Source organism: Tetrao urogallus (assembly GCF_951394365.1).
Source record: "Tetrao urogallus genome assembly, chromosome: 5".
NCBI lineage: Eukaryota > Metazoa > Chordata > Aves > Galliformes > Phasianidae > Tetrao > Tetrao urogallus.
In genome coordinates this window covers 5,855,417-6,143,774 of record NC_136818.1, presented here as the reverse complement: position 1 = coordinate 6,143,774, position 288,358 = coordinate 5,855,417, and the positions used below count along the sequence as shown (strand labels likewise).

Below are 288,358 nucleotides of genomic sequence, written 5' to 3'. Positions count from 1 at the left end.
CTAATAAAAATACAAGTGATTTTTGAATTTCAGCTTTGTTCTTGTTCTGATGGTGCTAACAGAATACTTGCAAGCTATCTGTATAAAATGCCACAGAATATGCAATGCGCCAAAATACATTAGGATTTGTTAGTATAGCAAGGAAAGAAAACCTGTAATAAACCACCAAATGAGATCTGTATCATAAAACACCAAATATTCATTTCTAGAGTAGAGTACACAGCAAGATTTTCCAGAGTGAGATTAAAATAGGAGCTTGGATATGGAAAGGCTGTTACCATCCACAGTCTGGCTGAAGTAGGAGATCATTATGGGTGTTCATTGACAGTAAGACCTAAAATCACTTCCACACTTACATTTTTAAATCAATTACCACTCTGATGAGACTTTCAGAGCACTTACCAGCTGCCATTACACCTCTGAGTGCCAGATATGAGGAAGCATTTTTGAGGATACAGCTTTTGTTGCATTTAGAATCCCTTTGCTGCCAAGTTCTGACATAAATAAATGCTTCAGATGACCACACAATCACCAAGGCTGAGAGCACCTCTGAAGACCGTCTGGCCCAACCTCTCTTCTCAAAGCAGAGTTACCCAGAGCACGCTGGAATATCCCCGACTCCACCATTTCTTTGGCCAAACACATGGCAGATGCTCCAGGCCCCGAATTGCCTTCGCAGTCCTTCCCTGTACCCAGCCCAACACGTCCATGTCCTTCTTGTGGAGAGCCCAGAGCTGCATGCTGTACTCCTGCTGAGGACTCATTAGTGCTGGGTAAATGGGAATAATCTCCTCCCTTACCCCACTGGCAATGCTTTTCCTAATGCAGTCCAGAATGCTGTTGGCCCTTTTCCAATGTATATTTTTATATCTATAAAAGGAATTCAGGGACACCGTTTTATAATTCCAGGACCTGTTATAAACCAGGGAAGTAAAAACTGCATTATTCTGCTAATGCACCTTTTATGTCCACATCAGGGACTGCATTTATGCTCAGAGTTCTTTTTTTGATGGGCAACTTATTTAAAGACATGTTTGGGACAACTATACATTGCCTTGTGAAAACAGCTGCACAGTGTATTTCTAAAGGTATGAATGCAATACTGAGCATCTTTGCAGGAATGCAGGCACCTTGGAAAACTTCAGTTCTAAACGATACAAATTCCTAATCTCGTTGTGTTGCTAATACTGAGAACTGAAGATAGCAGATTAATTACTGTTATGTTTAACTCACAGATAACCCTCTGTAGCAATAACATTCAGCTCACAACCTTTCACTGTTTCCAAAAGCACTCCATACCATTTCAGGAGCCAAATATCCAGTTCTCCCTCAACGTATTCCCTAGAACCTTGCACTTCCTCTGCAGCTGCCACAGTGCAACTGTGGACAATACACTTAGGTACTGACAACACACAGTTTTTCTGTAGAGAAAGCCCATAGACTTCCCAGCAGGTCCTCAGGCAGCCTGGAGCAATGAGATGTTCTATCAGATTTGTTTGTCTTGGCAAGAAAGAGCACAACCTCCTTGAAAAATCTACATGTAGTTCCTCAACTATAAACAATTTTCATCAGCTTTTCCATCTGCAGTATACATCTTTGTTTGGCCAACAACTTTCAGTGTTTCTTGTTATACATGTCAAATTGTTTCTGTTCTGCATGAGCCTCGATGACTTAAGGGACTAAATTTCCATGTGCTGGAAGGAGTTCGTTCTTTCTGAATTTCACTGGTGCTTGGTCCGTGATTTCTCTACATTTCTCACAGTCTGTTACTAAAGAACACCGATCATTTGGTACAGCAAAACTCTTTGCTCAAGTGAGACACTAATTCATCAGCTAATTAATGTCCTTTTGCCTCCTGGAATCAAACTTAAAACAGGACACAAAATATTCCTCTGAAAATATAGAAAATCAGAATCCTCGACATCCCTTTTTCCTGGTAAAAACACCTACAAAGTTATGCTGAAAGCCTTGGGAAAGCCTTTTGACTCTTCAGCTCATGTGCCCAAATGGAAATTGAGAGAAATGGAAAAATCACAATATAACGAGACAGTGCAGGGAATCAGATTGACATTATGAAAAACAACTACCTCTCATATTACTCCCAGCTCTTCCATACACATGCTGAAGTGAGATTAAAATTCAGATGCTAGGAAGCAGAGTAGCTCTTCCCAAAACAACATGAGATTGGCCCAGGTGGCCACAACCTGCACAATATTTCACAGACTGACTTTAAAGAGCCTCATAACTGCCTCGTAGTCTCAAAGATGTTGAATATCTTTCTCAGCTTTTTCCAATGCAGACCAGATGTTATACTGTGATAATTCTCTCATGGGCTTTCCATTTTGACTCTCCATCAGCCAGGGATCCAAAGAGATATTACTTGAAAAACAGGAACTATAAAAGAGCCAGGAACTTATAAATTCAAACATAAACATTAATTTGTTTTCCAAGATACAGATGTCTTTTGTCAGTTCAAGCCTTGATCTCTCCACCAGCTAAAGGCAACAGTCGTTCTGTGCAGACACGTGCTGGAGATCAGCCAGCGGGCATTAACTTTTGGTTCAGATTGAACGGGGGAAGATTTGAAACAGAAAACCAGAATTAGAAGCTGTGATAGTGATTAATAGCTAATACCATTTAGAAACATTCCTGACACTAATAGCAGAAAACACGTCTTATCACCAGGAACTGTAGAATTACAAAACCTTCTGGATGGCAGTCAGAAGAGTTTCAAGATGCCTTTGGAGATGGCAGGGGCCTTTCCCTCTGCTCACCTCCCCGACCTGTACATACACAGGCTCAAAATCTGGGGGACATGGACCCCATGGTGGTGACATCTGCAAGGGGCAGCGCAGTTACAGCAGTACGCGGCAGCTGCATGGCTCCAGAGAAGGGGCCAGTGCTGGCAGGGGAAGGCACACGAGGCAGACAGCACAGGTGTGGCTCTGTAGCAGGCTGACATCAGACACACAAACATAAGCAACGGACTCCTTATCGTTTTTCTGGTAAGACATTAAAATACCATCAACGTTGCTCTTTAATCGTTCCTACAGCACCGTATCCTTGCAGAAGTTAATTGTAAAACCAAAACAATGCCTTGTCAACAATGTTTCATAATGAAGGATTTGCTCTGGTGAGTTTGTAAACAGGTGCTTGTCTTTTAAAGAAGATCAATCAACTATCTTCCACACATGGGGTCAGATCTGGGGCTGCAAGCCTCCCAGCTTCATTCTTTCCTTTCTGAGGGAAAGAGAGAAAACCAAAGCGCAGTGGAGTTAGGCACCCGCTTCTTCATGATTCTGCTGACATAGCTTTTTTTCTTTGCTTGTACATAAAATTCAGCTCCTCTGAAACATTTTGCATTAGAAGCTCAGTGAAAAATCCCTTCTTACATGCTAGTTAATCAGTGCCAAGAGAAGGCAATGCTTTCAACATCCAACGCTGCAGCACTGAGCCATGCAGCAGTTCCTTCCCTCTGTCCCCTTGAACTCTTCATAGAACACTAGCTCTGAATGACATCTTCCTTACTTAAGCAAAGTCCAAGGTGAGTGTGTAATATAAACATTATGCTTGTGTTTTTCTTTTTTTTTTTTTCTCTTTTCCCCAGAATAAAGGACATATTATAATGTAGACTCGCAAGTAAAAGCATCTGTTGTTTCAGACCATTAAAAAAAATTAGTAAGGCATCTTATACCATCGATCCATAGCATTGCGAAGGCTATGTGGTGGACTTTTCACCTTCTCTAGGTGAAAATTTCCCTTCCTTCTTCTCTTCCCTCTCCATTTCTGCCTCTTAACACGCTGAAAAAGACATAGAAGGCGTGTAATGCCTATCTGCCCTATAACTGAAGTCAGGCAAATGAGATGGTATTGTAACTTATCGCCTATTAAGAGATACAATTTGAGCACATTGCTTCATGCAAACACATGACCTGCGCTCTTGTTAAACCAGAAGCTCTTTCTGGAGTTGTGACTGACACACTGAACTTTCTTCTTAGAGTTTTAAGGCAAGATCAGTCTTTTCTATTAATCTGCAGCCAAATACATGGAATGTAACTATTGTTAAAAAGTTAATAACTTGGTATAAAGGGAAATGTGTGATAGATAGCAAACAAAATCAAACAGAAGTGGCAGTTGAATGCCTAAACAAATCGCATGCTACCCGGCTGCAAAAACCCACACTGTTGAAAATGCTAAAATCGCATACCAAGCTCTCAGTTCAACTGCATGTATTTGTGTAGCAACGTAACACACCAAGCTTTGCTTTCAAATGATGTAAATTTCCCTAACACCATTGCAAATCTTTATGTTTAATCACTAGGAATATCAACATCATCAACAGTTTGAGAACAATAAAAACTTAATATGCAAAAAGATTTAATATCTACAAAGGCTAGAGGCACCCGAATTCAATATTTACAGAAGTGTGTGCAGTAAAATGAATTTCCATCCTTATTTCTTTAACGTGACCTACATGTGCATTCGTTTATGAGCCATGATACCCATCTCCACAAAGTAATAATTTCCAATCACACCTCTTAATTTCCTTTCAAGTAATCTCTATGAACACTGGCAGAAGATGTGCATGTATTTCTCCAAATTTACACTTGAGATTATCATCTTATATTTTCTTGATAAAACCTAATAGTGCAAGAAGGAATGCACAGAACTCCACAAATTTCTGCAATTAATCTTCCGTTTTTAATACACTGCATCTGTCAAGTGCCAACCTTACGAGTAGAAATGGAGCTAGGTTACAGCAAGGAGGCACTTCTGCTAAACTTTCCCTAGATGTCGCTATACTTTCTGGCTATTGTATTACAATCTTTACTGTTATTGAATGGAAAATTAGATATTATATATTAGCATAATTTCTTCAAAATATACCCGAATTATATATTTAAATATATAAGAATTCTGTGTAATTGAACGTATGATGCACAATTAATTATAGTATATTCTACTAGTCACACCTGCACCTGAAAACAGTTTATATTAGGGATTACTTTCACATTTTTCCTCCCCTTCCCAATACTCTTTGTACCATGTATTTTGGCTCATTGACTCTGGGTTGCTTGCCCTTTTTGATTATTTTGTGCTGAAAAAAAGCATTCCTTGAAGGATATTCCCAAAGTTTCCAGGTTCAGTTTCCATGCAGTCTTTGCTATTCTTTTTGTCTGAACAAGTTTTTCAAACAATGTTCTTCTGCCCTCATATGATTTTGTCAGCCAGAGACTAATGTATATTCTACAAGTTGCTACAGGAAACCATTCTGGGAATTCAGTGCAGGATTCAGGCTCAGCAGCACTTCAGCAAAATTAGTCTTAAAATAGAATTCTGGCAACAAATTCTTGTCTCCATCTCTGTTTGCCTTCTCTCTGTAATTCACCATTATTTACCTGTGGAAACATCTGCAAATGCCAGTTTCTGCACATGAATCTTTGCATACTGTCCAGCAGACTGAAGACACTGCAGTTTATTGCAAAAGTCTTTGAAATTAGCCTCAACTTTTCTGAGTATTTTGAATCTTCGTAGTGCTGAAGCAGTCATTGATTGGTTGTCCACAAGATGGGGCTTCTACAACAGGGATCTCTGCATCCATATTTAAGATTCTAATGCAAAAGCTATGGGTGGCACCCCAGCCAACAGAACACTACTACACCATGCTTATAAATTGTGGCACAGTAACAGTATTCACAAAAGGAATCCCACTTCACATCTCATGGGTAAAAGCATTTGGTCAATAAATCAAAACAGCAGCAAGTGGCTTCACCTTGACCTGAACCTCTGCGTTGTGCACCAGGACAATCATCCTGCATCCTTCAGAGCTTCTTCACGAGATTTTCCACAAAAATATGTAGTCTGAAACACCAAATAAAGTGCCTGTTGTTCCGGGACAACAGAACAAAGTCAGTATACAGCCTAATATATGACCTTCCAAAGAGGTTTGCAACGTCACTTTTAGAGGATGGTACTGTGAAGATGGCAATTCCAGCAGAAGTTAAAATAACTCACTCCACAGAGTCCATAATTTCTGTAAACTTAACTGGGGGAGGGAAAAATGCTGCTGTTACGAACTAGGACTAGTCTTACAGTACCTTTTGCTCCCTTGTTTTGCTTTGTGTGAAGTGTTTACTTAATCAACACATGATTAGTTCTGCTAAAAAGGAGGCCTCAGATAAGCCAGCTTAAACAATTGAGACTTTCTATGTCTTAGAGGAATCTCCACCCAACCAAAATTAAACGGGACCATATGGCTATCCTCTCTTACCCCGTTTCATAGAACAAGAGAAATCAGGAAGACTTCCTTGATGATCATTCCTATTTTCTGTATGGTGCGGTTGTTTTCCAGAGATTCTTGCAGGAATTGCAGCATTCAGACACGTCCAGGCAGAGCGTCCTGCAACCCGTGGCACTTGACGATAAGCACGACGGCCCCTGGTGAGCTCTGCACAGAGCTTTGCTGCTTGAGAATTCAGGGAGTACTCACAGCAAAAAGCGAAGACAGACCACCCCTGTGATTGAATTGAAGCTTAAAAGATAATTTGAAACAGGCTTTCTGACACTGCACGCCCACTATGGCAGCCCACTACTCAAGCCACCCAAGGCCCATCATGCAGAAATACAGCAAGTCACTCCCAGTCAAGCAAAACAGTCACCCTGCAGTGACTGTGACTCCTTAATACTTCGCTACTGGGAACGTCATGACCTGTTCCACTCCCCACATCTATCTGCCTCCATGCTTTCTTACTGGAATTTTCTGAAGACAAAAGGCAGAGTGAGAATTAAAACATTATAGCAGTAGTACATCTGTGGTACATTATTCAAAAGAAATTAAACAACACAAAACAGTCTGAAGCCTCTTGAGGTTATCTGCATATCATCTGCCTCATCTGAAGACAATACTGGGACATTTGGCCTAACCTGCTTTTCCAAAACCTTCAGTAAGTGAGATTCCCGGGTAATAACTTCCAGTGCTAAACTGCCTTTGCAGTTTGAAATAATTTCCTAATGTCTACCTTAAAGCTCTGAGTCCATTACCTCTTGCCCTAGATCTGCTGAACAGGAAGAACAAATTATTCCTTCTCTCCGCAGAAACCTTTTATATTTTTGAAGATCATTATCACTTTTCCCAACACATTCCTCTCCTTTAGACTAAACAACCCCAATTCTTTCAGTCTCTCCTCTCAGATCATGCTTTCTAGGTCTCTGATCACTCCTGCAGTTGAGCCTGTGTGTTACACTGAGGAAGAAGGAAGATTGACTCCTACACAAAATTTATATGAGCTGGGTGATGGGATTTTTTAGAAGAGGTTGCCTTTGTATGGTGGTTACTTCAGTGGCTTTTGTGTGGTATATTCTTTTTAGTCTTTTTTCCTCCTTTGTGACATACAGCGTGGGTACAGCAAACAGCACGTGGCGCTCTTTGGAGATAAAACATCTTGGATTTGGAGAAATGAGTTATTGTAAAAGGCAACTTATTTCAGTGATGGGAAACACATCCCTATCAAGCTTTATCTTTAGGATAGATTAATCTAAGTGATATTTGTGATACCAGGATTCTTTAAGTTGAAGGTTGTTTTTAGAAACGAGCAAAATGCTGCATCACAAAATGAAAGGGAAATATATCACTATTTTACTTACTTTATTATGCTGCATTTGGTCTCCCTTGAAAAACAATGAACAATTACAATATACACTGAGAGATGGCCGTGGTTCAGCTAAAATAGCAACAGAACTGAAAGCAATCAAGCATTTTAGAAGACACTGTGTTCTTTAAACCCAAGCAAATTAATTCATTAATTAGGTCATTCCCACAATCAGATTCACATGAATAATAGAAGAACATCATTTACTTCTTCAAATGTATACTTTTTTTTCTCCCCCCAGGAAAAAGTCCTAAAATAACATATCTATTCACCACCATTACCAGAGCAAACAGTGCTATCTTTGAAACTTTCCATGCCACTCCATTCATCCAGAAGTTAACTGGGCTTCTATATATGAATTGATAAAATAATCTTATCCAGCAGAAAGATAAGACATAATAAGAGATGAAAAATGCTAGGAAGATTAGGCTGATGGAAGAAAAGGAAGGAAAGAACATATTCCTTGCTGATACAAAAGGTCTTTCAGAAACTTCTGGGGAGCACAGAATGTTTCCCATCAATAACACAACAATGGGTCACATAAAATTAACCAGGTCTCTTACCTCTAAACGAGGCAACTTACAATGTCAGCTTTGCGGATAAACTGTTAAGAAGAAAGTTTCTTCAGGTCTTCAGTGTTTTCAGATTTTTAACTCCAAAAACATGTCTGGAATTTTTTGATAAGGTAGCTCAATCTCCAGTGAGCTCCTATGAGCCTTAAGAACACACTTACATAATATATCTCCTTTACTATCAAAACTCTCCAAAATAAAACATTCAATTGCACCTGTGTGATCATTTTAAGACTCAACAAGCTCAAACTTAAGAATTGTTCCTCAAACAAAGGGGGAAATTAAAAAAAAAAAAAAAAAAAAAAAGGGCCACGTAAAAAATTTACTTGGGAGCTTCCAAGTCTGTGCAGAACAAACAGCACAGAAATGTGTTGTTTTGGCCCATATTCACCTCTGCCATTCTGCACGTACAAAGGTCACTTGTGTGTCTATTGCCACAAAAGCAGATCCTTTCAAGCAGCCCATGAACTTAAAAATAGTATCTATAGAAAGCCAGTACTGCGAAGCTGGCCAGATCTGTTCCAGTTTTTGCAGCTTAATACTGAAAAACAGTGGGAACAAGTCATAGGGTCTCTAAAGAAAGGCTCCCACCAAACAGCTACTGAACACTAAGGACAACCAACTTCTGCTTAGAAAAGCTTTTTGACTGCTTTCTTATCCCCAAGCTGCAAAAGGAAAATAAAAGTAGTAGAAAACTAGTGGCCTCACAGTAACCTCACAGCAGGTAGAGGGATACAGAAAACCCACGCTCTTTCTGCATTTGTGAACAGAAGAATTATTTCCACTCTCCATCTCCCAGATCACTTTTCAATTTGTGACCTGATGGTGCCCAGCTGCTATTAGCCACCTACCTGACATGACAGCAGTAAATGGCCTGGAAAAACAAGTGGCTTAACTCTTCCAAGAGCTCAGTAATGACTGCTAATTGCTCTTCCTCATTTAAAGCTACTCGGCCTATGTGGAGCAACAGCAACTACATGCACTGAAGCTCTGCAGAGAGAGAAAGAGAGAGAGAGAGAGAGAGAGAGAGAGAGAGAGAGAGAGAGAGAGAGAAATAACCTTAAACAGCACCAGGGTTAGATATTAGGAACAATTTCTTCTCAGAAAGAGTGGTGATGCACTGACACAGGCTGCCCAAGAAGGTGGTACAGTCACCATTCCTGGGGATGTTTGAGAACCATGGAGCTGTAGGATTGAGGGGCATATTGGGCATAGGAGGTCAGGTTGGGGTTGGACTTGGGGATTAGGCCTTTTCCAACCTTAATGATTTTATGATAAAAGCAGAAACAGCAGTAGAACAAAGATATCCTTCTCATTGCCTGTTACCTTGTCAGCAGTGCCACCACTGCACAGCTGAAGGACCTCCAACTGTCCCCATAACCTACCACAGGATCCTCCAGCAGCAGCTCTGACATTGCTCTCACCTTGAAGCTGCTCCTGGGCAGGCAGTGACTCCTCTCCAGCCACTGCTTACCTTCTTAATTCTCCTATTAAGCGAGTCAACGCGCTCCTGTGATAAACATCCACACCCTGTACAGTGGTCATTGTCAGTTACAGCACAATGTTGCAAAGTGTTTCCATCACAAGCAACACTCACAACTCCAGCGCTACTTCTAGCTTCTTGGAAATACCTTTTCCAAGCCCCATAAGCAGCAGTAATATCTTCTCTGTTACTATAGATTTCACACTGACAGCACTTAAGCCATCTAATGACAAACAGCAAAACAAAACTCTCGCACAGTAATAAAAGGAAATCCTCAAGGAGGAGCTCACGTGGGTAACAAGCAGCAGCACAGCTCCCCATCCTCCAAGCACTACAGGGCATCTCAGAGGTCTGAGCAAAGATGGTACAGCCAAAAACCTGCTGCTGGGCAGCTGGCTTAGAGACAGTGAGCTCAGATGGGAGCTCTGTGCTCATCAGGCCTGACACAGATCAGCTGAGGCACTCTTGATTAAAGCTGGCCATGCTGCATTGCTGCAGAACCTGATTTCTAGTTGCTGCCACCTGTGTTGAATTTGCCTAGGACTAGTAATGAGAAATTGATTTTTGGATATATTCAGTGGCCTGAATCTGACGGGGCAGCAGGGTGCTGTGAGGATTTATACTGGAAGAAACCCTTGAATCTGCCCTGAAAAATGTGTTTGCCCCATGCTGTGTTGGCGTGGTTATGCTGGGAGAAGGGTGCTGACCTTTTGCACTGTACATACAGCTATACTTCATTTTGAAAGCTTAATTTCTTAATGGAGAACGTGAATACCCCGTTAAATAAACGATGTATTTGCTGTAACTTTCATCACCTCGAAGGCCTTCGGGAGCGCACAGCGGCACGAGCAGCGCCCGCCGCCGTCTCCGCGCAGTCTCCGCGCACAGCTCCTCCCGGCCTCCGAGCACAAAGCAGGCTCTGCCGGGCCTCTACCCCGAGCGGCAGCCGGGGCCCAGCGCGGGGCAAGAACTTCGGCCTCCGGCACAGCTCCGCCCCCGGGGTCAGACGCCGGGCCCATCCTGCACACCAACAGCCGCGGGGCGGGGCCGCGGGGCACACGGCCGCTCACTTCGGGGCCGGAGGCCGCCGGCCTCGCCTCAGCGCGCCGGGGCGGGCAAGGCTCCCGTCCGCCGAGCGCGGTGCCGCCGGGCCCTGCGTGCGCGATCCCGGCGGGGCGGAGTGAGAGGAGGAGCCGGGGCGGCCTGCGCGACAAAGCCCAGTGCGCAGAAAGCCGGTGACCGGGAAGCGGAACGGTGCCGGGCTGCCGCGGGGCGGGCGGACCCCACCTGAGCCCCGCAGCTCCACCGCTCCTGGGCGGGAGCCGAGCCCAGCCCGGTCCCGCCGCCCTACGGCTCGGGGCGGAGAGCGGGCGGCGCGAGGAGGCGGCCGCGCTGCCGCTAAGCCGCTTAGGGCCGGGCTGGCTGGCATGAGCCTCCCCGGCGGGGCGGCTGCGGGCTGCGCGCTGCGCGGCGGCTGAGGGTGCGGAGCCCTCCGTCGTGAGGAGGGGAGGAGGCGGAGGGGACGTTCCGCTCTTCGGGGGGGAGGAAAATGGGGAACTGCCTCAAGTCCCCCACCTCGGATGACATCTCGCTGCTCCACGAGTCCCAGTCGGACCGGGCCAGCTACGGGGACGGGGCCGAGCCGGATCAGGAGCCGCCGCCGCCATATCAGGTACGGGAGGGGGCGGGGAGCGACGCGGCGGAGCCCGAGGGGACGGGGACGGAGAGCGGCCCGGCCGGGGGGCGGGAAGGAGCCCGGAGGAGCCCCCCGGAGCGCTGCGCTGCGTCCGGCCCCGCGGGGCACCGAGCGGAGGGTCCCGGCCGCGGCGCGAGGAGCGCCGCTTTGTTTCCCCAGTCTCGGCGCGGGGCCGCGCGGACCGTGGGGGATACGAAGCCGGAGACGGCGGAGGGGGGTCAGGGTCCGCTCCGGGGTCGGAGCCGCCGCGGTCGTCTCCGGATTTGGGTTGAAAACAGAAGGGGAAGGCGCCGAGTTTCCAGCCGTGCCTCTTCCTTTGTTGTCGTCGCGCGGTGACATCACTGTCTGTGCCGCTCTCGGTGCTCCGGAGGCCGCGCGCTCGGCGATGCCCGGCTTTGTCTGCGGCGCTCCGGCAGCGGCTGAACCGGAGTAACTTTTGTGCTGCCGGAGATGCTGTTTCTTTCAGCTGCGTGGGGTTCCAGGAAGGGCTGTTTGGTCTTCTGTCTGCAGGGGATATGTAAATTTACGTCTGATGACGGGCTGGGGAAAAACGCCGGGTGCTCTGTCACGTCCTCGCAGCCGTGGGGTCCCGGCACGGCCCAGTCCTGAGCTCTGCGCTGTGGTGGCCCCGGAAAGGAGGGCACGGAACTCAGGCCTGCGTTTGTCCCCTGCTTCGTCTCCATCCCCGAAGAGGAAACGTACGTGGCTCTGAGCAGGACATGAGCCCTGTCTGAAGGGATCTGTGACAATGACAGGCTCAGATAAATCCTGCGGGGTGGCCTGAGCGCTCCTTAGGGAGGGTGTCATGCAGGAGTTGCAGACCTTAATGTACAATTAACAAAACTGCAGAAAGTATTTAGCAGGGTAGACGCGTAACCTGTGATACTCAACAATCAGAGAAACACCAGCTGTGACAGGAGGTCCCTGGATTGTTCACGAGGAGACACAGGCACAGCAGTCTTTGGTGGTGCAGTGGAACCATGCTGGGACTGCTGGGCTGTGCAGAGCTGCTCGCTTTGTGTCAGTACTTAATGACAGAACACATTTCCTAAGATGGGTTATTATTTTTTTTTTTCTGACTTCTTAGCAGAGTCTGCACAAGTCCATTAAATGAAAATGCTTGGTGTCAAGGTTTTCGAAAGGTGATGTTCTAAGCCAATCCTAATTGTCCTTTCTTTGGGACAACTGTGTGTCCCAATTGTTTGGGAATGCACTGTGTTCTTGCTGTAACATACTTATTACTGTCTGTGCTGGTGGCTGTATTCACAGCTGTGCTTTCTGGGAAGACTTTGGTTGCTTGTTGTTTTTTTTGCCGTGGAAAACAACCTGTTGGCTCTTGCAGGAGTTGAGAAATCGCACTGTGCAGGCCTTCTCCTGTCGACTTCAGTGGTGGATAAGTACTCTTCCTCAGTTGCTCGTGCTTTTTTTAAAAATTCTAAACGAAGAACTTCTTGTATGTAAGTGTGAATGGTTGACTGAGAACACAGTAGACAGTAAAATAAGCAAACTTGCAGACACTTGTTACCATGTGAGTTCATAGCAAAACTCCCCAGTGTGTGGTGGTGTGCATGCAGGCATTCAGCTGTCCCAAACCCCATGCGCTGATCTCAGCAGTTCCCACACACTCACTGTAAGGGGTGTTCTGTGTCACATAGTCAAAAAGTGCAGTGGTTTGTGATGACAAAAGACCTTCACCTTCATACTGTGCAGTATTTCACAGTTCACATGCTTTGAGGTTGAAGGGGTTTGTAACTTTGAATTGTTTTAGGGCCAAAAGATGTGCAAGTCAAGCACTGAATTGGGGAGCTCCTGGAGCTCCATTATTGCTGTAGTGGCAGCAGGATGTCATGGTCTCATTTTAAGTTCCAGATCACAGCTCAGATTCACTGTTAGAAAGGGAAACATAGGATTTTTGTCCTTATGCGTGATAAATACTTTCCAAAATGTTTGAATGAGAATTAGCGTGTGTGAGAACACGCAGACCTGCAGAGGATGGAAAGCAAGGAAGAGGATGAAATAAGTTTGATATGATAACTTGTTTGTGGCACCTAGCGCTGTGCACGAGGAGCTGTGGGTGATTAACAACTTCAAATCGAGCTGCTGGAACCTCAGCCATAAAATGGCCACATTTGGGTTTGCTTCCTTTGGGTTTGCAGCAACGATGTGCAAACTTCCTGAGCCGCTCTCGCAAGGTATGCAAACAAGCAGAGCAAAGGAAGCTTGCTGGGCTAGGTGCAGCCTTGTAGATAAGGTCTTGCGTGTCTCTTTGAGCTAACATCTGTGCTATCTTGATGTTCAAAATACTTTCTGTGTTTTGGCATGCTTGTGCTGTGGGTGTCCATATGGGAATCTAGTTAAGTAATCATTTTTAAGGTGTTCACTTGTAACTGCAAAATATGCACCCAATAATCTCTTTATTGTTGCATGCCAATTTCCTTTTTATCAGTGAGTGGTACTGAACCTGCTGTATAAAATTCCCTGCTTCTAAAAGTTGAACTGAAAATTGGATTGTCAGTACAGACACATGGAATAATGAGGAATATACCTTCCCTTCAGAGGCTCTGCATATACCTGCCCCTTGTCAATGTGCTGTAAGCTACATGGGATAGCTTAAACAGCTATCCAAACTCATGAAAAAGTGGTCCGTTAAAACAGCAGCTGTTTTCCAGTGCATCAAGCTTAAGGGCTAACATGGGACATAATTAAAACACAGAGAAAAGCGTGTGTTTGTGTGTGGGGAAGGAAGTTGTACTGACAGTTGACCAGCATTTTCGTAGGCATGCTGGTTTTGGCTGCCTCCATTTTAGACTCCTGAAATTACAACTGTTTTTCCAAGTGCCGAGCACATGCAACTCCATTAGTAACTAGTGAATCTGCTTAGGAAAGAGTTAGTGTTTTTTTTCTCCTGAAGTCCTCAAAATTGAGTGTACTTTCAGGCTCGTTTTTCTGTTCCACCTTTGACTACTTTGCCATCTGTTGGCGATATGCCTTCTGCTGCTTTGTCTGCAGAACTCTGTTTTTACCCAGTTTCTCTTGCCTCTAGTAATTCTTTGCAACGATGTTATTTTGCAGAACAGATGTGCCACTCCTCTCAGCCCTTGTCTCGTATTTCTCTTCTTCAGTAATTCCTTAACAGCTGCAGAAAATAATTTCTGAATTTACCAAACTTTGAATTTTATTCAGTGAAGTCTGGAATCCATCTTTTCTTCTTGGGTTTCTTAAAGGTAGTGCTGTGAACAATACATGCTGAGATCTTTTTAAAAAGACATACAACGCTTGCTGAACAAGTAAGCTACAAGTGTGACAAGCGCCTGTTCTCAGCATCGACCCTGTGCTCAGAGAAGCACGTTTGAAATGTTGATGTGGAGGACAGGCTGGTGAAATATGTTCTTCCTTTATCTGGGAAGACCTGAAGCCAGCTCTGGTGCTCTGTACCACCCTGTTTGTCTTCAGGGCCCTGATACAGTATTTCAGTGGAGATATATATATATATATATATTTTTTTTTTTAATTTTGTTTTTTATTTGAAGGCAGCATTTAAAACCTTCCGACCTGGGTAGTTGCTTGATTAGGTAGCAGGCACAAAATGAGGTGAGAGATCACAGACATGAGCTGAAGACAGCGCAGTGTGCCCATAAACTTGCAAAAGCTGTTGGCAGCAGCAGGTTTTGAAAATGCGATTTGGGATATCTTGTGGCTTCTTTTAAATTGAAGTTGCAGCAATGGCCTCCTCCAGCCTGCTCTGTGGGCATCGTTGGTGTTCACGGTGCTCTCGTCCTGATCTGTCTGTGCTGCTGGGCTTCCTTCTGCCTGTGCCTGGATCTCTGTGCAGTGCCCTGCCGGTCCTGCAGCCTTGGTGGAGTGTTCCTTACGTGAGAAAGTCCTCTGTTTGAACAGTCAGTGGCTGTCCTTGATATAGTCTGCTGCATTTGTGTGAGACTTGCCACTGTGTATGTGTGTGTTGGGTGTATTTTGCTCAACAGACCACAAAGTTTTTATGATTGCCTTGTCATGACTTATGTTATGACTTAACTAATACACAGGTGTTCTGATGCTGTCCTCTCAAAGGTATGGTAATTGATATGGCTAAATGTTGCAATCCCAATTCATTCTGCTATAGCAATTGCACCTATTCACAGAAACGTGTGCAAAATTCTCTTGGGCCACAAATGAGCTATTTGTCATCAGTGATGGCATATATTTTGTGAGAGCAATCCCAGCGGCGTAACGTTCTGCTCTCCGTGTGGCTGTGTGAAGCCAGAACTGTTGGGGTATGTTGGGACAGTGTAAGAGGAGGAAAGTTGCAGTGAGAAAGATGCTGCACGCTGAGTGCTGTGAGCCATGGGAAGAGCAAAACCAAGGCCCAAACCAACTATAGCCATTCTATGTAAGAGAAATGAGTGTATTAACAATTGCACATGCAGGTCTTGTCCTTCATGTTGTGCTGGAGGCATGCATGAATTGCAGTTGCATTTGTGGATCTGAACTGAAATAGTGCTTCACCTCACTGCTCCTCTTTGTGATGGAACTGGGAAAGGGCTGCAGGCAAGAGTGTCTGTTTGTGTGGGGCCTTCTGGCACCATGCGCACGGGTGGTGATCAGCTTCAGCAAGAAGAGGAAGTGAAGTTTTCTGGGGTGCCATATGTAAATTGCTTTATAGGTAATAGTTACTTTAAAAAAAAAAAGTGCACCTGTATTTGCTGTCTTAATGCATGTTGGTTGTGGCATCAGGCTGGCTGGTTGGTGCTGGCTTCACCTTGTTGGTGAAAAAAGCTGCTGGAAGGAGGGGAAGGAAGAGGAGCCTGTAGATAAAGGATATCAGATAGTGTCTTAAAGGTAGGTAACTTCTATGGCATAATATTGAAGTTACCCTGTTATAAGTTGTTCTTTATGAATTTTGGCTGAATATTGGAATTCCTTGCTGTTGAGTCAGCAATGGGTGAAGACCTGTCCCATTTTGACCAAAAGGTTTTGCAATAGGCGTTTTGAAAAGTAGAGAGGGAGTTCATAAGCTCATTTGACAGAATCCTGGTTGATCCACTGCATGCATTTCTCCAAGAAATGGCAAAGTTATACTGAGGTTTTACGCCAGGTCTGTCGCTGTCTGCTGTGACACTCTTCATCCCTTCAATAAAGGAAGGAAGCTTGGTTTAATGTACACTGGCATTGACCCTTTCAACATCTCTAGTTAAACAGGTTGTGGAATATAAGGTCAAGAAGATAAAAATAACGCTGCTTGCTTGTGACAGACTTGTATCTTCCAGCCTTTGTGCTCAGCCTTACTGTTGCCACCCCACAGATGTGCACAGAAACCTATTTATGTTTTGAGGAGTTAATGGTCTGTGGAACTGACTAAAGCAAATCAGCCGTGACTTTTCTCTGAGCTAATGAAAGTGTTCCTAAGAGACCAAAAAATTTCAAAATGAGCAGGTTTTTAGGGATGTTGTGAAAGAAAGCTAGCCATTTTTTGACTATAAAAGGCAAAACAAGCTCCAGTTGAGGTTGAGATTGCATGAAAAAATTGCCGAGATGCCATGGAAGTCTCATCAGTGAGATATGCAGGTAGATACGTGTTCTTGGATGATGCTATCTGCTGTATCGTTCTGCCAGCCTTCTGGCTGCCTGCAGCAGCAACACGGCCCGGCAGAGCTAGTTCCCACACAGCCCCATGGTGGGCACTGCTGGAGCTGGCGTGCAGCTTCCTGCTGGCTGAAACAGAGACTTGGGATAATAAAAACATAAGTCACTTGAGCAGCCTGGCATAAGCTGTGGTTGTTCTTAGTTTGTTCAGTCTGACGTTTAGCTTGTAACTTTTGGCAAATCGCATAACTGCTCTGTGCTTTGGTTTCCTCGTCTGTAAAATGAGGAGTAATAAAGCTTATCTTTAGTGCAGACATGCTTAGTAAATTAATTCATGTTTGTAAAGTGTTCTGCAATAATTTGATTTTAATAAAATGGTATTCTGCCGTTACAAAATGAACCTCTGCAGGAATTTGCAACAAATTATCTGCTGTGGAGAGGGAGCTTTATCAGAAGATCAGTTTAAGACGAGATATCTCTTAAAATCTGTTGTGGAATCTGATAATTTAGGATTTGTTTGGCAGAGCAGATGCTTCCAGATGCTCAATTAGGAGAAATGAAGAGGCAGTGGAGACGGTAATAAGAAATCTTGCCTAATCAGGATAATGAATCTTCATTATCTGGGGAGCTAGTGTTCTTTGAGGCAAGCCAATCCTAACAGACCATCCGGCCCTCCCCAAACCCGGGGCCACCTTGTATCATGGAAGGTTCCTGGATGTGCATCTGATTCATTGGTGCATGTTACTGGTACTGATGGTACTAACTGTACATCTGGAGTTGAGTTTTAGAACCACGGAAAATAAGCTAGTTTTGTGTTCTGAAGAGATAATGGTTTGTGGAATGGACTAAAGCAAACCAACTGTGACTTTCCTATGAGCTAATGAAACAATTTCCAAGAGACCACGGAGTTGTAGAGAGTGGTTGTTTTATTTACCAGCCCTCTGTAGGAATCCCTGTTGGCTGCGCCGTTTCTCAACAACGAAAAAGAAAGTTAGAATGCTGGTGGCCACGGTCCCTGAGCAGCAGCATGGGCAAACAGCAGATGCATGCAGCAACTGGAGGAGAAGATGAAAGAGCTTTCCTTTCAACCACACTTGCGTCAGCCAAATCACAACCAGCTGGTTTATTGCACTGGATGTTTCTGCTGAGCCGTCAGAAATCTCGCACACGCTCCCTGCCTCACACACATGCACATATGGAACCATACTGAAGGCTGGTTTGATTGGTGAGCATTCACATCCTGCCTGTGTTCAGCCACTGGCTTGGTCTCGAGGTGATGTAGACCTGTGCTGCCTGGGGGAGGACTGAAACTGGGGGAGGAATGGGAGAAACTGTGACTCAGGAAAATCAGTTCTTGTAGTCCCAGCGTGCAGCAATGAATGCGTGGGCTGCTATCCTTGTGGCACTGAGTCTTGTTTCCTGGGATTGTGTTTCTTTGGTCACCAGAGCGGCCTTTGTGACCTTCTTACTTTTTCCCCACCTGGAGCAGTGGGTATGTGTGGAGGCACAGCTCAGCAGCAGTTGCTGTACTTTGTTCCTTGAACTCAAAGGCCAAATAACCATGCAGAGATTGCCTTGTCCTCAAAGATGAATCTCAGCTGGCTGAGTTTTTCAGACTAAGCCCATGTGCCATTAGAATTTGGACTGCAAAGACAAGTCTTAGGAGCATCAAGGAAATGCCTGTTTTATGACTAATAAAATGTAATGAAGCTGCACAAACATCCAGTGTATGCAAAAAAACCCAAAAAACAACAAACAACCCCAACCAAACATTTGGTGCTGTTTTGGACAAAGGCAGGGAATCAGTTGTCCTGCAGCCTCAATTAAACTGCTGATTTTTGTCAGATATTTCCAGTTTCACAGAATCCCATGTTCTAACTTTTGATATGGCAAAACTAATTTAAAAAGAAATGGCCAACTAGATTATAACTCAGACATATCTGCATAGGGAATCCATCCAGCACCTACTGAGCTACTGTCCGACTATACAATTTCCCCACGGCACTCACCACTATTGCTTTATGTGACTCCCAATGATTTGTATACAGACTCTAGCCCTAAGGAAACAGAGCAGTATTTATCTGGCTTTATTTATTCCCATAAGTAGTTTGGGAGACAAATCTCTTCTGAGTCAGCGCGCGCATGTTGCAGAATTGGATGAGGCTGGCTGCTCTTGCCCTCTTTTACAGCTGCAGGAGATGTATCTAAGAGATCAAAGTGCATCAGATTCCATTATTTCGGTATCTACAGGACAGTATAATGCATGACTGCTCTGGGACGATGCCTCTGTCTGGCTTATTCATCACTGTAATTAAACCCAGATACGGAGTTTGTTCTGTGCTGAACATTAATCGCAGTGCTTTATGAACACGGTTGTTGAAATTGTAATTCAGACACGGTATAACATTGCAGTATAGGCGAAGACCAATATTTATTTTGCCTGAATAAATTCCTTCCATTTGAATTTCAGAGAGAGAGCAGTGATTGCTCCCAGGTTTTGAAGAAACAACTGTAAGAATTGCTGGACTACAGACCTTCCGAACTGCTAAACTGGTTCGTTCTGTAATGTTGCCTAACAGAAAGCAGTTAACTGCTGTATTCGGTGGAAACTTCATAAAAGACTGACTGGCAAACAAATGCTGTAAATTCAAATTTAGTAGAGACAAAAATTAACATCTTAACACTTGCAGACTTTATTTTTTGCTTGTTAATAGTGCTCGCTGTTGCTCATTTCTGTTGCTTTGGAATTTCTCTTGGTTGTGTTCTGTTCAGGTATTATGATTTGTATTGCAGTTGCATCCATCTGTCTTCAGTTTAGCTGATGAGATATGACTAAGCCATTGCTTTTAGTGTCTGCTTCATGAAGCTATGTGACACTGTCTTTATTTTAGGACCTTACAGTGGCTGTGGATTGTGGTGTGGAGGGTGACATTCTTGGAAGTATGTTGTCTGTGGAAGGAAACAACGCAACTTTTAAATCTGAAGCGAAAATGCTTAACAATATGAATTCATTTTTAGGTTAATGGCCTTTACCTCTTGCACCCAGGGCCTGCAGCTCCGCCCTGACTGCAGGTAGTGCTGTGAGAATGAATCCCTTGGAACGGATTCATATGGTAACTGATGTGGAGCTCTGCTATTTATAGAATTCTCCCAGCCAGTCATCTGCAAGGACCGAAACCGAGGTGCAGAAAAAGATGTTTTCATTATGTCTGCGTTTAGACAAACTGTCTGGAATTTGTAAGCATTCAGGTTGTGTTTGCTTGCGTTACTGTGCAGCTAACCTACGGAAAATGTTTGCTGAAGAGCGCCATTCCTTTTGTATATAGTGGCTTTATTGATTTCCAGGAGGTGGGGTTGGCACTGTAGTAAATGTATAATTAGTTTTATTCTGCAAAATTCTTCTGTAGGATCTTTTAGGAAAGAAAAAAATAGTATCCACTTGCACGCAAATACAATTTCATGCTCCAAGTGATCTTGGCTTTCCTCTATAAACAGTAATCTTTCCTTTGTTTGTAGAGTAGCTTGCTATTCCTCCCTCCCAGAAGAAGCAAGGCGACCCTGGTTTGGTGCTTCCTGGGGAAGAGCTCACCTCACCCTATGTGTAGCTTCTCCTGAAGTCTCTTGATGTGGCTGAAGTTGTCACCTAGTTGGATCTGGTGAACTGGGGAGAACAGAGCTGTAGTTCTATGCCGAGGCAGGAAGTTGGGGCATGTTATCTTTCCTTTCATTTTGGTCTGTGAAATACAGCTTATGGGTGCATTGCTGTCCAGAATATGCTGTAGTGAAGGTAGGGAGGGCTTTCAGACTGCCAGCTGTAGTAGTTTGCTGTCTCTTTCAGCTCTGTGTCATCTTAGTGTGCTGCGAATGAATAATGACTAATTAACTCTTCATTAAAACGAGGGTTGGATCAAGTGTGTATGCTGGCAAGAGTTCTGCAGTGGACTCAGAGTGTGTGGGGCTCGGTGCCTGCTTCTCCACTGCCCTTCTTCTTGGAGATTCCCCTAAGTACTTGGGCTGCAGCTGCGGTAGTTTTATATAAGAAGTGAAAACTGGGAAAGTGGTAGTAACAGCCGTGTAACACGTGCTACCAAACAGATTGTTGGTGTTGAGGGATCAGACAAATGCTTCCATTTCAGAATAACTAGTCAAGCAGCCAGAGAACTGCAGGCAGAAGGGAATTCACCCATCCTTTTGTCAGGATAAGACATTATCTTAGTATAGAGGAGTTAGCCTGATTCAGTGTGTCAGTATCTGGAGCTGTTTGGACTTCTGCAGTGTTTCTAAGGACAGAGGGGTATTTCTGTGGCTCTTGGGAAAGTGCTGCTGATGAAACCGAATGCTCCTGTCCTGGGGCCTTAGCTACACCAGGAACAGATGCCAATTGAAACCATCCGTGCCCCTGTGTTAGTGCGCTACACGTTGTGCATGTGGGGGAAATGAGAATCTGTGTTCATTTAACTGGATTTAATACAGGATTCTGTTCCACAACTTAAAAATAATGTCTTTGACAGGCTGCACTGGGGAGCAGATGCAGCTGAGGCCAAGGAAAAGACTTGGAGGCTATCTCCTATACTCAGGATACCACAGGTTGAAACCAAGCTAAAATACACATTGCCTTGTGAACCTCTTCGTGTGCTGCCACGATTCTGACACCAAGAAGCCTGACCTCGCTATTTGCTGATGCCAGAATGGCTAGTTTTGCTTTTCCCCCGTTTTCCATTTGCAGCCGTGCACTCCACGCTCTTTGTGGTGGCTTTGGTGCTTATCTGATCCCTCCGTGCGTCAGCTCACACCATTAATGCATCCAAAACAGGTTCGCTCTCTTACTTTCTTCCTGTCAGCTTAGTGAACCGAACTGACTTCCTGTAGGAGATTGGATTTATCTGTACTCTGTGCAATCCATATATTCAATTTTTCTTTCTGACATCTCTGGAAAGGTCTGAAGGTGCCAGCTATTAGATGTGTGCTGTTTCCACAAAGTGTTACAGCATTTTTGGCTTCTCCATAGTGCAATTAAGAATGTGCTTGGACTTAACTGCATCCTGGAGTATGCATAGGGTGAAGGCTTGCTGCTGGTTTGGAAAGTGAGTGCACTGGGGAATGGTCTGAATGTGAAGTGCAGCCTCAGTTTGCCATTTGTAATGATAGAGGGGCAGTGATTACCGTGAAGGAGTCAAGCTACTTCAGGACAAATGTCCGATGTAAGCAAAGCCTTGATTCTGTTTTTCTTAATTGTGATCTTCCTGTTTAAAAACAAAACAAAAAACCCATCCCACTTAATAAAAAACATTCATCTACCATGACTGCTAAAGTTTAGGTGCTTTCCTGTCCTTTTTTTTTTTTAAAGCAACTTTGCTGATGTTACCCAGCAGTTATGGGCATGTTTTAAGTACAGGAATCAGTGAGGACTTTCACAGCCGGCCCATGCTGTGCAGCAAGCTGCTCTCCCATGGGACACGAATGATTACAGTAACATCATTCATGTGCATTGCGGGGTGCTGCAGTGCCTCCTTCCACACACAAGCCTTCCAGTTATTACTGTGTGGATTGTTTCCAAAGTCTGAATATAACTTGGCAAGCTTTGTCTGTACTGTTAAGAGTTTGATTACCTTTGTGTGTGTGTGTGTGAGGACTGCCGGGGTATGTGGCTTCTAATGCAACAAGCTCCCTGATGTCTAAAATGTTTAGAATTAAGAAATTATATAATTATACCAAGGTAGAAGCTAATGTAGCCACATCAGTTTGTTGAATCCTAGAGCTAAGTCAGGCCAAGAGCAATTTTTGGCTTGACCTGCAGGAAAGGCCCCCAAGCCACAGCCAGCCTTCCCCAGCTGCAAGCACCACCTTGCAGAGCTATGAGTTGTCTTTCAATGGAGCCCACTGCTGCTTTCCTTGCTTTCTTTTATAAAATATGCTGGCCAGCTTTCAGTTTGAATACAGTAATACATTCTGTCCAGCTGAAATGCAACTATTTACATTAGACCAATAGTTATCACCCTGTCTCTTAGAAAGACTTAAGTAATGCACCAAACCAAAGTAAGATAGCTATATATATTATATATATATATTTTAAATCCTAGAAGTAGAATGCTTACTGTGTTGCAGCAGCAAGGTGCCTGCGTGTCAGTGTGGAGCATAATAATAAATAATAATGTGTATTTGTTCACTTGTGTCATGGGCCAAGTTCTCCCCAGGCAGCTGCTGGTGCAGTGCAAGCAGCAAAGCAGGTCTGTAAAGCTGGAGGTTGCCACGTGTGGTAGGACTTCAGTGACTGTACTGCCAGAAGGACGGGCTTCCTACAGGTCTGTTCTCAGCCCCACCTTTCTCCTGCCTCTACCTGCAAACTGTCCTGCAGGGTCTGAGCAAAAAACTTGGTGCTTCTGCTTCAGGTGGTTTCCACTGTTGGGCTATCAGGAAACCAGCAGGGATGAGACCAGGTCTGTTGCTGTTTTATGTCCTGTCCTGTCCTTGGGAGAAGGGGAGGAAGAAGAGCTCTTGAGCTCCAGCTGTGTGCTGAACATGAGCCTACCCAACCTGTGTAAGCTTTATAGCTGGGTTGGGTGCAGTAAGAAATTGTCAGAGCACAGTGGTGAACCAAAGGTAGCAGTGGCTGTGGAACAGGCTAATTCAGTGGGCACTGGAACACACTCTATAACCAGATTAGAAAACCAAAGGCTTTTCTCAGCAGTTGTCTTGATTGCCAGAACTAGTAGCACAGAATGATTTTATTAAAAAACTGCTCATTCTTGAAGCTTTTCTTTTGTTAGCATCTTAAACGTCCAGGTAGAATTGCACCTGACAGTGTCTGCAGGCATTTATTATCACTTCAACAAAATGAGGCTCAGATTTAATGAGCACCACCTTCTCTATTTTGTTTAGATTGCATCGGGTTAGATACAAGCATTGCTGTTAGTCATTACACTACATCATAGCTTATATTAACTTGGATAGCAGACCTTTTTGGTACAATATTAGAATTTGCATATTAGTAAGTATGAATAGCTCTGTGTGTGATCAGTGAAGTTATTTTCTGCAATATGCATGTTATATGTGCTGTAGGATGTTATTTTATGGATTTTATGTTGTACATGTTATTCTATGCAATGCTTACAAGAAGCTGGTCAAGTTCTGCCCTTACCTCTCCTAAAGAGAGTCTTATCAGCAGGGAGCTAAATCTCAAGAAGCTATTTCACATCTAGATATTTATGGCCAACTTGCACTTGTTATTCTTGTACCCAGTAGATCTTGTTTTTCCTTTCCCAATGTTTACCCTCCTGATTTATTTAGAGATCAATCTTAAATACCTTTCAGCCTTTGTTTTTCTAGGCTAAAGCTTCTATTTTTATTTTGCTTGTCAGTGGGCATAATATTCAAGAAACTCAGTTTTCCTAAAAAACTGAATCTTGTCTGATCCATGGTCACTGAAACTTAAAAAAGAATAGAAACCAGGCATGTTTTAAGTGATGGAGGAATCATTGCCTGATTGCTCAGCATCTTGCAGTGAATTTTGACTGATAGTGGAAGTAATAGAAACGTTCAGGTAAAACTTGCAGAACGTGCAGCTCAGGGATCCACAAAGCAATCCACCTCTGCTCATTCTCATAGCTGTGACCTTCTCTCACTTGAGTAAACTGGGTTATACTGTTCTGGACCTGACCAGGAGCACAGCACTGTGTGAACCCCTACTGACAAAGCCAGGACCAAACTTGTGTGGTATTTCAAGGCTAATTTCTGTGCAAAGCCTCACCTGAGCAGTGATAGTTTCTTTAAGCAAATATACCAGTCTGAAAGTGCCACATAGGCAATTCCTGTGTGGCTTTCAGCAGATCTCATTTGAAGCCATCGGGCTCCTTCCTACCAGAGCACACAGGTCCAGCTGAGCCAAGCTCTTTTCTGCCCCCAGGTAAGTTCTGGAGCTGCCCACTTCCCAGGTGACCATTTTGTTTCTTCTGCTGCTGCCTGATGCAAAGCAAGTGGAAGAACAGAAGCTGCAGTGACTTTGTGTCTTTACTGCAGTGGAAATTTGCCTGTAGGAAAAGAGGTATCCCAGGTGAAGACAAGAATTCAGACTGACTTTATTACCTTGCCTATTAGCTGAGGGATGACTTGGGAAATCTGTGATGTCCCCAGGGAAGCAGTCCACCTAGGTTACTTTATGATGCAACTGTCCTCTCTCCAAGAGATGCTTTTAGGATAGGTGTCCTTTTGGAAGCTATCCAGTAAGCTGAGAACAAAATTGCTACTGAAATTGGTACCTATCTTTTTGTTACTGTATTTAAATCCACAAGAACAAATACAGCAACAGCTTTCTTCCTCCTTGGTGTCAGTGCACCCAGCCCGGTGGGATGGAGGAGTGCTCAGACACACTCCTCTAGTAAGGTTCCAGCTTTGCTGGGGTTTGTTGGAACAGCTCATAATTAAATCAGCCATGGTCTCCCAAGTTCTGTGGTAATGCTGAAAAGGGATTTGTGGTTGCAAATACTTCATGAAAGCTCTGCTGACAGAGTACAGCCTAGCAAATAAGCTTAAATAACGTAGAAAGATAACTAAAATATTTCTGCAGTAACTGAGCAGCAGTGTTTCTGCTCCTACAGTTGGAATCCCAGCAAAAAGTTTCCCATCTGTTTTGTTTTTTTTTTTCTTTTCTCCTTCTCTTTAAGGCTCTCTAGCTATTACCACTTACCTGTAGCCACGCTGTAATGACTCCTGAGTAACAAGGTGTATGCTAGGCCAAATGCCATGAATTAGACCTAGAGAACTCCCAAGGCTTTCTGGATTGCTGTTTGGCTGTGGCTGTGTTGTTTGTTTGTTTTTGACATAACAAATGGAGTACCTCTGGTCTTATTGTCTGAAAGCTTTCCATCTGTAGCTCAGTGTTACTCCCTGTTGGTATTTCGACATGACTGGAGCTTGTTTGTGCCTGGCAACATTTCCCTTAGTGATCCAGTGGCTTGTAGCAGACATCCCAAACATTAGGGCAGGAGAATAAGATGAGTGGAAGCATTTCCTTACATCTTCATAATACTTTGAAGGAGTGTTGGTGGCATAATGTCCCATGCTGTGTGTGTCCACACCAAAAGCACTGAGTGCATCACCTGCACGAGAGCTGTGCCTCAGCACGTGGCCGGGTGGGATTGCAGTGGGATTTCATTCTTAGCCCCAGCCCTGGGGTGGCTTTGTGTTTAGCACCAGCTTAGATGTTCTGGTGCACTTTCTGTCTCATGAAGAGACCGTCGTAGCACAGGGATGAGCTCAGGCCGTGTTGGGTATTTCCAGTTTTGCAGCTGTTCACATGCGGGTGTTTCAGGGTAAGATAGGCCTTTGTCTTCCTGCCCGGCAGCCTGTATTCAGCCAAATGACCTCTCTGTATTCAAAGCCTTCCTCTTACACAGCTTTCTGGCTCAGAAGGGCCTTTCAGCACACACCTCGCTTGCACTGAAGTCCATGGCCTGCTGCCTGCACGTCTCCCAGGGTCCTGTGGTGCCTTCCAGTCGTGTTCATGTGAGCAAGCATGTCAGTGGGTCAAATGCAAGTGTTTGGGTGCAGGAGCTGCCTGCATCGAGCAGCACATCTCTGATTGCAGTGGTGGTGCAATGGCGTGTGGTGTGCCTAGTTCCATCAGTGTGCTGTTGCTGTAAGGCCTCAAGATTTCCTCCAGGTAGCTGGTCTTACTGTAAGTAAGGCTGTGGCTGCTTTCCGTGAAAGCATGTGTAAGCAGGGCAGCGGGCTGACTAAGGGCAGCCTGGATTGACAGCAAGACACCATGGCCTCCAGTCTTCAGCGGTGCTTTTACTGTGTGAAACAAACATGGGTGAGATCTAAAGAAGAGCATGTAAAGAAATAACAGACTCAAAATGTTGCTTAGAGAAGAGGTTGCCTGTATGGTTGCTGAAGGACATCATAGCTTATTCATTTGTGCAATAGAACGTACGCAGAGCAGCCTGGCTGCTCCAGTGACTGAAGGCATTTTGTATGCAACTGTAAGAAGGTGTGTTTTCTGGTGACAGGCTGGGGATGGCCCCGTGTTCATTGACTGCCTCTGTGCATTGCAGACTTGAAAATAAGTAGGAAAAATATGTTCTGGAAGTACTTTGCTTGTATAACTGAGTCCTGAGAGAGCTATTTATGATTTTTCTACCTGTTCTTGGCACAGGCGTTTTTTCTGTTAGAAGTGGTTTGACAGTTGGATGAGATCACGCTTGGATTCGTGCCCTGCGAGCTAAAAATGCAGAGTCACTGCTTGTGAGGACAAGACTGAGCTGGAAGAAAATAGAAACGTTGCCCTTGTGTTGGCTGCTAATACTGCATTGGGAAGGGGAGCAGCTTCATAAAGCTTTAAGACAGCTTAGTTTTTGTCCAGTCATTCCTTGCCTTTAGATGGTGTACTACTTTAAAATAACCCAAGCGAAGAAACAACAGATGTAGCAATAATCATTGATGCCTGAGACATTCCCCTCAGATTGATAAATGACAGCAGAGATGAGCTGATAGCCGGAAGCAGTGCCTCTGGCCATTCACTCCTGCTGCTTATTAACTCATAGCTGAAATAATTAATGTTATTATCAAATGGCAATAAACGAATAGCCAGATCGCCTTTTTTGTGCGTGTTCTTTCTCGCAGAAGTGTGACGTGGGAGTGCACTTGGGAGAGGTGACAGCCTCCTCACAGTGCGATGCTCCGGACTGCGCATGGGCATCGCTGACGAAAATCCTTGGTATGCAGCAGTGGTGCTGGCAGTGCTGCCTGATCCAAACCCTTTGCGCTGCAGCTCAGAGTGCTGGAGAAGCAGCAGATGTGCCTTGCTGGCTGCCCGAGGCTGGGTAGGAGGGAGGTGGGTGATGGCAGGGTGATGATGGGGACACATCTCCAGGCTGGCATGCTATGGTGACACAAGGGACAGCTGTTCAGGGAGGCTCCTACTGCACTGACCCCAGTGCATGGCAGGTGTGGTGTGTCCTTCACATATCTGTGGCTTTGCAACAAGCTGATGGAGAAACATGCTGGGGAAAGCCCTATGGTTAAGCTGTTGCCAAACCTAGCATGACTGTGTGCTATTATTGGCCTCGGAAGGCTGCTGGGTCCCTCTGTAAGTCCCTATTTGTGGCCTTGGCTCAGGTTTTGAGTCGTATGCGTTGATCTCAGGGGCACACGCTTTGTATTAGACTGAAACACTTTGTATTTCTAATGCTCTGTTGAAATTCAGATGCAATTAAGGAAATAAAAATGGCTGCAGATCTGAGTGTGCCATCAAACAGCCAAGGTGTGGCAGCTTCCTGCTTGAGCGAGCACTCGTAATTGAAGATGATTTTGTTAAAAATGTAATTAAAATATTTCAGATTGAGTACAAGGCTATGGTCAGGTGAAGTGTATTGCAGGTTCCTGAGTTTTGGAACAAACTCTGCTGTCATGGGTTGCTGTGCTGGCTGGCATGACTCAAAGCAGGTGCCACACACCAGTTGTGTCTCTGTGCTGTAGCAGAACCATTGGTTTGTTCTCCTCTTGCTGTAGGCTGTGGATGGTATCCCACCATCTTGGACTCAATGCTGCAGGGCCTGATGGAAATGTCTCCACCACTTCTGTTCTGCTTGCCTTGTCTGGAGAAGCCCTTGCTCCCAACCATTGCAGGTCAGCGCAGCTTGGCTGAAGTGCTCTTGGCCTGCTCCTCTGGTCAGGGAATGTCTCTGGCAGGCTCTGCCAAAAGCATTCTCATGTGTTGCCCTTTTTTCTTACGTGGGGAGGTAGGAAACATACTATTTATAAAAAGGCAGATCATCTGAGATAGCTGACGTTGATCTGTTTTCATTACCTGTGTTACCTCTTGCCATAGGCTAAAGTAACACCTCCCAGAAGACCATACTTGGGTGATATTGTTCCAGTTCTACCTGCTGTATCTGTGTCTGCCCTGCTTTAGGAGCTTGCTGTATGAGGACTTGGATCTGATGCTGTTTGTGGATATCCGTTAAAACTTGTTTTGGATGAGGCCATTAAGCTGCGTTCTGGGTGGCCCTGTGTGCCTTGGGAATAGGGTTGCCATACCACTGCCCAGATAACACATGCCCTGATCATCTTACAGATGAGATCACTCTTCACTTGACATCACCAATCCTTTGATGTCATGCCCACTATACACTTCTGAAGTCCATTCCTACTTCTGCATTGGAATGAGCGATAGTTTCCTGCTCTGTGTTATTGTGTTGCTAATAGGCCAGACCAGCTCTTGTAATGCACACTGAAATATACATAGACATGTCTCAGATTTACACGTGGAAGCACAGCCTGTACATATTTATACTTCAGCTGTCCTCCCCTGATGGATTGCTCATGTCTTTGGTGCACGTGTATTTTCATGTTTGCTATTTTGGCCCTTTCCCGTTGCTATTCCTCTTAGCTAATTAGAACTGACTGCTGTTACTTTGCTGCCTTGTTCCTGAAGTATACTGAGAATGGCTGAGTTCTTAGAATCTCCTTCAAGCAGAGGTAACCAATTGCCAAAAGATACATTTTAGCATTCTTGCTATTTCTTAAGTGTTCAGGGTCAATATTTTGGGATTGTCTGAAAGCCCTGAGAGGGGAGTGCTGGTTCCCAGCTTTTCCAGGCACTGCAGTGTCTGCAGTCAGTGATAAGTGTTTGCTTTTGAGGAGGTGGGTCAGAACAGTGCCTGCACTGCCGACGATGGGAGCCACTGTAAAGGAGATGGCAGGACTGGTATTTCAGAGGCAGCGCTGTGTTAGATCACCTTGGGTCACCCTCATCCCCCCGTGCTTCTGGGAGGTGAGCAGGGGCTACTGGTGCTCGGCCTGGCCCACAGAAGCAGGTGTGCGAGCTTGGGGCTTTTGTCGGAGCCTCCCAGTGCTGCGGGCAGTGCATGGGACACGGCGTCTGGAGGCTGACAGGTGTGCTGGGACAGAGCCTCTGTGCTGTGCTGCACCCCGGCCTGGCATCAGGAGAGCATGCAGTGATCAGCCCTGCTGCTTTTAGCCTTGATCGCTTTGGTTTACACTAGAAACAATTGCAATGATTGATGCCTTACCCTTTCCAGAACGTAAATAGGCGTCTGCAGGAAGTGCGAAGGATTCCTGTGGGTTAGTGTTCTGTCAGCCCCTCCCTTGCAGCTCTGCTATGTTTCCCCCATCTCGTGCTTGAATGCAGCCTTCAAAGAAACCTTTAACTGGATTAGTTGTTTTCCAGCTTTTTGGCTAACCTTTATTTTTGCCTCTTGCTCACTGGCAGTGGGTGAGTAGGATGCAGCAGGTTTGCTTTGGACCCTTCAGGCAGAGGCAGCCTCACCGCGACCTTTGTCTTCAGCCTCTTCCCCTGCTCTCTAGGACTCAGTTTCTCAGTTCTAGTTTTTTTTCTGCCCAAAATGTCATTTGTTGTGAGATCTGCTCCTCGTTCTCCCAGCAGCCATCTTGCTCGAAGTGCTGTGTATATACAATCATGCTGCTGTAACAGCCGCCTCTGCTTGCCAGGCCTGAGAGGGGCTTTCTGCAGAGATAACCACTTGGTGCGAGGAGGAGAGGATCTGTGCCAGCAGTGCAGATGTTGCTGTTTGCATATGGGTGAGGATGATCTGTGTACATGTGGTTCTGCTGGCACCAGCTGCAGCAGGGGCTGCTCCATCCCCAGCTGCCTGCTCTGCTTCGTCATCCTTGGGGTGCAGCACTCTGCGTGCCCCTAAGTAATGTCTGGGGCAGCTCTCCTTCCTGGTTCTGCTCTCTGCCTCAGCTTGACAGAAATGTGTGGATCTCTGTAAACTATTTGTGGATATTTTCCCTCCACATATAAAAATAACCTTTTAAAATAAACAAGCCGGGAGCTGTGGGGTGAGGACTCTGTTGTCTCTTGGTGCCCCAAGTGGAGCTGTTGGAGGGCTCTGGCTGAAGGTGGGGGTTGTGTGCTCTGGGACTGACAGGAATGTGCAAGTACTGCTTTTCTGCAGGAATTCACCCCCTGAAATTTGATGGGATTGGTGGAGGGAGGAACAGGGGTGGCTAAATCCAGCAGGGAGCTGGTGACCAAAGACGTGCTTAGTGGGAATGCGCCCAGGGATGTGGCCCTGGAGCCAGAGGAGCCTGCTCTGCAGTCTGGCAATGTAAAAATTACCTGATTGTGTCAGGAGATTATGCTTCCAGGGATTAATTACTGCTTTTTAATTACTACTTTTCTCCTACCACTTCTTCTTGATAACCTTCAGTGTTTCAGATGCTTTGGTGGGCAATGAGATCTCCAGCCAGCTGTCTCTGTGGCGCAGCAGGTGCCATCAGCAGGGCTGGACAGTGGCAGCCTATGGTCTTCTGCGTTGACAGCACATGTAAAAAGTGTGAAACCACGTCCCTGGAGCAGCTCTTCTCTGTCTGGGAAGGCAGCGTGCATCCAGTTCACCCTGAGTCTGTTGGGCAAACCCGATCTTGATGGCTCTCATTGTGTGCGTGTGCCCAGCCCAGCTGTCAGTCCCTGCTGCCTCTTTCAAACGGGAGAGGTGAGATGGGAATTTTTCTTTAAAAAGAACTGTTTAGCCTAAGCGCTCAGCTATTGCAGTTATTTATACTGCCTGGCTACCTGGAAGCAGGAATATAAAAGGTTGGGTAACGATTTCATTATGCGATGTTTTATGGCAACTGGTATTCAGCTTTATAAATGAACTGTTCTCTCCTGTACAGCAGAAAAAGGTTTTTATATTTGGCAGTCTGCTCCTAATATTCTAAGAATTATTAAAGTAAGCTGTAGTTGCAGTATAATGCACATTATAATGGCAAGTGGTTTTACAGTAATATGTCTTGGGGGAGGATATTATTTCAGAACAGGTATTAACATACGGATGGAGCTCGAGTCTTTTCATCCCGGTCAGAATGGCATTTCCAGAAAAGACCTCTGGACCATTATCCCAGTTAGTTCCTTATGAGCAATAAAGTAGCGAGAGGAGAACATTTCATACAATTCAGTGGGGATTTTGCAAGAAGCAGAAAAAGCGAGATCTTTTTTCTCACCTCCTGACTTCACAGCTGTGAGCTGAAGTTGTCTCTGTCAGGGTTCCTTGGGGGTGGGAAGCTGGAAGGCTGAAGCTGTGTGTGATGGCGGTGCTGTAAAGGCAGCGGGGAGGCAGGTGTGGCCTCAGTGCAGCTGGATGTGAACCACCCTGTAGCCCCAGACAGTGCAGTGCAGGACAGACAGGGCTGCGTTGGAGGGGCTGCAGAAGGGAGCTGTGGGAACGACTGGGCTGTTCAGTTTGAACAGTTTATTTGTATTAACTGAGTAGGCAGCGACCACAAGGAGTGTAAGTGCTGTGCTGCTGGTATTTGAAGACTGTTAGAAAAAAAAAAAAAAGAGAGAAAAAGAGAAAAAAGCAGAAGACAAGTTGGGATAAACATAGGTAGGGGGAATTTTGTCTCTTCTGTTGGACTGAATGCACACAGATGTGCTGGTGATGTTTAGGTGCAAATCAGCAGCGAGAGCGTTGGTCAGGGGAGAAAAAGAACCAGATAGAATCAAAAAAGAATCGGGTAGAATCAGAACCCCAGCATGGAGGTCAGGGGTGGAAGGTGGGGGCTGAAGGCAGCAGTGAGGGTTGAGTTGTGGAGCTGCTGGATGTCAGAATTGTTCGTCTCACCTCTGACCTTCTCGAAAGGATAATCTGTGCATGCTGGTGCAATTATTAAAAGCAACAAACAAACAAAAGCCCTGATAACATACTGCTGATATGCAGCGTGCAGGGATCTTAAAATAATCTTTATCCAGGGATTAAGAGTTTCTGATCTACCACTGACCTGCTTTCAGAGAATTACAAATTCATTACACTTGCAGGAACAAGATGGAAATGCGGTAAAACAAAATAGCAGCAGTTTTACAGCAGCATAAGTAACCAGGGTAAGTTGCATTGATGAGAAAACCTCCAACAAAAAGCTGTGCTTAATGAGACCTTTTTCTAGACAGAACCTCAAGCGTGCCTGGGAATCCATGTGCAGAAACTGTGTCTGGGCTTCCAGCAATGTGTGAAAATGTTTATTTTACACTAGAAGTAAAAAATGCTGACCTCTGGGTGCCCTGTGTATTTTCCCCCTGTCTTCCCTCAGTAGAGGAGAATTGAGGATGACATGAAGACACAAACCCCACTGTACAGCTGGAGTCTGAATTGGTGCTGTTCCTGCAGGGCTGGCGATAGGAATGCAGGATGTGTGTGTGCAGAGCCAGGGAGAGCTGTGCTGCTCCTGTGCTGTGCTGGGCCATGCGGGGACTGCAGCACTGCTCCTGTGTTCCAGGGGAAGGAAGGATAACTGATGAAAGCAAACTGAGTGCCAGTGAGCAGTTTTCGTTTTGCTGGCTGACACTAATATGGGAGTTTGACTGTTTGGTTTGGCTGTATGCATATATATATATATATATATATATATATATATGTGTGTGTGTGTAAAAATTTGTATGGAAGAATAGTTAGCATGAAATTTCGTCTTAGTTTGAAACGCCTGGCATCTTTATCCAATGATAAAGAACACAGACTTTGGCTACAAATTCAGTATTTTGTAATTCCAGTTGCAGAAATATTTTCCATGGTAGATAAAAGCTTCCACTGTGGAGTGGGTGGCTCTGGGATGGTCACTGTGGATGCTCCCCAAGGTCTGACCCTTGCACTGTGCGTGGCCGTGTTCTTCCATTTCACTGGCGTGGTTCCACACAGCGGGCTCTGGCTCGGGCTGGGCAGGCTTTTAATAGCAGTTGGAGGAGAGATTAAAGTGCCATCAGACAGCGTGTCAGGGATCGGGGAATGGAACAGCCACTCGTTTTTATTTACAGTAACACGATTTATGTGTTGTCACAGCAGCCTGGCAGCCATTGCCCCCTGGTTTTTCGTGTTCCTGTGCAGAGAGGCAGCACCGTTCTCAGCCACTGCAACATCTAATGTGGCCAACACAGCATCCTGTGTCCCCTGCCCTAATGGGGGCCATGGCACAGGGCCATGGATCTGTTCTGAGAGGGAGCTGAGACGGGCTGGGAGCTGCCATGTTGGGATGGCACTGTGCTGTGGAGTGTGGAGGGGATGAAGACACCGCTGGCCCTAAAATAAGAGGGAGTTCTCAGGGGAATGGCCTCGGAGGGTTGGTAGGAGCAGGTGCTGTTTTGCAGCTGGAAAAGGGGAGAGACTTTTTGGCCTTGTTTGGCCTTCAGTGCTCAAGGTTGTGCTTACTGTCCCAAACCCACCTGAAGCTGTCAGCTTGGGGCTTGTGACTGAAGGATTGTCTCAAGAGCTGTCCAAAATGCAAAGGGCTCAGTTTGCAGCAGGATCTCATTTAGCTGTAGTTTCTTACACAGTGATGTTGTGCTCAGATGGGTTGTTGTGCTGGTGGAGCTGTTCACTGGCAGTTCCTCGTCATGCTACTTTCAGACATTTTGAGTTCCTCAATCTTTTTTCTTCCTCCAGTATCTGCGTTTCTTTATGTTTCTGTAACCCCTTGCTGTCAGGACTTTACCAAGGGAGCTGTATTGCTGTATTAAACACCTGCACCCTCCCCTGGCCCTGCCTCTGAGAGCCAAGTAGCATTCCTTTCTCTGTGAGAAATGGAGGAGCACTCACTCTTGTCCCCCCCCCAGCTAGTGTAATCCACAGAAGTACAGCAAAGCCATGAAAACATAAAGTCAGGGGCAGCTTGTGGTGCTTGCAACATCAGAACAGGACAGGGCCCTGCCCTGGCTGATGCATGCAGCTCAGAGGTGCGGTGTTAGGGAGGGGAGTGAAGCTTTATCTCCCTGGCATGCAGGTCAGAGCCACGCCATGGGTGCTGCTGTATGACAGGTCACCCTCAGCTGCTGGCTGTCCCTATCCCAGCAGTGCACAGGTCACAGGAACCATTAAAAGGCAGCTACATTGGAAGGGAACTGTGACTTTGTGAAACAGAGCCTGAGCCCTGAGGAAATTAACCAAACTTATTGAACACCAGCAGTGTGTCCTGAAGCAGGGCTGTGGTGTCACTCACAAACCCATCCTGTATATAATTTCAGCCACGAATTTGCAAAGGAGGAGTGGGAAATCACTGAAACATTTGTAGGACTGAGAAAGGAAAAGTTAAATATGCTGCCTGTGTTGTGCTAGGAAATACTAGGAAAGCCTTTAAAAAAAAAAAAAAAATGAACTATTTTAATTTTAGGAGCAAGTCCCTGTTCCTGTGTATCACCCAACCCCCAGCCAGACCCGGCTGGCAACACAGCTGACAGAGGAAGAGCAAATCCGAATAGCGCAGAGGATAGGCCTTATCCAGCACCTACCGAAGGGAGTCTATGATCCTGGAAGAGATGGCTCCGAGAAGAAGATCAGAGAGTAAGTTCCACAGACCTTACAGAGCTGCTGTGGGTGTCCACTGGTCTGTGCTACATCCCATGGCAAACCTCATCTGGTCCTTCTGTTTGCCTTTCTTTCAGGAAGTGTAATTTGACGCAGCTTTCTTCCATGCAGAAGCCTCTTTGTTCTATCCTTTGTTTTTCTGCTACAAAATGTATTTTCCCTCATATGTGTAACTTATGCCCTTTTATTTTCTTCTTCCCTTTATGGGAAAATAACTCCATGCTGCTGCTTTCTCAACTTCATGACTCCCATCTCCTGTTTCTAGTTCTGTGCAGGATGCTGAGCTGCCCCAGCCCTGGCTGCAGGCTTCCTGCTAATGCTGCAGTCAGGGGCTTGTAGTATGAAGAAAACACCAAGAAATCCAGTGCTGGGTGGAGCCAGCACTGATGTAACAGAGAAATCTTGCCATATCTGTCAATAATAACAGAAGTTTGTTTGAGACGGTCGTATCTGATAGATATTGCATTGCTTTTCATTTCCAGTGCTACCATCACCGTAACTATTTCTTGTTTCCCCAGATGTGTCATTTGTATGATGGACTTTGTGTATGGGGACCCTATTCGATTTCTGCCATGCATGCACATCTACCACCTGGACTGTATAGATGACTGGTTGATGAGATCCTTTACCTGTCCATCCTGCATGGAGCCAGTGGATGCAGCACTGCTTTCATCATACGAGACTAACTGAGCCAGGGTTTCTCCGTGAACCTCCAAGGAGACCATCCACTTCAATGGGTTTGATCCTTTTGTCATTCAGCCCAAAGAGCCAGAAATTAGGAATTAAGGTCATGCACAAAATATACATTTCCTAATGAATAAAAAATACTCCTGAATGGCTGCAAATATTGGGAAAAAAAAGCATAGTATTTTAGAGAATATAGAAAAAGTAGGTTGTTATTTTTAATGTAAAGCCTTGACCCACCATTGTCTTTAATGTTTGTTCTTACACCCATATATAGGAATTGTAAAGTGTTACAGCAACTGTAAATGTTTAAACTGCGTGTATCCAATTTTATTAGCAGTAAGATAAGAGTATTTTTTTTTTTCCTAAATAAAGTAACTTTTTTTTTTTTCTGATTCTTTTCACGAGTCCTGGCATTTGGGTCAAGGCTTTATTAAAATCTACATTTTATAACACTGGCACAAAGAAATAGTTTTAAGCTTGTTTGCACAGTTCTTTTTTTTTTCTTTTTTTTTTTTTTTTCCCTCCATTGGAGATGGAATTCATTGCCTTAGGTCTTTTTAATAGTGTATTGTTATTGTTGGGCTGGCTCTATGCTTGAAAACCAGTTTATTTATAACCTGTTACAAGTGCTATATTTTGTTTGCAGTTAGGAATATGCAGACTTCGAAGTGATCTCCTAGCTTGTAAGCAAACTGAGATGCATTACCCCTTTTCTGCAAGTGATGTTGAATATGAAGATGCAGAACAGGTCCTGCAACTGAAATTATGGTGTCATGGATTTTAGAACTCATTTCGGTTTGGACAAAACAAATCCTTACACTTGGATGTCTACTTGAACTTGATCAAGATAAAAGTGGACCAGGAGGACGATAAACAGTGAAGCTACCACAATTGGAAAAAAAAAATTAGAACTAATATAGTGTTAGAAGCAATCACTTATTCTACCTTTTTTCTCCCTAAAAAATGGTTGTCTTGAATTGCAGCAAATGGATACTGCATCTCTTGTTCTTGTAGTTCTTAGGTTTCAGAAGTTAAGAATAAACATACTGTATCTCAGTCTCCTGTATTACATGTATCTGTTAAGCCCTGCTGCTGACACGGCAGTCCACCAAAAAGAAATCTTATCAAGCAGAGAAAAAATATTTTGTTCTGCGCATAAACGCAGCATTTATATGGATGCAGATTGTCATAGCAGCAGTAAAGAGGGAGAATAGTACTGCTGTAGTCAGAGTGACACCATTAGCTCATTTCTGCAGCAAAATGATGTGCTTATTACAAGGTGGTCTTGCAAGGTTGTAGCTGTAAAGAACTTTTATCCACTTAGCATGTTTGTTTTTTTCTTTTTTCTTTCTTAATGTACCCTGCAGTGACTTGTATGCATTGAATGCAGCGCTGATACATTGAGAAGTCTCAGTCTTGCAAAATGAGATGCAATCTCACGTTAACCACAACAAATCAGGGAATGTTCTTGATTGTTTTTCACGTGCAGTTTGAGTAACTGTTCTATCAATTTGTGCTTAAAGTCCCAAGTACTTTGACCTTGTCTACCGATCAGCTACAACTGTGCATGGCATGGATACTTTTTGGAGGGTTAGTCAGCAAAACATAGAACCAACACGTTGACTTATTTATTATTCCTGTAGCTGGTAGCAACCTGCTCTCTTATTGAAGAATTCCAAGTTGCAGTTGGAAGCAAAGCAGTCTACAGTCCTACATTCACTCAAATTCCACAGATTTGCCTGGACACAGTTTTGTGCTTAACTCATACGTACCTACTTACTCGGAGCAAAATGGAGCAGACAGACCTGAAGTTGTGCAATATTTTTCAGTGCAAAATAGTTGTTCCTTTTCATCATTCCATGTGTGTTCCTTTGTGTCCTCTTTTGGCTGGTTGGGGGTGTTTGTTCTTCATTTGGGGGGGGTTAGTTCTTTTTTTTTCTCTCTTTTTTTTTTTAAACATAAAACAATGTCCACATTAAGTATTAGTTATTTTATCTTGTTAAAACTGGCAAATGAACAATTTTAAAAAGCAGCATTGTCACGTTGGTATTAGTCTTTATTTATTACAAGCCTCGTTAAGGAAGACTTGAAAGAAATACGGAGTGAGTGGTACTGAGATGAATGCGTTTCTCAGCACTTTGTATAGGTAAAGCTTCCCACTGCTGTACTTACTGGCCTACAGGAAAAAAGTATTACAGTACTTGGTGAATAACAAAAAGAGCTGGAAGGGCTAAAACTAGAGTTGATTACACAACAACATTCCAAAAAAAAAAAAAAAAAAAAAAAAGGAAAAAGTCAAATTTTAGTTTCACAACAAATGTGTAAATAAAACAAATAAATCAAATGACTTTTTCAAGTTTTTAGGTGCAGTGCTGTTCTGGCTGATTTCTAATTCAAAGCCGCAATTCATCCAAATTCAATCTGACACAAGGTGTACACTGAACCTCAGCTACAGCTCTGAGACCAGAACGGTGTCTGAGTTCCAGCACCTGGGAGGTGAGGGCAGCATCTGCCTTCTCTCTCAGGGTGCCCCTGAGCTCCTTCCTCACAGTTCCATTCAGCACAGAGAGGCACGGAGGTGGAAGATCTGTGCACCCCATCACCACCAGACACCGCAGCAGTGTGTCGTCCCATTTATACTGAGAGCAGCCACAGCACCAGAGCAGGTGGGGATGAGGGCACTGCTGTTCCAGCAGGGAAGGCACGAGGTGTATCTGCAGCTTACAGAAGGAAAGGGATTTTGTCTCAATACAACAAAAGAAAGCAAAATTCCTGCTGAGGCAAAAGAAATGCAATGGCAAGTAACAAGGTACTTAGTTTTATAAAGACCTTTACGCTTGTAATACTTGCATGCTACTGGAATTATTATTTTAATCATTTTATGTCTAAAGATGATCATCCTTACTACGTTCTGCCAGTTCAGTTTGTAAATCTGAGAGGTAAACATGTACATAAACCCAGAGGATTTCTTCAAGAAGAGCTGGAGGTGGAGGAAGGCTTTAACCACTGAGGGTTTTCAGAGCTCTGTCTCTCAGCTTCCCAGGGCTGACGGCAATTGTATGCTTGGGAAGCTGAAAGCCCTCTCTGCAGCACTACGAGGGCATGCGCCCAGGCAGAGGGATTGTGAAATACCTGGATTTGAGTTGCCACAGCTTCAAGACTTCGCCATTTCCTGTTCTTGTGCAGTCGTGGTAAAAAGAAAACACAGCGGAGTCAGTTAAACAAAACTGAGATGGCTGAAACCAAACATAGCTGAGGTGCAATCCTGGGTTAGAAGGGACGTGCAAAGTGGCTGCTGGGCAGCTGGAAGTACAGCATGTCACAAACACCCTATTTTTGCTGAAAAAATACAAATATTGGATAACCTATAAATGCATAAAGTTCATCCCACAGAGCACTTAATAGCCAGAATAAAAATTAGCTACAAGGATTAACTTCTGTTACATACAGTGCAACTTAGACCATTATTTATGCCTAACTGTCCTCTGCAGATTTAAATCTACTCTTTGAAATTCTCAGTATGAAATGTAAAGTTTATACCTCTTTGTAAAAGGAATTTCCAAATACAATCTGCAAAAGCATTTTCTAGATTTAAGCAGAAGAAATGACCATGTTTGCATGCTGTCAGTCTGACTATTGCAGTACCTGCTCTGCGTATCCACTTACAGCCATGTAAAGCTGCAGGAAGAAATCTGTATAAATGAAAACAGTATCACTGAAAACACCTGCTGTGTTTCCAGAAGCACAAAGGTACGTGTTTTTAACCAGCAAAAGGGGATCGACCATGCAAGAACCAACCAAAACCCTCCAGTCCTTCTCCATCCTTAACTGGAAAAACAAAAACAAAAACAAACACCTTAATAAAAACGTTCTTTGCAGCGCTGAAACACCAAAGAATGTTTTTATTACAAACGAAAGCATTCCAACTGAGCACTTACTCTGGACAGAAGCAGGCCTTGCTCCAGCTCATGGGACACACAGGTGCTGCCAGCCTGCCACCTTCTGCTGAAGGGCTCCACTTTTCCTTCATTCTGCAGCACAGAGCTGCTTTCTAGTGAGGTACAACCACTGCCTCCACACTGCCTCTGTGTTCTGGGGTGCCTCCCTGCAGAAGGCTGTATGTCACACACTCCCAGATCCAGCAGGAAAGCTCCTCACCTCCCTGCATTTTCCAAAGCATCACCTCCAAAGGTGTCCAAGCTTTTGCTTTGTGTCTCTCACATGGTTATTTAATTTTCTTCACTGTTGATGTTAATAGCTCAAATAGCTCTGATAACTTTTTAAAAAGCTTTGGCTACACAAAGTCTTCTGCAACTTACACCTATAATACACTAATATATACTGTGACATATATTTCTGTCATTTCGCCATTTGGCACCTCACACCATCACCAAATGGTCAGGAAAACCACTGCAAACACCAGCTCACCCCACAGCTGCAGCCATGGCTCCATCACCACCAAGCACAGCTCCAGCAGCACAGCCCACCATCAAAGGCTCCTTCCATCTGCGTGCCCTGCGCAGTGCTGGATGATGTGAGCACTGGATGAGAGGTGAGCACTGGATGAGAGGTGAGCACCGCACAACGCTGCAGCTCAAAGGCTCACACCTGAGCCACCTGCCCCAGCAGAACCCCAAGTTCAGCTGCTGTATAGAATATCCAAACCAAAGTTCTTCCTATGCTTCACAATTATCCTGCATTTCCACTTTCCTCATGGTAACCACCTTCTGAACATTCAGCTGGAGGTAACACTAGGATCAGAGATCTTTCATCACAAAGAGTTTGCAATAGCAAAGGCAGATTTTGGCCCACAGGCAGATGACATTATTTCCCTGTTTACATCCAGGATGAACGCAACATCAATACCACAGCCAGCATTGTTGTGCCTCAAGTCCAGGTATTTCACACACAAGGAGGCCTGAGCTCTGCAACCATCAAGCTCAGATCCAGCAGCAAACTCAGATTCCTGGTCACCAGGCACCACAACACAAAGTGCTGCTCTCAGACACACACAGGTGCTGGAGCTCTGCACACCTTCCACACTCTCCATCACCAACACAGACTGACAGCATTGTTGCAAACACAGAAGCATCTGATAACTTCTGTGCCAGCCCTCTGCAAAAGCAGAGTCCATAGAATGCATACAGAAGCATACACACAGCAGCACAGCTGGACCCCAAACAGCCACAGCTGTGCTGCCTTTCACAGGTCTCAGCCCTGAGCTCTGCCCTCTGCTCCAACAGCAAACCTACATAAAGTCGAGGCAGCATCACAGACAGGCATTAAAACCAGTCTGTAGCAATGATACTCAAGCCAGCATTTCTGTAATAACCTCAATTATTTCAACAGCAGTCAGAAAGACAAGGCCTAGCTACCTTATTTAAATCAGTAACTGTAACCATCACTGGCTCTCTCACAAGCACAGAATGTGGATGCAACATTCAATCATCTGTTTCTTCTAAAATTCAGTAAATATTATGGCCTGTTTGATTCCAATGACTATTTGGATGAATTACTAAGAAACAGACTTATGTAAAAGTGAGATGTGAAAAACAGACATTTCTTTTCAGCCTCAGACCTGAAAACGTTCTTCCAGTACTTGACTACCATGAGATAAATGTTTGTTTCTTTCTTTTTTTAAATTGAAGAACCCCATTAACAGTGTATTGGGTGTTTGTGAACGCTTTGTACTCTTTTTGTGTAGTAGTCAAGGAGAGCTAAAGCAAGTGGAATTCAGCACAATGCATAATTCTAAGCAAACGTGTTGCCTGTGTTCAGCCAGCAATGAATGGAAGTAGGTCCAGAGATGACAAAAACCCAGAAAGTAATGGAATGAATCCCAGTCCTACAAAAACATTGTTGAATTTGGAGCAAACACTATGCAGATTTTTACCACAGTGCAACACAGATATTTATTAGCTCTGTTGCTTTTCGTAAGAGACAGGGACTGGACTTAAAATAAAGTACGTCCTTTTCTTTTTTTTTTTTTTTGTAACACCAGAGCAAATCTAGCAAGCATCTTTTAAAGTATTTTATGATGACAAATCATTCAATTATAGAACTTTCTGATACATAGTCTGCATGTTATCTATCACAAAAGGTTGTCTGCAGAATATAATGAGTAAAGAAGTGAGTTCATTTCCAGCCTGTCCAGGTTTTCCAATCTTGTTCATCAGTGACGTTTCCAACCATTAACCATTTTCCTGTAGAGCAGTAAACAGTGTGACTCACCTCTTTATCTGCTCCTCTTCCTCCCAGAGGGGGAACTGCGTAGAACACATTGTTTCACCGTTTCACACACACATGCACTGCTGCTGTGCTTTTTACTACAGAAGCAAAGCGATGCATCTTGCAGGTGGAGCAGGAGGCCCAGAGTGCTGTGTTTAAGCTCTCTGGATTGCCTTTTGCTTTCTGAGCTGCCCCCTGGGGAAGCATGGTTTCACAAAGGAGCTGCTTCTGTTGGGCCAGAGGTAGGCAAGCTGTCACTCCATCATCCTCGAGCTACCTTGGATCCAGGCCATAGGTCACAAGAAATATTAAGGCACTGAACTTACTACAGAATGCAATGCCAAAAATCAATGTGAAATGGGAGGAAATACTTGATATAATCCTATGTTTTATAAAAGACAAAGTTTCAAATGCTGTGTAAAGAAAAGCACTGCTAGAATGGGGCAGTCTTTAATAATCCACGATGCATTAATTGCAGACCATAACAGAACTGTGCATCAGTAACAAATTCAAGCAGGCTCCTATGCTGCTGGCTTAGTATTACTGAGCTTCTGCTTTCTGCTGTGAGAGCAAGTTTCTGTCTGGTTGACCCCTCCGGCTTTGCCGAGGATTCAGAGTTCAACCCAGCACTTGGCTAAAGCTTATCACACGAGCATTTCTGAGTGGTACACAGACTTTGAACACAGAATTGCTTCTGCAAATGAGGCCTTTACTCTATCCATCTGAAAGGAATATTTTCCTGAATCTTGGGCCACGCTGAAAATCCTTGACTTGTGATACCACTGTGATATCCACTATTTTCTTGTAGGTGAATACAGCTTCAGGCTGTTTGAGAACTTCTCACACCAACTGTGCTTTCCCTAATCCACTGCACTTGGTGCTCCAGACTGATAAAGCAACACACAGTTCTGGAGAGCTCCTTCAGAAGAATGCAGCAGTTTCAGAAGCAATGGGAAGGTTATCCAGCCTGATGGGCAATCCCAGATACCAATGGCGTTTGTGCTCAACCAAGGATGACTATGAAAACCTTGGGATTTTCACTGTGGCAAAGAATCAGGGGAGCTGAGTGTGCAGTGCACAGCGTGTCCTTTGTGCGATGCATTGAAGAGCATGGGCAAAACTCAGCTGTGGTAAAATTCCAAAAGGGCATTTCAGTGGCCTTGAGAGATGAATCTAAGGTCGTAAGGACTGTTCACTTTCTGCACAGTACAAATGATCCTAATTTTCATGACATTGCTTGCTCAGAAGATGCTGAGACTACCAAAATATTTCAGAAGGACACAACTGGAAGAAGAGGCGTTATATGCATGAAATAGAACAAGAATCTTTTTTATTCTATACAAAGAATGACTGAGTTTTTACACTTAAATTTTGATGTGCAATATGTAAATAGCATTAACTGTTCATACTGAGTTGTATCTGAGATATTTACCTGAACTGGATTTATACGAGAAAATCACTTTAAAAAATGAATTTTTCATCTATAATTTTAACGGGAGAAGAGTTTTATAAAGGGTCTATTTTTAATACAATGCAAGTTCTCAGTGTTGAGGAACAGGTGGTTCTGTCTCCCTGCATATTAATTTGCATTATAAAACAATGACATTTCCTTAGGAGAGGTAAAAGCAGAGCTATAAACTGTCAATTTTCTCTTTTGCTAGGAACAATTACTTTAGCAAGAATATTCACCATGAGGTACTTCTATACGAATCTCCCTGACAAGCATCTCCATTGGAGAAAAAGGGCCACCAAAAAACCTCCCATCTCCACACATCAAAACAGGTTACCGGGAAGAATCTCTCTCAAAAGGGAGGTAGAAGAGTGTCCTCAATAAACACAGGCGTACAAGCACGGAGCTGGCTTGGAGAACATTAAGTACTGTGAAAATGTGTTACCTCTGACTGCACCAGTTCTGCAGAAAAGCAGCAGTGATAGGGCAGACAGCATCAGAACGGAGCTATAGCCCTTTGCTCTGTTCTCAGCACACCTCCTTCCTCACGATTCTCGAAAACATCAGGAAAAAGCAAAAAGGAAAATTGCTCTCTTTTGTAAAGGGCAGAGAACTGTGTCAGGAGAGCCTGCTCCAACTTGAGCACCTTACCATACGAAACATTGCCATGCATCTCTTCAAACATGGGCATCTCAAGCAGGCAAACCCATCAACAACCACTGTAAGGAGGATGTGACTGTCACAGTGACTGCACACTGCTCTGCATCCAGTGGAATATTGCTGTTTCTTAAGTGACCTTCAAGGATTTGTGCTTTAAATACAATGAAAACTTTAAATTACATTTGTTCTGATGACAGAACTGTTTCATAAAGTCCTCCCATTCTTTAACTTTTCAAAGCAGTAAAGCTTTATCTTGCCACCATCTTTTTCTCCACCCCCGACCCCCCACAAATCATTCAGCCACGACAAGCAGCAGACTTGACATGAAGACTGAAGGAAATCAAGGAACTTGCATGGCTTTTTTCCACCAGTAAGTTTCTTATAGCAGCAAAAAAGTAACCACTAAAAGCTACAGAAAAGACATTCTATGCATAACTGAAAATGCCCAGAATTCAGAGTTCCTCCTTGCTGTGCTTCTTGTGCAGTTCTCACACCATTTCAAGTAAGCAGATATTTAGAAAAAGCAATGCTTCGTTCTCAACTGCTAGCAGTATGAATCCAGATGAGTGCATAAAGCTAACTGATTAATTCTGTGAACCCCAAAAGGTGCAGGGTTTGTTTTTCCAGTTGCTGCACTTGATGTTATATCTTGCTTAGCAGATGTTGCGAACAAGCAAGAAAAGGCACACGATTGAAAGGAGAGCTACACAAATGTAAGTGTTTGAAAAGCGACTGCTGGAAAAACAAATGTTTTATGCATTATGGTTGGTTTGAGAGTTTTTGCCCTGTTATTACATTCATGTTTTATGTATCATCTCTAAAATTTAGAATGACTTGATTTCTCACCGACTTGAAAGAGAAGGAAAAATAATTCTGAAGTGTCAGTAATTGTCTGCACCAAAGTCTGCCACAAACAGGACATCAAAGAAGGGAAAGTTACGACACCGCCGAGGCTCCGGAGTGCATTCCATTTTCTGGGGCGGATTTGGCTTGATGCAGGGCAGCTTGAATTCTGAAATGTGTTCTCGTTTCCATGGAGTAATTCTTGTAGTTTTGTCTAAAACAAAAGCAGATCAACTCTGATGAATATATATATATTTTTAAACATTTTCAAGTTATCTTTACATTACTGCTCTAAGCAAAACAACTGTAGACAGCAGAATGCCTTCCTTCATAAGCTCTTTTGTTGCTTACTGTAAAATACATGGCATGTGCTGCTAGCCAGACAATGCAGCTCTTTGTTCTTTATTTGTAGTTCTACTGTCTGGCAATTACCAGAAAATACAGCTTAATAAGAACTGGATTTGTTCTACTCAATAAAAATATTTGAAAACATTAAATATACATAACATCTACTTAGCTTACATTCAGAAATTAGTGTTTTATTAGTTGTCCCAAAGTACAACTGACAAATTTGAACAGATTTTTTTTTTTTTTAAAGTTTTTTAAAAGTTTAGAAGTTAAAAGTAGCCGAAAAAGTTAAAACTTGCTTGCCAAATCACAATAAAATAAATGGATTAGAACTAACACGCAGGGAGAAAAAGTTGTGTGTTCCAAAGACACGGAGATGGGCTGATGCTCAGCCTTGAAGCAACTCTCAGGCATGTTGTTCAGGAGAAGACCTGAAGCCTATTGTGAGGTGGTACTTACACCTTCCCCTGTGCTGCCTACAAAGCACTCTTAAGGACAGACAGACCTTCGCAAGCCCTCCTCATCTGAGGGAAGAGCCCCATCACCACCTTATCACGGATGAGGACTGTGTGTAGGAAACAAAGCCAGGCACTTTGCTGCCCTAGAAGCTTGGAAAATGGGTACACAAGAGAGTTCATATCTGCTTTCGAAGAGCAATTTGCCAACCCAGAGGAAGACTGGCAGGACTTCCCCCCACAAACATCCAGCAGCTGACTCAGCAGTGCTGCCTGCCTGCTGCCTCCTGTGGCTAAGTCATATCCTGAAGAGCCACAGACACATTAGAAGAATCTGTATTTTCATGGAAAAAAAACATAGAAAATGCAGATCCTACTTACTAGGAATTAGCATTTCAGCTCTTGCAGGATGGATACAGAATCCAAATACCAAAGAGGATAAGAAAATTAACAGGGTAATTTTCTTTTAGCAGATATTTGTCATCTTTACAGAAACGTCACATCATACATTAAGCAGTCTGTATAATCTTAAAAACACTCCAGCTCAAAATTCACAATTCAAATGAAGCGTGGAGGCAAGCATCTGCCACTACAGCAGCCTCTCAGCAAGTACAAGGCACTCCTTGCCCATCCCATCCCCACTTATAATTTTATGCATGCAGCACTCAAGGGGCTGACTGAGAAGAGGAAATGAACGGGTTGTGCTGTATGCTGATCTGAAACACTCTGGAGTTTCTACCAAAAATTAGCTAGATTTTGTCATGCAGATATTAAAGAATGCCTCTTGTATTTCTCATCAGCAGGCTGATATTGCTGCTTGTAGCTTGTGGTAATACAAATATAAATATTTCCATGCATGATCAAGCCAAAACTGCTTATCATCTCATTTTGCTCTTTCTCCTAGAGTTGAAACATTTAAGCCAGCAGCAGCACGTAGATTTAGGTCAAGCAAATCAAGCGTCACACACAAGCAGAGCACTCATTTCCACTCCTGCCGACAGTGAACACAGTTTTGCAATTCTGAAACCCACCACAGACAACGCATTCTCCCTCTAGTGGCTGGAAAGACGTTCAGCATTTTTAGCTGAGGGCTCATAAAACATTTGTGCATGTTCTGATCGGGAATGTAGCAGCTACAGGCAGTAACTTAGCAGCTGCATGGAGTCACTGTCCCCAGAGGTGTTGGAGAACTGTGGGGATGTGGCACTGTGAAACATGGCCAGTGGGCTTGGTGGGGTGAGTTGGGTTTGGATTTGGTGATCTTGGAGGCCTTTTCCACCCTCAATGAGTCTGAGATTCTAAGACCTTTCTTTTTTTCTTACTGTTACAGTTCCTGTGACTTCTCAGAGTGCCACAAGCCTGAGTATTAGCTTTGCACACACAAATTTTTAAAAGCTGTGATCTGCTGAGCTCTCCTGTAAGCCAAACTTCTTCCCTTGAGAAGACTGTGACCTGAGCCACCCAAGCTGCCAGGTGAAAAAGGCTGAGTGGGAACTGACAGCAGTACTGGACAGAACAAGAAGCCCTGTAATGTTAATTTCTGGACCTCTTTTTAAGATTTGAATAATCTGTATTCAAATATGGCTTGAGGCAAGGTGCATTTTGAGGAACATGAAACTGACTAAAACAATTTCCATTGCGTTTTACGAACAGAATTTTTGCTGCCCTTACTATCTTCCATGAGTCTACAGAGAACCAGGCTCACAAGCACAGGGGATTAAGGATTGCAGTATTGTAATTTCTGTGCTGACAGACTTTTGGCATCGCCTTCAGCAGGCTAATTCACCACTCTTAGTGGACTGACTCGGATAAGAGACCGACACAAAACCTCCCTCGACTTTTGGAAGATGGGGCCAGAGATCAGCTTTGCAGCTGCACACCTGCAGCAGTGGCTGGCGTGACTGTGCTTGGAAACATGCAGACATCTGGACTCGTTCAGCATCCAGGCGGAGAGGTGAACTGCCCTGCTGCAAGATGCCTGAAGGAGACTAGGGTTGTTTGGTTTGGAATGTCTTTTTTTTTTCCTCCTTTCTTTTTCTTTCTTTTCCCCAGATAGCGATTTTGGCTCAGTAAAGCATAGAATACTGGGACAGAGGCAAAACTAGATTGGTTAGGTTTATAACCAAGAACGTACAAGATCAAGTCCAACAATTCCTGATAAACCTGCTTCGATAGAAAAATCAGTCACAACAAATGTGCCAACAGCAGGTGTTCCAGCTGCCTCGTGAAGATGAAAATGCAAAGATACTAAATGCACACTGAAACATTTTCTTAAATGTACTTCATCAAGGAAAAAGCCCAGCACTGTTAGCCACCAATCTGAATAGTTTTTCAGTCCTAACACAGAGCTGTGATTTCATTTAATACATTTTTTATGAATAAGTAAACACATTACAAAGAAAATTACACCTTGTTACACATGGATTATTTCTCATGGAAGTCCTTAACACTCATATTAACATCCTTAAAATTATTTTTGCTCTTATCAGAATGGATGGGTAACTCACAGACTGAGCTATCAGATATTGTCTACTACCTGAGAAGGTCCCAGCCAAACCTAGGGCATGTGTGCTTCCACTGAATAAACAAAAGTTTCTGTAGTATTAACGTTTCTGCTTCCTACTCATCAGTAACACACCATACTGACCCACCAGAACAGGCTTTTAACTTGCTTACTTTGCTCTTTCTAGTAGTTTTATTGCTTCTTCTCTCCTGTCCTGGTCCAGATACAGCAATGCAAGCTCCAGCAAGGCATTTGGAATTAGATAATGGTCGTATTTTATCTTCTTCTCACTGCATAGGAAAAGAAATAGCCTCAAGATCTTGAAATGAGTTATTGTTTCACTCACTTAACAGCTCCAAGCGAAAATAAATAGCAGATTAGCTAAGATCAGGAGGAGCAATCAATCTTTATTACAACATTTGTTGTGTTCTCTGTCCAATGCTACCTTCTGGGTTATTAAATGGCGTACTTTACCATAACCATCATACACAATGTGTTATTTCCTGGGATTAAAAATTATTGGCATTTATTATAGGGGAAATTTTTAAAAAGGTGATAATATTATAAGCACTGTGTGAACTGAGAAAAAGAGATCCCATTCACAATATACAGGGGTTCCAAATACAATCACGTTGCCAATCATCTCTGGAGACTGTTTGGTTCTTTAGGCATAACTTCTGACTGCTAAGAGGAAAGGGAGGAAAAAACAGCGGTGTCACAAAAATTGTATGTGTGTGTAGTTCCCAAAGAGAAGAAAGTATCAGTAAGAAGTGCAGAATTGCAATTCTTCCTCCTTATATGGCTAACAACACTGGCAATTAAAACTGTGAGCCCTTGGATATTGAAACAAGTGAAATAAATACTGAAGATTCTGTTGTCCTCTCTATTCACATCAAGGTTGCACCTGCTCTTACTTGAAATGAGCAGGTACTGAGAAATTCAAGAGCATGCCAGGTAGACAACTTACTTTAAGTAGATGTAATTAAAATGGCCTTCTGCCTCTGAGATTTTGCCCAAATGCTTCAGGCATAAACCCTTTAGCAGTTTTATCACACACTGGTCATCTGCTAGCAATTCTGTAGCTGCAAGATGAAGTAAACGACATATTTTAGAAAACATTTTAGAGCAGTACAGACTTACTTGTGTAAAAGTGTTCCTGCATGTAGGAAAGTATTATAAAATCTACTTATTGGAACGCAGGACAGAAGAAACTAACTGACCCATTACGTTCATTCAGGGTAGCTTCATGCTATCACCAACTTGTGTAACGAAATATCAGCTAACAAGAAATTTGAGTAATGGCACTGCATCTTGTGCTGAATTTCACCCTGTTTCTATTACAGTGGTCCTTTGTCCAGTTCTTCCTCTGCCTGACAAAATCCTGACACATTCTGCATGGAATTGCTGCACCCCTTCAGACTACGCCAACCTTAATGATTCTATGTTCACATGAAGTATCTCCTCTACTTATAATACAGCCTTCAAACTGCCCCCAGTTGCATTAAAAAAACACTTAGGGACTGATCCCAGGCTCAACTGCGTACAACACCTGGAAATGCAGATCTGAATTTCCACTAACAGAATTATTTCCACATCTTATCCGTGTAATACTGTCATGAGCACATTTGCAAGTTGAAGATTTCACAGTGGCAGACTCTTGAATTAGGAATCCAGAAATAAGAAAGAAAATATTTGAAAAGGCTGTAGTTTAGCCTCAAACACCATCAGGAAAGCTCAAGAGAAGCATGATGCCTGGAAACAGCTGACCATTATTTGTAACAAGTAACACTTCACATTGTTGATATGTTTACAATATTTCACCCTTTTCAATTATATGTCCTCATAGCATTTTACAGATGTCAATCAGCCTCCACAAATCTCTGCAAAGTCAGCTGTACTCACTATTTACCAGTTAGGAAAAAAGAAATTATTCACTTATCCCAAATAACGTTGCAAACTGTGTGATGAGGTGAGACAGACAAATTGCTTTTAATAAGATGTCACTTTCATGGGAAATATTTTTATGTCCTCAAATAATTAAGGAGAAAGCTTTAGCCATTCTGTCAAGCAACTCTTTCTGAAAGAGTACTTGTGTAACAATGCACCAAGGTCCTAGAAAACACTGCAATGCAGTGACTTAACCCATATTCCATTGTAAAGGTGGGCCAAATCCTTCTACAGGAAATACATAAGATCAAATATTTATCTAAGGGGAAACTATGAGAAAAGCTGCGGCTGCAATTCCATAGGTGTTGGGAAATACTGGCAAGAAATAAATCAGTAACTAACTGAGTGACATTGTAGCATTGTAGTTCGATATTATCTCCTTTTTTATATTCCTTTATTGTGCAAAGGGAGCCCATCCCTCACGTCCCAGCTTCTGACACACGAATAACATTCAGCCCTCCAAGGTCACACTGTAAGCTGACAGCACTTTTGGAACCAAAGGCAGACACTCACCTCTTTCTATTTATCTTTCAAAACTGAAATACTGTATCTAAGAATAAAATAACTTAATGATCTAAGTAATCAAGTCAGTTCATACACTGATTTTGATCTAGCAAAATAAACAGTCCTTCAATATGTCATGAACTATTCCTAATATACATCTGTGGATGGAAAATAGCTTGCTAGTACTATCAGTGACAGTGCTAGTATGATCTATGACAAAAGAGGAAATTTACTCCTGTCTGCATTAACAGTTCATGGTTTCATAATCTGCCTTCCTCATGTGATCAGATTAACTTTACTAACAAGTGTCTCTCTTTATTCACAGATAATATCTTTAGCTATTGCAGTGTAAAATACCTGATTAAACCGTATCACTGATTACCTGAACTTCTTGCCAATGCTTCTTCTGCTTCAATTAAAGTCTCTAACATGCCTTCTGTTAAATTGGGACATTGTCCAATTACGGCATAGCCATTCCAGATATACATCATCTCCTAGGATCAGGGAGAGAAGACTGCATTGTTAATGATATCACTGGCTAAAACCAACTATCAATTATTTCTGTATTATGAAAAAGTTTCAGATTCCATAACCAAAATCTCAGTTTGTCATAACATAGTGCCATTACAAACATTCTCCTGGTTTTCAGAGCAGACCAGTACTGGAAAACAACTAAAGAGCCATTGATTGTACTCAATACCAAGGAATATTGCAGAACTACTCAAGCTATACTTCTTCTAGACTAAATAACTGAGGTTAAGACCTTTCTCCTTTAGCAAGTCCTTTCACAATGTAAAGAAAAATTCTAGAAATGGTATTCTGCACCCTATTCCACAACCTCAGCATATCTTTCACTGTTCAGCTGTGACATCTGCTGCATCAGATATGCAACTGCAGCAGAAACAAAGACTGCTGTGTTCCCACAAGGACACCCAAGGAAAGCCTTTAGGACAGAACTGTTTTGCTAAAATCCCATTAGAACAGCCCAAACCAACCCCAGGTGCATACAGTTCTTCACTCTCTACGGACTCTGAAACCTGAGAGACGAATGTCACCTGTTTATTTCCTCTCATCTTAAGTCTTATGAGTTGGTGGAAAGCGGCCTCTAGTGAATACCCACATTATGCTGTAACTTATCTTCAGGAGACTGTATTTCTTCAGGAAGCACTGTGTCACATATCCAGCTGGTGGGCTGAGAAATGATTACTCACTGGTATCTCCAACAGGCTCTCCCTGCTCAGACATTCTCTTAAAGACTATTTACTAATTATTCATCTGTTTCTCAAATAAAGCAGCACAGAGCACTGAAAATGGCAACTCCTCAGCACTTGGCAAATCTTTTCTGTTCTTTTTATGTTTTATGTTCTTTTATTTGGTATTTACAGAGAGATTTTATAAGCACCGTGTGAACCAGGCAATGGGTGGAGCTTTATGCAGCTGATCCTACCTGGCCAAAGGGAACTGGGCAACACTACAAAAAACACCAAAGAAACCACCACCATAAACAACTAACAATGCAGAGCAGCTCTCTGGAGCCAATACGGACACATGTCCATGCTTCATCCCATCACCGAGGTGCTCTGGAGGCACCACAGTGCAAACGCTCAGGGGCACATAAGTAGATGCTTACATGGAGTGCCCAGTCCTTGCATTGTTTTCTTCATTTTTTCCTCACTTACAGTCTTCTTTTAGTAGTGTCAATAAATGACACGTGACAGAAGAAACCCAGGGCAAAGTTCCTCAAAAGGTAATTAAAAGAAAGCTGTTAGGAGCATGTTAGTCCATAGCTGGAATAATGAGTTACACATGCAACACATTTACGTGTCACAAACAACTGGCTCAGTTCCTTGTGGCTGCTGCCTGCCCCAGTTTTACAGCATTCCTTGCATTCATTTGGCTTTGTTTTGGGAACATTCCAGCCTCCTGCAGAGGTTTTACCTTAGAAACACGGAAAGATACTATTCCTATTACCCTGGTTTTCCTTCCATTAAGAAAATAAAAGCCTAAACAAGAGTGAGGGGAGGAAAGGTTTCTAGCTTACCAAAGGTGGAACAGGTAAAGGAACGGGGTTTGAAGAAAGATACCGTCTAGCTTTCCGAATGGCAAACTTTTCTGTAGGCAGTGATTTCCCTGCGATTTTCAGTTTCAAGCTGGGAACAATTCTGAAAGTTTAAAAGGAAATGTAAGGGATTTTTCCTTCAGGAACATCTGGGACAATGGCATCCATATTTAAAAATAAATAAATGAAGTCAAAGAACTTTGAAAAGATGTCACATACTGAGCTATTGTTATCTCTGGGGAAGCAGAGCAATACATATTCACAAAAGCTATTTATGCAGGGCATGCATATATCTCTTTGGGCTTCCATTTCAATCAAGCAGAGAAAGGAACTCTTCCCCATCCAAAAGAATTAGATGATGATGTGCCTAACTTTAAAGGGACACAGAGTGAGAAAGAGGCAAGCTGGCTCTTGCTTTCCCAAAGACCAAAACTGATTCCCTTTGCAATGGATCCCAGTGAAAACCAATGAAATCTGCCTGTAATGATTATTTACGATATGGAACATCTGAGAAGAATCAATATATTGTGAGCATGAGTGTTATTTAAATTTTACAGAAATAGACTCCAAAAACAAAGTAGTTGGTTTTGTTTGGCCCAGCAACAGTCGGGCTTTTTTGTGCTTGCTCATTACAATTAGGTTAGGATCCTGTGTCAATAATGAAAGTTACATATGCAAGTGGATATCGTTTCATATTTCTCTCAGACTCAAAATCCCCAAATCAAATTGTCTCCATTAACTGCTACAGAAGGCATCCATCTTGCAGCATAATCCCTTGAAGCCTTTCTGAACTTACATGCCACTTTGATTAAGGAAACAACTGGAAAGAATGTGAATGCTACATGCAAATACAGCAGCCACTGCATGGCTGATAAAAGTAACATCCTGTCTCTAAAGCACTCCCAGGCCAGCAGAAATCTGCTGCCTCCATTGCAAGGTCTCCTTCAGTCTGAAGGTAAAGTTTCATTCTGCAATTTCTTACCAAGTCCAATGTTCTTTGTGCAGATCTTCCAAACTGCATTATGAATAATTTTGCCTCCCTTCCCCAAACACTGGGATTTGATACAAAACTCTTGCAATTGGTAGTTAGCGAATTTTACCTAAATAATTCAACTTCGTTGTCTCCAAAAGGACTGCAGTCATCTGGCCCGAACATGCTGAGATAAGCAGCTTTCATGTAAATATAGGTAGCCTGCAAATGCAATCAAGGATATCTGTACAGGAAAATGAACCTACAGCAATCACCACTATTGATACACAGAACAAAACAGCAACAAAGAGGAAGGAGGTGATGCTTTTGCTCACAAACAGAAGTAATCTTAAAAATTTTAAGCAGGAGATAAGTATTTTAGAAAGCAGAGTAATATTTTTTTTGCTAATTAGGCATGTCTTTGTTTTCTTCATATCAGTTTATGCTTGCATTCCATGAACAAGTGTACAACTGAATATCATGCTGTAAATTATTTTGTATCATGTGTAAATTATTTTATTACTCTCAAAAATACACACTAGAAAACTTAAGAAAATGTCACACTTAGAGGAAAAAACCAACGGAAAACATGTAGTCTGTGTGTCAGTCACAACTTTGTATCATATCTCAAGTATTAAAGTTCTAGAAAAAGCACAGGAGTTTTTAAGTTATTCCATTGTTTCAGATTATGAAACGTACCAATTTCACAGAGATTTCTGAGCAACTGAAGAAGGCAAAGCAGCACACAGGATGTTACAGCATATGGAATGGCACAGAATGACCGTTGTGAGTTTTGAGTATTGCTTTGTGGAGATTTAATTAACCATTAGTTTCAGGAGTTTTTAGGAAATCTTGAACTATTTATTTACATCAGGATCTAAGAGTCCATTTACATGACCATCATTCACTTCATTCATGTATTTAATATTTTGCTCCTATTAACAGGATCACTTTCTCTGCTGCCCTAAGGCCCCTGCAATATACGACCAAAATCTATACACAGTTTAAAAGGACACACATTAATATTAATCACACAGTGTTTCAGGATATCTGAGCTTCTGGTCAAGCGTTGCTCCTCTACTAAGGAACAGACCTGTGGGAGCTATTCAGGCCAATGCATCTGGCTCAGAGCACTGCTGGAATTCCCAGGGGCAAAAAGAGTCCTTGCTGCAGATTTTACCCAGCTGGGAGCACTGTGTGAGCTGCCCTCATCTGGCTGTTCAGACCCCAGCTCACATGTGGCTGTATTTGGTCAATACATGCAATGTATGTAGTAGAAAAAACAAAACAGTGATATGCCTCCCATACACACAGCATGATCACACTGAAGAGAAACAAACCAGTGAACTCCAGTTAACCTCAGCACCCACCTAACAGAATTAAAACTCTTCTGACAGATTTCCCCAAGGCTCAGGTGAAGGGTGAGGAAAAGCTATTAGGGTTCTGAACCTGAGAAGTTCTCTTTTTCACGTGCACATGGCACAGCACATCTTCTGATCACATTTATTATCAGAGAGGCACCATCACAGTGAGCCTCACTTATCACCAACAGAACTTATATCCATAAAGCAATGAGAGAAATGGCAGCTTGCCACTAACTGCTGTGTGCTGACGAAGCGAACAGTCAATACACAGCAGAACATCTTTAGCAGGTTGTTCATCTACAAATGGGACTCAAAAGATTTTTGCTTGCCCACAGTCTGCACTGGTTTGAATGCTCACACTTCACTTTGCTTTATAAGCCACAGTAGGTCAGAATGTGTTTTACAGTTTTCAGCCAGCTCAAAGCTACAGAAAGCCAGCTCTATCTGAATTAAGAGTTAGTGGATACTACAGGGCCTTATGTGTGCCACTCAACACTTTGTCCTCGTTCTGCTTAACTTACCTTTGACCAGGTGTTTTCTTTGCTTAGCAGATCTGCATAAAAGAAGGCCATCTTCCACTGGCGCTTGTAGGTGAAGCACCACATGAGCTCCCAGTAACACATGTGATGAAACTGCTTCCAGTATTGCTGAGCCTCACAGCACTCTTCATACCTATTAACTGCCTGAACAGAGAGATTTCCAGATACTGCCTTAATCACATGTGTATGTAATAGAACCTGGCTTGCCATGATCTGCTTTCATAGTTGCTCCTGCAACTTTCTAATTAAAAACAACCCAGCATTCCCCAAGATCATATCTGGTGGCTTCATGTAAGAGATCCTTGACTCCACAGTCAACCTGGGTTTAGCAAATTTATCCCTGCCACAGAGCTTCCCATTCATGGATTATATAGTCAGTCCTACATACAGGCAAAATGAATGTTAGTCCCTACGGAAATTGGGAAAGTAAAATCAGAGGACAGATGTGCAGCTAACATTTACTGTCATAGCTCCAAAGGAGCAATAGCACTGCAATCAGCTGATACTCAGCCTTGGAATATTTTGGACATGCATTCTCCAAGCATTAACTCTTTCAAGCTTTGTATGACTGAGTCTCCATTCAGGCAGAAGGCAAAATATTATCATGAGATGTTACTAAAGGTATGACTTGCTTCAGGATATGAAGGATAATGAGGAAACTGTGTCACTGATATTTGTAGATGAGGTTATCACCACAATCAAGGGTAGTGACAAAAGCTGGTCCAACAAGCTGGTCAAAATAGTTCTCAAAATTCTGACTTGTAATTTATGAACTATAAATTCATATAGGCCAAAGCTACAGGAAACATAAAACAAGAAGGAAACGCCGTTCCTGGAGGAGTTTTTCTGAAGCTTTTGAGGCTTATTTTCTCAAGAGCAAATGGATTACTTATTACTTACCGCATCAATATTACCCTTCAGTGTTTCTATCCTGCCTGCAAAAAACAGGAATATGGCTCCCTGTAATAAATAATAATAAAAATACAAGTATTCTTTAACAGTTTTCAAGCTGACTATACAGTCTATATCTTAGCTGTTTGGCAGGGAAACATCAAGCAATCACACCAATCTGAATTATGATTGAGTTTACCTTTGGATAGCGAGCCAAGTAAGGTTTAAGTAGCCTTTCTGCCTCCTCAACATTTCCTTTTCCTGTCCCTAGAGTGCATAAAAATGTAAGTGATAAAAAATAATAAGTAGAAAAAAAAACCAACAAGACAAAACAGGAAAGGAAGGTACTGATAGCCATCTTCATCTGGCCAACACAGAAGTTCCTCTATCTCATAAATCAGGTGTAAATACAGGTCAGTGTTTCACTAAGCCAGCAAGCAGGAAGATCCAAACAACACTGTGCTTAATGAATTGAAAGTGTGTAGACCAATACATTTTAAAAATTTCTAATAGTAGCTAACTGGGAAGTGTGCTCTCTCAGTTAGAAGCTACCATCTCCCAAAAAAGACAAAGACAATACATAAACATGATCAAAGTATTTAGGAAAGTAATCTCAGTTATAGTTCCGATTGTGATCTCCCAAATTCCAAACTTCCACAAAAGACAAATTTAGCTCTCCTGACTTCTTTTCTTATCCCCCATTTTCTCCCATCTTATGCATTAAACAAACCTCCATCTTGAAGATTAAGATACTCTCCTCAGGTACAATCACTATTGTAAAGCCACCCACAAACAATGCACATTTAATCTGATTATGAACAAACATTACACCAACATACAGGTGATGAAATCATCTTTTCCCCCCCCATCTCCCACAAGAACTCATCAAATCCAAGAGATATTATAAGCAATCTTACCTAACACAAAGGTCATGAAAGTATGATAGCAAAGCAACAGCATGGTACACAGCACCGACCTAAAGCTGTATGAGGATGCTCCTTCTTGAAGCTGCAGCAGACCACGCTCCTGTGCAGACAGAGTAAAAACAACAAAGGATTGGAAAAGAATCAAAGTCACCTTTTGGTAGTTTGTTAACTCCCGCAGTGTCATTTGTAGATTGCTCACTCACCAAATTTCCAAAATACACTGATGCAAATAGTTTATATAGCAATCAGAGACACAAACACATGGAATCATCTAACAGCTTTTCAAGGATTTAATGCTTAATCTCTGAGAAAGATATCAAGGAAATAAAAAATCTGCAACTAGGAGGGCAAAGGATAACAGTGCTGAAGGATGTCAGTAAGCACATTAACAAATGAAACAGGGCTGCTGAACCACTATCATGGGTGGAAAACGAAGAATGTTTCAGTTCTCTTTGGGAAGAACTAAGGCAATCAATTGTAAAGCTGTATTCATATTCCAAGTGAGCACAAAGGTTTCAAGCTCCACAGGCAGCAGCGTTTAGCAGCACATTCCAGGACAGCTTCCATGATATCAAGAGCAATATTATAAATATGCAAACATTAACTATGAGATTTGCTTTCTAGTAAACGTGCGTAGTATGATGGTCACCCTGCAGCAGGGAAAATGCAGTTTAGAAAGGTGCACTATGGCTGCAGTGGAAAATTACTGGAATGTGCTGTACGCCACTACAAAGATATCCAATTCAAACACTATAAATAGGGACCCCAAGGGATGTCTTTTGGAGCCCTTGATGAAGGTATCACAGAGAGCACTCACAGCACGTTCTCAGCACTGATTTTCATCTTTCATGTGTCCTTACCAATGGAAAGGTGGAAATGGAAAGGAAACACTGCCTGACTTCTATCTTTACGGTATAAACCCTGAAGCCTGCAATCATATTCCAATTTTCACCATACAAATGATTTTGCTTAACTAGTGTGGCTAATTTTTTCTAAATGTAAACACAGTTATACTGAGTTTTAATAAATCTTAATTTATTCCATTAATGACTATTGTGGGAAAAGGTACCACTGTCACAAACATTTGCGGGTGAGTTAGTATCACATCCAGCCTGGGTACAAATAATAATACTGACTTGTACGTCACTTCAGAAGAAATCAAAAGATGTGAAAAACGTTACTGAAAATCAATGGCTTTCTGGAAAGCAAGCACTCAGCAAATGAAGCCAACTTCATTTTCTGCTAAAAGCAGAAGTTTGATTGATACAGAACCTCTGCAAAATACAATACGCTCAACTTCTTCCAACTGCTCAGATGAAAACAACAAATACTTGGATTTAAAAAAAAAAAAAAAAAAGTAGCACTGCAGAACAACAAGGTGGAAGACCAAGCACTCTGCAGAATGAAGTTTGTCAGGAAAAAAATATAACTTTAAAGTAGATTTCCAAAGTCCTTCAGGCTGGATATTCCACTCAGCCTTTACAGACAACAGTACCCTGCCCCCCAGGGTTAGGTAACTTCTGTATGATATAAGAAATGCAGCTCATACCCATCCATGTGGGACTGCAACTATGAAAGCCATAACTGTGATGTAAGTGCATTAAGAAAGTGCCTATTCTAAAGAAAAGATAGCCACAAATCTGGCATATATCAGCCTAAATTCTTAAACTGAATGGTTACATAGGACTGGGGGAGCTCACCAAGCATCACGTGTAAAATCCTATTTTGTCCTGCACAAGCAATTAAAGAATGCTTACTCTTTACTCTGATATGTGAACACCCCAAACTTTCTACATTAAATTAATAATATAATCAGAAAACACAGTCTGTAAAATAAGAAATCGAGAAGTAGTTCTTATAGTATTGCAATACTTTCTTGCAGAGAAGGCTTGAACAAAGCTGCTTCTCCTTCCCAAATCCTTGCAAACTGCTTCTGTTGTGGTGGGACAACCAAAGTGGGACGATGACTGCTATCACTGAGAAGCATAATTTTGCCACTGTGCCCAGACAGGCTGCCCTGGCTTCTTCTGCATCTGGCAGAGATGGACACACTCAACTGAGGCACAACTCAGCACGGAAGCCTGGCAGGCTCTCTGAATCACCTCACTGAACACATCTCCTCCAGAAGGGGCCAATGGAGATTAGGCAGAAAACCTAAAAGGAGTTGTGAGTTGGACAATGTTGCGACACCCATCCGATCCTCAGCAGGGATCAGCTGAGGATCTCCATGCCCAGTCTGCTACTTGAGCCTAAAGAGTTACTGTCTAAACAAACTATACTCGCTGGTGCCAGTCACTAAGTAAGTACATTACGTGTAATTGTAAGGAAGTACCTTTTAACAGCCATAAATAACTCCCACACCTACGCCGCCGGTGACGGGAGCAATGCCAAAATACCAGGACGTGCTTCCAAACAGTCTATTACAGGACACACTGCCACAATATCAAAGAGATGTCAAGCCAACAAGTGTTAATAATTTCTCTAAAATACTCAAATGAAATTAACACAAGATGGAGGCTACTCCACAGAGCATAAGGTCTAATACAGAGCAGGAAGCAACACACTTTGCTTGCAGACAAATGCCACGATCCAGTACAAACCCCCTCATCTTTCTACGTGAGTTACTCAGAACATACCATGCTCCTAATTCCCTATACTGTCACTACATTAAAAGGAGAAGTGATATCCCATTGATTTGATCCAAGATATCCAACATTCTCTCAAACAGGAGTCCGAAGGCAAGCAGTGGGGATTTCCTCAATGAACGTGGAATGAACACAACAAAGCTCAAAAGCATTATTAAAGAACACGTGGACTGATTCATAGCCATATCAGCTGTGACTAAAACCCATCTATTTTTCTGACATGAAAGCTCTTGTATTATATCCTCCTTGTTTAACTACAAATCTATATAAAGAAAGCAAAACAAGCTCACTGCTCATGTCCCATGACCTGATCACACCACTGACGGTGTAGCAAGGATGGATACCACTAATAGTTTTTATGAAGAACTAATTAAGTTGGTAGACGGGGTGCTTGAACACATCCCCAAGTAACTTTGAAACTTTAGTTTCAAATTTGCAGGAGACTGAAATGTAAATCAAGAATATGCTCAGTGGGAAATTGGAATTCATTTTATTATAAACTGAGACATAAAAAATATTCATCAGTTCAGCTGCCTTGGGAAAAAGTGTCCTCCCACATCAGAACGTATAATTTGAAATAAATTGGTTCTATCTGAAAGTTTTCCAGTCTTTCCCTGAATTCATGCTGCCGGCTGACCCTCTGATGAGTTGCAGGCAACATATGGCTGACTCATGTCAAACTTTTCTACAGCTTAGCAGTGCAATATCCGTAGCATTCTGCAAACTAAGAATGACAGCATATATTAGCCACAGGAGTCTTGTGACTGCTCACCAGAAGTTAGTCATCATTAAACACAAGAAGTCTGGATAGGATGCATTCCTCATCAACTACCTGAGTGTGTGGAGAAAGCCAGCCTGCTCAGTACAGAATGGCGTACCTGCCAACGCACCGTGTATACACCTCAACACACAGAATTCCTTATGAAATGGAGCAAAACTGCATTCCTCTCCCTTGAATGTCAATACCTAAATATAAGGCCACACAATTAAACACAAATAAGCCCACAGTTTGACTAACCATACAAGGGGAAAGGAGCTCCAACTGAGAATGGCAGAACTGGCACTTGTTTGAGTAGAAGGAAAGAAGGCAGCCTCAGGCTACTCTTACACTTTTTTGATCACACCCTACCTACTGCTTTGAGACTGCAGTTAAATTGATGTCTGCAATGCCCACAGCTGGCTGCGGAATTAATCCTGCTTTGGGCATGTCCTCAACGACTAACAGCCATGACATGTCAGAGACAAGGAGAGCCACTAGAGGCAAGTCTGCTGGCTCTAAGGCGGATTAGTATCGTGGGAGATATCTTAATGCAGTTTTACACCCACTTTTAATAAACACTTGAGTCACACCAAAAGCAGTCTGGTTTCCAGCATGCTGTAGCTCTTTCAGGTGAACTACGAGTTGCTCAAGGCACCAATCACAGCTCTCTCACCTTTTGCACAGCCTGGTGCTCACCATGAGCACTTAACTGAAATGACTGCCTGATCATACAGACATAATCAAAATTCATTCCTTCAGATGGGCTGCAACACATGAAACACAAACTTTTCCTCTCCTCTTCCATTATTGTTTCTTTCACCTTAAAGCCCATTGTACTGCAGAAGATAGCTTCCTCTTGCAAGCTTTGGGAAACCTCCACTGGAAAGGATTACAAATGCAATTGCAATCTTGTTTCTGACTTTGGGCATCTAGTTTAGAATTGTCAAATGCAGAAAGACTTTTTTAGCATGTTAAAATAAATGACCTTCAATGGACTTCAAATAATATGCTTAAAATGATGGTGTTTTTTTTTCTGGTGTGCAAATACTAGGTTTTTGCTTAAATTTATGGTAATCTAGGTCATGCTTCAGACAGATATTAAAAAACTGGAACAGGATCTGACTCATCAACACAAACAGCAGCCCACTCTCAGCCATACAACAAACCCCAGGGCCAAAGGAATAGAACAGAAATTAAATTAAAGGGAAAATTTTCATCTGCAGTAACAGGATGAGTTTTCAACACAGAACTAGATGGGTCCCTCCAAGCCCAAGGCACTCGTGATTCTATATGATTTCATTTTCAGAATTGTGCTAGTATGTGAAATACCTTTGCATTTTCTAAGATAATCTGTTGCTTTAGATACTCTGTTTTCATAACAGACAGGTGAAAGTATTGGACTTTTGCCTTTATTGCCTGTGAAACAGCTCCTGATAACCTCCCTGAAATTTCCAAATTCAAATTAATACTCTGCCAAATGTTCCTTATTTTTAAACATGATGCTTTATATCCAGTTCTATGATCCTTCCTATAAGCTAATCAAATATCTTGACACTCACCCACTCATCACCTAAGGGTACAGCTCTGAGTAAGGAACCCTCTTTCTCCTTTAAACTTGTTTGTTAAATAGAAAGCCTTATAATAAAATAGTTGAGTTTTGTTTACACTGCTTTTGCTGTGTCTGAGGGATATCAAACATTTAACTTATCCAACATTTATGAAATAAATTTAACTAGTAGATTAAGCTAAGTGAACCTTAATGTTTCCTTAATACAGGAACCCAGCTTTGAATCAATCTCATATTGTGGCAGCGTAAAAACAGACAAAGGCAGGTTCAAGGAATTAAAGCCAAGATAAAAGAAGTGATCTCCATAATTCAGTATCCTGCTTTCAAAACAATGCATCCACACAAGGCTGATACAGAGGGAGTTATCACTTTCTGTCCATCTATCCTGTGCAAAATTACTGCAGTTCATGTAAGTTTCCTGGTGCTTCATTGCTAAACTGGCCACAGTCTACATATACAAGCAACACAGGTCAGACCGGTTACTCTCCGAGGAAAAAAGCACTTACTACTCTGTAGGCAGAGAGAACGTAGGCGTTGTGGAAATCATTAAAGACATAGAAAAAAATGAATCAGAAATGAAATGGATTTTTTTTTTCCCCAATATCATGCAGGAGGTGCAAGGGTTACTCTCCCAGTGCCAGCAATGTACATACTGTGACAGCTATCAGTGTGTTTCAGTCACAACTAATGTAAGAAAGAAGAGAGAAACTTCTGACTCTTTTTTATTCACATTTTTTTTAAACTCAGCAGTGAGGGAAATACACCAACAACAGTTATTTCACCTTTACCTTGTTTCCAGAAAACCCAACAAACTCCAGTAATCTCAGAATTCGTGCTGGAAACATGGACAGTGTCTATAGAAAAAAAAAATAAAGCAAGTTACACAGTAGCAGACTTTCTGCATCTCAGCTGAAGACTGCCTTACACCACTTTCCCAAACACAATAAATAGCTGATAAAAATTACTAAAGACATCTTTATGTATCCGTTCTGGGTAAATTTATATACTTGCTGTCTTCTGTATACAATTTAAACAGAAATATCCATTTGACTCAGGACTGCTGTGTCTCCACGATTCCCTGACAGAAAGATGTTTATACAGCACACACTGTAACTGCAGCACCTCTGGGAAGTTCCAGAAATACTGGGTGTGCACTGCACAGTACATATTTGTTCTTTGTGCAGTAAATCCAACATCAGGGCTCACGCCAGACTCTCACACTGCTTAAGGCAAACTGAGGGAAGCACCTGGCACTTTCTGAAGTCCATCACCTCAACAACCTCCGCATCCTTCAGCACCTCCGGGTCAGTGCCTCTGATCCACCAAGAAGCATCCTGCTGTGTGCTGCAGAAGACACCTGTACCACACCACCATCATCTGACCCCTTGTTTTCAGAGCAGAATGCAAACAAGGGCATGAAACAACGGCCTTTAACTGCATCTTTGGTAACACTGATGTCCAGGAACTTTTCAGGTATTTAAGTTATCAACACTTTCAGTTAGCTAGCTTTCAGCTCGAGAGAAAAACTGCTGGTACGTACCAAGTTGAAGGCTCCAACTCCAAGCTTTACACCTCCCTCAAAATGAAGATGGTTCTCTCCTTTGACATAATGTGGAGACTGTATGAGACTGTCCAACTCCCTGAAAAAGCAAAAGATTGTGTTCTCATTTTGTGCCTGTTCAAAAGAACATTTTGTTAAATATAGGAAAATATTATTATTATTATTATTAATAAGGATGGGTTATCAGAAATTACTACTTGTTCTTCTAATTGTCATAGATCTCAGTTCTGTAATATCCCTTATTTCCCAGCATAATCCAACCAGATCTGAAACTGTTTTGTTCCCAAGCTTTCCACAGCCACACGTTTATCACAATATTGTTTTACTTCGTTTTGTTTATTGCTGGGGGAATAAACCCAACACACTGCTTCAATGGCAGCCACACATTACTATTCAGGCTGTTTCCAGTTTTTATCTGCTGACTGTTGCTAATGGATATATGACTTTTTATTGTAACTGCAGCATTTACAATGGACCTGTGTTTGGTCACCTCCAGCCTGCACAAGTGGACACTGTCACCTTTCTCCCTTTCAGCATCCTTCTGGGGAGCCCAGACTGGATGTCATTATGTGTCTGGTACACAAGCAAACTTTTTATGCACTTAAAGCAAATGCTTCTTTCTAAATTATTTAATTCCATCCTTTTTTTTTTTTCTTTCTTTTTTTTCTTTTTTTTTTCTTTTTAAATAGCATATGGTAAATTTTCAGCCCTGAAAGAGAATTTCAAAAATTGCATCTTTGCAATATTTCCCCCAATGTCTCTGCCAGGGGTTCTGCTGCTGCTCTGCTGACAGCAGAGAAAGGAAGGTTGGCTTTTTATACCACCAATTCCGTTGTGATAAATATCAATCAATGCAAATAAAGTCTCATTTCATCATTTTCTCTGTAACCTTTTGCACCATACTGTCATCAAGGCTGCAAGTAATTATTTCTTGCCACATCAAAGGTACAAAAACAATAAATGCCAATCTCACTTAACAACTTGCCTTGTTAAAATATGTTCTAGTTATACGTAAGTCGTTTTTATCATTCTTTTGAAGGAGACCACCTAAGTTCTACTAGTTTTATAGCACTCAGCTTTTTACATATACTAAAACTGTTCTTAATTTACTGAGGCAAAATTGAGCATGCTTCCCATAGTATACATTTCAATGCATCTTTTCAGAATTTACTACTGCACTTCAAAACACTTTGCACATGTTGAAAACAGCTCTCCATTACTGCCTGAACATAAATACACTTACCCACATGCTTTTAGCTTCTAGACACCAAGTAATGGACATATTGCAAGTTCAGATAAGCAAACCTGCTTATCATTTTTAATAGCACGCACCTTCCCTTTAGAGTACAACAACTGTCTTACTTAATCAGATTAAAGGTCCAGCTTACCCAATATTTCACACAGACAGTGACACATGCTAGAGAAAGCATCCTCTAGGAATTGCCTGTCTGGGGACTTTGTGACGTGGAAAGACTGCATCTGTTCTATGCTAATTAGCTCCGATAAGCCTATTTCCTGTAAATTCGTTTGACCTTTCTTTGAAGTCAGCTGTTTTCCATTGCAAGCTCTTCAGTTTATTTTCTCTTAGTTTTTTTTGTTTCGTGCCTTCTTAATGGAATTACTCATGCTTCACCTACTGGTTTTTGATGTTCCAAAAAAAGCTGCAGCTAGAACAATAAAGAAATGCTATTTTATATGCCTGATGATCTGTTTCATGCACAGCCTCATCTGAAGTAGACAAACCTTGGGAGTTAACAGGGAAGGGGTTCACTACCTCTTTTTTTTTCCATTCCCTGCCTACCTAATGCAAATTTGTAAACCAACTCAACCATAACATCAGTGCCTTTCATTTTGCAAAGAAGGAATCCACGTGGGCTAAGAAAGGTTCTAGATGCAAGGCCCACAATAAAGGCTGGAATAAATAAACCGCTGATTCATTTGTGAATTGGAGAATTTGACTTCACACTTGCACACTTAATTTTATCACCACTCTAACATACCTGTATGTTTGGTAACTGTTTCTGACTTTGATGCCTCCTTTTATGAAGCTAACCATATTCTCATCCTGTGAGAAAGGAAAACACACAAGCAGTATAAATTTATAAAGCGTTATGAACAGCTTTTACCATCTGAAGATGAACACATGCCCTGAACATAACCATCATCACACACAGTACAACTCTCTAAGAAACAATACATGGATTTATGGCTTCCTTTTTATATTTAAACACTTCTACTCTGTTTAGATATATACACATACACACAAACACTTGACTTTGATGCCTTCTGTGATTAGGAGAGCCCCCACGACCTGCAGACCATTTGAATTTCCGTAATGAACACAGGGAGCTCAGCTAATGAATGGCCTCTACAGTCCAGGCACTTATGGCTGTTTCAGAAAAATAGCTTTCTCATTTGTCCTTCAGCACGGTTAAGATCTGAATGTTTCCTGGCTCAGCACCAAACACAAATAACTGCCTGTCCTCAAGAGTCTACAGAATATAGTTTCATATCCTAAAAAAGGAAGCAGGGTAAGCAAAGTTACGCAGGATATGCTCTTTCTGGTCTGAATTGAGTCTGAATTGATCTATGAGCCCCATACTTGTACAGTAGCATGCTACTTCACTGGTTATAATGAACTGAGAAGTTACAGGAAAGTATCTGGGGGACCATTAGTCAACAGCTGTATCCCAAAGAGAGAAGTCTTTAGTCTGAGAAATTTCTGGTGGTAGTTTCTTGCTCCATTAATCAAATCTAATCTGTTATTCTGGTTTGTTTTGATATCTGCTATTGCTTTGGGACAAGAAAGCTACATGTGTTTTAGCAGATGATTTTTTTGTTATGGTATTTTTAGAGCCTGTACAACACATTGTGCAGAAAAAGAGCGTAGATTAGATGAACACTTTACTGTTATTGACAAGAAAACGGGCCCCAGTCATGCTCATCAGTATGTAAACAGAGACAGAATCTGGCCCAAAGAGCTTTCCATCCTTCTGCCAGTCAGGAAAATAACTCGATCTATAAAACCTACCAACAGCAAACTCTAGAAGAAACTGAATTACAAATTAGCATCAGAAGCCTCCTGGCCCAAACTGAAGGATAGGGGCTTCCTTCTGCAGACTGACCTGCCTTTGCCAGCAGTCCTCAAGAATGGTTTCAAGAGCAACAGATGAGGACAGAAGCTACACACCATAAGCAGACATGCAATTCCTGATGATATATTCCCAGATAATTGAATCCCAATAATATCCAATCAAAACAATCACAATGATGTGATTCTGTTTTGCTTTGTTCTGTAGAACTAGTTAGGGAGGACTTGGGCATATCAAAGCATGTATTCTCAGTTACATACTCAAGATACCAGCAACAGAGATAACCAACACAAGAATAGTCCAACCTGTCCCTCAAAATCCTGATATTAATTTCTATGTGTTTTCAGCTGGGTTTGGTCACTTACATAAAGCATCAAAATTAACTGATTGTAGCAGCCGTTGGAACAAAGTGTCTTTAAATTTTTAAAACCAGTTCCTGTGCTCATGAAAAATTGAGCACAGAATGGAAGAGGAAGCAAATAAACTGGTTTTCTTGATGCAGAAGAAAATTGGAAATTGTTTTCTTACTCTGTAATTTCTCCTGTATTTATAAGCAGTTTTAAAAATGGATAAACGAGGAAACAGTGCTTAAAAAAAAAATTGAGAGACATTACATTAAGCATTCTTACAGTTACAATGGGGAAGTTCTAAAAAATGCTACTGTAACAGCTTCAGACATCACTTGAACTGTCCCAGTACTAGAGGCTGCTCATGTCAAGAAGAAGGAATATGGAAATAAAATAGACAGAATAATCCAGATGAAAGAGTCGTACACCACTGGGTCAAATAACAGCATCTACAATTCATTAATTTTAATAGAGAACATATATAGTATTTTGTTTGCAATGAGCTATGCAAGAAGCCATACCTGGAGGAATGTGAGTGCTGCTCTTTGAAGTAAACATTCAGCATAGCAAATTTCTGCATGGATTTCCTCTAGTGTCACATGGAATGGAAGAAAAACAAATCAATCAGATGAAAAATAATTAAACAAAACTTAGATCATTAATAAAGGAATAAACTCACAAATCTCAAACTGAGGAAAGCAATTTCAAAATTACCTGCACTGCTTCTAGACTACCAAGGCAACTCCAAGCAGTAATGGCACACAGAGTAATTTTGCAGAAATTTCCTAATTATTTCCAGAAATTCTTGAATTTGGAACCTTTCTGGCATTTTCCCCATGAACTTCTAGGCATTTCCTTATGCAGTAATTTTTGGAAATACTGAGTCAGTAGCCAACATAAAACAGCCAACAACTTTGGACATGGTGAGATAGCAATTGCCAGAACACCAATCCAGCAATTGCTGATAAATCATCAGTTTTATCAGTGAGTTTTTCACCTAATGTGTTCTTGCAGATTGCCAACTCTATACAATTCTAATTCCAGTGAAAAACCTAAACAAAAATAGACAAATTAGAGACAGTGTTACCTTCAGTAAAGTTTTCAAGGCTTTGTCTATGCACAAGGTTGTTGATGGAGTCAGCTACTGTAGATTTCTTCCTAAATCTGCAGAAAAGTCAGTTTGGTCATTCTGAACATGAAGGAACATGAGAACTGTATCTTTCAGCTGGCTATCTTTGCAGTCTCTAAAATACCTCCGTTGTTCACCAACCCACTGTCATCTCCCTACGCATGCAAACATGAGAATATTCCATGTAAACTTTTGTTAATGTGACCCTCCTGAGATCTGTCTTTTATCCTTTGTGCACAAAATCCCATTTTGATGGTGGAAAGGATCAGGAGGCTTTTTGAATCATACTGTGTGTGTGTGTGCACACTGTTTCAAAGGCAGCTGGTTACAGCAAAATCATCACCAAATGGAATGATTCCGCAGCACCTATAAACGGTAAATAGCCTCCAGACACTGCAGAATCAGTACAATGGACTGGACAAAAAACTAACTGACAAAAATTGATTGACAAAAAAAAAAAACAAAAAAAACCAGATATTGTGGTAAACAAGTTTTCAGGATCAGAATGCTGAAAACACTCAGGAGTGTGGTCTGACCTCATAACTGAGGCTCCTTTGAGCAGGAGGTTGGACTAGATGGCCTCTTGATGTCAACTTCCAGCTTCAGTGACTGAATTGCCCCACACTTACTTTTGACAGGTGGCTTGAGCTTCTTTCATGGTGTTTCCTGCATTCATTATGTCCTGAGGATCAAATGTCATCATAGCTTGCATTTCCAGTATAGTGGCATAAGTCAGTGCATGATACATACTGTCTTTAGTTCTGCAAGAAAACACAAGATTCAAAGCAGAGTTACTTTGTTTTTATTACTTTAAAAAACAAGTACAAATCCAACTCCAGAAATGTATCAGTCTGACAGGAACTAGGTCTAAATGAATTAGAAATCAGGCACGAAGGACATGCAAACAGTTAATAAGACCAAGAAATGCTAACAGATTCTGATTTGTGTAGGAAATCCTGTCTACAGCTCCAGTTTCAATAACTGTGGAGATGTTCCAGTTCTGAGCCAAGGATAGGTACTAAATGTACACGAAGTACAGGAATTAACCACATGGCCAACCATTCAGGGAAAACAAATCACTTTTTTTTTCCTCTTTAATAAATTACTTAAACGAACTCAACAATACGTGACCGAAATCCAGACATCATTCTATTCTGGGACAGTTACTCAGGACAGACTCAAGGAGATGGTGTAGTAGTAATACCATTCTATAAGCCTGGCCAAAGTAGCATCTTCTTCAAATAGAATTTCCTACTAGAAATATTCCAGTCAGACATGATGGCTTTTTCCTTCTGTCAACTTTCCATCCCAAATTGCTCAATTCAGATGCTGTTCTGAGGGACTTCAGATGGTGCCCCTTTCACAGAAAACCAAAAGATATGGCAAGAACGTAAGGAATACAAGCAATCGTAATCTGCAGACATTGCCAGCAGTGTTTCTCAGGCAGGAAGGGTTTATATACCTCATACACTTACAGCATTCACTTAGTATCCATGTTATAACCACCTGCTAATGAATCCATGTATCTTCAGACCTAGATGTCCAACAAGGGCATCTTGGGAAATGGGTTGAAGGGAAAGCTCAGATGAATTCCTGCTATAGGCACTCCCTGTGCACCTTTCTAATTCACTCATGACAAATTCAGATAAACACTGCTAAAGAGCTATGTTTGTTATTTCAATTCTTTACACCTTTAGGATTGATCAGAAAGGTCTCTATTGCCAAGTTTTCACAACATCCCAATTCACTTCTTTCTCCTCTGGGTTTAGATAACTGGATTGCATTGAAAGATAACCTTAGGGGTAATTTAAGACAACCCTGCACTCATCAGCGATCCAGTAACTCACTGCAGTGATCTGAACCCCTTTAAGCTTTCTAACCATTTACTATCATGCACTGATTCTTTTGCTGATGGAGTGAAACGTCTTAAACTGTCTTGAAGAGTTCCTGAGGTTTGGTTGTGTTTTCCAGAGGGAAAAAAAAAAAAGAAAAAAGAAAAAAGAAAAAAAAGAATCTTCTCAGTGGCAACATGCAATAAAATGAAATCCCAGAATTATATGATCCACCTTGTGTACTTTGTGAAATGCTTTCAGATTTAGGGATTAAAATTATACCTGGTGCTGGCACAGACAGCATTACACACACACCTGGTATCTCCCTTGCCAGCCTTCATCACAGTGCCAGAGGGCTCCCTTTTTCCAGGACACGTGGCACACAGCATGCTGGCTGGCTGTACTGAAGAAATTTGCAGTGCACAGCTTCAGACCATGCAAAAATCAGCATTTTCTGCCTGTCCTTAACTCACAGTTGCACACATTACATCGACCTAACACCTAACAAGCTGCTCTAATCAACCTCTAAGCCAAACCAGCAGAAAGGCCATTTTGGGAAACAACCAACCACTGTAAGCATTGTGGGCCCCCAAACATGCTGACACCCATCTCATCTGCAGAGTGAAAAAGGAGAACAGACCAATAATAGAGAAATTGGTTAAAATCCCACGGAGTCGGAACAGCTCTGTCTCGGTCTCCCAGACTGAGATTATTTCAGTAGACTGCCAGTGTAAATAGGAAAAAAAAAGAAGAACAAATTATAACATGCCAACCTATGAAGTGTTCCTGTTCATTTGATTTCTCATCCGCCTCAGCTGGCACAGATAAACACAATTCACCTCAGATTTATTAAAATAAAATCCTTTCAAATTCAAAGCAGAGGGAAGGCACTAAAATAGACCTCTTCCAAAATTTCAGAAACTTGCTGTCAGAATCAAAGCAGCTAAACATTACATCCACCTTTTTAAAGGGAAAAATCATACTTTTGTCTACACAATGGTCAAGAGGGATTTCCCTCTCCAGCAATTTGCAGCACATAACTTTTTTTTTTTTTTTTTTTTTTTTTTGCTTTCAATTCCTCAGCAGGACATTTCGATTCCTCCTCAGGACACTGCTGGAGTTCAACAGTCTTTATGACATAAACTAATGCTCTGATTAATCACTTACCCAAATAGTTGGTATCACATGGCTGAATAAGAGGCTTATATCTTTAGGCATTTATGGAGTTCTGCCACATGTCTGCTCTCCAACTGCTGTACAACCACTATCACCTTTGTAGCACTGCCATTCCTCAAGACGGGCACCTATTCCCACTTGAAACAAGCACCTACATGAAGACTCCAACAGCTCTCCTCTCCAGTTGAAGTGTGAAAACCTAAAAGCCTGGTGTGTTTTAACCTCAGAATTGACTGAAGGCCAATCTTTTGTCTGAGAAACACAGAGCCTAAGATCCTTTTGAGGATTCTTTAACAGTAACTCAATAGCAAGACATGCTATTGCTTGTATCACTAGCTTATAAAACAAAGCTATTGCTTGTTATCACTAGCTTATAAAAAGTGCAGGGTCAATTTTGTGTGCTAACTTAGTATCAAAATGCTCGTATCAAGTGAAACAAATCCAACAGCAAGGACTGAGAAGGAGCATGTTCATCAAGGCATATCCAGGAACGAGGGATTAAGGTTCAAACACTACTTGTCTCAGCAGGATGTGGACACATGGGGACTGAAAGGTTGCCCAGAAATACCAGCAGAAGTCCAAACAACCCTCTAGACTATTGTGTGGGCTTCCATAGGAAGCCTCCATTTTGATAACTGGACATCTTCCAATAAAGATTTATTTCCTATGAAAATTTCCCACAAGCATTAAGTTTACAATTAGAAAAGACCATTTTAATCAACCCGAGTCAGTACGAGTCAGAGGAATGGTCTAAATCTGGTCTATGCTGAAAAGCTATGATTTAACAAGAATACCCCCCAGCCTTTTTGAAATAAACTGTTCTATAAAATACAGAGTCTAGTAATTTCAGCTAGGAGGTGAGACAAATAATTAAGTCAGGTTTTGGCAGCAATATATATAAATGTTCTTTTTACAAAGAATATAAAGCTGTGTTCCTCCAGACTCCAGTCACTAAAAAAAGTGGAAATAATGACCTTCTTCATGTTCTTGACATTCTTTACCATAAATAGCTAACCTGAGCTTTCTGTAGAGCTGCACTGTCTTCATCCAAACACAGCCTAGATCTTCAGTATACCTCCATGTGCTTCCCCTTACTTCGCACTGTTCAGTTTGACCATCACAGTTCTGATAAAACTTCTCTGCCCCAGTGAACAACTTCATAGCTGGTTTATCCTACGATCACGTTTTACCACACAACGAAGGCAGTCACTACAAAACGTTTCTATTCAAATCCTAATAACTTCCTTAAGCTCTCCGAAACTCAGAATACACAAGATAACATTTAATATTGCAATTTAGATTTTTAAAAATTCCAGTGACAGTGAATATGCACCACACCTCCACTTTTCTGACAGCAGTTATACAGGTAAGCAGTAAAGCAGAATGCCGTCAAACCCATCCGGCTTACTCACATATGAAAGGATTTAACTCACCTTTCAGACACAGCCATTCCAGAACCAACATTACACTAACACCTCCAATGGCTTTTGGAGACTATTTCCTGAATAAAATCCACTGCCCAGAATGAATCGTTCTCATATTTCTGCTATACAAGCAGCAAGAAAAATGTGCTGCAGCTTAACCAATGATCCACATTGCTTTGTCAAGAATTCATTTCTTATTGTTCTCCCAAATGACCTGATATCAGGTGATTACACCACTCTTTCCTTTAGGATAAGTGTTAAAATATCAAACATTTGTTTCACCAAAAGGAATAAGAAACATCCAGGAATCAACTCTTTCAGCATTTATTAACTGCTTTCAACTAAATGAGAGCTAAAAATATAGTCAGCTTTTAATTGATTTGCTGTAACTTGAGGTTGAGGAGGAACACAAGATGTGTGCCCTCCCCAGTGACTGGACTGTCTGACTGATGCTCCCTGTCACAGTTAACAAAGTACATATATAAAATAACTGCTGTGCTTGGTGACTGAGTCTAATGTTTTTCTTGAACTTCTTAGACCTAGTACCAATATTGCATATAAGAGATTAAGCTAATTAAACTTAGAGCAGGAATTAAAAAAGAATTGGAGCCCATCGTTGTACAATAACCATGTTAAGAAAGAAAACTGACTCTTAAACTTTTTTGGCTAAAACTGCTTCAGGAAACAAAATGTTCAGTGCTATGAAGCAAGAACACCAGATTAAAATTTTTATGAAACAAAATCTCATCTTTATGGAGGATATTATTTTCCTAACAGGAAAAAAAGAGCTTTATCTCAACAACAAGTCTAGACAATATCCTTAGCTATTTCTTTTTAAGCTGCAAAGAGAGATCTTCTGATTTTAACTCTCATATATTGCCAAAATCTGCTCTCAGTTACACATGGTACAAATCAGTTGGAAATACACTCACTGTGGAAGCCAAATGTGAGTAATTTAGTGAATATACAATAATGTAATATGGAGCAGAATATGTCCTACAATACAACTGGTAAAGCTGCAAAATCGAGGATAAGATACTCTTTACAAGCATGCAGAAGCTGAGAAGTATTTCTTTAAACAAAGATAGAATGTTTACGGACTGTGAAAATCAATTCTGAATCTCAGCACACTAAAAGGCAGCAGTGAGGAACTGATGACTCCCAAAGAAAACAGTCAGCATTACCACATATGCTCACTCTACATCTCCAGTCATTCCCTGAAGAGATGGGAATCCTGATGGGTATCATCAACGGGGAAACGCAGCATCTTGTTTCTGAATCACACTTGCAAATACTGTAGGTTTGCGTTTCCTTTGCTGCCAAAGGACAACAGGAATAAGGCTTCCTCCCAACAACAGGCTAATGTGAAAAATCAGTTTCAAAATTGTTTTGCAATACGCAATGCACTCAGGTACAAAGAGAGAATAGCAGCTCATGAAATTATTCTACAGGGCCCAACAAAAGCTGGACGGAAACCACACGCAATATGAGAAAATGGATTTTCAAAAAACAACACAGCCTCACTAGGCTTTGCAGTGTATTGAAACCTCCTTTCAATTAAGCATCTCCCTATCTTATGCTAGGCACTGAATAAGCATTTCCAGATGGACACAGGGCTTTACTGACAGAATTTAACGGTAATAGTCATTCTTCTTACCATTTTTATGATATCTTCTGATGATACATAAGCACTATACAACACTGCTGCGGATTAAAACCAATTCTAGCAATACACTTGAGCCTACAATTTATCATGAATGTCTTTCAGAGTGTACTTAACTTGGTAAGCCATAGATTGTGGTATCAGAAACTGAGGTGAACACCTCAACAAAGCAAAGCAGATCTACAGCATTCACTAATCCCTGATGGATTTCAAGCACACACTCCTGCCCTTAGGTGGCTCCTGCCTGAGCAGTCACAACCTGTGGAGGACATGGAAAGAGGAAGTGAAGGAGGTGCAGAGCACTGACAACTATATTTATGGATGAATGAGGTAAGTAAAAGCATAACTGAGTAGAAAAGAAGCTGATGCAACCTGCTACTCCTGCTGCTGCTGAGAATATCTGAGGTCCCATACAGGTCTGAGCAAATGTACACACTAAGCCATAATGTTTACTGAAAAGTGTTTGCATGCCATTTCACTGAGTTCTGCATGTGAACACCCAGAGCTCTGGTTACATGACTCATCAGATCACTGATATCTCCTAACACCTCTAAAGTCATGCAGTTAAGGATAAAGAAAATGGCAAACTGAGGTGGCAAAAGAGAAAACCTCCATTATCTATGAATTTTACTTGATATTCCAATAATCCAAAAGAAAACAATGTAATTTGCTGATGGCTCAAAAATAAATGGAGCAAACTGAGGAGAAAAAAAAACAGGACTTAACAAGCCAAGAGCACAGCTAACTCCAGGACAGGGTATGAAAAGGAAATCAAAGAAATTGGCAAGATAAAACAATTTCTAGGAGTTTTGGACCTCACTGCCTCCAGGTGGGCAGCAGTGTAATTAGGACACATGAGCACAACGCTGAGTTGTAAAATAAACCATGAGAAAGTTTCTGCAAGTGGTGAAGTATTAAAGAAAATAACAATAATAACCATGCCACAAACCAAACTCATACATCTGAATTGAAACCTTGAGTAACATGCCCTAAGCTTGACAATTCATTACCAGCTGCTGACATAAAACTACCAACTTTTGTTACATGCAAGAAAATATGGGGAAGGAGGAGAAAAAAACAAGTGTCAGAAGATAGATTTTACTCTTTCAGGAGAAAAAAAAATCCCATATCCTGTGCTACAGCAAAAGGGTTACTTCTTTGGACAGCAATTCAGAACTTTCTGTAGTTACCTTTGATCATTTACATTACTTACTCAACCAAGTGTAAAGCACTTATTCTGGCTTCCCCAAAACTTTAATATATTATTTACCCTCCCCTTCTGAACTGAAACCACACTTTTATAAATGATTGCTAAGAGAACTGGATGTCTAGTTAATTCTTATGAGAGATAGTGAAGCAGATAATAAACAAATGAAAACTGGTAAAAGTAGCCAACTTACTTTGCTTGTAAAGAAGCCAAAGCATCTGAGAACTTGTTGCTAAGAAATAAATCCAGAGCTGCCATGCACTCATGCAATGCCACGTTGAGGTCTGATGCTGGTGACCTGCCAGAAGAAGAGAAAATAAACTCAGCACATCTGTTCCCCTTCTAGCAGTGCAATATTTGTACATTTCAACTTCCCATCTTCAGTGCTAGCCTTACTCCCAGTCCACTCCTAATGCTTGCAAAATATGAGTGAACTCTTGCTCTGGGACACCTGGAAAGCAATTCAGATTTTCTGCCTCCTGAGGATAAAAGGCACCACATGGGCTGTACATAAGAAGCTGTGCAGGCAGCAGTACCAGGTGGGAGCAGGGCATTTTGATGAGTTCGTTTAGCAGGAACACAGGAGCACTGGGTGGGAGGCTCAAAAAGACTGCAGGTTCAATACTTTATGATTGCTGCTTGCTTAAGGGTGGGATGATTCCAAATCACACCAGGCTGTTTTATCAACTACTGCAGTTGCTGTAGTTTAGCTCACACTCAGCTTCGTTGACCAGCAGACCACTACAGACTCACAGGCTGGTGAAAGTCTCACACTGTGCATGCTCCTGGGAACATCACTGTCCCTCAGAAGTGATGCTGCACTCCAACACAAATCTGCTGCTGCATCTCCAAGTCAGAAGATTATCTTTGTAGTCTGACTGTACTTTTCTCCTTCATAGCACTCTGATGTCAGCCTGACCTTGAAACGAGGGCTCTCAGCTGGTCTGTGGGTTACTGGCAAAGGGATGACACAGACCAGCTGAAAACATTTGGGCCCAAGTTCCTCCCCATCAGAACTGCTGGACACAAATCTGCAGAAGGAACAAATTAGGCCTTGTACTAACAAAGTTAAAGTAACCTGGTCAGTGTCAGGACAGCTGAAACATCTGCATCTAATGATCAAAGAGTTACATAGCATTAATATGTCACACGTAAGTTCGGTCCAAAAATTGCCCCCCACAAAAACACAGCACAAATCCTCAGCAGGTTTCTGATGGCAACAGCTCTAAGTGGTGCAAACTGCCTTGTTACTGGGAAACTGTTATTGTCTTAAAAAATAGCAAAATGCAGCCTGCTGAAAGGAGAAACAGACAGTAAAATCCTGGTATCATCTTCAGGAAAAAAGATAGGGGAGCACAGAACAGACAGATAACATCAGCAATAACCGCTGCAGCTGCGTTCTGGTTTTGACTTTAATAATGACTGCAAAGAAGAAAGACCATTACCACACATATGAAAACCAGGGTTGCAGATTTGAAGAGACATCACACGACGCTGTTCGTAGTGGCTGCTGCCATCACACTTGAGATACACTGCAAATCCTGCACCCAGGAGACTCTGACTGGTCTGCAAACATGGATTAACCCAGCCTTGGCACTGCTTTGTGCAATGTGTGGTATCATGCCAGCCTGGCTGGCCAAGTCTGTTCTGAGCCTGACTTACAGTAACTTTGTTAATTAATGCCTGCATGTATTATGGCTCCTACGTGCCTTTTTAAACCCTAAAACAATCATTATACAGTACATAAAACACATTTTTCTCCTGCTGTGAAATATTTGGACTAGTAACATTTGATCTGGTTTTATTTTGTTCTGTTTATCTCCGTGCAGGACAATTATAAATCAAAGCCCATTCAATACAAATAAACCTGTTCAAAATACTCCTTTTAAAACATAAAAATAATACATATATTTAAAAAATATATTTAAGTTCAAGTCACAAGCAGAATACATTAATTAGTTGGCATCTTCTCAGGAATAAGAATTATTAGCACAGTGCCACCCTCAGCAGCAGCAATAACATCAATTGCACACCTCCCTAATGCTCCAAGGAAACCAGAGATTTCACGTAGCTCCCAAGTAAAGGGCTTATGACCTGAACTAAGGCACACACCTTACATAAATGCCACAAATGATCACTCATTGCTACAAACAACAGGACAAAAAGACAGACCTGAAACTAGAAATGCTGAACGCTGTATCAAAGTGATTAGTCATGCTTCAGCAGGCTGCAGATTCCCTCCTGCTTTCGGCTGTAAGATCAGAACTGCCTCTAATCCACATGGAAAACACCGTGCCCTGCCCCTTACCTTTCTGCCAGCGCTGTGCCGTGCCCCGACATGGCCATACGTGCCCGGTGCAGCGAGCCCCGGCGCTGCCTGCAGCCCCAACACAGCCAGGGACAACGTGAGCATCGCTGCTGCAGGCACAGCACGTCACGGTGAGCGCTGGGAGCCAGGCACAGAGCGCTGCTACTACTGACCTGGGAGGTGCTGGCACGGTAGCTACAGACCTGCCTCAAGTTAGTACTGCACCAGCTACTTCATTCAGCACCAAGGTAGAAGTCAAATACCCAGCTAATTACAGACCCAAACACATAGCAGCATCAAAAGCCTACAAACTGGAATGGGGAGTCAAACGAGGCCAGCTGAAATGCAGAGAATTGAGGCACTAATTGCTGTCAGAGTGAGAAGCACACAGGTGAGAGCACTTCGTCCCATCAAATAACCACCCAGCCCAGGACTGAACCCACCACCCAGCTGTGGCACGGTCCCCAGGGCCCTGGGAGGTACAAACCTCTTTCACCTCATGCAAAGGGAAACACTAACAACAACAATATGCAAAGGTGGGCACTAACAACTGAATCAGTGGGCTGAGCTCATCTGGCTATGGCCGAAATAAAACAGTGCACACTCCCAAACTGCTTTGCTGGCTTATCAGCATCACTGCCCCTGTAAGAAAGGGCAGCAGGCTGCAACCACCGAGAGCTACGGCCCATCACCCAGGCAGCTGCACTGCTGAAGCTGATCAATTAAGAGCTAATTTTTGCCAAGAGCACATCATCTAATGGTAAAAGTTTTCTCCTGTGCGTGGTCCCATTGGTTAGTTTACACAAAGCAGTATCAACAACGAAGATATCAGCTGCTGGAGGAGGACTCAAAAACGATAAGAAAGATACTCGGAAGACATTAACATACCTGATGAAATCTCTTGCTGTTTTTATGACATCCTGTACAGGAAAAGCCTGTGCTGCGCCTGCTATAAAAATTACTCTAACAGAGCCACAGGCTGCCCCTGTAATGACTGCATTACAAGTTCCTAACAGCAGCGTGTACCTGGGCTGCAGCCCGAGATAAGACATTATCATTTTTTTCCCAGTTGGAAATAATTACTAATTACAACTTACAATTAACCCAGGTGCTTCTGTGCAGTGATAATGAGCTACTCTGGCAAGAACAGTTCATCATTTCACTAGTTTACCCGATGTCTAACTGGTACGGTACTTCCAAAATCAGCCTCCAAAGCCGCGTGCATTGAGGGCTGTGCTGCTCCTGCCAAGTTCTCCAAGACTTCAGCTGGCAGCTTTCCTTTGAGCACCACTTGACTGGTAACAATTACAGCTCTGACAACCTCTCTTCCCCCACATTTTCTTTCAACTAAAGAAAACAAAACTAAGATCAGGAATATTTCCAAGTTTAGGCTCTCTTCCCCTTGGTTTTAGAAGCTTCTTTCTGTTTCTTGATTTTTTGGCTGCAGGTCTTGTGAGGACAATCACATGGTTCTCACTGTGCTTTGATTATTTATGAAACCATCCTTCTCTGCTCTAAGGACCACCGCTGGGGTGTTTCACAAAGGCCAGCACATCCTGTGGCTCAATGTGAGACCTGAGCTCCTGACCCCACTGCGTCCCATCAGGACAATGACTCAGGGCATCCAAGCAATGCTTTTTTCGCTTAAACAGCAGATCCTCTTTATGCTAACAGCAACACAGAACAAATTACATAAGCACACTAAGCAAAATTAAATTCCTGAATATTAATGAAAAGTTAAGCCTGTTCAGAAGCACAAGAATCATAATGGTTTTCACTGTCAAAAGGGGGAAGGGGATTTCTATTTATTTATTTCTGCATAGGTTTCATTTCCCTGTGTGCACGATGCTGACTGATTTCTTACTATGCAGCAGAGCAGATAAGCTTACTGGTTTTACAGATTTCTTTAATAAAAATAATCTCCAGCCTTGTATTCTGCGAAACGTTGAAAATGCTGAGTTCAAAGGAGTCAGTTTTATGAGAAGTTTGAAAAAAAAACAAAAAACAAAAAAAACCAAAAACAACAACAAAAAAAAACAGGTACATCTAAAAATTTCACCTACAAACCTTAAATCTCTGTAATCATGCCAATGACCTTCTGTCTCAGTGGCTTGCATAGCACCAGTCCAACTGTGCTCAGTAATGACTGACAATGCTTTTATCTTACTGGGGAACATCAGAGAAGCCACTGTAGTGAACACCAACCTGGGTTCTGGCGGTAGCTCTGCCTGTATGTGCAGCTGCTCTTCTACCACAACGTGCCTGAGCACAGCAGAGGCTGCTCAGCACACACCAACTTCTACACGGAAGGGAAGGAAAGCACATCTGCAGGGCTACAAATCCAGCTCAGAAGGTTCCTGTTAAGTACTTACGAAGTATTTGCTCTTAATTTCATTCTATATTTAACAGCTTGGACAACATGATATGTTGGCTTCCATTAGCCCCTTTGTAACAAGGGATTTCTCTCTAACAGCTTCATTTTTTACAAGACAATGTCGATCACAAGCTATTTTAAGGCAGCACAAACACTCCTCGTGCTGGCAGAAAGAACAGGGTTGCACCAACAGGCTTCTCTATTTCAAGGTACTTGTGTCATCAGCAAAGGTATTTGTCAGCCCACCTTCACCCCTGTGATGCTGAAGACCTCACTACAGACACAAAGACGACCATTAGCATTGCCTTTATATTCAGCCAGCGCTCCTTCTAGCGATGCAGTAAAAAAGATTTAAAATAATGAATTCTTGAGCAATCTCTTTATGCAGCGTGAAACAGAACTGAATAGAGATCAGTCAAATGCCCAGAGCTGCTGCTTTTCTTCCAACTAGGAAGCAGTAAGGAACCAAGCAGCTATCTCCCTGCAGACACTGAGCTGCTCTGGCTGTATCTGTACTAAAGCTTTAACCACACGCAGACACGAGGAGCACCCACAGCATCTCTCTAAGGTCACAGGCTTGGTTCTTAATAAAACCTACCTGATTTCAAGCACCTCCAACTTACAAACATGACTTGGCTTACTGGTATGCAGGGTGTCCATCCCACTGCATGCTCTCAAACAGATCCCCACTGATTACAGAAGTTATTAATACCACACTGCCTTGTGCTCTTGTGATGCAGGGCAGACACAGCACGGTTAGGAGAGGACACAATGTGGTTACTGTCTTTGGCCAGTATGAGTTTGCTGGTTTCTTTCTAAACACAAGGATGACCGCTCAGAGCCAGGCTGTGAGACAACTGTTCTGATCTCCAGGCTGAAAAATATGCCTGAATGCAAAGAAAACAAATAACACATCACTTGGGAAGAACCCCTTTTCTGTTTTGCCAGCAGACCCTGTTCAGATCAGAAACAATCTTTTAAGAACTTTTAAGAACTGCTCTCATTACCGTGAAAGGGAGAACCAGAATGCAACTCTGGTTAATAATTCCTTGCCATTCACTTTTCAGACAATACAGAAACTTTTTCATAACTCAAAAGCAAATAAGTTTATGTAAGAAAATTAATTCTACTGTATCCCTTCCTGGTTTACGTGCCAAAGCAGTAACACAGCAGTGTTCTCTGCTCTTGAGCACACTTCTGGCTTGTGTCTAACACCCTCAAGGTGCTGCAGAAATGCCATTATTTTTACCAACAGCAAAGCAATCAGAAAGATTTGAATACTGTCCAAATGTTTCATAGAGAAACACAAAACCAACACGATTCTAAAACTAGCAGACCTTTGTCAGTACTTCAAACCACACAAGGATGGTGACACAGACTGGTTAGGGTTGGAAGGGACTCTTAAAGGCCATCCAATCTACCCCCCACAATGAAAAGGGACACCCACAGCTCCAATGGGTTCCTAGAGCCCCACTCAGCCTGATCTCGGGTGTCTGCAGGGATGTGGCACCCACCCCCTCTATGGACAACCCATCCCAGTGCCTCAACACCCTTCCTGTAAAAATTGTATGCCTTCCAGCCTGCCTAAATCTCCCCTCTTTTTAATTTGAAACCATTCCCCTTCATCCTATCGCAGCAGACTTCTCTAAAGAGTCTGTCCCCTCCTTCTTACAGCCCCCTTTTATTTCTGAGGCAAACTCAGCTCTGGAAGCACACAGCTGCCGATGTCTCAGCAGTGCCACAGGCTTTTGTTGCAAACACACTCTGCTTTGGGCTCTTAGGTTTCAGTGACAGCTCATGGAACAAGGGGATGTGGCCAAGCAGTCCAGGAGAGGAGCAAAGTCCAGCAAGTCGGCAGACTCCTGCTCTGCCCTTGGTCCCACCACTGTTTGACTTGCAGCGAGCAGGATCTGGGTTGCATTACGCTGACAGCTCTCATCCTGTATTTGAACAGGCAAACAGCGCAATAAATTCACTTAGGTAGATTTGTTCAGACAAATAAAAAGTATACGTGTGTCCTTTCTGCAGCTCCCTTTCCGGAGCAAACCACAGCGGGTGGTTTGCTGCTATGACTGCTTATAAAATAAATTTACGTACATATATAGCCTAACAAATTGCAAATCCCCAACCCGTTACAGAATGCAGCAACATTGCAATCAGATTAAATTTTGATCAGAAATCACTCTGTATTAATGCTTAACAGCTCCTTTTCATTGATCCAAGTGCTCTAGTCTGCCACTTTGAAGAACAGGCATGAATCATGCCATGCTTCTTTTTTTTCTTTTTAAAACGTTCTCAAGTTCTTCAGACAACCTTACAGTATCCATTTGCTCTTTTCGCCATATCCTCCAAGTCTTGGTTTCGCTATCTCTGGCTGGTCTATACTTCCGACAGTTACTCACAATCTGTAAAGGACTAATCCTGTCCAGATTAAAAGCAATGAGCAAGAGCTGCACTAGACCACTATCCTGCAGTAGGGCAGGGCACATTAAAACTCACAGCACGCACAACAAAAGGATTTTGCAAAATGCAAGTTCACATCTGCTATGTACATTGTAAGAAGCCTGACAGCAACTGTGACATTTATTTTTCTTTGGAGCACGAGATCAGCTGAAAGATCTGTGGTATTACTGAAATAAGATCCAGTGGGAAGTGAGGGAGTGATGCTGGGGAATCTCTCTCTGTGCTTGGAGTCTCCATTGCCAACCAAAAATAACCCGAATAAAGAGCTATCACAAGGACGCCAGAGCTACCCACACCTCCAACTTCAGCAGTCTCAGTCTGGCTTGTACTTCTTCATGCTTGCTTCTTCCAGATTTCAATGTGGTGAGAAACACGAAAGGGATAAAGCACACATTTTAGCCCCAAAGGCATTCCTGCAGTATTTATTCTGAGCTGCAATGATTTGTTTCGTTTCTTTTTTGCATTAGAAACATGCAACTCATTTTAAAAATGAACTATTCAGTCACAGTTGCTTTACTGCAACTTAGAAACCATGCTTCTGTTCCAATTCCCTTGCTGAGAAGTACTTGAGGCTCTCATAAACATACACTCAGGAATGACAAAATACTTTGGACAAATGGGAGACTGTCGCCATGCCCTTAATTATTGTTTTACATGAAATTTCAGAGCATTTTTCCCTGAGAGCTTCCAATAAACGGAGTTGGTATTTGAGAAGTTATCTGCACAGCGTACTTCACGGTACCTTGGCAGTAACAATGCCACATTCTCTCCAATTAAATAAAAATTGAAGCACAGCACTTCAGCACAACCCTTTTATAATTCTCTTGAACCTGCAAATTGAATCAAGACTGGAGAACAGTAAAAGCATTAGCAGCAAGGCTTCTTACCACCCAGTGCTTCTAAAGCCATTTTGAACATTTGTTCGTAGGCCTTGGGAAGGACACAGCTGTTCTGCCCAACTCACAGAGTGCAAAATCAACTTAGAAAGTAACACGAGCATTAAGAAATAAAAATAAAAAAGCGGGGATTTGAGACTGGGAATGGCAGCAGTCTGGGAACTTCCTGGCATTTCTTCCCTTTCTAACAAGAAATGTGGATTGGTGTAAATCAAACACAGCTGTAAGATTTCACCCATTGAGGACAACAATTGCACTCAGAGCCAAACAGGTGGGACAGTAATAACAGAGCACTGCACTCTGCCTGACTTGCATTTGAGATTTCAGTCAGGTATATCTGAGTGACCATCCTCGCACTCAAATACCTTCTCAATACAGTTTTCCCACAAATGACAACTGAAATTTTAGCATCAAAGACAAAAAGCCAAAAAACTGCAGGATGAGAGGCCATTTTCCATCACTCCTGCTCAAAAACCTGATGTTTGTTCTCAGTCCCAAGCAGCCCACTAGATCGTCCTGTGCTCCAACCACAACCTAATAACTTCAGTCTGTTCCCAAAGCATCTCCAAAACCTCAGGAACCACGAGCTCAGTCCTACGGAAATATTTCCTACATCATTCAGTGTAAAGGTATACTTTTAAGTAAAAACATGAGCCATAACATGAAAATACTAATAATTTTTCCATTATTTAACAAAAATCCTGATCTGTAACACATCTCAAGTCCAGCATTTTGGAGCACGGTAAGCAAAATATCGTTCTTTCTCGAGGTGCTGGTACGTGACCCTCGGTTCCAGCAGATGGAGCTGCAGAAAGGCAACGAGGCCTCAGCACGGAACTCCCAGCACCGTCTATTGGACACCCCCACGTAACAGCATCCAACAAACCGCTTTGGGACGCTTTGTGAACGTTCTGCTGCACGTTCAGAACCTTCCGACACACCACGCAGATTTGCAAACTCTTTTTCACACAGAAGGTGGTGACGCACTGGAACAGGTTGCCCAAGAAGCTTTTGGATGCCCCATCCCTGGAGGCATCCAAGGCCAGGCTGGATGTAGCTCTGGGCAGCCTGGTATGCTGGTTGGCGACCTGCACATAGCGGGGGGGGTTGAAACTTGATGATCACTGTGGTCCCACAAGTAAAACCTGGCGTGGCCCTCAGGGAAGAACGCGATGCGTACACAGAAGTTCGTGCGCTCTGCAGGCAGTGCGAGCACACGTGGAAGTGCCGGGCTGCAGGCCGGCAGGGCGAGGCGCATCGCCCCGCTCCGAAACGCGACGGCAGAGACAAAGACAGACGCGAACGCAGCTCCTGAAGGACTGCAGCACAGGTACGGCATTTGCACAGACTTGCCACGCGAGACAAGGAAGGAAAACAAGCACCTGAAAGAAAACGGGGGTTCCGCGCCCTCGGTGGCGCCGCGTGTTTGGGAAGCGCCGCTCGCCCGGCCCTCCGACCCCCGGCCGAGGCGGTCGGCGCTCAGCCACCCGGCAGCGCGGCAGCGCAGCCCCGCGAGCCCGTGCCGCGCCGCCCCCCGCGGCCCGAGATGAGGCGGCCCCGCGCCCCCGCCCGCACCTGGCCCGCCCGCTCCTGCCGCTGCCCTCGGGAGGCTCCATGGAGGCGTCGCGCGGAGCTCCGGCGGCTGCAGAAAAGACACCCGGGCTGCCGCCGCCGCTCCCGCTGCTCCCCGGCGCGCGCGGCCGCCGCAGCCACCTGGCATGATGTGAAACGGCGGCAGCCGGGAGCCTCGGCGCATGTTCGGGCCGGGCCGGGCCGGGCCCCGCCGACGGACCGCCCACACAGGTGAGCGGCTGCGGCGGCGCCGCCCCGGGCGGAGCGAGGACTGGTCGCGAGGCGCCGCGAACAGGTGCGGGGCTCCGCTGCGGGGCTTCGCCTTTTCTCCCGTGTCCCGCGCGGGGCTCGTCCCGCGGTGCAGCCTGGCCCGAGCCCAAATTCTCACAGGTCATCGACAATTTTATCAGAAATTTTAACAAAAATGGAGGACAGTAGTGCAGGTAAGCAAAGGCACCGTCAGCCATAAGGGAATCCACCCCGAAGACGTTTAACTTCAATTCAGTATTAAGACTGTGAAGCAATTTCCAGACCGCAACTAAAAACCACGTGCTAATAGCCAAGACACTCTTGAGAAATTCCAAGAGTGACGTTTTACAATTTGCTCTTGCATCGCTGCTGGCAGCAGGTTGGAATTAGGGCTACTGACTCCCGTTGAGAGGAGCACGGCACGGCTCCTTGCTAGCCCAGGTTTGGATGGACGGCCGCCATGTCAGCGTGCTCCAATGGCCGTGGGTGTGAAGCTGGAGCCTTCCTGCCCGCAGCACAGCAGCTGGACAAAGTGGTGCCACCCAGCCGTGCACACAGCCCAGGTCAGCATGAACAGAGTAAGGACAACTTCATTTACAGAAGCATAACAAAAAAAAAATAATGCTAAGACAATTTAAGCTACACATTGATGCGTGATGCTGAAAACAATGCAATCAGCTGTTGTATTATAATCTTAGCATTCAGGTTGACAGGGTAACAGTTTGTGGAAGGAAATGAGCAAGGGAAAAAGGGAAAGGTGAACACACACAGCAGGGAGTGGCAGGACAAACAGGAGGACGAGGTTGACATAACGAAACAATGGGTGTATTAGAGAACAGTGGACGTGTAAGGTTAAAAAAAGTCTTTGATTAGCTCAACATGGTTCCTGAGGTCTAAAATGTGGGGGAGGAGTCCTGGGTCTCACTCCAGTACACAGGGGCAGCTGGGTGGAGAGAAAATGGAAAGAGTGCATTTAATTAATGAATTCTTTTATTGACAGAAAAGTGAGAAAGCTGTCAGTTTGCAGAGTCTTAAAAAGATCTCTTGCTGTTGAGACAGACCTCTGAAATAAAGGTTAGAATTTCAACCCGTGTTAATCAGCAAACTAAATCCTCAAGCAAGTGTATCTTGCTCAGAGCAGCATTTTTGGCTGAATTCTTAATCTACTTCCAGTTTGAACAGTCCTAGAGTACAACCAGCTGCTTATGTTAAATCTTCCTTACCTGTGGAATATGCACAAGTAAAGCAGCACACAATTGTTACTACAAACAGGAGTGCCTCTTAATTTCAGCAGTTACATGATATACTGCCAGGCCCTTTGTCATTTAGAAAACAGGAGGAGGATTAGCATTAAAAAGTGGCTTGTCCAAAATCATTCAATAATTCAACAAGAGATAATTGGAAACATCTTGACCTCTTAATATCCAAACAGTGCAGCATTTTCCCATCCATCAGCTACAGGATCTTTAAAAGCTAATGCTTTTCATTTTCAATTCAAAAATCTAAGGTCCTAGCAGCTCAAGGTCTCTCACTTTTAGTGCAAGAGGTGTTCAGTAACACCCATACAGGTAATTAACATTCCACTCTACTTACCCAAAAAGTAAGTTTCAAACTTGCATCAGGAAGGATCTTCAATTTGGGAAGATTTCTGTCCACTTCAATTAATAACTGCTGACAATCTCCTTTACTTTATATTTTGTGATTTACAATTGCACAAGACAAATCTTCTTCCATGGTAAACAATGGATGCATAGGAATCCCAACCATCACCCTAATAAACAACAGAATTAAATTCAAGAGCATTCCGTGAAGACTGGAAATGACAACATTTTGAAGATGAGTTACTTTTCTCATTTTACCCTTTTATAATTTAGCTCTGTCCTTTATTATCTAAAAATGATATCAATGAAAAATACTGCTCTGTCAATATTGTGAAACACAATGCACACATTGGAAGGTTCAGGCTAAAGAATAAAGCATTCCAATACTGAAGTTATAGTTTTGCTAAAATTTTTCATTCTGAAACATAGAATTTTAACTTTCAATAGCTAAATGAAACTACTGACAAGTTAATGGGGAAACAACAGCAGGCAACATGGTTCTGACAACTGGATGCTATTTGTGTGAAGAAGTGACATACGGCTGGCATGTCAGGTGGCAAAGGATGGCAAGGAAATGTGTATAACCAAAGAAACCAGGAAGCCCAATACTGATGTTGCACACAACAGATTTTAAGAATTGAGCAGGAGCATTCTTTGTCACATCATGTCTCCAGGCTTAAAGTAGCAGACAGACTCCTAGACAGCTAGTCAACTCAGTATATCAGGTCCTTTATTAAGCACCTTTATTGCCTTTTTATTCTGTCAGTACTTGGCAGTGATAACAGATATTTAACATTAATTCCCAGTACATGCCACCGATACAATTTCTTATTAAGTTACTTTGCATTGGAAATGTAGCTGTCAGGTGGCCAATTCATCTGCTAAACATTAGATAACCTCTTAAATAAAAAGTACAATGGTTCGCTGTGAATTCAGTGAACTTTTACACGACAGAACCTCAGAAGACAGTAAACCAGACAAAGACAGAAAAGGATATCACATTTATCAAGATGAACAGCGACTACTTTCAGTTTCATGGTAGAATCATATGCACAGCTCAAAACTTGCAGGGAAGACAAGGTTGAAAGCAGCACAGTCGGAGGCAAAAGTATGTCCAAGATGTGAACTTGGTAGAGGAATTGAAAAGAAAAAAACCTGCCCACAGGTGGTTGCAAACGACCTCCAGGCTGTGTATGAATCCAATGAAATTAATGAAAATATTACATTGTCTAAACCAACTGATGCATCATTAAAAAGATAACCAGAAAAAAATACATATTTGGGGCCACTTAGATGAGTACATTAATATTGATCACTGCTGTAACAGAAGCATCAAGACACGAGAGACTGCTGGAACTGCTGAACTGCTGACCAAGCAGTCTACATCCACATCGTGACATGAAGATGTGACGCACCATGTTGAGAAGAATACTCTGGGTCAAACTGAAGATTTACCAAGCCAAGAAAACGTGCTTTATGTTGAGAGCACATGATATGCTGACATATCTTCACAGAGGAATATTAAGGATGGAACATTTGAGCGTTGCAAACTTTGTGCAGGCAAAAATCCTGAGGCAAACGTAGCATGAATTCTCACTGAAGCTGCCATGACTCCTAATGAAGCAAGTGACAAATGGGATTAATATGCACTGCAGCTAACCCCACTGTTGGTGCAGCTTGTTTCTTGGAAAATGAACCACCTCCCATCAGACTACAAACAGAGCACCTTCTCACGCTCACGTTACATTTGCCTGATACTTTACAGCTCCGCACCCTTTTGAAAAAATAGGCAAACAGTTCACACTTCTGTACTTAAACTTTATTTCTTCATAATTACAGGCTATTGTTAGAATTTTTAAACAAAAGGGAAGTCTATAAATAGAGGCTAATCCCACCTGAACAAGTTTCTTTTTTTAAAAAAAGTTAAAACTTCATAAGTAATGCCATTTAGCTCACAGCAGTGGTTTGTTGGTAGTCTGAGTAAAAGTACTATAGTCAGAGTCAGTAACATGAAATGTAACATCAAATGACTCAAAACTTTTAAATTCCATAAAGGAAAGCAAGAATATATATATAATATATACATAATAATATTGTGTTGGTCCACTGAGTATACATTTTTTAACAAAAGATAAGAAACTATGTAATCCAGTTAAGCATGATTTGCAAGATTAGTGTACACTCATTGCAGAGATGTATAGATAAGTTTTAACTATTTAATCCTTGCAAAAATTTGAGTTACCTTTTTTGAGCAGGTGTTTAAATGCTCATTTCCCAGTGCAAAAGAAAAAACATCGCAGTCCGGTTCCCCATTTTCCTGATAAACTGAAAACTATCAAACTCTTTCAACAGCAGCATTGGCAGATAATAGGAAGAGGTTAAGTGTATTGAAGCATGGCTGAGTCCAACTCCTCCTCCCAGTGCTGTGTGTTGAAACTTTTCCATTTCCTCAACAGAAACACCACAAGTTAAAAGTGCAAGAAAGAAATAAAAATCTCTTGATGCTTATGCTGCTGCCATCCATTTTTCTTAGATAGGGCAAAAGATTATTTTTGGAATTATTTTAATTAAACCAATTCTCCAGAATGGAGTTCTTTCAAAGTGAACAATAAGTTACTTTCATTAAGTTATTTTCATTAAAATCATATCAATCCCACTCAGTGACCATTAAAAAAAAAATAAATCAGTTTAAGGTGCAACTATCTGTTGGCATTCAATAAATTACACATACAGGAAAAAAGCAACCTTTAAAAAAATAATGAAAAAAATAATCAGACGTTTTCTTTCTATTCTCAATCTCATTTCATTTTCAACTTACTATCTTGCCAGTGAACGGGCAAGCAATCTTGCCAATTACTTATCTGCATATTTCACGAGCAAAACTGGCTCAAAGAGCAGCGGGGCCTTGTTATCTGACAGTCATCTTGGCCAACAGCAAATGCACACAAATCTTCCATTTAATTGCTTTATAAAACAAAGTAACTGGTCTTAAAACCTACGACCATGCAAGAAAAGCATTAAAGGTTTCTGTAAGACACACTCTTTTTGACTTGGATTCCATGAAGATTGTAACAGAATCTTCAATGAAGAGAAAAAAAAATAAATCGATATGCATCCATATAAAATAAAGCACTCCACAACTCTGGCATTACTAAAATCTTTCTAGAAGAGATTTCAAATGACTAACTGCTTGATGGGAGACAATCAGCCATGGCAGAATAATTGCTGTGTTCACTTTGTGTTCAATTACCAACTGCTGACGGATTACAGTCAAACTAATGTCTCATTTTCTGCATTTTCAAACTGATTTGCTTACATCTGGGAAATGTTCCTTATTTTCCTGAAAACTTGAGAGAAACTGAATGCTAGAATTAAGTTATTCAAACAATAAAAATAACCAAAAGGACTGAATTTAGCAGGAACACACCACTTTCAAAAGTTTAAATCCTTTCTTAATTTTTCTGTATATATGTAATCTTCTGATTAACATTTAAATAGGTTAGGTATTCAGGAAAAGGGACAAAACAGTTGACATATGACAACATCTTATTCTAAACTTCATGCTTCTGATATTTCAGATTTACTGAGTGCAATAGCCAGTTCCAAGTCTTCTTGCTCTTGCTGTTTTAGTCTTGCCAATCTTTCTTTCTCTTCTCTCTCGCTTTCCCTCTTAGCCCATTCAATCATGTCTTCCTCAGTAGAATACTGCATTTTTAAAAGACAAAATAATCAGATTAATAATGCAATAACTAATCCTGTTCTTGGTTTAAGTGAGTGTCAGTAAAACATTTGACATACTACAGTTTTTGAATATTACTTGCTTTCTATTGTCAGTAAACTATTACTATTAGCTTAGCTCAAGGTTTAACTGTTAAGAACTGCACTAAAGCCACCCTATTGCTCTGTTTTTCATTTAATACACTTTATTTCAAATTCAGTATTAAGTTTTGATAAAAGGTTGCAGGAGCAGCAAGTGCAATACTTTAAAATCAAATTATTTTTGAATAACAAACCAGTCTATAAAATGTCTGAGTGAATGGTGAGAACATACAGCAAGTACACCCATATCCAGCATGACAGGACATCCTAATTAATTGTACTTTCATTAGAGATGCCTTTTCCAGATGACAGTGACTATGAAAATTAGCTGTAGAATGACTTTAATTGTGCAGATGAAACACACTTAGGTAAAAAGCAGCAGAATATTGAGGTAACAGTTAGAAGCCTATGATAACACAGAGAAAGATAAGTGTGATAAGTGGAGAAGTGGAGAAGAAAAAGAACAGATCCTTTCAGTGTACTTTGATATGAACAGAATATGAACTGAACTGCTGTGATACAATGACTAAGTCAGAAAACATGGTATTATTTTCAATACAAAAGATAATACCAGAATTTGTTTCTACTCAGCATGCAGAAATGCTAAGAGGTAGTTGAAGCCCTTGTGTTCATGAACGTCCCGGTGGTAAGTCTTACAGGGTTATCACAACGTACTCCAGTTAGTTCCTGCTTCGAGCTAGTATTTAAGAGTAGAAAAGATTGTGTTTTCTCCATAGTTCACTTGTTACTCTTTCAGTAGTAACAGCTAGAAAGGAATGCTTTTTCCTTTATAAAAATCATTAACTTTTGCTTCCTCCTCCACATTTCACATTCTGTCCTCTAAACTAGCTCAGACCATCTAACCAGTAAAAGCAATCAGTAACATTACTGTCATGCTAAAAAGACACATCAGCCAGCACAAGTCAGTTCTGAAGAACTGTCAACCCTCCATTTGCTTCAATCAAGCAAATGGTTTATTACCCCCCACCAAAAAAAGAAGAAAAAAAGCAGTACGATCATGTTACTGTGAATGCAAATTGCATTTCACAGATATCAAGATGGAAAGTGAAATGATGCCTTCCAAAATTCCTCCTTGCAAAAGCTCAAAAATAAAATAAAATAAAAATTACATATATAGGCATGCACAAACCTTTAGATTTGCTTCTACTGCTTGGACACCACGACTTCTATGAAATGGATTCTGGTTACAAAGAGACACTACTTTTCACTGCATCATACATAAATCTAGAATTTACTAGCCATTCCAAACTCACCACATTACATTTCATTAACATACACTATTATGAAGCTGTTCATCACTATTTCAGTCATATATTTCACTATTATAACTAAACAGTTCAGTGACAGGAAGATTAAAATCATGCCTTTTGTTGTGTTTTTAATTAGATAATTAAGCGTGCTTTTATACCTATAGACATTTCACATCTGCTGTGTGCTTTGATAAAATGAATAATACCTAGAACAAATGTATGAAATGTCCTACTTCTAAAAGGAGGCCTCCATGAAAAAAGTGTTACAAACTCACAAAAGCAATGCAACACAAACATTAACTTCATCATTTATTGCATTGTTCTATTTTAGGGCAGCCTCAGCTGTAAACTAAATGTAACTATCGTTTAGTGGAAGGGAGATCCCACGTACAAAAGGGAGACGTGTTAATATTTTAAATTAGACTGAAGATGTCAGTGTGAACGATTCAAAGCTGACAGTATACTGAAACAAATGTAAAAAGTGTTTACTCACAGTACTGAAGTTTGCAAAATTGTTGGGGTCAGCCTCTTTACCGATGCTGGTGGGAGCAAATGGATCACAGAATAGATCTGCTTCTTGTTCTTTGGGAATTTCTGGGGTGGGAAAAGGCTGAAATGGATCGCTCGGTTTAAAGGAATCTGAAGAGTCTATTTGATTGATAGGTCTTTTCCCTTAGATTAAAATGAATTTAAAATGAATTTAAGATAGCAGGTAATAACACGCCAAAAATAGTATTAATGAAAAAGAAAAACAAATTCAAAAGCTATTTGGAATGCAACCTCCTCTTGATAAATTAGTGGAGTTATCGTGACTTCAGAGGAAGGGTTGCCAGTTTAAAAAATGAGGGCATGGCCCAATATTTCTTAAAGTGTAATCAGATGAAAAGGAACACATGTATGTTAATGATTCAAGAGCACAATTATGTCCTGATGTAGCAATATTTTGGGAAGAGAATTCCTAAGTCTTTAGTCCCTATTCTATCAACACAGTAATTTCTTCTGCTTATCAATTACCCATGATGAAAAAAGCCTTACTGGAATTATTATTTGTCTGGATCAAAGTAACAGAATTTGATTTAGAGAACAGAAATGCAAGTCTTCTAAAACAGCAAGGAAAAGCATCCTCTCGCTGTGCTAACACACACCATTTCACAGAAAAACGAAGACAGTTAAGCCATATAACAAACACTGTAACAAACAGGCTTAACTATTTTGTTCATCGTTGCCTAAGTAGCTGCAGATGAAATAGAAGCAGACGTGAGCCCACACCTGTTCTTTTTTCAGCTTAACCCCAGTCAGCTTTCAGCACCTCTGAGGACATTAATCCAAATCCTTCCAAGAACAGTTGAGCTAAATTTCATCCCATACCATTCTCTCCATATGTTATTATTTACAGTAAAGGTTTCATTGCAGTTTCTTGAATTCACCCAGCAAATTCAGTAAGTGGTTTGACCACTGCAGTGGTCGTATGCTTCTGTTCTTCACAGACCAAAAGAGATTCTAATTCAGCAATGACTTCGAGGCTTCTAGGAATGCTCCCCTGGGGAATACATGATTTATTTAGACAATTCTCAGATAACCTTCCCATGATAGTCTTCCCTCACTGATCATGTTCTATCACTGGCAAACAAGCCATGGTTTTTATTTTCCTGAATACTGTGGGAGAAGCAGCTTCAAATGACGTCTAGAAAAAGAATCCTTTTACAGAGGAAGGACTAATAATTGTAAGAATATGAAGTATATGCCAAACCCACCCAAAAATCATGAAATGGTAGCACTCATCAGTGCCTGGGAAGGCAATGGATATCAGAAGCAAGCAAGTAGCCCTTCCGCACACTTTCCATTATCAGGAAGTTTTAAAAGGACAGGCACTTCCTCAAAAAAGCATTCCTTTGTTTTGACCAAGAGAGTCATTAAGAACAAATACACTTCAATATCTCAATTTGTGATTCATGATGGGCAAAGAATTTATTGGGAATGGTTATCATGATAACCACAGGAAGAGGGTACTTTCTTTCTAGTCATCCATTAATAGCAGTACTGTTTTTCTGCCACTAGGTGCTTGCATTCTAAAAATGAATTTGTTCACCACGTTGTAGCCACTCCTAAATAATGAATCCAAAATCCCACACACACTCCTTTAAGGGCCTCCATAGAAGGAAAAACTATCAAACATTCAAATTAACACCACTTGTCACGTCAACTGCTTTTATGTTATGTTATTTGCAATGAAACAGGCTACTTGCAAGGCATGAAACAGATCTCACTTCAGCATTACAATTAAGCACTTGAGTTTAAACTTTTAGTATTACTTTTTCTGTGTTGTCCTCTTTCGAGGGGAAAACATGAATACTTACTCAAGTTTCATGCTATAGTTTTCCCAACACTTTAAAATTCAACCATAGAGTGTAGCAGTGAAAGTGATGCAGTAGAAGTTTTTAAAGAGAATGAAATGAAGGATGAAAAGTTAAATGAATACGAGCAATGTAATGTATTTTCCAATCTATGGAAAACGAAAAAGATTGAAAGTACAGATTCTGTTGTAACATGGACTTCATGCAACCAGAACAAGGTTTGGTTAACTTTGATGACAATCATAATATTTTCTGGAGAAGATTGATGTGTATTCATGGAGCAAACCAGAAGATTCAGCTATGGCTGAACAGAGAACAGCATAGGAAACCTGTGTTTATTGCTATTGCATTGGCTAGGTTCACACTACAGACCTCTCTGGCAAGGCAACCTGGAAAAAATTTAATCTGAACATCTGAGGCTGTCACCTTAACTCTAGCTTAATTTATTTTACTCCAGCCACATACACAGAGTTGCTTTAATATTTATTTAAAGGCAGCATTAAAACTGGCAGTTTTGCAATAGGTAGAACACAATGGCTTCTCACTTCAAACAATACTCACAGCCTATTTCAACAGCAACTGTTTAATTTGTAGCCATTTGTGTTCTTGCAGATACCCATATTAACTCTATATTGTCTCATTTTTAAAAAAGAAACAAAAAACAAAACTCAGAAAAAACAGCAAGCTATGCTGCCACAAATGTCAAGCAAAATTTAACACTGAGGCAAAAAAAAAACAGATCAGGAACAGACTTGTTTTACATCTTCTCACTCATTCATTGTTAGTCCAGTATACTTCACTATCCCCTTGTAATTACTGCCCTACCACCAATGTTAAATAAGCTAATCAGCATCTCACATCAGCTCTTACCAGGAGGTGGTGGACAGGGCCTTGTGGGAGTTCCAGTTTTAGGGGGCAATGCAGGAGGGACATCCTCATTTTTGGCTGGTGGCTCTTCAAATGAGTTTTTAGTTATGACCACATTTTTGATGGAGCCTGATGTGGAAGAGCCAAAGGGATCCTCATTGTTGGCCTTTGAGAAAGAAAGAAAACAGCAACACACACACTTTCAGTGCAATGTCACCAAAACTTTCCATCTTTAGAAATGAAAGTTTGTTTTTGAACTCATAATCCAGGAAGAATAAAAGCAAACATTGATGAAAATTACAGAAAAAAATCAGGAACAGTCAGTGTGTACAGCAATGAGAAGTTGAGAGCAGCTATATACATTCAAAGCCATTTGAAATACAGAGAAAACACAAAGCTTTGTGTTTTTCACAATGGAATTGCAAGACAATTTACTCTAAAAAGCCACTGTCAAGAAAGTTAACCATTGTAAATTTTAATTATTGGCAAAACTAACGATAAAAAAACCATAAGAAATAACAATACAGTAAGTCACTGCAGAGTTTCATGCATTTTCTGAGTGATACTAATTTCACATTACCTTTGACAGCGTGCTGAAGTCAGCAAAGCCACTTCCAAAGGATTCATTTCCAAACAGAGAGGCAAAGGGGTCTGTAGCTAAGTACACAAAAATCAAGCAAACAGAAATGAAATATGAAACACTGAAAGATCCTGCAACAAAAAAAGCAGCTGTTACATATACTGAAGCCTACTGAAGACTACTTCCATGTGAAATACATAATTAGGTGGGCACTTTTGCTATTTGAGTTTTTACAAAAAAACCTAAATATTAACAACTGATTAACATTATACAACATTAACATTAATTCTCCTGGAAAGGTTCTGTTGATGTATCTGTATTTTGTATTGATTGATGTATCTGTATTCTGTATTGATGTTGCTGGATGTTGTGTTGAGGGACATGGTTTAGTGGGAGCTATTGGGAATAGGTGAACGGTTGGACTGGATGATCTTTTAGGTCTTTTCCAACCTTGGTGATTCTATGATTCTATGATCTGTGTGCAGACAGGTATTTTTTGTGTATTTTGTGTACAGCCACAAATGACTATGAACACAAATGAGCTCACTTCCAACAGTAAGCTCACATCTGGAATACAGTGTCTTCAAACCTTGTATGAACTCAACCTGTAATAACAACAGTGTTCTTCAACTCTTGCATGCCACAAAGCATGTAAGAACTGCTGTTCTGTTGTAAAGTAAGAAGCATACTACATTTACCAATAATCCAATAATATCAATAATCTCTTCTGCCTCCAAAAACAGTGTTTTGGATTTTTTTTTTTTTTTTTTTTTTTTTTTTTAACTGCTTACTGTACAATATCACAAAGATTCATGCCTTGGATGAATGCCTCCTGGTGCAACTTGGCAACAGAGTGGATTAGACTCCTCCCAAAAACATCTTTACCCTCAGATAAGAGAGGGACACAGCAATACAAACAGAAACCTTGATCAAACAGTGATTTTATCTTAGATTCTCTTACATAGTACATAACTAACTTGTATTTTACTTTGAAAGCAACATGAAATCTCCTAAAAGCAACCTTAATGGGAAGTAGTAGAAACCACTCAACTAGCCCAAACACTTAGATCAGGGTATTTGGGCAGTTTTAGGTGAAGAGGAACATTTTTGCAAAATCAGTCTTTGGTGATACAGGCTGAGGATGAGTTCTTTGCTTATTTTAAATAAAAACACTCTCCACAAACTTGTTCCTTATGTTAAATGTTAATTTGGAAAAGTCCTTAAAATGCCCCCATTACAAATTCAGTCAAGACTAGGAACAAAAACAAGAAAAAGAAAGTAAATTCCATGTGCACAGTCTCCTTTTACCTAAATCATCTGATGTAGTAACAGTTGTTCCACCAGGGGCAAAAGGATCATTTTTCTTCGGAATCTCTGTCTAAAATAAAAGAATTACTTTAGTAGGAAGTTTGTTTTTCAGCTTGGTTAATTCACATTCTAAGAATACAATCACAATTTAAGTTTAGAAGGTTTAAGATAAGGTTGGTCCAGCATCTTTATGCCAGGCATCAAAGTTTAAAAAGAAAAAAAGACATTCTTTGTGAAGATATTGCTACACCACTAACAAAGGTGCAAGCAAAGCATTTCTGACAAGTGCATAACTTTAGAAATGCAGATCACACAAGGATCAGCTGCTACAGATCCCATGCCTTCACTTCTCCTTTGTCAGTCCATGAAGTATTAGAATATTGTGATTTGAAGAGGGATAGTGTGCAGAGTAAGTACTGAAGATTGTAGAAAACCAATTTTTAAGGCTGGAGGTCTGGTAATATGACCTCAACATCTGCGTAATACGCATATCATACAGAAGGAAAAGAACACCCCTGTAAGGCAGAGTAATTCCTCACTATCTCATTTTTGCAGGTTCACCTCTGGCACACTCCACAGCCACTTAACTTGCTTCCTACATGCATTAATAGTCCACTTGTATTTTTAATACATAAATGCAGATTTTATGCACACAAAACTAGAACTGAGGTATGATTAGCACCACTGAAAGAGGATACTGCAAAAAGACTAGGACAAACTTAAGACATAATTTCAGCTTCTCAGAATAAGTGTCTATCAGCCCTCAATATTGCTTTATTTTCATTAAAGTTACATCCTACAAGACTTAGTGTCCAGCTCTACCTCATTGTAGGCTGGTGATTAATCAGTAACTGCTCAGTTATAATATGAACAGCTAGAAGTTAGGCCTAAGTTTATTTGAAAGAATATGCCATTCAATAACAATTTCCACATTATGACTGGGTTCCAGTGACAAATTTAAAAAGATGCTGAAAAACAAACACCACATCTGTAAAACAGCTTGGGTTTTTAGAAGAACTTGCTATCACATCAGACTTTAAATAAGATAAAACATACTTATTGATCCTATAAGCTTCAGAGGGAAAAAAAGTGAAGTCTCAACAGAACCTGATGAGATTAATGAACTTGAAAGAAAACAAAGATTAAGTTCTACCAGCTATTAATAGAGCTTAACTCAGTCCCAAAACATTCTGACTTGTGGAGCTGCACACTGAAATATTTTTCAAATGTTTTTATTTCTATTTTCTGTGTGACTATTTCTAGAATGCAACAGAAAGAGACCAGAGAGCCACATATTTCTGAATATCCGCATTTTAAGGTAGGTCCAAATGCACCAGATAGTTTTGTCCAAATTATATATAGTAGTAAAAAAATATGTTATCAGCTTACTGTGCTGTTATTATTGTTGCTTGCTGCACTGAATGGATCAGTGCCTGCAGTCACAAAAGGATCAGTGGAGGACTGTTTGAAAAAACAGTCAGCTGCAAAAGGATCTGAGCCTTTGAAGGGATCACCACCAAAGGGATCTAAAAACAAATAAACATCTCATTAACAATTCTACTTGCTTTATTTAACTTAGCATCTTAAAAATGAAACTTTATATTGCTTCTTTCATTCTGCAGGAAGGTGACACATTTAAGACAGATTTGATGCTTCAAAAATCCTTGGTCTGTGAATAATCTGAATTCCATGGTTCAACCACTAGACAAACCAACATATTGTGCACACAACAAAAACTGTATTGTGCTACTAGTTCAGCAGAACCAGGTAAAGACATTCTTTAACTCAGCCCCCTTACAAAGAAGCATTTTTATAACAACTAATGTTTTTCACAACTCTCATACTTTCTTCTCCTTCACTCCCCAAGCATAACTGATGTTTCCTCATTTGACACTGGGTGCACCCACCATGCTGTAGCCTTCCTACTGCCCATTTTCTTTTTGCCACTGGTAATGCTGTTCAGGACTGAGCAAGTAATGCAATGGCATTGCTTAAACAGCCAGCCTCAACGGATTTCCCCATCTTTTTCAATATTTATGCTACAGAAAGAAGCTGAATTAAGAGCCTTTAAAAGTACAGTCCAACTTCTCTGCAAACAAAACATCCTTTGAGTTTGGGGCCTTCTATTTACCACCTCCATATATTTAAATCCCCACTAAGAATACTTTCAAAAGCAAGAGAGAAGTTCCTAGGGAACAGGCTTCTCTGAAAAGGTTTAACACAAGTGGGCAGCTGCTACTGCTATATATCCATCCTACAGTGACTTTTTAAGTCATTACCATCTTTTTCACACTGTAAGTGGTGATACTTCTCCCCCCTCACCCCCCATGTACTGTTCTACTAGGAATCATTTACAAAAAAAAAAAAAAAAAAAAGAGAAAGAAAAAAAAGGAAAGGTTAGAAGTTAAAAAGTTGCTCACCAATTTTCCCAAAAGGGTCATCTTTGAAGGGATCACCTGTTCAAGGGAAAAAGCAACTTGTAGATTTTAAACCATAAAGCTCATGTACTGAGTTGAAGTCTTTTTGATAGAAATAAGTTTCTAATGCTAGAATTTCCCTCACTCAGAGGCAGAGTTTCATAATTCTCAGTGGAACAAGAGCTGATAACAGACAAAGCAATGAAGCACACAATAACAGCCATCTGAAAAATGCATCTCTGTTGGCTGCTCTCAGTAAAGATGCACACTGTGCAGCATTTACACCATAGTAATACAGGCTAATTACTGATGAAAACTTAGTTCCACTTTTATTAATTCTCACAGACACGATGGATAGCAGCCATCAAGTGTTCATTTCTATACTGGATACAAGTATATGGCACCAGTATATTTCTTCATTTCACATACATAAGGTCTTACAGCTCTAGATATCTACCTCTAAACAAACTGAGCACACAAAATCCAGGAGATTGATTAATTGACATATCTTTCTCCTCTGAAAGGAAGGCTGTCATACCCCATAAGCAGAACTACTTCATAATATAAACTATTTCATCGTATAAACAAAATAAGAAACAATATGTATGTGAAATCACTGAAGTTGTTTTAATATTTTTAAGTGAAAAAGATGAACTAAAGCTTAAATCTACATTGGCAATCTTTTAGAAGCCAAGTGACGCAAAATAAATTTAGCTTCTTTAGCTGCATACATCTGTTTCAACAGTTAATCCAAATTAACTCTTCCCATACTCCAAGTCTCCATCCAGACAGATCACTCCTCCCAACATTAGAAAAAAAAGGAGCAACAGAATTCTTAAGTGGCAAGTTCTTAAAATAAAGCCTAGCACTTCCACAAGATGAACAGATGGTACAGTTCCACATTATCTTTTTCTGAGTACCTAACTTGCCATAAGTAGGCCACAGCCATTCACTCTCAGCCACCCACATGCTCCCTACACCACAGTGCACTGAACCCTCAGATGATCTGCTTGTGGCTCCGTGCTCCAAATTAGATCAGTGACACCACATGTTTCACAAGCATGCCCGCACTTTTAATACCAAAATGAGACCTCCAAAAGGAAAAAAATGAAAAAAAAAAAAAAAAAAAAAAGAGGCACTCAGGAAAAAAAAACACAGGTAAGAGACACACTCTGGAACTCTCATTTGTATTTTTGTAATGCTATCGGCTCTTGTCACTCAAGTACTTTCACATTTATTCCATGAAGACTGGAAGTTTAATCTGTGTTCATACAAAACACATTTCTGCAAATCTGCACTTAGAGAGAAGAGTGTACTTACTGCCAACAAAAGGGTCGGACTGGAAGAACTCTAAGCTTGTTTCAGAAACTATGTCAGGCAACGGATGAGATTCAGCATCAAATGGATCCTCCTGAAAAACATGAAAGAAGCAAAGAAAGGTAAGAAGTGTGAGACACTTACCTCATACTGTTATCTTTTATTAACTTCTTAAAGCTGAAATGATTTTGCATTCATCAGAACTCAACAGAGAGCTAAAATATTCCTCAGTAAAAATCAACCTGCTATATAAGATAAATGCATTTATGACATCATGCCCTATTTACTTTTGTTTTTTCTTTTTACATTCACTTCTTCCCCCACTTAAATTTGAACAAACTCACTTTTCTCGTAACGGTTGCAGATGGAGTCTCTTTGTCTTCTTCTGCAGCAGCAGCTGTTGTTTCAGGACTATTTCTTGTCTATGTAAGGATAAAAGCAATTCAGTGTAAGTAAACAGAACACTACACTACTTACTCCATTTTAAGTATCAAACTGTTGTAAGAATATACTAAAGGATACCTCAAGAGGCTCATACTTAGAACACACTGAAGTGTTCGATAAATTGAGACAGAAAACCGGGCATTTAAAAAGCAAGACAGCTTTTAGATTTTCGTACTATTCCTCATTCTATTGGAAACAATTGGAAACAGCTGCTCTCCTTTAACATTAATTTTACTCTTCAATTTATGATGTTAAGCTTTGGAAAATAATGTTGCCTCTTTTTCTGCTTATCAACTTCCAGATCTCTGGAATACTCCCTCAGAATAACATCCTTAAAGTTCGCTTTGAAAATGTTTAAAAACAAAATACAATCAATCTTAATACATTCTTAATTTATTCCAACTTCACAGCTGCATTGCATCATGATCAGGGAGGCAAAACATTTTACTCACTGGGGATACATTGTTTATTTGTTCATCTTCAGCTATGCTTTCCCTTTCAGCATTCTCATTAAGGTTAGCAGTTTCACTGCTGCTGTTGCTAAGACTAGAATGATCCGCAGTTCCGTTAACAAGTACAGTCTGTGGCTGAGAGTGCCAACTAAATTGGTTACTTTCCAGATCTTTCAGCTCAAGAAGTTTTGTCTGCACCTGTGAACAGAAATAATGCATGTGTGTCAGCGCAGTAGCACATGGAAACTAGAATACAACTCTCCCTTCCTAACTGTGAGATGGAAGGTAATTCTTATACTCCAAAATCAAGTATAACAAACTATAAAATTTCATAGAAAAGCACAAATCTGCTCCTGAAGAGATATGGTAGAAGACCTGAGAACCTTCTGTGCCAAGGAAGCAGGCCGTATCACTGGTGATCACTGGCAGTATTAAAGACTTGTTCCACTGCCACTCAAGCACATCAGACTTGCAAAGCCTTCAGTTTGTTTGGGTGTGGGTTTTTGATTTTTGTTTGATTTGTTTTGTTTATTCCCTTTTACATTACTCACTTGTAATTGCCTTAAGCTCCACAAATGTAAAAGGCTACTTAATCAGAATTCAAAGAAAAAATTAGAAATTATCTTCCTTCACGCAACTTTTGAAGTCTAGAAAATCCAAAATATATTTTCTTAAGCAGGCAGTTACAGCCACATGATTATTTCAGCAATAAATGAGAGAAATGACAAAAAGGTATGCAAGCTAACTATTCATTGAAGTAATAAACTGTTGACTGCACATACAAAGTACAGCTTTGTTCTTAAAAAACAACGCAGCCATCTCTCTGCTTCTCTGTACCTAGTCCCAGTACTCTTCCATTCACCTTCCTCCTTCAAGAATACACGAAGTAAATGTGTTAAGTAATTCTATACCAACGTCACATCAATTTATGAACAGTGAGATCATGGCTCAGGCTGCGGCTGAGGAAGAAAACTTGGATAACTATTGGACATAAGGAATTTAAAGAGGCATTACTCATTAGTCATTCATTACATTAAAGCAAGTTATTTATCAATTATAATGAATTCCCTCTTATAACAATGGAGAAATAGAAATAAATACTTAGAGCAACGCAAGTCAGTCTGTAAGAATTGTAACTACTAAACACATGTTCTGTGCAAGCAATGGAATGTATAGAAACTGTGAAAAGTAGAAAAACATTTTCTCCTTATGAAAAAATCATACCAAAGCCTGTCAGCTAAAACAGTTTTTTTTTGTTTTGCCTTTTTCTTTTTCTTTTTTTTTTTAAATTATTGTTTTTCCTTTTTTTTTTTCCCTTCCCCTTTCACAATGCCTTACCGAACTGATTTCCTGTTGTGAATCTTGCAGATGTTGCTGAAGAGGTCCCAGCTGTGCTTTCCCAGACTCTATGCAATGCTCAAGCTCTGCAGTTTCTTGCTGCAGACGACTCAGCTCCTCTTGAGCTTTGGTCAGTTCATCTTCATATGCTGAGATCTTTGACTCCTGGCTCGTTATTTCAGCTTTCAGCATGGCAATCTAAAGCATAAACAAGGATTCCAAAGTCAAATTAGGAAAAGAACAACAAACAACAACACACCAAAAATACCCCCACACCTCCAAATATATCTAGGAAAGGCTAAGATTTATGACCAGAAGATTTATGACCAGCTATTGCAGAGACTTCAGATCATACTCTAACAGAAGATTTATCTGCTATTTGTCCCAATGAGATCAAGCTGTTTTCCTGACCAATACAGGTATTACTAATATTTAAGATTTGGAAAAAAAAACCAACCCTGAAATTTTATGTTAGAAAAAAAAAATATATATATATATATATATGATTATTTTTTTTAATCCCAAGAAATCAGTCCTGATAATCAGTGTTTCTAGTTACATTTACATTGTGTTACACATTTGTGTCATTTGTTTGTACACAACTTCACATGTGTGCAAACACATCTTACTACACTTGTTGGCACACTGAGACATAAAGAGGTCAGTGAAATAAGTGATGTCTCCTATTCTCTATTGGTCACAAAATCCTGCAACTCAGGCTGTTTAATCTTGAAAGTTTTTTCTCCTTTCCTAACCACCACAACACAGTGCAAGCATGCCTTACTCAAAATGCAGCATTCCTTCTTAAGGGCTGAAGCCACTAGGCCTTACCAAGTGGGCCTCCTCTGCACATTTCTGCCTGATATCATTAAGTTGCTCTTCCAACTTGGCCTTCTGCTCATCAAGATCATTAAGGATTTCCTGTGCTTCCTGTTTCTGAGCTTGCAGTTTCTGCAGATTACTGCTCTCCCGTTTTACTTCATCTTGTAGATCCTGTAATAAAACAGATTTGCTTTGCCTTTGTCTACTGCTCCCTCTGACCATTAAATTTCATGGTATAAATTGTGGTAATGATCAGCCAGATTTGACAGTAGCAACATGTTATCTTCCAAAGGCTAACATGTACTGCACATCACACAAGCAAGTGTTCTCAAGTTTTAATTCTAAGAGAACAACAATTAGGTTATTTGCTTTTTCTTTTCTTTCATCAAACAACAACAACAACAACAACAAGGTATTGAAATATTGAAGATCACACTCCCAAACAGAAATTAGAACAGTTTAATCAGTGGGAGGTAGGCTTCCTTCCTGAATCCAGAAGTCATCCTTACTCAGGCTGCTACATTCTTTTCTATTTTAGCAACATGTTTTATTGAGTTCCTTAGTAACAGAAATTCTTTACTCTGTTCCTTTCCCCTCAAAAACACACACCCAAAAATACAAACTCATTTTAGCAGCAAGGTAAAGAACAAAATCAGTGCCTTATTAACCCAATTGCACTTCCCTTTAGATTTTCCCCACCTCCAATTTTTGCTGAAATCACCCTCTTTTTTTTTTCCTGGTAAGAAATGCATGTTCCATATATGAAAACATGGCATGTTTTGTTACAGGGAACAGCTGTAAATAAAGTGTAAGATACAGAAAGTAGCATCATATGATAATTAGTTCATTTCTTAGCAACAACAATGGTTATACTTCAAACTGCAGAGATAACACTGGAAAAAAACCAAGACAAGAATTTAGCAAGCACTGTCAAAGTCAAGAGGAAGAAGTAATACAGAGAGATCAAAAAAGGATTATTACAGAAGTAGTAGATGAGAGAAGAAGACTGCAGTCTTTTTTAAAAAAAAAAAAAAAAAAAAAAAAAAAAAAAGTAATTGAACACAGAATCATATACAACAATAAAGAGATAAAGAAAATTTAGGACAGTAAGAAATAAAAGCTGACATGATGAGATCACGCATTCCTGTGCTGTTCTACGGTAAGATTCTGTTGTCACTTTTAGGTGATTAAGTTATCTTTTTTCAAAAAGGGGAAGAAGTTAACTCATATCTGTTAACATCTCCAGTTAACCAGGACAAGAAGAGAGAGAAACAAACGTATATGGCGCAGCAGTCAGATGCTCAGCAAAACAGGGAACCTCAAGACAGTCAGAAGACTACCTAATAAAATATCAGAAACTCGTTTATGAAAAAAATCAAAATCCATTTATCAACTTCAGGATTAATGGCTGAAATTTCATGACTAACTTACAGCAGCCAGAATAGATGACTTATTTTCCATAAAGCAGAATCAATAAGTCAATATATGCAAAAAGCTCTGACAGCAGCTAGTGACTTGGACAACTGGGAAAGTGTCCTAATCCGTTCCGTTTTTTCACGACTTTGCATACAAATCCCATCTGACTCTCAACATACGCAACCAGGTTGAGGGGTGGAAGTAACAGTTCCTTTCAGTCACACACACAAGCTAAATATAGATGACTTTCAATCTTGCTACTGGTTCTTGAGACCCAATGTCTGTTCCAGCCACAGCAGTAGAGAAGCGCTGAGGAGACATGACTGTACCTGATATCTCCAAAATAGATTCTTCTTTCTTCCATAGATGTGAACATAAGTTGTGCTTTTTTTTTTTTTTCCCCAGGAGTTCCAAGCATTTGTTCAAAAAAATCTCTTCACAAAGCTTCAATATTCCACTTAAAACTGGAAACAGACCTTTTGACTTCATGTCAGGAGAATTCTAGGGAATTTTATTCCAGGATTCTTTCCCAGTTATTGTTGGGAAAGCCAGAAGAATCACCATTTATGTTAGAGTCTTTGCAGGCACACTAAGAAACCATACACATATACAAAGTGCTTGATGGAGGATCTGAGTCTTGGGCATGTGGAAAAAAGCCCATAACTTGAGGTAGAGCCTCAATGATGACACTTGTATGGTCAAAAATTATTGTTTTAGTGATACATTAACTCTGAAAAACTGAGTTGTCTTCTGCCAAGAAGAACATTTTGTATCCGTGTTTCTTATCTCTGTTATTCATAAGAAAATAAAAACTCCATCACAGAATAAATGAAAAAAATGCCTTAGTTTCTCAATCTTTACTCTTCTACCTGTTACCTCTTATGAAAAACAGTCTTTAATCATTGCTGAGAGATAATGCTTTAATAAACATTAAAATATATCAGTTTGTTATGTTTTCTCTACAAGTCTTTTTCTGTCTCTGCGTCTCAGACTCTGTTTGTACAGCATACACATTATTTCATAGGGGAAAATAGCTATTCTATCTCTTCCCTCATACAGATCTGTTCAACCCATCACAAGCTTTTGTGAGGCTATAATTTATGTTGGTGAACATAATCCTGGTATCACGAACCTTTCCATGTGCTGCCACTAGAATAGCTTGATCAAAAGTGGCAGATTACAACACAGTTTGTGCCTACCATCTTTAGAAATATCACTATAAGAACATCAGAAAGAAAAAAGAAGCAAATAACATGATATTCTTCATCTGCTATCCTGTGAAGTTCTAGAAAGTTTCATGAAACATGCAGGTTCCTCCAACATTAAGGAACAAAGAGACCAGAGATACAGAGCCATTAGCTCAAATGAATGCTGGAGTCATGTCCCATTTGATTCTGATGGCTTTCCATTTTTCTGACATGTCAGTAACAGACTGCTCCTTCTTCACAGACTGAGAACTCCTTATATTTAGCAGGATACAAATAGCTTATGTGATCACTAAGAGGTTAAAGATTTAAGACAGTTGTTTCGAACACAACTGCTCTGGATACAATGATCCCATTGATTCTGCGATGCTGCTGACTATCAAGGACTATAAACATAAAATCACACTAAGACTGCAACATTTTAGGCCTCACGGTACTAATGGCAGGTGTTTTATTTAGCTTTAGACACCTCTCGTACAAAGGCAGCAGAGAACTCAATCTTAATATGAACACACAAGTTTCAGAACAAACTAATAAAATCACCATGTGTGCCCAAATAGAAACATCAGTGAGAATGTTTAACAGTGTGAAAAGGTCCTCTTCATCACAGAGAAGAACGATGCTGGCATGCACAGACAGAATTGCAGGAATGGTCAACTTCTGCACACATTCCAGCAGCTGCTGAATCTGGCTGCCGTTGTGACCACCAGGCCAGCATCTGCTTATCTTCTGAAAGGTCAGATTATTCAGTATCATCCAGGCTTTAAGGATATTAAATAGCTGAGCACAAGAGTCACAATGCTTGCAATACTGGCTTTTCTTTCCCAACCTTCCAGCCCCCAAAACAAAGTAAAATTAGAAATTTATATCATTTACTCATAATCAAATAGAGAGTATTTGAACTAATAAAGGTTCCCGAAACAAAGGCAGAAATAAATGTAAATGATCAGATGTAACACTGAAGGTTTTTTTCTTATTGTTGCAATTCCAGCTGCTTCTGCACCTTACAATTTAACTTAAATATGCTTTGCAGTATTTAATTCACAGCTTATAATGTTAACACCTTAAACACTGATGCTGACTATATAATTTTTAATTCATAAGGCACTTGCAAAATTCAAATTACACTAAGTTCAATGACGCCCCTTTAAATAAAAATCAAATATATTACTTCAGAATTCACTTATTTTAGGCAATATTCTTCTCAAGCTGGATAATTACTGAGACTTTTAAGAAGCAGCCCCATAGAAAAGTCCTTTTAATTCAGCCTCGTTAAGTTTACTAATTTGTGGCACAATAGCATCTTATTCAGTTTTTAGTAGATCAGCCCTGCTTAAAAGAGGATTTATTATTTTGAATATCTCTCATTAAAAACTCCATGCAGATTACATATCCTAGGAGCTCACACATTTATACAGAGATGCAGAACCCTACTAATCCACATTGGTATACCAAATATATTTCAACATACATTCTTTTCCTCAGCCACCACTCAGCAAGTGATGCGATCTAAAGATTCAGTATCTCATTGCTATTAAAGCATCACATGGTGCAATATCAGATATCTGAGCAACAATTCTGCGTCTTATTTACCTGCACCTCACTCGTCCTCTGTTTGATGGTATCTTCTTTCTCCTTCAGGTCTTGCTCTACATTATTCTTTTCCCTAGAAGACCAGCAAACAATGCAAGAATACTTAAGAACATCAGCTACAGCAGGTACAGTTATCCAGCCTCCTAACCCTGTATCTCTCTTTAAATACATAGTGAAACATTAAACACAAAAGATCTAAGGGATTTCTGCTTTCCAAATAATTTACAAGACAGAAGCCCACATAAGCCTTGTGCATAAAAAAAAAAAAAAAGATGCCTTTCACCCAACTGCACTTTAGTGATAAGAATGGCTTAAAAATGGAAGGGGGCGGGAGGGAAAAATCAATGAAATACTGTCTTCAGTGATCTCACTGTTGCTATGGAGCGCTTGTCTAATGAAAACTGCTGGGAAAAGTGGGAGGGATTGCATCAGATTCCATCTGTTAACCCCTGCAAATACAGTAATTCCTATGCTACCAGCAGCTAAAAGCATTTTCAGGAGGCCACCCTAGCAGATTATTAACCTTGACTATCATATTTTAGATAGATTTGTTGATAAGATCAGCCAGAAGAAGAAAAGTTAGCCTGCTCTAATCACTAAGTGCTTAACAGACTCCATATATAGTTATTTGCTGTGTCATATCAAGTCTGTCCCTACAGACATTTATGCAAGCTTACAAGTGACTACTGATGACAGGGGAATTACCATCAGTAAATTCTTGGCAGCCAAGATAACAATAGCTTTAAGAAAGGAAAAAGCCACACAACCCAAAAGTGTTCATATAAAAAAAGAATTTATCCCTAGACAATGTATGCTATATTTTCTCCTTTACCAGATGTAGAAAAGCAGGAGAGCAGGCTTTGCAATTTTAACAATAGCTTTTATATACAAACATTTATGTTTATAAAGACTCTGCTATTAAAATGCCTATGTACATTGAAGATGAGAGTATTATCATTTTTCAAATTCTGACATTTCCCTAAGGTAATTCCTTTAGAAAAGCTATCAGATGATATTACTAACACGTACTAAAATTAATCATATATTAATAGCAGCAGAATGGGCAATCAATCCGAAACTATTAATCTTATTGTTTACTCTTCTCTAGTATGAAATCAAGCACTACCATCCCCAAAGTAAAAAGGGGAATCTCCTCTGAGAAAGTTGACTTTATTCAGGCTAAGGAGTGCTTGTTTACTGCTAAGGCATATACAATGGAAGATGGAAAAAATCAGGTATCGTGCCTTACAAATATTCATTCAGAAAAATTATCACTATATCTCACGCTCAATTATTGTTTATCTCAGCACCCAATTAACTTACTGACCATGCTTTAAGGAGAGGTTTACATGGAGGAAAATAGAAAGATGTGGAAAGAGGGACTCTGAAGAACAAGCCGTGCTATTTTTTTTTAGGTGTCAACCTTCATGTTTCAAAAAACTTCCCAGTCCCCATTCATCAGAAAAAAAAATAATCATGAAAATGCTGCACAGATCTATTGTTTCCTTCAAACCAAATGCATTTCTCTAGCTCAATAAACCAGCATTTGTTGCAGAGTTGAATTTAGATATTTAAAGCATCACAAGACAGAGTTGAAACAAGTCCTGTTGACTTCTGCCTTTTTTAACTTTCCATAAATAAACGGTCCCCATCTCAAAGCACTTCCACAGATCTAAACAGAAGGCAAGTTCAAAAATACCAAGCCCTCAGATACTTATCAAACACAAACATTCAGGCATATTATTCCTAATTGAAGATAAATGACAGAATAATTGACTAGATCAACAAATAGTTGTTTTGTTATTTTTCCAGCTTGGGTATGAAAACTGAGCAGGAAATAAAATGCAAGCAGGTACTTATGCCTTAACATACAGCTCTCCCTAATTCCTGTCACTGATAGGCCTGAAGAGACCATCAGAAAAGAAACTCACTTCCCTTCTATTTCAACAGTGGTCAGGTACCAAAATCTTGCAATCTGGACTACACCAAGGGACACAATACCCACCCACAGCCAGCTTACACTGGTCAGATCACAACACAGACAATGAATGGAAAAAACATCAAATGAAAGAATTATTGTCAGGCCGAACAAGAAACACTTAGGCAGCAGTCTCAGACAAAGGAAAACAAGCTAAGTGAATACAGGCTGAACAACGCATCTACCCTCCCTGCTCCCCACCGTGAGTAAAGCATCTTTGTTTCAAATGAAGGTAATGCAGACCTACTTAATTTACTAATTCTTCTGAATGCCTCCATTTCTTTTACAGACTATCTGGTAAACCTGCATACCAGGGATATAACCAAACTGTATTATTGGATATGACAGATTTCTTGAATCACACAGTCCCATAACATTTCCTGGAAACACAAAAACACCTGTGGTCTCAACAGTAAGTTAACATTTGAAACCAACTCAAACTCCATTAGGTAAGCAATGCAGTTTCCCTAGGTAACTTAATAGCAGCCAGGTCAGGAGGTCTTTTTGTTAAATAAATTAAAAATAATGATTGAAAACAAACAAATAACAAAAGAACAACCCAACACACACACTTCATAATATACAAATCAAATAACACCAGTAAGTCCAGCAGCTTTGCAATTTGTGAATGGAGTATTATTTAAGAATTGGAACCAGCACACAGGGAACATTTGCAATAGCTGACAGCTGAGTAGACCCATGTCAGTAGAGCCATTTAAGCCATCTATGAAACAATCCTGGCCTCACTTCTTGATAGCTAACAATCAGAACAACACTAGTTAAAAATGAAAAACAGTAAATAGATCAGTTCTTTTCCACAAAATATGATCGATGGCTGCTCACAGACTTAGTAGCATCATTTAAACTCAGTTGCCAAACATTTCTTATTGTCACATACATGTGCAATTGTGGGAATTCCTAGTGTAGAAGTGCTTAATGTTGACACTGCTAGAAAAAAAAACCAAACATCTAGAGTTTGCTCAGTTTTTCCTCCCCTTCAGTCCCCCAGTTTTGAGCTGGAACAACCCAGCTGCTTCCAAACCAGATTAGAAGAAAGCAGCTAGTTTATAGTTCTTACTGTTGATTTGCTAACAACTTCTATATTTCTGGACTTTTAAACAAAGCTTTGATGCAAATACATGGCAACGAAAGGTTGCCCCTGGAAAAAAATAGAGCATTTTGTTATTTCCTTACTTTTGAGAGACTAACTTACCTGCTCTAAAATTCTCCTAGCTTGACTTATGTTCAGGAAAACGCAGCCGCTGCTCTCCAACACTCACAAAGGATGGCACCAAGTTAAGCTCAACTATGCACACTTACAAAGCAATGTCCTACTGATAAAATCTGAAGAAATCCCACTCATTTGTGGGCCACAGCTAGCTTTAATGAACAAAAAGAAAGCAGGGTGTGCTGGGTCAAGAAAAAGGCTCTATTGCTCAAAAAGAGAATATTAAGAACATCTGGTTTAACCTCCCACTAGGCTGATGAAAAAAAAAAAAAAAGCAGAAATAACTCTCAAGAAATGCAATGCAATGGAAATAGAATTTACAGGTCTTCTGAAAAAAGCAGTACTGCTGTCAGGCTCAAAATGATGCACATTCCATAGCATCCCTAGGCAAGTCATTTGCCATACCAGAGGGGAATTAACCTTACTAATAGGCATTGTGCTTTTTATTTCCCATCTGATATTCAATCTCCATTTTCTCACCTTATGTTTTCATCAAATTAGATTTAAAAAGCTCTTGGCTATCAGACGTTTTCCCACACAAACACATCACTTCTGCATTCTTCACTCAGCCTTTCAACAAACAGCATTTTCACAACACAGTCATTCTCTTCATTATTTTAGGGAGTTCCTCTGGTTGTTTTATTTTAAATGTGCATTTAAAAAATAGATTCAATTTCTAGTAATGGCTCTCAAAAATGCAGCTCTCCTTGATAAAACAACTCATGGATTAGAATTAGTACATACTGGGTTTAATCATTAAACATTTTGTTTTGTTTAATAATGAATAAAATTGTTTGGATGACATTTTAATATGGTAACTATGAAGACTGAAAGTATACTTAAACAGTTACACCTGAAATGCAGACTTCCCAAGAGACGAGAAATGTCCTAAACTTATCACAAAGACTGACCTGCTGCCTCCTACTGCCACCTGGACTTTAGGTGAGATACAGGAGAGCAACATTTCCACTACCAAAATGACTCTTTTATAGCAGCTAAACAACTGCTAAGTAATCAAAATTAATTTATTAGTAACACAATTCTATTCTGTGCCTGTAAATAACAAAGGAACTCTCCACTTTCTTAAATTAAAAACATGCTAGTAATTGCCCCTATAGTATCTCCATCAATCAGATATAACCCAAATAAATAATTTGCCACTGAAGAAGCAGAAGCAATGACTTCCAAAGGCCATGGGGTTCCTTCATATATCACAGGGAGAAAGAAAGAGCAGAACACAACAAAACGGTGTGAATGTTAGGCTGCAAATACACTTAGTAAAAAACAAAAAAAATCCAGCTTTATCTAAAAATTCACACAAGTGAACAATTTATTTCCTTCTAATAACAAATACACATAGTTGCAAATCAAATTGTAGGTTAATAAATGTGTAAGTCCAAAGCTGGTATCAATACAAGTTAAGAAAGAACAGAGGAAGCCATGGCAAGGACAAGTGAGGAGGCAGAGGAAGTAACAAGCAGCTCAAGTGCAAAAACATTTATCTGTTTAGGAGATGGGCTGTGCTTTCACACATTTCCAAATTAAAACACTCCTACAAGTGACATGGATAAGTCACTCTTTGTCATCATGACAAAGCAGCTTAACTGACAGAATGAACTTCCAGTATATTTACAATAGTAGCAAAAGTCACTAAAGAAGAATATCTGCTATGTCTTGAGAGTATGACAAAGATTGTACAGTATATATGAGCTTGATTTTCCTCAGTGACTTGAAATCTTAGCCTAGAAATAATAAGCCTAGAAATAATTTTTGGAAACCAAGCATCTGTCTAGCTCTAATTTAAACAACTTTTTCAGTGTAAAAGTGAATTTCACCAAACAGAAGGCAAGCATGTCTATCTTTACCACCATAAAAATTCTAGCTGATTTATGTAAGTCCTTACGTAAACTGCCACCTTCTGACTCCCTTCCCTATATCCTTCTTGAGCCTTCTTCTCTCAGTTCCCAGCCTGCATTAGGAAAAAGTCCCTAGGATTTGCTCTACAAATCAAAGGCATCTTATACTAATTTGTGTCCTGGCTTCCACATCCTAAAGATCTCCTGTATTCTGACCTGACAATAAAGATGAACTAAAGAGAGTATCTGGATCCTAGGATGCTAGCAGATGCAGCTCTCTGAAACATGTGCAGAAGTGATCACGGACAGAATTTTCAGTCTTGCTGTTACTAAATGCAGTCTTCTGAGTCAACGAAGAATAGAAGAGTTGAACATCACTAGAATAAATTTATCAATTTGCTTATCATTGGTAACAGACTACATTACCTTCTGATTTTCTCTTATGCATTGGTTTTTTGGTTTATTTTTCAGGGAAAAAAAAAAAAGCAAGAAGTAAAACAACCAAACATTCCTCCTTCACCTACCTCTGCAGGTCTACTATTTCATTGTTCAATGTATCAAGCTCTTTAATTGCAGAAAAATCTGCTACAGAATTCAGTCCTTGAACACTCTGAAAGAAAGAAAAAGTTTATGCAGTCTGACATCTACATTCACTTTACAAGTGAAACACAAATGTAACAACTGTTTGTAGCATTACTTTTCAATTCTTTCATTGTTTAAAGAAAAAAAAAAAAAAGCAAAAAAAACCCAGCCCAGCTGCTATATGGACAGAATACCCCATATGCCCCATGAATCTGGTAATACACAACAAGTTTGTCTCCTGTAAATTGAAGGCATGTCTTCCACAAAAGCACACCTAATCATACAATAAGAGTCTAGATCTAAAATTAAATTTATTTTATGGTTGATGTTTAGTGGGTTTCCTATCTCTCATTTAAAACAGGTTTGGTTTATTTACTACTGATATAAGTATTTCTTCACCTTGGTGATCCTCCTGATGCAAAATAAAAATGCTTTGTTTGCAATGCTTTAAGCTGTATCTAGCTGTGTTAACACAAATCCCAGAGTACTGACTGAAACTCCAATAATACATAATTATAGGTAATTAATGCCCTTGAGTTGTTACTTCCTTAACAACTTCATAATGAGACAACTACTATAACACAAATTATGCATACGTTTATGAATTTACATAAATGACTGGGGCACAAGTTTCAAATATACAAATTAACAAATACTGCAATTGTTCTATTATGCCTGAACAAAACACACACAGACTTAGGAAGCCATCGACATAGTAACTACATTCCAGAACACATATAATCCTTCTAGCTTTAAAGATATCTGGGACAAAATACAGAAGTTCAGAGGGCAACATAAACATTCAGCTGGTGATATTTCAAAAATAACACAAATTCAAATCTTTAAATCCTGCAGAGAAAGATTTATCTTTCTCTGAAGATGTATCAAGATGCTACGAACTACTTATTTATTCATGTGTATACCGGGGGAAAAAGTAAGAAATCTTTAGTCAACCAAAGACCTAACCAGTACATCTGTGCACACAGTGGCAGAGAATATTACTCAGCACAATTACAGATTATTCATACATATTTTTACTGGAGCAAATGACACAAATTGAGAATTAAAAAACCATACAGTTATTCTTAAACTGGTTAGTGTACACTTCCTCAAACTGGCCAAACAGTTACAAAGTTCAATCCTATTCTCAAGAATTACACTGGAGTTTTGTCGAGTTGCTCACAATTCCTCTAATGAGGAAATCCTTCCTTATTCTATAAAGAAGGAAATACGGTGGTATGAGCCACAAGTACAAATTCTTTCTGGGCTCTGTTTTCTAATAGTAACTCGAGCATCAAATCTGAACAAGGTGTAGTACCATCGTATTTTCAGTTCTTCAGGAGAACTCTGGGGAGAGACCCAGTCCAGAAAGGCCATTTTTAGCTTTATTGTACACGTTCAGAAGAGGCAGAAGTTGGAATTATTTGCTGCCACTTAACATCACACATGCAAGCAACACTTCAACCTTTTAAACAGAAAATATTAATAAAAGTTAATTTCAGTCACAATTCCATAAAGGAACTTGAATGCAAGTGTAAGTTTTACAGCCAGTAACGCAAGAGCTGGTTTTGTAACTACAAGCAGCTTTAGGTAAAGGAACACAGCAACAAATACTAGATTACTACTGCTCTTTCCCACTTATGAGATCTGCATTCAAACCTCAGAATAGAAATAACAAGTTATACTATTGTGTTAATGAAATTCTGCAAGGACACCAAACATTAGAAAACAGCAATACACACGCATGTGATTTCTGAATACCTACCAAGAAGGACTGCAAGTTAACTTTCTATACTTCAAAAATGCAATGGATTACCATTATGGTTACTGATATTTTTGCTACTACTCTGTACTGGTAAACCAGGAGAGGAAGCCTACCTTTCTTTACTAATTAAGCCACATCACTTCAAGAAATCCAGAAAAAGGCCTATTTCTGCCCACCACTCTTACTTATCTTTTTGTTCAGTTCTTGAGCAATTCAGTTCTTCCATATCCACTAAGAAGACAGCATCTTTTTTGGAAAATCTCAAAATGAGCTAAGCTTTTAGCTCATCTAGTAAAATGGGTCAGGATTTAGACAGCTAACTAAAAGATCTCTTAACTTCTTTCATAACATTCTCATCTTTTATGTTAGCAATCACTGCAAAATTCAACTGATGTCTTTAAGAGTTCTGTGAAGACAACGTACACAGAACAGCAGTAAACAATGTTGATTTCATTTAAAGTGTTCTGACCACTACATTTTCTGAAACATAATCAGCAATAACATGGATATCAGTCCTAATGGATACTGTCATCTGTCAGACTGGGCTACAACTGCCATCACTTCCCCAACGATTTGAACAGGATAATACAAAGCACTTTCTTTTGTAAACTTCAGCAGTACACACAGCCAAATTGTAACAGCCACAGAGGTCTACCCCAGAAACACTTTCTGCACAAGAGTGGATTATGTACACTGTGTTAGTTCAGATTTGCAAAGCACCTTGAGATTCTTCCAGGTGAACAACACTGGAAACCAGTAATAATTTGAGATTGCAACAAGTTGTGATGCTTCAGAAAGTGCTGCACTAATTCAGTGGTTACTTAAGAGTCTTAGAAGGATGCTCATTATCAAACCAACAGACAGTAAATATTAGAAAAGCAAAGATTCTCTAACCTTGAGAAAGCAGAGTTAACAAACTGACAGAATAATAAGGATGAAAAGCAGAGTGGTGCAGAATGGAAAAAACAGTCCAAACTAGAAAAGAGACATAGAAAGGAAAGCAAACATACAAAAAAGATTAGTAGGGTTGCAAATAAAGCAATTACTTTTTAAAAATAGAATGTAAAAAAGAAATAAGATTCCAGTTACAGAAACTCAGAAGTAGTGCCAAACTTTGAGTTTCTAGTTTTTCAGTTGCTGATTTTTCATTCTGTTCAAGAAAGTGTAGAATCAGCTTTGCACAACCAAGAAAAGGTAACCAACATAAGACTCTACAATGCGTAAAACAAGTAAGAATTTGCCATGACTTCTGCCATTCTGATAAACATAACTTGAGCTGTTGAGGTTTAGTCTACTGCTGGATTAAGACAGATGGCAATTAACAGGCTATCAAGACATTTAAACTATCTGTGAAGAATAAAATGGTGGACATTTACTTTTTGAACTTTAAATACATAAACTTTATTTAATTCACATTATTTTGAGTGTTATTGAAAAAAAGAAATGTGAAAGATAATTGAAAAGCACACTAGGACAAAAACATAGAACCTGTGCATGTTGCTCCCGATGCAAACTAAGATTTCTTCAGACAGGAAAAAGATTATTCTTTTAAAATAGAAAATAATGCTTTCTCAACATAAGATCTCTCTGCTTGGTTGGCAAGTGTAATAAATGACAGCTTCATTTCAAAACATGAATGGAGCAGTGTTTTGTCACTTCTTTGTAATTAATGCTTGTTTTCTTCCTGATATTACAATAACCTTGAGGTTTGCCAGTACTTGAAGTGCCTCCTTTCCAGCCTTTGAAATTTATACCAAGCATGCAAACCCATCCTTACCTTCTGTAATGTGACACTCCTGTCTGAAGGTGGAATCATCTCTGGAGTCAGAGCTTGAGGTGGATCTATGCCCTTTGTTAATTTCTGATTAATTAAGTAGAAAGCCAAAGCAAACTGTTCCTTGGAAAGCTTCCCACAGTCCTTTGTGTCGCACAGAGCCCTAGACAGAGATGCACATGAAATAAACCAAATCTTCATTTCCACAAGTATAACTCTACATGTTATACTTTATTTCACTTAGAACTGTGAAAACAGCTACTGAGTACCTCCTCTATTAAAAATAATGCAATACACAACAAACCATGGTAATGAATGCAGAAACACACACGACCACTTCCCTCCTTTTGTGTAAAGTTCCAATGCTCTGTTAGAATAATTGTTAATCTGGTAAAAGGCAGAAGTAGGCATACGAATTGCAACATCTGAATATCTATAGCTGAATTTACCTGCTCAACTGAAGTACATTCCATAGGCAACACCAGTTTATACCATTTTCCTAGATTTCCAACATTATATTAACCATACAGTGAAAAAAAACAATCTTTTTTCTATCAGAGTGCCATGCACTAACTTACAGTGGAGAAAAATTTAGAAAAAATACCACCACACAGTAGGTGTCACTACAGCCTGTAATATACAGGCTATAATGAAAGACAAACAATTCACAGAATTAAATGGGCCCTGAGTCTTGAATGCTAAGAATTTCATACAGATAATTCTCAAACGGACAGTCTCAGTGTTCAAATACACAGCAACATTATGGTCCTTTATATAGAGGCATTTAGCTAAATGCAGTATTTGTTTGAAGCCATTTCTTCAGGCACTTTACCTCCTCTAGCTAGGAAATAGCTCATGGCATTAACCAATTTTCCCCCTATTTCTATCCAAAAGTAGAATCAAATTAAGTTACCACTGCTAATACAGAGGCCTTGCTATTTTATATGAAAATAGCTCTCATTTTCTATAAATGTCAACATAGCACTTTTCATGAAAAGAGCTAGGAAGGATCAAGAACCAAGCCATCGCCTAAACAGCTGTCAAGGGAAAATAATCCCTACCAGATATGTGCAAGCAGAGCAGAAGGCAGTCCTGTCTTCAAGAATAGTTCTCTGGCTTCCACACCTGACACAAATCCATCCATGTCCTTGTCAGTTTTCATAAAGATCTCATCATACTTAATTTTGTCTGCAGGCGATACAACCCACTGAAGGGAAGGGAGGGGGAGTGGTAGAGAGGAAAACAAAACCCACAATACCAAGATAAAGACAGTTCTGTTTTTGGTTATATACTTTCAGAGTTACATAATTCATGGACTATAGCACACATTTTAGATTTATGAATCACTTTTATCATCCAAAATAGACACGTATAGGCAAGACACTCCAAAAGCAGGAACACTGGTATTAGTGAAGGGCAACAGTTGGTTGATTCTGCTCTATTTCTTTGCCTATGCAACAGAAATATTCCCTGGGGCCCAGATCTCCTCCTAGCAAGGGGTTTTGCACTCACCACTGTACTCATAGTCTGCCTCCATCAACTTCACTCTTCTTTACACAGCTGGAGAGCTTTAGATGGGTCAAGCTCAGAGTTAACAGCTGGGACATTCTAAATTACACATCTGAAGTTCTTACCAAGGTAAAGATAGGAGTTACAGCCACATTTCTTACTTCAGCAAATTTTCCAATACTATACTATTTACTATAAGAAGATGGGGGGAGGATGAGTGAAAATTGCTTCAGCTTTTGCATATATGCATGCTCGTGGATACTAATTTAAGTGTACAAGGACACTTAATATACAAATCCCAAATGGTGCTGTGTTAAAAAAAAAAAAAAACAAAAAAAAACATACACCAAGACACTCATCCAGAACACAACTGCTCTGTAATACACACACTACCCAGGCTTAAGTCAGTCAAGTAAGCTGCCAAAGTCTGGGAACCAGGAGACGCAAAGTGCCAATCTGCTGATTTCTCAAATACAGGTACCCAAATATCCACGCAGCATCTTATGCATTAAAGTACTTCAGCTCTCACCTCAGATTCCTTCCTCAACATTTGCTTCAAATACAACCAGTAAATTATAATGCACTTGAAAAGACATACTCCCAAATTCTGGATTCTAAAAGGATCAGAATTCAATAAGATGCTTTTCTGTTGGAGTTAAGTTTCTCAGTAACTACATTTAGAACAAGCACCAGATCTCACATATTTCAGTGGATGTGCTAGACCTTCTGTCCTCTTTCTTTCCATAGCTTGCAGTGATCTATTGTTTTCATTAACATCTTCTTCAAACTGTTTGCATGCACAACATCTAAGTACATACACAATCCCATCACAATTTGTCTTCAAAACTGCCCAGATTCCAATCAGTATTCAGTCAGAACAAGCATTCTGCCTACGTATGCTTGGATTAAACTGTTTTCTAAGTGATCTAAGGTTGAGCTAGACGCTTTGAAACAATTTATTTTAAAAATATCTTCAAAATCTTCACTAAATAATATGCTTTTATCCAACTGTTTATATTTGAAGACATCTGAAGAAATTATGTATTATCTTTTCTCTTAATCTTGTCTTCCCATCACCCTCCTCGATTTTATTATCAATAGGGGAAGGAGAAGGAAATAAAAAATGTTTATCAAGACTCCTCACATAAGCACACACCAAAGAACAACATTAAGAATAAATCTTTTGACCCCGATTTCCTTCAGAATTATACCTGTGTTAATGGTGTTTTGGCAGCTAAAATGCCTACAGGTGGCAAGGACTGATGAGAATCTTTGGAAGATGCTGAAGAAGGAATTAATGGCATTGCTCCTGGAACACTAATAGGTTTTCTCTTGGACAGTGGCACCAAAGCTGCAGGCAAGGACATTGGCACTGGCTCTTTCTCCAAAGCGCAGTACACCAAGAACATGGCCTGAACACAAAGAAACAAACACACGAATGAGGACAGAAGGAGGAGAAAGAATTAGTTAAGAAATAACTTTGTAGCATGTTTTCACAATATTTCATTTAGCCCAGAGGGAAAGCTACTTTGTGTAATGATATATTCAATAAACTGATGCTAATTCAGTAATAAAATTAGATGAAAGTCTTTGAATAAAGGCAAGAAATGAAACTGCAGTCAGAACCTAACACACAATTCACCCATTTTGAGCTTCTGTCATTCCATTTTCAGAATTCTGAGGCATACAGGATACTTACAACTGCAAATTCATCGCGATCCAACATTCCATCTCGGTCAATATCACTCAATTCCCACACCTACCAATAAAAAGAAGAATATAGGGATATTTGCCTGAACTGTAGCATTTGCCTTTTTATATCATTACAAAACAAATGAGAGAACAGCCTCCTCCCACTGTATCTAAAGTCCCACTAATCTAACAGCAGTTTTCAGTAAGTGATACACATTCATACAGACCATGCAAAAGAAGAGTCTGAAATCCGAGTGCTAATTGAACCCTGTCCAAAACAAAGTGTTAAAGCATACACAAAACTGATACATTATAATTAGAGGTAATCTATCAAAATGTCAATGAAAAATTTTACAGTTTAACAATTGTATGTCTGGTCACTCCATATGACAATATTTAGTAATTAGGCTTATTACTATAAACACAGGATGTGAGAAACAGATAAAGATGAGTGAAGCATAGTTATTACCTGCGAATTAACAATTAATTGGAAAAAAAATAATAGGAAGCTACTCTTACTCGTCCTAAGATATCCACTGGCAGTTTTGAGTTGAGGAGTACAGGTTTCACTTTATCTCCTGACAGTAGTCCATTAACAGGATTTAGGCTGTCAAAGATAGCATCATACTTGGCCTTGTCTTCCAGCTGCAGAGCAGAAGAAAAATAATCACACTTGCACTCTATAAAGCACTTTCAAAAATACTGACTTACTTCTGTCAAAGCTACAGCGAGAAAAGCATACATGGAAGTTCCTGATACACAGAAATTACATCCTCCCCCTCCTTTTTTTCTTTTTAAAGGCAGAGACTTGTACAAAATCCATTGAGATTTAGTCCTCATTTATTTTCATGCCTTTAAGTGACTATTCTCAATAAATCAAGTTTCTTCCCAAGATTCCCCAAGCAGTTTCACACCTCCCCCAGACCCACACAAATTAGATCTACAAGCCAAAGTACAGATTGAACAGGAATGTCAATTTATCATGTTTAATGAACTATAGCTATCAGTACCATATTTTTCTCAGATTTGTGTTTCCTTACAAAGCACATCACCATTCTACGTAGCAGCATGATATTTTGTTTACCTTAACAGCCCATGGAATATCACTTGATGCTGTTCCACTGAGCAGCAAAGGACTACTAGTATCAGTCTAATAAAAAAAAAAAGAAGAGAGAAAAAACTCACTTAAAAAAAGAGTTCTGACCTTTCAAAACCACCCCCTTATTTGAGAAGTTATTGCTTCTCAAAGCATTTCAGTCATGCATATTTTAGTGAGGGAGATAAAGATTTACAGTAAGAAATTTAAAACCTTTCTTCCATTAAGGACAGCACTAACAGAACAAGAGCCATAAATATTCCAATTTTACACAATTCTACTTTTATAACCCCACTAGAACATGCAGCACCTTATTCTAACTCCACATTCTCTTGTTTTCCCCTCCCTGTAACACCTTTTTCAGAAATATTTGGTATTTATAACAAGACCTCCTAATTGTTAGCTTCAAAGCTTCTTATTAGTAAGAAGTTGATAGGCATATTAAAAATAAAATCTTACAAATCTTGGTGGAGGAACAGGCAAATTGAGACTACTCAGGGAAACGTCCAATCCATTCTGTGCACATGCTACAAGTCGTAAAGCTATAAAAAACTCCTACAGGAAAAATAAAATTGTAAAGTTTTATTGTATGAAAATACGCAAGAGCAAGAATTAAGAAGTTTTCTAGTACTGTTATACATACAATGGTCACAAACAGCTTGGAAGGGTAGGAGTTGCAAAATGACAGAAAGCAGTAGTCAAAAAAACACTGAATCCTTCCAGTGAGGTAAAACTAATACTAGCTCCATGCATTTAGTAGCTTCCTTGCCAGTATAACCAGCTGTCTGCACTCAGTTCTTCTATGACAGAGAAGTAAGAATCTGAAGCAGTGAATACAGCTGTTTATCTTGAAGGAACTGAGTTAACCCCAAAGGTAGCTGACAGTGGAGGAGGGAAGAAATGTACAGCATATGAAATAGATGAACCAAACTGGAAGGCTGATGAAAGATTTGTTTCATAGATGCTACAAGCACCTTTTCCAAATGTGGACTGTAGCAACCAACTCTCTGCAGGCCATTATTTAACGAACTACACTTCAAAGCATCTAACAGCAATATCACATCAGAGCTTGTCAGCAGCTCGTGCTACATGCATCACTGATGTACATCTGACTGACACAGACATACTGCTCACAGCTGCAGCTTAAAAAGAACAAGTCCAAACACACACATGAAATCCAGCAAAATTAGATAAATTGAAGATTTTATAGCATTTTAATTTCTGCATTTTTGCCCTCAAGATTAAGAGGAAAAATTACCTTAATAGTAAATACAGTACATTAGACTTAAATTATTCCTCTGTTGTACTGCACACATACACAGCAGCTCATTTTATGACTTGAAGAGAAACAGATGAGGAAGCTGAAGGGTACTTCACTTATTGTAGCTTACACTGAAATGGGGAGTACATATCAGAAAAAAAATCCTATGAGAAGAATTGCCTTCCTGAACCAGAAACATTAATACTCATCTCATTGCAAGGTTTGCTAGCAGTTAGAGTAACCTCGTTCATCATTCAATCATACCTGTTTGTTCAAGATTCCTTTGCTATCAGTATCAGCTAAGTCCCAAATCTAAAACATAAAAACAATAGTCAAAGGTATTCCAAAACACTAAAAGGAAGCTGGCAAGCTCTCACTCACTTTAAAAACAATTTAATTCTTGGATGGAAGTTCAGTTCTTAACTTTTGTTATAGCAATTACTTGTGGCGACAAAATTAAATGCTGTTTTAATTTCCATCACGACTAACATATACAGTTAAATAAGCACAGGTACTGAAGTTTGAGACTATTAAATAGCACTACTGAAAACACACTAGGGAAGATCATGTATCCTGCCATACCTTTCCAAGTATTTTAATTTACAGGGGATGCTAACTGAAGTAAGGGACCACAGGATAATTAAATACTTGTCATTAAATACCTTTCCAAGTACCAAGTCTGTCAATCCAGATTTCTTCAAGAAAACAGCTGCATCAGAAGCTAACACTCTTCCAGTATTAGCAGAATCAACCTGGGGATAGAAGAAAAAAAGCCAACTCACATCACAAACCAGCTTTCAAATTGATGGAAACTCACTACAGAAAGCTAGCAAAGAATGCTCATAGCCACAGTGAGAATCTCTCTCAGCAAAGGCAGTGTAACACAGTATCAGCTGTGTTTATTTTTAATTTCACAGTAATTAGACTGCGTAAAATGAATAAGTTTATGATAGAACTGGAGGAGTACTAAGCATCAGTGCTACTTCAGGTGATGAATTTATTCTTCATTGGTACAGAAAGCTCTTAAGTGCTTCTAGTATGAAAGAAACAAGACATGCTCTACTAATACTATAAGAAAAAAGGGAAATGTCTTTCTAACACTGCTATTTTGAAAGCTGACATCTCCTTATATAAAGGAGAAGAAGGAAAAAGTTATCATGTGCATCTGAAAGTGTTTAGACAGTACATTCCAAAGTTACTTCTTAGTACCGATGCTTGCAGAAAAAGCATTTGGCTGAGCAAGTCAGAAGACTCAATTCCGTAGAAAAAACCCAATGACACAACACAGCTAACAGTAACATCAGGTTCAAGGAATCCCTGTGGCTGTATCCTGCTAAGACTGCCAGACAATGCTCCAGTGTCACTGGGCTGCATAAGCCAATGGATGCAAGATGCTAAGTGACTTCAGAAGCTGGATCATACTTGGCCTGTAACTCCTTTTCTTCATCCAACTTTTTGTTTCATACTTCAGTGATTAAGCAATTGCAACCATGAAGAAGGGACAGACAGGTGTGTGGCAAAGATCATCCAAGTCAGTGATACATCCATTTGTATGGAGCTAGGAAATCTAACATGGAGAAAAGTGAGTTCCTTGTCTTTTCTTGTGCCCCTCTAATGATAAACATAATACAGTGTTCTCTAAAGGACTTGTATTTCTACAGAGAGAGAGATGACAAGTTTGTTCATCAGACTGAAAGATAGTTTTGTAAGGGTGATGCTATTTCTTTCAACTCTCTTAAGCCATCCTAACCGTGACCAAGGTAAACTCCCTTTTTTTGTTCATCAATTTCAAAACTGAAATGCCCCTTTCGTGGAGAAAAGTCCTTCTTAGGAAGTGAGTGCCCAACTTTTTGAGGCATAAGTTGATAAATGGTGCTGTACATCTTTTTTTTTTAAACCTGTTTTTATGAAAACAAACTTTTTTTTTTCCCTTCTGGGTCTAAATATAAAAGACAAATGACAAATTTTATTTATCAAAAGAATTTATGTCCACTGAGTGAAGCTGCAAGAACTATACATATGCTTTTGGCATTCGGTTGCCTTTCACTCCTCACAGCACTGGGAAGAACCTTAAGGCACAAAGAGAGATGCAAGTCTTACATAAACCTAACTGGTCTACAAACACAGCAAAGTCAGTTTCACTTGTAAATGGAAAACAACCAACCACACCAGCACAGTACTTGGCAGGGGTTTACTCCAGTCCAACTGCTAACAGTCCTCTTATTGTAAACTGATGTATGTTTTGTTGAATTGGCTAGCAAACTGCCACATATAAATCATCTTACACTTTCTTTTGTACTGATATAGCTCAGACAAGTGTTGGTTACTAGAGAAATATATTGTAAGTCAGCAGTGTTTTTCTTGAACTTCAAACATTTACACTGCTGGCCATGCTGAAGTCTACAGCAAAGGAATATTCTTTTATGTAAAAGAAAGTTTCTTTTCTCAGCAAGAACATACGCACCTGTCGATAGAACTTCTCATACACAGGATTTGCACTTGACAGCTGTAAAGAAAAAAAAGAAGAGAAAAAAAAGGATATTCAATTAACCATAAAATCTGCATTTCAGCTCCCCTGGATGACTAGAGCTAGGAAACACTTTTTGCTGGTCTTCATAAAGCATTATGCACTTATATAAGTCTGTTTTGCAAAATGATGAGGACTGTTATACTGTAACTTGTAGAAGACTTGCTCCTTGTTTTGGAGCCACTGACACTAATCGCTATCAGGTTACTCTCAGACAGGTCACCAGGACAGGCAGCACGAAACAAATTTGTATGCAAGATCCAATACAAGCCAAGAAGCCTGCGATGATACAGTCCCATAAGTGCTTGCTAATGAATACAAAGCAAGATAGCTGGATTTCATTATCCACTAAATCATCATTTAGAACTCAGTGCCTTAAGCAAGTAGTCTGCAAAGTTTTCAGATATCTAAGTAAGTCGTGGATTCATAACTAAATTCACAGCAACAATTATTAAAAAAAAATAGGGGAGCGGAGGGGAAGAGATATTTTAATCTGTATCGTTGCCAAAGATCCCTTCTGCCTTACTTTCACTACCACCTACCATACATCCAGAGCTCACCTAAACTCAAGCAAGGATTAAACAGCATCTAAACCTACAATTATTGCACTCTGACTTTGCTTTGGCACTTCTTGTGTCAGCCACTACCTAAGCAGCCACTTACACAGCCCTTAGAATTGCCTGACAAAATACATTCACATTTTGCCAGACCTGACTACCACAGCACCAATACAACACTTTCCAGCATGCCCCAAAGCATACTATACTTTCTCAATTAATTGTCAAGTGCTGCACTTATCAATTCACCTACAATTTTAATAGCATTTTAGAGGGGCTATTCCCCAAAACGTTCAAATGTTTTACTAAGTTCATTAATTCATCATAATGTACCAGTATAGACAAAATCCCATTAAAGCTAGGAGCAAAATACTGGAACAAAGTTGAGCAGTGTGTGCTCTAGAAGTAAAAGCCCACATCATCCCTCTTGCCCAACATTACTCTTTGTTCAGCCAAATGTTTCATTATTACAGCCAAACCTATCATTGTCACTCCTGGACAGGAAATATCATGTTGGAGTCCTGCAAGGAAAACACTGAGTGCAAAACAATCTTCTCATTCAGCACTTGGAGCACAAGCCAGTCATTCTTATTTGTTTCAGCAGTGTTTCCAATGTTCACTTTAACATCAGTATCATTGCAACAACTGGAATTTCCTGTGACACCAAACAGAATAAAAAAATTCCCAACTATTTTTACTAGTAACTGACTTTTCCTGCAAAATACACCCCACATTAAAAGGTATTAATACTGTCAGGAATGTGCTCTATCTGCAAGAAGAAAAACACTGCTCTGCTTCCAAAGGTGTTGCTGCAGAATTTACCTGTGAGCACTCTTTTTACGAGATTTGTAATATGCAATTGTAGAGCATAACCTCAACTTGTTCACAATGCAAAAAGGAAGGAGGGAGAAAAGGTCAGATTCCACTGCATGCAAAAATACAAAAATACATTATCATGTTTGCATTTAAAAGTTTATCACTTCACAAGAGTAACGTCTGTTCTAGTAATTATCACCTTTGTAACAAAACCTTTGAACTTCAGGATATTATCCCAGGAAATAAAAAAAAAACACCTTCAGGGACACCAGTCTTTTTCATTTTCTACAGGCACTCAAGCCTTTACAGCCATGTTTTCACCCTGCTGTCATGTTTCTACTTAGGTCTAACATCCACAACCTTCTGTTGCTCATAGTAGTGAGAAAGCCCTGACTGGGGGGCTATCTGCAGAGGAAAAAACCTCACAAAAAACAAAGCATCCCTCCAAACCAAATGAGATAGGAAGTAAGATAGAAGGTGAGCTGTTCTATTTCAATTAAAAACCAAAATTCTGTATTCTATCATGATGTCAAGTTTTAGGATTTGTTTTCACTGTTTCCATGTCAAATGACACCATCTGGTAGTAAACATTCCGCATGCAGCCATCCTCTTGCTCTTTCCTGGGTCTCAAGATGACTCAAGATAGAAAAGAACCTTTCAGACACAGCGGGAATCTCAGCTCCCCATTTCAGAGAAGTTAAAAAGGGAAGGAAGAATAAAGTACAAGCAGTTCTTCTTCCACTATTAGAAGCAGCAGCCTCCTAAAGGTTGAGGAGAGTATGAAATTAGTCCATAAAAGACAAATGTAATGGCAAGGGACAACTACAGCACCTGGAATCCCTATAGCAGTGCATAGCTTGGGAATAGGAATGACAGAGTTACAAGCAAACAACAGCACAACCACACAGACGAAAAGCAGTGAAGTTTAAGGCAAGCTGTGTTTAATGTGATGTCCCTTCCAAACAGTAATAAACCCATCCTTTCTCACACTGCCTTTCTTTCTTATTTGAAACATGTAATGGTAAAGCTTTCCATCGCTGTCTGTGCTAAGGACAACTCAACTGCAGCTTCACAGAAAATACACATGTTCAAACAACGCATCCATTAAAAGAAGTATCTGGATCTACTCTTTGTGTGTTTTTCCCCTCTATAAAATTCCTCCTTTCACATTGTTTACACCCATTCTTTTGGAATTTTGTCCTACTGAGGCCTAGATGGCACTTCCACATTCATCTGACCACACATCATTATATATTCCAAACTGCTAAACAAGAGCAGAGATTCTCTACAGGCATTTCTTGCTCATACTTTACATAGTCCACTGTATTCTGGAATCACACCTTTTTTATCACAGTTATGATGATGTTAAAAGAGTTACTGAATGAAAGCTTCGTTCAGATTAAAAGCTTTTCCCTCTCTAACAACAACACAGGTGAAATTAAGAAAATATTTGCTATAATCTATATGCATCTACAGCCATGCACTTGAAGAGTCAGAACTTTCATTCCCCTTAGGCAGCCGAAGCATGCGCAGAAACTGCCATCTTCCTTCTGCACAGACATCTGTCACTGCTTAATTAAATACTGTTCAATTTTATTCTCAAATCACGCCAGGAAACCTCAACCATCTTCTAATCAGTACTGAACAAAGTCTGTCAAACACAAAGAAGCAGCTCCACTGCCTTTCAGCCATTAACAAGGTCAATCTCAACCAAAAAATTAAGCCCTGTCTGCTTTACCAGCTGAAACACACATTCATGCACACACACTCAGATTTCCTGATCTTTCAGAGAGGGCAGAAAGCGGAAAAACAGATTTCTCATGTCTATAAAATATGTACATATATTTAAAAATAAAAATCATTTTGTGATTCCTAACAAAAATCTGGAGTTCACCAGATACCTGGAGAGAAAAAGAATTAAGTCACTGGAGAGCTTTGCTTTTTGGCTCTATTATAACATATCAATTACTACAAACCAGTCCTTCGCACTCTTGTGTATTTATATCCTATATACTCCAGTAACTGGATAGGAACCTAGCAGGTATGTAACTTAGCCTCATTGTAATATTCAGTGAGTCTTTTGGACAACACCACATGGAATTCCAGACACCCATGACACAGTATGAGGCAAACAAAAGTTATCTTCCCATTCTCCCTGAATACTTCCATGCAGACCCACCTCGATTCCTCCAAACTTTCAATCACGCAGTTTGTCATGCTGAACCACAGCTTTAATTCTCAAAAGCAACAGAGCTTTTTTATGCCTGTATTACACCAGCCTTCAACATTCAGCATTCAACATACATACCTTCCATACTCCTGATATGCATTTTGTGCTTTTTCTATTTGCTTTTCCCTCTCTAAATTAAACAAGATAAGTAGCCATAGTTGGAAGGTCAAAAATGAAACTCTTCTCCTTGGCGATACTTGAGTTCTCCAACAACAGATGACACTGCTAGATACCAACACTTCCTCCTCACTGGTACTACTATCTTGTTTCCACGTTAAAGATACCTCAGATTATTACCAAAACTGGGGGTAAGAGAAGAGATAAACATATTCATTTTGTAACGCTCTTTAAGTACACTCAATGTAGTTTATTTCATTACAGCTACACAGGTTTGAAATGTGTTTAGTTATCAAGTTCCACGTTTCTTAAGCAGAGCCTTAATATTCAAATAAAGGATGTCGGCCTTCTCAGACACCACAGGTGCAAAGCCATTTGAAAATACCCCAGTCTGATTTTGGAAACCCCCAGCTTCCTAGCTGTGTTAAATCAGTCAAACCCACATGGAAAGGGGGAAAGAAAATCTGAGGCAACTGTGAGCTTGACTGCAGGTCAAGCATGACTGCTTCTGACTCTCTGCATGAGGTCTACATGCAGCAAAGGACCAGCCTGCATACTTCTGGTGGTGTAAGTAATTGATCTCACTGTAGGTGGTAACTATACCCACCCTCCCACCCAACCCGTACTGATTTTCACTTCCTCATACTACATCTAAACACATTCAAAACACTTATGATTTGTTAGGATTTTACAAAACTGTAGAATGCCAAGAATTAGAACCTCAACTTAAGAAATTACCTTCAGGTTTGTTTGACTTTCTGAAATTATTCCTGTTCTACTCACCCTCCTTCCACTCACCAAAAAAAGAAACCCTCACATCAATGATCAACAACAACAGAAAATGCTTCCTCGATCTAACCACTGATGCAAGTTGCAGTCACAATGGTTTTAAGGATAGCGGCAATTTTTCTGCCTCTGTCAACATTAACACATTTCTATTTAGCTCCTCTTCCACGTGACCCAAAAAGTCAATAAATTCTACAATGACAGGATTACACAGCCTGTAAGCAATCATGTTTTACTGCAGAACGCTCTACAGCAGACACTCCTTCCCCCTCCCCACGTAACCAGCCAGAACAGCCTGTGCCCATACAGCAGCCCACAGAATCAGTTACTGCTGTGTGCAAACTTTTTCAAATCTGTAGCATGGGGATGTTTCACACTTGAAATGACTGACGATTTCCTCAAAAGCCAGCTCCACTGGGGAATAACTGCAAATGGAGCAGCCTCGCTCAGAACTCTGCAGTTGCCTCACGCATGCTTTGGTGAGTCACACTTATTTAGTAGCTTGTTTGTCGTTAAAATAAACGACATTATCGATGGTGGGATCAAAGCACCGCAGCAACCAACGCAGGCCCGCCAGTCGGAACGAATGTATCCCCGTTCCTGCTGCACGAACCAGCCCCGCCTGCAGTTTACTACCTATCGACCCTCTAAGGAACGAGAGCCAGTACACCAAAGCGTCCCCACGGCACGCAGGTAGCCGAAACGAGGTGACACGCCTTCCATACCGGTACCTCCGTTGCTAAAGCACCGCCGGTACGTCAGAACGTGGGGCACAGCCCGTGGGCCCCCCGAGCGCACAGCCGGCCCGCCGCCTCGCAGCCCTCCGGAGCACCGCCGCGCCCCACGGCTCCGCCACCCGCCCTCGCCATCCGCGGGGCGGCTCGGGGTTTGTTTTCTGTTCGTTTCGTCGAAGCCAGCCGCTCCTTCCCCGAGACAAAAGCCCGACCGTGCTGACAGCCGCCGCGGCCCGCTGCGGGCCGCTCCCCGGCCGAGGAACGCCGGGGGCCGCGGGCAGAGGCACCTGCAGCCGCGCGGGGCCGCGCCCGACCGGCTCAGGACTTCCCGCCCGCCCGGCCCACCCTCGCTCTGCGCCGCGGCCGCCACCTGACAGCGCGGGGCTCGCACAAAGCCGCGGGCCGAGGCGGCGCCGAACCGCTCCGCGGGGGCCGCGCCGCTCGCCTCCGGCCCCGGGCCACCGCTCCTCCGTCCCGGGAGGCGGCGAGCCTCGGCCCGAGAGAGGCGGGCGGCCCCTTCCCCGCGGCGGGAGGTACCTGTGTCAGGGAGAGGTGGGCGGCCATGCTGCTTCCATCATGCACCGGCCGGGCCGCAGGAAGGACGCGCCGCGACCCAGCGCTCGCTGCCCAACTTCGGCAACTTCCCCGGACGGTCCCGGCCAAAACCCGGCACCGGATCCCCGCCCGCCGGCCCGGAGCCGGAGCCTCCGCCCTCAGACGGCAGCGGTAAAGCAACGGCGGGCGGCGGAACACGGCTGGAGCCGGAGCGCTGGAGGCGGCTGCGGTAAAAACCCGGAGCCATGATACGGATCGGGTCTCGTATTTGGCTTTCCCGTACGGCCCTGCTGGCCCCAATGCTCCACGCGTTCCGAGCTCCCTGGCTCAGCCGCCGCCCAAGCTGGGGAAGTCCCCGGCCCAGAGCTGCAGCATCTTTGGGACTTGGGTTGTGACAGTTGGGAAAAGGGCCCAAGGGGAATCGGCATGGGTCCGGCACATCCCCGGTAGGGTCCCAGCCATAGGTACAGTGCCGCAGGGCACGGACTCATACAGGAGCTGCCGCCGTACCTGCTCCCTCCCACTCAGCAGCTATTTTGGTCACTCCCCTGACCGCTTTGCACTACCACAAAGTCATACATCAGGAACCGAGGGGGGAGGAAAAGCATTCTTATTTTTGTACTCGTGCCAAAGATGGACCAGGTATGAGTCTAGCACTCAGACCAGAGGAAATTATCAGGAATCGTATCTATTGGAAAGAGTGCATTGTGCCTTCCTCTGTTCTTCATTCCCTACCATTGAAATCCTTTTCCAGCTCAGTTTCACACTTATGCTAATGCTCAACACCCACCTCTGCAGCCTGTCAGTCCTCAGTCCTTATTGGCTGCTGTCTACATCTGCCACAGGACACGTGGGATCCCTCTTTCTCACCTCTTCTCTAATAAAGGTTTTCTAGAAGGTCTGCTCTGCTGACCTCTTTCTGGGAGGAAAAAAAAGACTATATGGAAGGGAAGAATATTAAAAGCAAATAGTATAATGTATTCACACCATTCACATTGATTGTCACACCTCTACCTCATGTTCATTTCCTCTGAAGTAAAATTCCTAGAAAATAACATATGCTCTTATCTTTGTAGGTTGATTTTTTCATCTGTAATTAAAACTGGAATACTATCCCACAATAATTAGCATCTGGAAAATAAACCAGAAGATTGTGAAACCACAGCCGTGTCTCCATGGGACAGCAGTACTGGAGCTTGTCAGTGTTTGTGGGGCACAGAAGAGAGTGCTGGATCACCACCAGCTGCCAGAGGTTTGAGGTAGGAAGTTAGAAGCTAGCGGGCAGCTCTGGGGATGTGGTTCTGGACCTCTACAGCTACAGGTCCTTTCAGTGCACATGGTCAAACATGTGACCGCTCAGCATGGAGTCACAGTGCAAGAATCACTCAAGGTAATTATGTGGGCTCTGCTAATTAAAATAATAATGAGCTCTGATCAGTCAATACTGAGTTGGGGCAGTCATGGTGTTGACTGTTCTGGGCCTCCTGCAAAGGAGTCCTGTCTTGGATCCCAGCTACCTGAGTTAAAACAGCTAGCTGGCCTCTGACATCTCTGTAATAATTACAGCAGCACTCATCAGCTTGCTGCCACTGAATGTGTGCTGCAGATTTCTGTGATTCTAGACATGACAGCTCCCAGGAGAAAGCAGCTATCTGCTTCTAAGCCAGAATCAAAATCTCAAGAGGACATGGAGAACAGTACTAGTACGCTGTTTCAGTGCAAAACCCCTTTTTAAGACACTGTGCAAGTGTGCAATAGGACTTGTGCTAGTACAGCCAACTTGAGTTTGAAGCTGTGCTACAACTGTAGAGTTTAGAAAGGCCTCACACAAGTGAGAATCAGATGCTCACAACCTCTGTGTTTTATACATCTCTTATAGTCATCAAGTACCTTTAGTTAGGCTAATAACATTTTAATGAGATCCGCTGGTCTCCCTGGAAATAACATCTAAATGACCATGCCTTCCTTTATTATAGCATTGTTTGTGGCTCTGCACACAGGAAGCCCACTATTTTTCTTCCCAAATAACACATAGGTATTCCGTGTGACCTGTTCTGCTCGTTCTAGGAAAAGTATTATTACGCTCCATGAATGCTCTGGATGCTGACAGGAGAGCTGACTCACTCCTGCCTCCTGCATACCTCAACATGAAATGACTTAGCCAGCTTTCTGGTATTTCAGCACAAGGCAAGTTAGGAGCTCCAATACTACAGACACCAAATGGAGGTTTGAAACTGTGAAATGAAACCCCTTGGATTTTCACAGAACAAAAGGAAATGTTGCACAAGCACACGACATCCTGGGGAAAAAAACTGCAATTCTCTGATCAAAGAGTGTAAATAAAAGACTCGCTCACAGGTAGGCACCGACTGTTTGAGGCTTCTTTCAGAAAGCCAAGCAACAGCTGGGCTCCTGACACACAGCAGCATTTTACCACACTTCTGGTGCTGACAGATCCCTCCTGAGAAGTGAGATCAGCACAAAACTCAAGTGACCTTTTGGTCGGAAGGTATCCAAATGTCAGAGTACTTTCCAGGACCAGTGATACAAGTTGTTTTAGGAGATCCCAAATGCTGGTGTGTCTCTAAACAGTAACACCCCTCTGTTGCTCTATGTGCTCTTTATGCTCTATGCAACTGTGAGTTTTGTGGATGTAGGATTCCTGATAGGCTGTTATGTTTTAAAGGCCACAAGAGACCATTAAAATAATCTAGCCTGACCTTCTCCATAAGATTTTCCATGGGTATCTGTTAATTTTTTGCGTGAAGCCTGTCATGCCTGAGTGCTACAGCATATCTTCTACAGAGATGCCAAGTTACCAGCAAACTACAGCAATCATTCTGAAGGCTGCATCCTAATGACTAATCTGCTTACTCCTCTGGAGCTGTGCTCTTGGCTCCTCGTGGTGATTTGCAGGCAGTTACAGATGCGTTGAAAACATTTTAAAGGGGGCTGTGGGAAGATCAAATTCATACAAAATGGTGTCAGCGTTAAAGGAGCACAAACGAGGACATTAAGGTATCTTTACATATTTACTCAGCACAGTTTTCTGTTCTGGCAGTCTTCTGTCACATAAAAATAGAGTGCAGGATGGAATAATTGGTTTTACCTCCGTTTTGGGGAAATTATACAATTTCTATTGCAAATATTTAGAAACCTAAAAAGCAAAACCATTTCTGAACCATGATATTTAGAATTCTTATGAAGAGACTAGGAATTTATAAGACTGTAAGCATATTTTGTCTAATTTATATGGGCAAATCTCATGGGGCAACACCTCAAGCCTCAAAAGAATTAGTTAAAATGCATATATTTATTAAAAATACTAATCTGATCTCTAGTATACTAGATGGATGACACACAGCAGAATAACATTTTTCACAAAGCAATTAATTTTTAGCTGAAGATCATGCTTAGAAACCAAAAAAATCTTCAACAGCATTAATGTGACCACATGTTTAATAGTTGAAGATGCAGCCATTCAATGTACAGCCTAATATACACTTAGATAGAAATAGAACAAGCATTACCACTGATGCAACAGCAACAGTCTTCATTATAAATTAAACACATCAATATTGTAATGCGTGTTGTATATTCAATAATAATGAAGATTGAAAACTAATATGCTTACAAAGCAGCAAGCAAAAGAGCTTATCCTTTGTTCTGTTTTTCCTCAGGCATGCTGTCTATACTTCAAGTCCAGGCAATGCAAGATTTGCCTTCCCAAAACAATTACAGGTCTACTGTGTTTTAAAATGAATGTGTTTTAAAAATCAACCTGCTAAATTCCCAGCATGGCCCTAACATTAAACTAATCCACTGTGCCTATCAGAAAGATTCTTATTCATTTCAGAATTATAGGATACATTAAGAAATTAGGTAAAAGAATGTGTTATTGAACCTTACAATTGTTTTTCTACTCATAGAATTCTTTATCTAAGACAAACTCATGACTATTTATGGCATTATGCCATTTTGAGGGCATTACTGTATATCTTGGCTGCCTCTTTTTTTTCAGTACTCCTGTTTCTTTTTCTCTTCTTATAAATTCTTAGTGTCTTCTCAGTTTTTCTTCATTTTCTTCTACTCTTAACTACAACCCTAAGAGAATACCGACATGGTTTGGAAATAATGGAAAATATGAAATAAAATAATGAAAAAAAAATTATTGCATTAATGCAATAATATTGGCCATAAGGAAAAAAAAACAAAACAAATAATCCTTTTATTTCTATTTAGTTCTATTTCTATCCAAGTGCGTATTAGGCTGTACAAGGAATGGCTGCATCTTCAACTATTAAACATGTGGTCACATTAATGCTGTTGAAGATTTTTTTGGTTTCTAAGCATGATCTTCAGCTAAAAATGAATTGCTTTGTGAATAATTGCTTTGTGAATAATTGCTTTCCCAAATCACTCACCCAGTACCTCCAAGTCTTCAAGCTAAGCACTGATTCAAGCACTAAAAAAGTAAAACACTTAAACATGCACTTAAACTCGTCCTTACTCAGGACAACACAACAGTCATGCATTTAATTTTACATTAGTAGAACTCTTTCCTGTGTTTAAGTCATGTTCCACTTGGTTTCAGCAATAACCTCTCTCATGTACATGATCTGCAGCAATGAGCCCCCTGGTGACAGAACAGAGCTGTCAGGGGGGCTATGGTACCACAACTGCCAGAGGGATGGCGAGCAGATGGGTCAAAAGCCATAACAGCAATGGAAAATCAATGGCATTCAAAAAGGTTTCAATGATTTCGCCCTCCGTGGACAAGGCTGATTTCACTATGTTAGCTAACCACGATTAAGCTACATTTAAAACTGTGCTAATTAAATAAAATGTGTGTTTCTACGCCTTTGCTGTTATGGAGGAGATCATAAGCTATTGACAATAGTGAGAAAGGAGAGCAAAGCATTACTTGCCTCCATCGGTAGCAGGCATATATGCTGTAAGAGAGACTGCAGGCTGCACTTCATATTGTATTTGTATAGTGCAGTCCCTTCTGCATGCTGAAGGAATTTGGGGTGATTCAGCAGGAAGTTCTTCTTGCTGCTCTCCCCCTGCTCAGAATCACTCCTGCTGTATGTCCATATATGAGAAAGCCCCACCTTGTGGGATTATTTTTGATTTAATGCTCTGTAGCAGAGAGAGAAATATGTTCTGCTCCTTGGCCAAAAATTGCACAACACTGGCAGGCAAAGTGTTCCTTTAAGTGCAAAACAAATAATCCCACTGGTGTCAGCATGCAAGAGTGAGGAATGCTGCCTTAAAACCTTCCTTGTTTTTTTGAACTACTCACATGTAATTAAAACACACCACCTTTCCTTTTCCATTCTTCTAAATCAGTTGTTGTTACGAACCCAGCACTGTAACACAGCTGATGAGATAGCACTTAAAATTTGCTCTTCAGTGAAAAGTATTTTAAACGTACAATAAATCTCAAAGTCTGAGTGTTACCTCCTTCGTGCAAAGTATGGGCACAATGAGAAGTTCTAAATTTAGTATTTGTTCTTGTCTGGTTGCACAAACATGCAATTGAAACATGAACTCCATTAGAGACTAACCAAATTATTCCTTTAATGACTCATTTGTTTTCTGTTTTGTTTTGAGGCTGAGTTGCAAAACCAATGCAGCAATGAGTCAGCCTTAATGGAACTGTTTAAGGTGTGCATGTGACTGATCAGACCTAAAAGAACAGGAGTGGAATTCAGACTCCACCAGCTGACATGGACTTGCAGAACTCTGTGACCTTATGCTTCTTTTCTATTGTTTGTAGTAAGAAAATTCAAGCAGATTCAACTCTTGCACTGCAATAGATGCAACTATAAAGGTTTGGCAATCACCCATTAAAAAGTGCCCTTAACTGAGTTTTAGTAGCACTTAAAGCAGCCATAGAAAATATTTCCAGTGCAGTAATTACCATGATTGAGAAAACTACATCATGGATTTCAGTGCTCTCATGACAGCTTTTTGATGACAGATGCTTGGTTTACAAATAAAATTGCATTTAAAAATATTCTGGCCTTTTAAATGCTCCCCAGAATTTGAAAGATAATCTGAGTTGATTTCTGCTGCTATTGATAATGTTTATTTAAATGAGTTGCTCAAAAGCTAATAAGTAATTAAAGGATGTATCGGTGCTTATATATACTTTTCTATATCAGATCTGTCAAAATTAGTGATGATGAGAAAGTATCAAACCACATTTTCAGACTCCTTATCAGTTTATTTTGTACAAACATGACAGATTTGTCCTTCTTTAGAAGGATAAACCCCAAATTGCCCACAGAACAACCAGATATGAGGTATGAAAATTACACAAAGAACATGGAGGTGTAAAAGAAGAAAGTAACAAGGTCCTCAGGATAAAACAGAGGAAGCAGCCTTGCAAACTAGATAAGACCAAATAACTACATAAGCTTTGCAGGAAAAGAGGATGTGCTCTTCCTAAAAAAATCTCCACAATTCAAAGGCACTCCAGTTCCAGAGCTGAAACATTCTTGACTGTCAGTCTCTTCCTGTTTATTGAAGAGATATAATTAGTTCCTGTTCAAATCAAGTTTACCCTGGGGAATTTACTTACAGAACTATTTCTGCAAAATGATTGAATGAGCTTTTGTCTGCTTTTCTTGTGACAGTTCTATCTGATGGTAAATTACATACATGCAGGTGAGCAGAAGAAAAAAAATGCTTGAAAATCATCAGTAGACCTATTTAGTTAGCTGTAAAATATGAGTTGCTGCTTTTATCCCCAATTCTCCTAAGCAAAGAATAAATCCAAGGCTAGAAATGAGCTGTGAGTCTCCTGCACTACAAAACAGATCTATGAGCCAGGTGACACAAATATAGGCCCAAAAGTACAAACTATACCAACACCTGGCAGAGATCAAGAAATCAAGGTCAAGAAAATCTACACTGCTTTATTTACAATTATCTGATGTTTATTCTTTCTTTTCAAGTCTCCTTATTTTTCTAGTTATGATTCTTAGGAACACAAGATGTCTGTTAACTTTAAATTTGAGAAGTTCATCAAAGGCCTGGATGGCATCACAAAATATTCATACCCAATTCATTAAAAAAGCCAATGCAATATCTAATTTTGATATTTCAACTCCTTTTTCCAGCATATGGAGTTGCCACAAGCACAGATTAAAAACATTGAGATATCTCCAGTGTAGGACTGAGACATGCCTTCACAGACTACTGTGATAGATGAACTGAGTTGCCAATGCTGTCACACAGATGTAGGCTTTGAAAAAAACACCTTGGTGTGATAGATGGCTGGCTTTTGGAAAAATAAGGTACAGGAAACAAAACCAATGTGCACGGTATCTCAGAAGTAGCTGGTAATGAAAAGAATGAAACAAATGACCTATTTTGTTTTAAGTGTATTTATCAAGAGCATTGGACAGCAAATTGGAGCAGATTGTACAGCCAGCCTTTCTTGCTTCCAAGTGAGGCTTGAAAGGGGAAGAGTATCCAAAAACTGCTTCAGAACATGGATGAAGAAGCTTTTGATCAAAGTCTCTGACAGGCACACCAAAGCTTGGATTGCTTGTTTGGGTTTCTATGTCACTTAACTGATATGTTTCCAGTCAGGTAACAGTTCCTGTGTTTTTTAATCAAATTTTTTATTCAAAGAAATGTTTTGGAAGCAGGACAGGGCACTTGGCCTGAATAACAACTGGCACAGATGAAGGCCAGCCAGATGGCAATAGTCTGAAAGACTCCTCTTCCCAAAATATTGCAGTCACACTCTTGGCAGGTTCTAAAAACAGCAGAGAATCTCTCTTCTTGTCTCTTTCCTCCTTACCATTACTATATATCTGATATTTCTGCATGCCTACAGTTTTGTCCCCTACTCTCACAGCTTTGTAGTAATTTGACAAATTGTTTATGAGAAAAGCATTTATTCTACTAACAAGATCCAAGCTGGCAAAATTTTAATTGAACTCATTTCTTGTAGGTATCACAATTTTGTGACATTGCTGAAATAATGGTCTATTCCTGTACCATTCTGGGGACTGATTTAAACAGCAATACAGCTTGAGTAAGCAGTGTACCATCAGGATCTATGATAAGATGAACAGATGAAATATATCACAAAAAAATAAAATTACTAAATTTATAGATCTGCAACTTGTGCACATGCAATAATAATAACATATGCTACTTCTAGCAGAAACAAGTATTTTCTAGCAGCTCACTGAATTTGAGGTCATAGTGAGAACCTTCATGCATATCACATTGAGTGAGATCTGCCCAAACAATGCAGCAGATCCTCCATTTGGCCAATTCATTATGAGCAATACCACTGAACTGTGATCCTCATCACCAGAAGACTCAAGCTTTGCTGATAACGCAAACATTCTGTGCCTTTGGCTAATATGAAGATCAATAGAAAGAAAATATATAATCTAGGAAGATAATTATGATGAAATGAAGCTTTTCCCTTAAATCTGCTGGCTTGTTGTAGATTTACCACTACTCCCATCACTGCACCACATGAGCAAAATTTTCTCTTCCCGCATGTTGCTCAAATCCGTAGTTTTAGTGTATCCTGTGAAAAGACCATGGTCTGTGTTGCTGTGCAGATGCATCAGAGCTGCCCAGTGCTGCTGGGAGGGAAGCAGTGTGTTTCACTGGAACCTGGACAAGGAAATGCCTAAAACTGCAAGCTGGCTGAAAGAGTAAAAGGAATTGAGTCAGCATTCTGGGGAAAGGAAGGAATAGGGAGGGGTGGAACAAGCAGTATATTCTGAATAAAGGAAGTATGTTCAAAACAGCGAGCATATGAAAAAGTTAAGTGCCACTAGTATGCCATAAATAATATGAAATTTACCTAATGTATCATTAAAGTTTATGGATCAAATCCTCTTTCCTGGCCAAGATGTACTTGCACAAAGGCTCTCAAAGAGTTGGTTACAACTTTCTGATTGACTATCCAGTTCATGCCTAGTGCTGTGCTGGGATGATTCACGAACATAAAGAGCCAAATTGCAGTTTCTCTACCCTATAATCACCTTAAGACACCGTTTAAATGGGCTGTAAGACTGGCTACTGTGTCAGCTCTTAGTCTATCAAGAACTTTTCAACCTACAAGAGAAACTTCCTACCTGGGGACGTTGGGTGGTTTTCTCTCATTCTGCACTGCCTGAGCACAGTACGACGGAAACAGGCTCTCCACTTAAATCCTTTCTCAGGTTTCTCCAGCTGTATGAATGCTTCAATTTCTCCAAAACGAACAGAATTTATTTGCATATATGATTGCATATCCATGTTTACAGATAGCTAGACTGCAAATCCAGCTCACATCTCCTTGTTCTGGGGAACTGCATGCCTGGATGCGAAGTACCTTCTGAACATGCACAATATGAAACAGATGGCTCAACAGATGAGCTGCCAAACACACAGCCCTGTTCAAATGCCACCCAAAAATGAAAGTTAAGTGAGATAAAAGTTTTCCTTGTCCCACTTTTAGACAAATAGGGATAACCTTCTTGGAAGATGCTCTTTACTCATTTTCTACCCTTCTAATTCTTTTCAAATTTGGCATGCTTAAGCAAACAAGTTCATCTTAACATCCAGAAAGATTCTCTACTTTCCAAATTTTGGTTTCTTTGTTTTAATAAAGCCCCAGCCTCTAGACTTAAGAGCTTGAATATGTTATCTGAGCTTTAATTAGAAAAAGCAAACAAAAAAGCAGACGTTGGACCTTTCTGGCCTTCAAGATTGCCAAGAAAGGCTTGAAAATATAATGAGAGTTCAGAAACCAAATTTCTCTTTCAAATCATGCTTTGGTTGGCAGGACTTAAGCACAAACAAACAAGATAAAGCACCTAGAGTATGAAGTCTACTATTTCCCATTTAAACAATCTAATATGGAATCAGCTTCCAGAAAGTTCTCCCCAGCTTGTAATAGTTCCCAGCCTTTGGACCCCCTGCCAAAAACTTGGTTCATGGCTTGCACTGTTACTGCAGCCACTATTAAGTCTTAGGCAACACCTCCACTATAAAGCAAAGTTGATTTAAATGTACCATACATCTTGATTTGCCCAGATATGCCAGTTTTTTCCATCTGGGACGCACACATCTATCTGCACATATTTATCTGCCTATAATCTATCCATCCCTGCAGACTGCCTAATTGTCTGCAATTCTTAACATTGGGAATCTTAGCAAGGTACAGTCAAAACCCACAAAGAATGGCATACTGCATACCACAGATTTTTTCTACGCATGAAAAAAAAAATCAAACATTTCTGAAAAGTAATTAGTTTAAGGATTCATTACACAGAATGCTTGTGTATTGCTACTGGGGATAGAAATGACAGCCATCACTTGAGTCAGCCAAGTGTTACCTATAGCAGCTGACCAGACCTGTGCTTCACACAGGTACTGTGTCAGCCAATGCTGCACTGCTTATCCCCAGAAATCCTTAAAATACTGTACGTCTAGAATGAAAGATAGTGGGCATATGGGATTCAAGATTAAAGAAAAAAAAAGCAAAGGCATTGAAGTTAACTCTACAGACAAGAAACACTCAGAGTAAGGCTGATCAGCTACCTTGTGCTCCTCTTCTTTCAGAAATTCAGTGCAATTTCTACATGTAATGTAAAGTCTCTGTAGTCATTAAATGTATGGAACACCACTCCTGATATTTAACAGATTAAGTTCCCATCCTGAAGTGTAAAGCCACGTAGACATGACTTGCTACAGACAAAATAAGCAAATGTTATCAAAATGTAAATATTTGGATAAGGGAAAACGTGGGTTGGATTTTGTCTAAAACTGTCAGACATGCAAACCAAATCTGTACGACTGATAAAGCAGCTTAGTAGCTACTGATTTTGCTGTATTCAGAAGATCTGAATTTTTTCTCTACTTGGCAACTAGAAATAATGTAGTTAGAACTAGTCAGCAAAAACCAGTTTAATGCTAACAAAAGGCTCAGATCCTCCTCTTTTCCTAAGCAATATGAATCCTAGAGCATAAAGATTAAAGCATGTAAATAGCCAAAGTTAAGCCAGCGGGCTGCATTTTGCTGTTCATTATGTGCATGTAACCACATCAAGACCAACGGAAAGCACAAGAATGAACAAATTTTGGCCTCTACAGCCAGAGCTGGAAACATCCAACTGAACTCATGTTCTCAGTTTTTCATATCTGTCTTAGTTTCAGCTGGGATGGTATTGTTTTCTTCAGAGGGTCTGTTATGATGCTCAGCTTTCGTTCTAGGAGAAAAACATGTTGATAGCACACCAATGTTTCTAGTTGCAGTTAAGCAGTGTCATGCAGAGCCAGAGCCATTCAGGGCAATGAAAGATCTGGGAGGGGACAGTTAGGCCAGCTGACTTAAGCTGGCCAAAGGGATATTCTAGATGGGATAAATTCTATACCATATGACATCATGCAAAAAGAGTTCATCCCACTTTCTTCTGCTGCACAGGGGGCTAGCTGGGCATCAGTCAGGGCACATTGAGAATTGCTTGTGCACCACTTGTTATACACATTCACATACATTTAGTCGTAACTATTATCCTTTTTTATATATTAGCATAGTTTTCTCTCAACCCACAAGTTCAATCTTTTTTTTTCAATTCTCTCCTCATCCCACAGGGAAAGGGGGAGCAAGCTGTGTGGTTCTGGGCCACCTGCCAGGTTAGACCACAACAGTATCTTATTTCAAAAGACTTAAAGCTGCTAATCTACAAACTACATCCCAAACTTGAGCAGTAAACTAAAACAAATTATTTTCCGTTTATGCCTCAAGTTAATACACAATTGTAATAAATGACTAAATATTAAAATTTACCAACTTCAACTTCTGCTATGGAAATTAAAGACTCACTGCACACTATTCTATGGTCAGACTTGCTTGTTAGTGTACTGCCCACAAGTTTGTTTTCAAAAATCAACTCTCTTGGGCAACAGAAAGCAACTGATGTGCTCATTTTCTGACAGTCATCCAGAGGATTTGGTTAACTCCAGTAGCATTCACAGATTTGAGTATTATGTTATTGTAGCATGTACTTAGAAGTTATGTAGCACTCACAGCTCAGACTAGTTTCTCGGGATGCCTGGAAGCAGGAACTGAACAGACTGAACATTTGAAACTTGGAAATAAGTGTAACTAGGCCTGGATTTTCATCAGAATCCTGGCATAAAAACTGAATAACAGCTGCCACATCTTCCCTGCCTGTGCTGCTGCCTATGAGCTGAGTGAGATTCCTTTTGTTTCAGTCCAGAACGCCTGGGCTTATTTCAGCAGTTCTGACCAATTTCATCTTTGGTGAAAGTCTGTGAAACTGCAAATGTTAAAAAATGAGCAAAATAAGGTTCGACCATTAAAATGTAAAATTATGCTATGATCTCATTAAGGATCCCCATAAAATCTCACTCTTTTAAGGTACAAAACAACAAAAAAGGTACTTACAGATTCTCTTAACTAACTGTGAAAGTAAGAATTTAATAGAGGCAGAGGCTCAGAACAAAGGTCCAAATGACCCAGAGTCCCATCTCCAGCAGTGGCAATAGTTAGTAGCTATGGAAGATGATAAGAGCAGGTAAGTGTGCAGAGAGACTGACCTGGTGTACTTCCCAAACCTCCAGTGACTTGCAGATCAGAAACTACCTGAGCCAGAGCGTTTAATTGGTGTGAGAGGTTTCTAGTCTAGACATCTGATGAATGTGTAATGCATACTGCAGGCTATTACCTTCATACCACCAGGGTTGGAAACCCAGCCAGGGTGGGCTAGAGCTTTCCACTGATCTTTGAGGCTGTTTTTTCTCCCTGCTGATACCAAGCCTGTGAGGCTGCAGGAGGTGGTGCTGTGAACCTAAGACTCACTTCGTTCGGGGATCAGATGTGGCTGCATTATGCACATGGATCTGCTAGTTCATGCAGTGCTGAAGTAATCTCCCGACAGCTGCCTCTCCTCTCTCAATTTGACTCCAAATGCTGACCATGATTTTTGAGGATAAATTTGAGCGTACTCTACAAATTCTGGTGGCTACCTGTTTTTCTTCTACTAAATCAATTTTCTGCTTATTTTTCCATTTCTCATAGAAGAGAGAAAGTTGAATAAGATATAAAAAAATGTTTCTGCATTTTCACTTTCATGAGAACAAGAAGGAAGGAACTCCTTTAAGCAGTGATCAAGAGTATTTTCATTCTTAGATAAGAAAAGCTGCCTCCAATTTTCTGCTATGATAAGATTTGCTACCTTTGTCTCCCCGTCCTTATTAAATAAAGAGCAACTGTAAAGAAAGGTCTTTTCACCACTCCAAAATCAAGAGCCATTAGGGATTATACTGTATATGGGGTGCTTCCTATGTAGAAATCTCTAGGTGTGATTCTAGATTTAAGGAAAAACAGTTTGGCCTCAAATTTAAGATTTGAAATGCAGAGGGGGTCAAGAATTCATTCTGAATTGACACAACTGAACCTTATTTTCAGCAGATAGCATTTAATACTGCTAGCTATGGGATAAAATGAATAATAGAAGCACTCATGGGATAGAGTTCAATCCACCTACTTGTATTTTATGATTGGTTGCTCAGCTCTAGATCTCCTTGACTACCCTTTTATCCTCCTTTTCACTTCATTGGATTTCCTAACTAGTACTCCAAAAATTAACGTAGTCTGATTTGTGTTTCTTTACTACATCATTTTGCCCCTTGACAGGGGAAAAAAAAAAAAAGACCAAGAGATAAGACTGTACCAGACACTGTGGATACTCTTTATAACAGCCTAATAACATGGATGTATTTTGGAACCTATTTGTATATGTATGTATGCTAGTTTTAAAAGCACTGATATTGCAGTATCTATCAGTTATAAATAAGTGCACTCTATAATGAAAAAAACACTCCTTGAAAATAAACAAAATATAAAATACTCACAACTAGGAATAAAACTGTTCCAAATATTAAATCAATTCTTACCTCTTTCTTGTCAAATTTGCTACTCATCAAACCCCTCTGTACACAGCCAAAATTGTGAGCAAATCATGCATCTATTGCACACTTGCAAAACACGTTGACTACAGAAGAAAATGAGCTTATCTGAAACATACTGATAGGCCAGACACTATGAAAAGAGGTGATGGTGAGAAAGCTTTGGGAAAGGAGATTATGCTTATTTGCCTTTTTGTGCCAGTGGGCCACATACTGAAGCTGCAGGGAAGTAAACATTCCAGTTTCACAGCATTCCTCTGTATCTTCTCTAAGTCTCTGTGGAGACTGAAGTAGAAATCACTTATTTGTGGTTGAGAAAATAGCAAGGACTGCTGCATTAAATTTTAAATAAATTCTGCTCACAAGATGATAAAATGCTTAAATCAAATGCTGAGACGTTACCCATCTGAGCAATGCATTAGGAGCACGAAATGTGATTCAGCACGCTGTGAACTTTGAACTCTAGGCCTCAGCAAAGACATTGGGCCTGCTGCTCAAGACTAAATTATGTTTTGTTGTAGGATTTATAACAAAATGAAACTAAGATCACAGTGAATCATTCTGCCTGCGAAATTCCAATATTTTTCTAATTGCTTGATTGATTTCTAGATTCCAAGAGCTCAGTGTTCCTGCAGATGAAAAACAGCTCATCTTTCTTCAGAATAAAGGCAAGGCAAATTTCCTCATTCTTTTGGAATGGATTTATAGCATATTTAAGTCACAGATTGTTGGAAAGCGCTTTCCATGCTATATTTGTGTTGCTGTTAATAACTCCATCTCCAACTGCTGAGAGACCTCAGGTGTAACAGACATACAGGGGAATTCCTTGCCCTCCTCTGTACAAAAGGAGTGCAGAAGGTACCACGTGGTAAATGTGAGGGCAAAGCCTCTCGGCAAGTTCACAGATGTCTTCTTGAAGAGATGCTGAGGCCTAAAATGTCAGTTTACACCTCCTGCAACTCCAAGATAATGCCGTGGCAAACTGTCCTGCCAAACTGTAATCTAGTATTATGAGTCCAGAACAAAATGAAAGTTATGTTATTGTTATAAAGTTGATTGAATTTATAATGCCCTTTACATGGGCTTCTCTGCAGGCCTTGCAGTGGGATTTGGTCATCAAGTGAGTCACACAAATTGCTTAACTGAGTATCATCACACCCCTTCTCTAACACATATTGCAACATCTGACAAACTTCTCCTTGTCCTTTTGAAGCCAGATAAGTGAGGTAGCTGCCTTTTTGCCAAATAATCTCCCATAAATATAGCACTACTAAACCCAAAATAAATCTTAAGTTTCAGATTCATCTCTATCTTTGCTTTAAATACAAGAGAGAATCTTCATCCCTTTCTTAAATGGTACTATATTCTGGCTGAACAAACTCCATGTGTTTTCTGGAAACAGCTCTAATATTGTAATAATCCCAGTGCAGCTGCAAATGTGCAACAAAAGGAAGAGCATCTGGACAAGCTCTAAGTAGAAACAGAACAGGAATTCTCAGGCCCAGAACTCGATTCCATTCAGCTTGCTGTAATTTGCAGTCACTTAGAAGAGTCAGAAAGGGCTGCTTAGCCCTAAGCAATGTTCCTCATCCATGACCTAGAGGAATTTATGACAATTCATTTAGATGAGAGAAAAAAATAACATGAAAATAGACAAGGTTGAGAAATTTTATTGTTAATGGTTTTTCTTAGCTGGGACCATATAGGAATATTGGCAAGAAAGGCTCAGGATAGAATTGTTTACCTCAGAAAGACAGAGAACCAGCTACTGTCTTCTTGGCGTTTTAAATGATCATTTTTTAATGAACACTTGTATTACCAACAGTGACAGCATAATAAATCTATTGAGAAAATCTATTTATGATGGTCCTTTCTGGCACACTTCATTTAATTATACTTTTATCAAAATGACTACTTGCAGAGTAAAGGTGATTCCCTTCTATTTATCTTCCTCTCCTCGATCCTCTGAAACAAACATAATTCTGAAGAAATTAAACAAATGATGTTCAGGTGCTGCCATTGTTGCTATTCTCAGTGTAGCTGGCACATGCACAGAGGGACCAGAAAATATCTTTACAAAACAGCAGCAGGAAACCAAAGATGACACAGAAGGCTTCATCTTCCACTTAATCGTAATTTATTAGTGCCTTTGTAGCACATAAATCAAGATGTTTTTTTTTTTTTCCTGAAGGTAAAAATATATGACATTATTTGCTACCAACAGGTAGAAAAAGAATCATCCACCACCAGGATAAAAGTACACCATCAGTCTTAATAACAATGACCCCACAAGGTAAGAAACACAAAACGAACCTAACAGCCCTCTCCTGAAGTGATAAAGGAAACAAAATGTCATTTGTTCCATCCTCAAATGGTTTCCTTATGTTCTACAGAACCCCAAGCAATTGCAGCTGTTGGGAGAAGCCATAGCTGCTTTCACTGACACTAGTCACACTCCAGGCAGCCTTAAGGAAAACCACAAGCCACACAACTTCATCTCTCAGGTTCTTCAAAGAGAGTTCAGCTATAATTTGGTGCAAATTTACAATAGAAAAGTATTTTCCCCCTCAAAGCGTCAGACTTTCCTTCAGTATATTCCTGCTTCTCAATCCCTCTAACTCTGGTTCTCTGGTATTTATTGTAAATGGGCAGAGTTTCTCTTTCCTAGAAACCATAGGAAAACAGCCAAAAATACAGATGCAATTTATTTGACAAGCTTGAGCAAAGGAAAAGAAAAAAGAAGAAATTAAAAAAATAGAGTGGAAGTTGAAAAGTCCCAGAAAACACAGAAAGGATCAGGCATATCTGAGGTTTCACCCTGCATTCCTGCTGGGACAGCCTGAGAATTCCAGAGACCGCTTTATGGTCTAAATATTGTGGCTGGGACACCACAGCAAAATGAAGTCGAGGCCTCCAAGAGAATAACAATGGCCAAGATTCTGAACTGATGGAGCAGGGTGTCAAAGGCAGCACAAGGTAACAGCTGCTGCCTTCTGTCCAGCTCTGCTGATCTCTGTGGTATGCAGTCCTCTGGGATGACAGCAAAAACTCAGGGTTAAAGACAGACCAATATGTGATTAATTCAAGGTTTGCAGAATACAGAGAACAGCAGAATAAAACTACCTATAATTTCAAAAAATAACAGCTCTTTGTAACTCTTCCAAATTGGATACAGACAGAACGCTTTGGGCAAATTAATTCTTCTGTTAAGGAAGTAACTTACTAACTTCTATTTCAAGTAGTTTACTAAAATTGGTGGTGGCAAAGAGGTAATACATAGGGTATATAAAGGCAAGTTATATCACAGCTGGGGCTGGTTTCAGTTTGTTGGTTAGAATTATTCCACCAATCTCTCAAAACCATTTGAATGGACACTTAGAATTGATTTGAAGGAGGTAAAAAAGAAAGTCTAATCCCTCCAACAACACCCTATGACCCACGTTCAACAATAATTGAAGTTTTGCAGAAGGCATATCATCCTTGTACATCAAGAAAGTACTTAAAACTGTATGATAGCATATCCTGAATGCTCATGACAAACCATAACTGCAGATGTATTTATCACAATTTTCTTTTAAAATTAAAAACAACGATTTTCCTATCTGTGCCAAATTACCTAAAGAGAATACCCACATTATATTTTCAAAGGAAATCTTGAGGTGGATTCCCACCTGTTAACACTTCTCCATCCTCTCCATGGCTTTTGTTAGTTAATCGGAGCTAGATAAAGGATAAAGTACACTTTTTTTTTTCTCTTTTTAAAGAGGAAATGTGCCACAGACGTGCCTTTGCTGTTATTAAAAAAAAAAACAAAAAAAAAGTAGTCAAAGAGAACAAACTAGTGTATGGTGAAGTTTAGCAGTTTCAGCCTCTGGCAAACCAAGGTAAACAGAAAGCCCTTCTGTTGAGTTCCTCATTGAGAACACTCTGCCCACAGACAGCCCTTTCACAGTTAAACCAAGGGGGTTTTTTTTTGCACAAGCTCTTTGCATAGTTTCGACTTCTGTGGCACAATACAGCAAAAGTTGTGATCTGAGATAAAGCTCCAATCCAAGTGAAGCTTTAAATGGTAGCACTAGTAATGTTCTGGCACCATCTGATGTTTTTGTTTTGCTTGCCTGGGTATAATCTCCAGGCAGCCATGTTTTGTTTGGTCAGTGAAACTAAAAAAATGGACTACTGAGGTCATAGGCAGCTGGAAAAAACTGTTATCAAAATGAGCAAACTGGGCTTCAAGACGAACTCACATATTAGCTAGATTAAACTGGTAACACCATGCATAAACACAGCACCAGGTGACTCCAAGGGGCATTTTAAAGTCAAAACTATGAACTCGACCTGATAACAAATTAGTGAGCAATGTGATGTGTGAAACGGGAGGGTGAATTAGAAACATGGAATCAAACATAGAAACTCTACTTTGGACTGATTCTTCTTCACAACTGGGGAAACTAAGGTGCTTTTTCTGTTAAAATTACTTTAGTTTAGTAAACAACACTTTGCACTTGGGCCTGAGGAATCCCAGACATCCATACAGGCTGGACAGAGTGGTCCTTGAAAGCAGCCCTGTGGAGAAGGACCTGGGGGTCCTGATAGATGAAAAACTTAATATGAGCCAACAGTGTGCTCTTGTGGCTCGGAGGGCAAATGGTATCCTGGGGTCCATCAAAAGAGGGGTGGCCAGCAGGGACAGGGAGGTGATTCTCCCCCTCTACTCTGCTCGTGAGGCCCCAACTGGAATACTGCGTCCAAGTGTGGAGCCCCCAGTATAAAAAAAGACAGGAGCTGTTGGAGAGGGTCCAGAGGAGGGCCACTAGGATGATCAGAGGACTGGAGCACCTCCCCTATGAGGACAGGTTGAGGGACCTGGGCTTGTTCAGCCTGGAGAAAAGAAGGCTGCGGGGTGACCTCATTACAGCCTTTCAATACCTAAAGGGAGCCTACAGAAGGGAGGGGAATCAACTCTTTGAAAGGGCTGATACATGTAGGACGTGTAGGACGAGGCGAAATGGTTCTAAGTTGAGGGAGGGGAGATTTAGGTCGGACATCAGGGGGAAATTCTTTACCCAGAGAGTGGTGAGGTGCTGGAACAGGCTGCCCAGAGAGGTTGTGGATGCCCCGTCCTTGGAGGTGTTCAAGGCCAGGTTGGATGGGGCCCTGGGCAGCCTGGTCTGGTATCAAATGGGGAGGTTGGTGGCCCTGCATATGGCAGGGGGTTGGAGATTCACGGTCCTTGAGGTCCCTTCCAACCCTGGCCATTCTGTGATTCTGTGAAACAAGCGCAGTATTGTAAGGCGCTAGATCCACTTCAGCTCTACTTTAAAGAGCTCTTTATATTTAAATAATATTTTAAAAAAACCATGTATTTACTTGGAAATAAAGAATTAAGAAGGTATTCCCTAAATATTGTAAGGTTCACACAACAGATACTCTTCTGCTATGTTGTCTACCCCTAGGGAGGAGCACGAGTATCTCTATTTCAGAGATGTTGTGCAGAAGTACAGCTGAAGTTACACATTTATGCTCAAGTGGAGCAGTGCCAAAGAACACGCCTCACATTTAACAGGAGATTTACTATTGTTCACAGCTCCAGGGGAATGCATTCCACATTCTTGGAGCAGCCGGCAGGAAAGCTGTGTGCTGTTTTGATGAGTTACCCTTACAAGGCGACTGGTGCCAACGAGTGCGATTTTCACCTCGCACCCTGGATGCTTTTTCACACGCTGGTCACAGAGACCTGGGCACTTGGATCTGACTGGGCAACCCAAGCGGTCAAGCAAACCGAGGCACGGGGACAAACACAACAGCAAAAGGAAAGCTGACAGAAGATCAGCCTCCACGACCCTTTTCCCCCCACACAAGCACCAGAGCATCACGCCCTTCCCACACAGCCCTCCCTCGCACCTCGCCTTCTGCTTCCCGAGGCTCACGGGGAGCCCCACTGCTCACACTCACAAATCCAAGCTCCCTGTCTCTCTTTGCGCTCCGCCTTCCCGCGCTCCTCACAGCGCCCCACCCGCCTCACGACGCCACGCCGCAGCCGTTGGCGGTTTTCCCGCCTTCTCCCCACCCCATCAAGCGGCGCGCGGGCCTGCTGCGCGCGCAAGCCCCGCCCCTCTCCCCGCCCCGCCCCCGGGGCAGTGTGGCTGCTGGCCCCGCCCCCGCACTGCGTGCCCCGCCCCCTTCCCTCCTGGCCGCCGCCGTGTCTCTCCCTGCTCCCCTCACCGCACGGGCGGTGCGCGCGGCGGTGCCGGTTCGGTGCCTAAGATGGCGTCTATCATGGAGGGCCCGCTGAGCAAATGGACCAATGTAATGAAGGGCTGGCAGTACCGCTGGTTCGTGCTGGACTACAACGCCGGGCTCCTCTCCTACTACACGGTGAGGGGCAGCGGCGGGCCGGGCGGGCGGGGAGCCGGGAGCCCGGCTGAGGCGCAGGGTGGGGGCGGGGAGGGGACGCGGGGCGGTGTGAGCGCTCGGGCGGCCAATGGGGAAGGAGGAGGCGGCGGGCACGGCCAATGGGGAAAGAAGAAGCGACGGGCGCGGCCAATGGGGTGGCGCTGCGGGGAGATTTATCGGTGGGGGCGAGCGGCAGTGTTATTGTTGGCGGCCGGCGCGGGGGTGGGGGCGGCCCTGGGCGGGAGCGGCCGTTGAGGGGCGTTCCGTGGCGGCCTATGGGGGCTCCTTCAAAGCCGTGCGCCGGGGTGCTCTGGCGTAGCTGCGGTACCGCCGTGTGCCCACTTCGCTCCCTCAGCAGCAGGGCGCTTCCAGTCAGTTCGACGTTGACTTTATGTTTCCGTCCAGGACTTCCCATATTTGAACGTGAAGTGTTTGGAACAGCAGTGACAGAATGCATTTCTTGCCTCTTTTTCTGTGCTGACTGCTGGCTTGGGCAGCTTCTTACGTAAAAATGGCATTGTTACAAATACTTTCACAGTATGACTAAGTGTAAAACTTCTGCTCCCGAAATCTGAGTTTCCGGATCTGCTCGAGCAAAGCTTAGCTTCCCAGCACCACGAGTTGATAACTCAGCATAAACCAGTTATAAAACCTACAGCAACATTAATTCAGAACTTTACCTGCATCTGGGATATGGTGGAGAAATAAAGGTGCCTTTATAGCTTTTTAATGGCTGTCCATATGTCAGCTGTTTGAGATGAATCACTGAGTGAAGGTCCAAGGTGCAAAGTCTTTTTACGCTCAGCTGCAGAAATGGAAGCACTTACTGACGGCTGGTGAATGATAATTCTGGTTACTGCAGCCACTTTCTGTGGTCTTCACCAGTTTAATGAATGCCAGTCCTGAAATCTCATTACTTTCGATGGTTAGCTATCCCTACGTGCACGTTACACTTCAATATATCTTAGCATGTACTCTGTTATTATAATGACTTTTAGTTCTCATATGAAAACGTTCCTTTTCTCTGCCCTAAAAGTTCTACTTGGGATCAGAAGATCAAACCGCATTCCCTGCTTTGTGCCACTGAGTCCGGCAGTTAACTGTTCCTACAGAAAGCTTTCTGTATCGGTCTGCAGAGTACTTCAGTTTTGAATGGTAGTTTCCAAGATTGCGTCGAATAAGCAATAATTAGGAATAATAATTAGGAATGTTAGGAGTTCGGGAGCTTTGTGTAGGAAATGGATGTTTGGAGATTTTTGCCTGTGTTTCTGTGTATGTGTGCTTGTATTTTGAAATAAAAGCTTACCTGTGTGATGAAGTACATGCAGCTGAGCACTGTTTGCTCTGAGCCAGTTTCGGCCTGAAGCAATACAGTCTGTGTGTATAGATGCAGCTGCATGATTCTAGCCTGAAACTGGCCCTTCCTGATGTGCATAATGCATGGGTGGGGTATGTTGAGATTGTTTCCACCGGGCTGCATAGGTGTGCACCTGGAAACGACTTGGCTGATAGCTTACCGTTGACTCATCTACTTTTACTTTCTTGTCACCTCTTACAGACTCCGTAGCCTGTTTCAGTCCAAAAATTTGTGCACGCAGGTGCAAGAGGCAGCTGGCCTTTGGCAGGGGCGCTGTGGAAAGCTGCAAGCTGTTTATGTCTGATGCAGCTGAACTTTTCACTAGTGAGAAGTACAAAAGAGTAGATCTGTTCCTAGGCGTGTCCTCATGTGGTTGTATTTCATCTTCTTGCGTAATAGTGTAGAATAGTCTGCAGAAGAGTCCCCTTCATGTGCAATGAGCATTTAAAGAGAGCTACTGCAGTATTGCACCTAAATTAGTATGCCTTTTCTTTTGCTAGCTGGAGTAGTTATTAACCTAAATATGTTTTGAATACATACATGAGGAACAAATTAATTCAATTATATTCACAATTCTGATGTGATAAAAGATTTCAAGGAGTAAGGCAAAAGTTCTTACATCAAGTTCGCTCTTTTCTGCTTTCTTTTTCTGTAGTTTGCAGTTTGTGTTTGTACATTTCTCAACAATTCTCATCCTCAGTTTTGCTTATAATTGTATTTGTGTGAATTTATTTGTGAGTGATATATTCCAGAGAGTATGACCTGGACTCGCCATCCAAGTATTGATCATCTTTACATGGTTTTGCTCAGATAAATGATTTGTCTACTAGCAGTAAATGGTTGTTTTGGTTTTGTTTTCATTTTAAGGAGCAAAATATGAAATAAATGACTGTTTCCTGTTTTGGATCAGTTTGGCCAGTGGTTTGACAGATTGTTTTATTCCTTTAACATTCTTCGATTTGTGAATCCACTGTTTCTCTTAGAGATGCAGCAAATGCAAGGCTACTGAAGCACTGCATTTTTTCAGAATGTAGCTGGAGGCACTGGCAATATTTAAAAGAAATGCCTCCAAATAGATCATCTGTGTTGTCACCGGAGTTGTAAAGTTGTTCCTTAAGCTGGAATACAGCTGAGAAACAACTTTCTGCTGATTTGTTTTTTCAGTTGAGTTCATTCTGTAGTTTTTTTCCTGCATGTCAGTGTGAAAACGTGTTGGCTTTGTACTGGCAGAGAATGTGAAGACAAAGGAATCGCTATGGAGGAAAAGGGAGGTGAAAGAAATTTGCTTTTTGTTGTGTTTTCTGATAGCAGTGCTGTCTTAAATAGGCAACCCTAGCTGTGATTGCCCTTGGGGATCCTGTAGAAATAATCCAGAGAGCCCCTTGAGGTTGAAAGTCTGATTTAAAATTCTTGTTTCGTCTGTATTCTGTAAATAAAGATTTTAATTGTATGGAAAGCTGAGTTGGCGTAGCTGTGCGAACAGCGCTGACAGCAAGGCCAGGATGCAGGGAGGGCAGCTCCTTAAAGCACTTTAAAACTTCATAGCTATTTGAGGTATTGCTGGAACTGCTGCAGACTTTACAGCTGCCATGAGTAGAGACTGAGGGTTGAAAGAAAAAAATACCCTGTTTGACAGCTTGGTAGTGTACATTTTTGGAAGCAAATTGGGTAACCTCCAATCATTTTGTAGTTCTCCTACCAATAAGTTCCTAAACAATAGATTTGAGTGCTTAGATATTCTGTTGTTGCTGTTAGTTGTTCCATCAAAATACTTTTTAAAAACACGTGCTTAAACCATTTCAGGAGCAAAATCTGTGTGAAAACAGTTGGTAGGAGGAAGCAGTTGTGATGTTGCAACGGCATTTTTCTTCTTATGCTTTTAAGAGATTTCTGCTGCTTGGCAACTTAGTTACTGTGCTGCCTTGAAGAACTGATTGTGGAGCGTAGGATCCAGATGTTAAGGAGGAGAGCTCAGATTTTGCCACGGTTTTGTGAATCTTTCTTTGATGGTAAACTGAAAACAAATCTCATTAACTTGATTTCAAATGATGCCTCTGAAGCTGGAGCCATGGCTCAGTGCCCCGATATTAAGAGACTTTCAGTTGAATGTATTTTCCTGCTTTTTCCAAATACGGTTTCTCAGTCGACAGCTTTATGCAGAAATCTGAGGAAAGTAGAAAAAAAATCTGCTTTTGTACAGACATTTTTTGAGGTCTCTGCTTTCCATTCTGAGCTGATGTGATGAAGTTTCTGCAATAATTTGGTCTGTCACGTGCACTGCAAACAGCTCTGAATCTAAAAAACAGACAAAGCTGTAAGCAAACTACATGTAATAAGAAGATAGTTTTGAATTTACAGATGTGATACAAGTCTTAAGGTGGCTGTTAATTACTCAACACTAGATTGAATTCTTTACCTAGTTTTAACTATGTGTTTCAAAGGTATTTATGCCATAAATTTTTACACGATTATAATTTACAGAATGGACTCCTCATAATAAACAAAACACATACCAGTTTGTCATTCTTATCCTGTGTTCCTATGCATCTGTTTTCCTACTTGGATATCTAGCATACAGTGCTCTTCTAAAAGACACAGATATGGCTTTGCCTTGTATATCCTTTAAAGCACTCTTTTTATAAAGAGAAAATTATCCATAAGGAATTTGATAGACACTGTATAGCTCTATAATGTGAGAATATTCCTGGGAGTTCATATATATTTAAACTTGGAAATATTTTTTCATCATATGTAATAAATCTGCCTGTGTAAGTTTTGTGTCCTACAGGATGGGGGTGTGGGAAAAGGAGAAGCAGGTATTTCCATCTGCTGGTCTTAGGTGTGTGGTAACACTTCTTCCTGGGGGTTTGAAGGTGGGGAGATAAATCACCCATTTGAGGGTGATAAATCAATCTGTTGCCATAATTCTGCCTGTAATGTAAGACCCTTTACTGTTACACAGATTTTAGTATCATCAGAAATGTGGTCTTTCAGAAATCTGTTGTTTCTCTTTCTAACATAGCTAGGGTTTCATGATTGGCGCTGGATTTTCCTCCTGGGGAGTATATTCATGCAAAGAGTTGAGCAGTACTTATTTCCTGGAAACAAAGAGAGGTGATTTGTGCGTGGCACCACATGACTTGCTTTCAGTAATGCTTCATTAATACTGTTCTCTTCAGTATTTAGACAATGTGTCTGGTTTCAGTTCTCCCAATACTTGATCATCACCTTGTGCTGCATGTCTGTGGTGTTTCTCATCTGCTATTAATATATTGTGCCTGCTCAGATTTGTTTAACAGCATCTGATGGGGTCATTTTGTATTGGCACTCAGAACTGCATGTCACCTGCCCTCCCAAAGTCAGCTGTGTTGTCTGCTCCGCTGATGTGATAAGTGGAGCTGGGTGCTCATGCAGGTTCTGAACCAAGATGGGATGGTTTGGTGAAGCAGTAGTGTGCAAGTCTCGTGCTAATTGTGGTTCTGAAGATTCTGCTTACACAAAATACTAAAAGCAGTTCAATACTAAAGTTTTCCAGCTGATAGAAGGCAACTTTTCTTCTGGTGTTCGTTGTCATCTTCAGCTGCCTACATGTTCCTTTCAAAAAGCAAACTGTAATATGTGCTTAATTTCTAGAAGTCAGTTGTCGCAGTCTTTATGTCAGTGCAAATTAATATATGCTTGTGTTCTGTCAGGTGAGAAATGTGTTGGTTTAATGTAACTGAGACTCTAGACACTTAAGAAGTACCATGCTTCTTAGAAGTTTTTGCTTCTACGTGTTGTTTAGGGGTGGCTGAGTTTTTGGTTGCTGCTTTATGGTTGTATCCACAAAAGTGAAAGCATTAGGCGCAGCAGCTGCCTGTAGTTGGTTTTCATTTCAGAGCGTGCAGTGAGATGAGTTGAGATCTCAAGCAACTTTGGGGTGTCTTTGCCACTGTTCCAGTAAATTTTACCTGACCCAGAATGGTTGAAGTAGCACTCTGTAAGCACCGCCAACCCCAGCTGTTGCTGTGAGGTGTCACTGCTGCCTCTGTGCTTGGGAAGGCCCTCCTTTGAGAGGGTGAGCTAGAGGAATGGTCTGGGGGCTGTGTGTTGGGGTCTTTGATTTGTGACATTTTGGCTTGAATAATGAGTGTTGCCTTAGCATTTGGCAAGAACAATAGCTGTTATACAAGTGGTCCCGTACACGTAGTTAAAACGTGTAAAAAACAGTGTTTATAAATAGACCTTGTTTCACATTCCTCCTCCCTGAAGGAAAATAAGTGATGTTATTGCTCATCTGTGTACTTACCTTAGAGATTTCTCTGGCAGCACCGTGTCAAGAACGTACTTGTTCAAGAGCCTGTGCCTGAGAGTTTTGGAGGCAGACAGCAATGGGATTTCATATTGAAATCTTCCCGTGCAAGAGCTGAAACGCAAATAAAGTAGTTCTAAAGATGTGAACGGGGATGGAAGGCCTTAGGGAGGGCTGGGTTGGGATCTTAACTTTGTTTCAGTTCCGTTTGTTTTTAAATAGACCCAGGCAATATTTTCATTTCTTGAAGAAGACATAGCTTGCATGAAATGCGGTATGTCAAGTCAGTTCTGTACTTGATCAAACTTCACTGTGTGAATGTCAAAAAGAAACTGATGAAGGACAGATTTTTTTTCTTGCAGATCCATACAGTCTCTGTGCAGTAACATCGTATATCTTTGTTTGTTTTTATGAATTTATATTTGAGCTTCAGCTGAGATTTATCTCTTGTTGCCTTCTGCTTGTAACCTATTCAAGTCTGTTATCATCAAAATCAGTACACAGCATATGGAAATTTAACTGGAAATGTCGATTTAACTTGTTTTAAAACTGATGACTGAAAAAAAGATAGCTGCGTGTTAAAACTTATATATAATAAGAAAGGAAAAAGTGATTTTTTTAACACCTATTCCTCGAGCCTACTCTGCTGTTTGAGGTTTTGTTCAGTGCAGTGGAACCATTCTTCAGAACAGTTACAGGATGCTTTATTTATTTAGGAATTCTTGATCAAGCATAGGGCGTGTTGAAAATCTGTGCCTAATGTTCTCCCTTTCAACCAAAAAGTAAAACTTCCAGCTTTAAGGGGTAGCTGTCCAAGTTTTATTTTTTGTAAAAACCTCCTGGGAGCAGAGAGGGGAACAAATATAGAAAATCAACTGATCTATGTTTTAAAGTCCTCTTCTGCAGCTATGAGTAAAAGATCTCCTTCTGAGAGTGCGCAGCGCAGGCAGTGAGGACAGCTGCATGCTTCAGTTCGGATACTAGAGGGAGAGGTGCTTCATTCCTTCAGAGTGAATTAGATTTGCTGCTTCTCTGTAATCATGCGAGCCAATTAAAGCTGTGTCTGAAGATGGGGAGATGGGCAGTATATGGGTCCACACAGAACCTGTGATTTATCTTGTGAATCTCTGCAGACTAAAGAACATTACACGCTATAAAGTTTAAATTCGATTTCCACTCCATTAAAGTGTGATGTACAACAAAAGTAAAGGCTTTTATAGCACCTTCTGTGGTTGAGTTTCTAATCAATCTGTGCAAAGAAAGTCAGGGTTGTTAGGATTCTGCCCTCTGTTGCACCAGGGATTGCTGACATCATCCTCGCTCTCAGCTGCTTCCAGAACCTGAGCAGGACCAAACCTGGTGGCACCAGGCGAGGTGCCTGCCTGCACTGCCGGCTGCCCGGATTGCTTCTCTCTTTCCTTCTGCTCATTTGGAGGTGCATCCTCCCTCAGCCTGGGTAGTATTTTCTTGCTGAGCTCATGCCAGTATTTCTCCTGGAATCCACTAGAGGGAGCAGGAAGCTCTCGGTAGTGTTCTCCCATTTCAGGCGTTCACTCCTGGCAGTGAGCATAAAAAGCCGTGCGTGTAAATGTACTCTACTGAATTGTATCCCTAGTAACAAAACTTTTCCTTCATTTGAAGTTCTGACTAATGTGGGGCAAAAGAAGGCGATAGCAGTGCCTTCTACTGGGATATAAGCACTATGGAGCGATAGAAGATGGCAAAGAAACATTAGCTCGCTCCTTCCATCAACCAGTGACAGCTCAAGAGGACTGCAGTCTCAGGGACACGCTGCTCCCTCGGCTGCTAACCCCTAAATGAGGATGAGGAGGGGTGAGCTTAGCCTTCACCCCTTCCAGTCACTCAGGTGCATTGCGTACACCCGAGCTCCCTGGCTTGGCCATGCTTTCTCACCTGGTGCTCAGCCATTGGTTCAGGCCATGACCTGGCAATTTCCATGCATCATTGTATTCTAAATTACCTTTAGTGAATAGGACTTGCTGTGACTGCTCCGTGATTTCCACGAAAGAAATAGCTGGAATATAGCTATAATGGAGCTATATCTCTCAAATGTGTGGCAGTGAAAAGTATTTTATTGCTATGAAGGCTGATAGTTCTGGTTCCTGTCTTTTTTTCCCCACTAAGATCAATCTGATTTTGTTGTCTAGTAGCATCAGTGAAAATAGAGCTGGTCAAAGTTACAGCCATATATTGTCCAGAAAGAAGTGTTCAGATACTGTTGGAAATAAGAGAATATTTCAGAAGGTGACAGCAAGAGAACTTGTTCATGTGATTGCAGAGGTAGCAATGTTTCCATGACCTGAATTAATGCAGTTTGGCTATCAGGGTGGTAACAGAAAGGGGCTGTATTGGGCCTGAATGCCTTTGTAGCTAAGGCTGCAGTGGCATGCAATACATCAAATAAAAAACTGAAGGGGAAGTAACTGAAAAACAAGATGTTTTGTGTCTATAAGAAGGCAAAATATTTAGGACTCCTCATAATGTTTCCTTTTTCTTCCCTTATCTTGAAGGATTAGTGTATATGTTACTTAAGCTTGCCAACGTTGCCCAGTAACATTTAAAATATTGGTGGAAAGTTGCTGACAAACTGTGTCAGTGGTAGGAATAGCTGGAAGTTTAGAACAGTTCCAAGCTAGAAGTGGGTTGGATATCTATAAGTAGATGCCTCAAACAGAGACAGTAAGGAGGAGGTTCAGTAATTTACATGTTTAGGCCCTGGTTGTAGATGAAGGAATCCTGTTTTCTGATCCGGAATCTGATCACTTAAATGGCTATAAACAACTTTTCTAACTCTTGGAATAAAAGCAGGATGTGATATCTAGGAAATAGTCAGAAACTTGTCTGAATATGACATTTATGTCTCTATATAAAGGATGATAAATACAGAAATCTTTCTGACAGAAATATAATTTGATTTGTACAAGGGCGGGAAAGGAGGAAGATGTAAATCAGTACGCTGCCAATTTCAATATTCCCTAATAAATGACTTTCTTCTCATCTTCCTATAAAGGTGTGTCTGCATCTTCTAAGTATTTCTTCAAGATACCTACAGAACTTTTTTGAAGCAGGATACTGTATTCTTATGTCTGGAAGCAGAACTTCTTCATGCTGTGGTGCTGCGTTCTCTTTCGTGTCAGAACCAATCTATTTTGTAAATAAGATGCTCAATCAGTCAGTAAAACATTATACCAAATTTCCTTTTTTTGTTTCTTGGTTGTCTTGAACAGCTTTCTCCTTGCAATTCTTACCAAATTTGTTAATTCAGTGTTCTGATTTTTCTTTCTTTCAGTCAAAAGACAAAATGATGAGAGGATCACGCCGAGGATGTGTTAGGCTGAGAGTGAGTATGATTTTCTTTAGTACTTAATGTCTCACTATGGATAATATGGTCTAGGGGAGAGAACTGCAGGGAGACTTTTGAGGTTTTGCTCTGTTGCTGACTCTGCAAAGCACTGAAGTAGTGAAAGTATTTAAAGAAAGAAAACATAAGAGGTCAAATGACATGCTAGGCTAATTGCATTCTGTTATTGGACTTGATGATCCTTATGGCTCCCTTCCAACTCGGGTTATTCTGTGATATTGTATAAAAGCATTATGTGCTTAATACGTTGTCATATATAAATATATATATAAAGCATCATAGGATGCAGTATTATGGGTTAACAATAAAATGTTGCAATGAAGTTGCTTTTTGCAGTTCTCATTTCATGTGAGTGTAAATATATGTAGATATAAGTTCTACACCTACAGAAGTTATTGCAAAAAACTGCTTTCTTTCTGTTCTTCTGGTTTTCCTTTATTCTCTTCCTGTGTCCTTCGTTCTGCCAGTTCAGATGCTGTAACCCCACCACCTGACTGTGCTTCATTCTGGGTACTTGTGTAGTAATGCCACACAGCCAGTTGTCTGTACAGAAGGAGGGCAAAGTACTGGAGTTCATGAAAGGGAAGGACAGAAATTTTAAAAATGTCTGCTGAGGGAGGATAAAAACTGGGGAAACAGAGGTAGCAAGTAGGAAAGCTGAGTGTTCCTTGTCCTGGCTTGGGGCATTCTGTGGCTTGAAGTGACACTACTGAAGTGAGGCTGGGAATGCTGGGATGGCTCAAACGTGAGCTTGGTTTCAGTTTTCAGAAACTCCTCTTTTGCTATGTTTTTTCCCCATTTCTCAGAGAATCTCTGGCTCCAGTATGCTTTGTTAGGAGCTGATCTAAACAGGATGGATAGGTCAGAAGGGTAATGGACATGAATGGGAGCATTTTGAGTCTTGGAGAGAAATATAGAGAAGGTGGTCTGTGGCCTGACACAGAATCTGATGAATGTTGCAGTACAGCTCTGCCTTTTTTAACTGCAGTTGTGCCTTCCTTCTGTTGTTAATGCTTTGTGATCTTCCTATGGGCCTATTAAAGGGGTCCCAACAGCCTTAGTTAGGCTCATACAGAGAATCCCTGTCCATCTGCATTTCAGATGATTTTATTGCACTTTTCCCTTTTTAGTGTATTGGTGTCATGATTATAACTCCTTTCAGGGTAATGCAAACTCAAACCACTTTTTGCAACATTACATTTCTAAAGATTTGTGAGATTGTTTTTTGCATTGTGTAGCAAAATTTAGTCTGAAAAACCACGTCTGCTTTAAAAGTGTTGTGAGCCTGTCAGTGTGGAGGTTGGCATCAGCCTGTCAGTTTAGGAAGTATTAAAAGTGAACAATCTGTTCAACATTGCATTATTCATTTTTATTTGCATTTAAGATAAAAGAATCCTTCTCTCTTTCCCCATCTGCCACGTTCCCCACCCCAGATTACTCTTAGGAATTTTGTAAAGATTTGCTGACTCCTTTCTTGAGTTTATTTTGTGAGGGAGGAAGGGGTCTTTCTGCTTTTGTAACACAGCTCTTTTGGCAGATGACAATACCAGGACCTGAACAGATGGGCTGCTGCAATGTGAAATTCTATCAAAGAGATTTTCTGTTTAGAGTAATTGTTGATTTGTAATTGTAGGTGTGAACATAAACAAACATGTGATTTCTAAAATACTTCCTTTTTTTTTTTTTTTTTCTGGAATGCATCCTTAAAAGCTTGTTCCTTGCCTTTTTTTGTTTAATGCCCGTGCTTCGTAGGCTCTGAAACTTCACCTTCAAATTCTGTCTTTTTTTTATTGTCAAGGATTATTTAGGAAGGTGTGTTCATAGATGAATCTATGGCATCTGTACTATGCTTAAATCCTGCCTAAGCTTTCTGTAAGCAAAATGCTTTTGGCTGATCACTGGTGCACTGCATGATTACCAAATAGTTCTCAAATACATGGCATTTACTTCAAAAGTAATGCCTCCTATTTTATTGCCTCGGCCCATCAATGTGCCAGAGGCAGATGTTGGTGGTATGGCAGCAGAGGTTGAGCATTCTTTCCAATATTCCATTCTGTTTTGTTGCCATGTGACAGATGGCAGTGGAGGGGCAGTCTGACAAAATGATGTCTGACATGGAAATGCACATGAAGCAGAGATGTGTCATTGAATTCCTCCATATGGAAACAGTGGCACTCGTTGACATTCATCAACACTTGCTGAATGTTTATGGGGACCAAACAGTGCAAGTGAGCTCAGTGAGGCTGTGGGTGCTGCGTTTCAGCAGTGGCGATGTTTATGAGCAAGGCATGCAGGCTCTTGTTCATCACTGGCAAAAATGCACGGCTGATGGCGGTGGCTATTGAAAAGTAGTGTTTTGTAGCTGAGAATTTGCTCTATCAAACAATGTTATCGTGCTCTTTGTTGTAGTTTCTGTGGAAATAAATGGGAGAAATTACTTTTGGAGTGACCTGTGTGTAATGTGTGGTCATCTGGTTGTTACAATGCATTGTAAAGCATTCGGAATTACCCTGGCTAGGCTGTGCTTCTTTAGGTGCCTCTTGTTTAGTGATTGCAGAGCTGTCCTTGAAACATGTGCTTTTGGAGAGCTTAAGTGGTGCACTAATGGTAGCAGAGGGGAGAATGTCTGGAGCTCTCCTTGCCTGCCGTATAGTGCTGAGGTACACATGGTTGGTGCTGTTCTTTTGTAGGATCTGTTCCTTCCTTCCTCTGCCCTGTGGTACCTGCAGCAAGCCCAGCAAAACGTGTGGATGCCATCAGCCAGACATAGAGGAGCTGTGAGGAATGTGTGCAAATGGAATTGACAGAGATCCCCTTCCCTAGAGCTGTACCAAACTGATTCTGATGTTTTGGCCAGCCCAGCGTTCACGTCCTCCTCTGTTGCTGACACTTGTTGGAGCTGACTCAAGTTGCTGGTGCTCTGTTACTTGTGGTGTACTTGCACCATATGGGCAGGATGTACCCTTTAAATACGTTCACCTGCCAGGGATGTCTTCCTGATTTGTAGGAGGGGGGAAGGATAAAACAATGTGACGCTGGATCTCTTGGAGAAGGAGGGAAGAAATTAAGTAAATCCTTTGGGGATCTTTGAGGTATCTTGAACTACGTGTCATAATTTGTTTGGAGTTGATAGCGGCTTCAGTGTCTTCCTCCCCTGGGTGAAACTGTGCTATTTATTATGTATTTTTGGGGGGGAAATGGGTCAGGAATGGCAGAAGTGGATGGATTAGGAATTAGCTGAGCACAGGTCGCCTATATCTAATCTTCACATTCCCTTCTGAGATGTCACCACCAATAGGAAGACAAAGCTAGCAGCCTTTGATGCATCCCACTGAGTTATTGTTGGTATTTACTCAGGGACTGAGAATTAGATCATGCAGTGTACCACTGACACAACATGATGGGACAAATGCATTTTGCTGGAATGATTTTTTTATAGACTGGTAGATGAAATTAGGTCAGGAGAGTAGAGTAGCAGTAAATTAGTATTTTCTAGACATAGAGAACACTTAAAAAATATTGCTCCCCACTTCTTAAAATAAAAGTTGAAATGTAGTAGAGAACAGTAGAATATTGTTTATTATAAAGATGCTGTAGGATAAAGCCACCATTGCAAAGGTAAAAGATTTGCATTATCATCCAGCAGATCACTAAGTTTTACAAATCTTTTTTAATTCTATATTCTAATTTAAGTGCTTTTTAATTCTGTATTCTATTAAAGAACCGACAACCTCGATTAAACAGGGAATCTGCTCTTTACAGTGCTGGGTGTGCTTACAGTTAGTCAAGGCTTTTTAAATTCCAGTGGTGTAGTGATAGAGTGTGTGCTGCTGATGTCACTGCTTGCCTTATCAGGATTTTGTTCTTTGTTTCACAGGGAGCTGTGATTGGTATAGACGATGAGGACGACAGCACCTTCACAATAACTGTTGATCAGAAAACCTTCCATTTTCAGGGTGAGCTGACAGAAGAGATTGTTGTTTTTTTTTTTCCTGTAATAGATTCCACTTGTATTTGATGGATGATTTTAAATGTTTGGCAACAGAACAGCGTAAATGAGCACGCTGAGAACATTCTGGATCCAGGGGTGCTGCAGGTTAGGCAGGGATTTACATCTGCAGTGGATACATATATGCTAGAAAGAGACTGATTCTGGCAGGATTTGGAGATTTAAAATACAAAGAATAAATCACTCACTGGGAGAAAGTAATGGGCTTCTGATTATGGGTTTTGCTTACTGAACGTTTCTGATCTTCGTTATCAAGATGCAGTTATGCGTTTCTATATGAAGAGAATCAAGACTGGTCGGCAGGTTGCAATTTGTATCCAAATAGAACTTAATGCTCAATTATGAGGAGACTAGAGGCAACATTTGGTTTAAAGGTGGAGCTCTGCTTCAAGATTTACCAGCTTGCATTCATTTCATCTACATTTCTGTGTCTTGTCTGCCAGTCACCATTTCTCTGCTATTATCCTTTTATCCACATTTACTAACACCAATGCCATCTGCCACTGCTATGTTTCGTCATTGCATGCTATGGTTCACCGGTAGAAAGGGTAAGGTACTATTATCATTGTTATGTATTCCTTAAATGATTTTATCTGCAGCAGTAGAACAAAATACTGTGATGATATTGTCTGGATAACTTCTTTTTTTCCTGATGGTAGAATCCTAGGGAAGTCTGATTAAAATAATTTTCAGCTGATGTTTGTTAGTTCCTTTGCTTTTCCTCTTGTGTGAATTAGCTGAAGAACTAAATTATTTTGCATAGAGCTGGAAACTAAATATCCAAGAGGCACATTAGCATGTAAGCAGCTATTAATTTTTTTAAACTGGAACAGTTCTGTAGTGTATATTGTACTGTACATATTTTTTAAATCAGTGCTTTGGAAATTATCGTTAATCCTTTTGTTTGTGTGAATATTTCTGATGATAAATATTTATTGTACACCATGTTGTCGCTGGAATCTGTATTCCTTGTGCTACAGTTCTTCCTAAATGCTGCTGCTGTACTCTGGCTTTTCACTGCATTAAGCCTCATAAACATGCCTTTATAATGCTGAGCTAACAGTAGTACTTAAATCTACTGTTCCCAAGGATAACTGATAAAATGCAAGGTAATTGCTAATGCAGTAATGGAATGCGGCACTCTGGCAGTCTTTCAGTACAGTGAAGTTAAATACTGCTGAATATTTGATAACTTGATAGTGGTAAATCTAGAAATCTCTCATCTTTAGTTATTAAGATAAACCTTTGTAATATGTCTCTGACTTACAGTTATATTGTATGTACTGTATTCACTACTGAGGAGCTAAATGTCTTAGAAGATTGCTAGTATTTGGTATACAGTGTTGTATACCAGATACTGCTGTAAATAATACTGCTAATTTTTGACTAGTTTTGTCACATAACATCTCATGCTTTTAATCTCTATTTGTGTGCATTTTAAATCAAGTCAGCAATCGTATATATGTTTTTTTTTTAGTGTAAAGCTAAGGTCTTGTACAGTATTTTCTGTTAGCATATTATTAAACTAAAATCCCTGCCATCCAGAAAATTGTAATGATGCTAGCACGGTATTAAAATGTATGTCTGTAAAGTGAAAATGTGAAAATATAGGTAAGATACTAGTGCTGAGATATTTTGGTATACAGCATCCTCTGTGGAACTCTTGTCTGTAGTTCTTCTGGTCAGTGTAAATGTGTGCTGTATGCCTCATACCAAGTTTGTTTTGTTAAATTCACTCAGTATTATATAGGCTTCAGTTATATGAATTGTAGATTGCTGTCAGTTATGGATAATTATGCAAATATTACAGAATGTATCCTGGGACTACAGAGGATGTAGAACAGACTCCCAGACTACATGGAGTATTGCTAAGAATTTATTTCTATGATCTTTATTCATGATTCAAGTAGAACTTTTGTGTTGTGAAATAGTCACAGCTGTAAATGTATCCACCCTTTGTAAGAGAAGTCTTGTACAAGAGAAGAGAGTTTCAGAAACAGCAACTTTCAAAACATACAGTATCTTGCTTCTTATCACTTTTTTTCACTCCCAAGCACAGACAGAGGTCCAAACAACATGGGGTCTAGTTGGGAAAACCTCAGAGCTTTAAAAATACCAAGATTTCAACTATCTGCTGACCTGTGTGTAAGTTAAGAGTCCCACTGCAGGGGAACAATTTCTCTGAAAGGCTCCAGAGGAAAAATGTTTTTGTGCACTCATACTTCTCAGTACCAATTGGTGAAAATTTGGATCTTCTTTTGCCTCATTGAAATTTTGCTGATGGGCAGCGATAGATTTGAAGGAAGCGAAAGAAAAAAATTCCTACTGGATTTTGTATTTTTTAATTTCAGTTGCTTAAAATTGCACATCTGTCAAACACTCCAGAGCTCTAAGCAGTGAGACGAAAACTAATTAAGTCATTTAAAGCTGACGAGTTGTCACAGGGATGTTGTTTCCACGTGTGTGAAACTGAATTTCTGAAGCACTAAACCTCCAGCATCTCCCACTAAGATTTGCCTCCTACTGGATCTTGGGAAATTCAATCTTTCCAGTGTGTAGTTTGCACTTTGTTGCTGTTTGAGACAGTCTCTCCCAGTTCTGCTTGCAGCCAGGCTTTTTAGTAGCCATGTTTATATTGAGAATTAGTAAAAGTTGAGAAGTTTTTATTATGGAGAAAGTGCAGGCTTTGAATGGTGACTGCAAAAATATCAAATAGCATCCATACACTGAATCCATACACCTTTATAATACACTGATTATAAAGGAAGGAATGGAATTGAATACATAAGGGCAATAAAACAAACAGCATATTTTGATTTTTACTGCCAGCGCAATTTTGGCTCTGCCATGCAAGTTATTTCCCTATATTTGTTGTTCCACACTGCAGTATCTTTATCTGTTTACTCTGTGAGGTTGTAAAGGAGGGGCAGAACAACTACAGAAATTTAAAAATATATTTCAGAGTAATGTATTTCATCTCCTGATTGGTCCTTGTTTGAACATAATATATTACACAGTTCTGTGGCTTTATTTTAAGGCTTCCAAATGAGGTGGATCTCAAGGCATTCATTGCTTCATGGGTTTGTTCAGTTCACATGCATAAATCTGTTCAAGTAGCTGAAGACATTTGGGATAACACTGTTACTTTAATGCACCTTCCTGTCAGGAAGCTCTTTCTTGACACTATATTTTTTCATGCTGCAATACATATCCCTGTTCTAAATGCTGCGCAACCTTCAGACGCTGTGAATTTTTTTTCCCACTAAATATCTTGGTATAATCACAAAGTTATAAGCACTTCCAATCTGGAAAGTAAGCTCTTCTGTCCCTCATATCACTGCTGCTCTTTCTGCTCACAGGGATGTTCATGACTTGAATCCAAGAGTTCAAGATAGTTTGCCAAGTGTGTTCTTGCCTTCTTGATGTTCGAATTGCTATCTAACCTGAACCAATCACAGCTTTTATTTGTATTGAATTACTTTACTAAGCATACATTATATTCACAAACAAGAATTCAGATTTCTAAACTCTAAGCTCCTAAAAACTCAGCACACTTCCTTGGAAGGCAAACAAGTCATATCTGCACTGCTTTGTCTGTCTAATAAAGAATTGAAAGATGGGAGCGGTCCAGTGCATTGATCTGAGATGATTCTGCTTTAGCTTTTGTTTCTTCTTTCCTATTCCTGCCACAAAAGTAATCTGAGAGAGGAAGCAGGAATTTTGCTGTGCACCTGATTACCCATTATGTGAGTCCTGTCAGCTGATAAAGGTAGATTTTTTTTTTTCCTTCTTCCCCATCCTGACCCAGTTTCTAGTTTATTTTGTGAGGCATAATGCATAGCATCCCAGCTGAGAAAAGAGGGGGGATGTACACAGCAAAAGGTAGGGCTGTAAATGCAGGGAACTTTTGTTAATGTGTGATACAGCATTTACCAAGGATATCCCGGGGCCCACAAAGGCCTTAGCTGCTGAGCAGTGTCAGAATTTGGGATTGTATTTGTGTTAAGCTGCCAAAGTTAAGTGTAGTGGCTTTAGATCTGTGTTTCAGTACTGCTTGGAGAAATGCTCGGTATTTATAACTTCTTGTAAAATTTACCATTGTCCACCACAGAAACTTGCCCCTGTGGTGTAAGAAGGCAGTTCAGTCCATCAAATTACCCCATTTAAATGATACTTCATGAATTGCAGCCTTACCCCTGAAAGATCTTGACAGCTTTTTAAATTTTATCTGATACGGAAAAATGCCTGCCAAGGGATTTTGGAGTAAAATCTTCTTGTGTGCTGCTTTCCTCAGTGATTTTTGTGTCTGTTATGACTGTGTCATTTATCCTGACCTACCATTTTTTCAGGGCTTTTTGGGGGTTCTGGTGATGCTGAAACAGCAAATCCCTCTTTGTTCTTTGCTTAACAGTGCTATTATAATTAAGAGGAAGTGCAGCTGTGTAAGGGCAAAAGTTCCAGACTTGTCTCTTCATACATTTACAGCAGAGCTGTGCTATCTGTCCTCCTTTGTTCTCATGATAGAAAGCTCTGCTTTCTGAACCTGACAAGGTCTGTGCTACACAGCTTTCTGAGGCTGAAATAGTCCTCCTCTGTTGGCAGAACTGCAGAAATTCCCCTGAGAACCAGAAGTAGGTTTAGCTTTTGCTGTATGATTTTTCTGACATCCTCTCTACTCGCTCTGTTGTTTGGTTTTGTTTTTTTCTTACTAAATCCTTTAGTAACACTTTGGGAAGTCAGAACCTGTGACCAAAGTGCAGGGAATGGTGCCTGGCTTTGCTTTTACTGTTCTGTGCCATTCCTTTTTGCACCCTCAGCATCCTGTATCACAGTTGTGTACTGTTGAAATCATTTTCTTATCATACTGTAAGTTTGCCATCCTCGATGGAGCTGCCTGCACTCATGGTGGAAAACTTTGAAATTTATGTGAAAATTAGCAGTAACAAAGGAGATAATACTTTGAATCAGTATCTGTATGTGTAGCATGTTGTTTATTGTTTTTATGTATTTGTTGGTTTTTACTTTTGGAACCAGTTGGAATCTATCATCTGAATTCAAGGTAGCAGCTGTTTTGAAAAGGAGCTTTGTGAGTGTGAGGAATGGGGGAGAGATAGGAAAGGTTTCGTAAGGGCAGAGAGGTACTGAGAAGTTCAACATTTTCTTCTGTTTTAACAAGAAATTCCAGGTTTGCCACTTGGAATTGACACTTCATGGTGAAAACATAGGTGCCTGCAGATTGTCTCACACTGAAAAATGCTTGATTAGTACATTACAGATTGTCTATGAATTCCCAGAGAACCAATAGCTTCCTGATCATAGACTGTCTTTGTCACAAAAGTTTCTGCCCGAGGCTGCGTTTATGCACTGATTATAGAGCTCCCTCAAAAAGAAAACCTGTAAATTTGATTCCAAATGACAGTGAAGCAATGGGGAAGTTGTAATGAGGTAACGGTGAAGCAGCACTTCAACTGATTTCTTAGGATCACAGATAAAGCTGCTTAATACGTTGCACACAGGAGACCATTTGGTGCTTTTTCTTTGGACAAGATTAGACTTTGTTTATCTATAGTAACTGCATTGGAGTCTTCAGTGGGTGGAGGGAGAAGAAAAGGAGGGTTGGTTTCTATGAATGGATGGAGGATGGCATCAGGAGAATTAGGAGAAGGGGAAAGAATGATTGTGACAGCTCCAAAACCATGCAGAGGGAATAAGGCACTGAGATTGTGTTCAACCTCCTGATAGGTGTGGGAACTGTGTGTGTGTTAGAAGGATGCACATAAGCAGTGAAACGATGGTATTTTGGTATGTTTGTAAGGAACCCTACTTCATCTTGTGTCTTTCTATGGTTTAAAAGGCCCTCAGTGACTTTAAAAAGCTGCTTAGTTAACCACAGAACAGCCCTTTGACATTGGCTATGAAGTGTGACTTTTCCGCGTTATTGGGCACTATTGATAAAATCTCTATTGAGATTGGTGGTAAAAATCCTATTGATCTCAGTATAGGAAGAACCTCATGTTTGTCATCTGGGCATTTTTGTGTAAGGCTACTGCATTGCTTCTGACCTTGGGTGAGAAAATACGGGATTTTTGTGTCAAAATCAGTGGAAGTTTTGTCTGAATTAAAGACTGCATAATTGACTCTATTGACTCTGGGTGTAATAGACTTTTTTTTTTTCTTTTTCACTGAATTCTGCCTATAAGTAGGTCACAGTGAATGAAAACAAAGTATGCATTTCTCTTGGAGACAGTATGGTGTATTTATAAATAACCTTGTGTTTTTATAACTACATCTTGAGGCTTTTTTTTTAATCCTGATGCCCATGCAGACATGCACAGGAAAACAAGGAGCACCAGCTTGGTGTTTTGTATTTTCAGTGTTCCAAGTACCGCTGTGCATGACCTAGAAATGCTGCTGGGAAGCACGTATTGTGGAGAGTTGTCAAACTTGCTTATATCTAATCTTTAGATGCTATCAAGCTTAGGCCAGAAAAAAGTAATGCGTTACGTTGTACTTTAACATTTGGTTAAACACATACAACCTCTACACAACAAGGCAAATATAGGAACTCTAAATTGCAACATTATTCTGTGTTTGGGAAATTATAAAGGCTGAAAGCATTTCATGTGCCACCTTTTCCTCATAGTATAGATTTCTTTTTTAAACCCCTGTCATATCCTGCCTGGCAGTTTGGGAGATTCAGAGATATTAGAGCCTATTTTGGGCTTTGTGAAGCATCCTTTTTCTGAACGATAGAAGGTCCTCAGCAGAAGCCATAATTTTCATCTTTAGTGCTTTTAAATGGAATCACAAGAAATACAGTTTGTACAAATATTATTATCATCCTAAATCTCACTGCAGTGAGCTTGCATACTGGTTAAGCATGATTCTCCTGCAGGTCACAAATAGGGCTGTGGTTGCTTTAAGGACCCAGTGGCTGTCTGTGACATGCCTGAGATGTTGCAATGAATTATGCAGGTAACTTTCGAAGGATGCGCTGCAGACTCAAAGGACTAAAAGGTTAAGCATAAGGGAACAAATTGTAATTTCTCTTCTAAGTTCTAGTTCTAATAGAAAAATGTAACAGGAGCTTAACTGGCACAATCATAGTAAATTTGCAGTGTTTCAGCGTTCAGTGATTCCTGCCTCTTGCACACAGCAGTGAATGAATAGCTGTGTGGATTTAGCTGCTTCCATTAGCAGATGTTCACTGGCAGATTACAGTAAAAACTGAGGTAATGATGCTTGCATTTAAAATGGAGAATGGGGCGTCTGGTTTTGTTCTCTCTACTGCAGATAGTGCACATATTTTGGTGGGTAGCTGATGCCCAATACCATTTACATTTGGCTGACAAGGTAACTACTGCATTTACCCATTGGGCTAAGGCCACAGTGCATATTCATACAGTGATGTGGGCTCCTCTGTTTCATTGCTGCTTCCAATCAGTGTAATAGCATTTCAATCACGTTTCAGCATCTGAACACCTCTATGGCTTTTAAATGCCAAAGAGTTCCCATTTAGATATATTGTTCCTTGTTTGATTTTGGAACTGTCAGTCTAGCTAGAATAAGCTTAGGGAAAGTAACTCATGTCTCTCTCTTGTTCCCTCCCCTTCATCTCTTTGTCAGAGCTGTTGTGAAGAGGGACCAAACATTGTTCTTCCACATTTAGAGATGCATAGATACTGGTGACATTCCCTGGTCCTGATACTAATTGCCTTATCCCAAATATGTTGGCAGAAAGAAATTCTGGAGTAAAATTTCCCAAAAGAACTGGAGCAGAGGGAGGTGGTACTAACTTTAAAATGGAGCCTGGTCAAAGCATGACAAAGGTCAGGCTGACTTCAGGGTGCTTGTGACAGCAACCCTAAGGGATGGAGACTAAGGAGCAGGGGGAGTCTCCTGGCAGCTGAAGAAATCCTCCAGCATTTACTGGTGCAGAGCAAGTGCTACACAGTGTGCATCACAATCTTTTTACCTGGAAAAATATTGGGAGTATTTTTATTTTTATTTTTTTCCAAAGCAAAATGCAATGAGTAGCCAGCTTTTCCTACAGATGGATGGATAACGATCTCTGACCATTGTGTGCAGATTTTTCCCATAAATTGTTTCTGAGTATGTTAGCTAATCTCTTTTTTGAATGTTCCCATTGATTTTTTTTCTTTTTTTTTTTTTCATCAGTGATCTTTTGGCAGCTGTTCAGTTCTAAATTGCTTTTACCATTAGAGAGCTTTTACTTGCACCTAATCTCACAGCAGCCATTTTGATGAGATTTAATGTAACTTCTCTTGCCGCTTGCTTTACTAAAATCTGTAACCTACTGCTTCTCCACGATTTATTTTTTTTTAATGAATATAGAGGAGAGCTGGAAGGATCCCTTAATGGTGAGAAATGGTCTGAAAGTAAGGTCCTGATCAGAAAATGCTGACAGGGTTACAGTACTGTGTGTTTATGTGCAGTCAGCTGGCAATATTTCTGGATTTATATGACTGAGACGTTGTCTTAGTTGCAAGGCTGATGAGATTTGTGCTCTTTACCTACAGATTGATCATGCTATGCCATAGTGTTGTCATTTCTCGTATATGAGGAAAAAAATATAGCTGCTTTTTTTTTTCCTTCAGCTGAGCCGTGGCAAAAACAGCTGTAAGATGGGCTATTCAAGGAATAGAACCTCTGAAAGTTCTGTTTGTGTATAAGCATGGGAAAGAGTTCAGTTTTTGAGCTGGACTGAATAGTTGGTTTTTAGGTCTTCCTCGTTGCTGTAAGCCTTCTCTGTTCTGTGAGTACAGCACTTGATACACAAGTCTAAATGTGATAACCTTGATTAACGGACCACTGTGTATTGAGATTAGTGTTTAACTAATACAGTGACCTCCTTTGCTGGCAGTCTGGAAGGTCATAGGAAGTCTGCTGCAACACAGAGATTAATTCACTGGTCCATAGCTTAATTGTTCCTTTTTTCAGTTAAAATAGTCTTTGCAAAAAAGCATGAACACAGGATTGTTGTATCACGTAATTTGTGAATTACATACCAGTCTGGTCCAATGACTTGTGCCACAGTTGTCTAATAAGGTGTTCTTTAGGACCAGGAGACAGTTATGTGAAAAAACACAAACAACAGTGAAGAAAGCAAGCCTGAAAATCCTTGCACTGCCACAGAAAGCATGCATTTGAAAATTTGGCAAAAAGCAGGCTAAGGGTCTGCTCTTGCTAAGGAGAGCCAAAGAAGCCAATAACAATTGCAGTTAACATTGGAGGAAAATGTACCTGATCCTGAAATGAGGGCTGAAGTGTAAGCTGTGCTAGGGAAGGAACAGGGTGTTTGTGTGCACGTGTGCTTAGGTAAAAAGAAATCTGCAGCTACCCTCTGCCAAAGGCAGGAGATGATTCTTCTGTGGATTTCGGATTTTCCTTCCCTCACCCCTTCTACTGGCCAGTGAAATATGCTTTAAGGGAATGGATTTGAGAGAAAGTAATAAATATTTTTTTCAAAGGAATTTTTATTTTAGATATTTGGAAGACCTACGGTGGTATTGAGCACGGGTGGGTTTGGGCTGCAGAATTCTGAAGAACAAAAGCAATGGAAGCAGAAGGATGAGAACGGGGAGACTGAAAATAGCATTCTGAGGCTGGAGAGAATATTTCAGTATAATGGTTTAGGGGTATTTTTTCTAACCTTCATAACAAATAAGTCAGGAATCTTAGTTCTCGGCTGTATAATAGGTGCTAGCTTACTTCAGCTTCCCTTGCTTTTAGCAGACTTCCTGTTTCTTGTAAGCACTTCCATTTGAATGAGGAATGAGAAACAATTGCCAGTAACTATTCTAAATCTGTATGGGGGCCACTGTATCTCCTGTCTTCATAAAGCCTTAGGATTCTTTTCTTAATGCACCTCGTGTCTGCTTACTTTGCTCCTCAACTTTTTAAACACTCTTCCAGCAAAGCAGGGAGTTCTTTGAGACCAGCAAAGTGAAGATGTCACATCTGGATTTATACATGTCTGTACAGATACACTCCAGATTATTCTTTGTCCTTCAAGGCTCAAAGTTATTAAGTGCATGCTGACACAGAATTGTAATGGATAACTCAGTACAGGTTGCTTGTAACTAAAAAAATGTAAATGATTTAATTAATTGAGGAAGTGTCTGTGCAGACTTTCTTCCCGTGTATATCCCTAAAGATGGACAAGGGACAAATAATCTCTGAAATAGAAATAAAGCAGGATCACTCATGGAATATTATTATATTTAAGTTATTCTTTCTTTCTATGTATGTATGTATCTGCTGAGCAGAAAAGCACACACGTCTTTAAAATGGGCTCAGATTAAAATAGGCTTGTTTATATAACAAGTCATTTCTCCATTGTAAGTAATGATGAAACTGAAGAAACACACTCGTGGTGTCAGTGATGCAGTAACACGGCCATTTTGTGCCCCCTGCTCCCACGGTGTTAAGTCATTCTTTATTCTTTCTGATGGGTATTTTTTGATTGAGAAACCCAAACCAAATATTTGTAAAGAGAACTGCAGCCCTGACAGAAGTTATGCTTGGAAGAGTCTTGTGCATGCAAAGCCACACTGAAGTGCACTGTGATGCTGTCAAACATGTACATACCTGAACGTTGTTGCATCTAAATCAGCCTCAATTGTTACTGCTATTAAAGGAATATTAGAAAAAGTGGCTTGAATTAAGATAATCAGTTGTAAACAAACTTAAATTCATAAGAAAAGGAATAATAAATTTTTAACTTGAGCAGGAACTGAGAATATTAATAGTATGGAGAAAAAAATTTTCTACAAAGCATACATTTTTTTTTTTGCCTGCATGATTACTTAAAACATCTCTCCAGTAACGCAGATGAGCACAGTAATGTTATGGAGCTGTAACCATGGAAAAATAAACAGGATATTAAGAAAACTGTGGAATTATGTCCGTGATAACTTAAGATAAATATTATAGTTTTGCTTCCATATTTAGTGAGAACATCAGATCTGTTTGCTTATGGCTTTTAGTACATAAGACGCCATGTAACTTAACAATATCTTTTGACTCATTTTTTCAGCTCGAGATGCTGATGAGAGGGAGAAGTGGATTCATGCTTTAGAGGACACCATTCTCCGCCATACCCTCCAGCTGCAGGCAAGTTTCACTTTCGCTCTTACTTTTTTTACTTCTCAGAGCAGCAAAGTGCAGTGACATGAGTGCTAATATCAACCAGATCTTGCACATCTGCTTGTTCTATGGTCTGTGCAATCAGGCACAGTAAGATATCAGTATGAGTACCAGAGATTAGCTTCTAATCTTCCTGTTACTGTTTTTTTGTCTTACCATTGTGAAAAGTCAGCATGAAACTTCTCTTCATTAGTTGGTATTTTAATTGGTTCCAGACTGACAGTCGCACACTTAGTTCTTTTTTTTTTTTTAAACTGAGAGTTGGTCCTTTCTGTGTCAAGCGGAATGAGACGTCTGCAAGACTGATGTATGTTTGTGTGCCATCTCATTTTGAAATTAGAGCAGTAACATTGAACCTCTGTATGAACAGCAAGAATGGCACTTCTGTTTGAATCCAGTGTACTAGCTGCATGTTGGTGAGTCTCTGGTTTTGAGAATGGATGGTGGGCAGAGGGTTTCTCAGCACTGTCCTACACCCGAGCACATCGATAAGACTCAGCAATCCCTCAGAAACCCAGACTTCAGGGAGGGATTTTCTCATACCTGGTTTGTCTGATACCAGTGTAGAAATAGAAAGGAGGTATTTGCTATTTGTACTGAATAAAGGTTTAGAATGTTTTGAGTACAGTGAGAAAATTGTATTAAAGGCTGTCATTGTATAAACATAATAAAATCCTTGATATCACATGAAAGGGAAGGAGCTTATAAAGACTGATTTATGTGACATTTACTCAAATTGAAGAATTAGAGCGCGCCTGAATTGATCCCACTTGTGTTTTCTCAGTCAGCTTACTTTAATTTCCTGCTAAAAAGTGGTTGGCAACGTTTTGGATTTTTTTTTTTTTGCCTAAAGAACCTTTTCGTGTTCCTTACAAGACCACAACTAAATTATTACTTTACCTAGTAATATTTGAGGGAGTAAATAAAATCTGTGACCAGTAAGAAACATCTTCAGCCTCTGAAATAAATTCAGTACTGAGAGTAGGACCTCACGGGCCACAGTACTGCGTTCGCCGCTCGTTTTCAAGAACCTTTTCCAATATGCCGGCTATAGAAGCTGACACGGGACGAGTCCCCGCTGCAGCCCCGCCCGCGCCGCGACAACCGCCATTCCCCGCGGGGCGGGGCGGCCCCGGCGGGCAGCCAACCAGCCAACCCGCGGCCGCTGTTCCTGTCACGCGGACGGCGGGGCCGAGGCCGCGGCACGCGGAGTTGTTTTCCCGCCCCTCCGGAGGCGGCGCTGTTGGGCCGGGCGCCGCGCCAGCCCCGTCGCTCCGCGCCGCTCGTGTGACCGCTGCGCGCCGAGGGATGGCCGGTGTGAGTACGGGCGGGGAGCGGGGCCGTGCGGAGAGGATGCCGGGGGCCGCCGGGGCCGAGTCCTTCCTGACTGGAAGCCGACTGCGTCCCGAGGGCAGCGCCGGTGTTCTCCGGCCGTGTCCGGGTTCTCCACCCGAACGCCGGTGGGCTTCCCCGATTCTTTCACTTTCTCTTACTTGGATGATAAAGGCAAATTCATTGTTCGAGGAGGGGTTGTTGGCTCCGCAGTTACGGGGCTTGGAGTGCTGTTACAGAGAGGATTTTCTGTAAAGGTGTTTTCTTAAGTGGCACAGGCAGAAAAGTGTATCGCTACACTATGTAAATAGTTACAAAAAATCCGTCTGTTTTTGCCCCCAGTTACATACCTCTCTCGATTCCTTCATCAAATTTTCATGCAGCTTCCAGTACTTTGTGAAGAACACTGCTTGGTCTGGAGCGTACAGAAAACGAGTCTTTAACTCTGGTTAAGTTCATTTTTAGCACGAAGCAGGTACCTGCTAGGCATGGGAAAGTTTGCTGAAAGGAGGTAGTCTGTGAGCGTGCAAAGCAGATCGGCGAAGTGCAGGGAACTGGGGTGAGGCGGAGAGCTGCAGCGGTGCCTGGGTGCTCCCTGCTCTGGTGTAAGCTTGCAGGCTTCATTTGGCCTCAATGTCCTGTGCTGTTCTTCAGTCTTTAGAATGGTTTTGAAACACTTGAAAAAACTTGTGAGAATGAGCAATAGTCAAGGAACTGGGAAGAACTGAGTCATAAATACGTAGAAATGAACACAGTGACGTTTGCTATCCAGAGGGTAATAATATGGTACCAAGTGAAACAAAAATGGGAAGGAGACATTTCATGTACGCTTGCCATCTATTTTTGTCTCAATTTTGAAGCTGAAGTCTGTTGTTTTCCTTGCTTTCTTTGTATGTTCTTATATTAAAAGTAAGTTACTCTTAGTTCTTGGGGTACAGCCTTTGCCTATTGAAAAGATGGTGTGATAGTGTTGGAATCTCCCCATGCTTTTCTCCACACCTCTTGCAGATCCTGCACTGACCATTACCCCATGAGTGGCTGTGCAGTGGCAGCACATCAGTTGCTTCACACCCACAAGTGATCAGAGGAAGAATGTGTCTGAAGCCAAGTCAGGTTGTGGCTTGGTTTTCTTTGTCTGGACAGAGATAGCGGGTTAATAACTTGTTTCAGATTTTGTGTTCACCAGAATTGATGACAACCACTGGTTCCATTCAAGAAGGAGGTGCTTCAGGTCTTTTTTTCAGTACGAAAGTCCTGCTCTTCAGTCTTCCAAGTGGCACAGTAGTGCTGCAGGTGCTTCTTGGTTCTGGAGTTCTCCATATTAAAACTATTTGAAGATAGCTCATGTCTCTCAGTACCATGATAACATGGTTCATTCTTTTTTGATTTGAAAAGTGCAGGGACACTGTTAAAATATCTGTCTACTGTGAAGAAACAAAAACAACAAAAAAACCACCAGGAGCTGTGCTTAAAAAAAGTCCAGGAAGGGAATTTAGGAAAAAAAGTGAATAAATTTAGGCATCATAAAAGGCTGTTCGTGTCTGCATTTATTCTGGTAGTGCTTTGGTAGTATTAGGATCCTGTCCATAATGCCCACCCTGAGCTGGAGGGATGAGCCTTTTTATTTTTCTTCTCCCATTAGCTCAAACCTTCCTGCTCACTCTTGCCTTCAAACCCACACCTTGAGATGTACTTTTCCCCTTTGCCATTCTAGTGCTGCTAAAGCACCTGGTAACTGTTCATTCAAAAGCCAGATAAAAACAGAAATAATCCACACTAGAGAGTGCCACAAGATTTGCAAGCTATGAAGGGCTTCATATCCAAACTTAGGAAAATCCTCGAGGTAAAGCCCCAGACTGTTCCAGCCTCTACCTGATTTGCCAATGAACTCTGGAGTGACAAAGGAACTGTAGTGACTGCAGTGGGTAAAGAGTTGCTACAGAGAATGGAATTTTAAAAGTTCTTTTGATTGCTTGTTACCTCCATAATTACATCAAGATATTTACCTCATAAGTAGCAAACAGGGTAAGAAAAGTATGTTTTAAGAAGTGGATCTGTGGTGGTTGATGAGAAGGGTGATAATAGCAGCTTCAATATTAGGAGCTATGCCATGGCTTCACCAGTGTTTGCTGGTGCTGCTGCTGGAAGGAGTCCTGCCTTGCTTGCTCAAGCAGAAGGGAAGAGATAGCATGGTGAGAATAGCTGCACTGGGAGCTGCAGTCAAAACTGACCGAAATTCAAATGACTTTCCTTCAACCCTCTGTTTTCTAGCTTAGTTTCAACTCAGATCTGTTTGCATATTGTGTTGACTATGTGGGAAGGCAAATGTTTGTGCTGACTCAAAAGAAAGAGTAGAGTAAAGGTGGGAATAAACAACAGGAGAACCGAGTTGTTTCTGGTTGCTGGTAAAGTGTTTGGGAAAATTTGCTGCTAGTAGCAGTTCCCTTAGCCTCCTGTTATCCAAGATGTTGATGAACTTCTTAAGGCTGCAAACAAGAATAGTAGATAGAATCAAGCTTTCTTATTGAGACAGGTGTATTCTGAGCTTTTAATAGAGCTTGAAAATCTAGCAGAGGGAAAAAAAGTGGATGCCACAACTGCAAATATAAGACCAGATGATACTATTACTTAGTGGCTCACTACTTATTGTGTCCTTTTTTCAGTTTTCTATCAGTAGTTGTTGCAGGCAGTGTCCTTTACAAAGTCAAACACTGTAGGCAGAGCGTATGTTTCTGATGAGGTACTGAAGTGAACTCAGAACCCTTTGTCCTCTAAACTGACTCACAAAACTGTTTGCTGGACTTGGAAGCCTAATTAGATACAGGATATAGCAAAAGTGTCTTTAAAAAGAAGAGATGCATCCTGCTCTGGACAGCTTTCTCTTTTCCTCCCCCAGAAAGCTATTGTACAAGAACAACCCTCATCAAGTCTTCACTGTTTGCTCTATCTTTTCCCTTGCTTCGCTGCTTTCATGCAGCTCATTTTCCACAGAGGCTCCTAATTGAGAAATACATTAGATTTTTTCTGTTAGGCTTCTTCTGAGAGTTGTGAAATTTTGTCATTCCATCCTATTTGAAAGAACTGGTTGAAATTAAACTGGAATTACTTCTTGGCATGGACAAGTTTTGAATAGAAATACACGAGTGGTGTGCATAACTTCTGATTTGAAGGACAGGGGAACAACATATGAAATCCTTTAGTGCTAGCAGTGTTGTAAGGAAAATGAGGCTTATGCTGTGTATATTTTAATTATTTTATATTTTGCTCTTGCCCTCTCACTTACCCCCCCCAAAAAGGATGGATACCTTTGAAAGGACTGCATTCTTCAGGACTCCTAGCACGGGATTTCCTTACTCAATCTCTGATTGGTGTGCAGACTCTTTCCTAGGATGGCTATCCTGTCTGCTCACCCCCTGTCCAGGTATCTTGCAGCTCACATCTGAGAGCTCTCCTTGGGTTGGTGCTGCTGAGCTGCCACAGATGTGAGCATTGGCACGTGCCCTGTACAGCCTAGTCTTTAAAGTTCTGGTACGTCTAGAAGAGGAAATCTCAGAAATGGAGAAGAGATGGGAAAATAAGAGGGAAAAAATGCTATTTTATTTTTTTTCTACAGCCTGTTTATTAAATGTGGGATTTCCTGTGGGAGGAGTGAAATACCAAGTGTATTGTTAGGGGAGGTGGCAGGCAGGCAGACTAGAAGTTTTATTAACTACTTGCTTCTGCAGCCGTTTGATCTGGTAACATGACTGTCAGTTCCTCAATTATGATGTTAATATGGAGTAGTCTTAATTGAGGGAAATGAAGTATACTTATGGCTAAATCTAGTTATTCAGTGGAAATAAAAGCCCATATTACTTTGGATTGGTCCTGATATTAGGAATCTATATTTTTGAAGAGCTGAACAGCCTGAGTTCCTATTCTTCTCTGTGATGTGAAGATACTTATTCACAGCGTAACTTCAGTTGGAAGCGAGCCTGGTCCGAGCCCCTTCTACAGGACCGGCTCCTAGGTTAGATAAACTTGGCCAGGGTCAAACCCAGCGGAGTTCTGAACTCTGCCCTCAAGAAGGTGGGGGCTCTGCTGTCACTGCAAGCAGCTCTTTTGTCAGTTTATGAATCATACAAGTTTCTCATTACAAAAAAAAAAAAAGTGATTGCCAGTTCAGATATGCAGTTTCCAATTCAATGAGCAGTTAAATGCCATTCAGGTGAGTGTGCTCACCCATTTCTTTTGAAGCCTGGTTTCCTACATGGCAGGGGAAGGAAGAGAGGGGAGATGGCTTCCCCTTTTTCCTCTCCTGTGTCTGGTGACCACGTAGCAAAGAAAAAAGGATGTCATTTATGTCTGCTCTTTGTAAGCCCACTGTCTCCAAATTACTGGTGAGTTAGAAGTACTGATTAATTTTTTTTTGCTGTTTATGCAGTGCATTTTTCCATGCTGTTGTTAATCTTGATATTTTGTAACTTGTCTCCTGGTTTCTGATTTGAAACCACGTGAGGACTTAAAATTATGAACCTAATCTCCTATAACATAGGCTAGTAAATTTAAATTTGCTCAGTAGGTTATCAGATTTCATCTAAACAAGCTTTACACAGATTGAGAGCAAGCTTATACATGAAGTTGCATTTCACCACCCCATGTTTTTTTTTTTCAATTACTTTTACATTTCACTTCAGTGCAGGGTCAGCATGGCAGTCACTACACTTGGCTTTTATGATTTTCTTTGTGTTGACTGAAGTTTTAACTTTCTAATAGTAGGTTGCAGTTTTCACTTGATATTTGGTGTTGATGTCTGTTCAGCTGAAGCACTTTGTGTTTTAGTTGGGTTTTCCTTTAGTGTTAGGAGGAAGAAATTTAGGAATGACATTTTACCTTTAAGATTGCTATAAATACTAGATTGTTTCACGTTAATAATCTTAAACTGATAACTAAAATAAAAACCTTCATTTTAATGCAGCATACAGATAATTTGCACTGTAAACTGTATTGCTGCATATCTTCAGCAGAAATTTTTCTTTACAGTTAATGCAGTTTTAATATATGAAACCTTATCCCCATAATTTTTTAGCTGAGCATGGTAGACTGCTGAAATGATGGTTCTGGTTGCTTCCTCTCCAAGGAAACTTCTTCTCCAAGGAAATGGAATAGCAGTTTCATCTAGTTTTAGCCTTAGTTTCCATATATTTTAACTTCTCTATTTAGAGGAAGTATCAAAAATTTTTTGTTGGGCAGACTTTCCCATAAGTGGGTTTTGTGAGCTTGTTACACTGGGTGTTTTTGTTTTGAATTGAAAAATTGAATTGAAAAATACATGCTTTGAATTTTACGTTATGAAGGAAGATAAATCTGCAAGCAGTCGTTTTCATTGCAATATTTAGTCCACGTTGGTATTTATGCAATGAAATGTAACATCAAATATAGGAAAAGGATGCAAATTACTGGAGCTGTGAAGAACTAGGGAGACTGAAGGAAGAAGTGCAAATTTTTGCAGTGTGAAGGTGAGCCTCAGGTGTGTAAGAATTGCTTTAGCACATGTTTGTTCAGTCCTTTACTGGGAAGCACTGAGTTCAACTGCATTGTAATTGGCAGAAGTGGTTTCAGGTGTGAAAAGTGCAGTCATGCACTGCAGTCTGGTTTTGTCCTCCTTAACTGAAATGTGAGAACATGGACTCGCAAGGCATTCTGTGGGGGAAAAAACTGAGTTCTTTGTTTTTTCTGAAGGAGCTTTAATTAGTGTTATTTAAGGTTTTTTGTTTTGTTTTGTTTTGTTTTGCAATTAAAAGTATTGAAATGCTGTGCCATGTTACAGTTATACCCACACTGAAAAAGTGCAGCGATTTGCTGTTACTGATTTAGCTGCAAATAGAAGATGAATGGTTCAGCTGTGTGCCTGTGTTTATACAGTGCGTGCAAGGCAACATTTAGCAGCCAGTTAGTAGTCAAAGCCATATTGCTGTTAATTTCTTTTTCCCATAAAAGCCATCTAATTACATGTTCAATTTTTTTTTTCTTTTTTTCCTTCTGTCTAGGGTGTGGATTCAGGGTTTGTTCCCAGCGTTCATGATTTTGATAAGAAACTTACTGAGGCTGACGCTTACTTACAGATCTTGATAGACCAGCTGAAGGTAAGGTAACAAACTGGTGTACTTACTGCACTGTGGGGATTTCAAGGTCTGTCTGAAAGGAAGCTCAGCAGAGGGAAAAAGAAATGTTCTATGCTTTGTGCGTGTTCTAATAATTGTGGGAAGCAAAGAGTTCATCTGGCTGAGCTGAAATGTGTGTGCTGGAGAAATTCCTTTCCTATATGTGAAACCTGTTGATATTAGAATTGTATTTCTTGCACTCACAGAATATAACAATTTTTTTTTCCAAGACTAAGAAAATTAAAAATTATAATAGGCTAAAAGCTGTAGAAACTGAAAGCGACATTCTCTGTTTCTCCTAGAGTAGATCTTGAGGTTGATAAAGCTAGAAAATCAGAGTAACTTCAACTTATATAGAAGATTTGCAATGGCTGAAACATCTTTTTGTATGCTTAACTTCTTGGAAACGTCAGAGATCAGTTAAATTTAATTTTAAAACAAATCATCTCTTGTGGCATTTTAGAGTTGTATCTATCTATCACACAACAATGCAACTACAGTTGCAACTGAGTTTCAGACTTTGTTGCAGTAGTGATAATCTGTTTTTTGTTTTGTCCTTGAGTGAAAACATTGTGTCAAAAGTTGTGTGCCAGTACTGGTCTTCTCCACTTCGTTTATGTATTTCAGGAGTTGGGGGGGGAGGTGAGGAGCGATACAATCACATCTCTCAGTGCTCACCTTGTTGAGAAAAACAAAGTATTTGCTGTTGGTCAGGACTCTTTTTCCCATGACTCAGCAGGTTAAAATTGCTCTTAAGATTGCTTCAGTTCTGCTGGTTTGGACTTTTTTCCCCTGATATAATGGACAAGTACTGTACATGGAGTATTCAGCAAAAATTCAGTGGCAGGGCGGATATGGGGGAGTGCAGCGACAGGAATGGAAATGGGAAAAGAGATGCAAGCAAAATCTGAAGCTAATCTGCAGAGGTTTCATTCAGGAGTTAGCTTTAATTTGTGTTCCAAGGCCATCTTGCAGGAGAATATAGGAGATGCGTGCCTCACTGAAAAAAGGTATTTAAACATAACTCCTTTTAATCACTTTTTCACTCCAGCAGAGAGGAGGAAGTATAGGAATTAATTAGGAAATAAAAGCAAATTTAAGGATGTCCAGAGATCACAACTAAAGTCTGCTTTAGAAGCAGAAATGAGCCCTCAAGGGAAAGGGGATCACGTAAGTAACTACTGCATAGGCAACTGAGAGGAGAGCTCTAGTTCACCTGGTCAAAAATGCTTTTGCCTGAGCAAGGATGGATATGATGAACTTTTGAGCATTACCCTTAATCACTTCTTTTTTTCCTTCAACAGCTTAATGGTTATTTGTATGTGCACCTCAGCGTGCTGTCAAAAGCAACTTTAAAATGTTTCACAGCTCAACCTGTCTTAAATACATATTCAAGCCTTTCAGTAAGAATTTGCTCTGCTTTATTTGCCTGCATCTTGTATTCCACTCTTAATAAAATAAATAAATGCAGTGATAAAGCTGTGAAATCATTCTGTCTTTGTAAAAGAAGTGCTTGCAAGTCTTAAATGATTTGAATCACTACCTGAATTAAGAAGGTACCTGGAAGTCTTGATAAGGATTTAGGCTTTTTTGGTAAGCACTCCGTATGCTGCAAAGATCTCTGCAGAAATGAGAACGATGCTTTGAGGTATTAAATGTTAACTTCTGTTATATAACTCGTATAAAAACTCAAGTGCTTATTAAATGTGCTTAATTCAGAATTTTCAGTCATTTTGGCTGTTATATAGCAAAAAAAACCAAAACAAAACCCTTTTAATATTTCTCTTGCTTTTAGCTCTTTGATGAAAAACTCCAGAACTGCAAAGATGATGAACAGAGAAAAGCAAGTACTTTTTGTCTTAAATATTGCTTATTTTGCTTGATCTGATAGTTTTATGCATCAGTAGATGATAGGTATTTAAATATTTTATTTTCCTATTCTTCAAGTTGTCTCAATCACTACAAGCAATTGGAGTAACATAAACAATGTAACTTATGTGGTGAGTAAATGGCAAATTGAATTTTTTGTAATACTGGGTGCCATACTTATAACATCGAAAAGATTTCTGTCTGTAGGAAATAATTACTACTCCAGTGATTACTGCTACCAACCTCACAGCATTATAACTTAAATTTGCAATTTTTTTTTAATCTTATAACAAAGATGAGTGTTGAACAGATGTGTTTGTAGGCATAGCAAACCTGTTCTGAGGGGAAAAATGAATACCAAGAATCACATATTTCCTATATTCAGTCTTCATTTGTTTCTGTTTCCGTGACCAGTAATGCTATGGGTTGGAAATCTGAGAATGTCAGACTTCATATACCTGAGGTGATTGTATAAGTGTGCTTAATCTGTAGACAGCTGACTAAAAGAGCAAGATCTAAAGACACTCTGTTTTTCCTCCCCTACTTAGTGCTGGGAAAGAATTCTCCTTCAATGCTGACCTCTGTTCAGGTGCTACTTTGCAGATCAGGCAATACTTTTTTCTCTTTTTTTTTTCCTTCCCTGCTGTGACAGTGCTTCTAATCCCTAGAGACTTTCTGCACGTTGTGCTGATTTCTCTCTTCATCTCTGCGAGGTATCCATGGAGCAGAAAGATTGACTTTGTAGAGGAGGGAAGAAGCTTATTTAGAAGAGGTCAGCTTCCTCAGTTTTCAAGTCTTTAAGTGTTGCAGTTACTATAGGTTCCATTTATTCTCTATTAAAAATGAAAGAGATCTGGCAAAATACTTTTTTTGATCGTGTCTCTTCCTGGACTGAAGCAGCTAAGAGGCTTTTTAATGCTGTATTTAGCAGTTTCCCTGTTTATGTAAATACGGTTCAGCTTTCAGGCTCTGGACTGAGTCTGAACTGCAGGGTACTGCCATGCAGCCCATCATCTTTTCATCTGGGGAAGTGAGTTTTGGTGATTGGTTGCACGTTACGTGTTTCCCAAATAGCTAAATGCTGTTTCCTGCAGCTGATTGTGGCCAGGCGCTTAAAACTTGAGCGATTACTTTTGCAGAAACATCAGACAAAGCACTGGACATACTTTGTCTTTGTAGGCTGTAGGTTAGGGGATGGGTGTCCTGAGGTGCTTCCTGGATATTTTCTTCTCAGCCATGGTAACTTGTGCAAGTTGGAAGAACGTTCAGACTTGATGTGAAGACTGAGAAATATTGTGCAGGAGGTGTAGCCTGATGAAGCTGTTTGGTTTGTAGCAAGTGGGTTTGGTGAAGTAAATCTAAGGCTGAACATGGGGATTTAAATTGCACTTCATTGAATCCAGCCATGAGTTGGTCACTTCTTTTTGCCAGACAAGCTGATCTGACTCTCTGTAGCCACATTATTATTGAATGAGGCAAAAATCTTGACTGATGAAACAAAATTAGCTTTCTGTTGATTCACCAGTGGTTTCATTTAAAAATTAAAAAAAAAATAAAATCAGATATCAAGGAGGTGCAAAAAGCAGCAACTAGGTGAAGTAGTTTCAGTGGGAGCCTGCAATTTGATTACATTAGTTATAGCATGTGGCTGCATTCTGCAATATAAATTGAAGAATTTGGAAGAAGAGTCACTTTCCAAGGAGCACAGATAGAGAAGACAACACGTTTCTGCAGAATATCACTGTTTCATTTGAAAATGTGTTTAATAACCAAGGAAACAGTAAAATTTCTTCCTAATTGATATTCAGAGAGTAGGGATCTTGAAGAGAGAAAATTGTGATAAGTTAGTAGTATATGATATTTGGCTTTATTGTCTAATGGTTTTCATCTTCAACATGCTTCTTGTTCAATTTAGCTAATGAAAATTCAGAGTCTTTCATATCTGTACTTGCTCTTTAGAAGGGTCTTCACAAGGATGGGATCTGTCTGGCTTTTTGGGATCATCATAGAATAGCTTAGGTTGGAAGGGACTTTGAAGATTATCAAGTTCCAACGCCTGTGTATATGCACAGACAGAGATACAGAAGGCAAAATTCCATTTCCCCATGCTTTGCCTTGCAGCGTAGCCACGGGGCACAAATGTGGAAGAAAAAAATGGATTAATGCAGAATGCTTCTTCTTAGGCTGACCTCCTCACAGAAACTTCATTTCAATAAAGAAAAGAAAAGTTATGATTGCATAATTTGTGGCTATGCCTTGGTAACCAGGTGGCCTGAGTCTTATCCCATCCCAGATCTTCTGTGCAACCTCAGATGTGTTACGCTTTGTCTGCACCTATGTGCAAGAATAGCAGTGTCTGAATTCGACTGTCATTTGAAAGATTACAGATGGGTTGGGAGAACACTGTGACCAAACTGCATCACATGACCTGTCATCACTTTCAGATTTAACAGATTTCAACAGTTATCTGCAAAGGGAATAAGATACTGATTTTTCTGGCGTGTAAATATTGTTAAAACTTCCTGGGAAAAGTAGATGAAGAACCATCAGAACTGCTGATGGCTGCCTACAGTTGGCTATGAAGCCTTGAGGCTGAGTGATTCATTGCAGTGTTTTGTCTTTCAGCTGATGAAAACTTTGTGTTTGGGTGCGTGTATTTTGGTGCTGTAAGGCTCAAAACTTTGAAGTGCTGACATCGTATTTCAAATGATTTCAGTACATGTTCACGAAGTTTGGACTGGAAGTATAATAGAGATAGGAAAAACAATATAGGAATTCTTAACTGTTGGCATATTTTGTGCTTGCAGCAGAAGTAAATGTAATGTAGCATCCCTGAGAGGCAGTTTCCTACGTGGCTGTGGCCCAGTTGTTCCTGTGGCACTGTTTGGCCAGCTCTTGCCAAGACAGAGATGGAAGGAAATGTATAGCATCCTTATGAATAGTGTACAGAACAGTATAACTGAAAGACTTTCCCTGAGCATTTGCTGAGAAACCATCACTGCATTTTTGTCCATGTAAACTAAAACTGTGAATCTACAGGAACTAACAGGCATGTTGCTTTTTTATGATGTAGAATGCAGCTTGCAGTGCTGTGTGGGGGAAAATGTTCCTTCACACGCTTTGATTGCTGAAGAGTCACACAGAAGCTGATTCAAGTCACGTGAGACCTTCATATTAATCAAAACAAAGAGGTCCTGTAATTGAATTTGTAGAGGATCAGCGCTGAGTCCAATTGGATAATTTTGCCTTCAGCAGACAGACACAAGGACATCAACAGGATGCACGTGCTTCTTAGATAGGTCATGCTTATCTGTAACAAGGCATGCAGATACATTTTGCATGCCTGGTGTGCAGCTCCACACAGGAAATATTTCTGAACCAGTGTTTCCAGATAAGAGGGCAGACTTCCAGGTGCATGAACTGTCTGCTTAGAAGAAGCAAGAATAGGTGTGCACTGTTATTGTTCCATGATTTTTCTTTTTAAAACGGAGTTTACCTGTGTTTGCTTGTTACACTTGAACAGAGATTAATTTCAAGTAATTCTGGTTGTTGGAATGCACTGCTTTCAGTACACTAGAGTAGTACACTAGAGCATTAGAGTAGTGTAGTTGGAGTGAATCATCATACTGCATTTCATCTTTGTTGCTGTTAGTGGGAGGCAAAGGTGAAGCACACACTTCAATGGGTAGATATGTGTAATGTCACTGCTCAGAAATTCCTAAGCTTGATGGTTTCAGGTTTTAATTAGCAGATTGAACTCAGTCTTTTCAATTACAAAATGAAAATGTTGTTTTCATGTAGAAATAATTTTTTGTGTTGATTGCTTTTTTTTTTTTCATGCCCTCCATGTGTTTAAAATACAATGTTTGTAGAGTATTTAGGTCAAACTGCATGCTGGAAGTTTTTTCTTTAACCACATTGTTGAAATTTTTCTTTTACAGAAAATTGAAAGTCTGAAAGAAACCACCAGTGTAAGTTATTTCAATTTTTTAACTACTACATAGATTTTGAATGGTCACCTTGTTTTCTTTTGAAAAATTCTGAACTTCATTCCTGAAAAATGGCAAGTTGTTTTGTTTTCCCTTTTTCATTAAGATTGATGGAATTTCAAACTTCATGTTCAGAAACAGAATAGAATAACCTTTTATGTCACTCATTCCAGGCAGACAATGTTGATGACCTGTCTCTCTCTTTTGCTCTTTTGCTAAAAGGTTTTTGGGTAGTAGAAAAAAAACACAGCCTCTTACCAGGTTATCTTTACCACTTGATTAATGCACAATTTTTCCAGTATAAACATCTGTTTAAAACCAAAAAAACTTCTTATCACAGATGCGGTCTTCAGAGTCGCACAATAGGGACTGCTTAACTCTGCTGACATGGATAACTTGCTTCTCCATAGCTGTTAAAACTTTGAATGAGTTGTCATTGCCTACTATGGGGAATGCGGATTCTGTGCTCCAAGAACACTCCTCTCTATTGTTTTGTCTTGCTTGTTCCATCCCTTCATCTCAGCTTTTCAGACATTTACTTTGTAATGAATGCTAAGATGTCTGTCTTATTCCTGGATCTATGCTGTTAGACTTGAGTCTGGTCCAGGCCTCTTCCAGTCCTTTATCAGTATTTCTTCATGTCTGGTAAATCATAGGGATGTCCTGTAACAATTGTGGAAAATTACCACTTTGCCTTGGATTAATTTTCTCTGAGTTCTGATAAATCAGTGTTTCCTCTCCAATTGAATGTTGTCATATTTTTCTAGTCTTCTTTCTCACCTTGTCTTTTATGCTGAGTCTTTTGTAGGACCTTTTTCTATTTCTTGAATGCTTGTGCATTCTTTCAGAGCACTGATTTGCCTGTTAATCTTCCACTGCTGTCCTCACCTTCCCTTTTTCCTCACCTGTCTAAGTAGTTCTTAGTGGATTACCGTGGACAATGGAAAAATCTCACCTCAGTGTGGATTTCAAGGAGCACAGTACAGGGTCAGCTTGGGGCCCAACTGACTTTCAGCTCTCATATCGGTCCAAGTTCCTGCAGAGCACTATCTCATGGGTGCTCTGGTTTCTGGAAACCTGTATTAGATCCAGTAGTGTAACATCAAAAGGGCAGCCTGTTCTGGTTCTGCTTTCAGATTTAGGTCTAGCATCTTAGAATTGTAAAATCATAGAATAGCTGAGTTTGGAAGAGACTTTGGAGGTCTGCAGTCCAGCCTCATGCTCAGAGCAGGCTCAGCTAGAGCTGGTTGCCCAGGACTGAATCCCCTTGGGTCTTCCATTATTTTGGTTTGTGGCTACTGCTTGCTGTTCTGTCACTGGATACCAGTGCAAAAAATCTGCTGTCTTCCTGACTTCCCTCTTCTATCAGAGGCTGAAACCCACTGATAAGGTCTCCCTTGAACATTCTTCTCTTCAGGTTATACAATCCCAGCTTTCCATAATCATCTTTCCTATAATTTTTGTTTCCAATCCTTTGCTGGCATTTGCTCCTAAATACTCAAGTTTGTCTTGTACTGAACTGTAGCATGAGTTCAGACAGCTCTGCAGGAGTCTGCTTATTAGTGCTAATTAAATACGAGCTAGGCCAGACCTTCTCTGCTTTCCCCAGGATGTTGTGGTGGATAATGGTTGTAGCTCTGTCCTGTTAGTTGTGCCTAGCATGACATGGCCCAAGATAATTCTCTGTAGGGCCCTTGGTTTCCAGGTGACATGGTGCAGAAGCACATAAGCCAACTCTCTTAAGAAGGTATACTTTCTTGCTCTTTCCTTAATTTTCTCTTTTTACATGTTTTGTCATGCTGAATCTCTTTATATGCTGATTATATGTTTTCCAGTGCTCCTTCTTATTTCATTACTGTTGCTTCTGCCTCACATGTTCAGCTTTTTCTCTGGTATTCTACTGTTCCTTATTTGTATGAAGTATCAGAACTCGCACTGTCACATTTTCTGCAGAACATCCATTACCCTTCACACTAATTACTTTCATTACTTTTTCCTTCTTCCCTTCCCCCTTATCTTCATCTTACAGAGAGAACTTGTCAAGTATGTAAATGAGGGATCCCTCTCATCAAAACTAAAGAAGTAGTACTGCTAAATGCATTAGGTCCAATCTTTGCTCAGAATTTGCCTGCTTGCATTTGTGTGAAAGTTAGAAGCTGACTTCCATTTCTCCTTGGAATGCTGACCTTTATGTGGCTTTTGGAAACTTCAGTTTCCTGCTGCTGTGCCTCTGTCCTTGGCAAAAGAAGTACAGAATGAAGGGGCGGGTGAGGGGAGGGAAAGTAGGGCTTCTACAGAAGTGTCTATTTAGGTTTTGGCAAATATTTCCATTAATATTCTGTGCAACTATGGAAAATACATGATGCTGATAGAAGGTTTTTTGTTTTTTCTTGTTTTCTTAGAGCATGGTAGAATCAATAAAACACTGCATTGTCTTGCTACAGATTGCTAAAGTAAGTACTGTAACTTATTTTGATTCTATTACGTGGCATTCATCTGTGAGAACATTTTATCTTCTGAGAGTTTGAAATGTAAATGTTCTATACGCATTCCAGAATATGAATCCAAAAAATGTTCTAAGCTGATTTGTGCTGATGTGTTTTAATGAAGTTTCTGACACACTGAGTGAGCTCCACAGCCATTTGGTCTGCTCCTATTAATAGTTGTGTTGATGACAGAGGTCTGTCTTTTTTTTTCTTCAGTTTTGAGATGAACTTGCAGAGTTTTCAGAGTAGATCAGAATTTCAGCTGAAGAGCAGTAGAATCTAAGCTTAACAGAACTAACTGTTCTTTCTGTTTCATTGAAGAGTGTGACTAGCAGGAGTAGGGAAAGGGAAAATGATGACACTAATAATCTAAACTGGTTAGACAAGGTTTTTATAGATCTGAAATTTATGACCACGTTTGGAAGATCTTGAAATAGGCTGTTCTATTTGAGAATGCAATATGGGTGATGCAGGTACACTTTTCACTGTACTTTAGTTACTTTTGTGTATCTAGTGAGAGTCAGATTTTTTTGGTCAGGTCGTGCTGTATTTAGGATTTATTATTTAAGATGCTGATTTACACACAAGAAGCAAAGTGAAGACGGGCAGTGTTTTTCAAAGCATGAGAATTTAAGACAGTCAGAACACATACTAATTTATTCAGAATAAGTGAATGCATCGTTTTTCTGTCATCTAAACTTTCTCTTTCCATGGCTTTCCTCCAGGTACTGTTGCTTATCTTCATTACAGATACAGATGCATTTTACATAATTTTGAGGCTAGTGAAAATCAGAGTATTTGAAGCCTTCAAAATCAGGTTGCTGTGGAGGCAGAAGTCGTTACTTAAAAGGTCATTGAATATCTTGTGAAATTTAGATTTCACATCAGTAGCCTAAAAGATGGTAAAGCTCTGAAGGAAAGGTGCATTAGCTAACGAGTTCATCCAAAAAAGTCTTTACAAATAGTAGGGTACATAGAAGCAGTTTTGTGCCACGTTAATGTAGAATGAGAACAGTTTAGTTTAAAGTACAGTGATGCTATTTGAACCTTTCACAGCAGTGACAGCAAAAAGAGGCTTGACAGTACCTAATATTTTGCTATTATTTAGTACTGAATGTATTTAAAGTGTTTTAGCATAATGAAACTGGTAGATAATGTGCCATTCTTTTGGATTTGGAGGAGTCAACTGTAGACAGACTGAATAGGGCTGCTGTCTCACACAGATGTACCTGACTTGCTGTGTTAAGGTAGCTGTTGGAGAAACCCTGCGTAACAAATGACTTGCTCATTTCTTGTTACTTCTACATAAATGTGTTTAGTAGTTGTTATTTACGTGGAGATTTAATTCCCATGAAATATTTCTTACTTTATTATTATTTGAATGTTCTACTGTGCAATTAGTAGTAAATTTGAAAGAGTTCCAATCTTTTTCCCATTGAAGATGAAATCCCATTTCTTCTATGTGGGTAAGTTCAATGGGCTAAGGACAGTGCGACTGCTTATCGTGCACTGATGCTAATGTCATGTTGAAGCTGGTTCGATGGTTTGCCAAGGACAGAATTGAACTTGTAGTGACAGTTATAGTCATTTTTTGATGAGATTCAGTGCTTTGTGGCTCTAGCTGTCATATAAGCATAAAGGTAGGTATCTGGGTCCCAGAAAAATACTGACATTCTTGATTTATGTAACACTGAATCACGTTGAATTCCTTCCTTCAGTACTAGCAATTAATATTAATCACTGTAAAATGACTGGTGTTTAATTTTTGGTTCTTTTCCTAAGAAATAATCATATCTAAAAATCTAGAGCAGTAATTTTTCCCTTCTGTTTTATCACTTCCATCTCCTTCCTTTCTCTCTCTTACACAAACGTATTTGTTGATGACATGGCCTTTCTGTCCCATCCGTTTCCCTCTCTCCCTCACCTCTGTTGGTATTTTGATTTCTTACTGCTGTAGGTAATGAAAAAATTGCCAGTGATTTTTGTGTTTTCTTTTGATTGGTTTCTTTTTCTCTCTGTTCTGTTAGTTCCATGTCTGTGAAGTTCTAAGTATATAAAACTGTTCTGTGTCTGATAGCTTTCTGTTCTCCAGCATACAACCTTCTAAGAATCTGGAAGATTTGCTCCCAGAGCTGTAAGGCAGATACGGCTGCTGACTTACACTGCTGAAATTAAAATCATTATGTTAACACACACCCTCTTTCCCTCTCCCCATCATGCCTGCCCTTTTTACTGCTACAGCTCCTTTCTCATTAGGAGACAGACTTCAAAATTCTTATTTTTTTGCGTACCTTGAAAATTGTTACATTTCTATCTCAGAACACCTCATTTTTCATCATTTTTCAACCAGTTGCTATTTGGTGGTGTGTTGAGGAAACCTAATTCTTACTGTGCATTAAGCTGTTTCTCACACTGGCAACCTGCTTTAGGAATTGGGCAGTTTTTTGTTAAAGTTGCTGGGAGATGCAGGGCATAATTGTGCCTCTGGTATTTGAGGTAACCCAGGGCACTCTGAAAATAATGCAGTAAATACTTTGTATGTATTGTAATATTCTTGACTTAGAAAAAGCAATTAAGCCAAACTGAGTGGGAGGAGAGCAGCATTGGGTTGGGTTCACCCCTGGCTGTGTATGATAACTGCATAACGGGATAAAGCCCAACTTTACTGATACTAAATGTACAAATGTGAATAGTGGTCTGTCAGGGATGTGATAAACTGTCAGAAATATGGAAGACGTGTTCCATGTGGTAATTCTTATATTCACATATTTAGCTTCACATCTTTGCCTTCACCATTTCTGGTCATTTCTGCCTGCCTACTTTGGTGGCATTTCCTTCTTTCATTTGAAAGCTGTGTAGCTGATGCTGTGCTGTGGAAATAGGATGGCAAGCATCAGTATGAAAGCAGCTTCTTTGTGTTTTATATCCTAGGGATTAGTGAGGGTAACGGGATGGGGAGACTTTGTTTGTTTGGAGGCGGGGAAAAATCGATATTTTTTCCTTCCTTGTTTGCAAGTTTACAACCCACTGGAACTCACTGCCCTTAGTATTGTTTTTTATCATGGACAGCCCTGCTTAGGAAAGGTCAGCTAGCTGATGTGAAATCTGAGCAGATTTCTACCAAGTGTTTAAGCTAAGGAAGGGTGTACAAAGTATTGAGACGTAAGTATGTGCTACCTCAGTTCATGTTATTTACTGCTTTTTTCCCCTCGATCCTTTTTGCAACTTTAACTGGAAATCTAGAGAACAATCTGTAGAGAAGTCTTAAAGTTGACACCAGGATACTGGCTAATGGGAACTTACAGCAGAAGTGAAGAAATTTCACCTAGCGTGCAGTGAAATTTAATGCTGGTGCTGGTACCTGTGCTGGCTATAGGCTGATGTGAGCTTAACTGTTACTAGTTTAATTGCCTGTGATGACAGTTTATTCCAGCACTGCTTGCTCCTTCTCATAACATTTCTAAGCAAAAATAAGCCACACTAGACTGTACATATTATTAAAAGGTTTAAATCTAGTAGATATGAAAAGGTTCAGAACATTAAATCTATGAAAGTACTGTTGCCTTTCAAAAGCAAAACATGCTTTTGAAAACTTTTGCTAATTGTTGTTCTCCAGTTCTCAGGGACTCACCAGTGCTGCAGATCTTGGTTTGGGGACTCTTAGCTAGTTGGGAAGAACCTGCATTGTGAGATGTGACTGTTCTGCAGGGTAGAAGGGATGTTTTTAAAGCTTATTGAGCTTGTTTGAACAGATCCTCGTAAAAGACTTATGTACAGAGTGTGGTGATGACGCATGGAGTTGTTCTCTCCAAGTTTGGTTACTGTACCCCATGGTGAGGAACACTAACATCTTATGGCTGAAAATGTAGAGGTTCCTGGGAGAAGCCTGCTTTTGGAGCTCTCACATAACACAAAACTGCTACGTCATACAAGATTGATTTGTTGATACTCTTAACATTTTTTCCTTAAGGACCAAAATAATGAGGAGAAGCACGCAGATGGACTTATAGTAAGTTTAAATCTAATCTTTATCTCCCTGTACTTCTGCAGAACATGTGAACAGAGACCTGACTTTCCACTCATTTTGCAGTGTTGTTCTTCCTTTCTCTAATTTACTGCTTCAAGCATCTTCCTGAAATTCCCGTTGAGTCGTTAACTTCTGAGATTCACTCACAGCCTTGCTGTTAGAGAATATAGTGCCAGTTTTATACTGAGTGTTTTAAATGGCATTGTTATGACTGAACACATAGAGAAGTCTGCCATGTGAGCAGATGAAAGGGAAATCACTGGTATATAAATAGTTCTGTGTTCCATCTGAAATATCTCCATGCATAAAATAGATCAGCTATCCGTGTGCTTCCAGTAACTTGTCTTTTCTGCAGTGCTGCTCATTCAACACAGTTGTATTCTGTCTGTTTAAGCAGTGTTCCTTCTTTAATATAACTTCTGCATTTTTAATGTAACTTTTGTCCTCTTTGGTTTAAGTCACTTCTCTTTCTTTGTTCTCTTTTTTTGTCACTTACGTACATTTCAGGTGCTTTTAATATGAAATTGGTTCAGTAAAACATGATTCTAAAAATTAAAATTTGTTTTTGTACAGTTGATAATAATTGCAAAGCCTTGCTTGTCTTTGCTTTGTATACAGCTTTGCTGGTATGGTTTCCTGTCATGAACTTTGGAGTAAAGATGCACATAGAGGTTTTGGCCTCATACTTGCTGCAAGTAACATAAGCAGTTCCCCTGTGTGTCACATTGTTCAGACCTTGGTGTAATAGAGTAGGTTCTGGAAAAGAGAGCGTGCAGCCCTGCCCTGTGGCAGTGTCCTATGGTAGAGCTGATGCAGACAGCAGATCTATAGCTTGCAAATTTTAATACAGGTACTGCAACTTACCAGAGTCTAAATTTGCTTTTCTGCTTTCTTGCTGTCTGTGCTCTGGCTTATGCTGAAGAAGTATTAAATGATGCAACAAGATGTTGTGAAGGCTGAAATTGTGGTTCTCCTGATGTCAGTACTGTCTTGGGTAGAGGTCAGGATTTCAGTTTGATCTTGTTGCCATGCTGGAATGACAGCTTGGCTGCTCCTACGTGCTTGGATTTTTTTTTTAACCCCGTTGTTAAAATCAGTATGATATGTTCAGGTCTTCCTTCGTTTCTAAACCGTGAAGGCATTGCCCAAAATATTTGAGGAGAAACCTCCAGTTCATGCTGCATAGTGGAGAATTATTTAAGAACACAGTTACAACCCTGCAAACAAAGTCAAAAGATGAAGTTCTTTTTTCTTTATCACAGCAGTGTTCTGCATTTCTTTCTCACGTTACAAGTTTCCCTAAAACCTAAGGGAGACGGATACAGCAACAGAGTTGTGTATCATGGAACTGTCTTTACTGTGAACTCTCAGCTCTGTAAACAGGACAATGATTTTGAACTGTGATGTTTGTGGGACAGGGAGCTGCCTTTGCTGCATGCATAGATGCACAAGACATTAAGGCCATGTCTGAGGGAGGTTGGCTTTGTGCTGGAACGCAGAGCAGTAACAGTATTTGCCCTGGACCGTTTCTTTGTTAATGACACCAAAAAAACAAAAATTTGGTGATTTTTATACTTTGTTTCTTTAAATAGGAATTATTTTTTTTTTTTAAGGTAACCAGAGAACAACAGAATGACAGAATTGCTCAGGTTGGAAAAGACCTGAAAGATCATCAAGTCCATCAAGTCCAACCACTACCTAACCATACTACCCCAGCTCTTAACAACCTCTGCTAGGTCACATCCCCTTGTTTTAATACAAAATAAGCTCTGTGCTATCAAAAGTCTTCTGAGCTTCACAGATTTTTTAATATGAGAAAGGTTCAGGAAAACAGTTAACCAGAGAAGAGGCAAGAATGGAGTCTTTCTTTTGTAGGAAGTTGAGAGGAGAAAGTATTGTATTGCTTCCTTTGCTCGATAGATTTTGGTTTAAGTACAGTAGTGAGATCTCCTAGTAAGCAGGCAACAAAAGATTTTCAGTTTTGACATAGATCAATGTTTTCTAATTGCAGGATGTATTGAAAAGGGTCTTGCACGCCTCGTACCAAGTAACGAGCCAGAGTAATACAGAAATTCAGGTTGTCACATGTAAACATATATGAGAAACAGTGCTTAGATGGTAACAGATCACTGAAGCAAGGCAAAATCATGCCTGTATGGATTAAAAGATCACTGCAATATACGTTTCCAGGAGGCTTTTCTGGTATAAAAGCTGAAAACTCCCAGTGAAACCAGTGACTTCTGAGAGTGATGATTCAAACTGGTGCTTTGCTTCCAAAGGCCTGTGTCCTTAACAAGGTTGAGATGTCCTCTGCTGAAAACTGTCAGCTTGCATTCAAAAGAATTTTGGCAACCAAGTGGCACTTTGTGACTGTAAATGCGCCAGTGGTTCCTGACTGAATATGTGGGTTAAGTTTGGCTGACCAGGTTAATTTCTGGAAAGAAAAAAGAAGTCTTTTGAAAATAGAAGTTACCCGTCCTAATTGCTGGTTGATTTGTGTCCAGCTTTCCATGCGTTGTGTGCAACATGTATTCAGGGGCAGTGGGGTACCAGCAGCTAGAACATGAAGAGCGAGTTCTTCACAGGACAAGTAAAACCCGTAGCAAATTCAGTTCAATATCTAAAAATTTGTGTAAGGAATTAAGGTATTACTATTTTGAAAGTATTTCTTGTGTCCTCAACTCTCAATTTGTGTTTCACTTTCTCTCTCAGGAATTTGTTGCCTTGCCTTTAAGTATTTCTTGTGCTCACGGTGTTCTTACTATCTATGCTGTTGTTTTTGTTTTTGTTTTTTTTTAAATTGAGGGAGAAAAAAAAAAAAGTGCTTTTGTTTCTTTTATCTCAGAGTACTATAAACCCAGTCGATGCAGTGTATCAGCCCAGCCCTTTGGAACAGCCGGTGATCAGTGCAATGCCTTCCCACACTGTTATACCTCCAGGTATGGAAGAGAAGCTCCTAGAAATACCCACGGGCAAGCAGGATGCAGCTGCACTCCAGATGGAAGGGCTGCATAAGGGTGGATTGTTTCTATGTCACATGTATGCAATACAGGTGCTCACTGCACCTGGTGGTGCAAAGCAAGGAAAAAGAGCAGGAAGCCTGGAGCTTCCTCAGCCCTCAGGTAACACTGCCTCTAGTTCTGTGGATAAGCCTATGTGTTACACTTGTCCTGAGTTACTAGCTTATACTTCTAATGTTCTTTCCTAGAGTAAATAAAAGTATGATTTTTTGGAAAAGAAGCACTTTTTAGCTAACTAATGGCAGCTTTTGAAATTTAAAATTTAATTAACAATGTCAGAAGTATGTTTCTCTGGGAGACTTGTCTAGGCAAAGATTTTTTTTATGCAGTGACATAATGTGGAATCTCCTTCACCAAAAAAGCACAATTCTCACTATTGACTGTGACTTCAGTATTTAATGTCTCAAAATATATCCTAGAACCTCAGCTGTGCAAGTCAGAGCAGCGACCCTCATCCTTACCAGTGGGACCCGTAGTAGCGGCGCTTGGAAATCAGACTCCAACACCAAACAGTACAGGTACAGCTCTGTGAACGTGACTGACGTACAGGAAAAAAAGCTGAACGTATGCTGTCTGTAGTCTACTCTGCTATTAAATAACACTGCACAGGCCAGTCATAAAGGAAGATCTCAAACTGTTAGGAATGTTACAGTCCGCTCTCTTTGGGAGCAGTACTCGCTGCTCATTCCCATTGATGCCATTCCCATTGAGCTCATCTTTCATCAGTAATTCTAGAGATGTGATTTTATTGATTGATTTATTGCGTATTGACTGCTTGACTTTTAATCTACATTTGTCAGATGGTCTGACTTTTTTTCTGAAACATTCATGTTTGTCTATACAGTGAAAGCAATCAAATTCTGCAGAAAGACTGTGAAATCTTTATCTTGGGAGATATTTAAAATCTGACTGTATGTGAATTTGAACAAACTGTTTGAACTTTAAACTTACTTGTGCTTCAAGTGGGAGTTGGACCAGGTGACTTCTGGAGGTCCATTCCAATATAAACCACACTGTATATCTGGAAAAGTTTTCAGTATTGCTGTTTTGCCTTTAATCTACAACTTTGGAGAAAGTATGTCCTTATACTTCACTGTTCTATGCTCTTAATTTTTTGGGGGGTGTGACATTTCTTTTGTTATCTGTTCAGCTAAGCTGAATATGAACCTGACTAATGATTGCTTCTAATTTTGTAAGCTGTCCTAGCTTCTGGGTTTACTTGAGTCCTCACTGATTTTATCAGTCCTAGAGAATTGGTGGATTTAGTTTTTTGTTGTTTTGTTTATTGTTTGATTGTTCTCCTTAAATTAAGTTTGTAATTCTTAATACTCCACAGGAAGCGGGCAGTCAGCACCCAGCAGCAGCCTCACATCTCCAAGCCATGTCAACCTGTCTCCAAACACAGTGCCGGATTTTTCTTACTCAAGCAGTGAGGATGAATTCTATGATGCTGACGAATTCTATCAGAGCAGTTCTTCCCCAAAGAGATGTATGGAGTAAGTAGCTGAAAGAATGCAGTGTGTGCTGAATACAGATTCTGTTTTTGTTGTTGTTTTGTTGTTTTGTTTTTTTTTTTAATCTCATGTGTATGGCTCTACTAGTAGTGGTTGTTTAATCGAACAAGACAGATTGACTTAAAATAAACAAAGAAAAGCCAAGTCGCTCTTTATGAAGCAGAGTGAGAACACCTTATCCCCCAGCATGGTTGTCTGTCAGGGAGGCAGTTTCCTTCCCATTCCAGCTAGCTGAAATACACATTGACATGACTCAATCTGTTACTGAAATAGGGAAGCCACCAGCTCAGAGAATTAATCTGAGACTAGGATGTATTTCATACGTATATTTTGTGTAAATAGCCAAATCCCTGTCACAAAATAATAATGATATTATTGTTTCATAAAATAATAAAAACGAAAACAAAAACCCCTTAAGCTCACAGAATCACAGAATGGGCAGGGTTGGAAGGGACCTCAAGGATCATGAATCTCCAACCCCCTGCCACATGCAGGGCCACCAACCTCCCCATTTGATACCAGACCAGGCTGCCCAGGGCCCATCCAACCTGGCCTTGAACACCTCCAGGGACGGGGCATCCACAGCCTCTCTGGGCAGCCTGTTCCAGCACCTCACCACTCTCTCTGTAAAGAATTTCCCCCTGATGTCCAATCTAAATCTTCCTTCCATCAACTTAAAACCATTTTCCCTCGTCCTACACGTATCAACCCTTTCAAAGAGTTGATTCCCCTCCCCTCTGTAGGCTCCCTTTAGGTATTGAAAGGCTGTAATGAGGTGACCCTGCAGCCTTCTTTTCTCCAGGCTGAACAAGCCCAGGTCCCTCAGCCTGTCCTCATAGGGGAGGTGCTCCAGTCCCCTGATCATCCTAGTGGCCCTCCTCTGGACCCTCTCCAACAGCTCCCTGTCTTTTTTGTACTGGGGGCTCCACACTTGGACGCAGTATTCCAGTTGGGGCCTCACAAGAGCAGAGTAGAGGGGGAGAATCACCTCCCTGTCCCTGCTGGCCACCCCTCTTCTGATGGAGCCAGGATACCATTTGCTTTCTGAGCCAAGGGCACACTGCTGGCTCATGTTAAGTTTTTCATCTATCAGGACCCCCAGGTCCTTCTCCCCAGGGCTGCTCTCAAGCACCGCTCCTTCCATTCTGTATGGATGCCTGGGATTCCTCCGGCCCAAGTGCAAAACTCTGCACTTTGCTGTGTTGAACCTCATCAGGTTCACCCGGGCCCACCTTTCCAGCCTCTCCAGGTCCCTCTGAATGGCATCCCTTCCTTCAACCGTGTCAACTGCACCGCTCAGCTTGGTGTCATCAGCAAATTGCTGAGGGTGCACTCGATTCTGTCGTCGATGTCACTGATAAAGATGTTGAAGCACCGGTCCCAAGACAGAGCCCCGGGGGACACCGCTTGTTAGCGGCGTCCACCTGGACACAGAGCCATTGATGACCACCCTCTGTCTGCGGCCTTTCAACCAGTTTCTTATCCATCGAGTGCTCCACCCATCAAACCCACATCCCTCCAATTTGGAGATAAGGATGTGGTGGGGGAACACGTCAAAGGCCTTGCTCAAGTCGAAGAGTTGCCTGCCTTTCCCCAAAGATTTTAAGAGATGCTACGCAGTTTTCTGTGAAATAGCATGCAAACTCCTTAGAAAACTGAAGCCTATGTATAATAGTATTATAATGATTTCTGAATTTTCTCATTGTGAATTGCAAGAACTTCTTCTTCTTTAGTTCTTCAGGATCTGCTGCAGTCCTGACTCGCAGCAGCACAGGGAGTAGTTTGAAACGTCCAGATACCACAGAGTCACTCAATTCTTCCATGTCCAATGGGACAAACGATGCTGGTAAGTGGCCTGTGTGAACTTTATAAGGAACTCTTAATTGTTATCTGTCTGTAAACTGTGTCAGTATATGTATGCAACAAGATATTTGTGGAAAATAACCTTTCTAATGACTGCACTAGTAAAATATAGAGAGTCTTTGAAGGTTTAGAGAAAAAAGCAATTTGGTCTTTTTAGATCTCTTCGATCCTCCTGATGATAGAGATGATGATGCAGAAGGAGAATCAGTGGAAGAACATAAGAGTGTTATCATGCATCTCTTGTCACAAGTCAGATTAGGAATGGATCTAACAAAGGTAAACTTGCCTACTGTTGCCAGTGGGGAGGGAGAGGAATGCCCTGAGTTCTGTATAAATTGCTTCAATACTAAGTGATAATCTAACTGTACACTTAATGGCTGGTCATGCTATGGCATTTTATTTTTAATTGGAATTGTTACTGGGAGAGGAAAAATGAATGTTGAATAAGTAAATCTGACTCCTAAAATCTGATTGGACAAGGTCTGTTGAAAATAACTGCTGTAGGAGGCAGAAGGACAGGTGGAATGTTGCTACTGCATACAGCATCCCTGTTACCCCAGATTTACAGGCAGTTCAAGGATCAGTTCGAAGAGAACAAGATCTGTGATACCCCAAAGTATGGTAACGTTCAATAAGACATGTGCATCAAGTAAAAGCAGGCGTTAAGCCTGTAGTGAAACACTTGGCTGAAGTGGGATTTCATGGAGTTAAGTTGCTTGCTTATTTCAGCTGCTACATGTAGAACTAAAGAGCTGGATGGTTCCTGAATGTGACCTTTTTAAGTGGGAATTCAATGGCGAGTTTGAGAGCAAAATTTCCCCACAGACACACAAAGACTTGGGTGGCTTGTAAGCCATTTACAATTAATATGTAGAATGATTTTGTGCAGGATGTAAAATACTTTGATCTGTCTGTAAGAGCTCGTTTTCGTTACTCAGGTGGTTCTTCCAACGTTTATCCTGGAAAGAAGATCACTGTTGGAAATGTATGCGGATTTCTTTGCGCATCCGGACTTGTTTGTCAGGTATTCAACGTTTAGAGTGGAGCATTAACTGGTTCTTACACTGTGGGCTGTCAAATATAGAACACTAATTTTGAAGAAAAATGCTTAAGTACTGATCTGAACTTGAAAAACAGTCATAGTAATCTAGTGAAACCGTTAGCTGTAAAGCAATTAACCATCCAAAAACTTTCCCACGTTTGAGATACCTACTTACATGACGTGTTGCCTTTTCTTCTTTTCTCTGTTTTGGACTATGAAGCATTAGTGACCAGAAGGATCCAAAAGAAAGAATGGTTCAAGTGGTTAAATGGTATCTCTCAGCTTTTCATGCCGGAAGAAAAGGGTCAGTTGCAAAAAAGCCCTACAATCCCATTCTGGGTGAGATCTTCCGATGCCACTGGGTGCTACCAGGCACTGAAGGTGAAGATGATACGGTTAGTTTTCTAGTGTACCTTTTTTGGTGCTTATCACCCGTGCATTGATTCCAAAAGCTTTCTCAGTTTACTGACTGAAACTGCGTATGCTGTGTTCAAGGAGCAAAATTCACCAATTGTGGCAATTTCTTAACTGATTTTTTTTTTTTTTTCCTGCCTCCCTCTTCTTCCTTTTCTTCGGGCAGAGGTTTGAAATACTGTGCATAACAAAATCAGAGCCTTCAGGTTTTTGGAAGAACTATCTGACTTGCTGAAAATGTTACTTTATTTCCTGAACAGTTTTCTAGTAATTTTTCTCTTAAAGCTCGGATTTTTATCAGTTCTCCAATGCTATGTATTTTGAACATGAGGTTTTTTTTCCATCACTTAAAGCATGGAAAGCAGCACAGTTTATCCAGTATATTTAATTCTTGTCTTAAAATCTTCTCCTGAAGTTTGAAAGGTACAAAGTCTTCTCAAATTCTGAGCTTGCACGTGTAACTTTAGTTACATATCTGTGTCTGGCTCCAAAGGAATAGGCCTGCTTCAGTGAAGGATGTCTAGGTCTGGGTCAGTCTGCTAGTGCATGAGATCATACAAAGTCTTTTGCTTGTTTCTGAGGTGAATGTTTAAACTCTCTTTTTCTTGGAATAAAGACAGAAGCAATGGAAGGAAAAATGCAATGCTGACAAATTACTACTTGTGATTTGCCACGGGAGACGAATTGTGTTACATGGCTGTGTGAGACGTATGATCTGCATTACTGATACATGTGTCAGACTTGCTGAGAAGCAAAAATGAAATGAGCTCTGCCACCTATCTGTTACTAGCTAATAAAAAAGGGAATTTAAATATTACTTTTTAATCAAGTTTATGCATGTTTTTTTAACTATTGTTTCAGTATCATGGCCATCACCCAAAATACTTTTTCACTTAAAACCCAGAGAGCAGAAATTGTATGTTCTTTGGAAAGCATCACAATTTCAGGAATGAGTTACCCCACGTTAAATTAGCAAACTGACAAATATACAAAACCCAATTGAAATTTGATTTTAGAAGCCTACTTTAAACTGGGACGCAGCTTTGCTTGGAAGCATCCTGTTACTGCCTGGTGTTTTGTTAACACTGTCAATGATGAAAATCCTCTCTCCTATCACACAGGAGCCAGTTTCAGAAGGACCAGTTCCGTGGGTCAGCAAAAGCAGCGTAACATTTGTGGCAGAGCAGGTCTCTCACCATCCTCCAAGTAAGTTGACAGTAACTTTGCTAACAGAAAGGGCAACAGTGAAGTCAAAACCTGGTTTAAATCTTGGATTTTTATGTTCTCTCTGAATCTCAAAGCTGAAAGGTTTTTTTTCTGTAAGCATCTTTCAGAGAGAAACAAATTCAAACTGCTGCCACATATTCTTAGGCACTTTTAGATATTTCCTGACACAGGAATTTGGAAGCAGTATTAATTTCTTAATTTCTTAATTAATTTCTTGTGCTGCTGATCTTAATATCTTTTTCTTCAGTTTCAGCATTTTATGCAGAGTGTTTTAACAAGAGGATTCAATTCAATGCTCACATATGGACCAAGTCAAAATTCTTAGGAATGTCAATTGGAGTTCATAACATAGGGCAAGGTAAGTGTGTGCAAATTTAACAGTAGAATGAAAATCTACATTCTGCAACTAGAACTTTGACTAAAAATATTTTAAATCGTCCTATGGGACATAGGTGTTTGAGTTCATAAAACTAGAACTTGTGTACCTAGGAATTGAAGATCTTCTAGAGCCAAATTCTTGCTGCAAACAGCACAATCTTCCCTGCCTTGTCTGGCAGCTGGGCATTCCCAGGCTCTGTGAGGAATAAAGCCCTCCACCTTTCCTTTTTATGGTATCTCTTTTTAATGAAGCATCTCAGGAGATTGTTATGAGAAGCTTTATGAAGGTTTTGCTGGATGTTTTTAATTCTTTTTGTCTTTTTAACAGGGTGTGTCACATGCCTGGATTATGACGAACACTATATTTTGACCTTTCCTAATGGTTATGGAAGGCAAGTAAATACTGTTTGGTATTTTCATTTTTCTTGTCTTGTAACACATCTTATATTCATCACTTACAGGCACTACATGTGTACACGTATGTTTATATTGCAGGTCTATTCTCACTGTGCCATGGATAGAGCTTGGTGGAGAATGCAGTATTAGCTGCTCAAAGACAGGCTATAATGCTTCCATTGTCTTCCACACAAAACCATTTTACGGAGGAAAGAAGCACAGAATTACAGCTGAAATCTTGTAAGCAAGCAACTTTCTTCAGTTCATTTGAGGTTTTTTTACTTAAATGCTGACTGTGCTTTTTAAAGTCAACACTGTGAAATCCTGAAACATCTGTACCCAACAGCTTGGGCTGTGATGATTGTGTGCCACGGGATGCCATGTACAGCCAGAGGATTCGTGAGGAAAGCAAGCTGCATTCTAGCTTGGCATGCTCTTAAGTACTCTAAGCTGTATCCCGAAAGAAATTTAAGTTTTCAGCTCTGAATTATCTAAGATGAAGTTTTGATAATTTGGGCTTTTTAGTTACTGTAATAAAACTGGGAAATGTCTGTTGTTTTTTTTTTTCTTCCTAGTTCTCCTAATGACAAGAAACCCTTCTGCTCAGTTGAAGGAGAATGGAATGGTGTCATGTATGCAAAATACTCAACTGGGGTAAAGTACCTTTTTTTTTTTTAAAGGGAAAACTGTGTGTGTATAAGATACAAAATAAACATTAGCAGATGGGAACTCATGGGAAGATGCTCAAAAGATTACAGGAATGCTGAATTCGGGATTTAAGTCCTGGACACAACCAGTGTTGTGAACAACCAGTATACAGGAATGTGAGGGTACATAAATTATAAGTCCAGATAAATAACTGATGTCCTTGTTTTCTTTTTTTACTCTCTCACTAGGAGAATACTGTCTTTATAGATACCAAGAAAATGCCTATAATTAAGAAGAAGGTAAGGAAATTGGAGGACCAAGAGGACTTTGAGTCTCGCTGGTAAGAACTTTAGTTAAACTGACAATTCAGCTCTACTTTGTGCAGCTGAGCAGTGTGCAGTGTGATGGAGCAGGTGCTCCTCACTGCTCACAGCATGGACAGCTGCACTCTGCCTTGGCCCTCACTGAGGGAGGAACCGAAGCACGAGCAGGTTGGGGCTTTAACAGGGAAGAGGAGATGTCTCTTGGTCACATCCTCACTGGGAGGTCCAGAGAACTTTGCTACAATCTCCCTGTTTCTGGCAATAGGCAGTGCAGCTGTGGTTTAATACGTGTTGTATTTCTGTCCTTTGGATCAGTGATCAGCTCAAACGGTGATAACTAACACGCAGTAATGTGTCTGCAGTCTCACAGCACCATGCTTCTATAAAGCTGTCTCTTCTCCATTCAAATGTCTGTTTTCAGCTTATGGAAAGACGTGACCTACAACTTAAAAATAAGAGACATTGATGCAGCTACAGCTGCAAAGCACGCACTTGAAGAAAGACAAAGAGCTGAAGCCAGAGCCAGAAAGGAGAATGAGACCCCATGGGAAACAAGGGTAAGCTTTTTTCAAAGAGTGTTCATGTCTCATAACCTGTAGTGTCTTATTGTCCCTTTACAGTTTAGGCACAAGAAGCTTATTCTTAGTTATTCTCTTTTCTCTAGTTATTCCATGAAGATGGAGAATGCTGGGTTTACGATGAGCCGCTACTGAAACGACTCGCTGCCAGTAAACACTGAGTGGGTTAGAAAAACAGAAAATGTTCAGGCCTTGACTTAGCAGAGTTCACATCTGATACCAAGACAGTCATCTGTTGTCACGTACGTAACGTTTGGAGCACCTGTCCCCTCCAGTTACAGTGGTTCCTATCTCAGGGATAGCGGACTTAGTGATGCAGATAAGCAACTAAACAAAACAGGAAATGTCTTGGCTGCACGGTGACTTCTGTTGGACTCTGCTGGACTGGTAGTGTATGCAGGCTGCTGGAGCCCTCCCACTGGTGCTTCTCGAGCATCTGGGCTGTGACATACACCTTGTATAACCACTGTGAAGGCCTTGACATTTGCTATCAGATGCGTTATATTCCTGTTTCTCCCACCCACTCTAATCCTACTGCAACGTTCTTTCTTTGAGGAGATGTAACTGCTATTAAACAACCGCTACAGCACTGCAGGAATGATGCACAAGACAGCTGGAACAGAACAGCAGCCCCTGCCCTCCCACAGCTGGAGAAGGGAAAGCTCTCTTTTCTTTCCCACCGGAGGATGGGGCTGTGTGGGGTTGTGACTGATGGGAGGGGAGTGGGGGGGAGTGGTGGAAAACCATGTGAGGGAAACTTCCTTGCCACAGCTAATATTACAGCCCTGTTTTAATAAAAATAAATAGGTTTGTAATATTGGTTGCAGAAAGCACCTGTGTTACAAAGTACTGCAGGGCAAGATGTTATTTTTATTTTAAGATTTTATGGTAAGGGTAAACATTCAGAGTTGATGTGTAAGCTTTTATGTCTTTGATGGAAGTGACATCAGCCATCAAGGAGGAGGGGGGCAAGAAATTAAGATGAGGTATTTCACCAGATGAAGAATTCTGTGCTTCTGAGGCAGCTGTAACCTCTGCATCCCCTTCGTGTTTTCCAAATCCAACCACCTGGGAAAAAAAGTTGCCATATAGAAAAAACTTGGGTCTAAGTTTCTATAATACGGATATCTGTCAGTGTTCATCTGCCTGAAAATGTAGTAATATAACCAGAGGTGTAGAGAATCACCAAATGAGGCCATTGCTTCTCCTACCACACAGCCTTACTGAGATCTCGGAGGTTACCAAGTGTGGCATTTCACCAGTGGCCCCACCAAGCTGACTGGAACTACTCACGTGCACGCTGAGCACTTTCTTCATGCTGCTCCTGTGAGTTTGGTACCAGGAGACCAGATCTGATTTTGTAATAGACTTCAGAGCTTCTATCTGAAACCCAAAGGAATGAGGTTGTAAATAGAACAGTCGTGATTTTAAAAGGAAAAATGGTTTCCCTGCAGGAGCCATCCCCTCAGACCTTTTAAAAGCACCATGTTTACAATCCCTGTGGTACTGGCAGCACAAATCCCACCATCTGTGTGCTGCAGCTTGAACTGGGCTGTGTGCAGGGATGCGTACCCACCTCTCGGGCAAGCCGGTCAAAGACATACTGCTGTGTCACAACTTCATTCCAGTTCCTGTCTACTTCCTCTCCAAGATGGGAATCCTCACATTCTTTAAGTTTTATCAAAGCTGTAACCTATGTGTGGCAGGTAGGGAAAGAAAAAGGTTTAGAGGGCTTAAATATCATCAACCCTCACCTTTACTGAAGTTAAAAGAAAACACAGATTACGTTAACAAGGCAGTTCCTTGTTTTCATACTTCCCAGAATTTCCTTTCAGAGCAACCGCTGGAAGGACAGAGCAAGACCTACGAGTCCTTTGTTTAGAAAACCTCAGAAACACACGGGTTGCTGTTAGCAAACCCTCCGGTTCAAGTGTCATTTAGAAGTTCAAGAAAAAGCTTTTTAAGTTTGATCTTTACCTGGGTGCTAAAAGCTTCTTCAGTTAAATGCTTGATTTTCTCTTCAAAGCAAGAAAGGAATTCTTCTATTTTCTTGTCAACCAATTCCGAACTAAACAAGAGTTAAATAATCATATCAGCTCAGGCAGGAAAAAACAAACAAACAAAGACAGACTGTGGAACACACGCGGCTTTCCCCCATTCCCAGAAGCTCACATGCACATGAAAACCAACTTTTCTATTTTCCCTTATACTGGAGAATCAGAACAGTGCTCAAGTGCAGGGACCGGGCTGCAGTGCAGCCAGCAGCAGCGCGCTCTGTCAGGAATAATTCTTCAGCTGGATGTTGTATAAATACACCATAAAATACAACGGGGAAGGTGGATGCAAAATTAGTTTGATCATTTGCTATACCCCATGACCAAGCTCACATGTGATTCCATAGCAATGTGGGACAACACTGATATGGAGAATTTCCTTGCTGCGCATTATTCCCTGTTAGAACCTAAACCAGTAACTGTCCCAGCAGTTCACAGCATTTACAATAAAAGAATAGCCATTTCTCACCTATCTTCTATAATTGCTTTTTTAAACAATTTTCCTTCGCTTTCTTTGAGGGCACTAAAGACCTGTCAGCCTCACCTCTGTACCACAAAAGACCACATAACAGATCCTACTGGAGGCTATGCTAAGGCACATGAAAGACAGGGAGATGATACAAGAAAACCAGCATGGCTGTACCAGTGCCAAGTAATTCCTGAACAACCTCGTGGCTTTCTATGTATTCACTACCGCAATACACACAAGGTCTGCTGCCCGTCTGGGTGAGCACCCGTTTTGGTACCACCCCAAACACAGCCTGCTCTGAAAGCTTTCTTATTCAGCCTGCATCAGCTGACTTTCCACACCTACTTGTACTTGGTTGCCTGCGTTGCTACTGTGACAGAGAAGCCAAGGATCCCTGAAGTATTCCTGCAGGTAGGGTACACGTGGTAGCTTAAAAAATGCAAAGGAGAAACACAAGTCATTCCACAAGAATGATTACATCTCCATTTACACGACATGATACAGGTTGTAACACTGTTGGTGCTTCATCAAAAAAAGTCTCAAATCCTCAAATCTTTTTTTTCAGTATTTTCTCATTTTTGGGACATCTTTAAAGGTTGACAGAGCATTTGTGGGAATTAACAAACACAGTAAGAAACCTGTAGCTGTGAAAGGCTTGTGTCAGTTTCAAGGGGCAGACAGAGATGCTGTGAAAGCAGCCCTGGGGAATGGTAAACTGATGGAAGAAGGGAAGGAGCAGCTTCATGGAGAGTAATCCCATGTTAACACACTGGTAGCAGATGCTGTTCTTAAGAGACTGTAGAGCAACTCAGCTGCAATTCATGTCAGCAGGTGCTTGCGATTTTAACACGTTCCAGTGCTGTTTCTATTACACTAAATCAGGAATGAGCCACTGTGCAGGAAAGTTTCCCAAGACAGAACACCAGGAACCCCAAAGCAGCTGTGCGGGAGCTACGCCCACAGTGAACTCACCCAAGGGTTTGCTTGGTTCGCAGGAAGTCAAAGCAGGGCTCTTCCATGTGCATCTGAAACAAAGCACAAATGTGTCACAACGGAAGTGGTGCTCTTCCACAGCCACCACTGAGGCTCACTGCAGAAGTAGGATCACAACACAGGAAAAAAAAAAAACTGCTGCCCTTCCAGTTGCACCCAGGGGATAAAGAAGGGTCTCAGTCTTCTGCGTTACTAAAGAAAATTCTTCTACTCTGACTTTCAGTGCAGCCATTTGGATATTCTGTCCCAAAAACAATTTTACTCGGAACGAGCAACAGATCCACGCTGTGCCCTTGGTTAGATATTCACTGTCCCCGTGTCCATTTAGCCCCATGGCACAATCTGCAAGTAACACTTCATGGGCTATGAGACACGAAGTGTAACTTACCACAAGCAGCTCCATAAGGGTATATTCCCTGAGGCTTCTGGTTCCTGACTAGAAAGAAAGAAAGTGAAGAATTTAGGGTGATTTCATGGAGTTACACAGATCAAGGTGACTTTGGAGCACTCTGTAACATCTGCGTTCAGAAACTGTGACACAAGCACAAAAGCTGCACCAGGAGCTACCAGAAGGAACAGGGCAGAACACACCGAGCTGGCACGCTACCTGGTAATACACGGTCACTTCAGAGTTGGCGTCGCCTCTGTTGAGCGTTTTCACCTTGCAGAGCAGGTGTGTGTTGGGCAGATCCACCACCCGGAACTGCACAGGGCAGGGGTGCGCCAGCGGAGCAAACTGGAGCTTTCTGAAGAGAGCGCAAGCAGTGAAGTGTCAAACACCCACTCACAGCCACAACAGCCAACACAACACCCACATCTTCACGTGCACAGACTGCCATTATTTTCCCAAAATAACCTTCCCCAAACCAGAACAAAGTCCCACCCATGCTGCTGTGAGGAATGGGCACCTGCAGGAAGTGCCAGGAGGGAGAAGGGAATGTCTGCATTGCTCCCACCCCAGCCCCTTCTTCCAGAAAAGAATCTTAACTTGATCATAGTTACCACATGCATGGTGTAGGAGTCAGATACTCACTGAATAACATAATTCAGGAAATCCTTTGCTTCCTAAGAGAGAAAATATGTTTTTTATTCAGAAGGGAATTGCTAACTGCAATTCAGAGCCACACACCAAAGCGTATGACATGAGGAAGGTGAACCCACGAGCAAAGAACAGCTGAGACCCCTTCATCCGCACTGCTTCACTTTATCCAAAACCGCTCTGGATACCTCTGCACCAGGAGGCTTTATCCACGTGAGCACTCCTGAGCTGTTGGGGAAGAAGCTGCCCTGCACTAGCAAGCCGTGTTTGCAGCAGTGTTTAAGTCCATTCTAAGAACACATGCCAACGTGCATCAGCTGCAGAAGCTGTACTTACCCTGCTCGTGAAGTTTCCTTGTACAAGACCCTCTACAAACAGCTGTGACTTGAAAGCTTTGACAAAGGATGACAGAGCCTCAATGGAAAGGCCCTTCATCAGTGTCTGGTACTTGTCTATCATGGACCATCTGCTATGTTCTAAAATCAGGAGACGCACATCCCTGCAATAAACAGAAAGGAAACAAAACCACAAGTCACCAGGAGCTGCCTAATGTAAGTGATCCCACTTCTGACTCAGGAGCACACAGCAGATGGGCAGATAGTACCCAGAGCACCGCTGTGGGCTCACCCTGCCCTGCCTCAGCCCCTGCTGCTGGCTGCTTCAGAACAGCAGCTACCTGCAGGCCCGGTCTGAGCCTCGAGTTTGATATACTGAGCAGTCAGAGCCACGAGCTGCCCTGGAACAAACCTCCACCAGCACAGAGCAGTGTTTTCTGGGCTCCTTGCTCAACCTCAACAACTGCAGTGCTGCCTCCTTTACTCTCCCCCAGAACTTACTTGGCCAGAGTCTCAGGCTTGATAAGGATATTGAAATATGTTTTCTTCAGCTGCTCTGTTATCATTTCAAAAACTGCTGGAGTAAAGCTGAAGTCAGTCAAGTAATCAATGATGAGCTGAAACAGAAGCTGTAAAGAAAACAGAATTTTCCATTTTCCAGAAGAAGACAACTGGTTTGGAATTATTCCAAATAGAATGCTTAAAAGAAACAAATCATTTGATCAACATAAAAGACACTAAGGCACATTCCTCAGTTCTGCTTGATATTCTTCACTAAACAATTCCTTAGCAAATTAATTAGTACTTACAGGTAGTTTATGATTGAATCCTTTCACTCGAATGATTAAGCCGTGCTCTCCAGCCACCAGCTTGTATTCCAGCTGGGCGACGTCTGCTGCGTAAGCTGGTTCACCAAGGTTGAGAGAAAGGATGTTTACAAACGTATCGAACAACACTATGCTGCACAGAGAAAAGAGCAAAAGATGAACACTTGAACACTGCAGGTAATCAGCTTGGATGTACACACAAGAAATTCTCCAGCAGACATGAAAACTTGGGCAAAATGAGACTCCAACCCATTGTAACAAATCGGGAAATACACAGTGCAGATCTCCCTTCACCCAAACGCACGACTTAAGAATTACTTTGACATTCAACTGTTCTTTGCAAGGAATGATTCCAGCTTCACATGTGACAGGATTCCTTCGGCACAGGAACGCGCACTGCAACAACACTGGAATGAGATCACTGCTTGCCAGTATGGAAATTGATGAGCTACAGCAAATCAGACTGCAATGTGGGCATTGCTGCCCTGGCTCAAACTTCCAGATTTTTGTTGCTGCCTGGATTCCAATTCAAAATGCAAAACATAAATCCCCATGGCGTTTCTAAAGCGCTCCTTGTGCAGGTCTCAACAGGCCAGGAGAAGACCGCTATGAAATTTGTTGCAGACAGCGGTGCCAGCCTAAGATTAGCAGAGGAGCACTGTGTGCAGAGCTATCATCTCCAGTCTGTGCAACACACGGTTCCAGACACTGCCGTCGTGCTCTTCACCTGCTCCTGGAGGCCCCCAAGGCCCTGGATCGGGCCATGGCCGTGCTGTGTGCAGGACCACCTCCTCCCCTAACACTTCCTTCTGGCACACACACTGCTGCTGGCACATTCTGTACAGTTTGCACTGCAGAATAACACACCACGAAACCCACACACAGCCAGCCGCTACAGTGACGGCCTGCTGCAAAGCCACCCTTGCCAAAGGACAGATAAACTGCAACAAATGGATGAATAAGAAAGGAAGTCTAATTCTGTTCCAGCTCAGAACGAGTCTCTCTGCACTTCCCTGTGTGTGGCACTATGGTTACCCCACACAGCGTGCACAACTCACACAGCCCTTACTTCTCTGCAGACCGCTGTATCAACGGAGAGATCAGATGGAAACGAACGTAACCTGGTGGGGAAGAGAGACTTCAGTGAGACATAGCAAGTGACAGCTTCCCAAAGGCAAAGCTTTTTTCCATCACATTCTATGGTCACAATTCAAATCTAATGAGAAATGTCACTGAGCTATAAGGAAGTATTTTTGCTTGTATTAAGTCATCATCAAATGCTTCTCTTTTTCAATCCCAAATCTTTCCTTACAAATATCAACTGTTAGAAAACACAAAGCCGTACTTCATAGGATGCTTTGACATGTGGTGTGATCATTATCAATACAAACAACTCTAGGAAATTCCACACAATGTATGCTTAGCAGACACTAAAACCTGTTGTTCTGCTTGAAAAGAGCAGTACATCTTCCACATGTGTCCCAAATGCAGACTCTTATCTTTCTCTGCCTGTAGAAGAGACTACAGCTTTCTCTAGCTGTGATGTTCTTTGTTCTCACAACCTGCCACTGTCATCTGTTCCGTATGCCAAATTCTGTCCATAGCCAGGCTCTCTGAAGCCAACATTTTCAGATTGTTTTGATGATTCCACTTTTTAGCCTGTAGGATCTGCTGGGTTTCTTAGTTGCAGGGTAGTTCACCCGCTCCTCTCATACTGCAGCCAATGAATGTGTCAAAAGGATCATAGAAGAGCTGGCAGTAAACACTGGAGCTTAAATGGTGAAGATCTGCATGAGTTACTGCCTTTCAAATAAATTCCAGCTGGTAAAAACAAGGGCTTTGTCATCTTAGGAAAGCCTTAAGGCATTTACCTTTGGGGATTTTGAATTTATCATCCTTCCTGTACCAGAGGCAGCCTTGCTGTGTGCTCAATGCTTTGACAGGATATTCTGTCTCTGGGCAGTCAGCAACCTTCAAAGCAAAGTCGGTGGCTAACAAAAATCAAAACCAACCAAAACCAGAAGTTAACAGCTTTCACAGACAGACAAAATGCATTACAGTCTTCAAAATTATCAGCAAAAAACACTTCCTCCTCCCAGATTGCTAGATTACACATGATGGAAATACGTGATTGCTTCCCTAGCCCTGAAGAGCATTCATTTTTCAGTTTCCCAACAGAATACTGGCTTACGAGCAGCACAGAACAGGTAACATTATGCTCCATAAAGACTGTAAATTATGGGTTGCTATTTTATTTGGTTTTTGCAACAAATCCAGATGCTATTTACTTTCAAAAAACAGCAGATAAAGCAAATAAAATTCCTCCCCATAGGCGTCTACAATTTGTGCTGAAGTTCACTGTCTGGGAGATCTGTTAGGGCTATGCAATCCTGAAGTTCTATTAAATCAGTTTTCACACTTACGCATAAAAGGTTATTAAATAAAATTCAGGGGAACAGAATTTCCATGTGTTTTGATTTGCAAAAAAAGCTGATGTTCAGATAGAAATAAAGACTTTCTACATCAACCACTTTCACCTCCCAAATAAATAAAATACCGGAGATTTCACCCATGCTCAGGTGCCTTACCTATGTATTTGTTCTCTTCTGGAAGGTGTAAATCCTGATTTAAGTCAAAGTCACTGGCCCATAAATCACTCCAGTTCTTGTCAATATCTATTAATAAATACGAAATACATTCAGTTCAGCAGGAAGCTAATGCTTTCCTATTTCCCAGATCAGTCATCTCATCTCTTAGCTCCTGCCATCTCCACGAACATCTGCAGCATGCCATGTTTCTTTGTGCTGTCTGGTTTATTGGGACTTTTCCTAAGTCTGTTCCTAACAACTCCTGTGGAACAGGACTGCAGCAGTCCTATTCCAAAGCAAATCAAGCCTGCCCAAATTATTAATCCAGTTACCAACATGCCCTGTCCCTCATTATTTGGGCTCATTTCTCAGTTCAGGACCTGACCTGCAGCTAAGCAGAGCGCTCCCTGAGATCACTGCCACCTCACACTTACAAACCCAGGCAGCAGGAGTCAAAAGACACCCAAGTCCCATTACAGAGCAGGATGGAGCACTTGACTAATGACAAAGTCAGTTTCCCATGGAGGATTCACTCCCCTGCTTCCATGCGGTGTGTTTTGTGCTGCTCTGAGCACAGTCCAGGCACTCTTTATGTTTCAGCCACTGTTTACCTTCCACGCTGTACTGCGTTCCAAACCACCTCTCCTTTAGGTGACACTGGCCCTCGTTGGCAGCAGACAGCAGAACAAGGTTGGCCCTCTGTGGACAGAGCTGGCTAAGGGCATCCGCAATGATCTGTAATGTCAAGGCAACCCTTCAGTTCACATGCAGCTGTGGCTCTGCCTGACCCAGCTGAGACTCCTTCATCTCAGCGTGTGGAGAACAAGACATCACAACCTTACACACACAAGGAAACTTGTTTGCTAAGTGTTTAAAGTGACTCAATAAATACAAAACCTCTGCCTGTGATATGCCTAATTATATGTCTGTGTATGCCTGCATTGTACAGTATGCCTGTATTTTCCTCACATCGAGACACGTAATCAGAATGCAAGGAACATTCACCTCTGGCTTGTATTCAAACAGGAGCTGGTCTCCTGTCAGAAAATCCTCCTTTGGAAACAGCTGCATGTTCTCACAAAGGCTTTCCACGTAGTCAACGGGATCTGTCTAAAAACAAATAAGTAAAGCTATTTTTTGCAAGATCAAAAGTTAAAATATCTATTTCCTGCTCCGAGCAGATCTTGGAGAGAGACAGTGAGTGCGAGTTACATGCTGAGTTTGGGATGGCATTTGGTTCTAGTTATTAAACTAAATGTGTTTCACAACCATTTCTGATACCGAGGACTCCTCTGAGACTCCCAAAACATCACAGATGACATCTCCATGAGAGGAACAGCCCTGACCACGTGCCGGCAGTCATTACACCTACTAGGTTCCAGTCCTAGTACAACACGCTCCTTGTCAAGCTCAGGAACTGCAGATGCACACACCTCTCTGAGTCTGCTCTTTCCCAAGTTGCCTGGCATGCTGTATAGTATGAGAAGGAAGAGATTTCTTATTCAGACATGGAAGTATGGTGACTGTGTACAACTGCCTGGTGGACACTTCTCACTGCTTCTTTTTGGGTTTTTATTTATTTACATTTTTAAACCAGCCAACGTCATGCTGCAAAGATCTTGGGTCCAGATAAGGACCACAGCTCCCCCTGAGAAGACCAAAGTTTGACATGTCTGTGTTTTAAAAGTGAAGTCAGAAACATGACCAAGAATTTCTTAAGACACTGCACATCTGAGAAATGGGAACACAAAATTATAGCTTGAGCTACAAACACAAAGAACACTAACAAGAACCTTTGAGAATTAAATAGATTCGTTTTGATGAAAATGTCAGGCTTCAAACTGAACGACAACTGCTTGTACTAGTTAAAGACTGAATCATAAAACTGCACATAGGGCAACAGACATTGCTGCCATGTGCAACGTCCCAAATTTTGTAATAATCACACTCTGCTAACAAATTCATAAGAGCTGTATTGCAATAATAAATAACACCATGCTACACCTTAAAAATGCACTTGGCAATCAGAGTTAACTCATCCTGTTAAAAAAAAATCTGCTGCTCCGTTACGCATTACTTGGGGTTGTCGGCAGCAGTCCTTGCTGTCTGTACCACTTGCAAATATCACTTTCCTCTGTTATCAGAGGCCGCTCAAGACACTCAGTATCCTCCACATGCTCTTCTGAAGGCAGAGCTGCAGATGGAAGGATTTGCTACAGATGATGCTTCCAACATCCCGAAGCTCCATGCAGACTGGCAGGTGGTAAAAGTGCCTGACCAGACTTGGAGCATCTAGAAAGACAAAATCTCCATTTCCAATACTGCCTGTTCCATTTCTTTTTGTACTCCTTGTATTTATGCACCTTACAGAAATGAATGAGCTTCAGTGATGTTCCCAAGCCACATACAGATGATTGTTTTCCCAAAAGTACATTTCAGAGCCAAACCAACAAAACAACAAAGATGAGATCTCAGATAAATGTACTAAGAAAGCTGGTAAAGTGAGACTCTCACATTACCTAAACTGTGTTCCCTTCTTTATTTTTTTTGTAACTTTAATAATAAGACCTAATGCTTTTTGCTAATTACTGTTTTGATAGGCCAAGTAAGACTTGACGCAAACCCACATTTTTCTGCGTAAGGGTGTAACAGCAGGCAAAGGGTCATTAACATCTGCCCTTGCCAGGCCACTATCAAGGCAAACCTTTCAGCCCACACTGCTCTCCTGTTCCCAAAATCAGCAACTGTTTTTAAAAAGTGAAATTAGAACCATAAGGACTGAAAAGCATCAGACAGGTCGCAGAACTCGATTAAGTGGCACAGAACTTCACACAGCCTAGTGACTGAAAGAGGAAGAGAAAAAGAGCTTAGGACTGAAAGAATGAAAAGAACATGGATTTGTCAAGGAAAAAGCTCTTCATAAAATACAGCCCCATTACTTCAAGGGCATTGTCTGCTTCTTGTAGAACAGAACTTCAAAACCAGAAAATAATAAAATAAATCCTTTCTATGCTTTACCTATATGCCAACAGAAAACAGTGGATGAATACCTGTTCCTGGTAGTGAAATTCATTCGCTTCAATCTTCTGGATTTCTTCCCATATTCTGTAAATGAAAGAGGAAAGAATGCCCAACAGACACCAACTTAATACAGACTGACACTACAGCTCCACAGCCTTCCACAGACCCGCCTTAACACATTTGTTAAATTAATGGATGAGTGCACCTTACATCTGTACCAGTTCACTTTATTAAAATCAGCAATCAAAAACAATAAATCCAACTAAAACCACTAAGCACGATCTTTTAATAAACTGATTTTTAAACTTCAATACAGGCACGTTTCCCACACAGACAAGCTTTCCTACTGACTACTTTCTGCCCCAGGGACCCACCAAAACATGCAAACATTACAAACAAGAGGTTAATGGGAGGGGAGAATCTTGCCAATGGCAGATGTAATGCCAAACACTTGCCTTTTATCTGGCCCTCTTTGCTGCAGCATCTTCACATACTGGAACACAACATGGGCCACCTGCAGGCAGAAAGGAATGGATTACTTTTTCCATACAGTAAGAAAACAGTAGGAAAATCCAGTTACAGTAAATCATACCTCATAGAAGTGCTTGTAACCTTCATCAGTCAAAGTTACAGAAATGCTGAAGATGGAGTACGTAGAGTTCTGTTCAAATCCTGTCTCACCATTTCCTCCATATAATGCAAGAGCCCAAAATCTATGCAAGAGTTAAAGGCATTTATTAATTATTCCTTCCAGCTTTATTTAAGCTTAGTTATGATTTGCACATCACAGCTTAATTTCAGTGGCTTTCCATCAGTTGCCATTCACACCAAGTTTTTCAACATAAAAAGGATATATCATTTAAGAGGATATATCATTTAAGAGGATATATCATTTAAGAGGATATATCATTTAAGAGGATATATCATTTAAGGATATATCATTTAAGGATATATCATTTAAGGATATATCAGGATACATCATTTAAGAAAGACAGTGAAAAAGCCAAATTACCTTTTGGTGTTCTCTTAAAAATCAGGCACGGTGCTACTGGTCCACAGACCAGAAACCACTTATTTGAGACTTGTGAGTAATGTAAATGTAAAAGGTATCACTAGAAAATACATTTTAAAAGGCAGGCTGGAACTAACATATGTATACACATATATACAAAACACATATATTATTTTAATCATACCAAAGCACTTAGTTACTATGCTTGAAAAATACATACTTTTTCCTAAGAAAAGAAAGAACGCTGCCTTTGCCTTCATGTCCCACCAACCAGGAAATATAATGAAGTGGCTTCACTCTGAAAGGAAATTCAAACACTAAATGCCACGAGTTATACTTCTTACAGAAAGAATTCAAATTACTGCACAAACAGCTGAAACCACACTGTGCCTTCATCACAAGCTCTGCATTTTCAGAGTAATAAGGCATCAGGGTAATAAGCTAAGGACATGGGAATTCACAACATGACTCTGTGTCCCTCTGTGTCCACAGGACAGGAACAGAAGCTGATACGAGTCATGAGGAATGATGTTACATCTGCTGTGTATCGGCGCCACTCAATTTATTAAAAAAAGTCATATTTGCATCAGTTTTATTCATTTTAAAGTGTTCTCCCAGCTGACCCACAGTAATCTGTAGCACAAACAAGTGAGATTCTTTGGCAGCCTGGGAAAGGCAATACAATTATTCACAACCACAGCAGAAGAAAAATACAGCTCCACCTTACCTGTAATACTCTTCTTGTGGGGGAAGCGCCCAGGTGATACTCAGTGAATGAACTTTCCTGATGGGAACAACTAGGCAGAAACAAATGTACTGACTATAAATACAGAACTAGGAATAGACATTTTAAATAACGCAGGAAGAATGGTTACAAGTTATTCAGAACCAAACAGTTATTTATCCTTTCAGAAAACAGAGGAAACATGCATATGTATTCAAAACATTGTAACCAACCTGCTTTCCTTACCTCTGTAAAGCTTGTGAAATTCTGGCGTGTCAAAAGGCTGAGTCAGATGGCCAAAGCTGGGCTTGGGCAAACCACTTGAAAGGAAAATGACAGCATGGTGTCACCGGGGAGGCCTGGAGGCTACACTGAGATACCACCTGAGTCACACACACCTCTGAAGCAAGGAAGGCAGAACAGCAGACAAGCAGCAAATGGCCCTTAGCAAAGGATGCACTTCAGGACTCACCCAACCCAGCTGGGAAGGAAACCTGCCATTCACTTGCACTCCCCACACAGCTGAGTAATTGCTCAAGATTTACATTAACCCATCAACTCCTCCCTCTCCTTCTCTCCAAGGCAGTAACAATAAAAAGCTGCTTTCCTAACAGAAAGCCAAACACACAGCAGCAAACTTTCCCCGGCCTCAGATTCACAGAGGGCAGCCAGAGTCTTGTGTGGAAAAGGAATAAGAGAAGGACAGGGGTCAGAAAGACAAACGTGTCTCTGTGTGGCATTAGACACAAGTGCATTTCCTAATCACTACAGAAATAAATATCATGCAAAAGCAGAAACTGAAAGGGAAAATTAAATGCTTCCCAAGTTAGGCAAGCCTCTGCAGAACAACCTTTTTGGGTAGCACACTGCAAGAGAGTTACTAAATAGATGTAAGTTCTAACCACTTGCCACCCTGACAATGACATTAAAATTCAAGAAACTGTCCGAATTTATTTTGCTTTGAATTACTCTTGAAAGAAAGCAAATAAAGGAAAGACAAAATGACAAACTAGGTTTAAATGATTCATGCTACAATAGAGGCACCAGCACAAACTAAGCAAACACAGCTGCATGTTGGCACTGCACAGCATGCGGGTTAAATGACTGCTGTGTGTTAACAAAGCCTTCCTGAAACAACTAACATCAGCCTCTAACTTTCAAAACTGTCCATTTCCTGGATAAACAAATGTTACATTTCCCTAACGTCTCCATTGAGAGATTTGAGAAAACAAACCAACAAAAAACAGTCACTTTAACTGTGGAGAGTTTTCTAATTTGTAATGCCTTTACATATCAAAAAATCTTACTTGTTTGGGATCTCAGAGAAGATTTCTGTCACCCACTTTTCCAATGTATCCAGTGTTTCTGTTAAGGAAGAAAAAGGAAGACAAACAGAATTTCCTGACAAATTCTTTATCCTACCTCATGTTATTTTAAAGAGGCTGTAAGTCAGCACACTTGAAAATTGCAAAGTTCTAAATTGCAAGCTTTAAATGGGTTTGTGTCAATTCCACTGCAATATATCTTTCGTCACACCTCTGTTTTTGTGCACTCTCCCAAAAGTCAGCCTGAGACAATCAGGATTTGAAGTTTGCTACAAGCTGGTGCGACTGGGAAAGCATTGCTGACTTTGGGACCTGCCAAACCAGCAGTGCTTGCAGGCTCATCCAATCCTCCCACGTCCTGTACAGTCAGCACTTTCATACCTAAATGCACTGCTACAAATTCATTTTCCCCATCTCCTTTTCTATAGAAGATGTGTTAAGAACCATGTTTCATTTTCTCACTAATCAGAGCGATTATTCCAGAGCTTTTCAATGCTCTTAACACATCTTCTATAGAAAAGAAGAATAAGCATCTCTGAGATTATCCCCTCCATTTTACAGACAGAAATTGGAATCAGGTTTAGGCATTCAGCAAAGCCCCAAGCACAAATCTGACTTGGCTGTACACAGCTGTATTTTCAGCACAGCTCTACAATACATGCTGAACTTCTAAGCAACTCCTTTCCTTTTGTCTCAGCAAAAATGACTCCTAAGTCTGGAGTTCTTTGCTGAAATGAAATTCAATTCCATTTGCAAATAATTTTTCAGCTCATTAGAAAATAACCCCACCCTCTCAGGATCTCTATCCTTCCAATAGGAATGTGTGTTTTTTTAAAACCTCCCTGGAAAAAGCTCCATACAGAACAAGACAACTGGGACACCAAGTTTCTGTGGTGATTCACTGTCCACAGCAAGGAAAGCAGCCAATTAAGTCACTTAGGTGGTCTGATGCTACAACCCTACAAGCTTCTCTTCCAAATCTAACTTTGAGCTTTTTACCTTTGGGTTATTATGGAAGCCACTCATCCATTTCAGTCAAAAATTGCTCAAGAAGTGTCAGAATGACAGCAACACAGCACAAATACTTATGTTCTCATTTGGAAACCAGGCTAAAATCTGCATATAAATACCTCCTGCAGGACAGGATAATCCACTAGTTCACCTTTACCCCAAGCCATTGTCTTTCCAAGAACACAACCCCAAGAGCAGCAATGATCCTTTCCATAGGGAGCAACTGATGTTACCTTTAGATTGGACAACTAAAGTCATGTAGTGAGCTGAGTAATGGCGCTGCCAGAAGTCCCTCAGTCTTGTGTAGGTATCAATATTGTTCTTTTTAGGCTCATGTTTGAGCGTATCTGCATTACCTGCAAAAATTAGAAGGCAGTTAATTACGTACATAATTACGTAATTACTGGGTACATCAAGGCCAGACGTGCTGACATAACAACTTCTCCCCTGTCACTGAGCCTAGTCATGGTGAGCACGCTAAAAACACTTGTCAGGAGTTTGAAGTTAAAGGAATTTTAACTGAAATTCACTTTTTCCTGTTCCCAGATAAAGACAGTTGACATTTCTATGAAAAGAAAGGACAAAGTCCTCCTGTATCATCAGATCATCCATACTGTGTAGTGGACAGCTCAGTGTCTGCCATCAGCTTCTCCTCACCAATGGAACTTACAGAACAGGGGATGGAAAAAAAAAAAAAAAAGGGAGAAGACATGATGCAGTATATGTCACCATTGAACTTTGTAAAAATTACCTACATTTCAAAGCTGGATATCTCCATTACACATTGTACCCACCTCTGCAATTTACACACCCTCCAGCATCACCCTTCAACAGAGTGAAGGAGCTCTCAGAAGGATTCTGCTGCCCAGGACAGAAAGGACAAACCTCCCTTCTGCTCCTCTCATGTAACAGTGAAGGTCTGCTTCTGCAACCTTTACAGTGAATTATTTGCTTTGAGAAGCCTCACTAGACTCAAATCCAGGAATGCATCATTTTTCCATGCAATTTCAATAGCAAAAACAGGCTTAAACAAGACAGAGGTGAGTCAGAAAGCACCACCTCTACCTTAACAGAAAGTTACGTGATTATCTGCTGATGGCAACCTGCTCCCAACATCAGCAAAAAGCAGTAACTGCTAAAAAACAGTAATGAAAAACAGCTGAAGTGTGCAGCTGCCTTTATTCTTAAGGGCTTTGCTGCTAAGACAGCTCACATTAGTGCATCTTCTAAGCATCTAGAGGTTTGAATATTATTATTGCTGTGTAACTAATTCAAAACTTACCCCAAAAGAACTTCTTCATAGGATGTCCAGGCCTGGCAAGACTCCCAAACAGCATCTCCTTTCTGTTTGCATCGGAGGGTCTTGCTAACTGATATTCTGTTAAAGATTTTGCAGTGACAGGTGTAAGAATTTGGAGTCGTGTTCCCATGGAAAAAAAAAAAATAAACTCAAAACACAGATGCAGTTTAGAGCACCTTTTTTTTTTATTTTTAAATTGATGATGAAATAGTAAAATAGAATAAGAAACGGGATGTGCTAGCAGTGATCAAAATAAGCCAAGAGGAAAAAAAAGTATTTCACTGCTGGGAAGTAAAGAAAAGGTAAGCAGGGAAAGCATAGAAAGCTTCAGTTTGTCCTGTCTGAATGTCCTCAACCTGTTCAATTTAAGGAGAACACAAGGCCACTGACATTCTACAGAATAGAGGTCCTGCAAGAAAGGCCAGAGACAGCTTCTGGCACAACACTGACATGAGAAACTGAAAAATGAGCAAGACATTTCCAAAAACGTAGTTCTGTAATCAGTTTACTCCAATGCGAATATGAGAAAATTAAGAATTCATCCTCTCAAATGCATGCTCTGGTAATAAGAAACACGCATTGCAGGGCTGTAAATTAACTCCTTGGACTGCATTATTCTGCAGCCAGATCCTCATGGTGACACAGAGGCAGCTGGCAGGCAGCTCACTGCTGCAGTGCCAGCACAAGCGAAGGAGTGGAACCTAATGATGAAGGCAGCACAGGTGAAGGCGTAAGGTAGCTTAAGATGTCAAAGGAACTCCACCTTACATCACAAGACAGGTCCTGGTCTGTATCAACCCTCCTTTAAGTTCAAAGACTGAGCTGCCTGGTTTTTCTTACCAGAGGACAGATGAAGAAAAAGGCTTGGAAAATACATTTGAACCAGTTAGTGCACATCGCCAATAACACTTTTTTCCTCCTAAAGCAGTGCAGGTTTATAGGCAGTCTGGAGCTATTCATTACATATTAAAAAATGGAGTGAACATTCCACTTGCTTCTGTGCCAGGTTCTTTTTCCCTCTGTGAGGTAAATCTGCATGAGGAGGAGACATGAACAACCACCCTGACTTATTGCACCGGCCCCAGAGGACAGGAGGAACAGTGGGGCTACGCTGGAGCTACTGCCATGTTGCTCATTGAAGGTTACCCAGTGCTATGTAATTGTCCTACCAGTTATGAGAAATGCTCTGAAATTAAAAGTCAGACTATGAGCCCTCTCAGTGATGGCACCGTGCTCAATGTTGCTCCTCTACCAGCCACTGATATCTATGAAATTAAAAAAAACACCTAAGAGTTCGGTGTCTTGGTTCAATTAGATGAACTTGACTAAAAGGTAAAGGTAATCCCAAACAGAAAGGGATAAATCATCTTTAAAAATAGGTGGGTTTTTGTCGTCGTGTTTAAGATGATGCAATAAACACACAGGAAAAAGGAACTCTTACCACTGTCCACAGCCTCGACCTCTCGGTCTATTGCATCCCTGATCATCAGCGGGTGAATAAAAAACTGTGCCCACCTATGGAAGAGAAGAAATTGTACTTTATAGTGTCTTTTAAACTACAGCAAGGAAAAAAAAAAAAAAAAGCAAAACAAACAAAAACAACAGAAAACAAAAAAAAACAAATAATTAAACTCAACATCTACTATTTTTTGTTTCTCAAGTCAGTTGTCTCTATACTGGTCCTAAGGAAAGATAAAAGCCATTCCTATGAGAGTGTCAAAAAGCAAAGGGCAAGGGTGTGGTGCAGGGGGAGGAGAGCACAGGATTATCTGCATTTACATCCCAAGAATGACCACACCAGATCAGACAAGTGATCCACTTAATCTGGCTCCTGGCTGTAACAGCAGCCAGCACCAGATGCATCAGAAGGAACACACAAGAATCCTCAATTGTTCAGTACAACCCCTCATTTCTGTTTCCCCTCCACTACATGAGCTGTTGTAACAGATTACAAATATATTTTTTCATTTTTTCCAATTTCAAATACCTAAAAGCTGGACTAATCTGCAAATAGAAGCTGAATTAGATCTAATAAAGTAAAAATTCAAGCAGTACTTGGTAAAATGTGCAAGCCCCAGTTCTTGTCTTCATGGGAGGAATACATTTTGATCAAAATAAGTTCACAGTGGCGTCTGCTCTCCTCCTGAGATATTTCACAGTGACAGCAGACATGCCCTTGTGAATGAGTAATTTCTTCTCACAAGGTGAGGCTGCAGCATAAGGGAGCAGGTTAAGTAATTCCTCACAAATTATACACACCTCACTGAGTAACCAGGGCTGGGTTAAACGCATCGTTTTGAGGCACACGTTGTACCAGGACACTCCAGCTACCAGCTTTACAGACCACACTGGGAAACAGCAAAGCCCTAACTCCAGCAGGACAGGCCTTGCAGAGGATGCATCCCACCAGGGCTCCGTGAGCACCACCCTCAGAACAAGAACAGCTGGATTTGCACAGGATTTCTCCCATCACCAATGCTACTAGCTTAGAGGTGGCAAAAGTATCAGAGCCACACGCATTAGGACTCACACACGGATCCTAAGTGATCCCACAGCTGCTCTGGACACACACACACACACCTGCAGACACTCATCCAGGAACACCCAAGCACCAGTTTTGCAAAGTTACCTATCAAGGGCTTCTTTGAAGTACTTCCTCTGCACATCGAACTGGAAGACCGTGCGCTCACAGTCAGTGGAGGCGTTGTCACTGCCCCCGTGCTTCTTCAGGAACGCGTCGAACCCATTCTCATCTGGGTACTTCAAGCTGCCCATAAAAACCACTGAAACGGGAATCAGCAAAGTTACCACAAATTAAAATTAGCATTTCAAGATGTCTGGTCAGGAACTTTCTGTGGCTTCTGTACCTGTACTGTTTACCACCTGCTGCTACAGAGAAAAAGGTTTATAAAACCATACGTAATGATTCCCTCCACGTTTAACAGAAGAGCATGCATTAAGGCGTAGCCTCATCCTCCTCCCACATTAAGTTCCTCACTAGGGCACTATTTTCATAACAGGACAAATTTATTTAACCAATAAAAATAAATGCCAGGTAGCTGAAACATACAAAACCATAGGAATTCAGAACTAGCTAGCACTCATTTTGCACTTGGAGAAGACGAAATAGGAGCAAATACATACTGTGTTCCAGGAAGTGTGCTAATCCAGGCAGGTCTTCGGGGTCAGAGAAGCTGCCAACAGCAACGCAAAGGGCTGCTGCAGCCTGAGGAAATACAACAGTTTCAGTATAAGCTGCTTTGAGAAATATTTCAGGAAAATGACAGCTGTATAAGACAAATCAACAGGCATAACAGAAAGAATGAGTTTGAATGCCTAATCACAAAGTTTCAGAGCACAAGAAAGCTCTCTATAATACTTTTTTCATTCTACTGCTTTAAATACAGACCTGCTTTTCTGTGCAGCCTCTCTTTCTTGTCTCTTCCTTTTCAGCCAGCTCTTCTAATTCGCTGTCATCAGGATCATTAAAATCCTCATTATCTTCTTCATCGTCATCATCCTCATCCTCCTCATCACAGTCCTCATCAAAACCTTCTCTCCCATCTTCAATCTCCGCTCCAGAGTCATCTTCATCACTTTCCTCTTCAGATTCATCCTCCTCCTCCTCTTCCTCCTCCTCCTCTTCTGAAGATAGCGCAGATGGGGCGTCATCCAAGTAATTCAAATCCGAAATTAAAAGTGCACGTAAGCCATTCTGCAGTTTGATATACCTGAAAGAATAATTATTTGCAATGGATACAGTCAGTTCCCAAATCTGAACACACAAATGTCCATGCATCTGTATATTTCCCATCCTCTTCTTCAACGAAGATTTCCTGATGAAATAAAGGCAGCTAAGGTGAGCAGCTCTGCAGTGGAAAAGTAAAAAGACTCTTCTGATATTTAACAGCTAACAGTGACAGGAGAAAGCAATTACAGGCAGAAGCCATACACCCCACAATGCTCTAGACATTGATTTAAGCTTTTATGCCTCTCTCTGCAATAGACAAGCTACTAGCACCTGAGAAAGATTAGGTTAGAGAAAGATTTATGGACTCAGAATAGGTGAAACCAAACATCAGTAGAGTATCATGTTTGGCAGGCTCTCATCACACAGATTACGGGGGTGAACTAAGATATTTGTTTTTGCCTCAAAGTAGGCCATGCAGACTCATCACACAGATTACGGGGGTGAATTAAGATATTTGTTTTTGCCTCAAAGTAGGCCATGCAGACTCCATTTTATTTGATTTTAGAAATGCTTTCCATCAAATGGGGTGTACAGGTTTTTTAATAGATGTGTTAGGTCCATGAAGTACAACTGCTCCTCAAATGTAGAACTGAAAGCACCTGCTCTGGCCCCAGTTTCCCAATCACTAACACCTGATCTGCGCACAGCAGCACCACTGAGCACCACAGGTTCGATACAACCAGGAGAAAGCACAACTGCATTTTTGTTCATTTAAACCACAGAGCAAGGTATAACACACAGAAACATATCACTAACTGCAGGAGGTACAGACAGTGCTGAGATGTCTGGGCACAAAGTCAATCAGCCACGTGTCCCAACGATCTGGGATAGAGAAGCGTGTTTGCAGCACGCACGTCACATCACGCAGCTGCAGCACTTCCGAACGCACAGCAGAGTCTCAGAGCCAGGAGCATTGCGCACTCAGCTGCAGCGCAGGAGCTGCAGGCAGCACAAGGCAGTTCTGCAGCACGCCTTCCAGCACCTCCTCATGCAGCTGTCTGCTTCTGCTGTCTGTGCCCACAGAGAATGCCCTGGGAGCAACACAGCCACATAGGCAGAGAACAGCACAGAGCCACCTACCCCTCCAGAAGGCTGACTGCCACGAAGCTGCTCAGCCAGGTGTATCCAATAGCTGTGTTTATCCCTTCCCCACACCGCCATTAAAGCCAGGGAACAGATGATACCAACTTGACAGTACTCTCTTCAGGCTTGTGGGTGATAGACACTAACAGCACCCAGCAGCAGGTAACAACATAACCCCTCTTCTGCTGAATGCCATTAGGTTCCAATGCAGGAGCACAGCATCAGGCTTTACCCAGCAGAGCATCACCAACACAGGTGCTCTTTTTCCATGTTTCACTCCAATGGAAAAGAACAAGTGCAATCAATACACAAATGTATCAACTAGTGTGCAACATACAGATGGAAAAATACAATCACAACATAGCATGAGAAGCAGCTTAGTCCAATGGCTGATTGAATGGGCACTGACACAAACAATGTATTAAAGAGACAGTGAAATTCTTCAGAACACATCCTGGGTAAGTTGGAACAGATTGTTCTCACACCAACCTCATTGTTAATTGTTCAGCAGTTAACTAAATGCTAAAATATGTATCAATGCATGGTTAACACTTAGAGGTGTTTTTATTTTCCAAATGGCCCAGAACGAAGAGTACAAACCTATGAATTGCACATACGCGTGTCCTTAAATGAAACAAATTTGGGGGGAAGAAAGAAAAAAAACACACCTCTGAAACCACCCAGTCCTAACTGACAGAATATAGTCCATGCACAGAAGAAGCCTTACCATCATTTCTCTCTGAACAAACTTCTGGCAACATGTTCTGCAGTCTGCTTTGCTGTTATGAACGGTGTATTTGAGAGAACAGTTTGGTGGCACATCATAGTCTAAGAGTGATGCCCCCAGATAAATTAAAACAGCCACGAGACGCATTACACGTCACCACCCATTTATGAACAGAGGAGAAAAAGCGTGCGTGCATCATCAGATCTCGTCTTTAAGTATTTCAAATTTGAAATGCACTTATTTGACCGAGGCTTGCTTCGCCTCCAGCAGCACCGAAGTTCTCTGTCCTAAGCGTGCATCTGCGAGGCTCACCTCCGCACACGCCAACCAACCCAACGAGATACGTGCAGCCCCCGGCTTCCTCCTGAAACCCACCCGTTAAGCGCGGCTTTCTGTCAGACCTTCGTCAATTCCGCGGCAGCGTAAACGCGCTCTCCGGTCCCAGAGCCTCAGAACACGCCGCCGGCGACTCTTCCCATGGCCCGGCCCCTCCAGCGGAGAACCCGGCCCGCAAAAGGCAGCGGCAAGGAAGCGGGACCAGAAGGGAGGAGCAAAAACCGCCGCGCGGCCAATGGGAGCGGCGCGCGTCCGGCAGCCAGCCGGGAACTTCGCTCGGCCGCACGGAAGGCAGCGCGCATCGCCCGGCGAGAACCGTGCCTCGGGGCGGCGGCGTGCCGCCTGGGGGCCGCCCGACGAAACGGCAACGCCGCGCTTTCGCTGAACTCCGGACGCGGGTTCCGACTCGGAAACTCGAGCGGGATGGGCCGCCGTCGGCACTGCCCCGAAACGCGCGGATCTCGGCCTCCGGACGGGCGCCCACAGAGCCGCGCTGCGGCTCCTTCGCCCCTCACGGCCCCTCACGGCCCCTCGCCCACCTCAGCGCCCGCCGCCCGCTCCCCCGGCCCACTCGGCGGTTCCCCGGGCCTCACCGGTACTGCTTGGGGTCGCTGGGGGATTTGACGATGGCGGGGTCTCCGATGTTGCCGCGTTCCTCCTCCTCCTCCGAGCGGTCTCGGGCGTCGGGGCCGCTCGCCCCGATCTGCTGCCCCATCGTCAGCTCCGGGCAGCCGTAGTTAGACGTCGCCTTATTCCTACCGGGCATGGCTGCGGCCGCGCAGCGCCACAACGGCCAGGCTGAAGGGCTGGGCTGAACGGCCGCGCTGGACGGCCGGGCTGAGCCGCGAACCGCCGGCGGCGGCTCCGCCACGGGCCGCGCCGTTCGGCCCCTCCGCACGAAGGCCGCCGCGAGCCTGCGCGCGAGCCTGCGCATGCGCCGCCGCCGCCCCGCCGCCAACCCGGCCGGCTTCCGCCGCCCGAGGAAGTGGCGGTGACGGTTGCCACGGCTCCAGTCAACGCCCGCCGCGGTGCCACGCGCGGAACGCGGCCCAATCGCGGGCCCTCGTCCGGCCGGAACGCGCTCTGATTGGCGGAAGGAATAGGGGTGGCGTGTAGACCGCCTCGCCTCGTTTCCTCCAGCGAGCGGCCCCAGCCATCGGCTCGCGTGAAGCGCGCGGCCGCTGCTCGCTGTGGGCGGTTTGCTCGCGCGCTGATGAAATCCGTTACACCTTCACAGCTGTTCCCGTTTCTGACAACACGAGTTACGCCCAGCCACGCTCTGCTGTTACTGCGCTGCACGCCCCGTCAGATCTGCAAAGCGGTTCTTGAGTGCCAGGCTCAAGGACCATCAAAATGTGCTCAGACAGCTCGATCAAAAGCGTTAAGGCACCTCTGTGCATACACACGACTGGCTGCTGTGACACAGCTCCTCCAGGCACACCTGGTGGCCACATTTCTCTTTATTTGGCAGTTTCGGAGGGTTCACATACAGTAATGGCACTCCTGGCGTTGCACAAGGCGAATTTTCAGTAGCGGGTCACACACACCCAAAGTCACTACAGATTTCTGCAAACAACAAAATGCAGTGCAAAGGGTTCGAGCCTTGAGCATGCTGAGCTCAAACAACAAGATAGTGGCATTTTTCTCCAGAAAACCGGTGGGTTTTTTCTTAGAACTTTGAGATGTGACAACAAAACTCCAAGAGTGAATGCTAGTGCCATCATCGGGACAGTGCCAGGGGCAGATGCTGGACTCCAGATTCTGACAGCAGAAAGTCTCCTTGGTCAGAGGAACGTATAGGCCTGTGGTAAAGCCATAAAACTTTTCCTAGTTACACCACTAATACAGCAAATTTCTTCTACATCCACCTTATTTACATTTACTGATGCAACCTGCAGTCACTGCTTGGAGCCGCGCTGTGCAAACCATGGTGCAATCATGGACGAAGGCATACGCTACAGTTTTACAGATTCACAAAAGCAGTTCCTTATATTTCAGAAAAACACAAGCTCTGCATGTGGCACACATAGGGAGTTCTACACCCATACAAAACTTCATCTTTTAGTACAAGTATATATTTAGTGCAATAACATTGTAGGCGTCGAATATTAAAAATTATCCATCCCCTCAAAGAATCATGCCACATCCGTAGCGTACCCAACAGGATATCTTTGATGTTTTATTCATCGCGTCTTTTCCCACACACTTCTTCTAAAATTATACATAGTGGTTGAACCTGAAACTTGAAAATCTATCCTCACACATGCACTGTCTAGCACAAAATTAAAAAATGGAATCAACAACAAAACACAAAAAAATTTAACTATATTGGCAATGCTACTTTGGCTCCTGCTTTCTTTCTGAGCTAGTGCTGTTTCTAAGTCTTATATACCATAACTTGCCTCCAGCCAAGCACATAGCAGCCAATTCCTCATGTTCATCATCCTGCAACTCATCTGCCACCGAGCAGCTGATCAGAGTAGATCCAAACGTAGGCATTTGCAACACTATGCGATTCTTTTTCTTCATTCAGTGTAACTCACACATTAACAACTAGGTGCACTCACAATATTTATTCAGTGTTTCTTTTTAAATTATCAGATAATATATATTAAACACTCCAGCACATTAAACACACCTGTTTCCTACAACAGAGACTTCTGCCTTTGGACTACATGGTAACGAACCACAAAGAAAGAGAAAATTTAGTCAGGAAAGGAGAAAGACATTTCTCAGCAAGAAAGGTCACTAACACGAGCAGTTCTGCTGTGAAGGGGGTGGGTTGTCCATGAGCCTCACATTCCTTCCCGAAGTGCCCCTGGAAGGGTCCGACTCTATACTCTCTGACATTTTTTCACAGATTATATCCACAAGACGCTCAAACACCTGCCTTACATTGATGTTTTCTTTGGCACTAGCTTCAAAATAGTCAAAACCTGTGAGGAAAAAATAAATTAAAAACAATAATAATAAGTCAAGACTGATGATATGGAAATGATTTAAAAGAATACTCTTCCCCCCCCCAGAATTCACCTTAAGAAAACAAGATACTGACAATTCTTAGGCTCAGTTGACTCTCACTGTCTCAAATACTGAGCAGAAATGCATCTAAAATTCACCATTCCTGCTGACAGCTAGCACTGCTCCCCTCCCACAAAGGCCTGAGCTCTGCCCCACCAGGAGCAGTGTGCTGATCTGCCAAGCTTTTACCTGTGATGCTTTGGGTCTCACACTTTGTCTTTCTAAACCAAGGGCCTCAAAGACCAACCATCCCTTACAATAGCTGTTGCTTACGTGTCCTGGGCTATTATTTTGCCAGCAGCACGAGCTCAAATGTCACGCAGCTTATTTTGGAATAAAACATTTATATTTTGGGGGTATCCTGCATCACTTTCCTTGATTCTATCACAAAAGAAGGGAAAGAGAAGTCTTAAGTGACAGCCACTGCTTGTAGTGTACACACTTACCCTGTGTGTAGTACAAATAGGTGCTTACCCTATTCTAACCCTTTTAAAAAGTCATGGAATAACAGGGGAATTGGTGGTAGAAACGTACATAAGGACATAAGAAATCAGAGAACAGAAGTATGATATTTGTGCCTGTCTAAAACTGGTTTAGCTTTTGCTGTGGCAGAAGCTGTTTTGATTCAGTTCACAGTCAGGCCAATACATTTCTTAGTATGGTTGGTAAATGATTCCAATGAAGTTAATGCTACTGCACAAGCTTAAAGAAAAACGCTAAAGGATATCCTTTACGTGAATCATTAGGGTGAATGCTAATTGTTTAAGCAGCCAATAGTCAATTAAAGAGATTCCTCCCACCCAATACACAAAGTAATTTCAGATAATGTTGAATGCAGCTCTCACAGTAAATACACAGTCTGGTAAAACCAGATACTTTTTCCAGTTCTTTTAAAAGACCATTCTGGATGCTGGGAGGCTGCAGAACAAGAGGGATGGGACAACACTTTCCAAATACACAATTAGCTTTTGTTATCCTTCACAGTGGAACCTGTCCAGCAGAGGACAGATCAGGGAAGAGCTGGGGATTCTCCAACAGAACAGCATCCTGCTGATGGAGTCAGTTCCTATGGCAACTCCTGCACATGCACGTGCTTCCAAGCATCCCACACATAACAGTTTCAGATTCTAGATGCCAGATTTGTATTTAAATGTACAGATTAATGATTCTGGAGGGAGGGAGAAAAAAACATTTGTAGTCCATATAGAAGTGGGAATTTCAGCAAAACTCACTATTTGATTTTATATTGGTGTGGACAATTTTTTGACTACTAACAGTGTAATTACTCTTAGAAAAAACGCAGAAACACAGGCACAAATTTGAGAAACTGCAAGAAAGAACCTGGATTACTGGTACTTTCAAAGATATACTGAATTTCAGTATGTGGAAAAGATATGCAAACTGGTGATCTGATCAAGGTCACTCTTTAATCATCTACACATTGTACACTGCGCCCCCATACCCGCAGTTTAACAACGGATTTTACACCTCTGATTACTGCTTAAGAACTGAGAACAGCATAAGATTTCATGAATTTGTGATTCTGATTATTCCTTTCAGTTTGGTAAGAATCTCTGCTCTTACAAACTAAACAAGGATTTATAGCTTGTCCAATGTAAGGGTCTTCACAATTTAACTACAGTCAATTTTAACAGGATTTTCTTGCCATGTGAATTCTTCAAGAGAAGACATTACAGTTAATGCAGAAACCCAGATTCCATATGCTGTAATATATAATGAAAATAATAAATACATGAGAAATCAAGGTGAGTACCCTATACTTTGTTGTCCCCTCAAAATTTTTCACTGCAATTCTAGCTTCCTCTCAATGGAACTCTTTACTAAAGTCTAGTACAAGTTTAGAACATTCTACTAAACTCTACTAAACACATACCCAGCTGATCAGCCAGATGTTTCCCTTTCTCCAAAGGAACGATCCTTTCATCCTCCATGTCACATTTGTTTCCAACCAGGATCACCTGTGCATTGTCCCAGGAGTAGGTCTTGATTTGTGTGGCCCTGCAGCAGGATGAGAAAGACTGTTTCCTTCCATCAGCCATGCCAAAAGACAATCACACTTTAAATATAAAAATAAATACCATTAAGCAATATCCATATCCAAAGACTGTTGATCAATTAAAAGACAAATGACCAAACTTATACATGAAGCAAAATGCAACCAATGTCATCTGCAACCCCATTCTGTTTTATTATTCCTTAACTTTGTATGACAATAAAGTTCCTTAATACTTTGTGCTTTACAGATCTTTAGATGCAGACAAAAAATATTGAACTGAATGAAGACTAAGGGAAAAAGCAAACATCCCCATCAGCTGCAATCTCAGAGGAACAACATCCAATCACACCTTTTACCATCTTCTTGGGAGAGAACACATATAATAGATACACAAAAATACTTCAGAGCAGGAAAAAAATAATTCTGATTTACAGCAGCACATTTGCTGCAGAGTTTTAGCAACGTTATAAGCTGTGTTTTGAGAGTCAAACACAGAGTCATGTTTGCTTCAACAGGAAAACCATCCTAGAGTCTGCAAGTTGCATGGAAACACGGAAAGAACTGCTAAAGAAAAACAGAAATTTTCCTGATTGGGAACATATAAGCTCAAGGTAACGTTCTGTAAGCTAACATTTGAACACAGCTGGATTAAGTGATACCTGAAGCAGCAAACAGCAGCTGCAATGACAGACTGCATACATCTGACAAATGCTCACATCAATAACAGAGGGATCAAACGTGTGGGAGTTGAAGCAGGAGTACTGAGGGGAACTTGAGCCACAGAGAGCTTTGGAGGCTTTGTGTGCTGAAACTGGAGTGGAGCTGTCTGTGAACCTCAGGAGTCTGACCTTACACTTAGCCTCTTTATAGCTTTTTTAAATGTCAAAATAAAATAGATATTTTTATAACGAGGGCCAGTCTCTTCTCACCATCCTCAGAGGGTTGTCACAGAGATTGCAGCAGAACAGTATTAACCTGGTAGCATTAGTTCTCATCCATTTTCCAAGCTGGCCTGGCCTATTTTGTCTTCACCAAGCCAGCTCTATCTTTTAAGTCTCTCTCCTTCCCAAAGGTAATTAGGCTGCCGTGCCAGCAGCCTAATAAGCCTTCGTATTCCATTCCTCCTCCAAACAGTTGGCCTGCCCCTATCCACCTTCCCATATTTTCTCCCTGCTCATGCCCAATGCAAGTTGTTTACTTGCTGTTGCAATGCAAATCAGATGGCAAATAACTCCACAGTTGTCTGTGAAAAAGGGCTCAATTCACGCACAACTTGACTTTAAGCAGCAGCCCGTTTGATTTGCACTGGAAAACACAAACCTAGACCTGCACCAGTCCAGGCTCACACTGCAACATGCAAAATTAAGACGACTCTGTGCAATTAAACTTGAATTCTTATTACTACCCAGGAAAAGGGCTCCTTCACTTTCACCCTGCTGAGTGTCCCCCATATAGACAAGTCCAGTGAGAGCTACACAACAAGTTTATGCAGTATCCTGTGCTTCTTCAAGGCACATCACAGAAGGGGAGGACTTCAGAAGTCAGTCAAAAGCCCAGAAAGATGGAAGTGTTCCATTCTCACTCTGTAGACAACTACGAGAACGTAAGTCTCGCCAGGCTCCTCTTCTGATTCCTATTCTCCTCTCTGGATTGGTTTCAGCCTTTGAGGGGCTCACATGAAGGCACACTGCCAAATCTTGGCTATCTAAATGGAATTACTTGGAAAATGAAAAAGAGGAAAAAAGCACGAAGGCCCTCCCGCTGAAACTCACCACTCTCGATTTGTAAAAGTTAGTGAAAATCTTCTCTCTCCAAACGCTGACATTTACAGTTATTGGGAATGATATCATAATAATAATAATAATAAATACTTTTACAAAGTAGAATGTCCAAACAGTCCTTATCCCTATCCCAAAGATAAAGCAGCAAATCTTCAGAAAGAGTTATTTAAAAAAAGAAAAACAAAAACTTATGCAATTGATTTGCTTGAACAACTATCAGGACAGTTCAGGGTACAAATTGGGAAAAAATATCTGTGACACAACAATAAAGTTATGCCTTATTTGTGCTGAAATCTCCAAGTCAATGATGAAGCACATGATTTTTAAAATTCATGCTTAGAAGAAAAATAGTCTCAGGTCCACGACATCAACAGCCTAATTTGGAGACCAGCCTTAAAGATAAATAACGCCAGTGATTTGTGAACCCAGTTATCACTTAAACCTAAGTTAAATTTAACCAATCTTTCCTTCCCTTCAATGAAATTGCCTAGATTGTCCAAATTATATTTTACTTCCCACACAGTTTCAAATGAGGTTTAATACACTGATCTACACACAAAACTATCAAGGCAATGTCAAAGAATAACTGGCAGAGGAGACTGTTAAGAAATCTGGAAACTGAAAGCCATAAGAGCTCATTTAACCCTTTCACTCAGCCTACAGAAGAAAACAGTCATGTGAATGAAGATCTCATGTCTATACAAGACATCAAGAGCTTGTCTAAATGCCTGATATGGGCATGACCTTCCTTATTTAGAAAAGAGCACCTTTAGGACAAAAGAGTACCTTTTGTTAAGGTGAAGCATTTCTGTAGTGACAAAAGTAAACTCCAATCCTCTACAATGCCCATTCTTAAGAAGGGCATAGGAAAAGATCACCCAAAGAAATTCTGAGGCAGTTAGAACAGTCACTGCCAAGGAGCCAGAGAGAGGAGGTAAAGTGCAGTGTATGCATACACAGTAAGTTTTAGAGATGTTGCAGCTTCATGATAAGGCTTAGAGAATAATCAAGCTAGCAAACACAATCTCTGATGGCAATTTTCACCCACTAGCTAGAGGGTGATAATACCAGGATAACCTCCCTGGTATCTTAGAGCTTCACAAGGGAAAAGCTCTCTCTATGGCTGAGAGCTAACTATGCACAAGTCCACCTCCCTGTAATTTCAGTGTAATGATGAAGGTGAATTTTGGGACCTCTACACACCCTTGGGAACTCAGCAGAAGCTGAGAGTTTGTCATGGGCAAGAGCCTACTTGGAGCTCTAGGTCTCAGGTTCAGCTGTTCATGCTTCTGGCTTGTTTTCTGTAGGGAGCTTTGCAGGAAGAAATGGTGCAAGAGAAAGCAGTGAGATGGGCTGAGCATCATATTGGCAGCCTGCTTATATCTTAATAAACCAGAATCACCGAGCAGCAGCAGGCAGGCACCAGCAAGAAGGAACAAGCTTTAGACTGGAGAATGTTCTATTGAAAAACACATAATGACTACCATGCATTACAGTATATGCTAAGATACTACATAATAAGTGTACAACACAATATGCTGAAATTGTGCCTATACACTAAGTTGCTCCTAGCTAATTTCAAAACACACTTGGTTAAATCAGTGTAGAACTGCATAAAGAAAACCTAAGGGAAGTTCAGAAAAGATATAATAAATGTCTTTTCTATCTGAGAATTCTGATAATACAGTACTTTTTTTTTTTTAATTCCATCCAATGGACTTCATTCTGTTGCTTCATTCTGTTCTGCATAGGTCTCATCTGTAGCTTATCTAGTCTTTCTGTGTCTTGAGAGAGACACTCAAATTCCATCCTCACATGCCACTTCAGAAGTAATAGGCTCCTCTTAAAAGGTTTAATTCATGTTAATTGAATACTGCTCATTTATTCTCAGTGTCTAAAAATGTCAGTCAATTTGCTGCATCACACTGCATTTATCACAAAACGTTTAACTTCACAGCATTCTTTATTTACTGTACCTGGAAACAAAAAAAAAAAAAACAAACCACTATCACTAGCCAGCTAGAACAAGGCACTTAAAAGGGAGAAAAGATATATAGGACTAATTGCTGTAATTTCTGGAAACTTGCAGGATGTAGAAATACTGGGATGAGCTCTGCTGTCAGCTTTTACACAAGTTCCAGGTGGATGCTCCAACTAATCTCAGTGAATGTTTAAGTAAGGTCTTAGCATGGCTTGCTGCAGCCTCACCTAAACCTCTGTGCAAGCAGAAGCTGCCAAACAGAAGCACTGCAGGGCTGCTATGGCTTCCTTTTATCACCAGGCATGCACACTTGACCTTGCAGGCCACCAGGCTCAGGGAGGAAAGGCTGTAGGCTAAAGCATCTTGTTCCACTCCAGTAGCAAACACCTTCATTTTTCAGAGATTGTACAGTTCCTGACTGAAGACCAGATCCATTGCAATGGCTTTTGGTTTGTTCTCGTTTGTATGAAATATTAACTGCATCACCAAGCACAGTGGAAAACAGGAAAAAAAGAAACCAAAACATCCTACATATTTACTATGCTAGCAGTATGCCAGGGGCTGATACAGCAGCACCAACAACAGACAAAAGCCTCGATTTGCATTTCCAGTCTCTTCAGAAGTTTAGAAAGCAACTTTGTAGACTGGGAAAAAAACTCTTTGCTGCATCACCGCTAGAGGACTCTGCTGGCTTTGCTTCAAGTCTTTGGTTCGTCTGTGGACAAGAAAAGGAAACGGGCTACAGGCTGATTTTATCCACACCCCATCCACTTGGGCTGAGAATCTTCAAGCTCATGATTGGAAAGATTCCTGACATGACAAGTAAAAATCACCAGTGATGGTTCACTGTCCTTTTGCTGGAAAGTTCCTCTTAGCAAAAGTTCCTACTGCAGCCACTGTGGCACAGGGAGATAGTCAAGTAGGCAAAGCTGACCTTTTCTTACACTGCTGCACCATTGCTTTTGATGGAACAAATGTTAGATCATTCCAGTACAAAGCCTCAAGTTAAACTTCGCCTTAAGTTTAAAATAGTAGTGCACAGTAGCAGCTCATAGATTGAAATTTAGTACTTTTTTTTCGCCATTTAACTGAAACAGAGAATATATATAAAAAGACTGACGTTTGTACAAGCTTTGTCCATCTCAAACACCTGCAGAAACACACCATAATCTTCTATACCTGCATACTTCACAGATGTAGAAAAATGGGTGGAAGAAACACGATTGGAAAGTTAGAGGCGCACAAGATAAATATGGCTTAAACTTGGATTTGATAAGCAAAATTCAAAACCAAAATCCCCCTTTAAGTTGGCTGATTTTTAGACATTAGTGCCAAAGCCAGTGACCTGGTGCTGTCTTTTGCTTCTACGCTACGTATTTATTTCCAAGGTGTTAGTTTCCTTAAAAGAGCACTACATACAAGGGATATCAAATATAAGGAAAAAGACATCTGAAAGGAACTCTTTCGTGATACAGAAGGAACAATAACAGCCCACATTTATGTAACGCCTCAAGGAAATTTATATAATCAAGTCAGATATCTCCTTCAAAAACATCTCCATGAACTACCCCACTGCAAGCCCTTGTTACCTGTTTATTTTGATAGTACCTAAACCCTGTGTGTTTGCCTGCTAGTTGGACAGCATGCACACAGTGACTGGTCAGACAGGTAGAACAATCCAAGTTTCCTCACACATCTTACTGCAAGAGTGAGTGGAAATTGCATTTTTAGATTTGGCTAAACTAATAAAACTTATTTATTAGAGGGGAAACAACTTGCGGACAGACACATAGATGGGCTGTATGGCCCTAATATACCTTGTTTCATCAAGAAATCAAGCTGAAATATTCCTAGTTTAGTGAAAAATATTGCCCTAGCTCACATGCCTATGGAAAACAGTCTTCTGGAAAAAATCCCTGTGTAGGTACTTGCATAAATTTGGTTAAAGCTGCATCATGTGAATGAATCTGATTTGGGCAAAACTTTGGGTTTGTGCTTCTAGCAAGGAAAAAAATCTTTTAGCACTAGCTGCTGAAGGACAGGTCAGAGAAGGTGCTGCAGTTCACCTTCTGCAAACATGGCATCTTGATACTGACCATAAGGTGAAAGCATACGTTACATATTTACATGCGATGATCATCAGCGGTTGCTTGAGTGGACAGTGAGAGCGAATAGGGAGCAATCTCAGAAGAATGCCAAGTTACTAGAAACATCTAACTATGTTATTCTGCCTTCTGAGTTACAATCTAGCTTTGATGATAATGGAAAGACGTTCAATAAAAACGAAGACTGAGCTGGATACTAAGAGCTAGAGCCATGTAAGGAAGTTTTACATCATCTATCTGCTGCCATCACATACTCCTGGGATACCGTGATCACTGCAAATTCATCTGGCAGACTTAAGAGATTCCATTAACCTCTGTGCTACCTTTCTTTGCATGCTCACCATACCTATCTGCAGTATAAAGCCACAGGGTGACACACAGCAATGACTGCAAGATATTTGAGGTCACCTAGGTCTCCCCTATCAACATGATAGTTGTAACAAGAATTGATGTTCCCATGTCAGTGCTCAGCACTGAAAAGTCAGAGATGTGATCTGGTTTCTTTGCAGTTCTTTACAGCTGGAGTCTGTTCAGAGCCGGGTGGTGAGGAGGATGTATCCCTGCTATAGTCATGTATGAAGGAATTCACAATTTCTGTCCCTCACAGAGATTGTTATCAGAGCTGGACCAGCGTTGAAGAGGTGCCTTGGAGTCCTTTTGAGAGGATGCCATGGCAGAACCAGAGCTCCAGCAACAGGGTCCAGCCTTCCACTCACCTGTGCAGCTTCTACCTTGCAGCTGCTCAAATATTTCCATCCTTTCACCACACTGATAAGAGAACATCTCCCAGCAACTGCCAACATGGAGTCTACAAGCTCTACCCTTGGCCACACTCTCTTGCATGAAGAGAAGTGGCCAAAAACAAACAAACAAACCAAAGTAACAACAAAAATAACTTTTTTCCTACCAGTCCTGCACTGCATTGAAGGATTCTTCACTGGTGATGTCATACATGAGGATGAAGCCCATGGCGCCTCGGTAGTAGGCTGTGGTGATGGTCCTGTACCTTTCTTGTCCAGCTGTATCCTGGAACAGAACAGAATACTCAGGCTTTAAGACTCCACGTCTCAGAAACAGAAGCTGCAGTTAGGTTCTGTATCTGAAATAAGGCAATCACTTTTTATTATTACATGTTTAGAAGTTCTCATTTGTTCCCACTGAAATGAGCTTTACTTACATTTTAGCATTAATTGGGCTTTTGCATCAATGATGATCTGTTAAATGCGTTTTGACACATGTACTATTAAAAAAATAACCGAAGATGTCAACCCCTTAATTGCTCTTCTCTGCCTCAGCTTCAATGCAATAATAAAATGTTCACAGAGTTCACTGAAAGCTGACTCTTCAAAGCAGGCAATGGAAAATCATCAAGCATTGTACCCAGCAGAAGACATAAATGTGTGCCATTTAGTGTCATGGTTTGAAATATGTCATTGAAATGGGTGCTATGGGTGATTCAGTTCTAACCTGAGGCTAGAGACAGCAATTAAAAACTTGACGCAGTGAGAATTATTCTACAAAGTGAATTTAACATGGACTGTCCCAATGAAAGTGGCTGAAGCGTGCATACTAATTTCAGATTTGTTAGTTTCCTTCAGCTTAATTCTCTTCAGCAACTACCTTTACCTGGTGTTTTCACTTCTGTGTTTAGCTTGACAGCACAAAGGTGGGACTCTGTCTCTGGCACATACAACAGAAGCATTTTGAAAGACTTGAGACAGCTGGAAAGTATGTCACCTACCATCTGTTCGATGCCAACAACATTTATTCCTTGCAAACTGAGGAACATTTCAGCAGTTCTGTAGCCACTCTGCTCCCTCTGGACCTGCCTACTGAGCCATGGACAGAAGCTATATGCTTAAAGGAGCTCTCTTTTAGGAAATATTTGTATCACTTGAACAAAATATTTAATCCACCTTTTGGCAAACAGCAACTCTGGAAAACAGGTGGCATAGTGCCTTATCTTCAAAGGGAACACACAACATTAGTGTTGACTGCTATTTACTCTTAAGGGTCAGCAGTTCTGAGATGAGTTCTTAAGTGTTCTAAAACCCACACTTCATAAAACATTTACTGCCAATGTAATTAACAAAAATAGCCTTTCTCTAGGGAAAAAGAGCCAAAAAATACTTATCACTCATACAACTATCTGGAAGAGAAAAATAAAATTGTTCAGAGCACTCTTTCACAAGCACAGGGCCAGTTTCTGGTCAGACACACCATGATTCAGGGAAAAACACATGAGGTATAACGAGTGGGAGACCCAGCTTGAAAATTCTACTGTCTATAGGCCCCATAAATGCAGCTTTGTTTATGCTGCATGCAAGAGACAGCATTGGCCCTTCCAGAACATGCACAAGGAAGCATGTGAAAAGGGAATTCAGCCATGAACACTTGTTGCTCTGCACCAGCACATCACAGACGCACTGTAGGAGGAAGGTGCTTGTAAATAAGCTCCCTGCAGCTCACTTAAAAGGCTCTGCCTATTGCTGCCATGCGACTATCCACAGCTGTAACACAAAGTGAATTTCCCAGGGGAGAGCATGCAGCAGGAATTTTGCTGTGAAGTTACCACACTTAAGAGATTTTTTGCTGAAACTCACACGTTTATTTCAAGACGGGGTAGTCCACTGCCTGGTCACAGTGAGCCGTCATGTGATGACTACAGAATATTTCTCCGATTCTCTCCTGACAAGAAGTACCAGAGTCCCCTCACAGCCTGAGCGATCTGTTCTCCCACCACTGAGAAACCCATTGCAGAGCTCTTCTGCTCACTGACACCACATCCCCACTTTTGCTGCTGAGCGCTAAACCAGCTGCGCCACCTGGCTCCTGGCTGTACTTCTTCACATGAGAAAGGTCTCAGCAACAATATTATTATTCTGTTTGTTCAGAGACATGATAGTTGCATTATTTTAGCCTGATTTCCTGAGAACACAAAGATCATAACATCACTGGTCTCTACAGCTCATGTGTGCGCACCTGTTTTAACTTTGGAAACTACTAATGACTCCTGATCAGATTTGACCCAGGAGAGATCCCAAAGGTACGCTCCTGCAGGTGTTAGGGAAATTGGTGGAGAAGAGAGATATGAAGCACACTCCTGATGGGGGAAAAAAGCTCAAGTGCAACACTTACCATTTCAAACCAAAAAGGATCTGCAGGAGAGGCTTTCTTCAAGCCTCCTTAAGAAGTGGACCTGTGGAAAAAAGGCCTCTCTGTTTAGCTGAAAGATCTAAGTCAGTACAAGTAACTTCTCAGATACTGCGATCTACAAAAAGAAACAAACCCATAGTAGTCAAGCTTCCTTAATTCAAATGCTCATGGAGTTTCTGTTTTATACCTCCATTACCTGGTTCTATCCCCAAATCTTATCTTCTATTTCCTGTTTGAATAAGACTCTTTTTGGCTTGTGGCATGAGGCTGTGATCAAGCAGTGAGCAACCACAAGCAGCACTGTCTATCTACACAGAATCATCTGGAAAGAAACTGAATTTGACAACGGCTGGGAGCCAGGATCTGGCCGAGGGGGCCCTGAAGGGACGATGAGCAGCCACAGGGGAGGTTTAGCATGGCCTCAAAAACATGCACCACTGCAACTGAGCACCTGAGTTCACACTTTGTGTTCAGGCTGTGGTACTGCCTTCAAACTGAAATATGGCAATTCTAGATGGTTGGTTTGAGCATTTCTGCCTGTGTGCTGCGGTGGGCCCTGCTTTATACCTCAGTGATGGACAGGAATGTGGCCACAGGTGATACTGGCTTAATTTTCCTGATTCACATCATGGCTTAATGCTATCTTCACTAGAACTGCCTTTCTTCCCCAAAACACATACATTTTTCAGCATAAGTGAGAGAAAATAAACTGCAAAATCTGAGCTCTATTTCTTTAGCTTGGACAGCAGCTGTCCTTACATCAGTTTAAAACACCACGAACCACAGGTAATCAGGTGCTTCAGTTCTATGCGCAAGACATTTAGCCAATGAAGGAGATACACAACTGACACAGATTGCTTCCCTCGCCCCAAAGTTGTTAGTAAGATTTCCAGATAGAGCACAAACTCATAAGACAGGCAGCTGAGGCACAGGCAGGGATCAGCAGAAAGCCAGGGCAGCACTAACAGTTTAGCCAAACGCCTGGGCAGAATGGCATGAGCCTTCAGTAGCCATAAGCCTGCTTGGCCCACCCCAAAGAGGAATCAGATAGCTTGGTTATAGGCAGGAGCAGAACGGTCTCTGTGGGGTACATTCACACTAACACACTAACAAGTCTGTTCCTCCATAGCTTACGTGTGTGCCTGTCCTTAACACAAATGATTAAAAAAAACCCCACAAGACCATTAGCTGGTAGCTTGAAACAAAAATACGAAGATTTTGCATTAATTAGCAATCAAGTTTCAGGGTTTATCACAGGAAAAAGGATCTAAATACATTCGCATTACATGTGGATGCGCTCTACTCACAAAGTTCACCACCTAAACATTCACAGGAGCACAACCAGCTTCTTGTTATTTACTTGGCTGCTCAACAGCAACAGTGAGGTACTCATGCAGGAAGCACACTTGAGGTTTTAAATCACAACAGACATTCTTTGCTGCTGCTCTGAAAGATGAGAATCCCTACCTCTGTTTAAGTGCAGATTTCCAGCTACAAATTCTTTTTCTCAAAACAAAATGTCACCAAAATGTCTTTCTTGTACCAGATTTAATCCCCTCAGCACCATGACTTTTCCAGCAATGTACATAACCAACGTTCTCCATAATAAATAAACTTTGTTTTTTTGTTGTTTCTTTTTTTAAGGGTTATGTTTTTGTTACTTCTTGCTTTTAAAGAAGAATAACACTGAAGAATAAAAGTCACCTCTTGTCCAGATGGATGACAGCAGCACCCATGCCACTCCACTGCTGCCATGAACCCAGCACCCTCCTTGCTTAGGCTACTAAGAGACTCAGAATGGAGGCTACGTCAGCCCCAATAACCAGCACCAGGAAAGGCCCATCTCGATGGCAGAGGCTGCTTGTTGTGCACCCTGAGCTCAGCCATCACACCTCCTGCACATTACATGAAAGCACACGTACACTTCCTTTGCAAAAGCAATTTTTGACTGGAAGACACCACACGCCAACTAAATAAATGCCATTCTGATTAGAAAGGGAAAAAAAAACACTGAAAAGCACATGGGTGAGTGAACAGAGTGACCTCTGGCAGACTAGTATGTGACATTAAAGAGAAAATGGTAACATAGAACTTACTGTTGCCACTGGCAGCTAGAAATAGGAACAAACAGGCAAGCAAGATGAGTCACTGGTTAAGACGGAAAAGATGCGATGTCATGAAAAGCCCGTGAAGTTTCAAATGCTGCCAGGAGCAAAATAACATCTGGTTCCTTCAGAACTCAGCGCTGATTAAAATGCTCCATTTCAACAGATTGTATTGAGCATTCTCCCTTTCTTATTATTGAGTGCTTCTGTTGCTGAAGAGTCACGGGAACCTACTCAGGCGCACCCAGATACCTTGAGAGCCAGCTCCATGTAAGTAGTACCAGCAACATGCAGCAAAACATTTATGTTGGGGGAAAAAAAAGGAAAACATACACAATAAAGCCATTCTTGTCTTTCATATAAGAGGTTCTATCCTTGCAAAGTATTTTTTAAACATTTTCCTGCCTTCGCCCAACTTCCACTTCTCTAACTGCAAATAAACAATCTGAGATAGCAGCAAGATCCAAATACATTGCATCCCTTGATAGACCACCTACTCAGGGTAAGAAACAAAACCATCACCACAAAGACAAAATAAAAATAGGAAAAAAAAGCGTCTGAATGCAATTTCACATAAAGTTTGCCAGTTCTGCAAGACCTTTCCAGTTCTCCCACATATACTCTTGAGTTCCTCAGCCAACCATTGTAAGAACAGCTGTACAACACAGATGTCTGAGCAATGTCAGCCACTATAAACAGCATTAATTTGCTGGAGTTGTCAAGTTGTCAAGAAACAAATACACTAATCACAGGCAGAGCAGCTCAGAAGCAGCACTATGGTACTGTCAATAAGCAAGTCTGCATCTAGATGTTCAGTGCTGCAGTGCACTGGATGCATGTGTGCTGGTCCAGCCATCACTGTGTGGGTCATAATGGTGGTCTTCTGACCCATGGAGATGAGCAACACAAAGGAAGATCTCAATACGTTATAAATCAACTGCCAAAAGAACAAATGCAAAATTCGTGGGGAGCAAGTGAAGTGATATGTGGTACAGATCTGGCTAAATTCAGTAATCTGGTTCTTTGATCTGGAAACTAACAAGAACAGGTGAAGGGAATTAGCATCATCAAACTATCAGTTGCTTTCCCCCTCAAACACAAGCAAGCAAAACAGCAAATCCCAGCTAGGAGAGCAGCAGAGCGAGAGCCAGACTTCCTGGAGCCTATTTCGAGGTGATCAAATGTCATGGTAACAGCAAGAGAGGCAGCAACTGCTCAGCTCTGTGCACTGGGCAGCAGCTCCCGCAGCACTCAGCACTCCCTGGTGCATCCTCTGCTGCTCGACTCCAGGCAAGTCCTTCAGTTAACTCATTTACAAAGCAAATATGTATGTCCAAAGGTGTTTATGAAGCTTCAAGACTATATGCCTGGAGACCTGCTGTATTCCTAATTGTAAGGAAACTTAGTTTAGTATTCTGCTGCAAGCATTGCTCCATGGAAACGTTCCTGTTAACAAAAGATTTCAGCATATTTAGTAGTGAATTGGGCCTAAATCTGGGCCTCACACTTCACAACCCACCCCTGTTCATATTCTGTTACAGGGATCGATTCAAAGACAAACAAAAATTTTTGGTCAACTTGCTGTTGGTTGCCTTGCTTAAGAAGTGGGATTTTGGCCTGGGTGATGTCCAGAGGTCACTTTCAGCCTCAGCCATTCTGTGATTTGGGGAAATCTTTGTGGATTTAATGCTTGGTGTTTCCCATTCTTCCTGTTGTTGGGTCCTCAAAACTACAGTACCTGAGGTAAACTGCCCCCAAGCAGAGAGCCACTCTTTTCTTTGGGAACGTACCATGGGTAACATGCCCAGAGACAGCAGCACACTGCCCACCTAGGCACCTGGGGGAATCATTTCCATTTCTTTGAATGCTATTCTCAAAGGCATTTGTACTAAGAAAGATCAGTACTACCAATGCTTATGATTTTGTCCATGTTATGATCTTTCTGAAGTCTCCATTCAGGTGAGCATTAAACTAGAAAAACATTGAAAGTTTTAGCATTCAGGAAGGTGGAATAAAAGCCTAAAGACAGCAAAACTCGAAAGCAATCTGAAGCTCATAAACCAGAAAGTAAATCAGAAGGAACAAAAAGTATGCGTCTCATTTCAGTTTGAAACACAGTGTTGGAAATTAACAATTACATGAATCCTTCTAGTTCATATGCTTATATTTGATGAAGATGTGCATGTATTTCAAAAAGCAATGCAATAAATCTGACACAGTTCTCATTGGTGAAATGAAGTTTTTGCTTAAATTCAGAAAAACCTCATGAAAACCAATCAAATGGAATTTGATTAATTTCTAAGTAAGCTCACATCTCTGCTGAGAACAGAACGAAAGAATTTCATTTGAAGAGCTGCTATTTTGGAATAGTTGCAAGTATCTTAAACTAGAGGCTTAGAATTCAAGTGCTTTATGAATCACAACAGTGTGCACATGATGATGCTCAGTAATAGCACAAGACAAAGAAGATCTGCTACCATTTACCATAACATTTTCTGTTTTAACTACAGAGCCCAGATGTGGCTCTGTTGCACTCCTGAGGCAGCTCAGTAAGGAGGTGAGAGCTGCCACTGCTTGAAGTGCCAGTGAGTTTCTCGGTATCATGTCTTTGCAGGCTATTTTATGTTCACCCACCTTTGTGCTTGATGCTGCTTCCTCCTTTCCAGTTGGAAAGAGGATCACAAGCAAACGCTTCCTGACATCTTGAGCTTCTCTGCTGTTTGACATGTCTATAGCATACCAATCACCTCTGTGGCTCATCTCCACCATGCCTCCTCACCCCCTCCAGGCCACCTGCTGCTTCCAGTAAAACTGTGTTTGGACAGATGCTGCTGGCCACACCTTCCATTGCTTTTGAGTATTAACATCTGGAAAATGAGCACTGATGGATGTTCGCACCAGTGTGAATCTCACATTTGAAGCCAACAAATACTGAACAAACACTGATAAGAAAAATACTGGTGGAGAACTTCATCATATTTCTTTTGATTTATTAAGCAGTGCAAGGCATAAAAGCTACAGACCATTTCAAACCCAATTTGCTGCTAGGCTAATATGTTTACTCGTACACAAATGGAAAAGGTCAAAGAATTGTCATCCTAGCAGAAAATATACTAGCTTCAGGGGAGAATTTTGGTTCGCTCTAGCAGCATCATTTCTGCTTTTTACAGGATTTGAGCTAGCTTCTCCTGAAGTCAACAGAATTACTTTTATCAGGGGCAAACCCACCAGGCAGAGAAAAGCTCCATGGACTGCTTCTTTAGCATACAGTTTGTTTACATGCCCTTCTTTGCAGGGAGCTATGGGGCTGTGTGCCTGTAGGTCCCCCTGTCCCAACCAAACCCTGCAGCAGGATCTTGGTGAGGCTCTTGAGCACAGCCTGCTTTACTCAGTACAGATGGGGAGAGACATATATGGTGATTGAACTTTGATGCGAAATAAGCCCTGAATTGCCAGCTGCTGCCTGCATCATTCCCCATTTTATTTACCATTGTTTTCTTAATATAACTTCCTAAAATAGGAAAACTGCACAGCACCACCCCAAACAAGCAAAGGTCTACCAACAAATCTGTAACTGAAGCATCAGGCACAATACAAGCACACATACATGCCTAAGCATTGTACTGTTTCCTAAATCATCCAGACTGTCTGCCAGTAGAAAAATGACAACAGGCTCTACGGACCAGTGGCTCGGTTTAACACAAGGCAATTCTACACTCCATTATCATCACAGCTTTTAAACATCTCTCAGCACAGGAATGAATTTGTTCTGTTGCACTGAGGAAAAAAAGCCAACTTCCTTAGTGGCAACTAACCTCTGGGCAGCAGGAGCCCCTCTGCTTATACGTGCAGACAACTGGTTTGTCTAGAAGTGCAACAAGCTGATTCTTCCTGAAGAATGCAAGTTATTTACTATTACAAAGAAGAAAAGTAGACCCATAGGCCTTGCTCCTGGTCCCACTTGAGTCCACACTCATTCTCCTTGATTAAAAAGGTGCAGAAGCCAACTTTGGGGCAAAGCATAACTTTGAAGTGAGCAGATTTAGATATGCCAATGAGCTAAAGACATTTCAGCACCAAGGGGACAGGACTTCAACGGTCTAACTGCCTCAAAACGTGATGAAACTACATGTAAAGCAACATGAAAAGCCCATTTTCCCTCCACTTTTTTTTGCCTTACTTTGATGTCAAAGAATTAAAACATGTCTCAGTTTATGGAGGCTTTAGAGCAGAAGCTTTGGTTTTAGCTCTCTTGATCTTACTCTGATGCTTTATACCACGATTCAGACAGTGACAGGATCCAATCTTCTTTATTGGCTTTCTGAGGGACCAAAATTAGTTTCCATTTCATTGGTACACTGGGATATGGAGCCCAAACACCATTCCCAAGGAAAGCGCAGAGAACTAAAAGTATCCTACATCCTAGTTATCTTCAGCAAGCGTGGCACAAATAGACATGCTGCAAAATTTCAATCACAGTATGTACGCTTCCTGCAGTCAAACAGTCAGATGATAAATATTAGATGATAAAGAACAGACACCTCAGTTCTAATCTCAAAATGTCCTCCCATCTCACTAGTGAAATCATACCAAACAGCACTGCATTCATTAGGGTAGTTGTATCAACAGATAGTGTTATATAAAATTTCTTAAATAAGCTCAGCCAGTGTTCTGGCACATGTTTATTTCATTTTAATTAATAAACAGACTGGCTGGAATGAGATGTAAACAATAACTGACCTCCACACATGCCCTACCTTTCAAAACAGCTTATTGACAAGACCTGTGTGCACAACCTCCATCCACGCTTGCTTCAGCAATATGTTCACTGCTTTGCCACTCTGGAAGAGGCCACATTTTTGCGTGAAAGAAGAAAAACTGTAAATATCACAGGAGCATTTGGCAGACAGAGAAGCTTATCACTATGCCCATGAAAGAAAATGGAAGGAGTCATACTAGAAGTGCTACGCTGGGACTCTCCATAGGGAATGGGATCTGCTCAACTCATGAGAGAAGAAAGAAGAACTGAAATGAGCCAAAAGAGCAGTAGAAAAAAAAAGATGATGGGAGGACTCGCTTATTAAAATACTTTGGAAAGGCGAGACATGTTTGGATGAGTTAAGAGAGAACAGGACACCCTCAGACCTTACAGGGCTTGTTAAAGCCAAGGCAAAGCAGGGAGCTTCCTCTGGTGCTGGTGTATCCTGCACAGCTGTTTGCTCACTTCTCACCTCTCCAGGGCAGAAAATAAAAAAAAAAATAATAAAAAAAAAAGAAAGAAAAAAGTAGAACCCACAGGTTGAGATAAAACTAATTTACTAAGATAGGAAAAAAGAAAAAAGGATGGGATTTTTTAGCTGTGCCACTGATGAGCAGGAGCCCTTCAGGCAAATTCCCTGCCCTGCTGGATAACTGTGTTTCTGCAGCTCCTAAGGAACATAAGAAATTAAGGACAATCAAGGGATGTTAGCCTTGTTGTACTCAGTAAGATGGAGTAACTGCTGTTGGTCTGCTTCACTTTTGGGAGTTTGGCCAAACTGAGACCATGAAGAAATTTGCTAAAGACAAATACATGTTTTGTTCACACTCTGTTTGTATCCAAGAGATTCAGATGAGGATTTGATGCCCCATGACACATGCTTTAGTAGTATGTTGTTTTAGCATCCTCCTGAACTTTTCCATTTTGTCAATTTATGACATAATCTGAATTTAGAACAATTCCACAGTCCAGTAACATAGAATAGTGCACAGACTGAGAATTACAACCACACTTTCACCACCTCTACATCTATGCAATTGTTGAAAAGCCATTTGTTCAGATGTCATTCTCAGAATTCAGAAGCAAATTATGGAATTATAATTAATGAATTTATCTAAAGAAAACAGAAACTAAATTACAGGCTTCACACTGTGTCTCAATTAGACTGAGCTTATATCATAATTCTCAAGTGTTAAGAGGATTGTGAAAACAAAGAAAATGAACAAATGAACAAAAAAAAAAATCAACCAGCCACAGTCAATGTTCATAAGTAGCATCTTTGTCTTACTGAAAGTATTGGAAAGCTTCAATAGCAATGTGGTTGAGCATCAGACTTTTCAAACACGCTGTCATAATGAAAGAAGAAATTCAAAAGCAGTGTGTTCTATTAACCTGATAGTGCTATGGTAAATAGTTTCGCAATTTCGTAAGAAGGATTATAAAGAACATGAGTTACCATGGTACCATTGTTCCTGCCAGCTTGTTGTTTTCAACACAAAGTGAATACATTAAAGGTAACATGGAGCTGTATTTTCTGCACTGCAAACTCATTCATATTTTTCTGTGGGAAACCACAATAACCACCAGCACAGGCCTTTTTTTTTTTTTTTTTCTCCAGAATTTCTTTGCTCACAGAAGCCACCAGCTTGTTATTCAAAATTCATTATAGTTTCCACAATTGGAATATGACTTCTGTGGTACCTGGACACAGTTTTCCAGGGTAACTTTGGACAAAACATCCCATGGCTGGCACATGGCCATTTTTTTGTTCATTCTTTACAACAGAAGGAGGGGACTGTCCCCCTACTCCCTGCCTTCATGAATCCCCATCTAAAGAACAGTGTCCAGGACCAGGCCACCAGCTCAGAAAGATGTGAAGCTGTTGGAACAGGTCCAGAGGAGACCACAGAGATTCCTATAACAAAAGGCTGAGGGAGTTGGGCTTATTCAGCCTGTAGAAGAGAAGGCTCCAGGGGGATACCATTGTGGCCTTTCAGCATTTAAAGGGCGGTTATAAACAAGATGGAAAACTATTCAACATGGTCCAATAGTGATAAGACAAGGGGAAAATGGCTTTAAACTACAAGAGGGGAGATTTAGAGGAGAAATTTTTCACTGAGAAAGAGGTGAGGCACTGGCACACACAGGCTGCCCAGAGAAGCTGTGGATGCCTCATCCTTGGAGACCTTCAAGGCCAGACTGGATGGGGCCCCAGGCAGCCCCATCTGCTGGGTGGCAGCCAGCCCACAGCAGGGGTTGGGACTGCATGGGCTTTAAGATTCCTTCCATCCCAAACCATTTGGTGATTCTGTGATCCAAACCAGGTACTGCTCTCAGGTATGCTGTTTTAGGGAGTTCTCTGGATTTGCCTGATTTTAACCGAGATTACCTTATTCACACTTTCTCAACAGCAACAAAAAACTGTCAATGATGAAGCACGTTCCTGTCATTCTAGATGGACAGCATTACAGCTCAGAAAAGGAGAGAGGAAAGCATTCATATGGTATTAAAGCAAAGGAGACAGGCAAACACCTCCAGGGCCTTTTAGGACACCTGCTGAGTCTTTGCAAGGATCACCTCTCCTCAATGACATTTACCAGCAAGTGCTTTTTCTCCTAGCTGTACCATTGGCTTCTTGCCTCCACAGATTGCCTCCAGCCTCCAACCACTTCCACTGCTCCAGCCCTGCTTCTATGCCCTGGTGGTGCAGAGATGACATGAATTTGGTATGTGTGTCAGACATATCTAGATATGACAAAATCAGTATCTAGGACTATTCTGTGTACTTCCTAAAGCAAAATACAAATTCTCCTTCAATGACTGAGAAGCTGCAACATTAAAAGAAGAAAAATAAACACGACACCACCCTAGAGGCAGATACTCATTTGTATGGAAGTACAGATTGTTTCTCTGTGGCAAAAACATCAGGATTCACAGGCTCACACTATGAGTATACTCCATCTGCCGTTACTGTTTGTTTACCCCCTGAATGAATACAGTTGTTAACTGACTAGATTTACTCCCTAAATATCAAATACAAACTGCCTCACAGACATATCAAGGCTGTCATCTGCCATTTCCCAATGGAGGTGCCACCCTGCCACTTGACCGGAGCAAATTAAATACCAGCAAGCCTCTTCCTATCTTAGCAACTGTGCTCATGTCACAAGAACAAATCCTGCAAAACATACAGTGAAAGCAGAAAAAGCCAACTTGCTTCATTCCATGCCCAGAATGGAGAATACCAGGCTGAGCTACAAAGCCACCCTCACATGTCAGCACACCTTTCTTCTTCACAGACGTTTAATCTTCCCCTCTCTACATATCACAGTTTCAAACCCTGAGTTTTCAGGTTGTCTTCCTGTTCACAGCCAGAATCCTCCCTGCTCCTCTCCTGTAAAAGACTGCACTTTGTCATTCAAAGCTGCAGAAATTCACACTTCTAGTCCACGGCAGTGCACAGAACAACCTCACTGGCACTGCTGCCAGTACACACCTTGACCCTATGGAGGAACCTGTGGAAAGAGAAGCAGAGCTCCTCTCTTTCTGATCAGGCTCAATAATTCTGTCTTCCTAAAACCATGCTTGTTTAATCCAGTGCTGAAATAGAAAGTTACCAAAGCATCAGATGGTGAGATATATGAGTTAAAGTCAATATACAATCCTTTATCTTATATTTATCTAATCAAATCCATAGTTTCTTGCTTTTAGCCATGTAGGTGCTTGATCCCAATAGCCTTGCCCCTGAAGCAGAGAATAAAAGGAAGAAAGAAAAATGATACCTGCACTGATATATACATTTAAATATCATATCTGTAGGGAAGAAACTTTTGCAGAAGACAGAAAATCATACACATATAATGGAATGTCTTTCAGATTGTAGTCCACAAATGTTATTTGTATTACCTGATAGAACAGGCAGTGTGATCAGTCAAGTGCTGCAGCCAAAATTTGGTGCAGAGACTGCTGTCAAACGCCCCGCTTATTTCTCCTCCCTCAGTGGCTGCATCTTTAGTGATGATTTGCATGTCACCTGCTATCAGTGACTACAGGATCGATTTACTTAATGTTCAGGTAAGAGCAAGACAGCCTGTTGTTCTAACTCAGATACTTAAAGCAGTGTGTGTACACAAAACATTTGCAGGATCACAGCCAAGCTGATGTAACTAGGAGCATAGGAAGAACAGCAACACCAAGGAAGGCATTACCACTCTCAGTTACTTATGAAGAGCAACATGTCATACCTAGGTTGATTTCTAGCCATGCAAAACATCAGCAAGCTTTCTAACCTACAAACTGAATGTTTACAAGAAAAAGTTTTCAGCCCCAGGTTTGAGTTGCTCAGAATCCAACAATGATGTTATTACACTTTTTTCCCCTCAGCAAAAAACATCTAGAAGGAACCAGTTCCAGTTAATTAAAAACTCAAGGAACAATTTCAAAGACTCATCTGGGCAGGGTGCCTACACTTCATGCACTTTTAGTGGGAATTCAGTATCGCATTGGAACCAAACCTCTCCCTGAAACTTTTAAAAAAGGAAAATACTCTGGCACTTTAGAATGCAACCTCCTGGCCTGAAGGAAAAAGATTTGCTGAAAACCAGCACTTTTTCCAATACAAAGTGTGTCAGCAGATCTAGCAGCTGTGGGCTTTCACACCTCTGCATGGGGTGGGGAGCTGTGAGCCCCTGAACTCTATTACTGCAGAGCCAGACAGGTCACCCTGCTTCAGCAGAACAGCTGTTTCAAAAGGAGAAGGACAAATTCCAGGCATGGAACATACAGGTGATATTAAACACAGCAACAGTCCCCACAGTGCAGCTCACAGACCAGATGCTGCGAGCCACAGGAAGCTGAGAAATTAATACAGGGGCTCAACCATAACAACAACAACGCCAAACAGCTTTGCTCCCAGAGCTTGCCCAAAGCTTATCAACCACTGAAGGCAGGGAAACCACTGGAATAAACTTCACATCACTGAGGAGAGAGCTGCCTGTGATGGAAACTGCTTGCAAGCTGCTGTGAAGAAAGAAAGTAACAGGAAAAAAACAAATGCAAGGAAAGGGTGCAGAATTCTTTGACTTTGCATTAGAAATACAAACACTCTGCACATTTGTCCCTTCCATAAAACTCCCATGGTTTTTTGTGTTGTTTTTCTTTTCTTTCACATAGAGTAGATAAGCACAGACATTCAAAACAACATTTTCATCTGTACTGACAGAAGAACGTGCTCCCATCAGAAAAATGTGTCTCTGAGCTCATCAAGGAGTAACTGCTGAGAAAAGTTCCAAAAGAGTCCAAGCCATTTTTTACTGTATTTTTCACGCATGTCATACGCTGTCTCAACTGTGCTAGAAATTGAAACAGTCGTTTAGCAATGATGGATTGTTTCTCATTAGCATATCCTCATGTCAGTAATGAGCATCAATCAACTTATATCAAATTAATTCTCTGTGCATTCCGTTAAAATGAATACCATATGCTGGCTGAAACTTACATCAAACAAAACTCTGCTGCTGTAGAAAGGTTCTTTCTACAGTTACATCCAACAGCAACATTGAGTCAATTTCCATTAAAGACCATGTAAAAACATGTTAAAAAGAAGAAAAATGAAGTATTTTACACAACTATTTTCAGCCAGTGCTATATAGCTCATTATCTGACCAGCTGAAAGTGACAGCATTGATCCGAGTACCTGCTGTTTCCTTTAGGCCTTATCAAGGCTCAGAACCAAGAGTCTCACATTCAGCCAAACAACACCTCCCAGAATTGGAATTCACAAGGCAGGCCAGGAGTCTCAGCTTCTGCAGTGCTTGCAGGACATTTCACATCATTAACCACAGAGCTACAGGAACAGGCACCCCATCAGCACTACAGCCAACCTCTTCACCACCTACCTGCCTTGCTGGCTTGAAGCTGGCTGGGAAGAGGACACAACCCTTTTTTATATTAAATTCATGACCATTATTTTAATGGCTCTGCTCTACTCTGATTTCAGAAAGCAGGAAATCTTTCTTGCCTCTCCATTCTCTTTATGAGAAGTCTCAATTTGTACTCAATTAGATGACTTGTTTTGCTCTCAACCAGTCACTGCCATATGCTTTACTCAATGTGTCAAGCAAACAGTACTGTAAGAGACTCATAAATGCTAAACCCTTAAGAAGCTTAGGAAGGAAAAGCATAACCAAGTGTCACCTGCCTGAGGCAGAAGAGTTCTTCAGGAATTCTTATTGACATAAATTCAGGTGCAGTTTTATTCTGGTTAACCAGAAACCAGCAGCTTCAGGAAAGAGAAAAAGCCTTCCTCTCTACCTCTGTGCTTAGTCACCATGGGGCTGGTGAAGTTGCCACACCACTTCAAAGCAGCAGCTGAAGAAGTTCAGCACCTGGTCACGAGCAATACAAGCTTGCAATCAAAATGGTGACCAGGTGTTTTGATAACAGACACAAAATGAAAGCAAAGCACAACTGTGTACAATTCCGCTTACCAGCAGGGGAAACAGCCTCCTAGCTTGGCAGCCCATCCTCAAAAAAAAAAATCAGCTAATGGTGAACCTTCTTTTCAGTACGGTTTGTTTTCATGTGTAACTGAAATGCTGAAAATCCTCCTCCTCCCTTGCCTGTACAGCCAAACACACGGAATCATTTATGCCATGGAAATATACTGCAGACTCATTTTATGACAAGATATTCTCAATTTAAAACTTTTTCTTAACCCTGTGTAACGTAAAGGATCTGCACCTCCATAGATCCCTGTCTTGTTGATAAGTCTTCATATTGTGACTACAAGATGCTCTCTGATCATTCCAGGTCAGAGCCTTGGAGAACCACCATCACAAGGTGCATCAGGCAGGCTCTCATACCCTACTTGCTTTTCAGTCAAACTATCATCACAAAAAATAACATCTCTCTTTCAGTGGTAACTATGGAGTTATAGAAGGAGGAGGATTGCAAATTGATGGGGGTCCCCTCCCCACAGGAGCCTTTGTCTGGAGATGAGGAACATCCAGTTTTGTGGAGCAGGCCCACCCATCCCTACACCTTCTGAGGAGCTGGAGCTGCTGTTCTTTGGCACTTCTCTTCATAGGATGCTGTGCACAGGCTGTAAGAGCCAGACCTTCTTCCCCTGCCCTGCACTCTTCTCAGCCTCAGCATAAAAGCACATTTTGTCCTAAGTTAACTTCTTAGAATACAGCATTCAATAAGTAGGTGAGCTACCTGTCAACTCTGAACTGCCATATTCATTAATGCTCAAAAATGCATACACAAATTCTGCAATGATAAGCAATAGCAAACGACTTAAGTGTTGTTACCTCAAGGAAAATATCCTTCTTCTTGTCACCTTTTGCTCCCTTCTCATTACACCTTTGGAAAGCTTCAGTAATATCAACCTAATATGAACGCACAATCTGCATGCATCTACTTTCTAGAAGTCAAATCTTTCATGCTATCAAGAGCAATTCTCAAGACACATTGATATTTATGACTCCTCCTTACTTTCAAAGTTCTCTCCTATACACAGTCAGGTAAAATCTCCAAACACATTTCAGAGTTTTCTGTTCATTAAAAAAAAAACTAAAAAAAAAAAAAAAAAAACCACCATACTTTCCTTTAAAGGATATCCTGTAAGGAGTCCTGCAGAATTAAAGCTGGAAAACTCAACTGTATCATAAGTTGAGGAAGTAGAAAGCATGCTGCCATTCATTTTAGTCATTTGGAAGCAATTCTGTTTGAAACTGCTGAAGGCAAATTTCATTGCAAAGTACAAAAGCTAAAGATCATCTAGTTACTACGATGAATGCCTGTTAGAGCTTCAGTTGGGACTATTGCCTTCATTTATAAAAACACAATTTCTGCTCCAACACCAGAATTAGCATAACTGCCCTTGCAGTCTTGCTCACAAGATCCATCAGCTGTATCTTCTTTCTTATTCCAATCTGAGATTGACGTCAGCAACATTCACAACCTTTTGAGAACTCAACTCATTCTCCAGTTTCTACTTAATTTGATGTCTCAGAACATTTATGACTCACAAAACGTGGTGTTTAAAGCTTCAGGGTACAAAAGATGGAAAGAAATCCAAAGGGAAAAAAGATTACATTTAATATAGTAAAGTAATAGTAAAGAGAAAGAGCAACGGGTACTATATTTAGCAAGAGCAGTGCTGTAAAATTAAGAACTGCAATTTTCTCTATCAATAGTCAATGAAACAAAGACATGATTTTCTTTTCTATTCGATACTCAGCGAATTAAGATGTCAATCATAAAAGCAATGTTAGACACACAGGATTTCTGCAGCAATGATAGCTGGGCGATGCTTTGGGACCACGAGAGAACCAGAGAATCAAGCCTCTCAGCAGAGAGCACCTCTGCCTCCGGGGAAATCACTTCTGCAGCCAGAATTCACGGCTGGAAACAGCTCCAACCTGCAAGCATGAATCCAAAGAGCAATTTGTGCTGTGCAGAAGTGCAAACCTGAGCTCATTTTTGAGAAGAGGTAGAAGATAAAGATGCAAACAGACTCCATTTCAGTAAACACCTGCCCTTTCCTCTGTAGATAGATAGGCACTCTGCATCCTTTGAATGACAGGAAAAACCATGCTGACAGGGAGATGCATTCTTCATTGCACCTCACAGGGACACAACATGCTGCAGTACTTCCACTCTCTGACATCTCTGGTGAAAATTGAACTATACTTCTTTTCCCATAAAGAGAATATCAGTTACACTAATCCCTCAGGTCTTGACACACACTCAAATTAACATTTTTATTGTTATTAATCAAGAATTTAATAAATCAGATCTTAAAATTAACATGTCATGGGAATCTTTTCATTTAAAAATGGAAGATTCAGTGAGTCAGGACTGAAAAAGTCACTCAGCATCTCCCTTTGAGGGACTATTTTTAACAAATACTTCATTGAGCAATCTGATTTTTATGGAACGCATTCGACTCACCTGCAGTATGAAGGCAATTAAATTCATATCAAATTTCTTCTTTCCATAAAGAAGTGGATAAATTAGAAGTGAAAATCTCTCACTTCTCATATTTCCCCGTGCCAGAGTATTTAGCTAATATGATATTCTGGGTTTATTCACACTTTCCTTCACAAAAAATATATTTAAAAAAAACTAACAATGCTGCAATGCTTCTTGGACATGCAAACAAGAACCAAAAAAATAAAATACCAAGAGGGCTTCTGATATTACAACCAACAAAACACGCTCTACCTCTTTGCCTTTAGGTGATAAAGAGTTGTTCCTTTAAAGAGGAAAAAGCACAAATGCTGCTTTTAATCACCAAAGCGACTGTGCTGACCCTCTTGCAGTTACAGGATGATGTAATACCTTCTGTTTGGAGGACACATTCTCAGACACAAGGAATGGCTGCCATTTCAGAAAGCTCTGAAAACCCCAGTGGGAGCAAAAGGGATACCTGTGTTTAATACTTTCAGTACTGGAAGGTATAAACACCTTGTCAGAGGAAAACAAAGCTATGATGGGAGCTATGGGTGGGAGAGCTGCCGAGCGACTCTGAGCCGCTATGTGGTGCGGGTGCCATTGGCTGTCACTCACAGCCATTAAAAAGCACACTGCCAGAAAAATCAGTATCATTTTTTGCATTTAGGTGAAAGATTATTTAAAGATTAACGAATTCAGAGATTAACAAAGTCCGCACAGCCCTTATTTATGAGCTCTACCGTGGCTGCCTTAAGGAGTCTGTCATAGAGCTCCAGATCCTCCCTGAGCTCCTCCAACTGCACACGCTTCCTACACTCGGATACAAAGCAATCAACGTCAAAATTTGCCATCCACAGTGGTGTGAATGACTTCTTTTGGATTTGTTCCCTTTAGGTATCCTGTAGCTTCTCAACAGAATAGTGACATGGCTCTCATACATTATTATTTAGATTAGAATTTCAGTAGAAAACCTGAAATAATTTCACAAATCTCCAAGACTTCAGAATGACAGCCACAGCTTTGAACATGCTACAGTAGAGAACACGGGGCACACAAATCAGACCAGCAGCAAGCATATCACAGAAGCAGAACATCTTCCTTATCCCGTGGATAAATGGTTAACCAGCACAAGTGAAAAGAAGTGATTCATTTTGCACTTCCAAACCCTGAAGCCTCAGGGAAGACTAAGCACTCACCACAAATTTACTTCGTTTAATATCTTTGCAGCAGTGATTTTTCCTGCATTCTGTTTTCAAGATGAAGGGCATTCTTAAGAAGAAGGCACACATTTTATCTAAGGATTACAAACCTTAAACAAGCAGGGATTTTTAGCTGTGACATAATTACAGCACAGCAGCTGACTATGAGCACCAGTATAGAAATACCACTCATTTGGTGGCACTGAGTTCCTGTTATCAGCCAACCCAAAAGAGTCCCTTCTGTGCTTTACACAAAGTTTCACAGTTAGGTAAACAACCCAAGACAGGATTTGGTCAGGAAGGGTGTATAGAAACAGGCTGAAGAGCTGTGCCAAATGCACGTTCCCCTTTCCAGGAAGCACAATGCCCTGACACAAACAGCTTTGCGTGGCTACAGCCTGTGTGGCTTTCAGGCTGTCACAGAAGGGTTGGTCTGCAGCTTCCTGCCCACAGAACCCAGCCATACTGAGCTTACTGCACTGCCTGCAATCCACCAAACAAGTCCCCACAGTTCTTGGAAGCAGTGCTTTCGGAAGGAACACATTTCCAACACGCAACACAAACCTTCAGGCTTGGGCACTTTCAAATAACATGGAAATAAGCTAGATACATAACAGGACTGAGTCTGGCACTCAGCATTCATCCTGTTGCCAACTGGAACCAGCCTAATGGCTGTGCTGAAGGGACTGTCTGCAGTGGTTCAGGCAGCAGAAAGCAATAACAGCAGCTTCACAAGCCAGCAAGGACTGGGAGTGATACAGAGAAGTATACAGGTTAAGGTCCATCACGCCCTTTTATGCAGGAGAGTCTCAAATGCAATCTTTGGTCAGTCCTGTCTGGCTATTAATTTCCACCACTGTTATTCCGTATTCAGTGCATCAACTGAGTGAGAGAGCATTGAGACTTGGGCACAGGTTGCCCAGTGAGGCTGTGGACACCCTCTCCCCAGAAGCATTCAAGGCCAGGCTGGATGGGGCTTTGAGCAACCAGATCTAGAGAAAGATGTCCCTGCCTGCAGCAGGGGGTTGGAACTAGAGGAGCTTAAAGGTCCCTTCTAACCCAAACCATTCTATGACACTATGATTCTGCAAACTGACTGCATGCTATCTCACGGCCAGAATGCTTCTTTTCTAAATAGAAAAAACACAAATCAACTTTCTATCCTTTTCCTCACCTCTTCTTGTTCACTCCTCTGCACAATTCAACTGTCAAATTCTTTTACAGCTGTATTCTGCCAGATCTATCCTTACAGTTAATGCAGAAGTGTTTACAAAGGTGCCATCTGACTTCTGCATAACACAGAGCCAAGTGAAAACTACAGGATGAGTGATACAGAAAAGCGTACAGCATGAAGGTAAAATGCACAGCAAGGAAGCAATTTAGCTTTTGGTGGTAACTCCAATGGGAAAGCTTTTTTTTTTTCCTTCCAATAACGCAAAGCAGCTCTAGAATTCAAATAGTAATACAAACAATCCCAAACACACTTAATGGGAGTTATTTCTCTTTCTTCTCTCTTTCAAAGACAACTAAATTAGAAAAAAATTTAAAACGGACCTGCAGACAACCGGGCAAAGGAATTCCCAGGGACTCGCAAAGCCGCCTCCAAGCAGCCCACCACCATCCAGCTGCATCGTGGGCACTCAGCAGAGCTCAGAGCACCGTGCTGTTACCATGGCACTCAAACACCTGGTACCTTCAGAACAGCCTTATCACCCATCTGCAGAGCAACAGAGAGAAAGCAGCAGCTGCGTCTTTGAACAAGCCACGCAAAAGCAGCATTAGGGTGAATAACCTGCCTGGTAAGCATCCTGTGCACAGATCCCCTTTGTGTTTCCTCTTATTTTAGCACTCTGGCTAGAAGAAAAGCAGAGAGACAGTATCACCTGATGGACACCAGTAACACATGCGTATGCACGCACCTACATACACTGTTCTTCCTCCATGACTTTAGCCTCCAGCACTGGCACACAGCAAGCAGCCAGCCAGCCAACACTGCCACTGATACTCCTGAAAATAACACGTGAGGTTCAATCATTTGAGCCTTACATCACATTAGGTTATTTCATAAACGCATGTTAGAAGCTACTGTGCTCTATGTGCTGCACTCACAGCTGCTTGCCCCAAGTTTCAAACTCTCCTGACCTCCCCAGTTTCAGTTTCAAGCATATCAGTAGCAAAGTCAGCATCATAATATCACAGCATGACACTGCTGCCCTCTGACACCCCCATGCACAAGACCATGCAGGTCTTGAGGACCTCCAGCTACGCTGCGGCTTCAGCACAACTTAACTACAGTTATCAGGCAAGAGTGTTCTGGGGACCTGTTTGTTTAAAGAAAAGACAATAACAGATGGTTTTATGTTGTGGATAAGGAATAACATCACCATTTTCCTCGTGCTGGAGGGATCACCGCTCATTCCTCTTTCCAATAATTCAACAGATGCTTCAGGGTTATGCATATGACCTTCCCTCCCCGTGACTAAGCATAGTCCTTGCTGACAGAAGAACAGAAAAACAGTGGTCAATATCTGGAAGCTTAATTCATGCTGTTTAATGAGTCAGAATGATGTTAAAAGAGCTAGACAGCAGAAAATAACTGAAGAAGTTCCCACTGTTAGTGCATATACTCCACTTGTTCTATAGAATACAACTGCTCCCACCTCAAAACCAGATCCTGTGTTTTTGTCTCTAAATTCAGCCTTTCAGCCTACTCATAAGTGTCGCATGTACAGTACTGTAGACAACACAATGCATGAAAGGTACAAATGTGACTAAGCTCAATAAGTAGTTGCATTTTCTCTACTGACCAAAAATACAATACAGGTTAAGTATGTGCTTACTTGATGCAAGCACTGCGAGAAGTCATAACTTCAATCCACAGCTCTGTCTTGTAACCAGTCACAATGTAACCAAGCATATTTAAACATAGGATGTGTCTAGTCACTATTTCACAGTTTTATCTTTCACATAACATTGTAACAGCAGTGATTCTGACCAGACAGGCACCACGGGAAAACATTTTGAGTCACACAAGTCTAAATCCCTTGTAAAATGACAGCTCATTCTACTGAAAGGCACAAAAAATCTCCCTTCTGGTTTCTGCTGTAAAAGCATTACATGTGGAAGGTTGGGGGGCCAGAAACACCTCTGTCCTGTCAACACTGAAGAACTCCACCTGAGATTTCCCAAACAAAGCTTTTCCCCTACTGGGCAAGAAGTTGACATCAGCCCCTTCCCTCTATGAAAGAGCTAAAAGTTTGGACCACCTGCAGTTGGATACAGCACAGCACCTCTGAATGCAGGATTGCAACTTTCATTTTCCTGAAAGGCACCAAACAGGGTCAAATACTCCATATTCCTGATAACTGCGAAAGTGTAGCACACAAACATATTATGCCCTGCAATGAGATGAAATCCAATACTGTGAACTGGAATAACTCCACTGAATCACAGCTCAGACTGAAGATGAATTCAGCCTTTGCTGTAACACAGAGATCTAATGAGATAACAATGGGATTGAGGTGATTAACTGTAAACGGAAATAAACCTGAAGAGCTGTTTAAATGCCAACGTAGGAATGCCCTGCTCAGCAAGCTTAGGCTGTTAAGCAAATTCAAAAGCCTCTAAAAACAATAGCAGAAAGACTCTATTCCTTTTTAAGCGAGTAGAAAAACGAACTGTGAAGGTTTCTATCACTACATTTTTCCATCTCTCCCTTTTAGCACGGTTTTAAATCTAATTCTAAAGAACATTCAGCGTGGCACAAGCATCAAGTCCTTCCCAAAGCAGGAGCATCACTACTGAGGTATAACCAAGACCTTGGTTTGAATTACACTTTCAGTACCTGTTCTCTGGTCAGATATTCTACACTGTGTTTTAACATCAGAAGCAGTGCTTCATGGCCAATCAGCCATGATGACTTTTCTTCTTGGGACCCATTAATCCCCCAGTGCTGCAGATAAGATACAACCCTCTCCTCCCTTACAAGAAGGAACGTTGTTTTTTCACTAGCATAACTTCACCCATTTTAGTTCTTTGCCTCATATGTAAAAACAGAGGATCTCACAACAGCTGTGAACCCACTGGGCAGAATCAGGCTCATTAGATCTCTAGAGACATCCTTCACTATTCCATCTATACATTAAAGTTACAGAACTCATCTTTTTTTAGAAACAAGCTTTGTGCAGGCACTAGAGTTTAAAGCCAGTACTAATAAGGAACTTATCAAAAACGAGATGGAAATAGGATGCCAGGGGAATAGATGATTCTCTCATCTGAAATGCATAATCAGCGTTAGCTTAAGTGTGCAATTAACATTAAAATTTACAATCAAGTATGATGGCATTCTAAATTTACCTCCTTTAAATGAAAGAGTGAACCTCATTACCAGCGTTACGATTTAGAATCTCTACCCTGTGAGTAGAGCTGCACAGCAACATCCTGTCATCCAGGCAACAACTGACACAAAAAGCTTTTTTAAAACACTGCATATTTGCCTTGGAGATGGCTGCACAGCTTGGCCTTTATTTTGGCTTACACTTCCCTGTGTTGTAATGGTAACTGCCAAGCAGCATAATTAACAGTTGTCATATTTCTGTTGGTAAAGATCCTTCCCAAAAATACAGAGCAATGGTGCTTTGTACCCTCTTCCCCAGAGCACATGTCCCAGACATCCACCCCAGCATCACAGACCCCTGCAGGTTTCAGCAATTAAGCCATAGAAATAGTTTTGTTAATGGGAAAGAGAAAGCTGTACTCATCCTAGGAGTTTAAGTCTGATAAGCAGCACCTTAAAAAAAAAAATAATCATACTGTAGTCTGTATCATAGAATCAAGACTTATTTGAAAGGGACCAATGTTGTCTCTGAACAGCACATCCTTTTTGCCTTTCAATCTGAAGTTAAATTTAGCCTGAAATTGCTTAAGGGGGCTGCAAGTAATTTCAACTGTGATACCAGCTGCCAAAGCCTGTATTTAGTTATGTTTTTTATTAATCACATTTATATACTTATAGCACACGCAACAAAAATGAGACTTGTGTAGGGTGCTGTACAGAAGTACAACAAAGCTCAATGAAATTCCTCACACAAATCATTCACCATGCTGTGCCCAAAGTGGCGCGGTGTGCAGATGTTTGGAGCTCAACACTGACACTGATTCTCCATCAGTAAATCTACATTGCTATGCAAGGAGCTATGGAATTAACCTAGATTGAGCCAGCATGAAGGACCAGACTTTGTCCCCTCAGCACAACACTGCTCTAAAGTTCTGCTGTCATTATCAGTAGACATCAAAATGTGCAGAAGGAAAAAGAAAAACAAATCTTTCACTGCTCTTACCTGAAGCCAAAACCTTTTACTCATTCACCTTGCTTCCACTTGCATCTGGCCAGAGTGGCCCTGTCTAGCTGCTAGGCAACCCAAGCACTGCATTTAGTGGGAACTGTATGTGTTTGCTAAGGATGTAATAATGCTGCCTTTGAGATTTACTCATAATAAAAAAATGAATATCTGAAATTGTAACAGCTTTCCTTTCTGATCACTAACTAGCAGCTCTGGGAAAACAAAACCAATGGCCAAGAACAACAGTAGCCACGTGTACAGCACACATACAGAGAGGGATAATAAAGCAGCTCCCAAATATATAGTTAGGGAGATGTTTTATGTGGAACTATTATTACAGCTGGCAGTGCTGTAAAAAGTGTCTAATCCTAGAACTATATTTATGCAGATATTAGAAACTCTACATAATATTAATATATTTACATAAATAATATTTTAATTTAGAAAGGATAATTGGCGAACCTCATCCAGCTACAATGTGAACTTCCTCAGTAAAGGGCTTTTATGCAATTTACATCAAAATCACCAAAGCAAGACATGAAAGATTTGAAATTAAAACACAATCAAGTGATCTTACAGTTCTCTTTTAAAGAAAAAAAAAAAAAGAAAACAAAACTATCCCCTATGATCCCTCTCAGGAGCATTTTACTGTTTTGTTCTCTGGCAGCAGAGCTATCACACCACAGATACCTTTGATGGGTCCCATTCCTCCCATCCCCAACTCAAGAGAAAGAGAGTTTCCTTTCAAGTCTGTTCAAACAAACGGGTCATCTCCCAGGGCACTCAGTCAGTGGCACAACTGGTAAGAAGCCTTTTTAAAATACCAGTTTGAATAATTGAGAATTTACTGTCAAAGTGAAAGGCCCGGTAATTATGTTAAAATTAAACAGTGCAGTTCTCATCTTTGATCATGATACCTGACAGGTTGGCACTTCAAGCAGTACAAGGTTTCCCTACCTGTAAGAAAAGCCAAGGATCTCCAGGTAGCTGGGCCCTGCACCCAAACATCCTGCTTTTCTGACCAGCACAGGCAAAAGTCAACGCAGGAAGTCCCAAAGATCACTGATCATTCTGGACTGTGGTGCAGGACAGACATGGGAACTTTCCCCAGCCTTGAGATTTACATGACATAAAGCCAGCTTGCTTGTGCAAAGCCCCTTGAGCATGCTGCAGCTGCATCCACTTCCCAGAGACCTGCAGGCACCCACGGACTGAGAGGCAGCTGCTCAGAGCAGTGATCCTAGAAGAGCTCCTCTCTTGCTTTTATGCAGACATTTGAAATGGTTCCTTTAAAGACCTGCACCTTCTCTTTCCTTTCTTAGTTTCAGATTAAATCTGATTCAGTTCAGACTTACCAATGTTAAGAAGCCAACATAACTGGGAAATTACAAGTAAAATAAAGCACTACAGGTAACTACACACACAGAAACTCAATAACAGCTGTAAATCATTTTAAAAAGTAAATCAGTGGACAGGCTGGTAGAAAGATTCCTCATTCCTGCATACAGGAATGTAGTTTTGATACGCTACTGGCTCCATGCTACTACATGCAACCAGAAGAATACACTGAAATTGCAATTAGGACAGGAAGGGAGCAAATAAGTCCCAATAATGTTTTCCGTGGGGTTGTTTTTTGTTGTTGTTTTTTGTGGGTTTTTTTGTCCTTGAGCAGTAAACACAAAGTTTCTGTTTCAGGTCCTTAAACCACAGCTCACATCATGGATCCACACAAGGAACACAGAAATAGAGAAGAGCACAAGTCAGTCTGGAAACTATCAAGCACTTACATGAACCTTTTACTGAACATAAATTTTAAATCAATAGTGTTGCTGGTTAACTCCAGTATCACAGCTTCTACAGCTTGCACCTACAAAGGAATCAGCCTGGCATATCTTTGCTTAAGTTTAAGGTTTTTTACCTGAATTAAGGATTTGCCTGAAATCCTCAAACATGGCAAAGGGGGAAACAAGGCAAAAAGCTGTCATTGTGGCCTTAGGGCTGCTCCTGCTTGCTGGACGCCCACCACTGCGATCGCAAATACAATCTGCTTGTATCAGAGATACCATCCTGACAAAAATTATCTGGATATTTCCAACACCCAGCAACACATAAAATGAATCATACTGTTGCAGTAAACAATAATACATTTCTGCAGTGTAGATTCTCACTCTGGATTCAAAATACTCACAATGAAAAGGGTGATTTAGATGCAGTAATAAGAGATCAAATTATAAATCAAGCTTCACAGTTCAATTAGAAGACTGACCTTAGCTGGCTGCGATAGGGTTTAGGTAGAAATGCTATACAGTTTCAACTAATCTTCAATTCTGACCTTTAAGCTTAAATCTGTGGGAGAAACCACGAAACAGCTGTTTCATGTTGGTGAGCTAGCTCCAGGAAATCATTTGAAAGAAAGGCAGCCCGATATCTTATTTTGGATATTTTCTTTTTACATAAACAGAAGAATCTTGCTAACTGGAATTGCAGCTGGAGCCCCATGGTACTCTGAAATAGGTCAATGCAAGCTTGGGCTTTTTTTTTAAACACACTCTATAATCCATTGGGACACAGAGAGTTAAGGACTGTCAGTACAAACACTATGGTACAAATGCAACTGAAGTCATTTGCAACTCTATAGAATGAAAGAACACACCTGCTTTCCATGAAAGGGAATGTAGTGAGCTGTTGACACGATTGCTGGGCCTCGATCCTCCACTCTGGAACTCTGAAGCCCAGGAACATTTTATTTTTTTTTTTTAACTGGGCCAGAAGGCTGTCATTCATGTCAGGCAAGGAGCCATGAGCAGACGGGCCCTCTAGCTCACCTGCACAAACTCTCTTCCCATTTGATTCACCAAGAAGCCATTTCTGTCAAGGCAGTTTGAAGCATATCTCTGAGGCAAGAAGGTCCCACTGCCTTATTCAAGGGGTATTAAAGCGACAGCAGAAGCTCTGTCTACAGATCACTCACTCAGTGCTCACTGAATTTTTTTTTACCTACAAGAGCTCACTCAAAAGGTTCTATGAAAAGGCTAATGATTTGCTTTGGGTTTTGCTTCAGTTTAATAATACATTGACCCCTAACACTGAAAAACATCAGCTTAAGACCAAAATCAAGAGTCTTATCAGTCAACTGAAGCAGCAACACAACTTAAGAAGAGAAAGCTATGCTGCAGGAATAAAAAGAAAAGCCACACGAAACATATGAACAACAAAATCTGTATTAATAACAACAATCTAATCTCCAAGCAAGCTAGTTTTGTCATGTCTTTGCTGGGTTTAGTATGAGATATTGTTGAAAATGCTGGCACTTACCCAAATCTGCAGTTTCACCCGCTTATCATTCCTATAAACTGTTTTCACTTTGAAGTCAATTCCTACTGTGCTGACGAAGGCTGGCGTGAAAGTGTCATCAGCATATCTGAAGAGGAAGGATGTTTTACCCACACTGCTGTTCCCAATGATCAGGAGTTTGAACATGTAATCAAAATTCTGATCCGAAGTATCTTTCTGCCTGTATCTGGCATCTGTTACTGAAGCCATCTGGAAAAAAAAAAAAGACAAACATTGTAAAGGGACAGTTCAGAACCTGTTTCCTTTAAGTGCATACCATATGTTCAGCTTCTCTTCTTTCTAATGACTTAAGCACTACATCTACTAAAAGAAGAGCAATATACCTTGAAAACTTCTTTTAAATAATGCCTGTAAATTTCTGCTATCCTCTCTTGGTTCTAACATCTCCAGACCCAAGAAATACACCTGTTGCACTGCTCTGTATGTAGGAGACTAACAGATGGCTACTGCAGACTGTTCTGATAGTACTGGGGAAACAGCACTCTTTACTCCAGCGGCAGCTTGCCATCTCTGTTGCTCCCATAAATAAGTAGTGCAACAAGAACTAAAATCTCTGACATTGCATCCAGCTATGCTGTTTGTGGAGCAGCCAGTGAGGCAGGTGAAACTAAATAATTCTTTTTAAGACTGCTAGGGAAAATCTGCATTTTTAGCTCATGCACCACCATCATTTTTATACTTATGAAAGTTCTACCCTCCATATTTACAGATTAAGAAAAATATATATATAAAAAACCTTGGCAACAGGAGAAGATGAAACAGTTGACAAAAGAAATTTTAGCTATCAGCCTCAAATCCATCCAAGAGCTACCTACTCCCAAAACAGCAATTAAACAGAACATGATAAAATGCTGCAGGCAGTATTTCTAAAGGTAGATGATCCCTTTAGATCATCTAAAGGGAGCAGAGAGTTGGGGAACATGAGAAAATGCAGATGAAAGATGCAGCCTTAGACTCCTCATCCTCTTGTGATCCTAAACTGGATTCAGAAACCAAAAAGTAATTGCAGAGTCTGAAACCTCAACACAGCCTCAGCTCACCAAGCAAACCTGGGCTTCTCTATAGCTTCACAGCTGTAGCACTCAGCAGGAGAAGACAAACCTCTGCCTTTTCACCTCTATTTGTACCATAGCAGAAGACAATGAAACAGACTGAACTAACTGACAGAGAAGAGAGGAAGGAAGTTTCACCCTGCAACATGCCACAGTTTTGATCATTGAGGCTGTTTCAAAATCAATCCGCTGTCAAGCAGATGAAGGTTTGGTTCCTTATAAGCAGTCAGGGCTTCCTGCAAACAGGGGCAATAGCAGCTCAGAACTGATAAGCAGCTGCTTGTCCACTTTCTTATCAAATCTCACTCACACACTGGATTTCACTTGCTGAAAAAAGTGATTAATTTCCACTGTATTTAAAAAGCCTTAACTGTCCAAAAGCCAGGTAAAGCTGATATCCCAGTTTAAATTAAGTTCCCAGCAGAGGGGAAACAAATTGCTGTGCATGTTTTATTTAAGTTTAAACTGAGTTGGTTTTGCTTTATCTCTGATTACACACCTGCAACATTCCCACACAAAAAGGGCCACACAGACCTTTCACAGGTTTGTGAGGACAGCTCTCAAGAGCTCCAGCAGCAGCTTGATACCCAACAGCTGCACTGCAGTCACGTCTTCCCACAAGCAGTTCTCTGCAGGATACAATCCAGCCCTGATACACACAGTTCTTAACCTCAGCTGCTAGTCAGTGCTTTGCAAATGCTCCAAAACAACCCAAGTACAAATTTTCTTCTCCCCAGCACATCAGAAAAGTGCTCTTCTATTCATCTCCTGTAGTTCCTAACACATCTCAGCATCCAGGTGACACACACACTCAGGCACACACATTCACTGCCTCAGCTCAAATCTCAGAAATCTCAGCTGCAGAAATTAGGAATCCAGATTAGTTGATTTGTGCCATCACTGAGCTGAAGAACAATGCAAAGTTCTCTGAATAACTTCTTTTCCTCATACAGAGGTGTAATTCCACAAGTACCATTGACGATGCACCTGCACTTGATAACAAGAAAAAAAAAAAAAAACAAAAATCTCCACTCCTCCATTTCAAGTCTCCGTGAGTGGAAAAACGAGATGACTTCATTACTAAAAGCCTAAGCAATTTAAAGATTTAGAGGTAGATAGTTTTCCACCCATCAGTGTCTTCTTCCTATTACCACCTTTATGGAAACCACCTGCAAACTCCAAGCCATTCTTTTAAATGATACACTGCTGCTTCCATTACCCCCCTAGATTGCTCTAATCAAAAGCATACCTGGCTACAAATGCCACTCTCCAATCCCAGTTAAAAAAGCAATTGCAGAAGGCGACCAGCTGGAGCAGCTTTGTTAGAGGCACAATGCAGAAAATAAGATCAGAGGATACTTGCAGAGGACGCAGCGCAGTTGCCATAGAAGCACACCTCTCGCTGCCTGGCGCTGGTGGCTGGGCTGTGCACGAGGTGCTGCAGGTTCTGTAACATCACAGGCAGTGCTGGAGCACAAACATTTCAAAGAGAATTCCACCTCCTTGCTTGAATTTGACTTTTGCTTCCTCCTTCTCCTCCTCTGATCACTGAAGTGAAACTGCAAGGACAGCAATACTAATTCCTGATAGCACATCATTACTGAAGCTGCATTCAACAAGCATTCGAGCTGAAAGCCTTCAAAGGGCTGCCTCAGAATTTGTGCTCAAATCATCAAGCCAAGTCTCCCAATTTCTTTCTCCTAATCCTCATCCCAACCTTCCTCTCACTCTCTTGTTGCTTCAGGCTTTTCCTTGTCAGGACTCCACAATGAGCTGGTTCAGAGAACAGGCAGATCCCAGCTGAAAATAATTCCTCTTTTATTTCTCCTGTTCTGCTGGGCTGCTTCTGAAGTTGATTCAGCTCCTGATGCAGCACAACTTGGGGAGCCAAGCAGTGGGATGGCAGTCGCTAAGCCACCGAGAGGAAGTTCATCGAATCATTACAGCGCTAAAAGACCTCTAAGATCACCCAGTCCAACCCCAAGCCCACTGACTGTGTCCCTCAGTGCCACGTTGCCCCAGTTGTGGAACAACTCCAGGAACAGTGACCCCAACACCTCATGGGGCAGTCTGTACCACTGCATCACTAGTCTTGCTGAGAAGGAATCTTTCCTATTATCCAACCTGAATCTCTCCTTGTGCAATTTAAGGCATCTCAGCCTCAAACTCGTACAACAAAATCTTAATCAGAGCTTATTAGCCACCAAAGAACACCTTCTCAGTCAGTGTCTCTCCGGCCTTTGGGAGGGTCTCCTTGCCTGCCGTCAGCCACCCCTCTTAACAACAAAATAGGTTTGCATCGATGGCACTTAAAACTACAGAGAAAGAAATATCTGAAGTATTAACCTGATCAATCTATATGCACTCTCTATACTACACATGCTGTGCAATTCTGACAGCTGCAGCATCTTTTAATATTTGTTACTGCTTTATGTCTAAAGCCCAAACTGACATTTACCACAGATGCTTTGTGTTTATATACCAGTGGCAATTTAAAAACGATTGCTTAACTGTTTTGTCATCATCAAATCATCCTTTTTCCAGAGACATAACCTCCTTTTTCTTACTTCCATCTTACTGCTTCTGCACTCAGGATCAGCCAACAAAGAACAGAAAAAAAAGCAGTACATGATTTAAAAGGACTAAGCAGTAACAGCGTGGAACAAGAGGAGAGGCACAGTCACAAGCACAGCTGTACCTGTTTGACTCCTGGCTATCCACAGTCACTGACACATGTGGAAGGAAGAGAAAAAGATCACCAGATATACTCACTTAAAAGCAAAAATAGTGAGGCTAAATAAAGGTGGAGGCAGAAAAAAGAGTTACGTAGTACTGAAGTCAACACTCTTGACTACGGACAAATAGATCAGCAGTCTGCCAAGGCTCACAGGAACACGGTCAGGAGCTCTAAGAATGATACAAATGATGACAGAAACCATGCTGTAAGGTACATGGTAGGGAAGAAACAAAAAAGCAGCTCAACCAGAAGGCTTCTTCACCCCTTCTGTTCAGGACTGAGCAGTAATCCACAGGAGACATTACTCACATGCAGCATAACCTCTTTTCAATAGACTTATTAATAATTTGTTTGGTTTTTTTTTTTTCCCAAGAAAGTATTAAGAAGTATGTCTACATTAAAAATATTCCAGATCACAAGTAAGTTAACTCTCTATTATAAAAACCCACTCCTTTATGTGCTCTATTGTCTGAAAAAATAGAAGTGTTGGGTTTGGTTTTTTTTTCCATTTTATGACTTAAACTAAATTCTGAATTAGATCTCTATCTACTAATGGGATTTTACAGCCAATACATGCTGTTCTGAGACGAAAGCTCATACAGGAAATAAGGCCGTGACCTTAAGGTCTTATATGCTAGGGCTACAGGAGAGATTTATCAGAAGCAGAAAACACACTATGAGCAGTTAACAAAACTTCTAATAAGTATGGCGAGCAAGCGATAGTTACCAATTTAGATCTATAATCCATGAGACAGATGGAGGCTTTGCTGTTATATGAATCAAGAGTGGTCACTGTTGAACCTGCGATGTAGAAGCAAAAGGATTACCATGATTATGATAAAGATGGATAACGAGAATATTACGTAAGACACTAATGAGTAGATAGATGAGACTGCAAACACACTGCTGGATAAAGGTCTGAACTTCCTTCACTGGAAGTAGAAGGGAAAGCCCCGTGGCACACAAAGCAAAGAGAAGCGGTGTTTGAGATAGTAACAGACACTGAGATAACAGTAGATAACTGAAGCTATCTATAAGTTTTAAACAAAATTTATGAGAGAGAAGTCATCTAGGTTAATCCAAAGTTTAATTTCCTGAGATGCTCTAGAAGTGGATGCAAAACCTCGGATGGGAATTGTTACACCCTTCTTCCCTGTTAGAAGGAAATAGAGCCACGGAGCACCTGAAATGCACCTGCATGTACTGCTCTGCACACAGCCTGGGTCAAAGTCTGCTGCACGGTGATTACAACTGGACATGTAAATGCAACCCCCTTACAGCACATCTATGTAACAATACCTGCCTTAAAGCAATTGTTATTCCAGATTTAGACCAGAAAAGTGTTACGGAATTCAGTCCTCTTTCTCATATTTACTATGACCTGAAGGCCAATTTCATCTCTGATGCATTTCCTCTCCAGAAAACAAGGGTGAACCCCGCTGTGCTACCTTAATTTACACTGCACTGCCTTGTGGAGTGTGCTGGAACACCCAGGCAAATTCAAACTCTGGAAATAAGCTGCAGCCACCTATTCTAGGTAGCAATTTGGAACCAATTGGAGGACAAATCCTTTCTCATGACCCACACAATTGATAATTGTCCCACTTGGCACACAAAGGGACACCTTGCACTTGCCCAGACTACTCCACATTTTGCTTGTTTCCCTGTGTTCTCACAGCCCTGTCCTCTGAAGTTGTTCTCTGTAGCTGCCTCTGTCTCTCACCTCAACACTGTCAATGGTTGCAAGGAACCTTTTTTTTTGAAGTGTCATCCAAACAATTGAATTGCTAGATCTAGAATAAAAATAAGTCAAAAGCATAAACAGAAAGAAAATATTTTCTTTCTTAGTTACAGCAAAAACTGAAACTGATTTATTACTGAGTCCAGTAATCTTCACAATTAGATTTTTTGTAGTGGATTTAGTCTGGAATTTGCACACAGTTATTAAGTTGCATATATAATATGCATGACAACTAAAGAAGAATAACCTTTAAGCAAGGCAGTCTGTTTATTACTACCTGTTTAGATGTGAGCTTTAAAAAGTCTAGGATTTGGGAGATCTAGATCTGGATCAAAGATCTAGAATTTAGGAATTCTTAACAGATGTGGATGTGGAACAAAACTCAAAACTCAACCTGCGGCTGTTGTCCCTGTTCCATCAGCTCTCTGCATTCACAATGACAATATGCAAGGCAGCAGGCAGGGGCAGTTGTCAGACGGATTTCCTCGAGGCATGTGTTTCTCCATGTCTGGAACCATGCCTCTCCCATTTCCTGCCCAACATCCTCAATTTCAGGGTCAGAACAAAACTCTCAGGAAGAAGAAATCTGTTACTTTAGTTTTACAATAGCAAAAAATGTAAGGAAATAGAAGTTCCCATCTTGTTTACTTTCCAGATTTACAGTTGTCATTTGATTTCACCTGGGATAAACTGGTAATTGTGAAATACCTTTGAGTATTTCTCTACTGAATATACCAAGGCTGCACAATAAACTGAAACCACTCACAGCAACACACGGAGCAGATGCGCAGCAACTCTATTCCAGGACATGTGGCATTCACTGCTGGTCCTTCTGCAGGGGGAGGGCTGGGAGCAGGGTAGTGCTGCATGGAAACACAGCTCCTTGCAGGGAGCTGTGACCTGGCTTCTAACTGTGCTGTTAATAAAGCCAGCTTGGCTACTTGGGATTCATAGGACTTAGAGCTACTGTCTGACCATAACAAGGCTTAGCACACAAGAAATATTTACCACTCTTTGTACATCACCAGGTCTAAAACCTTTCACGTTTGTGTGAAAGCAAGCTGCTGTCCTGAGTAAACTTGGTTTACCTGAGTAAACCAAGTAAACCAGGAGACTGGTTTTGTCTTGTAGGAGCCACCTACAAACCAGAATCACGAGGAGACGGGGCCAGTGCTCTGCAGTACAGGTGAAGTTTGTTCTGCTGTCTTCTGTCCTCACATCTGCAGCAGAGCATTTGCCATGAACGAGTGAGTTACTTTGTTTTTTTGTGCTCTGACGTCCACTATGCTGTGATACAGGAGGGTTGCTAAGTGGAATTACAGGTGCCTCTATACTTCATAGGTTTTAACTAACTAGCACTCCCAAAGATATAAGCCTGACAGTGTCAAAGACCAAACAGTACCAAGGACGGAGCAATCAAAACACACATTCATCAAAGCTCACTCAGCACTGCAAAACTTCCTGGGGAACTACAGGCTGGTGAGCTTCACCTCTGTGCCTGGGAAGATGATGGAGCAGATCCTCCTAGAAGCTATGTTAAGGCACATACAAGATAAGGAGGTGATTTGAGACAGCCAGCATGGATTCACCAAGGGTAGATTGTGCTTGACCAATCTGGTGGTGTTCTGTGGTGGAGTGACAGCTTCAGTGGATAGGGGAAGGCCGATGGATGTCATCTACCTGGACTTCTGCAAGGTCTTTGACATGGTCCATCACCACATCCTTCTCTCTAAATTGGAGAGGTGTGGATTTGAAGGATGGACTGTTCGATGGATTAGGAATTGACTGGCTGGACGCAGTCAAAGGGTTGTGATCAATGGTTCTGTGTCAGGGTGAAGGCTGGTCACAAGCAGTGTCTCTCAGGGTTTGGTCTTGGGACCGGTGCTCTTCAACATCTTCATCAGCGACACAGATGATGGCAGTGAGTGCACCCTCGAACAATCGAACACTGAAAGGCAAGACCACCAGGACCCCTTGAAGGCCTGCTGTTCCATGCCGCTTTGAGACCTCTACTTTGAGACCTCTGATAACTCTGCCGACCCTGTACCAGACCTATCTGGGCCAAGTGGACAGGCCAAGCCAACAGGGCCAGTTTGAAGCCTGGTGCTTGGTGTAGACAGGCTGCTGCTCCTGAGCAGGGACCATCTTGCTGACACTCTTCCGGATCCTGATAGGGAGCACTGAAAGGCCAGGCCACCAGGGCCCAGTGAAGGCCTCGGATCTCTGCTGACCCTGTACCAAAGCCTTTTGGGGCAGGAGGAGAGGCCAAGCCTACAGGGCCAGTTTGAAGCCTAGTGGTCAGTGTCGACAGGCTGCAGCTCCTGAGCAGGGACCATCTTGCTGACACTCTTCCAGATCCTAATAGGGAGCACTGAAAGGCCAGACCACCAGGGCCCCGTGAAGGCCTGCTCTTCTGTGCCTTTGGTCTGCTGCTTTGGGACCTCTGCAATACTGACTCTGCTCAGCCTGGACCAGACCCATCTGTGAGAAAGTCCAAGCTGATGCAGCCAGTTGGAGGCCTGGCCCTGGGTGTCAGCGAGCAGCTGCTTTTCAGGGAGGGCCAGCTTTTGCTCGCTGTCAGAGACCAGGCCATGAGAGCTGGAACGGACAAGGCCATCCCAGATAAATGAAACTATGGACAGAGCCATAGTCAGGGAGAGAGTCAGGGTGAGTTTCATCCTGTTCTCTCTCAAGGAACAATCCAACACACAACGTGGCTGCTACCTTGAGCGGAGCTCCAGAGGTAACCTCCAGTACAGAGCGGCTGCCCTGCGTATCTGTGCTGCGGGAGGCTGCCAGCGTGACTGTGCCAAGACTGATAGGGTACCTTGAAAGGCCAGGCCAGCAGGGCCCCTTGAAGGACTTCTGGTCCCTACCCAGTGGCTGCTGCTCTAGGCCCTCTGTAACAGTGAGTCCCCCTTCCTGCAGCTGGGGACCAACCAGGGCAGGGCAAGGCCCCAAAACACATGGGGCTGCCGCCTTTCTGTTCCCTCATTCCTAAAGACAGTACTTTACTTATTTCTCCAGCAAGAGCAGCGCCAAAGTGTCAAGGATGCTGGCTGCTGTGTGTGATGTTGTAAGCAGGATTAATACCATTGATCCTGTGCCTTAAAGGTGCCTTCCAGGCTAGCCAGCGTGCCTATTAGGACATGGGACCTCCCAGTGTACTCAAGGTCACTCCAGATTATCTCACGTGGAACATTGGTGTCCTATCAGGATGTGCTCTCTCCTTCTGGTTCATTGTGCCTGTGCCTCCTCACAGTCATAGATGCCTCTTTTCTCCCAGCCCAGTTCCCTCCCTTTACTCCAGGCCTGTGCCCCCAAACCCGCACACAGCGGCTGTCTCTTGCAGCACCGCCTTTTGTGGTACTCATACCCCGGGCCCCTTGGCACCAAAATGACACGTCCTCCAGTAGGTGTGCCTTTTATTCATCTCTAACCAGGTCGTAACCATTAGCAGTCTCCTTTCTCTGACATTTTCCCATGGAAGCTCATGTGGGGAAGTCTCTGGACTCTCAGGACACGCTAGAGACATAACAGCACACCAGTGTGGTTAAAAGCTGTTATTCTGCTTTATTGTTAAGCACTACTTTGTTTATACATGTTAGCAGAGCATTCTGCAAAAACACTCTTCAGTCGTTCACACAGAAGCTTATCCAATTAGAGTCGTGAGATGTTCTTTCTTCTTCTAAAGGCGTCCTTGGTTCTCATGCCACTTGTCTTGCTCCACAGCTGTTGCTCTGAACAGTTTTTTCTTACAAGCTCACACCATTTCCTCTGTTCTCTGGAAGTGAACAGAGGACGATCACAGTGAGAGGGAAAAAGGCTCGTTTTACAGAGCGTTGTTTTTCAGGGCTTGGCTTCCTTTGGAGGTAGTTCACCCTCACAGGACTGCTCAGTGCAGCACATGGGGCTCGCACCACCTCCAGCAGGCCCCGTGTTCCACAGGGGGCTTCCAGTGGGTGTCACCCTGCGAATGAGCGAGTCCTTGGGGAGAGGTACTGGACCTCTGGGAGACTGCTCTCCTTGAAAGCTTTCACGGACAAGGTCTTTGTGGTTCCCTCTCCCCACCAGCAGCCCCCTTTCCTCTGCAATGCATCTCAATCACTCACCTGTTCCAGAGGTCTTTCTGCTTATCTCCAGAGACGATGAGCAATCCACAGTAGGCACTCAATGAAGATGACTACCAACGCCCCCATAACGAGCGAAGCTAATGTGTGCCGAGCAGTGTAGTCCCAGAGGAGGTCCAGGGGGTATGGCAAGCTGAAGGACTTCTTCGCCATACCCAGGGGCTCCTGCTTCAGGCCCTTTGCAGTGATGACTCTGCCAACCCTGTACCGGACCCGTCTGGGGCAAGTGGACAGGCCAAGCCAACAGGGCCAGTTTGAAGCCTGGTGCTCGGTGTCGACAGGCTGCTGCTCCTGAGCAGGGACCAACTTGCTGATAGTCTTCTGGATCCTGACAGGGAGCATTGAAAGGCCAGACCACCAGGGCCCGGTGAAGGCCTGCTCTTCCGTGCCTTTGGTCTGCTGCTTTGAGACCTCTGCACGGACAACTTTGCCGACCCTGTACCGGACCCGTCTGGGGCAAGTGGACAGGCCAAGCCAACAGGGCCAGTTTGAAGCCTGGTGCTCGGTGTCGACAGGCTGCTGCTCCTGAGCAGGGACCATCTTGCTGACATTCTTCCGGATCCTGACAGGGAGCATTGGAAGGCCACACAACCAGGGCCCCGTGAAGGTCTGCTCTTCCGTGCCTTTGGTCTGCTGCTTTAGGACCTCTGCACGGACAACTTTGCCAACCCTGTACCGGACCCGTCTGGGGCAAGTGGACAGGCCAAGCCAACAGGGCCAGTTTGAAGCCTGGTGCTCGGTGTCGACAGGCTGCTGCTCCTGAGCAGGGACCATCTTGCTGACACTCTTCCAGATCCTGACAGGGAGCACTGAAAGGCCAGACCACCAGGGCCCCGTGAAGGCCTGCTCTTCTGTGCCTTTGGTCTGCTGCTTTGAGACCTCTGCAATCCTGACTCTGCTCAGCCTGAACCAGACCCATCTGCGAGGAAGTCCAAGCTGATGCAGCCAGTTGGAGGCCTGGCCCTGGGTGTCAGCGAGCAGCTGCTTTTCAGGGAGGGCCAGCTTTTGCTCGCTGTCAGAGACCAGGCCATGAGAGCTGGAACGGACAAGGCCATCCCAGATAAATGAAACTATGGACAGAGCCATAGTCAGGGAGAGAGTCAGGATGAGTTTCATCCTGTTCTCTCTCAAGGAACAATCCAACACACAAAGTGGCTGCTACCCTGAGCGGAGCTCCAGAGGTAACCTCCAGTACAGAGCGGCTGCCCTGCGTATCTGAGCTGCGGGAGGCTGCCAGCGTGACTGTGCCAAGACTGATGTCATGCCGGCTTTGTGATGTCACAAAGGAGACTGTGACAGAGCTGGGGAGGACTTGGAAGCCTGCTGGCACTGCTGCTGTCCCCAGCACAGGACGCTCTGCCCAGCAGGATAGTGGGCCCAAACCCCTCATGTTTTGGGCATTGCCCTGCACTTGTCAGCAAGAAGGAGCCGTGGCCAGAGCCACATCCAGGCTCCTTTCAGTGGTGGCTCCGTTAGGCAAATGGAAACACGATTCACCTCAAAAGCCTTTGGGGGCAGTGTGCAAAGCTCACTTGAGAGGAAAGCCAGAAGCTGAACAGTTCACTAGGCACTGCAGAACTATGAGCCCCAGACACAACTCTGTGGCCCAAAGCACAGCTGAAATGACTGCCTTGGGATATTTCTCTGGGAGCTCCTAATGAACAGCTCCCAGGCACTGGTGTGCTGGGGAGGCCTGGGAAGACACACATCCCCTTCCTGCAGCTGGGACCAGCCAGCGCAAGGTAAAGACCCAAAACACGCAGTGCTGCCACGCAGCTCTGTCATCGGCCCTTTTTGACCGGCATCAGACCGCAGGAAAAGCTCCTCGAAACACCAACATTATGGGATAATGACAGCCAGCGTGCTCATCAACGCTGCGTTTGCTGCTTTGCTACACCTGAGATGTAGTAAGAAACTGAGATAATAAAGCCTAGGACCCACTATACTCTCTAGTTGTGACTTAGTGCATCCAATCTGAAATGAGAGCAGCACAGTTCTGTCAGAATTACAAGGCAGTTTGGTTCGGAGGCCGGTGTGTGCTCCTGCCCCCTGAGCTACGTTACAAACCCTCCCGATAGCACAGCCTTGGAAGCAGCGCTCAGCACCCAGGGCTCAGGAAACACGCGCACCGTCACCACCAGGTGCAAATAACAGGGAAGAACAGCTTTGAGCTGCGTGCTCGCACTCGGCAGTACGCAGATGCAACTTTGCATCTTTTTTTTGCAGCCTCGCAGCCGAAACACCGCCACAGCCCCATCGCATCGCGGCGCGCACACAGGGCGCGCCTGTAGCACGGGAACGGGACGGCTGTGTGAGCCCAGCAGTGACCCCGCTGCTGTGCAGCCGCTGCAGAGATCCGTCAGCACAAACACAGCGCTGTCCTCCGCGCCCCGCGGGCACCGGCAGCGCGCACCGCCGTCCCACGGACCACCCGAACGGCACCGCTCAGCTCCCGGCACCCCGAGCCGCCCCGAGGGCCTCTGAGCGGGACGGGGCGAGGCGACGTGAGGCGAGACGCGGCGCCTTCCCGCCCGCGGCGCGGACGGCGCCCCGACGGGACTCCTACCTGAGCCGGCGGGCAGGAGCGGAGCGGCAGCGCGGTGCTCGGATCCCGAGGCCGGTGCTCGCGTGGCGGGAGTCGCCCCCCCGCCGGCACCTGAGGCGGCTGCGGAGGCGGAGCCGCTGGCAACGCCCGAGCGGAACGGAGCCGCGGCGCGGTCCCGGCCTGCTGCTCTGGGGCTGAGGGCGGGATGTGAGCTCCGAGCCCCGCGGGGATCCCGTCGCGTGTCGCTCAACCCACGCTGCGCTTCGGGGACGGGGATCGCGTCGGGAGGCTGCTGGTGAGGAGAGCTGGTCCCTCGCACCGTGCCCGCGTGTGAGGTGGCAGCGCAAACTCTGGAGCACGACGATAAGCGGCTGCTGCTGCTGCCGCTTCACTGTTGGGAAGGAAAACTGGTGAGCCAGCGGTGTGATCCCTGCAACGCTGGTCTGGAGGTGTGCTGAACCAGCTACAAATGACCCTGTCATGCTTAACATCCTACAGACAGACTGCACGTGCAAATTCAGAGCCTTGGTTTGTGCTCTGGTCTCTCTGTGACTGGGAAGCCAAACATCCATGGGACAGCGTGTCCAATGCTGATCCTCCGCAGGCACAGCCATCTTGCTGACCCTTTTCGCAGATCCTGATGAAGTACGCTGAAAGGCCAGGCCAGTAGGGCTTCTTGAAGGCCTTCTGCTTGGTGCCCAGGGGTTGGTCATACAGGCCATCTGTAAGAGGAACACTGCTGACCCTGTACCAAAGCCATTTGGGGCAGGAGGAGAGGCCAAGCCTACAGGGCCAGTTTGAAGCCTAGTGGTCAGTGTTGACAGGCTGCTGCTCCTGAGCAGGGACCATCTTGCTGACACTCTTCCGGATCCTGACAGGGAGCACTGAAAGGCCAGACCACCAGGGCCCCGTGAAGGCCTGCTCTTCTGTGCCTTTGGTCTGCTGCTTTGGGACCTCTGCAATTCTGACTCTGCTCAGCCTGTATTGGACCCATCTGTGAGAAAGTCCAAGCTGATGGAGCCAGTTGGAGGCCTGGCCCTGGGTGTCAGCGAGCAGCTGCTTTTCAGGGAGGGCCAGCTTTTGCTCGCTGTCAGAGACCAGGCCATGAGAGCTGGAACGGACAAGGCCATCCCAGATAAATGAAACTATGGACAGAGCCATAGTCAGGGAGAGAGTCAGGATGAGTTTCATCCTGTTCTCTCCCAAGGAACAATCCAACACACAAAGTGGCTGCTACCCTGAGCGGAGCTCCAGAGGTAACCTCCAGTACAGAGCGGCTGCCCTGCGTATCTGAGCTGCGGGAGGCTGCCAGCGTGACTGTGCCAAGACTGACAGGGTACCTTGAAAGGCCAGGCCAGCAGGGCCCCTTGAAGGACTTCTGGTCCCTACCCAGTGGCTGCTGCTCTGGGCCCTCTGTAACAGTGAGTCCCCCTTCCTGCAGCTGGGGACACACAGGGCTCATCTGGGAAGAGGAAGGCTTATTGTGCTGGTGTCTTTGCTCAGGTTGTTTCTGTGTTTTACAAATTATTGTTTAACATAATTGTAAACTGAAGTACTTGGCCAGAAATAGATGGTGACCACAAACTTAACATATTCAGAATACATAGAAAAGACAGAAAAGCAGCACACAGCGGCTGTCTCTTGCAGCACCGCCTTTTGTGGTACTCATACCCCGGGCCCCTTGGCACCAAAATGACACGTCCTCCAGTAGGTGTGCCTTTTATTCATCTCTAACCAGGTCGTAACCATTAGCAGTCTCCTTTCTCTGACATTTTCCCATGGAAGCTCATGTGGGGAAGTCTCTGGACTCTCAGGACACGCTAGAGACATAACAGCACACCAGTGTGGTTAAAAGCTGTTATTCTGCTTTATTGTTAAGCACTACTTTGTTTATACATGTTAGCAGAGCATTCTGCAAAAACACTCTTCAGTCGTTCACACAGAAGCTTATCCAATTAGAGTCGTGAGATGTTCTTCTAAAGGCGTCCTTGGTTCTCGTGCCACTTGTCTTGCTCCACAGCTGCTGATCTGAACAGTTTTTTCTTGCTCACAGCTGTTGCTCTGAACAGTTTTTTCTTACAAGCTCACACCATTTCCTCTGTTCTCTGGAAGTGAACAGAGGACGATCACAGTGAGAGGGAAAAAGGCTCGTTTTACAGAGCGTTGTTTTTCAGGGCTTGGCTTCCTTTGGAGGTAGTTCACCCTCACAGGACTGCTCAGTGCAGCACATGGGGCTTGCACCACCTCCAGCAGGCCCCGTGTTCCACAGGGGGCTTCCAGTGGGTGTCACCCTGCGAATGAGCGAGTCCTTGGGGAGAGGTACTGGACCTCTGGGAGACTGCTCTCCTTGAAAGCTTTCACGGACAAGGTCTTTGTGGTTCCCTCTCCCCACCAGCAGCCCCCTTTCCTCTGCAATGCATCTCAATCACTCACCTGTTCCAGAGGTCTTTCTGCTTATCTCCAGAGACGATGAGCAATCCACAGTAGGCACTCAATGAAGATGACTACCAACGCCCCCATAACGAGCGAAGCTAATGTGTGCCGAGCAGTGTAGTCCCAGAGGAGGTCCAGGGGGTATGGCAAGCTGAAGGACTTCTTCGCCATACCCAGGGGCTCCTGCTTCAGGCCCTTTGCAGTGATGACTCTGCCGACCCTGTACCGGACCCGTCTGGGGCAAGTGGACAGGCCAAGCCAACAGGGCCAGTTTGAAGCCTGGTGCTCGGTGTCGACAGGCTGCTGCTCCTGAGCAGGGACCAACTTGCTGATAGTCTTCTGGATCCTGACAGGGAGCATTGAAAGGCCAGACCACCAGGGCTCAGTGAAGGTCTGCTGTTCCGTGCCTTTGGTCTGCTGCTTTGAGACCTCTGCACGGACAACTATGCCGACCCTGTACCGGACCCGTCTGGGGCAAGTGGACAGGCCAAGCCAACAGGGCCAGTTTGAAGCCTGGTGCTCGGTGTCGACAGGCTGCTGCTCCTGAGCAGGGACCATCTTGCTGACACTCTTCCAGATCCTGACAGGGAGCACTGAAAGGCCAGACCACCAGGGCCCCATGAAGGCCTGCTCTTCTGTGCCTTTGGTCTGCTGCTTTGGGACCTCTGCAATACTGACTCTGCTCAGCCTGAACCAGACCCATCTGCGAGGAAGTCCAAGCTGATGAAGCCAGTTGGAGGCCTGGCCCTGGGTGTCAGCGAGCAGCTGCTTTTCAGGGAGGGCCAGCTTTTGCTCGCTGTCAGAGACCAGGCCATGAGAGTTGGAACAGCCAAGGCCATCCCAGATAAATGAAACTATGGACAGAGCCATAGTCAGGGAGAGAGTCAGGATGAGTTTCATCCTGTTCTCTCTCAAGGAACAATCCAACACACAAAGTGGCTGCTACCCTGAGCGGAGCTCCAGAGGTAACCTCCAGTACAGAGCGGCTGCCCTGCGTATCTGAGCTGCGGGAGGCTGCCAGCGTGACTGTGCCAAGACTGATGTCATGCCGGCTTTGTGATGTCACAAAGGAGACTGTGACAGAGCTGGGGAGGACTTGGAAGCCTGCTGGCACTGCTGCTGTCCCCAGCACAGGACGTTCTGCCCAGCAGGATAGTGGGCCCAAACCCCTCATGTTTTGGGCATTGCCCTGCACTTGTCAGCAAGAAGGAGCCGTGGCCAGAGCCACATCCAGGCTCCTTTCAGTGGTGGCTCCGTTAGGCAAATGGAAACACGATTCACCTCAAAAGCCTTTGGGGGCAGTGTGCAAAGCTCACTTGAGAGGAAAGCCAGAAGCTGAACAGTTCACTAGGCACTGCAGAACTATGAGCCCCAGACACAACTCTGTGGCCCAAAGCACAGCTGAAATGACTGCCTTGGGATATTTCTCTGGGAGCTCCTAATGAACAGCTCCCAGGCACTGGTGTGCTGGGGAGGCCTGGGAAGACACACATCCCCTTCCTGCAGCTGGGACCAGCCAGCGCAAGGTAAAGACCCAAAACACGCAGTGCTGCCACGCAGCTCTGTCATCGGCCCTTTTTGACCGGCATCAGACCGCAGGAAAAGCTCCTCGAAACACCAACATTATGGGATAATGACAGCCAGCGTGCTCATCAACGCTGCGTTTGCTGCTTTGCTACACCTGAGATGTAGTAAGAAACTGAGATAATAAAGCCTAGGACCCACTATACTCTCTAGTTGTGACTTAGTGCATCCAATCTGAAATGAGAGCAGCACAGTTCTGTCAGAATTACAAGGCAGTTTGGTTCGGAGGCCGGTGTGTGCTCCTGCCCCCTGAGCTACGTTACAAACCCTCCCGATAGCACAGCCTTGGAAGCAGCGCTCAGCACCCAGGGCTCAGGAAACACGCGCACCGTCACCACCAGGTGCAAATAACAGGGAAGAACAGCTTTGAGCTGCGTGCTCGCACTCGGCAGTACGCAGATGCAACTTTGCATCTTTTTTTTGCAGCCTCGCAGCCGAAACACCGCCACAGCCCCATCGCATCGCGGCGCGCACACAGGGCGCGCCTGTAGCACGGGAACGGGACGGCTGTGTGAGCCCAGCAGTGACCCCGCTGCTGTGCAGCCGCTGCAGAGATCCGTCAGCACAAACACAGCGCTGTCCTCCGCGCCCCGCGGGCACCGACAGCGCGCACCGCCGTCCCACGGACCACCCGAACGGCACCGCTCAGCTCCCGGCACCCCGAGCCGCCCCGAGGGCCTCTGAGCGGGACGGGGCGAGGCGACGTGAGGCGAGACGCGGCGCCTTCCCGCCCGCGGCGCGGACGGCGCCCCGACGGGACTCCTACCTGAGCCGGCGGGCAGGAGCGGAGCGGCAGCGCGGTGCTCGGATCCCGAGGCCGGTGCTCGCGTGGCGGGAGTCGCCCCCCCGCCGGCACCTGAGGCGGCTGCGGAGGCGGAGCCGCTGGCAACGCCCGAGCGGAACGGAGCCGCGGCGCGGTCCCGGCCCGCTGCTCTGGGGCTGAGGGCGGGATGTGAGCTCCGAGCCCCGCGGGGATCCCGTCGCGTGTCGCTCGACCCACGCTGCGCTTCGGGGACGGGGATCGCGTCGGGAGGCTGCTGGTGAGGAGAGCTGGTCCCTCGCACCGTGCCCGCGTGTGAGGTGGCAGCGCAAACTCTGGAGCACGACGATAAGCGGCTGCTGCTGCTGCCGCTTCACTGTTGGGAAGGAAAACTGGTGAGCCAGCGGTGTGATCCCTGCAACGCTGGTCTGGAGGTGTGCTGAACCAGCTACAAATGACCCTGTCATGCTTAACATCCTACAGACAGACTGCACGTGCAAATTCAGAGCCTTGGTTTGTGCTCTGGTCTCTCTGTGACTGGGAAGCCAAACATCCATGGGACAGCGTGTCCAATGCTGATCCTCCGCAGGCACAGCCATCTTGCTGACCCTTTTCGCAGATCCTGATGAAGTACGCTGAAAGGCCAGGCCAGTAGGGCTTCTTGAAGGCCTTCTGCTTGGTGCCCAGGGGTTGGTCATACAGGCCATCTGTAAGAGGAACACTGCTGACCCTGTACCAAAGCCATTTGGGGCAGGAGGAGAGGCCAAGCCTACAGGGCCAGTTTGAAGCCTAGTGGTCAGTGTCGACAGGCTGCAGCTCCTGAGCAGGGACCATCTTGCTGACACTCTTCCAGATCCTGACAGGGAGCACTGAAAGGCCAGACCACCAGGGCCCCGTGAAGGCCTGCTCTTCTGTGCCTTTGGTCTGCTGCTTTGGGACCTCTGCAATTCTGACTCTGCTCAGCCTGTATTGGACCCATCTGTGAGAAAGTCCAAGCTGATGGAGCCAGTTGGAGGCCTGGCCCTGGGTGTCAGCGAGCAGCTGCTTTTCAGGGAGGGCCAGCTTTTGCTCGCTGTCAGAGACCAGGCCATGAGAGCTGGAACGGACAAGGCCATCCCAGATAAATGAAACTATGGACAGAGCCATAGTCAGGGAGAGAGTCAGGATGAGTTTCATCCTGTTCTCTCCCAAGGAACAATCCAACACACAAAGTGGCTGCTACCCTGAGCGGAGCTCCAGAGGTAACCTCCAGTACAGAGCGGCTGCCCTGCGTATCTGAGCTGCGGGAGGCTGCCAGCGTGACTGTGCCAAGACTGACAGGGTACCTTGAAAGGCCAGGCCAGCAGGGCCCCTTGAAGGACTTC

General features: G+C 41.7%; 6 protein-coding genes across 8 annotated transcripts; 2 read left to right on the top strand and 4 right to left on the bottom strand.

The window, feature by feature from the left end:
- Positions 1–11,253: 11,253 nt before the first annotated feature.
- On the top strand, positions 11,254–36,002 carry RNF11 (ring finger protein 11; the record flags this gene model as incomplete). The annotated part of the gene is made up of 3 exons (XM_079535541.1): positions 11,254–11,376; positions 35,119–35,288; positions 35,831–36,002. The coding sequence occupies 3 exons, from the start codon at positions 11,254–11,256 to the stop codon at positions 36,000–36,002; spliced, it is 465 nt and encodes a 154-aa protein (XP_079391667.1).
- Positions 36,003–45,273: 9,271 nt separating this feature from the next.
- TTC39A (tetratricopeptide repeat domain 39A) lies at positions 45,274–85,007 on the bottom strand (the record flags this gene model as incomplete). The annotated part of the gene is made up of 18 exons (XM_079536260.1): positions 84,848–85,007; positions 76,283–76,387; positions 69,417–69,548; positions 68,746–68,822; positions 68,180–68,247; positions 66,220–66,284; positions 64,199–64,298; positions 63,447–63,512; positions 57,678–57,786; positions 56,960–57,027; positions 56,770–56,829; positions 55,852–56,013; positions 54,097–54,188; positions 52,979–53,099; positions 51,320–51,431; positions 49,454–49,568; positions 48,660–48,776; positions 45,274–45,394 (listed from the first exon to the last, which is right to left on the bottom strand). Exons 1-18 carry the CDS (start codon positions 84,859–84,861, stop codon positions 45,274–45,276), a joined length of 1,704 nt encoding a protein of 567 aa, XP_079392386.1. The 5' UTR covers positions 84,862–85,007.
- A 6,103-nt stretch (positions 85,008–91,110) lies between these two features.
- Positions 91,111–131,827, bottom strand: EPS15 (epidermal growth factor receptor pathway substrate 15; the record flags this gene model as incomplete). The annotated part of the gene is made up of 25 exons (XM_079535615.1): positions 91,111–91,257; positions 93,136–93,314; positions 95,867–96,029; positions 96,444–96,520; positions 97,752–97,821; positions 99,141–99,277; positions 100,172–100,207; positions 101,489–101,579; positions 101,830–101,907; positions 102,382–102,579; positions 103,720–103,917; positions 104,551–104,712; positions 108,756–108,828; positions 114,342–114,427; positions 117,942–118,101; positions 119,000–119,145; positions 120,659–120,859; positions 121,147–121,206; positions 121,659–121,784; positions 122,224–122,289; positions 122,695–122,790; positions 123,761–123,808; positions 124,159–124,248; positions 125,961–126,002; positions 131,801–131,827. 25 exons carry the CDS (start codon positions 131,825–131,827, stop codon positions 91,111–91,113), a joined length of 2,757 nt encoding a protein of 918 aa, XP_079391741.1.
- A 20,223-nt stretch (positions 131,828–152,050) lies between these two features.
- On the top strand, positions 152,051–207,797 carry OSBPL9 (oxysterol binding protein like 9; the record flags this gene model as incomplete). Of its 3 annotated transcripts, XM_079535702.1 has the most annotated exons (24): positions 152,051–152,161; positions 161,138–161,188; positions 165,087–165,165; positions 176,278–176,354; positions 183,749–183,844; positions 185,658–185,705; positions 189,673–189,702; positions 192,123–192,173; positions 196,177–196,215; positions 199,079–199,172; positions 199,673–199,771; positions 200,590–200,749; positions 202,501–202,613; positions 202,788–202,906; positions 203,569–203,654; positions 203,893–204,067; positions 205,208–205,292; positions 205,561–205,671; positions 206,020–206,083; positions 206,187–206,327; positions 206,663–206,741; positions 206,984–207,075; positions 207,480–207,615; positions 207,723–207,797. In XM_079535702.1, 24 exons carry the CDS (start codon positions 152,051–152,053, stop codon positions 207,795–207,797), a joined length of 2,211 nt encoding a protein of 736 aa, XP_079391828.1. The 3 variants fall into 3 exon arrangements, with proteins under 3 accessions (XP_079391828.1, XP_079391830.1, XP_079391829.1); XM_079535704.1 differs by lacking the exon at positions 161,138–161,188; XM_079535703.1 differs by lacking the exon at positions 196,177–196,215.
- Positions 207,798–208,506: 709 nt separating this feature from the next.
- On the bottom strand, positions 208,507–230,997 carry NRDC (nardilysin convertase; the record flags this gene model as incomplete). The annotated part of the gene is made up of 31 exons (XM_079535603.1): positions 208,507–208,704; positions 208,930–209,019; positions 209,213–209,329; positions 209,614–209,704; positions 210,505–210,588; positions 211,132–211,184; positions 211,541–211,588; positions 211,760–211,898; positions 212,186–212,217; positions 212,528–212,690; positions 213,028–213,155; positions 213,336–213,486; positions 214,423–214,474; positions 215,225–215,344; positions 215,942–216,028; positions 216,553–216,676; positions 216,947–217,051; positions 218,992–219,046; positions 219,418–219,476; positions 219,555–219,675; positions 220,195–220,272; positions 220,702–220,771; positions 220,945–221,018; positions 222,006–222,063; positions 223,268–223,390; positions 224,317–224,412; positions 225,776–225,849; positions 226,964–227,117; positions 227,479–227,560; positions 227,744–228,065; positions 230,825–230,997. The coding sequence occupies 31 exons, from the start codon at positions 230,995–230,997 to the stop codon at positions 208,507–208,509; spliced, it is 3,321 nt and encodes a 1,106-aa protein (XP_079391729.1).
- A 1,982-nt stretch (positions 230,998–232,979) lies between these two features.
- RAB3B (RAB3B, member RAS oncogene family) lies at positions 232,980–274,549 on the bottom strand (the record flags this gene model as incomplete). The annotated part of the gene is made up of 5 exons (XM_079535388.1): positions 232,980–233,167; positions 235,147–235,271; positions 242,044–242,162; positions 269,974–270,201; positions 274,529–274,549. The coding sequence occupies 5 exons, from the start codon at positions 274,547–274,549 to the stop codon at positions 232,980–232,982; spliced, it is 681 nt and encodes a 226-aa protein (XP_079391514.1).
- Positions 274,550–288,358: the final 13,809 nt, after the last annotated feature.